The sequence below is a fragment of the Pleurodeles waltl genome, chromosome 11 (genome assembly GCF_031143425.1).
Source record: "Pleurodeles waltl isolate 20211129_DDA chromosome 11, aPleWal1.hap1.20221129, whole genome shotgun sequence".
NCBI classification, from domain to species: Eukaryota; Metazoa; Chordata; class Amphibia; order Caudata; family Salamandridae; genus Pleurodeles; species Pleurodeles waltl.
Window position 1 is genome coordinate 627072235 of NC_090450.1, and position 288358 is coordinate 627360592.

Here is a 288358-nt window from a genome sequence, read left to right on the forward strand (position 1 = left end):
CGGAGTGGGAAGGTGCGACGGGTGCTGCAAGACAGACAGTGAAATACATTTTGGGGCCCTCTTACGGGGGCCCCGCGACTCCCCCTCCCGCCATCCGGTTCCCGGCGGGAGAACCGCCAGGAACTGGATGGCGGGAGGGGGAGTCAGAATCCCCAAGCCGGCGCAGCAAGCTGCGACGGCTTGGAGGATTCCTTGGGGGCAGCGGGAAACCGGCGGGAGACCGCCGGTTTCCCTTCTATGACCGCGGCTAAGCCACTGCGGTCAGAATGCCCCGCGGGGCACCGCCGGCCTGTCGGCGGTGCCTCCGCGTCCAGCGGCCCTGGCGGTTACAAACCGCCAGGGTCGTAATGAGGGCCAATGTGTCCAAAGCTACAGCAAACAGAAGGAAAGAATTTTTGGATCTTCGTCCACAGCTTCGTGAATTGGGAGCTCGTTTTGGATTATTCCATCCATGTTTGTTCAAAGTGACATATCAAAATAAGACCACTTCATATACCTCTCCTGCAGCTCGATTCTCTAAGACTACACTCTACAAACCCTATGGAAATGGCTGGTCCTTCTACTCGTCGACTATATGTCTTTCTTAATCTATTATGCCCTTGTTCACTACTATTACGATGTAGTGGATGGTCCTTCATATGCAGTCTATACATTATATTATATTGATGTGACTATAGGTCCTTTTTGTTAATATACTGTTTTCTTTCCACATGTTCCTGGTGTTCTATAAATCTTTATTCTTGCTCTTATCATTTGTCCGTTGATGCGTTCCTTCTTTCCACATGTTCCTGGTGTTCTATAAATCTTTATTCTTGCTCTTATCATTTGTCCGTTGATGCGTTCCGTTTCCTTGCAGTGCCATCTTCAGTCTGTGCTGTCACCACCCCTCTTCCATTGTCCATTCATCTCAGGTATGTTTTTGCAGTTATCTTTATTTGACATGTACTGTCTCTTCTTTTTTTCTTGAATATTTTCCATCTTTTTTCTTGTTGCTTCCCCTTTACGCTTCTCTCTCTTTGTTTTTCTTGTTTATGTATTTTCAGCTAGTTATGGTACAAGATCTTTCGTGTATATATGGTTACGTGACGTAAAAATTCAGAGTTATTTCATGGAATGTCAAAGGATTCATTAACCCAATAAAAAGGCAGAGAATTTTATCTCATTTAGCTAAATATAATCCAGACTTGGTTCGTTTACAAGAGACCCACTTGACGGATTCTGAAGCACTGAAACTTAAAAGAGGTTGGGTGGGCAATGTCTTTACTTCCACTACATCTACAAAGGAAAATGGTGCAATTGTGCTCTGCCATAAAAAATTATCAGTTAATGTTATTTCGCAATACTCGGATTCCGATGGTAGATGGCTCTTTGTGAAGCTAAGTATTAATGGGATTATAATGACTGTTGGTAATATTTATGGTCCTAATCACTCAGATATTATTTTTTGGGCCTAATATTACTAAACAATGTTTGCATTATAATGATGGATTTTTTCTTCTTGGAGGGGATTGCAATCAAATTATTGATCCTTTTATAGATAGGCAATCTGTAATTAAATGTTATCCTCATTAAATGCATAAACAATTTAAGGCATTTCTCTCACAATGTAATTTAATTGATTCATGGAGAACCTGTAATCCTGATAGTAGGGATTTCTCATTTTATTCTCCACCACATGGCTCTTTATCTAGACTTGACCATATTTTTGTTTCAAAATCACTATCCCAAATTCGTATTAATTCCTCCATTGAACATATGGTAATATCTGATCATTCTCCAGTCATCACAGATTTTGATTTGCTCCCGGTGCATCCCAAATCCAATATGTGGCCTTTTAATAATTCTTTGTTGTTTGATTCTAAATTCTCCACATCCTTTGTTGCCTTTGCGGAGGAATTTTTCCGATTTAATGATGACTCTCATGTTTCCCCACAGTTGTTATGAGATTCATTTAAGGCTGCAGCTCATAGACATATAGGCCCTCATTCTGACCTTGGCGGGCGGCGGAGGCCGCCCGCCAAAGTCCCGCCGTCAGGTTACCGTTCCGCGGTCGAAAGACCGCGGCGGTAATTCTGACTTTCCCGCTGGGCTGGCGGGCGGTCTCGTTCAGACCGCCAGCCAGCCCAGCGGGAAAGAGGCTTCCACGATGAAGCCGGCTCGGAATCGAGCCGGCGGAGTGGAAGCTGTGCGACGGGTGCAGTTGCACCCGTCGCGTATTTCACTGTCTGCGCAGCAGACAGTGAAATACATGTAGGGGCCCTCTTACGGGGGCCCCTGCAATGCCCATGCCAGTGGCATGGGCACTGCAGGGGCCCCCAGGGGCCCCGCGACCCCCCCTACCGCCATCCGGATCTCGGCGGTCCGACCGCCGGGATCTGGATGGCGGTAGGGGGGGTCAGAATCCCCGCGGCGGTGCAGCAAGCTGCGCCGCCGCGGAGGATTCAATGGGGCCGCGGTACACTGGCGGGACCCCGCCAGTGGTGCCGGTCCGACCGCGGCTTTACCGCCGCGGTCGGAATCCCCATTGAAGCACCGCCGGCTTGTCGGCGGTGCTCCCGCGGTCCTCCGCCCTGGCGGTCAAAGACCGCCAGGGTCAGAATGAGGGCCATAATAAGCTTTGTCTCTAATAAAAAGAAAACTTTTAATGCACTTCATCAAACTCTACTTCTCAGAATTAAACAGTTAGAACCTCAATATTCTTCTTCCTCTTCTAATTTTAATCTACAAGAACTTATTTAAGCAAAATTGCAATTTAACAAAATCTCGATGGATAATGCCTCCTTTTTCTTCTACATAGTAGCACCCGCTATTATGGAGGTCGAAGTAGATCGGGGAAACTTCTGGCTAATTTTTTAAAAGTACAAAAGCAACGCCACACAGTGAAGTCTATAGTTACAGATACTGGTGAGTCCCTTTTTAAAGATGACGATATCTTAGCTGAATTTGTGAATTATTACCAGACACTTTATACTCCTGAGTCAGTCCCGACCTCCTTACAGATTGATGATTATTTAAAGAAAATTCCAAACCCTAATAAGACGCTAGTTGATGTTTCCTCACTTGAAGTAGATATTTCTTCATCAGAAATTGTTAAAGTCCTTCAGTTTCTAAAAAAGGTAAAACTCCTGGTCGGGATGGATTTACAGTAGAATTTTTTCTACATTTTTCTGACAGTTTACTTCCCAAAGTTTTACAGCTTTTTCAATTCTTCACGGGTTCTGGCTGTGCAGGGGGAACATTTAAAGAAGCTTTGATTTGTTTAATTCCAAAGGAAGGTAAGGATCATACTTTCTGTAAACATTATAGGCCAATTTCTCTGCTCAATACAGATTATAAAATCTTTGCTAAATTGTTAGCCTTACGTCTTGATCCCCTTCTACCTGCGCTGATAAGTAAGGAACAAACTGGTTTTGTCAAAGGTAGACTTGCTTCTGACAAATCTAGAATATTCTTCAATTTACTCAGCAAAGCTCCCGCTCTTTTGTACTCCTTAGCAGCAATTTCCATAGATGCTGAGAAGCGTTTGATTGGTTAGACTGGTCTTTTCTATTAAAAAGTTTAGCCTGGCATAGTTTAGGGCCTCATTTCATTTCATTTATCTCTTTGCTTTATCAATCCCCAATGGCATTGATATTGGTGAATGGGAAATTGTCCAGATACTTTGTTTAAAGTCAAGGCGTTCGTGAAGGGTGACCGCTCTCTCTACTCCTATTTATTCTAGCTCTAGAGCCCTTTCTATCCTGTATTAGAAATAACATTAAAATTGAGGGTTTTCAATATGGTGAGAAACACTTAAAATAACGGCATATGCAGATGGTATACTTTTATATATCTCATACCCTGAATTCTTGATTCCATCTCTACTTCAGGAGATTGAAGATTTTTCTTTGATTTCAGGTTATAAGATAAATTCGGATAAAACTGAAATCCTTCCTCTAACAAAATTTTGGGGGTCATTACAACCCTGACGGATGGCGGAGAACCGGCGGTAAGACCGCCAACAGTCTGGTGGTCTTACCTAGGTGAATTATGACCATGGCAGTTACCGCCATGGTCATCCGCCGGTTCTCTGTCCCGCCCGCCAGGGCGGAAACGACCACCGGGCTGGAGACCTGGGTCTCCAGCCCCGCGGCCGTCAGTATACCACTGGCGGGATTTGGACCCAGCTTACCGTAGTGGATTTCCTGCGGTTTGAACTGCCATGAAATCCATGGTGGTAAGCACTATCAGTGCCAGGGAATTCCTACCCTGGCACTGATAGGGGTCTCCCCCACCCCCCACCCCGATTCCGACTCCCTCCCCTACACCCCCCACCACCCCTGCCACCCCCCAAAAGTGGCAGGGCCCCCCTCCGCACCCCGACCCCCAACATAACATATCTCACACACGCATGCAGGCACCACCAACACACACACGCACACACCCCGACATACATGCCTACATCCACACACACATTCAAACATACACGCACACATCCATACAGACATACCCACAGACATACAGGCACTCATTCCCATACACACAACACCCCGCAAGCATACACGCACTCACACACCCCCTACATACACACACGCACACCCCCATGCACGCACACAACACCCCCCCTCCCCTCACGGACGATCAACTTACCTGGTCCGTCGATCCTCCAGGAGGGGACGGGAGCCATGGGGCAGCTCCGCAGACACCGCCACGCCAACAGAACACTGCCACAGCGAATCACAGGACGTGATTCGCTGGGCGGTGTTCTGTTGGCGTGGCGGTGGAGGTGGAGCAACCTCCACTTCCCCGCCGCCCGCAAGTATGGCTGTTGGCGGCTCTCCGTCGGAATTACGACAGAGAGCAGCCAACAGTCATAATACGCCGAGCGGCAAACCGCCTGCACAGGCGGTCTTCTGCACGGCGGTCCCTCGGCGGTCTTGCAAAAAGACCGCCGAGGTCGTAATGACCCCCTTTGTGTTAGATCATCGTTCGATATTACTGGCTTTCATTGGAATTCTTCCAAGATTAAATATTAAGGTATTTGGTTCACCTCTTCCATTAAAAAAGTCCACTGAAGTAAATATCTCTGGTGCTTTAGAGAAGGTTGATAGATCCCTTTTGTAATGGAATCTCTTTTTTTATCTTGGTGGGGCCACCTTGATTCTATCAAAATGATGATTTCTCCTAACATTTTATATATCCTATCCATGATTCCGATTCCTCCGCCTGTTATTTTTTTTAAGCAGCTGGACTCCAGATTGTCTAAATTCATTTGGAACAGTAAGAAATCTAGAATTTCTCTTAGTCACCTTCGTCATTCTGAACAGGAGGGGGGAGCCAATTTTTCTGATTTCAGACTGTATCACAAATCCTTTTGTTTGGGTCAAGCTTCTAGATGGATCTTCTTGTCAAGCTCTGTGTTTACTCCCGTATGGTTGGATAGTGAATGTTCTTTTCTTCTACCTTTTTCTCCTCTTGGGGTGGTATCCTTTTTCTTATAATATTTTTCTTATCTCCTCCCCTATTCTTAAACACACTTGTGCTCTTCTGCGTTCTCACTATTTATCTCCAACCATCACTTATTCCTCTTTTCTGAATTCCCCCATTTGGCATAATCATCTCATCACTATCAATAAGAAACCTTTATTTTGGAAATTGTGGAGACAAAGAAATATAGCGTGGGTCTAAGATTTATTTTCCAATGATACTCCACTTTCTTTTTCACAATTCCAACTTCTATTTCATTGTCCAGATTAATTTATGCCGAAATATCTTCTTCTTATAAATATTATTCTTGATGTACTTTTTTCCTTGACTTCCCCTCCTTCTTCTTCGGAATTACCATTTTCTTTGTCCTCCTTTCTTAACTCATTTCCTAAGGCATCAAATATTTATAAACAGTTTCATTCTCCTGTTTTGACACAGCCTAAATCTAAAATTGAATCTCAAAGGGAATTGGATTTGGGATGTACCTGGACTGTTCCCTTCTGGAATAAGATGTGGCATCGATCTTATAGAATATCTAGATCAGCTTCTACCACACAGTCACTTTTCTTTCTTTACTACAGACTTTATTTTACCCCCTCTACTATAGTTAAATTCTCTGTATCCTCAACTTCAAATTGTTGGTCCTGCAATAGCCCAAAAGGAGACCTTATCCATATCCTCTTTGAATGTCCTCCCACTGTCTCTTTCTGGAGAAACGTTTGGCGTCAGCTTACCTCCATCTTTTATTTGTGATCCCAATTATCTCCCTCAGTGCTTTTTCTAGGTAGCCTCTCTGCTGACATTGTTTCAGATGATGACAATTTAAAGCTGTTGGATCTCATGTTAGACTTAGCCTTTCAACAAATTACTCTTAATTGGAAAAAGTCATCCAACATTTCCTATAAGGCTTGGTGGTATAATGTTTGCCACTACCCTAGACTAGATATTGCTTTTTCCTCTTTATGCTGCCCCTCCATAAATAGAGATCGGAATTGGTTACTGTTGACTGATTATCTTAAAGCTGTTGCATGCAATTCTACTAATTGTACATTATATGAGAATTTTAAGCCACCGTGAATTGTTTGTTTTCTCTGTTCTTGATTGAATTTAATTATAGCTCACCTTTATGCTTTGCTGAATATCACTGTTTTTAGCTTTTTAATACCCATTACATCTTTCTTACTTTAATTGGTCTTGTTCCGTTTTTATTGTTTTCCCCCATTTAACACTTTAAAATGTTAAACAGCTTTTACAATTTCTTTCAAAATGATATCATTATCATTGTGACAGATATCTTGTATTGTTATTATGAGACCCATATATATTTTGATTTTATTAAAGCTGATTTACCCTAAAAAAGAAAAAACAGGCACAGTTTTTAATTTCATTTCAAAGAGGTTTGCAAAAGAAGAGCTTGTGAAGAAACAAAGACATCAGCAGGAGGATCCCAGTTAAAGGTGCTGTTAAAGAGTCAGTGCACAGTTAATAACAAACACAGCACATGCCAGTGCCATCCCTCAATGCTGTGAGGCTGAGCTCGGACAGCACCTCCTGCAGTGATCAGAACACTACAATTGCATGACTAATACCGCAAAGCAATAGTTAACTAGAGTTGGTTCCTGCTTCAGCCCTGGGGAACTGGTGAGTGCTCTGTGCAAACAAAATGGAGCACTATAGTGGCTCCCTGCTTCGGCCCTAGAGGGACTAGTGAGTGTATTTTGCGATAGTAATGTTGGCTTCCCACAAAGCACACAGATGTGCTGAGTGCCAACATGCTTAAAAGAAGCAATTTCCACAAAAGTAGATGGAAACAGTACTTAAGCCATGGGACACTGATAAGAGAAACACGAAGGTAAACAGGAAAACCGCATGCTAGAACCGATAGCAATGGAAGAAAAGTAAGTGGCATGCACACAAACCATTTACAAGCAAGGGCGGGCTGTAAGTCCCATTTAACATTTATATTAAATACAATAGATTTCACATGGACATCACAAGCACTGTGCTGGCGATACCTAAAAATGAGAAGAAAAAAAAAAAGAGTTAAACTCTTAATTTTACATAATACGTAAATCTCCCACTTCGAAATATCACAATTCATATGAAGGGAAAAGTTATAGTGCAAAACGAAACATTAACTAGTTTTAGTTTTAAAAACACAAATATAAGTATTTGTTTTTTAAATATTCCTACTAGACATTGAGCTCCATAGAATTCCAAACCATACACAGGCAACAAATCAATCATGTACATTTTGCCAAAGATCATATACCTCCTGAGATTAAATAAAGGCTTGTACAATAGATCTTAAAAACACTTTCTAGATCAATGTTAAAAAGAAAAATGTTTAAACATTGATAGAAATCTGGTAGCTGTACTAATTAATCTGGCACACTGAATGGAGATGTCCTAGTAAGTATATTGCTATGACTAATACAGAAGACAAAACTCTCACAACTATTTGGCCACTTACGCTAGAATTTCATAATTGCTGGGCCATTAGATGTTTGCTGTACCTCACCACTGTTAGACTATCGAAGTGTAGAAGGACTGAACACCTCACCTTGTCTTTGGTGAAAATCCAAATTGTAAAAGAGCAGGCAAGCAACTATTAAGAATAGGACATGGCTCAGGCACTACCAGGAGAGAACTCACCTTAATGATCTTGCCAATCATGATGGGTTTTTCTGGCATACTGTGAAACTGAGTGCCTGTTGGTTTACGCACAGGAACACAGCACTGCACCAGAAAATGCCATCATGATGTGGCCCCAGAGCTTTTATTTCATAACCTAGTGTGTTCTGTGAGTCGTAGTCATTGCTCGCTTCCATTGGATAGACACACGATATTGATTTCTAAAGCAAAATTCCAGGCCTGATACCCTGGTGTGCAGGGCGAGATGGCATGGCGTAACTGTCATATATGGCAGCATGATCACACGATGACTCCATGCCAACAAGAACGCAATGCTCCAGCAGCACTGAAACCTTAGTTGATCATTCTAGACATGTAAGCACAGAGCCGACTTAACACACTGATAGTGCGCCTGGTCCTTAATAAGTAAACTTACAAGGGGACGTGCATAGGTCGATTAACCCCTTAGCTGCTGGGCCTTTTCCCCCCCAGTGCTGAGCCCTTTTTTGGCTATTTGGGGTAGTTTGCGCTTAGGGCTTCATAACTTTTTGTCCACATAAGCTAACCACGCCAAATTTGCGTCCTTTTTTTCCAACATCCTAGGGATTCTAATGGTACCCAGAGTTTGTGGTTTCCCCTGGAGGAGACCAAGAAAATAGCCAAAATACAGTGAAAATTTTGTTTTTTCCAAAAAAATGGGAAAAAAGGGCTGCCGAAGAAGGCTTGTGGTTTTTTCCCTGATAATGCCATCAACAAAGGGTTTCTGGTGCTGAAATCACTATCTTCCCACCTTTCAGGAACGGGCAGACTTAAATCAGAAAACTACATTTTTCAACACAAATTTGGCATTTTACTGGGACATACCCCATTTTTACTATATTTGGTGCTTTCATCCTCCTTCCAGTTAGTGACAGGAATGGGTGTGAAACCAATACTGGATCCCGGAATGCTAAACATTTCTGAAAACTAGACAAAATTCTGAATTCAGCAAGGGGTCATTTGTGTAGATCCTACAAGGTTTTCCTACAGAAAATAACAGCTGAAATAAAAAAATATTGAAATTGAGCTGAAAACAACAGCCATTTTTCTTTATGTTTTACTCTGTAACTTTTTCCTGCGATGTCAGATTTCTGAAAGCAATATACCGTTTTGTCTGCTGGACTCTTCTAGTTGCGGGGATATAAAGGGCTTGTAGGTTCATCAAGAACCCTAGGTACCCAGAGCCAATAAATGAGCTGCACCCTGCAGTTGGTTTTCATTCTATACTGGGTATACAGCAATTCATTTGCTGAAATATGAAGAGTGAAAAAGAGGTATCAAGAAAACCTTTGCATTTCCAAAATGGGATCAAGATAAGGTTTTGAGGAGCAGTGGTTATTTGCACATCGCTGAATTCCGAGGTGCCCATACTAGCATGTGAATTGCAGGGCATTTCTCAAATAGACGTCTTTTTTACACACTCTCTTATATTTGGAAGGAAAAAATGTAGAGAAAGATAAGGGGCAATAACACTAGTTTTGCTATTCTATGTTCCCCCAAGTCTCCCGATAAAAATGATACCTCACATGTGTGGGTAGGCCTAGTGCCCGCGACAGGAAATGCCCCAAAACACAACATGGACACATCCTATTTTTTGATAGAAAACACAGCTGTTTTTTCCAAAGTGCCTACCTGTAGATTTTGGCCTCTAGCTCAGCCGGCACCTAGGGAAACCTACCAAACCTGTGCATTTCTGAAAACTAGAGACCTAGGGGAATCCAAGGAGGGGTGACTTGCGGGGCTCGGACCAGGTTCTGTTACCCAGAATCCTTTGCAAACCTCAAAAAGTGGCTTAAAAAACAAGTTTTCCTCACATTTCGGTGACAGAAAGTTCTGGAATCTGAGAGGAGCCACAAATTTCCTTCCACCCAGCGTTCCCCCAAGTCTCCCGATAAAAATGATACCTCACTTGTGTGGGTAGGCCTAGCGCCTGCGACAGGAAACGCCCCAAAGCGCAACGTGGACACATCCAAATTTTTGGAAGAAAACAGAGGTGTTTTTTGCGAAGTGCCTACCTGTAGATTTTGGCCTCTAGCTCAGCCGGCACCTAGGGAAACCTACCAAACCTGTGCATTTCTGAAAACTAGAGACCTAGGGGAGTCCAAGGAGGGGTGACTTGCGGGGCTCGGACCAGGTTCTGTTACCCAGAATCCTTTGCAAACCTCAAAAAGTGGCTAAAAAAACAAGTTTTCCTCACATTTCGGTGACAGAAAGTTCTGGAATCTGAGATGAACCACAAATTTCCTTCCACCCAGCGTTCCCCCAAGTCTCCCGATAAAAATGATACCTCACTTGTGTGGGTAGGCCTACCGCCCGCGACAGGAAACGCCCCAAAGCGCAACGTGGACACATCCAAATTTTTGGAAGAAAACAGAGGTGTTTTTTGCAAAGTGCCTACCTGTAGATTTTGGCCTCTAGCTCAGCCGGCACCTAGGGAAACCTACCAAACCTGTGCATTTCTGAAAACTAGAGACCTATGGGAATCCAAGGAGAGGTGACTTGCGGGGCTCGGACCAGGTTCCGTTACCCAGAATCCTTTGCAAACCTCAAAAAGTGGCTAAAAAAACAAGTTTTCCTCACATTTCTGTGGCAGAAAGTTCTGGAATCTGAGAAGAGCCACAAATTTCCTTCCACCCAGTGTTCCCCCAAGTCTCCTGATAAAAAAGATACCTCACTTGTGTGGGTAGGCCTAGCGCCCGCGACAGGAAACGCCCCAAAACACAACGTGGACACATCACATTTTTTCATAGAAAACAGTGCCTACCTGTGGATTTTGGCCTCTAGCTCAGCCGGCACCTGGGGAAACCAAGCAAACCAGCACCTTTTTGAAAACTAGAAACCCAGGGGAATCCAAGATGAGGTGACTTGCGGGGCTCGGACCAGGTTCTGTTACCCAGAATCCTTTGCAAACCTCAAAAAATGGCTAAAAAAACAAGTTTTCCTCACATTTCGGTGACAGAAAGTTCTGGAATCTGAGAGGAGCCACAAATTTCCTTCCACCCAGCGTTCCCCCAAGTCTCCCGATAAATATGATACCTCACTTGTGTGGTTAGGCCTGGTGCCTGCGACAGGAATAGATCACACAACGGTCAATGTTGGTCCTTACGTGAGGCAGCTGTTGACCCTGGGTGATCCATTCCTGACACAGGCACTAGGTGTAGGCACTCAAGTGGGGTAGTGTTTTTATCAGGACAGGTGAGGAGTCACTGGGTGGTAGGAATGTTGTGGATCCCAGCATATTCCTGTAGTTTGTGTGACAGAAATGTGTGAAAAATTTAGGTTTTTTTTCAACATTTCAGCTTTGCAGGGTATTCTGGGTAAGAAAACTTTGGGGAATCCACACAAGTCACACCTCTGTGGACTCCCCTGAATGTCTAGTTTCCAGAAATGTTTGGGTTTAGTGTGTTTCTCTATATGGTCGCCGAATCCAGGACCAAAAACACAGGTGCCTGTCTTACAAAACCAGTTTGTTTTGCCATAGATAATTTTGATGTCTCCACAATATGATTTGGGTGGTGGAATTTGGGGCTAAACTAAATTGGGGAGCTCCCAAGAGAGCACTCTCTCTCTCTGCTTGCCGCCGCATTCACCTGCTCTCTGGGTTGGCCTGACCCACTATTACCCAGTTGCACGAACAGCTTGCGAAGGGACAGCAGGACTGTCCTCATCACCTCCCTCATAATGGACTGGAAGAGGAGTTATCGAATGGGACTCCTCTGACTGAAAAATCACTCCCAGAGTCTGCGCCATTGTCCTATCCCTCAGATGCTGTCTCAGTATCTGATGTCTCAGTCTCTGATCCTATGTCAGAGCGGTCCTCTATAACCCGAGTGCAGGCAGCAGTCATCCATCAAGATGCCATCTCTGCTATTGGCTAAACTGTTGCTCTAAAACACTAGCCTACGTAGACAGTCACAAAATCAATGGTGTGTGTGAGATACATGCAACAGTAGAGGCCACCTTACCTGCGCTTTTTCCCTCAATCAGCACGTACTTTCAAGACACTCAAAAAACACCTTGTCACATATCATTCGTCACAGTCTTTAGCACCTCCTGCGCCCAGTCCAACAATCATTATTGGTGCTCCCACTCCCTCCTCCTCGGATTCCCTCATTACCACCCAGCAAAAGTGCCCTTCATCTCTCCATAGCCGCCCTCCACCCCGCACATACATTTCATTGGTATTATAGCGCAGGTAATGGCTGACTTTACTAATGTACTCAGCTATTTACATAAAATACAGATTTGCTCTTTGCAGTAGGCATATAAACCTTCTGCGCTTCTTTATGGCACTAAAACTGCCACTAGACAAGTCGGACCCTTTTCCCCCCAGGGAAACCACACACATATTGACAAAAGTGATATATATATGACAGCCAACCACCTGAAACTCAACTCAAGCAAAACTTAAATAATCCTCTTTGGCCCACACAAAAACACCTGGGACCCCTCATTGTGGCCCACCACGCTAGACCCTGCACCCACCCCCGCCAACCACGCACGCAACCTCAGCATCATCCTAGACTCCTCCCTCTCGATGACCCAATAAATCGATGCTCTAACCTCCTCATGCTTCAACACACTCCGTATACTGAAAAACATTCAAATGGATCCCCACAGAGACCAGAAAAACTGTCACTCACGCACTCATCAGCAGCAGGCTTGATTACGGAAACGCCCTCTACGCCGGCACCACTCTAAAACTCAAGCGCAACCTACACGCATCCAGAACTCAGCAGCACGACTCTTCCTCGACCTCCGCCGACACAAACACATCTCTCCACACCTCAAATCCTTCCACTGGCTCCCCATTGACAAAAGGATCACCTTCAAGATCCTCATCCTCGCACACAAATCACTCCACAACACAGGCCCTGCCTACCTCAACGAGAGTCACCTTCCACACCCCCACACGAAACGTCCGCTCAGCTGACCTCTCTCTCGCCTCTGTCCGCCGCATCAAACACACCACCACCGGGGGCAGATCCTTCTCCTACCTTGCACCCAAAACCTGGAACGCCCTCACAACCCACCTTCGCAAGACCCAAAACCTACTTCTTTTCAGGAAGGGCCTCAAAACCTGGCTTTTCGAACAGTGAACCTCCCAGCCCCTTTCCCTCCCCCCGTTCCCCCCCAAGCGCCTTGAGACCCTCACGGGTGAGTAGCGCGCTTTATAAATCTCTTTGATTAATATAGATCTACCTCTATATATATATCTATCTACATAGATATATCTATAGATATATCCATGTACATAGATATATCTATCTACATAGATATATATAGATCTATATATACATCTATTTTTTTTTAGTTGTTGTATGGTTTCCTTGGGGGGCAAAATGGACCCCGGGAAACCCTACAACATCTAAAAAAAAATATTGCCCCCATAGGGGGTCACCCTGCCCACGGGTGACCCCCTGTCATTTTATTTAATTTTTTTTATTATTATTTTTTTAAGAAAACAAATTCCCCTGGGGGGGGCGCGATCGCGCCCCCTCCCCCCCAAGGGGGCACCTACCTGTTTTTTTTTTTATAACAATTATGCCAGGGGGGGCGGCCCGTTTTCCGAGGGGGCCGCCCCCCCCCCAAAGTGAAATCCCTGGCGCCTAGTGGTGTTTCCTGGCCCCCGATCGCAGCTGTGCTGCGATTGGGGGCCAGGAAACACTTTCAGAAGGCCTCGTAAGAAAGGGGAGAGTCTCCCCTTTCTTACGAGGCCTTTTCAAAGTGTTTCCTGGCCCCCCGATCGCAGCTGTGCTGCGATCCGGGGGCCAGGAAACCTGAAAGTGTTTCCTGGCCCCCGATCGCAGCACAGCTGCGACCGGGGGCCAGGAAACACTTTCAGGAAGGCCTCGTAAGAAAGGGGAGTGTTTCCTTCCCGAACGTGGGAAAGGCCGTTTTCCCCCATCAAAGCAGGAAGCGGCCGCAAGGCTGCTTCCTACTTTGATGGGGAAAACACCTTTGAAACGTCAGCGCGCCGCGAGGCGCGCTGACGTCACAAAGGGGCGGGTGGGGGGCGGGGGTGAGACACGGAAGCAAGGGGGCACCTACCTTTTTTTTTTTTATAACAATTATGCCAGGGGGGGCGGCCCGTTTTCCGAGGGGGCTGCCCCCCCCCAAAGTGAAATCCCTGGCGCCTAGTGGTGTTTCCTGGCCCCCGATCGCAGCTGTGCTGCGATTGGGGGCCAGGAAACACTTTCAGAAGGCCTCGTAAGAAAGGGGAGAGTCTCCCCTTTCTTACGAGGCCTTTTCAAAGTGTTTCCTGGCCCCCCGATCGCAGCTGTGCTGCGATCCGGGGGCCAGGAAACCTGAAAGTGTTTCCTGGCCCCCGATCGCAGCACAGCTGCGACCGGGGGCCAGGAAACACTTTCAGGAAGGCCTCGTAAGAAAGGGGAGTGTTTCCTTCCCGAACGTGGGAAAGGCCGTTTTCCCCATCAAAGCAGGAAGCGGCCACAAGGCTGCTTCCTGCTTTGATGGGGAAAACACCTTTGAAACGTCAGCGCGCCGCGAGGCGCGCTGACGTCACAAAGGGGCGGGTGGGGGGCGGGGGTGAGACACGGAAGCTTCCGTGTCTCCCGGGGGGAGATTAAAAAAAAATAAAAATCGCACCCGAGGATTTATTAATACCCTTCCTGGTGTCGGCCACTGGTTTGATTTGCATGGAGTATCCTAGCTATGATGTGACCAATGTTTCTCAATAATCCACACACACAAAAAATCAATAACTCTTAGACTAGTCATTAATCCGCAGTTATTGAACATCACACCATGCCCCATTCGGCCATGAATAACCACAACTCAAGATACATTTAGTAATTTTTATTCCCTATTAGTTACAATACTAATCATTAGTTCAAACTTTATTAGAGTCAACAAATCCGTATTAATTCATTATAAGGCGCCAAAAACATAACTTAATCAAAACTTGCATCAGAATACATTCCAAAGGATTAGCATAAATCAACAAATGCATCAAGATGAATAAATCAACATAAGTAGCAGAGTTCAGCAAATCAGTCTGTCAATCACTTGTCTCTGTGGTTGTCAGAGTCATATAGTAGGAACCTCCTCTTTTGCAGATTAGCATATGGGACTTCATGCGAAAACAGTTTCAAACATGAATTTGGAAAACATCTAGTTATGAGAAATATTAGACAGCACAGTTGGTAACTAGAAAAAAAGGCTCAAAAGGTAATTCAGTCACATTGTCATATCTACCTATCATTGGTATGCATCAGCAACAGTCAATCTTCGTCTTCAGGTCATCAGTGGAACAGCATCACATCAGGCTCTCAAGAGCATGAGCCCAATGACAGAATCTCAAATCTTCTTTGATCTTGCAGTCTCTCCCCTAACATCTGCAACTAACATCTATCTACATCTGAAGTTTTCTCCCCTTGTCACACTGTTATATAAAAATCACCCAGACTATCTCCCAATTCCTAATTGGTCAATTAATCACACGATTTTACTCTATCCAATAATTTTCATAACTCAAATCTATGAATTCTAATATTACACAGTTCTCAGGTTGTTGATTGGTTCACTGTACAATGTCCTCATCATCCGGCTTGTCAGGTATCGAAAATGTTGCATCTTCTTCTCCAGTCTGTGTCTCCATTGTTCGGGTCATGGGAAAGTACACTTAGAGCACTTCACACACTTTTTGCTACATGTCCAATTCCATCATCTCCTGTCCGTTGGTTCATGCAAAGGTTTCCGCTAAGCACATTTCATTAAACAATTCAATATGTCAGCATCTTTTTCATTGAATGTTGATATTCAGCTTCTACACGAGGCCATGCAAAATTAGGCCACGACTTTGACTAAGTTAAGGTATAACATATAATGCAAACATAAGCTTTATCTCTCAATATGACATACCACTACAATATTTTAATATGTTTTCAATTTTTCCCAGACGTTAGTTTCTCTTCTAATATAGGTCATGAAAATCTGGTTCACACTCCCCGAGGTAACAATTACAAACGTGCACATTAGTTTTCTATGTTAATCATTTCTTACATTTTTCATTATTCAAAATACATAATCATTCATGAATGATTTCCAATCAATATATTTGCGTTAACACCACCAATAAAACAACAAATAGCCAGCAGTCTGAGTTTGGTTGCGAGGAAACAAAAGTAGGGGGTGACAGAAGTTTTTAATTTTTATTTTGAAGCCCATAGTCATTTGCGTTGATTTCACTTCAGACATGTTTAGTATGTCTTCTTTCATTGTTCCTGCTTGCACAACTCATGTTTGACAGGTTCCTACTATGTGAGTAGCTTAGCTAATCGAGGATCCAGGTTTTTCTAGTTTTTTCTTGGAATCCTGAATTCGTAATGCGTGTCCAGTACTATAAATCCCAGAATTCAAAGCAAAAAACCTGGACTGGGCGAGCTACTCACACGTTACAGCTCACTTGTCAGTCCCTTTCATATCGGTAGGCCGACTCGCCGATTTTACCGTGTTTTCCCTGTGACCCTAACTCCACTGTAACAAACTAGGCCTGCCGTGAATTTCAAAGCTGCGCGAGGACATACGTGTTACCGAGAAAATGTCGGAGTGATACAAAAGCTCTTCGTCATATGTTCTTACTCCCAGGTAAACTGTTGAGAAAATCTCTCCCAGATGCAGAGGTAGGGAGGCGCTCAGCAGGTACCAACCCAGAGGGCTGATTTACTGATGAATGTCTAGTGAGTCATGTTCCGCTGATATGTTCATGAACTGAACGCTTTCTGCAACATTTACTGTCTTGTGAACAACACGAAGTCACCATTTGATGCAGATATGTACTTAAATCCGTCTTACTTAAAATAAATGTTTCTGTGTGGTTCTTAGATGAGAGTGTAAGGGTCGGGTCCGCAATGTTCCAATTATGGGATTAGCAGAAATAATGCATTCTAGGAGTTGCCGTTTTGGTCTCACGGATTGTACAATATAGATTTACCTACCGTATTACCTGGGTGCGTGGAAGGATAGTTTAGGAATAGAACTGCATCATTCGTGACCAGCACCGGATAATCCTTATATCTAAACTTTAAATTGCCAAATAACTTTGGAATAAATGTGCTCGACAAAGATTAGGTCCACAAAACCTGCGAGCAGATAAACCCTCCAGATGGCCCGTTCCCGTAATTTATAAGTAGTACATAACTCTGTTATTTGTTTGGGAAATATTGGCCCTATTCTTTAAAAAATGCAGAGCCCCCCCCCAATTGGGCCACATAGAGCTTTATTGCCCCCTCCTTCGCTTCCGCTTGGGGCGAGGTGGGGGCACTTCCGGTCCCCCACCATTGTTTGCGCGCCTCGCTGTGGCTCGAATTACTCCAGGGCCTCAGCGGTTTTTGCGCTCCGGCCCCTCGAGCGCCTATCAGTTGCGAGCCTTTGCCTTGACTCAGGGGTGTTTTTTTTTCTCTGCATCCTGGCCCCTGTAGTGTTTGGTTTTCTCACTCTCGAGTAATGGAGTGATTTTTCCAAGATCACACAGTCTTCAAGTTCATGAAGACTTAAATGAAAATCTCCGGTCTAGTATTCAACGTCGAAAGCAGGCCACCTTTCTAGGACCTTTCTCTATTCACTCTCCATGTTCAAAGAAAGGTGCACTATTACGAAGCGTTACAGATCCCGTCGTCCGGGTTCTATCTCTTCACAGGCATCGCCCCTCCCCTTCTTCGAAGAAGTGGCATGTGCAATTTGCTATGCCGAACTTCCGCCTTCCCTCGCGCTGTTGTAACTTGAAAAGTTGTGCAACTCCTTCGGCAAACAACCTGTGGCCGCGCGCAGGTGGTGGGGAGGAGGGGCCCTGGGATAAAAGGCAATGTTCCCCTTACTTCCCTCAATTGAACAGGAAGGATCATCGTTTCAGAGGCAGGAGAAGGCTAAGGAGGCCGAGGCACCGAGGTCTGACCGCACCTGTCTCTCCAAGCTCCCTGCGATGTTCTTCCTCCTCGTGGCCTCAGCGGTCCTGCTAGTTATCCAGCAGCAAGGTGAGCTTTTCACAAGTTTTACTCACTTCAGTGCGCTGAAACAAATCTCAGCGAGGACTGTCCATACAGCATTTGTTTGTTGGAAGTCCCCTCACACGGGGAAAACACTTTTTATTTGGTTGGTGTGTTATTGAGAGAACCCGATAGATTGAATTGTACCTCGATGTTTATATTTTGCCAAGGATATTTTGACATTTATTAAAAGACAACACTTAGCCCACCGTATTCAAGTTTTTAAAGTCTTAAATTCATTCATTTTAAGGGACTTACAGTGCAAACACACTGAGAAAATGTAATTAAGCTTGCCTTTACTATCTTTGTACTACTTAACCCCTGACACATTGTCTTCAGTATTGACTCCGTTTGAAAGGATTGCTTGGATTTTTTTTTTAAGTTAGTCATGAGACGTACGCTATGTACTGAATCGTTTGTAGGAAGTTTTTTTTTTTTTAATATATAAAAGTAATTTTAATTTTCTATGAGCTCCAGTGCTGCTGTTTGTCTCACCAACGATATCACTTTGTAACACACAACACCCTGAATGTTTCAACTTGTGTGAGCGCTGCCATGGGTTTAAGTGCTAATTGTGTAGCAGAAATGTAGCCCACTGCCTTTTTATAGGGTAACGCTTGCTGTGCGTGGTATGGCCACGTTTTTGTTCAATAGTCTTTATTTATGCTGTGAATTAAGTACCAAGTGTAAATAAAGATGCTGGATCCTCAGTCACTGAAATGAAGTCATTCTGTGGCTGCAGTGTTTTACTTGTATTTATGGGTTTGTCAAGTGGTTCATCCTATCTTACAGTACTTCTTCTTATTTCATATCATTTTCTAGCTCAAATGGATGTACGTTTACTCTTAGTGTTGCCTGTGGAGTATATTGCACCCTCTGACACTTTACAAATGTGAGCTATTCACTTTTCATCTGTTGAATAATGTGTTGAGATAGGAGAAAGTTTTGACCTAATGTCTTATATCTTTTGTCTACGAGAGAAACCAAAAGCTATTAATATTCTGATATTTCAATAGGGTGAAAAAAACTTTCAATTCTTCATCAGGAATATAGTTGGCTTTCACTGTGACAATTGATGTGACGTCACCACCCCCATTGTTTTGTCTTAGTTGCACTTTTCCAGTGCCCTACTCTGTGGTTACTGAACCTATCCATGGACGACTCCATGATAGATCAAAGGTAGTTAATTAGGATTAGTTAATCTCAGTCTGCATTGTTTGTGCAGTTTTCAAGCATTTTGATATCCAGGCCAAATGGCTGCCTTGCATTGTCTAACTTAAAGTATAAGCAGGAGGAAATGTCGGGAAGAAAGACACACATTAATGCTATTTGCAGGGGCGTAGCTTGGTCAGTAAAATGGGTGGGGAGGGGTTATCTTCAGATTTTACAATAATCATGATGCCATAATGTAAAAATACATTATATGGGGGCAGAGTGAATGAGCGATCCTTAAAAGGGAGAGGAATGCAGATTGGTAGGGGTGCTGAATGAGGGAAAACACAATAGTTTGTAAACTTGCCAACATTTTTGAAGACTTTCAAAACAAAGAAAGGGAGATAATGTGTGCTTTTTTTGTCTGTGAGTATGTAAAAAGTCCTGGTGAAATCTGACAGAAACTTCAGAAAATACATTAAGGGGGATGTCAACCGGAAAGCTACACCTCTGGCTATATGTATTGACATTAGCTAGGAAGATACAACCTGAAATAAATCAATGACCTAGTTGTATCAGACTGTGGAAATTATTGCAAGCCTCAGCATTGTTGTCACATGGAGGAAAGCATTTGCTCTGTACACACCTTAACATTTGTTGTGTTTGTGTGCTGGTTATACATTTGGAGGTGTTAGCATTGAAATGTTAGCTAACAATACATAATTCATTCTTTTCTTAAGCAGACATTTGTGTAAATAATAAAAACGAGATTCCCCCAACTATTGTAATGTACGCTGTCAAGGCATACACTGTAATTGATGTATTTCCAGCTAACAAACAGATTTTGTGCCAAGATTGTGGAGCCTGTAAGGGTTGTTAAGAAATGGCTCCATGGTGCATGATTGGTCTCCCTTGGATCTTAAGCAGCAGATATTGCAAATGCCCCATGCAAAGTGTAAGAGCTTCCTCTTGTCATGGCTTTTTAGTATGGATTTTTCCATGCTTTGATATTTGAGCTCCTAATTACAAGTTAAATTAAAAACTTCAGAATTCAACAAGCAGGTGGCTAAAAAAAAAAAAATACTAGCTGGGTGTGCCACATGAGACCAGGGACACTTTAGCTGCTAATCAAATCACAAACATTTATAAAGCGCACTACCCACCCGTGAGGGTCTCAAGGCGCTGGGGGGATGGGGTTACTGCTGCTCGAAGAGCCAGGTCTTGAGTTGTCTCCGGAATGCGAGGTGGTCCTGGTTGGTCCTGAGGTTGGTGGGGAGGGAATTCCATGTCTACAGAGAAGACTGCGAGATTGTTTTAATATATCACTTACTCAGGGGCATAGTTTGGGCGGTAAGATTAGTAGGTTGTGAGCTTCAGATTTTCTGACAATCAGGCAGGCATCTAATGTTAAAATACATTATACAATGAGTAGGATGCATGAAAGGGGCTTAAGGGGCAGTGGAAAGGGAGAAGAATGTGGATTTGTAGGGTTGCTAAGTGAGGGAAAAACAGAACATTTTGTAAACTAACCAACATTTTTGAAGACTTGCATAACAGAGTGTATGTGTGCATTTTTGTTTGTGTGTGCGTTTTTGTTGAAATCTGACAGAGACCGCACCATACTCCACTAAAAGCACCTGTACCCAACTATTTACCAGAAAATACAGTTAACAGGGGGGGTGTAACACCCCTCCCTCCTGAAGCTACACCCCTGCTCTTTTCTGCTTCTCCTGCAGGACCACTTAGTCTTTGCAGAGAAATTAACATCCTGGTCCATAAGCAGAGTCATATAAGATAACCAATAGTAATTGTATGTACACAATATTAAATCCACCTGTGTAGCCACCCCACACCACTATGTTCTCTTAGTCCCTCCAAATTTCCCTGGCTATTTGCTTTGTGGAAATGTTTTGAGGGGCCTCTATTAGAGAGGGCACTTCTAAATGCAAAGGTGCACCAGGAGCTGCCCTACCGATAGGGAGCACTGACCCATTCAGTGCCATGGCATATATATTAAATGTGAATGTCTGGCACAGACTGGGACTGTGCGCCCTATCACAGCAAATGTTCTGGCATGACCTGAACAGTTCATTAATTATATGCGGACTGACTGTTTGAAGCTGCTGGTCCACCTTTCACTGTAGGTAGTGAACTGACCTCACTTCTAAAATAGATAGAAATTGGGATCCTCCTACAGGCGGGGGTGCAGTGAGCGACTCTACTCGATAGTTGGGATCCCTGAACATTCCCTAAACAAACACATGGCATTCTCTTCAATGGTAGCCTAAGAGAAAGCACTGACTACACACCATCATTTTGTGCCACAGTCTGAACACCTGCTGACAACGCCTCTGCATGCATATGTGATATGGTGTGAGGGCAAAGGCAACATATCACCTCCTTTGCATTGTGCTATGCTCCCCTGTAAATGAGGGAATGCCCCTTGAGATTTCATCAATGCTAAATTTGTACAAGCGTCTGTGTCCTCTTATGTAATACGAAAATGCTTTTGGGATACAAAGTGAAAACTTTCACCCTTTGTGCATCCAGTATGTTGCGGCCCCTGATTTCCATGATTGGCTCTTTTTCCAGGTATGGACTTGTCAGTGACGATCAAAATATTCTGAGTGCTCTAGGTTTGGTTTGGTTTGCTTGCTTTGGACGAAGTACATCAACCCACTAGTTAATTTATATTCCAAAAGACTTTAGGTGGTTTCTGACATGTCAGCGAATTTGGCACCTTTCTAGTCCAATCGCGCGTGCGCGCACACTCATTCTCTCACTCTCCTCTCCACACTTTACACCCCCCCACCCACCCTAATTGTTTCATTGTTTTCAGGTCAGAGTACACATGATTTCTTTTCAGGCCAGACTGCAATGTTAAAACTGGCCAGCTACATTTAGAAAGTGACCACAACAATATACTTTGCGAAGGTATCAAGGGTTTCCTTGCCGGAAGCCCTTTTAAAGAGAGAAACTGCTCCAAAACGCTTGACCGGATATTTGAACTTTTCAAGGATGCACTCGCTGTGTTTGGCCTATCTGCCAGGAATTAGAGATCTAACCTAACGCGCACATCAAGCTTATTGAATCCCTCATTGATTAGGCATCTACATGGGCCCTGCTGCTGAATGTATAGTTCAGTGTCAGTTATATCCTTTTGCCTACAAATCAGTCAGAAGGCTCGGCTCACCTTCCCTGTAACTTTACTTTCCTACGTGCAAGATCCTAGCCAGCACAATGAGTCCAGACGCAAGGCCTGGAAGCACTTTAAAGTTCAGAGGCGGACTGACTTAAGACACTACATCTACAAGTGACCTGAAACGCGATTCTACTTAGCCATCACATTGCTTCCTTGCACTGACTTTTTTTTTTTTTTTTCTTTTTTGTTAACCCTGATGTTTGAGTAGACGTCAAGTACCTGGAGTAGTGAGTGGCAGCCTGATTAAGGGGGAGGGGAGGTCTGTCTGGGTCAATCGTGCCCCGTTTATCCCTTCTGAGTGAGAATCTGTTGACCCTTGGCTCCAAGTCACGAAATGACACAATTTAACTAGATCCAACATTACTTAACTCTCTTTCATGAGAGAGGCTTATTTTTCTGTCTAGTTCAACCCCCTTACTTGAACAATTCAGATACTTCCTATTTAATTTGCAGGTGGATACTCTTCTTTTTTTTATTTATTTTTTATTGTAACTATGTTCATCTGTGTTTACAAGCAAACGGTCTACGAACATTAAACGTTTGAGAACGGTAACAAAATTATTCATCCAGCTATATTGCGATTCTCCTTTTTACAGTGTTCGTGATCAGATGTCCATCGCAAACAATACCGGCTTGCAAACAGTCATTGGACCATTCCATGAGTATTTTGTTGATTACGATAATTTGGGATTGAACCGTATTTGTATTAGCTGGCAATGACTTATTGCCATAAGATCCTGCATTACACTTTCTGTGCTTTATTTAAATTTTGACCCACATCCCTTGTGTACAAATACTTATAATGTTAAAGTGTTGTGTATTTTCAAAAACCACATCTCCGGCTAGACATCCACATCTTTATTGCTACCGTATGGTTCTGCGCTCATCCTCAGCCATACACCATCTGCTTTGAGATGGGCCTTGAAAAACTTTTCTACCTTCACTTAGATTCAAGGATGACTGAGAGGCCAGCTTTTAATCACAGTTATCCGTAGTCCTCAATACTTATTGACAGTGAATGTGTATGTATGTGTGTATATATATATATATATATATATATATATATATATATATATATATATATATCTTTCTCTTTCTCTTTCTCTTTCTCTTTCTCTTTCCTTCCCCCCCCCCCCCCCATAGGGACTTGTCAGAATATGTACTGATATCTATTAATCCATTCCTGTATTGTTACACATTTGTCCCTTCCTACTGTGTATCTGGTGCTCTGCTTCTGCTGCAGTATGATCTGCATCTAACAACCACCTTATCTTCTGGTGGATATAGTCTGGGCGGCATCCCCCGTGGATAGTGTTCTCTTCTTGGGCTCTCCTCTATGGTTTAGGGTTGACCTAGTTGTATGCGTACCTTGACGCCATTTTAATGATTTCATTCTTCATGTGCATTGTGTGTTATTAGTTAATTCGTGTGTTCTTCGCCTTCAAAAGCAGCCAGGACTTCATCCCACAAGTGTGCACGGGTCTCTTTAAATATTTTACAGCTAGGGGTGCATTTGAAACTCTCCGGTTTGTAGCTGTGATTAACATTGAGAATATGTGGGCCTGGCCCAGGGTTGGACGGGGACAGAAATAAGGCACGAGCACCAAAAAAAAGCCTCCCTCATGATCAAATCAGATAGCCAAAACAAGTGGCCCACTTTGAAAACTGGGGCCTCTGTAAACTTGTTAAGACACATTCTATAGGTCTTTCGCATGGTAATGGGGAATTAATTAGTTTGTACTTGCTATAGGCAATACTTGCGATAATATCAGGGAACTCAATAGTAAAAACTGGCCCACCAGAGCATAAGCAGGCTCCAAAACAGGCAAAAAACAGCCCACACATTGGTATCTCAGACCAACTTTCGGACACTGCAAGATTGCCCTAAAGACCAGTGAGTCCCTGGCCCACTTTCTTACAATTTGGTTGAAGAAACGGGCTGAGTAGGCATCTCTCGGCAGCACTCTCATATTTGTTATAACTCAATTGTCCGTGTGACTGCAAGGATCGAGGAAAAAGTCTGACAATCAGCCTTTCCGCTTATTTTTTTGGCACTTTGAAATAAGAGGTACTTTTCGTACCTAAATCAATGGTACTCCTTTATCAACCTTTAAGAACAAATTCAAACACGTGACCACACAGTTCCAGATGAATAGCAAGAGGTGCGTTAACCCACTGAGCTGACATGCACGCTGACCAAGTTATATCTGCAAGTGTCTTTCAGTTTGAACCACTCACTGCCTGGCACACTTAATCTTTAAAATAACTTGCTGCCCGTACCTTTTCTCACTGGCTTAGTTCCCGCTCTTGTGATGTGAATGTCAGTTGCACAGGTGGATAGCTTGTCTCCCATTTATTTAAAGGGAGCATAACCCAAACATGCGCACTTCCTGTGACGGCATGCAATAATTCACTTGCAGAGTTTGCAAACGAGAGAGAACAGACACTGAGCCGGCCAGCTGTGTTCAGTGCTTGCTGTTGAAATTTGTGTGTGATCTGCACATTACATATTCCTGTCCTACTGGTTTGAATTCTGACAGGGCTCGATCAGCCTTTCATTTTTCTGAGGTGATAAAGTGTCCTAGTCTTCCAGGGGTCTACCATTGCTATTCATAACTGTTCAAATTCAAGTCGAAGTGTATCGTGTTTCTATTTTAACCAAATTAGACAAGTCTAGATCATAAAGTTGTACATTTTGTTTGATTTGATTTTCTGTGGATGGAAACTTTTCTACATCTTAAAGTTACGCACAATTATGTGCTCTATTCTTGTGCTTTGAGTTCTTTTCTCATTCCTCTTTCTGCGTCAGACTTGTCTTCAGCAGAACAGTCACCTGTCAAACATTTACACCAATATCACTATAAAAGTGTGTTTGACAGTTGTTGCCACTATCCAACGACGCACAACAATGACACGTAAACTGCGGTCCACGCAGAAGAAAGTTCAGGGCGTAGAGAGAAAGAATGGACAGTTCAGTGACTGTTTTGTGCCATCGGTACCTCTTGTAAACTTGCTTTTTAGGTGGGGCTTGGAAGGTGAGCTTTCTGCCAGACTTATTGCTACCAATTCTTTAAAATGCCATTGAGTGGGGTTTGGCGCAACTCAGTGGAGAAGTGTGGCACAATGGTTAGAGTGGCAGACCCTGATGCAGAGATCTGGCCAAGGACCAGGATTCAGTTCCCCACCTTGGCAGGTCTTGGGCTCAATTCCCTTGGACCAGATAATGCTTGCCTTGGTGCCTAATCTAATTAATGCGTCCCACTCTGTAACTGTGGGCAATAGCTTGCTTAATCTCCACAAGGTTGCTTGGATGCCTGGCTTCACCCTGGGGCTATCCAGGAGTGGGTGCCTCCCAGGGAAAAGCCAGGAGGGGTTACACAGCGGTATGTGTACAGCGCCTTGAGACCCTATCTGGTGAGTAGTGTGCTATACAAGTGTGAAGTTCAGGTGTTTTTTTTTTTTTTTCTTTCTACAGAATTACCATTCAACTCCATGCCATTGGGTGTTAGGTGTATCATTCTACGTCCTGTGAAGTACTTCCATTGGAATGTATAAAGGATTTAAAAGAAAAAAATAATTTTTACAGTAATCTGATTCATCACACATTCAATTATTTACCTTACAGATGCAAGCATGTAGAAACGAAATCATTTTTGGTTTCCACGGCATCAGATTTTTTTGTATTTTTTTTTTTACACGTTAAAGTCCTCAAAATGCAAGCCAGACTTCCTGATTTTTTACATTGCTTGTTGATCTAACTTAAATGAGGCAATGATTTTGGACTTGTGGGTGAGACAAACGCCACTGGGTTTTTCTGTGGTGTTTTTCAACTTTAACTATGGCAGCTAGTTACCTCTTCATTTCACTGTAATTAATGCACTATACCCGATTTGCACAAGTCCAGATTTTGAGTAGGTAATCCTGCGTTTCACTCTGCGGAAAGAAATATTACTGAGTTCGAAAAGAATATAGTTACCAGTTGATTCCATGTCACCAACAACACAGTGATCCGATTTCAGAGCTCTTATATTTCCAAGTTCACATCGGAGTAGTTTTTCCAGTCCAGATTTGTTTCGTTGTCATTTGTTGTTCTATCTAATCCATTACAAAAACCAAGAAAACAAGTTCCAGAATTCAAAGAAAATTCTTGTACTGGTTGAGCTACTCATGGGGAACTGGGAAACCTGAAAACACTTTCTGTGGTTTTATGTATCCCACTGATGTCTGCTAGCAGTTTTCATATTTTACTTCAATTGAAACAAGGTTAAGCGCTCACATACAAAGTGTGGTAGAAAGGTCCAGCACTGGCGCTCTACATCCTTGATGACATGGGTCATAAGGTGAATTTAGCAATAGTGTTTGTGTGTAGTGCTTCGATGCTGGAAGCATATAGCTGTAAACACTATCCAAAAATACAGTACTCTAATCATTTCACGATCTCCCCAGCCCCCTTCTGAAGAGGTTTGAAAATCAAGTTCTTCTGTTTAGGAATATAATTTTTCGGTGTTTGTAGCTCCATCCTATTGTCGAGGTAATTCTAATGACGTGGTGTTAATTACACTGCACGTTACAGTCATTGGATAAAACGAACTCGCATGACCCTGCACTTTTATAAAAAGTTCATGTGGTTTGAACTGGTTTCATTCTAGGGTTACATTTTAATCGCAGTTCTGCTTTCCAGCCTTGACGTCTGCTCCCCAAAAGTATTTTGTTGATCTCACGTCTACTTTGAGACAACAACAATATAAAAGCGGAATAAATAAAAGAGAACTGGGAGTCACCCCACAAGCTGAGTGTTCAGTAAAGGGAGCGTTTTTGACATATAGTGGTTTTAAAACTCAGAGAGGCCTGGGTGGCATGGGGCAGTACTTTATCTATATCAGTGGCTCCCAACATTTTGACTTCTGTGGACCTCCAATTAATCATTACTGGATCGGATCTCGGGGACCCCCACTGAACCATTATTGGAATCTGGGGACCCCCCACCCAAGTACTGAAAGATGGGGACCTAAACTGTTAATGTTATTTAATTTCCTAAGCAGTTGGAACTCCCTGAGGAGGCTTTGCGGAGCCCCAGGGGCCCCTTGACCACAGGTTGAGAACCATTGATGTATGATTCCTCCATTTCAAAATGCATCTTTAAAGACTGTAACCCCAATTCAGCTGGTAAAGTCTCATAGAAGTGGTCTAGTAAAGACACTTTTTTTCAGTCCCAGGAGCTTTCTGTCCCACCATTTTTAGATCGAGATTAGAACATGTACTCTGTTTTAACTTCCTTTTCTTCACAACTGGGTTAATGCTTGTTCAAACTGCCCCCCTTTTCTTCATCTTTTTTTTTTTTTTCCTTATTTTTTTGGGGTGGGGCAGGGGTTAATTTGCTTATTAAATCTGATTTACCATGCATGTATGTGGCATGTTTAAATGAGGTGGGCATTTAAAATCCAAAGTGGCTACTTTTATATTACCTTAAAAGTGTTTTGTAAGGCAGTGTAAAATGTTTTATGTGACTCGTCCCTGATGAAAGAGCGGTTTGACCACTTTAGTAATGGTTGCTAATACGATGTCCATTTGCTGAATTTGGAAGTACTAAACTGCTGTATTAAAGGAATCCACCGCAGTAGAATTATAGAATCTACTCGACTCCGCTTCCCCAGATGTCGCTTTCCTGACTGAGACCTGGATGAACCCCTCCTCAGTGCCTGACATAGTCATCCCGGACGGCTACAAGATCACCCACAGGGACCGCTCCAACAAACCAGGAGGACCCATCGCCATCGTCCACAAGAACACCCTCAGGATCACGTCCAGCACCAAAGACACCCTCAGTACCGCCAAACACCTGCACTTCCAGATCCACACCGACCTAAACACCACCCTCAGAGGGACCCTCGTCTACAGGCCCCCCAGCCCCAACAGCAGTTCAGCGACTCCCTCACCGACGTCACCAGCACACACGCTCTCGCATCCACTGACTACATACTCCTTGGGGACTTAAACTTCCACCTCAAACACCAACGACTACAACACCACCACCCTGCTCGACAACCTCTGCCTCAAACAGCTCGTCCCAACACCGACCCACTCCAAAGGACACACACTTGACTCTATTTTCTCCGCCAGCAAATACATCTCCTTCAGCCACACCACCGAACTCCACTGGACAGATCACCACTGCATCTACTTCTCCTCCTTCGAGAAACCCACAACACACCATCACCCGCAACAGATTCCACACCCCAGATGGAACAAGTTCACTGAAGACCAACTAATCACTACCCTCTCCCGGAACCCACCCATCAACACCACCAGCACTGACACAGTTGCCTGCAACTTGAGGCAATGGACCGACACCTGTGCCAACACTCTCGCTCTGATCTAAAATCCCTCCAACAGATGCACCGACAGAAAGGCCTTCTGGTTTACCGCCGATCTCCAAGAATCTAAGCAGACATGCCTAAGACTCAAAAAGAAGTGGCACCATAATGAGACACCGGACAACCACACAGCCTTCAAAAACGCCATCCACAGACACCACCAACTCATCCGAACCGCCAAGAGAACTGCCTTCAAAGTACACATCAACAATGCACATAGCCACAAGGAGCTCTTCAACATTGTGAAGAAACTCTTCAACCCCAGCTCCAATGCCAACAACATCCCACCATCACAAGACCTCTGCGACTCCCTAGTCTCCTACTTCCACGCACGATCACAGACATCCACAACCGCTTCAGCACTCAGACCCCCTGGCAACCACTAATGCCACAGACTCACCACCGACAAGCCTCCTGTTCCCCTGGACCCCTGTCAATGACGACGACGCCATCGAAATCATTAACACCATCCACTCTGGCTCATGATCCGACCTCTGCCCTCACCACATCCTCAACAAAGCAAGCTTCGTCATCGCACCCAACTCCGGAAGATCATCAACTGCTCCTTCGAGTCCACCACCTTCCTGCAGAGCTGAAAACACCTGAGATCCACACCTTCCTCAAAAAACCTAAGACGGACCCAATGGAATACAAGAACTTCCAGCCTATCTCCCCGCTCTCCTTCCCGGGGAAAGGCTGTCAACAGATAACTGACCCGCTTCCTGGAGGAGAACAGCAGTCTGGACCCTTCCTAATCTGGATTCTGCAGCAACCACAACACTGAAACTGCCCGCATCACTGCCACTGACATCAGAACCATACTGGACAATGGCAAAACTGCGGCCCTCATCCTCCTGGACCTCTCACCCGCCTTCAACACCGTCTGCCACCACACCCTACGCACACGCCTCAGTAATGCAGGAATCTGCAACAGAGCCCTGGATCACCTCCATTCTCACCAGCAGAACTGAGAGTCCGCCTCCCTCTATTCCGCTCTGAAGCCACCAAAATCATCTGCGGCATACCCCAGGGTTTGTCCCTCAGCCCGACCCTCTTCAGCGTCTACATGGCTCCACTCGCCAACATCGTCCAATCTCACAACCTCAACATCATCTCCTACACCGACACCCAGCTGATCCTCACCAAGAACTCCACCAAGACCATCCTCCACGAAGGTATGAAGGCCATCGCCGAATGGATGAAGAACAGCTACCTAAACTCATTTGCGACAAGACTGAGGTCCTCCTCTTCGGCTCCACCCCCTCCACATGGAATGACTCCTTGTGGCTTGCCACACTCGGATCCGCTCCGACTCCCACGCACGCAACTTAGGATTCATCCTGGTCTCCTCACTATCCATGACCCAGCAAGTCAATGCCATCTCCTCCTCCTGCTTCAACACCCTCTGCGTGCTCCGAAAGATCTAGAAATGAATCCCCACGGAAACCAGGAGAATTGTCACCCAAGCCCTCGTAAGCAGCAAACTGGACTACAGCAATGCCCTCTACGCAGGAACCACGGCCCAACTCCAGAGGAGGCTGCAACTCATCCAGAACATCTCTGCATGCCTCATCTTGGACATCCCCCCTGCCACATCACAGGCCACCTGAGAGACCTGCACTGGCTCCCCGTCAAAAATAGAATCACCTTCAAACTCCTCACCCATGCTCACAAAGCACTGCACAACACAGGACCAAAATACCTCAACAGACTGCTCTTCTTCTACACCCCAACCTGACAGCCCCGCTCCGCCGACCTCGCCCTCGGAACCGTCCAATGCATCCACAGAACTACTAACGGCGGCAGATCATTCTCGCACCTCGCCACCAAGATGTGTAACACTCTTCCCACCCATCTGCCTCCGACCAAGGACCTCCCTATCTTCAGAAGACTTCTCAAGACTTAGCTGTTCAAGCAGTAGTATTGCCCGGCTCCCCCCAGCGCCTTGAGACCCTCTCAGGTGAGTATTGCGCTTTACAAATTCCTTGATTGATTGAATCCACTTAATTGGTGTCAAGTAGGGTAGTTTGATTTCGATTGATACTTATATTTATCCACTAAAATGCTTCTTCAATTGGTCATAGGTAGTCCCGTGATCAAAAAGCCATATGCTTCCACTATGTCCATAAGAAACCATCTGGAACTGGACTTCTGGTTTCAACACATTTAGCGAATGGAAAGCATTGAAAATGGAATCCTTACATCATTGTGTTAGACTGAACAGACACTACACATTCTGAGAGATACAAGTGGTTTTGCGCACCACTTTCCTTTTGTTGGCCATCAACAAGTAAGTGATGGCCAGGTAGTGATGCTGTAACTCATTTACCTTGTTTGTAGTTTTATATTAACTTGGCAGTCCATATATGCATTTTTAGTGAGATGTTTGTTGTTGGTCCGTCTCTCCTGGTGAATGTTTGAAAGTGAGGTACTGTTTTCTTGGCACATGCAACTGCATGAGTAGGTGTCCTCCAGGATGTTGCTCCTCACTGCATAGTTCTGTGCGTGTTTTTTTTATTTTATTATTTTTTTAATCGTTTGGTGTGTTTTGGATCTTTGTAAATATTAACTATTTTGCACTTTGTGTGATTTGAGCTTATTTACATGTGCACAAAACAATGAGTTTTGAGGTGTTAAAAGAAGTTGGTTTGGCGTTAATTCAAGTGCTTATAGTTGGGTAAGGAAGACCATAGATTCATCGTCCAGCTAATGTGAATATTTTCCAACCATTGTTGACTACTCTATATCTGGGTCAAGTCTTTCATCACAACCACCCCAACCCTATAGATGGTGCTGTTCTAAGGCGTGGATGATGTACTTTTGAGAGAAGGAACAGTCACTCCACATTGCTGCAAAATGAATTTGATGTTTTTTGGGGTATAATAGTCTAGAGGCCTGCAACACCTTCGTGAAACGGGGAAAGTAAATATTAGCCAGCTTTCGAACACTTCACACCCGGCAATTTATGATGCACTCTGAAGTTCATTTTCACTTGAACATTTTGTAATTTTGTATAGTTGTAGGTTTCTAAAGTTTCTACGTCATTTTGTAGAACTTTTCTTTGTATAACATTGTTGAGCAAAATTACGCTGACACTTTCTCATGAAGTAACTAACGGCAGAACCAATTTAGGTGTTAGACAAGGGTATATGTAACTCGAATACAAGTCCCCATTTTTCACACGATATCCTGAAGTGAAAAAGTGTGCGAAGTTGCAAAGCCTTAAGGAAGTTTTTACAAAATATCTTTGCCCGCGTCCAATATTTAGAAGGTGAAATGTCTCTTAACATGACAAGTGACAGGGACAAAACAAGGACACAAATAAACTTCATGCAAAACTTTAGTAATGTGAATATATTCGAGTCCTAAAAATAACTTCCGGTTTCCGAGGACACTGATAGGCGCAGACTCTGCGTTATACTGGTACATTCGTCTACCTAATTCAACATTTTAAAAGTTAATCTGTGTAGATTTATATGATGTAGCATTTACTCCTATACGTGTGTTATGCATCATTGCCATAGTACAGTTTTGCCTTCTAGGTTTGTTTTGACTTGGGTTAGGAAGCCTGACTGACAAATCTCTTTACAACCCTTTGATATTGACTGATGACTCTCCCAAACATTACGCAGGGCCTTATTTAGAGTTTGGAAAAAAGAGACCCTGTCACAAATGTGGCGCGTTAAATAATCTGTTGTTTATAATTCACTTGTAACACAATAAAAGGGGGCATCTGTGGTGTTTGAGTGAATACCAAAGTCTAAGACCTTAATTTCTAGGAAGTTCACTCTCTTCTGACTCGGTACTGCCATTTCATTGATTTTCTGCTGATGTCGGTTCCCTCCGAAAAGAACGCCAACTACTTCCTATTGCCAATTCTGCCACCAATGCTTTCTAGGTTCACAGGTTGTGCTACCTTTTTTAGTTGATTTGTGTAGTACTCATTGCTTCAAGTTGCATTTCCTCTTCCTCCCTGTGTTCATAGCCCAGGATGTTAGCCAAAAGAATCAAAGCACTCCCCTGTGTCTAATTGGTTTTGTAGCTGAGTACTGAAATAGAAAGAAAAAAAGGAGCTTGTGTAATGTCAACGACAGATAGTATTAATGAGCATCCTGCCACCACCGCCCTTCGTAGGTGGGCAGGGAGTCTCCAAATGTGGATGCTGCAAGAAAACGCCACTTATTGAGCAGACCCAAAATGCCCAGCAAGTGCAAAATAGAGCAGAAACTTTTTATAAAGTGACAGGATTAGCCACCCTATAGTTCAGGTCATAACTAAACCAATATTCAAGCAACTCTGTATATAATGCAAACAAACACAGTAAGTATCAATTTCATGTGATTTGATAGAAAATAAGTTATGTAAATAAGTCATAGATTTTAAGATTACACTTTTTTGCAAGCAGATATTCAGACGCCACCACCCACACAGAAAACAAAGTATACACACGAACATTCCTCAAATCATTTATTCAGTAGTTCCATCCATACACTCTTTCAACATCCATCCTATGATTACTTGAAGACCCGTTGCCTCTTTTAAAGGTTTTGAGAGGCCAACAGTGAACTACTATTCTTCAGCCATTAACTGCTACCCTCCTCCGCTCCTACCCCTTTTCTCCCTGGTGGTTCAGGAGGATGACTAACTAGTTCATGCAGGCTCCCTTGTAAGACCCATTGAAGGACATAAGCACAGTGATAATGGATCTAACCACACCCTCTAATACTGCACCTCTTTGAAGACAGCAGCCCCCAGTGGGGAAATGTTTTGTCCACAGAATGAGGTCACTCATTGCATGACCAGCTGCTGGCATTTTACTTTTACTTTCATCTGGAGTGTTTTATTTGATGCACTGCACAGACAAGCATCACCGACCCTTCTCTTAAGCACTAACACAAAGATCCCGTTGTTGGACCAAATGAAAAATCTATCTTACAACTTCTGGGTCTTTCTGTCCTATATTGAACGTGGTGAGTCTGATCCCAGCATAAATATTGCCATCTGGGGGCCACCGAGATTGTCGAATAGAATAATCCCATTTGAGAGTAGATGACGATAATAAAGGGAAGCCTCATTACAAGGTGGTTGGGTTAATGTGATGTATACCAAACTACATTTTAATGCATGTTGATAAAACTCAACTATCATCCACACATGCCTATAAAGTGTGGTAAAACATTTCATATTGCCAATCCAAAGCCTTACATAGCTTAAAACACTTTTCTCTCAGTTAGCATCAGGGAGCTGGATTATGCAATTGTGTGTATGTATGTGAAAATGTGTCCTCTGCATTCCTGAGCCTGGGCTTGCAAAGACTAGAAAGGTAGCGGTGACTTATCAGGCTGACGTGCTAACAGTCTGGTAACTTTCCTCTTCGTTATTACCATTGATGTTCTACTTAGACACTAGTTCTCTCTTTTGTCTCATAGTATAAAGCTTTCCACTCATGCTCACTGTTGTAGGAAGAATGTTTCAAGCTTTGATTGCCCAGGTAACACAACATTGTTTTTCCTGCGAACTTTAGTATTTCTGTGAGCACGGCACATTTTGCGCTGGCTGCTTTAATACATGTCCATTTTTATCTACAGCATGGGACCATAGTCATGTGATTTGTCAGGGTCACACTGTTTATTCAAGGGAGCAGGATAGAATTTAATCTATGATGTAGGGTTCCAAAATTGATCCATTGTCCAGTAAACTACTGTATCTGATAGGATCATGATTAGGGTATTGACACCACACATTGTTTTTGGTGGTTTGGGAGTTGCCAGCTTTGCTCTTGGGGGCATGTTCCATATATTCTGTGTTACATCAGCATATGAAACTTGCTGAGTTTTGTTACAATCTATTGAACAGCCACTCCCTGAAAGGAAAAATGTCAAACCACATTAAAGTGGAGATAGTCATCTTTACTCCATTTGTGAGATTCTCTCTGTGCTCTTTATCCACCATAGTGTTTATGTACAGTCCGTTGTTTTTTATTTATTTATCACTTAATGGAGGGTTTAGATTGCTATCTCCCTGCCTCTTCTGCAACAAGCTAATATTGAATTAAAAGACTCAAGTGAGAACAATTGCATTGCAAGGTTGAATTTAACCCTTGGCCCTTGGCTGTCTTCTGCAGAAGGTTGACTGAGAAGAGTACGTCTTTAATTTGGCATGAATGACTGAGGGCCACAGCTCCACGTTTTGATTTTATTCCCAGACCGGCAACACTCATGTGCATCCTGCCCATCTCAAGCTTTACCATCCAGGTACTCACAACCTCTCATTCACAACCACCATCCATACATAGCCAACCATGACAGCATAATTCACATCCTCCTCATCACCACCAAAACCAAACAGAACATCAACCACAAGTTATTCACATCAGCATTAGTTATTCATTACTTTTCAAAGCTTGCATCCTGTTCTCTACCATAACTGGTAGATTGGATTGTCTCCATCGAGGAGACCTGGTTCTCCACCACTTCCAAGCACATCTTTTGTGACTTTGTACCAGCTAGACCATAGTATCCAACACACTGACTGTTTATAGATAAGAAAATATGGCATTACAGTTCTCCACAAATCCTCTTTGTTTTAAAGACACTAGGATCATTGAAGGCCTTATCTGCTATTTCTGTCTTTGTGCAGTCAAGAGTATCCCTTTCCTCCTCATCTGCATATCCTGTGGAGCCAATTCGATCTTTAAATGAGATTTATGACCTTGTCATCACATTCTCAACCAGTTACTCAAAATGTTCATTCTTGTCATCTTCACCCTTTATGTTTCAGACATCACAGAACCTACATGGAAATATGTTGTGATTTTGGAACTTCACAGATCATAAACGATACATCTCTCTTCTAGTCTGCATCAAAGGCCACACCTATGCTTCTCCTCCATGAGGACCTTGACATTCCACTAACTACTGTAAAGTAGGCCAGCATTTTCACTATCACCATCAACCTTTGACACCATAGAATGTCTGATTATGGCAATTTCAAACCATCAAATCTGCAACTCAAGCAGGAATTCCAGTTGTCTGATCAATGGCATATTGATTCCTTGCAACAGACCACCACAAGAAAACCCTTCCACAGACATCAGTACCCAGTTCAACACTCTGGAGACTATGATCCAGTCAGACATAACATTTCATGCACCTCTGAAACCCACTCCATGAGAATTCTTTTGCTTGCAGTTTTTCAGTAGCTCAAAGTAATCAAACTTGACAAAGGTAAATAAGTGAGAACATGTGGAAAACCATGCAGATCTCAATACTCTAAATCACCCTGCTCTACACAGGCTACTCATGAACACTGCAAAAGCAACCTACTGATTTGCCATCAAAGCAGCCCCAAACAAGTGAAGCAATCCTGAAATACATTAGCAGTACTCCAGACCCCACAATTGAATACTCTACTGATGATGCAAAGCCATCATCAGATTTTTTTTTCCCCAAGAGAAGCTGGACAAAAACCGGAAGAACATTTACAAGGAGATGTCTGCTTTGCCCTCAATTCCATGATTCAACTTAACAAATAAATTCAGTGTTCGCCCTCTACCTTCTCAACTCATACTCCAAAGATCTTGCGTCTTTCCCAGTAGGAAAGTCCATTCCCTGTGAACTTCATGCCTCAATTCAGCATACTTGATGCCTTTTTTCAGTGAAGGCATATTCCCTGACATTATTGAAAATGGTTTGTTTCTCCAGTTGCTCAAAAAGGCAGATGGCTGCCAAGACAGTCTCCCCTATTGTTGTCTGACCCCAAGTCTTTAATTTCTCTTAAAGATCAGTGAAAAAGCAGCACTGCCGAGATGCAAAATTCCTTCAGCAGGATTTCTCTTACCTATGACTACCAGCCTCCACTCACTTTACAGCATACTATAAAAACTATCCATTGTGATCTCTGCACCACTGGCACTGACAAACACGGCATATCGACCCATTATGACCATAAAACATATTGACTATTGAGTTCTACACAAAAACCTCACAACAGCAATGGGTGATGAGGAATAGCATTGACACCAATTTTCAAAAGGAATGCTTCAAAATCAGAGCTCATCGCTGTCAAATGAGACCTATACTTGGGGGTCAGTTCTGTCACCAGTCTTCTTCAAGCTCCTTGAACCTGACTCATTCCTCCAAGCTATAATGACACTGTTTCTTGAAGTTCTTCGCAGATTGGAGTATTAATTGCCCGAAAGACATCTCTCCATAGTTTAAAACTGAATGTCAAAATCTTATGAGTCAAAACCCCTTTAAAACAGTTAATCCTCCTCCTCATCAGCAGCAGTGACCAGCATTCATAGGTGGAAGAATTACTCTTTGGTAGAATCCGGATGACTCCCACCAATCCCAGTCCCCATTGTACTTGATTTCTACACTGGGGCGCGCATCTCTGTGTGGAACAGATATCTTCAGGAAACTGAGTAAAAGGCTTTTCTTTCTCCCCTCGGGATGTGCATTGCCCTTGTTGTCTACATCAAAGGCACATAACTGGCACAACTTCAGAGCATTCAGTATGCAACACTGACTCGTCAATAAGTTGGGGAAGTATAAATGGATGACTCCTCTGCCTCTAAATCCCAAGGACTCTAGTGCAACTAACAACCACAACCTTTAAGATATGTTGTATCACCTTCAGAGGCGTTACATTTAACATACAATGCATGGCAGGTGACCAGCATGCTACATGTAGAAGTGAGAGAAAGGCAATGCTTTGCACCAAGCTACGCACCAAAGATCTAGAACTATTTCCAGTTTAGGATTCACAAAAAAACCTCACTCCTCCACTTTAGAAAGGAATTGAAGACTTAATTCTTCAAGAAAAACCTCAAACATGCCAACTACAGGATCTTATTAGACCAGCAATGCCCCACCTCTACCCAAATGAAGGTCTGTATCCCTACGCTACGCAGCACACCATTACTATACCAGTAGAGTTGCACACTACAAGACTCCTTTTCTATTTTTGGGCAAACTCAGGGAACGAACGTCAAGGGAGACCAATGTGACATTGATGGTAAATATTTGATCCAGAAGGAAAGTCAGAATTTCAAGGTTTCACAATTGCTTTGAATCGTAGGCAAATCTCCAACTTAAATTGATAATCGGGTGATTGTTTGTTCATACACATAGGATGATAGGCAGCATGTCATTTTGCCATTCTGATTGCATTGTTTTCTTGTCACTTTTTTCTAGCGGATCTTAGAATATCTTTTGCTGTCCTTAGACCTGCATCACAAAATCTTTGGCAAAGTACAAAAAAAAATTAGCCTAACCTATATTTCACTTCATCGCTAAACCAAAAATCTTCCTAGTTAATTCTATAAGCTCTTTTTGATGGCAGAAGAGAGGATTGTTTGCCTATATGCTTGATGTGCAAAGCTAAGCAGGATATAGTGGTGAGGACACAGGGCATGTTACTGTGATGTTTGTTGTGAACGTGAGGCACAACTGTTTGGCAGAAAATCAAATAATAAATTAAGATATGTTATATTGCCATTTCTATTTACCCTCTAAAGCAGGTACAGACCCTGACAGCTAACTCACCTAATTGTTAAAAATGATTCATGTTTGTTTTATTTGAATCCCACCAGAAGTGGTTTGTTTGAAGATTTCACACTGTGTTATAGATTGCCACAATTGAATACTAGTGTTTGGTCTTTTGTAGTGCTGGACTTACTACAAAAGTGTAAGTTACTACCAAAGTGCAAGTTGTGAATACCAGAAAGTAGTCAACTTAAGTCTAAACTTACTCTAAAGTGCAGTATCTGAATGGGGATCTGTAGAGGCTCTTGTAGCAGTGACTCTGGTTATACCGTCTCTGTTGAGAAACGGTCCAAACTTGATGCATGTTATTCAAAGCTTCTCTATACCATATATTAGTTCTAGCTGTGAGAAGGTTGTAACTCAGTTGAAACTCAATGAAAATTCAGAAAGTCATACAAAATCTATTTACATTAATGTACACAGCCCATGTAACATTCCCCGTGTACGTCAGTGGTGCAATGCAACTTGAGATGTTTTACAAACAGAGGTGCTCGGTGAGAGATCAGTGAGGTGCTACCCCTGATTCGGTCCAACTGATAAAATATGCATTATCAACTGTATCATTTTAAGGCTACACCTTTTAAACTCTATAAAATAAAGTGTCAGTGCTAAAGAGTAAGTGCCTTTTCTAATTGTAAAGCCTTCCGTACTTGCAACTTTTAGTTCAGATATTATGGTGCTTCAGAGTGTTAAACTAAGATGCTGTGTGGAAGCACTGACTCTAGATGTACTGAATTGAAAACTTTAGAATCCGACTCATCTACAGCAAATGGCTGCAAAGTGAGCCTCCTTCCATTGGTAAGTATTTACTGTGGCTGCAAAACAAAATGTCCCTTACTTCAGTGCTAGAGGCCTTGCAAGTTCAATAGTTAAGTAAAAGTACCCACCTTACTTAAACATTACCAGGACTACGCTCATTGCAGTTTGTCCATTTTGAAAACGTTATAGAAGTCTCTTCATCTAGAACTGGCTTACAAAAGATTCCCAGTAGATCAACTGTTAACTTGAATGTGTAAAACTGGCCAGCATGCATTTTCTACCTCATCTTTTCCGCTTCACTGGCCTAGGTAATAATGTCTCCAAAAGGGCATAAACTAATTTCTGAGTATTGTTTGGCACCTTTCCATGTCGTGACGATCTACTACCTTGAAGTAAGTCTCTAAATGCAGAGGTTCCAGCTAGACATTTGAACAGTTCCCACAACTATTACTTGAACAGGCAAAGTGAGAATGTTTCTTTGTTTTTTGTTTTTTTAAAACAGGAAGGTAATCATTCTCTATTCCATTGTTCCAATATGAGGACCAATTGGCTGTCCATAGGTTCCCACTACTTGGTTAATACTAAGTATCACAGAGCAATCCTAAATGCATCTGAAGTGAGTTTACCAAATTTCATTCTGATTTGATGCTAATTCATAAAATCTCTATAGCTCCCTTGTGTATTGTTTTTTAATGGGATAATTTTGTATTTAGGAAAGCTGAGGCTAGCAGTATATTTATCATCCCTTTGTGTGGCCTACTCTGTTCACATGGGCAGGTTCCTTTTGCTCCCTGCAAAAATAAGAGTAGTTTATTGTTGTGATGGGCCCTCTTAGGGTGTATCAATTTAGTATGTTTGTTTTCTCTGACCTTTGCAGTTGTCTTTCTATGCCAGATGTGATGCTGGTGTCCAATTGAATAACTAGTATTGACATGTGCCAAAAAGACTCCACTTTGGGTGTATATGAAATCCCAGCAGCTGCATGAAATTCCCCCTGCTGGCAATTCTACATTCACCATATCCATATTTCTTTGTGAAGGCATTTGCTTAAAAATACCACCTGCTGATGACCCTTCCTAAATACACTCAAAATTCTGCCCTTAGATACACCAATCTGGATCCTGTACACACAGGTGGCTTCTTTTAGCGATAATTGCCATGCCTGTGTCCCAGGCAGCGCATATTCCACTGCTGGGGTCTGTCAGTACTAGAGATGTCCTGAAAGTTGTGTGCTGCCTTCACCAACATGTCAAGGCTTACTATCTATTTGCGTACTGAGTCAACCTATGTTCACCAGTTGGTAGCACCACACCCAAGGAAATGGTGTTTAAAGCAATTGTTCTGACCGCTTTGAATCATAGAACACCAGCTCGGTTTTGCTGTCAACCTTGGCAACATAGGAAGACATGTTCATAAGAACTTATGCTGGCCGCTTTCCAAACCCCCAGTGGTCAATTTCCATCATGTTGTCCTTGTGCCCACTACAATCCAAGCTGTAGCTTCTTTAACTGAAGTGGACCAGCAGGCTGATACCTTATCTGTTTGGAGAGAATCGTCTCTTTGCTTACCTCCTTCGTTTGGAAATGGAAAAAAGCAGACTATTGTGTTTTTCTGTTTTAAACACATGCACGCTAGCGACACGTTTGAGACCGTAGAATTATTTTCCACTGAAAACTCTTTTAATGATAGTGACTTATGCTTTGAAGTACCTTTTTGAAGCAGTTTTTTTTTTATTCATTTGATTTTGTTTAAACCAATCAATTTAGAAATAAGAGGCTGTCATGTTACTCCTTGCTAAACAGTAGACCCAGACGATGAAAAATTTCCATTGCCTGGAAACTGGATTCTCAGGTTCTAAGTTATTTGGTAGTGGTTCAAAAGACAATTGTTTTTAATCTGGTTTTCTATTTAAAACGTTTACATTACTTCTAGTTAGTTTTTGAGTTTATCTGTACAGAGGTATGGTGTTAAAATAGCATGTTGACAATCCTATTCTGCTTTTGAGAGCTGACATTTTTAATTAGATAGATTTAACTAAATTCAGTTTTCACCCTGGGGGTGTTATGTAAAGGTGATCCCTTCTCTATTTTTTTTTTTTCTTTCTCTTCCTCTTTGTAGAAATAATATATGTGACTCCACCTGATATTAGAATGATATTGGATGTTAAATAGCAGGCATTAGACATTAAAGTATCTTTAGGCTCAACACATTAAACTGGCTTAAAAATGAATTTTAGGACATATGGTTTAGACACACAAGATATCTTTATGGACACGCTAATCAATATCCTATCTTCATATTCTTGAACCCATTCTAATGTTTCAGCTATGAAAATGTAGTTCAAACATGAATTTGAAAGATATTTAGTTGTACTCTTCATAATGAGATGAATTCTGCATGCCATTTTTATTAGATCGTTCCAATAAACGTATTTGAAATTGTCTCAGATTATATTGTGACTTGAAGCTGCATCTTCAGAAGAACTCATTGTACGTTACGCAAATTACTTGCAGATTGGCAAGAGAGAAAAACACCAGGAAGTTGGTACACATGCTCTGTTGTCCTTGCACATTTCTTACCTGTTATAGTACCTTTTCAGGCATCTTCCCTGGGTCCCTGATGCTAAGATTTGATCACAATCCACCTGCTCACATTCATCCTCCGTTATTAAATCATATCCTATTTTTTTAAAGAAATCCTTTCCTGTTTTGTCTCTTTTTCAACTCTATGGTGCAAAGCAATTTTAGATCATATCTAAAGTGTGGATAGGCTCTGCAGTCTTTATCCAGTCCAGTTCTCTCTTTAGCAGAATTATCTGTCTATCCCCTCTTTGTATCAATTCATGTTACTTGTTTTGGTAACGGAATGAGAAACCTGAATGGCTCTGGTAGCAGTACACTTTTTGAAAGTGGCATACATTATGAAGCAAAGCTCAGAATCTGGGAACTATTGGAAGACCCATTGAGTTTTTTTTTTTTTTGTTAAAGGGTAAGATAATATGAGGGCAATGGATTGCTTCTTGGTTTTGTTTGAGAATTTAGGATATAAGAATTTCAAGTTTTTTTTTGTTATAGATTCCCATATATTGTTGTGAAAATCCAATCCAGAACATGTGAATGGTAGGCACTAAAAGAATTGAGACAATATCTAATATGCCTATTTGATTGTTGGAAAGGTCTAATGATGTTGATGAAAGTCAGAATTCATTTCAGGATCAAGTGAATTGTGAAAGATGAATCAAATTAATATTTGAACTGCTTTTTGTGTGATTGGAGGTGATTCACATAGACATTTTAAGAATATAAAGGGAGATCTATAGTGAGCCTTAACATCAGACGTTAAAGGTATTTCTAGCATTAACAGAGTTCAAACCAAGAACAATACCGAAGTACTAATGCATACATGGAGGAAAGTTACAGGAGTGTCTTATTGCCATAGAAAACGGTTTGCACTTTGAGTGTCTTTGTCATCCTAACAAATTGAACTCTTGAATAATAAGCACCAATGTGTACAGTTTAGAGATTAACAATTAGCGAAGTAATACCTTTCTTTTATGCCACCACACTCTTAAAGATGGTGTGATATTAAAAAAAAAAAAAAGTGGTGACCTATTGGCTTGTGTGAGAATATGAAAAAATCGGAAATGCAGAAATATGGGGTATTAATAAACAAACCTTGTTAATGTGAAATATTTTTTCATAAAGGGAAGACACTTCACCAGCAACACCACCTTTTAACAAGGAGGGCTTACTTGTGTGGTCTGTGTTATTCTCATTTAATGTCTGTGAGAGTGATGGCTGGCCTATTTGGAACAAAATAGTTTTCTGGGCTTCCAGTTTCTTCCCTAGTAGTTAAGTGGAGAGATCAGCTCCAATAGGATGAAAGAGGAATTTACAAAGAACACATGTAAAATTGAAGTTTGGGGTTGAAAATCTGTTTTTCTATGGGGTTTGAAAAACAAGTGTATTAATATCTGCAGAGCGATTACTAAGAATATACTACCATCTTGTATAGAAAGTGAGCAAAAGACCCCTTCCAAAAAGTGTGGGCTGTCATGCAAACAATAACAGTGAGTTGTTGCAAGGGGAATGCAGTGGCATACCGTATGTCATTGCAACTTCTGCAGTAGTAAAATGAGGGCACCCGTTAGGGTGCCACACACAATAATGAAAGTTTGGAAATCTATGTGGCAGAAAAGAGAAATATCAAGAAGTCTGAATATTCGGCAGCGAGTGTTCGGGCAAATATGTGCCTTGGCGGCTCTTGCCTGATGCAGTAGGGACTACCTGTCATTTTTAGTCACCACTATGAGCCAAGGAGTGAAACTTCTTTGAGGCTTAAGATCATGGACATCAAGTAAGAGAAGCAGCTGCTACTTCAGACTTGTCATTTCGTATCTCTAGCACTGCCTTTGCTACCTTGAGTCTGATGGAATGATCACCTCATATGGGTACTGAAGTTCAGTATAGAATCTAGGTATGTCACATATAGGTCATAACTGGCAATTCTAGACTGTATTTCTGCCCTACCACAGTTAGGACACCTGTGTGCTGGAGTGCAGTCGTGGGCCCTGTTTTTGGAATAAACTGGACCTTTTAAAGCAACAAGGAAGTGCCTCCGTCTTTCTTCTTGCCGCCTTACAACACAGCAACAAGAACAAAGAAAACAGGGATTAAAAAGTAGGAGAAAGCTTCAGTAAGTTTACTATATTTTTAACAAGCAATATTGCTCAGTGTCCGGTGAACAAAATGGCTAAGCATGAGCTGACCCCCTCCACGCTCAATAGTGCACAATATAGAAGAAAGGTTTAAAAGCTACCTGTGCAGGGGAGGGGATTAGCTAGCTGGAGAGGTTGCTAAAGTGATGCTAAAATATGATTTTCTGACATCAGACCTGTGAAAGTAAGGTACATGAGGTGGCATTAAATGACATGGTACATCCTGAAATCAATAAAATGAGTTCTTTGTTGAGCTGGCTAACAAATCTATTATTCAGCACCAGCATGCCTAAAGAGGTGAATGTGCACATTACAAATACACGTGTTGTGTGATAAAATATGATTCAGGCTTATCTCATTTTTTTTACCCTAATATGTATAAACATTAAGTTGTTTCTACTGTTTAAAATCATTCCAATTGAAGTGATTTGCAGAATGTCAGAAGCTGGCCTGTTTTTAGTGGGTACCAAAGATTACACCTTATACCAGGTCCACTGATCCACCTCTGTGAAATGTAGGCAGTGTCTAGCAACTTAGGCTGTCTAGACGTAGCTGTAGTAGAGCAGCCAAGACTGAACTAGGAGACATGCAAAGCTCTTACAATACCACTGTAGTCACACAGTACTTATACACAATAAAAGACATTACACAGTGTTACCAAAAATTAAAGGTAATTTATTTTAGTGACACAAAGCCAAATATATCTTAGCGGCAATACTCCTTCTGGAGACAAGTATTATACACAATATATACACTAGTAACCAAAATCAGGTAAGTACACAGTCATAAAATAGTGCAAACAGTGAAAAACTCAATCAGTTGCAGTGGGCCTAGAGGCAACATAGACCATATACTGAAATAGTGGAATGCGAATGTCTGTGTCCCCACCCCTTCCCCCCCCCCCCCCTCCCCACCGGCAAGTGTAGAGGCACACTGGGAGTGCAAGAAAACACCAAAGGTAAGTAAACTACCCCACCCCAGAGCCCAGGAAAATAGGAGTAAAGTACAACAAGTTTCCTCAGAACACACTAGAAGTCATGGTAAAAGATTATGCAAAAAACAAACAAAACTACAAGAAACAAACAATGGATTCCTGCACCTGAAGACCTATGGAGAGAGGAGACAAGTCCAGAAGTCGAAGAAGAGCCCAGGAAGAACAGGAGCCCCTGCTGACCTAGATGAAGGTGCAAAAGTGGATTTTCCGGTTAGGAGAAAAGTACAGAAATGCACCAAAGAAGACAGCTGCGGGTTGCTGCTTGGTGCAAGAGATGTCCCACGTCAAGTCATTGGATGCAAGCTGGTTTTTGTCGCTGGATTCCGCCTACAAGCCTTGGCTCACGCAAGGATGCGTTTTGCGGCAAAGAGGTGATCCCCGGGCCCAGGGGGGGACCTTGAGGTCTCGACTCAGACTGAGGAGACAGAGGGGACTCTCAGCAGTTTAGAGAGCCTTCAGACGACCAGGCAGCACCCACAGGGGGTCTCAGGACATGGGGACAACGGAGTTGCAAATTGCAGTCCTCACAGCACTACGCAAAGGGATCCCACGCCGCCAGAAAACAACTCTAGGAGCTGAGCAGTGCAGGATAGAGTGCTGGGGATGTGGGCTACACTGTGCACAAATGATTTCTGGAAGAAGTGCACAGAAGCCCAAGGAGCTATAGAAGACACAGTGCACAGGTGTACTGTCTGGCACGGGGAGGCAAGCCCTTACCTCCACCAAATGTGGACAGCTGGACCTTTGGACAGTCAGGATCATTTTGGTCCACCACCTGTGTTCCAGGGATCACGCTCGTCAACCGGAGAGGAGTCTCAGAGTACCGGTTGTCGTTGCAGAGAAGTGCCTGCTGAAGCAGGGAAGTGACTCGGTTACTCCACTGGAGATTCCTTCGGTGCTTATGGTGAAGAATGAAGACCGGCAGTCCTCCTAGCGTGCACAACCTGGAAACTGTTGCAGTTGCTGGCTGGAGCTGAAGTTGCAGGGTTAGAGTAGCCTTCTTGGATGCTTTGTTGCAGTTACACAGTTCCAGGAACAGTCTGCGGTTGATGCAGAGGAGTCCAGTGGAGTCTTACAAACTGAATCGGAGGAAACACCCAGAGGAGAGACCCTAAATAGCCCTGAGAGGAGGATTGGCTTCCTAACCACGTATGCACCTATCTGGAGGGATCTCTGACGTCACCTGCTGGCACTGGCCACTCAGATGCTCCCAGAGTTCCCGGACCATCCTGAAAACAAAATGGCAGAACCAAGGGACACTCTGAAGGAGCTCTGGGCACCACCCATGGAGTGGTGATGGACAGGGGAGTGGGAACTCCCCTTTCCTTTGTCCAGTTTCATGCCAGAGCAGGGACTTGGGATCCCTGAACCGGTGTAGACTGGATTATGCAAGGAGGGCACCGTTTGTGCCCTTCAAAGCATTTTCAGAGGCTCTGGGAGTATACCCCTCCCATGCCTGTAACATCTATTTCCAATGGGAGAGGGTGTAACACCCCTCTCCTAACGGAAATTCATTGTTCTGCCTTCCTGGGATTAAGCTGCTCAATCCTCAGGAGGGCAGACACCTGTCTGTGAGGTGTTTAGTTTAGTTTTATGGATTTATAAAGTGCATAGCTCCCCTAGGGCATCCCAGCGCTAAAGGTACGCAATAACTCTCGGAAGACCAAGAAAAGCAGATTAGCTACTAAAGAGGAGAGTTTTCAACTTCTTCCTAAAAAGAAGTTCTGATGGTTCGTGGCGAAGTTCAGAAGGCAGGGCATTCCAGAGACGGACAGCCTTAGTGGTGAAAGAGTTACCTTACCATTATCTCTTAACGCGGGGTATATAAAGCTGCCGAGTGGAAGATGATCTCAAGTATCTATGGGGGACATAAATAGAGATCAGCCTCCTGAAGAAGAGAGGGCCCCTATTATGTAAAGCTCTGTGGGTGATGCACATAGATTTAAAGTGGATACGCCGTTTGGGAGCCAATGAAGTGCTACAAGAGCCGGTTTGGCAGAGAGGTGCCTGGGAGCGTTAGTAATGAGTCTAGCTGCCGCGTTCTGCACAATCTGCAGCCTCTTTACTACATACTCTGGGGAACTAAGATAGAGAGAGTTCCCATAATCAAGGTGGGAAAGAACCAACGCTTGAATAAGAATTCTTCTGGCTGTAAGAGGAAGAAGATTGAGAATCTTCCTAAGAGCTCTAATAAGACCGAAACAGACAGAGGAAATTCTTTTTACTTGCAGTTCCATCGTCAAGCGGGGGTCAAGCAAAAAGCCTAGGCTTTTTACCTGCACCTTAGGTGGGGCAAATTGACGAAGGCCTCCGAATGCAATGCTAAAGGAGAAGCTGGAGAGCCATTGCCTACAATCCGTACTTCAGATTTGCCATCATTAAATTTAAGTTTGGATTGGGTCATCCATTCGCTGATGTCCTTCATACAACCGGCCATATTAGCGGAAGAAGAAACCCCAGTACTGGAAAGGGATTCCACTAATTGTGTGTCATCTGCATAGGTGACCATTGATAGATTGTGGGGAGTGACTACTTTAGCCAAAGATGATAAATAGATATTAAAAAGCTTTGGACTTGGAGAGGAGCCTTGAGGAACTCCGCAAGTCAAGGGAACAATATCGGACGAAAAGGAACAGTTCAAAATTTGTATAGTCCTTCCTATAAGGAAAGAAGAAAGCCAAGAGAGGGCCAGGCCTCCCAAGCCTGCCTTCGAAAGTCTGTTGCAAAGGAGAGTGTGATCAACAGTATCGAAGGCTGCACTAAGATCAAGGAGGATGATAGCAGCATGTCCTCCTTGATCTAGTAATTGACGAGCAGACTCAGTCACCGTAAGGAGTGCTGATTCTGTACTATGTTGTGCACTAAAGTCCATTTGAGTGGGATGTAGGAGCTCATGACTCTCAAGATAACCGGTCAATTGCAAATTTACATGTTTTTCCAAAATCTTAGCTAAAATAGGAAGAAGAGCAATAGGTCTGTAATTATCCAAAACCGAGGGATCAAGCTTTGGTTTCTTTAGAATAGGTTTTATAATAGCATGTTTGAGGGACTGAGGACAGAGAATTATTAAGTATTTTTGTCAATGGTGGGACAATAATGTCTGCAGCCCTCAGAAGGATAGCAGGAGGGGCAGGATCCAAGGGGAAGCCAGATTTAATATCAGAAAGAAATTTAAAGGTTAGAGCATCTGTGAGGGGTGAAAAAATAGTTAACGAGATCCCAATAAAAGGGGAGTTCACAGCCTGCTCATCCAATGGCTCCTGGGGGGAGGACGAAGGAAAACCGGAATATATCTTAGTAATCTTGCCCTGAAAATGAGCTGCTAGTAAATTGCTATGTATAGTAGAGGCTTCTATCACAGGGGCAGGCATAGGAGTTAAAGTAAGCTCTTTAAAAATCAGATAGATTTATTTCTGAGAGTTGGAGGAATTCTCTATTCTATTGCTATAATAAGCAGATTGAGCTGCCTTAATATTATGATTATAGGATCTAATGGCTTGCCGGTAAGCTTCTTTAGCAGAGGGACTGTAATTTTTTCTCCAGGTTCTCTCTAATTTTTTACAATTCTTTCTGAGTTCTAGTAGAGAAGACGAAAACCATGGATTAGATTTATGAGAAGGTTTTTTTTTTATTCTCAATTTGGCGGGCAGCACTGAATCCAGAGAGGTACAGATCCAACTGTCAAATTGGTCAGCAGCATTAGGGGGAGGAACAGTCGCTAATCATAAAGGAGGCACGAAGTGCAGTATGCCATATACTTGGCACCAGCTTTGACCAAGTACGCCCGGAGATAGTGAGCCTGGGTTGAGGATCTCTGGGAGCATCATAGGGAAAATTAAATGACAGAAGAAAATGATCTGTCCAAAGTAAAGGCAAAGAGGGTGAAATAATGAGATCAGAGATGTTACTAAAAATAAGATCTAGGGTGTGCCCCTTCAAATGCGTGGGGCCAGTGACAAATTGGACCATGTCTAACGCGGTGAAAGAGTCTCTAACAGAGATTTCGCCGAATGACAGTCTAAGCTGTCAAAATGAATGTTAAAATCCCCGAGGATAGTAAAATTAGGAGTCTTACCTATAAGACTAGCCACGACATCGGGTATAGTTTCCAGAAAACAGGCACAAGGGCCTGGAGGGCGATAGAGGAGAATTCCAGAGAAGGTAAAAGTGGATGACAGGTATATAGAAAAGGTCATCCCTTCACACTCTGGAATCTCAAGGGGCGATGTCACACACTTAATAGTGTTTTTATAAATAATGGCTATGCCACCACCTCTTATCCGGGGTCTATCTATATGAACTATAGAGTAGATGGGGGGGGGGGGGGTTAAAGATTTACAAATATCAACTGAGGAATCTTTGTTCAGCCAAGTTTCCATCAGGAACAGAGCATCAAGCGCTTGCTCTTCCAGGAGCATGAGAATATGTAGAGAGTGCGCTGATAAAGAGCGGCAGTTGAGCAACAACATTTTGCCCAATTGATGAAAAGAAGGATTAATCAATGGGACAGCAGTGGGCGTCCAAGAGCAGCAAGGACAGGAAGAGCAAGCAAAAGGCTGAGGAGTACTTACTAAGGTAGGACATGTATGAATGCCTCCGAGAGCCTGCAGTTGAGAGGAAGAATAGGTAAGCCTATTAGTGGAGAAATGGGCAGTATCCCTGGGCACGTCAGGGCGCAGACGGGCTTGCCTTTGGTGCGCCCGCTGCACACGTCTGCTGCGCGGCTGGTGGCCGCCCGCATTTAAATCCGTCATGTGGGAGGGCGGACCTGGCTTCAGAATCTAAAAACTAGAGCGGCAACGAAAATGGCTGCCGAAAATGACACTGTAATGGCTGACCAGTGCAGAAAATGAAACGGCACTGGGAGCCTATAAAAAAACATAGGCACCGGTGCAAAAACAAGACCCCAGAATAACAGCGATCAAAAAGTATTTAAAAGTAAATTCGAGACGGCACACCCCATCCCCAAACCCCCCCCCCCCGTAACTCTTTTTTTTTTTTTTTTTTTTTTTTAAATAGAGAGATCCGTAAAATATTAAAAACCAGTCAAAAATAGTGGCATTACTACTTCTAAGCACTTTCAAAGTAATTATTTGGTCGCAGCAGCTGGGGCTGCAGTGAAACCTCAGAGCTGGTTTGGCAGTACTGGGGGTCCATGGTGGAGCCCACAGGGTGCATGGAATTGGCTCCCCAATACCAGAATCAGACTGGGGGTACAAATTCTCAATCTTGGGCACTTCACATGGCCATATTCAGGGTTACCATTGTGCAGATACATATATGTAGTGCATGCTTATAATGGTGCCCCCACACTCATGAAGTCTGGGAAATTGGTCCTGGACAAAGTAGGGGCACCTTTGCTAGTGCAAGGGTGCCCTCACACACATTAGCTTAGCACCTAGCCTTCAGTAAATGAAGGTTAGACATATAGGTGACTTATAAGTTACTTGGTGCAGTGAAAATGGCTGTGAAATACTGTGTGCACTATTTCACTCAGGCTGCAGTGCAGCCCTGAAGGAGTGGCAAAAGAAATGCTGCAGCCCATAATGATGTCATTGAAGTTGACTCTGGAGAGCCCACTGCTGCAGTTTGACTCAGTTTATGCTTTATAACTACCACACACATGTATACATGTGACCAAGCAGGTAGCACAGATGGCACACTCCTAATGGAAAACATTCAGTTCAATTCAAACTGTTTTTCCTATAGTGCATGGCTACCTGACTGGGTTTCCCAGTGCTAAATGACCACCACTCCAGACTGCTAGAATGGCCTCCCAGAAACTCATGCATCAAAGAGGTGACTTTTAAGGAGTTTCTAAAAACCGGTTCAGACTGCTGATTTCGAATGGAGGTGGGAAGGCCGTTCGATAGCCTTGGAGCCAAGAATGTGAAGGGCCGACCCCCGCTTCTTGCTCACTAGGCCCTGGGCACTGACAGAAGTCCCTGTGTGCTTGACCGAATAGGCCTTCCTGGGACACAGAGATGGAAAGGCAGTGATTTTGACAAAGACCTCTCAACACGTGTTGGCACTCCTATTTGTCCTCTGTTACAAAATGCTGAATTGTGCTATGTTTTTTTATAACATCGAAACTGAAAGACTTTTTTTGTTTTTTTGTTAACTGTATAACACTGGCCATTGGAACAAAGATATAAAAAAGAAAGAAGACAAAAGCTGGAAAATAGTGTGAAATGATGACAAGAAGAATAGATAGAAGGAATGAGATATGCTAGGATTGACGATGGAAGGAAAGATGAAGGGAAGGAATGCGAATACCATGCAGCTCCATAGAAAGAGTTGGGGTAGCTCGCTGCTCCCTCACTTAATATCTAGAAAAATAAAAGACCTTAAACCTTATGGCACTGTCTTTGCGGTACTGATCCAAGCTAAACCCTGTCAGTAGTCCCCTGCTAGCTGTCAGGCAAAGTACTTCAAACTGCACTAAATGATGACCTTTCACAAGTGTTCGTCACAAAAACCCAAAATTTGGTTAGGGCCCATTTTATTTTGCTTTGTCAATTGTTGCTAAATCCCACCCCATCCCTCCCACCAGACACATTCTTCCCCTACATCTTTCACAAGGCTCATCACATGCCTGGCGTTTGTCCCTGACTCGTTAAACAAAGGACCCGAGCATTACGCAATTTTGGTAGGTAATAGAATAGTGCTTGTCACAGACATTGCACTCTTTTTGAGCGCAATGTCCCCGGATATTGTGGCTTTGGGTGTCGCATCAGGTTTGCCCAATCTGTGCCCCGTCCCTCGCGTTCGAGCCCTGAAGTTTCACTAATGCATGTTTCTCTGTTAGAGTTCCTCATTTATTTGCAGGGGTGAGGCTCTGAAGTAATTTCCTGATCATGTGAGGCCGGTTTCCTTGTTAGTCGTTTATATTGATTGGTGCATCTGCCGGCTTCTTTCACGCTTACCAAAATAGCAAAATGAACTAGTAATGAAAACTAGCTTGTAAAACATGTTGCCCCTCTCCAGTCTCTCCTGAGGCTTCCATGGAGAGATCAGTGCACTGAAATTAATTCTGCAACCTTTTATTCCATAGCTAAGACAGCCACTTAACACCGCTGGAACAAAGACACCGGCGAAACAAAGTATACCCGTGCCAGTTCCCTCCTCCTGTCTGCGCCACCAGTCACTAGCTTGTGCCACTGTTACTGTTCTTTAGAAAAGTTGCAAAAATCGCGCACTTCCCCCCACGACGGTGAAACGAAATGTGATTGGCGCAATCTATTGTTACTACAAGGTCCGACGTGATACAAGCAATGTCAGAGGTCCGTGGGTTAAGAAAATGCTTGAAATAAACCACCTATAATCAAAACACTGACATTTTCCACAATATAAACGTTGCAAGTGTTAGTGCAAGTAGGGCCAGCTTTAGGGCGGTGCGGCCGCACCGGGTGTTGACCTGGATTTGTGTGTGTGGGGAGGGGGGGTGGGGGGTAGGATGTAAAGAGTGTATCTGACCTCAGAAGCTTGCGATTTAAAAGCACCTACCGATGTGGGGTGTTGGGAATGGGGGGGGGGCGCCAAAAATACTGTTGCACAGGGCTCCTCCAGCGTTAAAGCCGGCCCTGAGTGCAAGTAAGGATTGCAACGGAAATGCGATAAAATGACAGATTTATAGTTTATGAATTGCTTGAGTGTTGTAATGCTTTTTGCTTTGATATTCGTGAAAGAGGGAGGTTAATAGGTAAATAATTTGAAAGTGTGGTGATGATTTCCCCTGCCAGATCAAAATGGTGCACTTTCTTCACCGTTCAGTACCTATTTCTGTGTTTTTCTGTCCCTATTTGTCAGTCCCGCTCTGTCTCCACCTGCTGTCGATCTCTTTTCCCATTAGTCCTGTCGTGCCCCCCCCCCCCCCCCACACCTGTCTTCTCTCTTTCTCACCTACCCCTCTGACTATTCCTATTTACTCTCCCTATCCACTTCGCCTCTCACGGCTTTCATTTGCTTTAGACTCCTTGTCTCCATGCTCCCCCCCCCCTCTCCACTGTTCGTATCCATGAAATGTACAATTTCCCCCCCCCCCCCTTCGTTTTACCGCTATCTAATACAGTTTCTTCAACGACCTTTTCTGTTACTTTCCCGTTGTCTCCGATCTTCTAGCATGTCAATGTCCCTTTAAAAAAGATAGCAATTAAACCAGCTTTTCAAAGTCCGGCCTACCAGCTTTGCCCGTTCTTGTTTTTGTTTTTGTTGATGCACGTCTCTATAATAGACCTATAAGACGGAATCTCTGTGAGTTTCTCAGTCAGCTGGCTCTTATTTTAAAGCTTCCCTCGGGCAAAATACAAATCGAGCCCAGTTTGATCTTGAGTTTGGGGCAGTGCTTAATTTGAGCCGGTGGTTTCCGGTGCGGGCCACCACACTTATTTTTGAGGGTCGGCACTTATTTTTCTGCCTCAAGCATTTGCTGCGAGCAACAGACATATACTGGAAAGATGGAGGAAGAGAAACACGAAAAAGCGCAACCGTGGGAGAAAACGGAAAGCTGCAAGAGTGAGCAGAAGGGGCAGAGGGTGGCTGTAAATGGATTAAAGAGGCCCGAGATCGATGGCTTCAGGATTACGGTGCCTCAGTATTCCTGCTTTCACATTTAATTGCAGCAGCCGTTTTTTTCAAAAGCGAGTTTTGGGCACTGGCACGTTTTTTATTTACAAATTAAGCACTGGTTTGGGGACAGTGATAATTCGATACAGAAACACCAGCGAACCTTTCATCGCTGAAGAATTTTTTTTTTTTTCGAAATTACTTTTCATTCCTCAACTTTTTGTCCAACGTGTTGTAGCACTTTATAAATCGCATAGCTAGATATGATTAGGCATGTGTTGGTTCATTAGTACTATTTAGTAAGTCATTAAGCACCAGTAGTGTGATTGTAAAGTGCATACGTGCTCAAAATGAGCCGATGTTACACTCAAGGCTGGCATTTATTAGCCTCTTTCTCGACACACTTCTTTTTGGAAGTTTACATCGAGGCAGGAGGGAGGTTAAGACTTTCGTGTGGACCAGCGGGGAATCCGGGATTGTGAGTTAAGCCTTGAGTTGATTTCACGGCCAAGGGCGCAGCCAGCAGACTGCTTAACCTTTTTAAAAAGGTTTTCATCTGTACCAGGTTTCAATTCTGTGAACAAATAAAAAACTTACTTTTTTGGCACAGTGGAAATTACATTATTTCGTTGTGCATGCAATAATTGATTCAAAATCACTGAACAGTTAGAAATAATTAGAAACTGAATGTCCCTTTAGCATTGTTACCTTCTTGGCACCAGCCCAGTTAAGAGAGAGAACAGAAATAGCCAAGCTCTGGGAGGTCCAAAGAGGCCCAGGTCACTGACATTTTTAGGAGCCTGTCCAAGAAACACATCTTAGTCAAGCGTTTCAAAAGAAGGGGGGAATAAAAGAAGAAAAAAAAAAAACACTAGTGGCTAAACGTACTTCTATCTTACTAAATCGGCTATGACCGTGCACAACAAGAACCCAATAAAATTGCTGGGACTTTCACCTTCGATTGTATGTTTTCAGTCGCCCACTCAAACGCCAAAGAATATAATTTTAGCACCTGCCAAACCACAAATAAAGGAAGCGCTTCCACCTAGGTAACTGCCCTGGAGACAGGGTGGTGAATTAGTCGAAGGGACAGAAGATCATATAATGTTCTCCTTCACCATCCCAAACAAAATGAAGAACAGCTGTTGTCTGCCAAGGGTGGACCAACTCCACCATATTTCCCCCACCCCAACCTCGAAAATGATCATAGAGGATTAATATAAAATTATCTGACTGTGTGCTCATGGGAGTCGTGACTTGCAGCACCGCAAGTCTCCCAGCATGACGTTTTCCCATGTCATTTATGCAACTTCTTTTTGTCTTTTTCTGTATGAGTACAAAGATCTAAACATTTCCCACTGCACCCCCTCGAGCATTCCAACCTCCCACCCAGAGCATTGTTGGAAGCAAGAAAGAGGCATCCACACCCAGTTCAGGCAGTTCCTTTTTAGGGTTGAGCCTGCGTTGCATGCGCTCGCGCATGCGTATCACAGCGAGACTCTTTAGTGTTCAGAAAAGGGCTCGGAGCCCTGTCAACTTCACGTCAGTGTTTTTTATTGGTTTGTGGGCTTGCCTAATAAAATCTGCTTGATTTCATTAGTCGAAGGCATGCATAAGTCATGCCTTTTCCGGTGGCTAGCCCTCCTCGAGCGCAGCGACCAAGTACTGAAAACATGCGAGGCTCGCTGTTTTCCATCGGGCTCGTGGACTTCTTTTTCCCTAATTTACGAGCGCGATCTTGCTTGGCAGAAGTCGAGCGCTTTACATAGTTGATTGCACTTTTTCGGGTTACTTATATAAATGCACTTTTTCCCGATAGCGTTGTAAACTCCTAACCCGACTTTTCACCTATCAGCTCTAACGTGAGCTAACGCGAGACCCGTTGCATTGCAAATGCTTGTTTGACTGTTGCAAGTCTTGGCTCTGACACATGGTCATGTGACTGAGTTCTGGGAAGCTGTGTATCTTTGATTTGCCCTCCTTCAAATCCATTTTTTGCTCTTTGCTGCTGAATCACCCATTTGTATTTTTTCGGTTCCCTCAATTCTGCAACTATGTATAGTTGGTGCATACATCCCATTTGTCCTGAGAATGCAATTCGTAAAAAGCATTGCATCTCATGTCTGAGATCTGTAGCCTCCGACAACGTGGGGGAAGTACCAGAATCAGAAGGGTTGACACCTTTTGCCTTTAATAATAATTGAGATCACTGGTCGAATTCACATAGGTCTCCTGCAAACCGATGGAGAGGCATTTATCTCTACCGATCTTGTTTGGTCTGTGAACCATAGCTGAATGTCTGTGTTGTTCAATTCTGTGTAATGATCAATTCTAGTCTACAACGTACACGTCTATTTCAAACAAAATTCAAGGTCCAAATTTACTTCAACCTCACTCGTAGTGAATATTGCAGATTTGTGGTGATATTGCAGTCAGTGAGCCCATGAACATTTGATTAACTTCTGTCATTCATTCTTCCATGTGTAGTTTTTCAACCATGTGACTGGGGAATAGGCCGGGTCACTGACATTCCTGACCACGAGGAAGTGAGATTTCCCGGCTACCCCTTTGTTATGGCTTCCAGCACTATCTCCCTAAGTGCAGCGCACAGTATATGTTGAATAGGTCTCGCACTATGAGGAGCAAGGGGGTAATACATATGGAAGAACAAATAACCCAGAAGTGAACCCTATATATGTAAGTGCAAGTGTGTCCATCTAAATAAGTAAATATAAATATCCAATCATGCAAGCAAAAGATTAGTCTTATTGATGCTCCTGAGAAGAGTGTTTGGTTCAGTGACATGATTTTCACTGGGAAGAGGCAGTCTCTGGAGGATACTCTATTTCTCAATTTCTACCTTTTTAACAACGTCTCGCATTGATAAACATGCATGCACAAATCAAGGCATTGTAGACCTGTGTCTACAATTTGTATGGATTTAATATTTTTTTCTGATTTACAAACCAAGCAGAGCATGCACCGAAATCTATGAACATCGTAAACTTGAAAAGGTATTTCCAGCCAACTGTGCAAATGTCACTTAACGTTCCAGCAGCATAAAAGCCACTGGCCCATGCATGTCAGAAATCTGCATTTGTGCATTTCTTTTTGTTGCTAATATTCCCCCCCTCCCTGTTGGGAATTCTCGCTTGGATGAAAACCCTTCCTTAGGAATTATAGGTAAGGCTCACATTTTTCAATTTTATAGATAAATACAGACCAAAAATAATGTATCTCCTGTTTGCATTTATTTTTAAATGCATAAAAATACAGTGACTCCAAATAGGAGTGACTCCAAGTTGTCTGTGATGAATTCCAGGCGAACAGCTCAGTAGATAGACAGCATAAGGCAGGGGTGTCAAATTCAAATTCATCGGGGGCCGCATCAGCAGTTTGGTCACCCTCAAAGGGCCGGTTGTATCTGTAGGACTATGTGTCCACTCTTTATTATCATAAATTATTGTCACTGCATTCAATTATTACTGTTTTTTGTAATAATGTAAGTAATAACTAGCTCTGAAAGCAGAAACATAGTCAGAATAATGGCAAGTAGATATTCAAATGTACAATTATTGTACAATTTATTGAAAAATGATTTTTGGTAACAGACAGTAATTTTTTTTTTTTAAACATACAAATATTGCCAAACACTGTTTATTACACATATGGCAAACACAAGGCATTAACTTTTTTTAAAAACTTTTCTGACTAGATGGCTGGCATTGTTTTCCTGAGGTTAGTCCATCGATGTCTGGCGTTCGGTCTTGTGCTGTAGCAATCCGCAAAACAGCATGGAGGTTATCATCAGTGATGCGTGATCTGAGCTTGGTCTTGTTCAGATTCATGACTGAAAACATCTGTTCACATAGATAGGTGCTCCCAAACATGGACAGATCACGTGCAGCTTGAAGTCGGAGCTGTGGCATCAAAGCAGGGAGGAGGAGACGGTAAAAGTCGTCGACTGTCGCAACCTGGAACTTCGCTTTCAGGCTGCTGTTACACTGAAGTTCTATTAATTCCATTTGAAGGTGATGTGGTGCACTGTCAACATCGATGTTGAAGGGATTGGCAAAGCTGGTTAAGGTTAAGTTTTGTTCTTTAAAGTCAGAAAAGTGTCGATTGAATTCATCAATCAGCCGATTCACTTTGGTACCCAATCGAGCACATGAAAAAGTACCTGGGAATGTGGTTGAGATGCTCTGGCAGATAGGAAAGTGGGCAAGACTGTCTTTTTCAAGCTGTGACTTCCATAGGCGCAGTTTCTCCTGGAAAGCTGTTATTGCCTCATACATTGAGGTTATGACTTGTTTGCGGCCCTGCAGCCTCAGATTCAGTTGGGTGAGATGCTCTGTTATGTCACACAACATGGCAAAATCGCACAGCCAGTTTGGATCTGACAGTTCTGACAAGGGCTTCCCTTTACTTTGCATAAAAAGAGTAATTTCTTCCAAAAGCTCAAAAAATCTCTTGAGAACGGTGCTCCTACTCAGCCACCTTACTTCTGTATGGTATGGCACATCTGTATGTTCCATGCCCACCTCCTTCAAAAATTGTTGGAACTGACGATGATTCAGACCACGTGCACGTAGAAAAATCACTGTTTTCGTGACTGTGGACATTGTTATCCAGTTGCAGAACCTTTCCACACAGAGCTTCTTGGTGGATAATGCAGTGATAAGTTATCAGCGGCGTGTGACAATTACTTTTTTTCATTTTCTCTTTTAACAGTCCAACCAAGCCATTTCTCTCTCCACACATTGCTGGAGCGCCATCAGTAGTAAGTCCCACCAACTTTTCCCAAGGTAATTTCATTTTATTTATGGATTCCTCCACTGCATTGAAGATGTCCCTCCCAGTTGTTCCTTCACACCTCTTACAAAAATAGCTAGATGAGCTGTATCAGTATTGTCAGTGCTTTCATCAACAGCTAATGAAAATGCCAGATAACTGCATGCCTCTTCAGCCAACTTTGTTTTAAGATTACAGGCTAGGTCCCTGACTCGGTCTGTGATGGTGTTTCTTGACAAGCTGACATTGTTAAAAGCCTGTCTCTGCTCAGGGCACACCTGTTCACATACCTTCAGCATACACTGCTTTACAAATGCACCTTCTGAAAAGCACTTTGAAGCTCGCGCAATTTCTTCAGCCACAAGATAGCTGGCTTTCACTGCTGCATCATTTTTTGCTGTCATTTTTGCAAAAATATTCCGTTGAGAATGCAGGCTACCTTTTAATTCTTGGACTTTTTGTTGCTTTTCCTGGTGGCTAAGGTTAGCAAATTTGGCTCCATGTTTTGTCTCAAAGTGCCGGCGTAAATTGTATTCCTTCATCACTGCCACTGCCTCATAGCAAATAAGACATACCGGCTTGTCTCCATTAATCACAAACATGTATTCACTTTCCCATCTCTCCTGAAATTGCCTTCCCTCTGCATCAACTTTTCTTTTCTTGGACATTTTTGGGTTATTTGATTGTAGTTTATGGTCCCTATACCACTGTAAAGTGACACGGAAGTGGTCAGTATATCCAAAGTTTACCGCTCAGACTTTTAAGCAGAATAATAAGCAGACCCCCCCCTCCCCCCACATACATCACATGTACTTACAGTACAGGAGAGAAGGGTTCAGGCAGCCGTTGGATCTGTCACATCACAGGATGGCATGCGCTCAATATAAAAACAAGTGGAGGTATAATGAAAGCATGTAAAGTGGAGGTTTCCTGTGTAGAACGGCCGGCGCTGCTAGAGGGCAGATGTTCTCTGGCTTGTAGGCTGCTGCGCATGCGCTGAAGAGGCGGCTTTCTTGTGTCAAAAAAAAAAAAAACGAGAATAAAAGGTGAGGCTGGCGGCCGGCGGCGGCTACACGGGCCACATGACGAGGTCTGGCGGGCCGGATTCGGCCCGCGGGCCTTGTGTTTGACACCCATGGCATAAGGAGTTGAAAAAGAGGATTATATATTCTTACGTAACAGCATATGTCGACATATTTGAAGAATATTCCCAATATTTACCTGTGGCTACGATGTTTTTTGTTATATTTGGCTGCTTAATTTGCTAAAAGACGCCATTCATCAATGTATGAGTGCACATTTATCAGTTAAATAGGGAAATACATAAGATAATGTATCATTTCGTCACAAAACACAAAATAATTATCTATAAATACTGATAAGATAGGCAACAAATAAATATGGATAAATACAGACAGAAAATATATACCAGAAAATCGGAAGCTATAATTATAGAGATGTTCCCTTCCTTACCTTGCCCACCTGGAAATATAAGTTTCTCATGGCTTTTACAAGACTCATTTTTACTACCTTACCAGGCTAGCCAACTACTGACAATGCATTAAGGGGAAAAAAAAGTGCCTAACAGCCATAGTACATTAAAAAAGAATTCCAGGCTATCTGGTGTGTACCTTGGCTTTAATAGTCCTTCTTTTTGTTCTATTGTAGTGTGAACTTTACAGTGATTGCTTGGCAGAGGACCTGCTGTTAGACATGTGATAAACATTTCCTTGCATTTTACTTCTATACAACTCCCTAAATAACACTTTGCTGTAGCAGGATCTACTGATGGTGGCAGTCGACCAGTTAAATATTCATATAACTTACCTCTTCAGAAAAATGTTCAAATAAGTGTATCCTAAAATGAAACCATTTTCTGTGCATAGACACCAGCCTATTGTGACTGCCCTCCCCAAAACAATTTCAATCAAGTGCGTACAATTTTAATAGTCTGCCTTTTCCATTTCGTTCCTCAGCCTATGGCTTCATGGAACCTCACTGATTGTTGCATGGACAATATGACCCCCCCACCCCCCCCTACACCTCTCCAGACCCAATATCATAATGGAAAATTATGGTGGGGGAGGGGGGTGGAGAATATAACAAGGGTCCATTGACAATCCCATATATCAGATATCCATAGGTACTTAGGCTGAATAGGGACCTCTGAAGGGTCTTCTAAAACCTAAATAGTACTTACACTTGTAGACCGGTTGAAAACTGTGCGCTCCTATTTTAAAATGTCTAATCACTCTTAACAAAATGGCTTAGTGCCACTGTTACTAATTGATTATTTATTCTCTTTATAGCGCTTGCCCTGGCCCCACTGCCTGGAGTGAAGGATTATGAAGTTGTGCGTCCACAGAAATTGTATTCCCGACACAGACGAGACACAAAGGTAAACAAGCATTTTCAATGCAATGGGGCTCGCATTTGTTCGGGTTAGAGCTATTAGCGTTGTAAAGCAAAAAAAAAAAAAAAAACTCAGTGCGATCGCGCTATGTCAAATGCAGCGCGATTGCTCTGCGTGGAAAATAAACAGATAAAGTAGTCCGGACTCCAGGCTGAAAACTTCAGGCCTCGTATGTTTTTGGTACTTTACCGGTGCTGTGTAGGTGGGCTAAACACCGGAAAAGGCATGACATATGCATGCCTTTCACAAATGAAAGCAAGCGGATTTTAAAAGGCAAGCCCACAAACCAATGTAAGTGACTGATGTGGCATGGGCGTGGTTTCAAGCCCAAAGAGAGATTACAGAATGGACGGAGCACTTTGTGCTCGCCCATAAAAATGAGTTCTGACAAGTTTTCATTGCTCACATTTGAATGGTCGAAACGTTCTCTGTGGCTTAGACCCACATGTACTAGTGCATTTTCCTTTAGACATAGAATGGGATAAACCTTCCGTACATCTGGCCCATTGTGCCTCAATTAGAGATTGGGGGACGGGTTACTGCATCACAAACGTGATGTGCATTCCACACACCGTATGTCAAGTGCATTATATACAGTGGCACTTGTAATATGGAGGACAGAATATCCATTGCAATTTGAGTATTGTATACACCAAGGTGTTAATAAATCCCTAAGAGTTGATAATCTCTTCCTGTTGTTTGTAAGTGTAAGGCCATCATTGATCATTTTTTATTAAGATAAATAGTGTTTTGGTTGAACAGTCTCGAGCAATATGCCTGCCTGCAATTCGTTTCCTGAAAAAGGTATTGGTCCTAAAACTGGACCACATAACAAAGGATGTGTAATACGCCAATCAAAATACATTACAGTTATTTATTTAGGTGGCAAAATATTCTTCACCAGGCGAGTCAAATGTTATATTGGCACATGCATACATATTACGCATGTACATATTTATCAAAGATAATGTCTTCCATTTTTTTGGAAGAGGAAGGACATTTTCTTACTCTGGTGTTACAAAACGGTATAGGTTTTTATGTTTTTTCACTTAAAATGTACACTAGATGCACTTTAAGATAATACCAATGTAAAGCTTGATTGACTGGACAAAGCATTCAAGATATAGGTTTACTTAATATGGTACCCCTACCTTGGGGCCCTATACCATGGCCTCTCTCTTCCTGGGTACTGCTTTAATGGGATGAGATGTGATCTGCCTATTGAAATGGGGATGTACATAATTCCTCATGTATTTGTAGTCTATCTTTTCAGCTACAAGTATAGCATTCTTGGGGAAATATTACCCCATCAGAAACCAGAATCCGAGGTTGGACCTCTGTGTTTCTTGCATGATCCTCCAAATCCAAATCAACAGTTCACAAGTCTGGACGTACTTCCCTTACTTTGTAGCCCTTCAAATCCATTCTTCTCCTTCTGATAAATTATTCTCCTCATGTGTACCGTTAGGGATCGAAGCTGTGAATGATGGGATTGTGCAGATGTATAGCAAACCAAAATTGCATGTAAATAACTCATCTGAATTAAATCGTTTTCAGGAAGTCTCTTAAAGATACATTGAACAACCATCCCTTTGGTAGGACAATGTTAGAAATCGCAGTTTCCAGTTGACTGAGGTATGCACTCTGCCCAAGTAGGGACCACAGTCCTAGTCAGGGTAAGTCACAACACAACCTAAATTATCCAGTGCTCACCCTCTGATAGCTTGGCACAGAGCAGGCAGGCTTAACTTAAAAGGCAATGTTTAAAGTATTTGTGTAATAACACATACAGTAACATAGTGAAAACACCACAAAAAGAATTTACAATACTTAGAAAAATAGATTATGATTTAATAAATAAGACAAAACCAAGATGGCAAAAATCCAATACTTAGATCCTTAGATTGTGCTTAGAAGTGCAAAGCGTCAACTGTGGTTATCTGGACGGGCTGGACTGGGATAGAGTCACAAGTTCAGGCCGACCGTGATGGAGCGCAGACCGGCTACAGGAACCCACTTAGGCCTGCTGAACAGGGTACCTTAAATCCTGGTGCGGGGTCTGCGCGGCATTGCTTTGCGAGACTTCACGCCGTCTGGTGTCCATTTTGAGAAGCTGTGCGGCGAGGCTTTGCAGGGCTTGGCATCGCCTTGCGGTTTGATCCTGGAGAGCTATGTGGCGGTGCTTGGTGTCTCTTTGCGTCAATCCTGGGGAGCTGTGCGGCAAGGCTTTTTGGCTTGGCATTGCTGGGCGTCAATTCTGATGGGCTGGCAGCTGCACAGCGATGCTTTGCGACACCTGGCGTTGAGTCCAGTGAGGCTGGCAGTGGCACAGCAAGGTTTTGTGAGGCTTTGTGTTGCTTTGCAGCAGTTCCGATGAACACTACAGAAGGTTGAACACCTTAGGCCCACTTCATGGGCAGGGCAGTCTCACAGCTTGTAGAGTCCATGTGCAGATAGTTCAAGCCTTTGATGTCCTTGAGACTAGGGAACAAGAGGCAAGCTAACAAGCCCTTGGAGATCACTTGTGGTGGGAAAGCAGAGTCCTTCCAGCAGAGTAGGGAACCAGTAGGCATCGGGGCCACAAGCAGAAAAGTTAAGGGCTTGGCAAAGGGTGTAAATGCTAAGTTGAGGTGGCAGTAAAACTGCACACATGGTCCTTGCAGTGGCAGGCCTGAGACATGGTTAAGGGGCTACTTATGTGGGTGCCACAATGCGTGCTGCAGGCCCACCTGTAGCATTTAATTTACAGGCCCTGGGCACATGTAGTGCACTTTACCACAGACATATGAGTAAATTAAATATGCCAGTTGGGTAGGAGCCAATATTACCATGTTTTAAGGAGAGAGCGCAAGCATGTTAGCAGTGGTAAAGTGCACTAAGTTCTAAATCCAGCAAAAATGAGGTCCAATATCATCATCATCATTGCCAACAAGCTCACCATGAAATTACAGATCAACACCATCTCCTCTGCCTGCTTCCTCACTTTGCGCATGCTACATCGGATATTCAAGTGGTTAGCCCTACACACGAGATGCACCATGACACAGACCCTCATCACCAGCTGACTGGACTATGCCAGTGCCCTCTACATAGGAATCACCACACACCTCCTACAGAGACTTCAGATCATACAGAACGCTGCAGCCAGACTCGTCCTTGGCCTTTCCCGATGAATCCATATCACACCCAACCTCAGGCAACTCCACTGGCTCCCTGTACAGAAGAGATGCCAATTCAAGCTGCTGACCCATGCACACCAGGCTCTACACAACCAAGGACCAATGTTCATTAACCAGTGCTTGAACTTCCACCGACTGTGGAAGACTACACTCTGCCTCCCTTTCACTTGCCCATACTCCCCACATCTACTGAAGCAGAAGTGGAGGACGCTCCTTCTCTCACATCGCAGCAAAAATCTGGAACAGCCTCTCTACTCACCTCCACACCATCACCTCACTTCTGGAATTTGTAATGGCCCTCAAAACCTGACTGTTTAAATAAGCCTCCAGGACATGCAAGCACCTGGATACCCTCTTGGGTGATTAGCCGCACTTTATAAATCCTGATTGTGTGATTGAGAGAAAGAGGAGGAGGAAGGCAAAACGTCTGGGGATGACCATGTAGAAGGGGCCATTTCCAACAGACAAGAAATGTACAGAACAATGAGGTAACAATTTAACTCCTTTTTTTAACTCATCAATGTTTCAAAAGCTTTGCAGCTGTTAATTTTTTAACGCAAGAATTGTTTTCCTCATATTGGTTATTACAACAGTTCTTAACTTTTTGACATCTGGTCCCTCCCCCCCACTGAATCACTACTAGAAGCTGGGTACTCTGGCCTGAGTAGTTTCTCTGATTTTAACATTAAAACCAAACACACAAATAAAGAAATACATAAACATCAAACAAATACTCAAATTGTGAAATATTTTATGAATGTACAAAACAAAAAAACAAATTTTTTATGGGTAGGTTGAAGCTTTTCAAAACTGTTTTATTTCTAAAAGATGAAGTAACGTGCTATACGCTCGCATATCACTTTCTTTTTTGCTCTCCTTTGATGGGCACATATCAGTTGTTCACTGAGGCCACCAATCGTCAACATTTAGTTCATTTTGGTCTACTTGTACTTTTCCTACACGTGAAGCTAAGGATATCAACTTTATTTGTAGCCTCAAATTTCTAATTCCAACACATTTACAGAGCTTCTCTAACATTTTCAATTTTGCATTTTTGTATTTGTATAATTTATCAATCTGCTATTAATATTTTGGGTCTGATTTAGAACTTGAAGGAATGGGGGACTCAGTCACAATGATGATGCATATCCTATCCACTGAAATCTCAATTCCATGGGATGTAATGGGATCTTAACAGCCGTGGAGCCCCCTAATAAGTGTTGTGGGACACAAGTTATGCGCCACTATTTTACTGAATTATAGCTATATGTATGTAACTGGATCATTTGCTAGTTTTTTTTTCTGTCAAAACCTTTGTCTTTTTTATGATGTATAAGTAATTTACGTCTGAAATTGCAGGAACAAGCACACTTTATCACAATACAGCATTGTGAATCCGATCAAATTGTCGTAACTACTGATTCTTTTCCCCTATTGCATGCAAATGTATATCCTAGGACTAAAATATACATAGTTTGAAGCATACCAGTTACAGTACTGTAGGGACCAGGGTTGCTACATTTTGTATTTGATGTTCTATAGAAAGTAAAGTTGAATGAATGAACAATGCAAAATATTGTATTTTATTATTGTTGCATATCTGTTTAACATTATAACAAAAGAAGGCCTGGTTGTACTTTTATCAAAAAGCACAGAAATATTATTGATTCTATTTCCAACAGCACAAAGGATAATGTGGATTATCGCAATGCATTGTTGTATTCTCTATCCCATCATAACATTACTGACTAGAGTTATTGCCATATTGTCAAATATTCTTATTGGTTGGTCATATCTCAATGTTCGAAAAAAAAGGTAATTAAGTAAAGAGCATATTGCATGGTTATGTTAGAGGTTCCACATTTCCCTTGTGTTTCATATGTAGACATAAAATTGTAAAGGTGCCAATGTCGTGTGAAAACTAATGTTCAAATTATTATTTTTAAAAATGATTCCCACGTTAGCATAGTTTTTGGGTTAAGCCTATATGGACCTGGAAAAATATGTTTCATCCTACTCCGTAAATAATCTTCAATACATTTTCTGCAGGCAAAATATCCAGATGAAGTGCATTATGGTTTTAAATTAAAAGGTGAAGACGTGGAGGTGCATCTTAAAAGAAATGAGTGAGTATTTTGTACTAGTTTTGCATTATCTTCAACTCTGTGAAACGCTGTGGGACATTCTAATCTATGCTGTGTTTTAAATATTTCACTATTGGTGACAATGCATTAGTGTGACATTTGAGGAGACCAAACAACATACCTCTTCTAGCGTTGAACAAAATTGAACGTTTTGGTCACTCTTTTAATGACCAATTATATTTCCATAGAGGAACATTTTGTCACTTGAGAGAATAAAATTTGCTCACCAGCGATGGTCACTTACTACCTTGATGATGGTCATTAGCCCTCCATGTTATGTTTTGTCATTGCTAATAGTCTAGTGACCTCAAAGGTGATGGTCATTCATTCTCATGTGATGCTCACTACTACTAACCAGTCACTTGCTAATTCAGCACGTGTCCCATAGAGATACAATGAAGGTGTTGAATGACTTAATGATTGGCAATACTTAACTAGCCTCAAAAGTTCTCTTTGTGTTTCTACAAGCTCAGCTTGAAAATTAAATGTGTTTACATGTGCCCACTCCTTTTAAAACCTCAAAAAACCAAATGAATAGGAGAAAGTATTTTTAAAAGGAAAAAAAATATATATATATTTTTTTTTATTTTTAAATTCATGATAACTAAATTTGGTAAAAGATTTTTTTCAGTGCTAATCATGATTTCAGTTCCAGGGCCTGTTGGCGTGAGAGAAATCATGCAGGCGTATGCCCCATCTTACACACTGTAGATTGGGCTACTTAATCGAAACAAAATCCTTTGAAACTGGACTTAAAGCTTTCATTGCCCACCACTAAGTTTCAAACTTGATCATTTTGTGTGAGTGTGTATCCAAGCATTATTGGAGAAAGGATGCTTTTACAACTTTTGATTGCAGTTATTTCAAAGAAAGCATGTGATATTCTCACAGTTTGCTTCCTCTTTATGCCTGGTTGGTTGCTGGAGATCGGCAAATGTTTCTGTACATTTTCTGATCACATGGTAGATTATCAGATATTAATATGTGGTGACAAGCCCAACCATTACCGTTGATAAACATGTATCAATATAATTTACAAAAGCTACAATAATGGATCTAAGTCGGCAACTTCACGTTGGTGGGGGTCAAATTTAATAATGGTGAGCAAAGGGGGGGGGTCATTGAAGGACATACTGCTGGGCTAACCACAGGAACAGTTGTAAGTTCAAACGGTTTCTCATAGGCTTTGCCTAACTTCTGTAATGAAGTGAGGGAGTGATGTTGTGATATAAACATCTACAGGACTCAAGGTGGATTCCTATTTTTTTTATTTTTTTTATTACAGCTCCATACACGGTACACCTGCGACTTCGCTCTTCCCCTTGCCGCTGTCGTATTACGAATTCCCTGCCTCATCACATTCCATGCTCACAATATATGTACTCTATCTTGTGCTGGGTTGGATCATGGAATGTGATCACTATAAACCCATTATAACACATTCCCCCTTCATCAAATTAACCCAAAAAAAATAATTTAATGCCATTAGATTTTACTACAAGAATATTTATACATATATAACCTCAAAATGTGTTCCATCCAACTCTACTAATTGACACAAAATACTCTAAAACAGTTTAACTATGGTGCTCCGTAACAATTTACAAATCTTTTTGGTTTGGTGATAATTCTTCCAATCCTTCCTGTTTTGATGGAACCTTCATCAACCCTATTCTTATTTACAATAATTGCTGTACTGTCCCTTTCTCTTACTCTTCTGGCATAATTATCTTCTCCTCTTCCTTATGTGTGCTGGTAATTATCTACGTCTTCCTTCTCATCATCTATCCAATCATATTTACAAACATCTTCTTCAATCTGTTCAGACATTCCACACTTTGCAATTCAGCTCATACGCCACACTTTCCCATCACTCAATTCAACTGAGTTGTCGAACATTTTACAAATTTTCAGTGGCTCACAAAATCTGCAACCCTTTTGCACCTTTTTGCCTTTTTTGTACTTTCACCCAATCCCCACATTTCAATCTGAATTCTTTAGTACCAAACTTACGATCATACCATGTTTTGTATGCCTGCTGTGCTTTTGAAATTTTTCATCTAACCTGTTTGGGTGACTATTCCAGCTGCTTAGCAGATGGCGACCAGCAGACATCTTTACTTATGGCTTCATGGCCTCTCATCAATGAAAATGGGCTGTTCCCAGTTATACTACCAGGTGTAATTCCATATGCCCATATCAATTTCAATATCCCATTTTCCCTTTTTACCGTGCTACTTTTGGCCAACTGAACTTTCCTATAATAACTTTATTAAATCATTCAACCAGACCATTTTCTTCTGGGTGATATACTGAAGTGATTCTGCGAGTAACTCAGTTTGTGTTCAATATTTCCTTGAACTTTTCTGAACAAACTTGTGGTCCATTGTCTGTTATTATGTATTTTGGTAACCCTTCCCTCATAAAAATGCTATCCAAAATGTGAGAACCTTTTTAACAGTCAGCTTTATGGCCAATTTTGATATCTGCCCATTTCAAGAAATGATCCACAAGCACTAAAGTGTATATTTACTCACATCATCGGACTCCATTTAATCCCATGATATGTTAGGACACTGCATGGGACTCAAAGGAGGTTTTAATGTTGTAAGGCATTTGTCAAAATTAATGCATTCCACACATTCTTGGATTAATACTTCCATTTGTTTATCTATACCAGGTCACCATTATTTACATGTTATCCTTTCTTTCATTTTCAACACTCCAAGGTGACCCTCATGTCCCAATTTAAGATTTTTTTTCCTAAGTTTTACTGGTGGTGTAACCTTGCCACCTCTTACCAGTCTGTCATCTTCTACACTTAATTTATTTCTCACCTCCCAGTGTGCTTTTTAGTCTCTAAGTAGCTTTCTCTTGTTTGGCCAACCTTCACTAACCTGTTTTATTATAATATTCAAAGTGTTGTCATTATCATAATTTTCTTTCCTTTCTGACAGTGTAATACCACCCAAACCACTATCAAATAGCCCTGCCACATAGCCGTCATCACACACCTCTTCATCTTCTTTTCCAATTGGCAAAGGCATTTGGCTAAGAAAATCTGGAACCCTATTCTTCACTCCTGGCCAATAATGGACATCATACATATAATCCAACAATATAACTGACCATCTAGTTAATCTTCGTGAAGCATTCTGTAATCCTGTAGTTGTAAAAATTGTAGTCAAAGGTTTATAACACTATCTTAATAATAATTTAAAACCCCACACATATTGTCGGAAATCATTTAAAACCTACGCATAGACCAATGTCTCCCATTCTGTAACAGAATACCTCTCCTCAGCTGACGTTAAGGATCAAGAGGCAAATGTGACTACCCATTGTTCTGTCCTTCATCACATCGCGTTAGGACTGCCCCAAGACCTTTATTACTAGCATTGGTCCTAAGTATGCATTTGCATTTGGGATCAAAGACCTTGAGGAATGGTGCTTTGCAAAGATTATTGTTCCAGTTAATAAATGCCTCTTCACACTCCTCTGACCACTCTAATTTGATATTGTTTTTAAGTAATTGACGTATGGGGTAGGTTTTCTCAGAAAAAATCCTTATAAATTTGGAATAAAATTCTGTCAATCCTAAGAAGGCTCTTAAATCAACTTTACATGTTGGATTTGGGGCTTTTTTAATCGCTTCAATTAGTTCTATCTTGGGTTTTATACCCTTCTTAATTATGTTGTGTCCTAAATATACTACTTCTTCCTGTGAACATTTATATTTACTAAACTCAACTGTTAACCACTTGCTTTTAAGAACACCTAGTACTTTTTTCAATCTGTCATCATGTTCTTTTTTATCTTTTCCAACTACCAGGATATCGTCCTGAAAAAATGTAACCCCATGGATATATTTGAAGGTATCGATCATAACTCTTTGAAACAGCACAGTGGCTGATGCCAAACCAAATGGGACCCTGATAAACTGGAAACCATCAAAAGGTGTTTTTTTTGCTGTCCTGGTGTAACAGAACCTTATAGTACACTGATCTGAGATCCAATGTTGAAAACAACCATGCGCCATTGGTGGCAGCAAACATCTAATTTAGTCTAATGGATATTGATCTATTAAGCTATTTTTATAAAGTTCCCTGAAATCCACACATAACCTGACTTTGCCAGTAGGTCTTCTTACTACCACCAATGGCGATACCCATTCCATTGATTATACCTGTTCAATTATATCCTCTTTTACCACTTTTTCCCAATCTTGTTGAACTTCTTTTTGTATAGAAAAAGGAATATGTACAACTTTGTGCACACATTGGACTGCACCTTCTTTTAGTTTGATTTCATGCTCAAAATCATTTAGTAGTCTAACCTTCCCCGAAAACACCTCAGGAAACTAATCTAATAATTTGTTAGCCTCCTGTTCATTATGTATCATCAATAAGGTTCCTGACAGTTGGGATTCAGGATAATTTTCAATTCTCCCTGATCTGCCCATCCAAGACCTGAGGGCCACTTTCCAGATACATACAATTTACACTTCACTCTCCTTTCTTTGAATCAAAATTCCAATTCACTATAACCTAAGAATTCAGTTCTATCACCAGTGTAACTTTTAGGAATAACATCCACTTTATTAAGAAAAGGGCCCACTTTATCTTTGAACTGATCTTTCCAGATGTCTTTATTCACTATTGAAAAAGGTGATCCAGAATCCACCATAACATTAATATTTGCCTCATCCATGCTCACTTCACACATGGGTTTATATATACAGTTACCCTACTATATCAAACTGAATAGGAAAATTGAGAATTAACAGATCCTGTTAAAAGTTTCTGATTCATACCTGTTTGTGACACGAGAAAGCTGTGTCGGCCAGGGTTGTGAATAGTATTAACTGTCAAACCAAAGCTGTGCGGGTCAGCATATAACAGATCGACCACCCAACTACTCTAATTTGTCTTTTCCAACTTTAGTAATTTGTCTAGTAATGGTGTGCATATACCCAGTGGAATTCCACATTTGGATAAGCACTATAAATAAAGGTGTGCCTATCACTGTGCGCAATTAACATCCTTTTAGATGCTTCCTAGAACTGACTGCCGTTGAGTCTTCTTTCTGTAGGCAGTAGACTTTGTATTTGTGAAGTATTAGCGTGCTGGCACGTTTCTTTCTATAACCGTTTGCCCACGGTGGTATCCTTTCAGAGGGAAGCCTCACAGCAGTGAGCTTGTGGCAGAGAAGCTTGTGACAGTATGCACGCATCTGGTGGGGGCCTGCTTACACACTGAACCCTGCGATGGTGCAGGGCAGACCCAAAACATCTATACTACCCACACAATCGGGCCACGTACACATTCTGTCACACAGGCGTTCACCAACGCTTATCCGTGCACCAAACAGTACTGTACAGGATGTCAGTTTCTCTCCACATATTCCCCTTCGTAGTCCAGCCTTGTTTTGTACCACGATAGAGCTGCAACCGTCTTTGTTGCCAGGCCTGGTGTGGTATAAACAGCCACAGGACTCAAAGTGGGTTGGTATTTCTTTATTACAGCTCCATGCACTGTACATCTCCGACTTCGCTCTTCCCCCTCGCCGCTGTTGCATTACGAATTCCCTGCCTCATCACATTCCATGGTCTCAACACACATATTCTCTTGCGCCGTGTTGGATCATGGAATGTGATCATTATACAGCCCATTATAACAAGTAAATGCACTTGTCCAGTTAACAGCAAAGGTGGCCCGTACTTGTTGTTGTAGGGTGTTTGGGCTTCCCTGCTTTGGCCTCTGGTGAGGCATGTAGAGGGCTTCAGTGTCTAAATAGTTGCACTACGTGACTAAGCCTGGGACACTTTGGCGAGGTCAGCAGTCCTATGGCAGGCCACAAAATGTTCAGCTGGGTCACCAGGCTTTTTTTCTGGAAGGGAATGGAGCAGCACTCGGTGAAGTGTTCTGAAAGCACCAACAGCAATAGGGTCTCCACGCCCAGGCCCAAAGGTGTTTAACACACTAGAGGGAAGATCACACTTGAGTGTCCAAATTGAAGTTGTCGAGTTGTATCTGCCACCAATCAGTCTATAAATCCTCAGACTGGATGTTCAGCTGCACTTGTAGTGTTCACAAAGCACTAGCTTTGTCACATATTCTAATGATAGTTAATATGAGCACATCTTTCTGCAACGCAGAACACTAAAATCCCAATATTAAAAAGCATAACATAAATGAAGAAACTTAATATACAGAGAGAGTCCAATATGTTCCTTACTTTGTTATAACTCTTACACAAGAAAAGCTATAATTCTACTCCAAATCAGGGCTTTGGAAAAGGAGAGCAGTGGGGGCTGTCCCTTTCAGACAAAAGGTGTCAAGACCAACTGGGGGTCTCCTCTCAATATATACTAAACTGTTGCTCCTGCAGAGTTTCAGTTTGAAATTCGAGGAGTCTCTTAGGATCAAGAAGATACACAAACAGTTGCAAAAAAGTGCAAAGACTGGGAGACTTGCAAGAATTATGGGAAAAGGGTGGCAATGGTACATGCTGCACACATTACCAGGGACATTTGACCTTACCCTTACAGTACTTGAATTTTAGTCCAGGCGCGGCATTACAAATGCAGCACATTTTCTGCTTGCACCTCACCCCTAGGGCAGCACTATTGAGTAAAATATGGAACAGCTTTGAAGCAGCTGCTCTGTGTTTAACTGTGCAGGCGGCATCCCACCTACAATTTTAGAAGGGGCCTACACTTTTAGCCATTATGGTCCACCCTTGCGGGCAGATGCCGGTAGTGACTGCACCCGCATGCCAGGGAATGTCTAGAGGCTCTAATAGAACCCCTTTACTTCCTTCAGAGGGCTTCCATCAGGGTGTGCACTGACAGTGCGCCAGCTTTTTTTGCCGCACTGTTGGTGCACCTCTTGAAAGCTTCTTTGCTTTTGCACGGTGCAGGCTCAGAGGCAAAGAGATTGCCTCATTTGCATGAGGTCACGCCGGCGCTATCTGTATTATAGAAGGGGTGTCACAAGCATCTGCAGCCCCTTCTGTAATACCACAATGCCCTAGGGGCACGCAAAGCAGGCACAAACTCCTGTTGTGCCACCCAGAGCACTTAGTTTATTATGGCCCCCTGGTCTGTTTGGGTACTTATGAACTTCGCTGACCTGCTGAAATTTACATATGCTTTGTGGAATGAGTAAAACCTATAAATTAAAGTCCTGGCCTGCCATTATTCCACTAAACGCATCTTGGCTTCAACGTGGCAAAATAGAGTTGATCAGAATTTTAGTGGATGTTCCAACCCATTCCATAATGAAAGGTCGAACCGGAAACCACTTTTGAACTAGACGCATAGCAAGCAATAGCACTCGGCAGAAACTTTAAGGGGATGTGTTTGGTGGAACTGTCAGTGTTGGACATTTGTAGGTATGACGCACCAATAAAGGCATATCTTGCACATTCTTGACATGTTCTTTCAGGAGCACAGGCATGCCTTAACTACTACTGAGCAGTTGTAAGATCTGCCAAAAACCAGTGATTGACAACTACCAATTATTATCACTCTAAGTATCATGCTATGTAAAACTACCTTGACAGAGCTGAATTAATAATTTTGGAGCGTGCCGCATCTAATTCCGAAATAGTGTCACAGGAACAAGGATGAAAGAAATGTAAACGTCTTAAATAAAGCCACGTGTTTGCTTTTTTTTTAATCTATCTATCTAACTATCTTTCCCGTTTGGCCGGGTTTGCTTATTTGTATTTTCAGTTGTCATACAGCACCTTTGTCATCTGTTCAACCCTGTTTCCCGAAGGTAATGTAGAATACCATCTTGCAAATCTCTGAGCTAGCGCTCCAAGAACTTGTCAGCACTTGCTGGTAATGCCACTCTAGAATTGGCTGCTACAAATACGTATATTGGAAATCTGTAAGAGGCACTTAATCCCGGCTGTCCAGCAGCATTTCACTGCAGGAAGAAAAACCACAAAATTAATCGGTTTAGCAGTGGGACTAAAATAAATACCTACTGCTGAGGGTGCATAGGCTTGTGTTCTCACCAGACAACTGGGGGGGGGGGGGGAGATGCAGTTTGTTTTCGCAATAGTTCTTTTTTAAACTGAAATCTATTTATTTTAAGACTTTTACTAACCAGGAGTTTAATAACATTTTTTGAATGGAAACGCATGTTTTCTGTTTTTGTTATGGATTCTGTTGCCGAGGATTTGTTAAGTGTGCCAATTAATGTCCTAATCTTTTAAACCCTTGTGCACATCATGAAATGTAAAACAACTACAATGCCAATTCACCTTAAGACCACTTTTAGAACTTGCACCTGCTCCAGTTGCTCGGATGTCAACTGCTTTACGTTGTTAATGAAATACAAAAGCTGATGTTATTAGTTCTCACCTAATACAGTGCACGCGCTGTCTTTTTTAGACATATTGGTAGCTTACTGTGGGTTTAGAGGCCAATCATTGCTTCCCATTGGTTGACTTCGCTGCCCCACTCATTTGCTTGCTCCTTATTTATTAGCATATGTGGGCTTTCCTTTCTCTTCTTGAATTTATCTCCCCTGGAGCATGGAGGCATTATTTTGTCAGTTGCTGTGTTTTTTTTTTTTTGTGTAAGCACTCTACAAGAGTGCATGTGTTTCCCAACTGCCTCCCTCATGATCCTCTTCTCCCCACTCTCCCGTATTTGCCTTCTCTCCTTTGTGTTTTCTCAGTGCTGGCTCCACAGGTCTTTCATTTGATCTACTCACCTGCACCCACCATGTTGCCTTCACCTACAGGTGCCCCATGTTGCTTCCACCTCCCCAGCCATGCCCCTAGTGTTGCTTTTGCCCCCTGTCCCTCATGTTGCCTTTGTTCTCCTCCCATCACCTGTGTTGCTTCCGTTCCCTGTGTTTTCATTGAGTTTCTTCCCATGACCCACTTAAAAAAAAAAAAAAAAAAAAAAAAAAAAACATTTCAACAACAATTGTTCATAAATAACGTGAGAAATAAATGTTCATTTTAGTTATGAATTGCAACCTTTCAGTTGTCAAATGTTAATTCCTTTGCAGTGCTATTTTTTTTTTAAAATGGTTTCCTTTCATCAGCGTGACATCACATGAATTGTCTTTTTTGATGTGTGAAATATTATTTGTCCCGCAATTGAGTTCTTGGGTTGAAAAATGTCTTTCATTTAAGGTTTTAAGTGGGATGTGACCTTTTTATTCTGCTGAATTAAGCTTCTTTTCTTTTTAGAGGGTTTGTTGACTGAATTGTGAAAGAACTGTTCATTTTTCATTGACTATTGTGACATAAGTGAAATAACAGGATTCACAAAAGTGATTTGTTGATTAATAGCAAAGCCCTTGTATGAGATCCTTACATAAATATCTGTATTCACCTGGAGAGGTATCCTATATATAAAATATGATATTTCTAGTTAAATCATTGTTTCTGCAGGAAATGTCTTTTTTGTTTTGCTAATAACTCTGGTGCTACCGCAAAAACTACTGAACGGAATTGGCCTGATTTGTCAGGCAGACGGTTCTTGGTCGAGAAAGCATGCTTTTCTGATTTGGTGTAAAACTATTCTGGTGAGCCAGCAGGGGCCACAGGGGCTCCTCCGCAGCTCAAATATAATGTAGTGCTTTGTGGGTACACGGGTGGACACTGGGGCACCGACCTGAGGCCCAAGGAATGGGGTCCCCAGGACTGGAAAGGCTCGGGGAAGGGGGTGCTGAATGGCCTCTTTCCACTTATTAATTTATTTTTTAAAAGGCTGTTGGTGATTGGGCCCCAGGGCCCTTACTGGTTCAGGAGGTGAGCAGCTCACCCCATCCCATGTATTTAAAAAAAAAAAAGAGTTCTGGGTAGGCACTAGGACACTCAAAGTTTAAAAACAAAAAGTAAATGATAAATGAGTGCCAACCATAACTGGTAAATTTCAGTTTTTTTTTATTTATTTTTTATTTGAAAACGTTACATTATCACAGAAATTTTAAGTGTTACTAATTGTTATCCTTAGATATATCTAGAGATTCATGTCCTGTTATCTTCCACCAAGCTAAAACTTTTGTGTTTTTAATATGTATGTATGTGTGTATATATATATATATATATATATATATATTTTTTTTTTTTTTTTTTTTTTATTTAGCAAATTTTTTTTAGATCGTTGAATAGGTCAGTTGAGGTTCTTTTAAAGCATATTTAATGTAATGAGGCCCTAAATGATGGATGAATACAGATAAAGTTTGGCAGAGGGGATTACTCTGTCAAAAACATGACAGATATCCATTCCGCCGTTTTATAAGTTCCTTAGAAGATAATGGAACTTGTAATATGGCGGCCGGGATGTCTGTTACGTTTGTGATGGATTAATCCCCTCCCCCCAAACTCCTAATGAGTCCCTTAATGTTTATTCTGCTTTAGGAACAAAGAAATGTGTTCTCTCCAGTTTGCTAAACATACCTTTTATTTTACTGGTTTAAATGATTTGGTTTAAAAACACTTGGAGCTGCTCAAGCTGTGAGTGATAGTGCGCTCAGAATTCGATTTTTTGCCCAAACTCTAATCATCGTTACTACATTATAAGAACACATGATAGAGTGCTGCACTAAAACAGAGGGTGCCTGATAACTCCCTCCATGGGTTGGATCTAGGCTGGAAGCAGCAATACCTTGCAGGGCAGGTGCGACATGCTGCTTGAGAAGCCACTCTACACCACAGCACTCTATATCACTGGACTCTTCTCTGCACTTTATGCCACTGCACTCTGTGCCACTCAACTCTACTCTGCGTCACTGTCCTCTCCGCCACTGTACTCCACATCACTACTCTGCGCCACTGCCCTCTACTATGCACCACTCTAACCTGCGCCACTGCATTCTACAACAGTGTTTTGTATGCTGCTGAATTCAGTGCCACTGCACTCTGCCACTATACTCTGCAACACTCTATGGCAATGCACTCTACACCAGTCCACTCTACTCCATGCTACTCTACCCATCTCCACATTGCCACTCCAATACGCAACACTCTCTGCCACTCCACTTTACAGCACTCTACCCCACTATTCACCATTCCACTCTATAACACTCTACATGACTCTCCCCCATGCCACTTTTAGCCATGCTGAATAGCAGCCATGCTGGTGTGCAGCATGGCTAAAACACATTGGCGAAGCTAATACCTCTTGCATAGGTGAGACCTTTTTTCTTTGCCAGTGCTCGTTTTATACTCCTGCTGCAGCGAGGCCCAATTCACATGGCCAGAGAAACATCAGATGCATTGTACATGGCACTAGTGGTGCAGAGATTGGAACCTGGAAGCAATATGCCTTGTGCAAAGTGCTGATCCAGCAAAGCAGGTCAATATCTAGCTCATCTGAAGGAAGGTGGCATCCTCACTTCTTCTAGATGGTGGCTTTAACTTTTCGTGGGTATAGCCTGGCCCATTAGTGGGGACTTTTAGACCCACAGGCTATCCCGTTCAGCACCTGGGCAAACGTTGTGTGTAATATTTTAGAACACAATTATTTTGCAGTTCCATGCATTAATACACTTTAAAGAAACAGTAGTCAGTGTATGAATATTAATGTAACACCAACTCTGCATACTTCCCAGGCTACAGATTGGTCCGGTGCTCAGTCTGGCAAACACCAGAACACACTAAGCGCTACACAGTAGAACTGGAAATTGAGTGGCTTAGGAGCTCTAACAGACTACCATAAGTACCTAAATTCTGCATTTGGTAGCCTTGCCCCTCTTAAAGCAAGATCTAAAATTTTGTTTAGCTCTCATTCTCCTTGTTACACTACTGACCTGAGACCAGAAAAAATCCTCCTGTAAAAAGATGGAGAGAAGATGGTGTCAGACTAAAAATCAAATTGACAAAGTAGCTAGAAAAACCCACATCATCAATCATATTGGTCAATCTGGCAATTCACCCAAAGAATTATTAAAGCCCTTAACGATTTTGTCAAACCTCAAGCCTACTCTCTGGTAATTCAGGCCTCACAAGAATTATGTAATTCTCTTGCACATATTTGTCAAAGATGAAATACATTTATCAGAACTTCCCCGGCCCTCCTGACCAGTTTGACGAAGTGCCAAACCGCAACTCTTCCCCCCCCCTCACCCCCAAAACTGTTTGCGGCCCAAGGATTACGACGCAACATTCCAACCAGATTGCAACTGCCCCATCTCGCTGCTTTTGAGCAAGCTGCAGGAAGGCCTAATAGGCTGAAAGTCGTTTATCATGAGGAGAATAAAATCCTGGATCCCTCATAATCAGGGTTCAGATCCTCCCATAGCACTGCTTTAATTGTGCTCACTGACTCTAAGACTCTCTTGATGCTGGTACTCCATCTATGCTAGTCCTGTTGGACCTGTCCAGAGCTTTTGACACTGTGTCCCATACTAGGCTGCATGAGATAGGCATCTGTTGGACAGTTCTGCAGTGGTTCCAAGACTTCCTAAATAACTGAACACAAACTATTTCTCTTGGTGCATTCAAGTCATGCACTATGCTGATTGACAAGGGGGTCCCGCAGGGTTCATGTTTAAGTACCACTTTTTAACATATATGGGGCCTCCTGGCACAAGATCGTTAAATCATTTGGATGGGAAATACTGTAATATGCAGATGACCCACAGCTTGTCACCTCCTTTGAGAAAGACCTGGGCAAAGTAAAGGATTGTTTCTCCAACGGCATGAAAGCAATTGCAGAATGGATGACAAAAATCTGCTTGCATTTAACCGCTGACAAAACCGAAAACCTGCTGTTTGGCAAGGCCCAACAACTCTGGTCTCCTGAATGGTGGCTTCCAGAATTATGTACAGCTCCCACTCCCAGGCAGGTAGTCAAGAATCTTGGTGTTAAAATGGATCAATCCTTATCTATTTAAGAATAAGTTATAGCCACAGCTGGCATGTACGTCAAAACAATGCACCTGTTGAGGAAAGCATTTCCTTTTCTTCCTCTCTCTACTAGGAAAACTCAAGACTGAGCACTAATTATTAGCAAACTAGGTTATGGAAATGCACTACTTGCTTCAGCAAATGAGACACTAATGCCCAAACAGCAATTAGTCCAAAACCGAGCAGCACGGCTTGTTTGTAATCTCCATTCCAGCCCTGCTCCTCTGCCTCTCTTGCAAGCCTTCCACTAGCTGCCAGATGGGAAAAGATCAATTTTCAAAATCTGTTGTGTGAGGTGCCTCACACACACACACCTTTAATGGCGAAAGGTCCCAGCTACTTCATCAGAAGCTCCGATACTACAGCCCAGCCAAGGATCTTAAATCGATGGACAAGCCTTAATCACCATCCCCATATCAGATTGACAAGGTGCAGAGGCAGGTCTTTTTCTTACTTGGCCCCTCCCTTTTGGAATGACTTGCCTTACAACATCCGCACAATGAATTTCAGGAAACTGCTCAAGACAGCTTTATTTTAACTAGTTCTACTCTGCCTGCGTTCTGTCTACAGTACCTAGATACCCCAGCAAGGGTGATTTGTGCGCTTTATTAATTTAACATAACATCACTGCCAGGGATGGCATAAGAGTAGTTTGTGAAATTGAACAGCATATTGCTGCAGGGAGGGAGCTAGTAACTGAACCTACTTCAGAAGAGACTGCAAGAGCAGATCATGGCTGTGAATATAGTCTAAATGCTGCAGAGGGGATGGTAAGGAAATTAAATATAGAGATAAAGAGCAATTGAACACTGGACAGAGGTGTACAGGAGGAGCAGAGTTAACCACTTCATGATGGTTGTCAGGGAGAATGACGTCATCAAGGAGACAAACCTTATGAAACTGAAAGGTCACTGATCAGAGCCAGAAATGTTTATATTGGGGAGATGTCCTGCTGAGCTCCAAGAGGAATGTTAATTATTGTTATACCACAGGAGTGATGAAACCATAGCCGTGGGTGAAACTTGATGGCATTAATTGTTCACTCAGACTGTCTCAGATGGAGAGGAGGGAACTGGACTTTATCAGAATTGGATTTGATTACTGTAAAGGAGGGCACCAGAAACTTCTCCCGGGCTGAATTACTTCAAAGTGGGCAACTGCGCAGTGTTGGGTATGTGAACATCCTCTAATCACTTCTGCAGAATGTTTTGTAATTGAACATCTGATTACTGCAGCAGAGAAGGTACACCGAGCACAGCATCAGCACTCTTCATCACAGGAGGGCATCATGATGGCAGTAGTGTTCAACTTCTTCATCCTTACTGTTAGAAATGGGGTCTCTAATTGACAGAGGTATACCCCCTTGTCCAAGTAGGGAGCACAATTCTAGTCCGGTAAAGTCACACACAATCAAAATTATCCTGTGCCCACCCTCTGGTAGCTTGGCACTGAGCAGTCAGGCTTAACTTAGAAGGCAATGTGTAAAGTATTTGTGCAATAAATCATACAATAACACAGTGAAAACACCACAAAAATACACCACACAAGTTTAGAAAAATACAAGATTTTTATCTGATTAAATTAAGGTCAAAACAATAAAGATTTGATAAGCACACGTTGAAATATCACTTTTGTAATGTTAAGAAAAATCAACAGTTGTCTCTTGTGTGTACAAAGTACCTGGTTTGCATCAAAATTACATGAACGGAGACCGCAGAGGAGTAGATGTGTAGAAAGAGGAAGGTGTGTGTCGGATTCCCTGACGCGGCGACAGACTATGCTTTGTTTCTTCCCATGCTGGAAGGGCTTTGTGTCTATTTCTGGCGCGCAGTCTTGGATCCTCGCTGCGATGCGGAGTTCTTTTGACGCCCAGGGACAATGCTTGGAAATCCTGGGGTATGGGACTAATTCACAGGGGCTGAGTTAATCCAGTGGGCAATACGTCTGAGTTTGTCACACGTCAGGCGCTGCGGCGATTCTTCACTCAGGAAGTCTGGCTGCGTTGTTCCGGCTCAGCTGTGCGTCGGTCCATTATGGCTGTGCATCAAAGTTCCAGTCGCAACGCAAGTGCTGCGTCGATCTCCACTCCGGAAGCTGGGCTGCTTTGTTCTGGTTCAGCAATGCAGGGATTTTTCTCATCGCAGGGCAGGCTCTATGTCGTTTCCAGCAGGCTGTGTGTCAATTTTCACTGCACAAGGAGTTTCCTTGAAGAGAGGAAGTCTTTTTGGCCCTGAGACTTCAGGAACAGGAGGCAAGCTCAATCCAAGTCTTTGAAAAGCACTTCTCAGCAAAATCAGAGGCCAGCAAGGCAGCAGGGTAATAGCAAGGCAGCAGTTCTTCACAGCAAAGCAGTCCAGGTGAGTCCTTAGGGCTGCCAGGCAGCTCCTCTTGACAGGTTGCAGGATCTGGTCCACGTGTGTCTGATTTGGTCGGTTCAGGGACCCAGTTTATACACCCAAAAATGCCTTTGAAGTGGGGGAGACCTCAAAGAGTGGTTTTGAAGACCAGAAGATCCCCTTTCAGTACAGGTCTGTCTGCCAGGGTTCCAGTAGGGGGTTTAGCAGTCCATTGTGTGAGTGCAGGCGACTAGCCTTTGAAATGAGTGTCAGGCCCCTCCACCCTTCCAGCCCAGGAAGCTCCATTCAGTATGCAGATGAGTGCAGGTGTGACTGAGTATCCTGTGTTAGTGGTTGTCTGGGTGAAATGCACAAGGGGGCTGTCCACCAGCCCAACCCAGTCATGGATTGAAGACAGACTCTAAGGCACAGATGGATTTTAAATGCACAGAAATGCTCACTTTCGAAAAGTAGCATTTCTAAAATAGTAATATAAAATCCAGCTTCACCAATAAGCAGGATTTTTTATTACCGTTCTGGCCATACTAAACAATACCTGTTTACACCTTTCTGATCAGAATATACCACTCAAACAGTATATGAGGGTAGCCCTAATGTTAGCCTATGAAAGGACCAAGCCTTACAATAGTGGAAAACGATTTTAGGAGTTTTCCACTACTAAGACATATAAAACATACAGGCATATTCCCTGCCTTTTACCTACATAGCACCCTGCTCTATGGGTTACCTAGGGCCTACCTTAGGGTTGACTTATATGTAGAAAAATGGGAGTGTAAGGCTTGGTGAGTACTTTTAAATGCAAAGTCGAAGTGGCAGTGAAGCTGCACACACAGGCCTTGCAATGGCAGGCCTGACACATGTTTAAGGGGCAACTTATGTGGGTGGCACAATCAGTGCTGCAGGTCCACTAGTAGCATTTGATTTACAGGCCCTGAGCACAGGCAGTGCATTCTACTAGGGACTCACAAGTAAATCAAATACGCCAATTGAGAATGAACCAATGTTACCATGTTTAAGGGAGAGAGCATATGCACTTTAGCACTGATTAGCGGTGGTAAAGTGTGCAGAGTCCTAAACCCAGCAAACACTGTGTCAGAAAACTGGAGGGAGGCAGGCAAAAAGTTGTAGGATGGCTACCCTAAGGCTACCAGGTCTAACACGTACCTGCTATATGATTGGCAATCTGAGCTGGATTTCATGAGGTTTTTGGCAGTACATCATTTGCTTCTGTTCAGAAGAAAAATGAAACCTGGTGGCTCATCTTGGAGTGGAGCAAGATGAAGTGAAAAAGTTGATTCTAACCACCCCCACCCCGCCCCACCTCTCTAAAACATGAAGCATTGTTAGCATGGAGTGAAGTGTTTTTTTTTAAAGTAGACTTCTAAGGTTACTGATTTTAATTACAACACAAAGGTCCTGCTTTGCACCTTAGACTGGACCTGGATGTTGGACATTTGACAGTAGCATGTGACACGAGCAGCATTTTCAAGCCTTCATGAAACTTTATTCCCAAACTCAGTAAAACATCCACAATTGGAAGAAAAACAAATTATTTCAAGGTCTATTTTACGGATTCCAGATACGATGGCTGATTAGTGAGCCGTGTTTATGATGGGAATCTTCTGGTTTACAAACTGAGTAGTAAAGCACCCGATTGGCAAAGACTCGCCTACAGAGAAATATGGAGATTCCCAAGCAGGATGGGGCTTTTAAAAGGCCAGGCAGGTTTCATAATTGAATTGCGTGTTGTTTTATAGTGAGCTTGCTTTAGTTTTACTAGAGACTGTAGCTGGTGAATGTAGACCTCGTACCCTTCAGGGGTTGTTGGGAAAACGTGAGATTGAGAGGATAATGGGTTTAGCAGTAAACTCAGAAATGATAAGTCAACTAATACTCAGAGGTCTTCGTTCAGCTCAATCTCCTTTTCATAATAGCCTGGCATAACATGGGCAAAGTAGCTTGATGATTCGTCATGCTTGGATTTTTTGTGACAGAGCCTTTCACCATTTAATGGCTGTCTTAAAACCAGTCCAAAAATGTTACATTTCAGTTGAATAAAATATGGAATCTCTTTAAAAGACTATGTGAAATAAGTATCTTACTAGTCTTTGTTATCCTTATCCAGCACTCTATAAAAAAAATAACATTTGTTCAAGAAGTAGTGCAGTGAAATTACTTCAAAAACTGGAGACCAAAGTGAACCCCCTGTTTAAATTGGTTAGGCATAAAATGAAGGCATCTTGAACATGGCAGATATTTACTCTCATTAAATTCTATCCTTATCAGGTGCAGCCCGTCCTTTAGGGCAGAGGGGCCACACCCCGCACCTTTTGCCCCTCATGAAGAGTGCCTGTCAGGCTGAGCAAAGGTCAGCCTGACAGACACACTTCATGTTCAGCTCAGGCATTGAGGAGCGAGACGTGCACAATTTGTGAGACATGCACAATTTGCACAGACTCCTGGCTGCCTGAGCTGAACTTTGCTGGGCTGAAGAGGTCTCCGCTCCTATGGGCGTGACCTCCTCGGCTCAGCAAAGATGCCTCTAGGCCCTTCCCCTCGGTGACTTTTTTTTTTATGAATGTTTGGTGCGTACGTTTGAATGTTGAGTGTTGTGAATGGACGTCCGTGTGTGAATGAATGAGTGTGTGTGCGCGCTTCTCACACGCCCCCCTCCCTCCTAAAATTGCTGGCCGGCACTGATCCTTATGAGATCTGTAATGTCTTTTTTTTTTTTTCCTTCTTCTCTATAGTTCCTCATATCAGTCTTTTGATGTGTAGGTGGCTGCACAAAGAAGCTGACTGCACTGTCCTTTTTTTTTTTTTTTTTTTTTCATCGGAACATATGTCCTATTATCACTGTGGACTCTTGAGAGTAACTGAGTATCACAAATTCTAAAGCTCTAATGTGAGGCTTAAAACAAGATGTACATTTAAGCCCCCTACATCAGTGTTATTTCCACATTTAAGCTCTATACACCTGTGATTTTCTTTTGCCAAATAAATGTTATTAAACAATAGCGATCTGTCTCCAAAACAACTCTGATACCAGGAAAAATATTCCTGGCACGGAAAGGGCTCTGTGCACACATTGATCTCAATGGATTTGCGTTCAGTACACATAACCTTGAGACTACTCAGCCACAAAAAGTACTGTTTTGGCAAAGCGTCCCGTTTATCACTGTTAAATGAAGCTTCCTGGATTTCTCAATGGCAGGTTTTGAAGCATGCATAGGGGATCTATTACTAATCTTACGTGAATTATTGTTTTTGATGCTTTGAAGTTTAGACCAACTAGTTGCCTTTCTTTAGATCTGGGCTGAATTCGCGGCTCTTGGCACCTACTTCATTGGCGGTGGTGTCTTAATTGATTTTTGTTGTTGCGAATTTCTAAAGCACAAACTGTAAACAGCCAAAATGCGAAGTGCTTCATATTGAGTTAGGAGATAAAGTGATGAGACTAAGTACACCTGGTGGAGAGTTCAGCAACTTTGGTGCATTGGCTTTCTCTTGGTTTGAAAACAGTTTAATTTGCAATGCAGATTGTCAGCGGGAAGGATGAAGACTTATGCAATTAATAGGTTTGTTTGTAAAACTAAGAGAAAATCAATTCTCTCTGAAGATGGATGTGTACTGGAGTGAGAGGCCATTTCTGCAGGACAAAAAAGGATTAAGGAGGATTTCCTCTTCTAACAAGAAAACCTACTAAAGATGGAGAAAGTCCGAGCTATTATTTTACAGTAGGGAAGATGTCTTCCGAAGCCTTACAATAAGCATATACATGACCAGATTTAGGCATGAGCAAACTAGACCCAGGCCCAGGGCGCCAGACTTAGAGGGGCACACAGAGCTGGCTGCATTAACGTGCTGAAAACAGCAGCGCCCCTCTCTCTTGGCTCCAGGGATTCAGCGTAAATTACTTTTAATCTTGTTTAACATACTGCATGAGCTGCTTTAACACTCAATCAGCTCATTTCGTTCTCCCGTCTCCTTCTCACTTCCTGTAGCAGCACACCTACAACCCCCTCACTCCAACAAACAACTTGGCATCAGCATAACCAAACTCATCTGTGGGTGATTCAGGTGGGGATGCGGGATAGAAGGTTTGCGTTCTTAGGTCAGTCACTGCTGGGTGTATGCAGCCAGGGACTGACCTGTGAACACTAAAGGTACCTCTGTTGCATCATTTTATTCACCAGCGAGGGCAAAGATATCTTTCCGCTCAGAGTGCTATCCTAGTAAGGGGCGGCTCTGAGTATATAGCCTTAACAAATACATAAAGAGAAAGAAGTATGTCAAGATCAAACTATACCAATAATCTTTCTAGCAGAACCGAGTGTATGTTTTTTATTTTTATTTTCTTCATGTTTCCTCATTTGGAACTGAGGTAGACAGCTGGGTATCAGCACTTTATTGTCTTTGAGTTGGTCTCTTCGGTTATTGCTTTGATCCTTCTTTTTAATTTAAAACTTACACTGATGTACCCATCATTTTCTCATTTTTTTCAACTGATGTTTTCCATCTCTATTATATCTTCTTTTCTTTTTTTGTTTGGTATCGCATGTTCTCCTTCAGGGTCTTGTTTTGCTGGTAAGGGCTCGTTCAGTAAACTCTGACAAGGCACCATATTTTCAGAAGAATATAATAATGCTAAATTCTTTGACTATAGAGTTCGACTTTGAATCGATTTAGACTTTGTTTTTTTCCGGAATATATTCTTTGTCGTGTAAACGCCTATGCATGCTCACTGGGCAGGTTTGAGGTGGGTGGGTTTCTTGCAGAGAGGTTGAATACTCTGCGTTTACTCTTCTCAGTCTGAACTATGGGGGAAACACAGGCATGCAGAAGAGGCTGCCAATAGTTGAAGTTAGCTGGGACAGTTGTGATGACATGACCCTGAGCAACAATCTCATCTAGACGTGGAGGGGTTCCTCTTGCCTCGAGGGTGGTCGGGAACCTCACTACTCTTGTAGACCGGTTCTCTTCCATCTGAGTGCATCAGAGGAGTGATTGCCTCCCCATCCCCTTCACACCTCCCATAAATGATCGTTAGGGGGTATTATTTATATGTTTACTGATTATGCCAGTAAATGGAAGAGCTTCATTTTAGATCTGCTAACCTACCTGCCGCATCAGACAATAGAGAGCCTGAAGGAAGTCTGTGAATCTTGGCTCAACATCGGGGTGATGCAAAATCCGCTTTGGCCGAACACACCTATTCAGTTAAGCCTTTATATAATCAAATATGCCTGTTTCCTGCTGCAGTCTTTCTTGTCTTCCTCATGAACCAGAATTTACATAATGTTGTTTATTTCGCTGGTTTAATTAGTAAAACAAAGGTATAGTATATGCTTTGTTAGAAAACATTTTACCATTCTGAATGCTTTAGCATGTTGCACCATTTTACTTTTCTAATGTACTTATTTGACACGTTTTGTATGTGAGGTGGCATTCCATATTTCTTCCAGGAAGTAGGACCTTAGCGTTGGCACTGATGCTGTAAAACATTCGCCTATCTAGGGAGCAATCGAGCACTGTACATAAGCAGGCTGGAGCATAAATCACGATCATGTACATAACTGATGTAGCAAGGGAAAGAAATCGAGATGGTTTCCACAGTGTGGTAGGTATGGGGGTAGTCTCTTTACTGCAGAGCTTCTGATAGAGCGTGAAATGATTTTTGGTTCCTTACATATGTGGATGAAGTCTGAAGGTATGGTTTCATGTGCTGTTTCTTGAGTGGTAAATAGGTCTACCAGATAGGATGCACTGTTGTTACTGATTTGTAGCTGAAGCAACATATCTTCAGATGTTGTAAGCCTAGAGATCCAGCTAGCGCATTTCCATCAAAGTAGGAGAGTTGTGTGACTTTGGTCTGTCAGATTAACTGCAGTTTGTTGGTGCCCTTCGGTGGGGTGGCATGTGTGGAACTGAAAATGCCTCTACCTTGTATGCTACAACCATCAATAGGAGAAATGCTCAAGACTTCTCAAGCATTCAAGATTATATTGTGTCTGAGTTTTTAACTTAATTCCATCAGGGTTTTATAATTTTACCGTTCTTGTCCGAATGGTACCCTAGAGGATCTGAATGCACACTATTGTTTTTATCCAGGCCTAACAAAGCCTGATCCCTCCTGTCATGTGCACCCACAAATGGGTGACTTAAAATGATACCATTGATCAAAACTAGAATTTTGTCACTGTTTCTGTCTAATTCCTTTATAACAGCCCACCTACATCTAAAGTGCTTTGAGACGGTTGCCAGTTTTATGCAGGGATATACCAACCTCTGGAAAATAAACAATGTCAACTTTGATGATCCTTCCATATTTAGTACATGCCCTGACATATTTAAAGTGGAAACTTGAAAACATTGCACCTTCTACACGGTATTGATAAGTAGGGAAAATATCAGAAGAATCAAATACATATCCAATATACCTGACCACCTGGACTTGGCCATAAAACGATGATCACAGATATAAACTTATGCATTCTACCTTTGTGGCATCTTTGTGATACCTTTAGGAAAAAAGCCATTTGAGACGATTTACAAAGAAAGTAGTAAAACTCCACACAGATATTTTTTTTAACTCTGTCTGTGAGGAGTTTTACTATTTTCTCGAGTATGTGCATGCCAATTGTCATTCCCGTGGAAAGCTGTCTGGTATAGTTTCCCTGCAGATTACATGGAAAACCAGCTGATTTCCATTTAGTATTCAATTTTCTCAGTGCGTGTCATCCACAATAGGGGATAGGGGGGTTGGGGGGGGGGGGGGGAAGAGAATGAATTACAAATTCCATTCCGTTCAAATCACGTTAATTTATGTTGTACAACATCTTCACTCTTGAGAACCCCTTACCAAGAAAACAAAGATGATCTGGTACCAGCTTTCTGTAGTAAACTATTGTAAATCATTCCTCACAGAAAGCAACTTCAGAACTGCTAATGAAGCCTTCATTCTCAAGCATCAGGAATGTGCAAACACCCTGTTGCATGGTCTTTCAGATGCCACTCTGGCACCCTTTAAGGGCATCTTACATTCCACAGCATTGCTCATGAAGGGCCTGAAAAAAATGATTGGACATCATCCCCAGCCCTAATTGAGCAACACTGGCTCCCTTAGCTGGTGGCTACCAGCATTTTGGAAATCAGGAGCATCATCCACAAGTCATCCCATGTGGCACCATTGCCCACACAACTAACATGGTCACCATCTATGGGGACTACCTGCAAATCTGCAGCCAGGACCCCATCAGTATAGAAAGAGACCAAGAGAAGCAACAAGGCAACAGGCCTCCTTCACCAGTGAAAAGCAAGCAACCGAGGCGACATCCATGTATCCATCAGGACCCTAACAACCTTGCTTCGATTTAGTTAAAAATAAAGGTAAACCTATTTAAAGAATATTAAATCAAAAAACAGTAAGCATCTATTATGTATCTCCGAGCCCACCAGCTCCACCCATCACTTCTTGAGTTCAAGAATATGCTCTCTTGTAGCTAGGTTTGTTCTTGGTTTGTACTATAAGTATACCATTCACATGCTTGCATATATGCATTGCCCCTTTCTGAAATTCCCTCATGAGTATCAGTTATTGAAAGAGACGCATAGGCCCAGCTTCTCATGGAATCTATAATGACTCTCTCTAAATAGGAGCCTTTTGCTCCATATATAAAGTTTTAAAAGCTGCTTTTCTTTGTTGTCGTAACAGTGTTCGATGTGGTGAGTAAGCAGTTTTTACTCTTTGAAGCATTTGTGATAGTGATTTATTTGTCACTGGGAACCCTTTTGCTGTCACATCTTTAGCCTTGCGAGACGTTGGTTCTCTTTCTGTCTTTTATGTAGTTTGTACTGTGATCTCTTATTCATCCATGGCATGTGGACTATTATTATGTGAAAAAATTTGCACGATGAGCGGCATTGTCTCCTAGTGTGTGCCATTTTTGCACTTGCATCTGTCATTGTGCCTGACTCATCCGGCTCTTTACACAGTTTTGTTGTACTTTCAAGAGTGCTGAATAATTCTGCTCGGTTTCCAGCTCACTTCTTCAGCATTCCGGTCTGGGCATATATTCAACATTAAAAATCTGGAAACACGGGTTCTTCTTCAGAGTGAGGTGAAAGGTTAATCTAGCCTTCCTCGTGTAGAAATTTCCTATAGTAAGTAAAAGCCCCAGTACCGCTAGACTTTGACATTTTATTTTTAACATGGCGATAGCTTTGTTATATATTGTAACTGTATTTGTAGAGCGCACTGCCACCCTCGAAGGTATCCTGGTTCTGACCAGGTGTGTGTGTGGCTACCCTTGCCTAGGATTTAGGGGGAGGGAAGAATCACAAAATGTGGGCTGAAGCTCCTTACAGAACTTCAGAAGAGAGGTGGATGCTATGATGTCTATTGGGAAGTCTTTCTGGACTTTAGGAGTGGTGTTCCAGCATTCAGATTGTGAACTTGGTCATTGAGTTGGGATTCTTGTCCAAGAGGGAGATTATGAGTTGCATGTCGTCAACATAGAAGTGGATGATGATATTGTGTGAACATAGGCCAGCGTGATCTTAATGTGTTAAACAGTGTAGAGTTGAGAGACTAACCTTGGGCTGGCCCACAGATGATTTTGCGGGCTTCTGAGCAGTAATGTGCCAGGCTGACAGCTTGAGTTCTATCCATCAGAAAGGAGCAAATCCAGCTGAGAGCAGGTCCTTGCATGCCGATATTGTGTAGGCATCTGAAGAGAAGGTTGGGCGATCATTTTCAATGCTTTTAAGAGGTTAAGAAGCATCATGGCCACATCAGAGTTACACTATCCCCGCAGTCCAAGATCATGCGAATGCCGTCTGTGGCGGTGATGTGTCTGGTTTCTGTGCTATAGTTTAGTCTGAAGCTGACCTGAGTGGCGTCAAGGAGCTAGTGGTTGTTGAGGTGGTCTGAGAAGCATATGTTAAGTTGTTTTCTAAAACCTTGGATGAGTATGGTAGATGGGTGATCTGTCTGTAGTTGGAGGGCATGGCTGGGTCTGAGGAGGGTTTCTTCATCAGAGGTGTGACAGTAGCATGTTTCCAAGTTGCGGGGAAGGTGCCAAAGATGATTGACCCTTTAGGGATGTGTGTAAGAGCTTTTCTGATATGTAGGAGTCTTTGATCATGTTGTGGTGGAAGCAGGACTCAGACAGGGCCCAGGAGTGGATGGACTTCATAGTAGTGATGGTCTCATTTGTGGTGATGGCTGGCCACAAGGTCCGGGTCAGTTTGTCGGTGTAAATGGGAAGTTGTGTTGTGATGGTGAAGGGTTCCAGCTGAGGGCCAATGTTACAGTATATGGAGGTGATCTTGTTGTAGAACAATTCTAAGAGCAAGCTTCATCTGGCCTGTGAGAAGGTGATGCTGCTGGAGGTGGCTGCAGGAGTTGTGAGATCTTTAATAATGGTGAAGAATTCCTTGCTGCAGTTGATGCAGACATCCATATGGTCTGCGAGTGCTATGCACTTGGTGCTCTGGAGCTGTTGATGGTATTGTCAAATGTGAAGGTGTATCTGTCCATTGTGTCTCTGCTTGTTCTCCCCTTCTGCTCTAGTTGCTTGCAGTAATGCTTCATCAGCCAGAGTTCCTCTGTGGACCAGCTGACTTGTGGTCAAGTTCTTGTCATTTTGTTGCACATAAGAGGAGTCCGGGTGTCCGAGCTGGTGGTGATCTACCTGTTGAAGTTCTTGATATCTTCTGGCAGGCTGCTACTTGGTTGGGTCACTGTGCAGAGGCTGCAGTGTTTTTCCAGATATGGCGGACAGGTCTGGTGGGGGTGGGTCTGTAGTGTTGTGGGACGTGGTCTATCCAGAGGATTGGTGGTGACTTGTTGACTGTGGTGTTTGTGCAGTACGTGAGTCACATCCAGGAGGTGACTGGTGGTGTGGGTGGGTCCTTTAAAGTGCCTCTGATGTTTCCCTGGAGGGCAATCGAGTTCAGGTCGATATGGTCTTCCAGGTGAAAATTGAGGTCTCCGAGGGAGATAAAGGTGTTTGCGTCAATAGCAAGGGGTGTGAAGAAGTCCATGATATTTCTCACAAAGCAGATGAGTGGTCCTAGAGGTATGAAGTGGAGAGCGGGAACAAGTAGGCATCACTTTGTTAGGGTGAAAAAGGCAGGAAAGCAGAGGCATACTATTGTGGACAAAATGGAGAGAAAATAAACAAAAACAGAGCAAAGAGGCATAAACAGTGAAAAACTGACCAGAAAAAAGGCACAAAGACTGGTGAAATGGAGCAGAAACACAACAAAGCAGGCACAAATTAGAACACAGATGGGAGCAAAGAAACACAAAACAGGGAGAGACAGTAGAAAATTGAGCAAAAGAGGCACACATCGCAGCAAAGAACGAACGGAGCAAAGAGGCCCAAAATAAGGGTGAAACAGAAGAGAAAAATGAAGCAGAGAGGCATAAAACAGGGATGAACAGAAATGTAGTAAATTGGGTAAAAGGAGAGTAGAAAGCGGAACAAGATTGGAAGCACTGTTGGGGGGGGGGGGGGGAGGACAGAAAAAGAAAGCACAAAGTCACGGACAAAACAGAGAAAATAGACAAAGTGTTGTGTTCAGATTAAGTGATGATGGCAACATCATTATCGATGGACTACCTCCATTTTTGAAAATTGTTTTACTAATCGAAGTGATGGTACATCACGTTTCCAGAATTAAATTGGTTGAAGAGGACTGGAGGCAGTTTGAGTATATCGCTGTGCATCAAATGGTCTAACTCTAGTTCCAGTCTCAGGCTATAAGAATATGGTGCTTTCTCTTGCAAAATTCTCATGCTGTCTGAAAGTTACTTTATCCAATCCTCTTCGGAACGGCTGACGACTGTTGGGACAATTCCATCCTGTGAGTTCCTGAATACCTTAGACCAAAACAGCTACTTTAAGTCTTTATTGTTTTATAAAATGAAGGACGAGCAATAAGTTGAGTGTTCGCGTTTTAGGTCTACTGTATGCATTTGTGATACATGTACCAATACTTAATGGCCAATGTAAACTGATGTTTATGGGAGTGTACCATAATCTCTCTTCATTTTTGGTGGCAGGCCAGTAGACTACTGTTATTACTTTGTAAATACCGGCACTTTAAACTAAGTGACTTGATAAACTATTGGAATTATTTCTCATCTAATAATCTCTTTTTTTTCAGGGATCTTTTGGGCCAGAACTACACATTAACACACTATTCTCCAGATGGTCAAGAAATAACAGTCACCCCTGATGTTTCGGTAAAGTATGCTAAAATATTACACCCTACATTTAATCTAAAGCAATGATTTAAGCAGATATGTCCGGTATTCTAGACAATCAAGCTCTTCTGTAAGGCAATGGGACTTGATTGTTGGGATACTGAGAAAAATTAAAGAATACGAGACTGCTCTGTAATGTGATTGTGATATGGATTTTCTTCACGATGTGATATTTGACTTGGTCGTTGCTCAGTGACCTGAAAAATCAACTGAACATCCTGTGATTACGAATTATGTCACTCAATCTGAGACAACAGAATATTTGTAACTTTGCTTAGTAAGCTTAATAGCCGAATAGTACAAGAAGAAATTCAAATTGTTTTTCTATCTGCAATCGATACAAAAGGCAGTTATTCCAGCTTTTAATAGCTTCATTGTTTAAAGGTCCAGGTACCAGTAATACTTCAATAATGTCAATTGCACATTCTGTTTATTGTACGGACCTACCTTAATTGTTCCTTTCAATCACACCCTTTACATATGTGTAGATCTGCCAAACCTGTTTTAGTGGTGTTCTCTCCAACAACCTCTTGTGTCTAAATGGAGGTGCCTGTTTCCGGTTTGTTCTAGTGCGCACCAGCATTCAACTCTGGCTGCGTAATGCAGATGGTTGCCACATGTCCAGGCAGGATAGCAACAGTGCTATCCGTAGTACATGAAATCATTTTAAGTTAACGCCATAAAGCCACATCTTGGGGGACACAGCACGTGGAGTCATGGGCATGTTATTTACTTATTGACCTGTATATTGTGCAATTGTTCTGCCCAAATTTGAGGCCCCCTCTAGGTGTCATATGAGTGTTAACATTGTCAAATACTGCAGCACAACTCGTAAGATCTTCACAGGCCACCTCAGGGACTGAGATGCATGGTGCTCCTGCACTGATATTGACTGCTTGGCCCCTGCATCATTGCCATGGCACTTCCAGGGCACCCCTTTAAAATGGAGAAGGCAGATTGTGTCTTCTTTCCAATGTCTTTTTATCCATGTGCCTCCATCTTGGATATACAGCAACAAGAAAATGGTGGATGGAGTACTTGAATAATCTCAGATACTGATGATTACTTTGTTCCCAGACATGGCATAGATGTGGGTTCTGTGCTCACTGTGCCATAAGATTCCAGCTTCACTGTACTGATGATGCACCAACAGGCCAAAACTGATCTGGGGTTTTGTGAGTGGTGCCTTCTGGAGGGGGTCAAGCCTGGAAGTTCGGGCGGATTGTTCTCATGGGAAGTAGGGATGTAGCTAATTTGCACAAGTCAAGCCTCTTTCTTGTGTGGCATGGTTGGGTCTGTAAAGCAGTGGACTGTAATGTGACCTGAGCAATGGCCAGTGGCTAAGATTAATCTAAGTATTCCATCCATCTCATTGTTGTTTGTTGCAGTTGATGCTCGATCTGCAATATGCTGTTTGTGGCGAGTCCAATACATTACCTCCTTTAAATCCAATTTAGGGAACATCCACCTTCCATTATAATGGACCTAACTTGCATCTGTGTAGTAGGTATTGCAGAAGTGGCTTGCAGGACCTTTTCTAATCTCATGTGAATCCTAGTAAGCACTAAAACTGGCACATATTTTTGTAGTACAACCCTAAGTTACTAAGTTAACAATAGTATGAATGTGTGATAAATTACATGTAAATTCATAAAAGCCTTTTTACGTCGAGCCAAGACAGCACTTGCGCTGTCACTTTGCCACCTGTTGAAGATATGTGAGGTTTGGCTTCACCCACTCATTGTGATTTGTTCTTTTATGTGCTGTTCAGAAACACTGGCTTTTTATTAGTGCATTCATTGGTTGTGTTTGTCTCTCCCTTGGGTGCTTGGTTCCCTCCCATGGCTACTGCCCCTTTTGCATGTAGGCGTTCGCTTCTGTCCTTTTCTGTTACTTTCAATGCACTTATTACAGGCGAGCGCAAAGCTCTCCGTTCCGTGTTATCTCTCTTTGGGCGTCAAACCACGCCCATGCCACGTCAGTGTCTTTCATTGGTTCGTGGGCTTGCCTTTTAAAATCTGCTTGCTTTAATTAGTGGAAGGCATGCATATTTCATGCCTTTCCCGGTAGTTAGCCTTCCTCGAGCGCAGCGACCAAGTACTGAAAACATACGAGGCTTGCTGCTTTCCGTCAAGTTGGTGGACTACTTTTTCTCTTTTTCGCAGCACGAGCTCGCTTGGCAGAAGTCGAGCGCTTTGCATGACATCGACCCTGTTACATAGTTAATTGCACTTTTGCTGGTTACATAGATAATTGCACTTTTGCTGATAGGTTTCACTCCGAATAAACTGTTATTTCCGTTTGTGTGCACTGATGGCGGCCTTCAGCTCGCTTATGTGAAACTTTTACTTTTCAGTTTATATGGCAAGAAAAGTCCATTTAGTTATGTGAAACTGTTTTATTTTCATTTTCAATTTATGTGGCAAGAAAAGTCAGGTTAGGAGTTTACAATGCTAATTGGTCGAGCTCGATCAAACGCGAGACCGTTTGCATTGGAAATTATTGTTTGTATTATCTAGGACCAGCTGCTTGTGTTAAAAGATTTTCGAGTGATATGCTTTTATAGCCCAGGGGGCTCTGGTTTGAGCAGCATGCGTGCCTTTCATTTGATCAGCACTGCGCCCAGCTACAGGGCGCTGTGCTTCACGTTTCACTTCTTTTTTTTTTTTTTTTTTTTTTCATTGAGAAGCGCACGTGGCTTTTCACTGCGCTTCATGTTTAATTTATTTTTATTTTTCATCAAGCAGAGCACACAGCTTTTCGCCCCGCTTCATGTTCCATTTATTTTTCATTGAGCAGCACACGCAGATTTTCACTGCGCTTCATGTTTCATTTATTTAGGAGCTGTCCCCGACATTCGTTTGCATTGGTACCCCCCAACCAAACCCCACCACGCCCACCCTCCCGAGCCCTTTGTCCTCACTTCATTGCAACTAAATCTTTGGGGGGGGGAGGGCTGTAAATCTTTGGAGCAAAACACACTCGTTTATTTTGACCCTTTTGGCTTTTATTAGAATCCGTGATGGGATCCCTCGTTTTGTTATTTTTTTTGCATTGTTTGGATTTCTATCGAGGTACAAAATGTGCACAGACTATTGTATGTGTTTTTTTTCTTTTATCTATTTTGCATTCCTTTCGTCCTCCTCCCACCTTCCCTTTGTTCTTGTCTCCCTGCGGCTAAATCTTAGAAAAAAACAGGGCTGTAAATGTTACTTTGTAGCATTTGCTGTTTATACTAAGATGAAGTTTTCCCTGAGGGCTCCTGAGAGCTGGATTCTTTTACCTACAACACAGTACCAATGCCTCCCCAAACCACTTCAGCTAGCCATGTGTTAAAATAGCTCTAATGTGTAATCTTCAGTCCATGCATGTTCTCTGCACTCTACACATTTCAAGGCTGTGTCTCAAGGCACTTTCAGTGTTCAACGTGTGTGTGTGTGTGTGTGTGTGTGTGTGTCTTTTAAATGAACGAAAACAGCACATACCTCACCTTTCAAGATATATTTATAAGATAGATTTCTGTGCAGCACTTGAGGTTGTCTTCGTGGCACTATAAATAATGAGAAGCCAGTATCTTTTGACACCGTGATTCTGAATACAAACCCTATACTCGTTAATTGACGTGGATAAAAGGTGCGGTTAAGATTAGAATCTCTAAACACCAGAGCACACCAAGTGGTCAGAAGCTAACGCAGTGAGCTGTACTTAGTTGTGAATTCAGCTCTGTGTACCCGCTCAGTGGTAACAACAAAGTTTTCTTTCGTATTACCCCTTGTTATTCTTCTGTTTCACCATGCACATAACTGACAATGTCCATAACATATGTAATTGAACAGGAGTTTATCTTAAATATCGTAACTCGGACATGGCACATGAGGAACGCTGTGTAGCAGAACTCCTCTCTCAAAGTTCTGTGTACTTTTTCAGGTAACTTTTGCTCTCGGCCAGACCCTTGTCTTACCATGCTGTGTTAACTACTGTGATGGACCGGTGCATTAGAAACATGCGGCCAAATTGTAATCTTTGTTGCGCATCTGATTTGTATTCTTTTTGAAATAGGCAAGTGTAAGCGTGACCGGCTGGAGTCGCTGTGAAAGGTATCTTGCACACAAGGAGTGGTTAGTGCTGGCATAATTTATGCACAAGTCAATGTGAATCCAGCCAATTCAGAAAGCATTTTTTTAAGAGATGCTTGTTGATATTGCCAAAATTTGAAGTATTTCAGATAGGTGCGAACGTGGTGTAAACCACATGGTGGACTTCTTTAAAGAAATGTTTGTGGATTCAAAAGGCAAAGAGTACAGCTGCACCAAACACCGAACAGTTGTTTTGTTCCATGGGCTAATACCACATATGTGATCCAGGGTGTGATAGTGGATACTGCCATTGTGACTTAACATCTGTACAAAGGATGATCCAACAGAGGCCTTGCACTGCTGTTATGTACGTTGAGGTTTCCCAGAAAAATATGGTTTTAAAGATATCTCTCCTCTCCAGAATGAAACGAAGATAGGTCTAAGTCACAGTACTTGAAATCAATGTTGTGCCTTTACTCCGTTGACAGCAGTGACGTAACGCAAGATGATGGGGCACCCTGTAGAATGTGATGTGGGGCCCCTTGAGTCTCCCATGTCTCACAAACATTCATTGGCCTTGGGCTGAATGGGAGCTGACTTAAATGGTAAGGCCCCATCTGCGCCACAGTGGCCCTAGCTGGCAGTACAGAATAAAATACACCAACTACTGCAACCAATATCGACAAAAAATGACACCATAAATATTGAACACCATCTCCATATTTCCATCCCACAATGATTTAGACTACAACGCTATTTTTCAGCAACACTGCAGGCTTTAGATGTGATTCATTTCTCTTTTGTGGAAATTTATATTTGATCCTGAAGTACTGAAAGCCAGCTCTTGTGGCAAGTAGAGCTATGTAGTATGCCAAATTGCATGCCTCATAGCAACTACACAGGGGCAACTCGCTCATTCATGCTTTGAGTAGTACTCCACCACTATTTTTCCCATCACTCAAAGCGCCTGAAGGTGCAGTACCACCTTTTCAGCACAGCTCTTAAAGCATGACTGACTATTTTATTTTACAATTTCTTTACAGCGTGAACACTCCAATCCCAAAACACAACATTCAATCCCATTGTACACCACTCCATTCTACCTCATTCCTCTTTACCTCACTTCACTCTACAATACTCCACGCCACTAACTTTTAGCCATGCTGAACAGCAGCCACACTGGTGTACAATGCGGCTAAAACACATTGCCAATAGCTCTCCCATAGGCATTGTACCTTCTCTGTGAGGGAAGCTTGCATTGTACCTTCTCTGTGAGGGAAGCTTGCATTGTACCTTCTCTGTGAGGGAAGCTTGCATTGTACCTTCTCTGTGAGGGAAGATTGCATTGTACCTTCTCTGTAAGGGAAGCTAGCATTGTAACTTCTCTGTAAGGGAAGCTAGCATTGTGCCTTTTGTGTGGGAGATGCTTGCACTGTACCTTCTCTCTGAGGGAAGCTTGCATTGTACCTTCTTTGTGAGGGAAGCGTACAGTGCTGCTGTGCTGTATCTGCGGTGTTTGAAGGAAGCATGCACCGTTGCTGCCTGTGCTGTACCTGCTGTGTGTGAGGGAAGCTTGCACTGCCACTGTGCTGTATCTGTGCTGTATCTGTGCTGTGTATGAGGGACACTTGCACTGCTGCTGCCTGTGTTGTCTGCTCTGTGTGAGAGGGATGCTTGCACTGCTGCTGTGCTGAATGCTGTGTGTGAGGGAAGCTTGCACTGCTGCCTGTGCTATATCTGCTGTGTGTGAGCGAAGCTTGCACTGCTGCTGCCTGTGCTCTATCTGCTCTGTGTGCGAGGAAAGCATGCACTGCTGCCTGTGCTGTATCTGCTGTGTGTGTGTAGGAGGCTGGCCTGGCTTGTAGTGGGTACCAAGGGGTACTTACACTTTGTACCGGGTCCAGTTATCCCTTATTAGTGTAGAAGAGGTGTCTAGCAGCTTAGGCTGATAGAAAAGGTAGCTTAGCAGAGCAGCTTAGTCTGAATTGGAGACATGCAAAGCTCCTACTATACCACTGGTGTCATATGCACAATGTCGTAAGAAAACACAATACACAGATACACTAAAAATAAAGGTACTTTATTTTTATGACAATATGCCAAAAGTATCTCAGCGAGTACCCTCAGTATGAGGATAGCAAATATACAGAAGATATATGTACACAATACCAAAAATATGCAGTAATAGCAAAAGGAAGTAATGCAAGCAGTGTAAAGTTACAATGTATTGCAATAGGAGCACATAGGTATAGGGGCAACACAAACCATATACTCCAAAAGTGGAATGCAAACCACGAATGGACCCCAAACCTATGTGAGCTTGTAGAGGGTCACTGGGACTGTAAGAAAACAGTGAGGGTTAGAAAAATAGCCCACCCCAAGACCCTGAACAGTAGGTGTAAAGTGCACCTATATTCCCCAGAGAGCACAGAAGTCGTGATAGGGGAATTCTGCAAGAAAGAACAACACCAGCAATGCAACCAAAGTAGATTTTCAGACGAGAGTACCTGTGGAACAAGGGGACCAAGCCCAAACTTGGACTGAAGAGTCACTGGACTGTGGGAGTCACTTGGACAGAGTTGCTGAGTTCCATGGACCACGCTCGTTGTGCTGAGGGGGGACCTAGAGGACCGGTGATGCAGTCTTTTGTTGCCTGCGGTTGCAGGGGGAAGATTCCGTCGACACACAGGAGATTTCTTCGGAGCTTCTAGTGCAGAGAGGAGGCAGACTACCCCCACAGCATGCACCACCAGGAAAACAGTCGAGAAGGCGGCAGGATCAGCGATACAAGGTTGCAGTAGTCGTCTTTGCTACTTTGTTGCGGTTTTGCAGGAGTCCTGAGCAGTCAGCGGTCGATTCCGTGGCAGAAGGTGAAGAGAGAGATGCAGAGGAACTCTGATGAGCTCTTGCATTCGTTATCTAAAGAATTCCCCAAAGCAGAGACCCTAAATAGCCAGAAAAGGAGTCACAAACAGTTAGGAGCGCACCTGCCTGACATCCCAGCAATTAATCTGCCCCATTGCATCATGGTAGATGTAGTATCTTCAAAAAACGAACTCCATTAAATTTTAAATATTTCACCTCTAAGTAGGTACAGCCTTTACTGTGCATCTCTGGACACATGTGTTTCTGGGTTAATCCCTTCTTCAGCAGAGAACATATTTGCGGGGTGCTGGGAATTTTTAAATATTTCACCTCGTCAGCCCAGTAGCTCAAGGGTGAAATATTAAAAAATTAATGGAGTTCGTTTTTTGAAGATACTACATCTACCATGATGCAATGGGGCAGATTAATTGCTGGGATGTCAGGCAGGTGCGCTCCTAACTGTTTGTAGCCAGAAAAGGAGGTTTGGCTCCCTAGGAAGGAGGATAGGCTAGCAACACAGGTAAGAGCCTATCAGGAGGAGTCTCTGACGTCACCTGCTGGCACTGGCCACTCAGAGCAGTCCAGTGTGCCAGCAGCCCCTCTGTATCCAAGATGGCAGAGGTCTGGAGCACACTGGATGAGCTCTGGGCACCTCCTAGGGGAGGTGCAGGTCAGGGGAGTGGTCACTCCCCTTTCCTTTGTCCAGTTCCGTGCCAGAGCAGGGCTGGGGGATCCCTGAACCGGTGTAGACTGGCTTATGCAGAGATGGGCAGCATCTGTGCCCATCAAAGCATTTCCAGAGGCTGGGGGAGGCTACTCCTCCCCAGCCCTGACACCTTTTTCCAAAGGGAGAGGGTGTAACACCCTCTCTCAGTGGAGGTCCTTTGTTCTGCCTTCCTGGGCCAGGCCTGGCTGGACCCCAGGAGGGCAGAAACTTGTCTGAGGAGTTGGCAGCAGCTGCAGTGAAACCCCGGGAAAGGCAGGTTGGCAGTACCCGGGTTCTGTGCTAGAGACCTGGGGGATCATGGAATTGTCTCCCCAATGCCAGGATGGCATTGGGGTGACAATTCCATGATCTTAGACATGTTACATGGCCATGTTCGGAGTTACCATTGTGACGCTATACATAGGTAGTGACCTATGTATAGTGTACGCGTGTAATGGTGTCCCTGCAATCACAAAGTCTGGGGAATTTGCCCTGAACGATGTGGGGGCACGTTGGCTAGTGCCAGGGTGCCCACACACTAAGTAACTTAGCACCCAACCTTTACCAGGTAAAGGTTAGACATATAGGTGACTTATAATTTACTTAAGTGCAGTGGTAAATGGCTGTGAAATAACGTGGACGTTATTTCACTCAGGCTGCAGTGGCAGGCCTGTGTAAGAATTGTCAGAGCTCCCTATGGGTGGCAAAAGAAATGCTGCAGCCCATAGGGATCTCCTGGAACCCCAATACCCTGGGTACCTCAGTACCATATACTAGGGATTTATAATGGTGTTCCAGTATGCCAATGTGAATTGGTGAAATTGGTCACTAGCCTGTTAGTGACAATTTGTAAAGAGAGAACATAACCACTGAGGTTCTGGTTAGCAGAGCCTCAGTGAGACAGTTAGGAATCACACAGGGAACACATACATATAGGTCACAACCTTATGAGCACTGGGGTCCTGGCTAGCAGGATCCCAGTGACACATAACAAACATACTGAACATAGGGTTTTCACTATGAGTACTGGGCCGTGGCTAGCAGGATCCCAGTGAGACAGTGAAAACACCCTGACATATACTCACAAACAGGCCAAAAGTGGGGGTAACAAGGCTAGAAAGAGGCTACTTTCTCACAGTGAGGGAAGTTTGCACTGCTGCTGTGCTATATTTGTTGTGTGTGATGGAAGCTTGCACTGCTGCTGCCTGTGCTGTATCTGCCCTGTGTGCGAGGAACGCTTGCACTGCTGCTGTGCTGTCTGCTGTGTGTGAGGGAAGCTTGCACTGCTGCTGCCTGTGCTGTTGTATATGCTCTATGTGTGAGTGAATCTTGCACTGCTGGCTATACTGAATCTGCTGTGAGGCAAGCTTGCATTGTACCTTCTCTGCGAGGGAGCATGCACTGCTGCCTGTGCTGTCTCTGCTGTGTGTGAGGGTAGCATGCACTGCTGCTTGCACTGTATCTGCTGTGTGTTAGGGAAGTTTACATGGTACATTCTCTGTGAGGGAAGATTGCACTGTACCTTCTGTGTCAGGGAAGCTTGCATTGTACCTTCTATGTGAGAGATGTTTACATTGTACCTTCTATGTGAGGGAAGCTTGTATTGTACCTTCTCTTTGAGTGACCTTTGCATCCTACCTTCCATGTGAGGAAAGCTTGCATTGTACCTTCTGTGTCGTGTAATCTTGCATTGTACTATGTGTGAGGGAAGCTTGTGCTAGTTCTTAAATAATCTACCTATCCCTCTCTTGCTTACTTTCTATCTAATCCAGTGGTTCCCAACCTTTTGACTACTGTGGACCCCCCATTTTATCATTACTAGAACCCAGGGACCCCCACTGAATAATTATTGGAATCTGGGGGACCCCCCCACTAAGTCATTACTGAAATCTGGGAACCTAATCTGTTAATATTATTTAATTTTCTGAGCAGTTATGGACCCCCTGAAGAGGCTTTGCTTACCCCCAGGGGTCCCCAGAGCACAGGTCGGGAACCACTGATCTAAACTATGCATCTATCACTCATGTATATTCACCATGCCACATAACGCCACAGCACAAATGCACCCTGTACCACCTAATTCAACACTGCACGATTCCACCAGTAACAATCAAAATACAAACCACAAATTTACACTCCACATACATCCCCTACACTCCAAACCAAAACGCATAAATAAAAGACACTGAATTTTACAGCCTCATAGCTCTAACTCTCACAAATGTGAGACAAATTGCATTGCAAATTCTTGTTTTACCTTGTGTTGGCATCTTTATTAAACAGCTGGGTAACATTCTCAGGCATGGTTAGGTATGCCATGTTGCAATAAGACATTTTGTCACATGACAATCGTTTGTGTTCTTTATAGATTGGAAACCATAGAACAGATGACTCCGGCATCTCGGGTATCTCTCAAATAAATTGCTTTAGAAAATGGGCTGTAGGGCATGAAACGCCGCCTAAACATGACATAGGGTAATTTTATTAGGAGTAAACCTGCCCTGGTTAACATTTAGTAGTGTCGGGCTCAATCGCGCAAATGAATGTTTCCTAGGTTACTCTGGAAATTGCCACAGATGCAGGATTTGTTCGTAACCAAAGGAGAGCAATGCATGTAACGTCAGGGGTATGACATTAGCCTCTTCTGCTGCTGTGGCGCCTAAGAGCTCTGCACAGTACAGGGATGTGGAGGGCAATCTGGACACTAGAATATTTGTGAGGTGGTCTGACTAAATACTCACGGCTGGCAGTTTAGAAGTTGCTTCTTAACAGTATCTCATCCTAAGTCGAAGGACCCATTTTGCGTTATAACACTGGCCCTTATGACATGGGTGACCATCGGCTAGGAGGACTGGATCCAGGTCCTGTTTACACATGCTAACCATATGATTGAGCTCCATTTGAATTAAATGTGTGTATATGTAACTGATGTGAATATCTTAAGATTCTAGCATGGATCGAGCCCTCCTGGACATACTTTGGATACTTTTGGCTTAGGGCAATAGTCTGTTCATTCATTATATTGACAGTTTTATTTCTGCCATCCAAGCTCTTGCCAGATGCAGTAGCTGAGCTGATGGAGCCAACTGCTGGAAAGTTTTTGCCTGGAGCTGCCCTACCTGCATCTATCGACAACCATGAAGCGTTTCGCCCTGTAATTGTATCATCGCAGCGCCCCTCCTCCCTTGTAATGCAGAAAGGAAAGGCGGTCTGATCCCTAGACTGCAAGCAGAGACATGTTCTTATGTTTCTCGTGGCGGCCTAGTTAGGATAGGTTGCTGTGCATCGAGAATCTAATAAGGAAATATATAAGCCCAAAAATGCTAATGCTGGTAAAAGCGTTTACACTAAGAGCCCTTCCTCTTCCCACCCCTGCCCCTCGCACCATTCATATGTGGACAATACGCGGATATGGGGCTCGTGGCCTGTTCTGAAAGCTTGCCTCCTCATGTCGGCTATACGGCCAAAAGTATACACACGGGAAGTGGATGTTGTCAAACGCCCATATCTGGCGACTAAGGAACTGGGAAACCGGACTCGCGTCTCACAACCGCGTCCTGTGATGCTGGGCAAATCACTTGACCTACCGTACCTACTCAAAAACATAATCTGACCTTGTACAGTGTTGTGTGGTGCTGTTTTAAAGCTCTCCAGTGCCTTGGGGTCCGTGTTAGCGCTGTTTAAAAAGTGCATATATGTGCATTTTGAAAAAGTAAAAAAAGTGGCCCATGTTTATAAATTAGGGCAGTTTTTAACTTGTGAAAACACGCTGTATACTTGTTTATACAATATCCTAGACTCCGTGGATATCAGCTTGCTGTACACATTTTTTTATATCGGGAAAATTAACTGTCGGAACCAACCCAGCAGACCTAAAACTGTCCCACAGACAGCCAAAACAAAACAACCCCACACGCAGCCCATCGGGCTTTATTGCCCTATAGTCGGCCATTGGGACCCTGAATGCAGCCCGTGGCATAACATAAGCCCCAGATGTGCCCCTCCCCCCCCCCCCCCCCCCCCCACCTCGTCTAAAGTGGTAGGTGGTGGGCCAGGAAAGGGGGCGGGGTACCTTTTTTACTTTGGAAGTTGGGGGGCGGCGGCGGTCACGTTTCTTTACGCCACTCAATGCAGCAACCCGAGATGAACATAGGCGTATGTATTGTCCTGGTCAAAATGTGCAATTATGTCGGCTCTATAAACACGTTCTGCTCTAACGCCTTTAACTAGAGAAACCGGTTTAACAAAGAGGTTAGTGAAATGCACACAACACACGGGGTAATTTTCAGGTGAAAACCTGGGGACTCTTTTGTGAGTAGCGTCATCCAGGGGAGACTGTTAGAACGAGTCAATACGGTGTTCACACAGCAAAAAACATTCTCGTTGGAGCACAGTTTGCAATTCCTCCCACAGTGCAGTTGTTTTCAGATAGCGCTTAGAAGTGTGGCATTCACCAGCTCTGGTCATTGCCAGAGCGGGCAAACCATGCTGAATTCTCAAGTCAAACAGGCGACATAAAATATGAGTGTTCGAAGAAATGACTTGCCTAAGAATGCAGAGGCGTGTTTTTTAGCGTCTGTGCTGTGAAAAGAATAGAGCAAATATACATTGTACTATTTTTGCTGATCACTGATACGTACTAAAACAAACCAATTTGATTTTAAATCTGCATAGTGGAAACAAAGGAAGCACGTGCTGCTTTGGCTTGATATGTACTTTCTGCATTACCAATCGTTGTGGCAATGAGAGAGCGTGATCCCAACTTACTTCCTGGTTTATTGAGCAGCAAACATATCAGAATGGCACATTGAGAATGGAAAGATTAGTAGCACTCCAGCTTTTTTTTAATGATTAAAATATGATTGGAAGTATCCTGAACTATTTGATTAGCACTCTTGTAAATTGGAACATATGCTTTCTGCACTCTGATAAATAATGCCATCGGTTCTAAAGGTTCTTTGAAGAAATGCGATGGATGTGATAGCTACATTATTTCAACCACTGACAATTTCTCTGGACAACATTCCCTTCCGTCAAATTAAAACCTAGACCAACCATAGTCCAATCCGTATTCTCCATGCCCTAAAAGTAACTTTCCAGCCTGGTGTGCTAGGCTGCGTCCTCTATGAAACGGACTACACGCAACAATCAATATGTTTCGGCTTTGTGGGCCTCCTCAGTGAGGGGCAGCATGAGTCACTATACATAGAAAACTGTGCAGGCCACATACCGTCATAAATGAATCTCTTAGGGTGTGTCATTAAGAAAAACAAAAAGTGATGACTGGAATGTGTGAATTAATATCGGAAATTTCGATGTGCTCTGAGCTTACATGGTAAGAGCGATGGGCATTCTGCTTGGGCACTGTAAAGAACAGCGTGTAATGGCTCCTGGCAGAGGATTTACTTTCTATTACACGTGTTTCTTCTCCTAGCCAAATTCACATGCTTCATCTGTGACTATTTCTTTTGTCAAACATGCGATTTATGTTTAGGCAAAATGCGATGAGATGCTCTGGAGAAACATTGTTCCCTTGCACTGCTGCAGACTCTCAATTGGGATGTTTGTTTTCCTTCCCAACTGCACCAGAGGCCTCAGGCTTTTCATGTTATCTATTTGCAACATTGTTTTGACATGTTTTAATTTTTTTTCGGAAGTTGGGTGATAAATGCACGACCAATATCTTGGAGATAGTCAGACGTGAGTGCTTTGTTTACCTGGACCTGGCAATAAATGCTTTTATTTCAAGGGCTGCATTGTCGATCGTTCGACTTACAGAACATTTTCTAAAATGCTGCCTAAATAAAAACTGGGGGCTGGGAGAACCAGAAAAAGACTATTAACTGGAAAGCGGTGGAGTGAAGTGAAACATGACTTGGATCTGCCTGGAACAAGTATCCCGTGTTATTTTGGAAAGTAATGCCAGTAAATATGTTTTGCTTTCTTATCTTATCAGGCGATAGGGTCTGTTAAGTGTATGACTATTGCAAATAATGCTACAGGCGCACTATTCTGTCTTTTTGCCTTTGCAAACCGACTTTGTAGTGGCAGTGTAACAACATATCTAGCGTTTCTTATAAAAGCACATCGATTTTGCTATTTTGTATGCGAGATCGATTAACCCAGTTTTCAATGAAGAAACACTTTCAAATGTAAAAGCCAGGCGTGATATAAATAATTCCCGAACGGACGCGTTGTCAGCATGTTTGCAATCTTACACAACATTTCTTTCAAATGTAAAGGGACGTGAAGGTGCAATGCCCTATCAGACCATCCCAAACTGACAGGTGAGGTCCCTCCTGAAGGGACCACAAGCAATACCCAAGTCTACTTTTGGCTTATTTGGCATCATCAGTTCGGCAGAGCCTATGGTACAGTGATCTCAGAACTAACTGCCTGTGTCATACCAGGGCCCGAAGTTTTTCAGTCTTCACCTATAAAGAATTATCGTTCGTGGCTATCTTTCAGAAAGGCTTTAAAATCCAATTGTGGGGAGCCTGTTAGCATCGTGCTACAAATTGAGCCTCAATTGAGGCCTGTGTTTTCAGATAGTTAGCGACACTTTATTTTTTCAGTTTGCCAACTGATGGATTCTTGTCTGCTATTAAAGAAAACACGAGAAAAAGTCATCAACTTCAACAGGTTTTCTCAATATTTTCCTCCCAATAGATCGCCCTCACTACTTCTTTGCCTTTTCATTATTTTTTTATTTTATTTTACTGCTGGGAAACACTTCTAGCGCTGGGAAGCCCTGTGTCGGGTAGCCATGCGCTTTAAACATCAGATGAATAGACTAGAATTGAATATGCAAAAGTATACGTGGCAGACCTGAAAAGGCCTAAAACAGATGTCTGAAGCATTTCCCTTCCCTGAAGGTGCTGTTGTGAAATCTTTATGCCAGGGTACCTGTCAAAGCATGTTAGTACATTTCCATGTGTGGATTGAGCTGAGCTTGCCTGCATGCATACATAAACAAGCATTTTCAATGCAACGGGTCTCGCATTTGTTCGAGTTAGAACTATTAGCATTGTAAAGCAAAAAATAACGCAGCGTTATCGCGCTACGTAAAATGCAGCGCGATCGCCCTGCGTGGAAAATAAACAGCTAAAGAAGTCCGGACGCCAGGCTGAAAACATCGAGCCTATTATGTTTTTGGTACTTTACCGGTGCTGTGTAGGTGGGCTAAACACCGGAAAAGGCATGACATATGCATGCCTTTCACAAATGAAAGCAAGCGGATTTAAAAAGGCAAGCCCACGAACCAATGTAAGTGACTGACGTGGCATGGGTGTGGTTTTAAGCCCAAAGAGAGATTACAGAATGGACGAAGCACTTTCTGCTCGCCCATAAAAATACCCAAAACAGAACATGGTTAATATAGTCACAACAATAAGATGAGGAACGGTATGAAAAAGTAACAGATTTCTAGGAGTTTGTGATATCTAAACATTTTTGGATTGAAAGGTAGGAGTAGTGTGCTGAATCCATTAAAAAAGAAAGTCCGTTATTTGGTCTACATTTGATTAAAGGTGGATTGGTAAGCCCAGAATCTCTAAAATGCATATCTATCTTTTACTTCAATATGTAGAAGGTAAAAGGGAAGCTACTGTGCTCAGAAGTTTAGGTGGAAGGTTTAACCTAGTTTTTAGAAGGGTTGGAGGAGAGTGAATGAGTGAGGTTAGAGTCTAAGACAAACAACATTTCAATACTAAAGAGTGACTGAACATAAAGATCTGTTTTAATTAAAGTCCAATGATTTAGATGGATTTCGACTACCACACAACATGAAAGGAAGTAATTTGGGATACCTGCCTTGTTTCCTTCCATAATTCAGACACTGCATCTTCAATTCAAAGCATCACAGACTGTAATCAGGATTGGTGGAATCGGTATTTAAGGCCTGTGATTATTGGAACCTGTGACACTTAGGCTGCACAAAGTCTTGCGTAGAAGATGCATTAACTGACGCTGCTACATTAATTGCATAAACTCCCTGGCAGCTAGCAGCACTGAATTAACACAAATCTCCATCTCTGGTGGTGTGGTTCCTGGCACACCCACATCAAAGACACCTCCATCTTGCTGACTAAGAAGTGTAAAAAGTAATAAAAGACAACAGGCCTTTTTCATTCATTCAGTGAGGATCTGGAACAACATACCCGTATCCTTTAGGAACACCCCTATGCTGCTCTAATTTAAGAAAGTGTTGAAGACTCACCTCCTTTAAATAACATTGCATCACTGTGCAGTAACAGTCCACAAACCAACCACCTATCGGAACACTCATTGACTTTGTGCTTGTCTTTGAACCTGTATGGCACTCTGCTGCCTTTTTGCTATGTTTGCCCTAAGAAAATACAATGTACCTCTTTACTAACCTTACATGTAGCTGGAGGCCTTTCACAGTACATGATTCATACAGGTACAAACCTATTGTGCTTAAAACAAAAAAAAACTCCCTTGCTCACAGTTCTATTATAGATGGAAATTGATCACAAAGAAGCCTGTTTCTGGCAGATGCTCTATGAGCTCTAAGAAGTCATCTATTTTGAATTCTATTGCTAGATTCGAATAAAATATTTTATCAATAAATGAACTCATAATATTACCATATGACAATGGCTTCCCCGAAAAGAGAAGCAGCAGCCACCACCATGGCAAATACCTTTAAAGAGAATACCTTTAAAGTGAAGACACATACAACATATAGGGCCGGAGAGGCCTCTTATAACACTGGGCATTTCCCTGGTGGGCTTGAGTCCTTGGAAGCCAGTTTAGGGAGGAGCAGAAGGGAGCAGGGCTGGTTTGAGCATTTTTGACAGGAATGCTTTTGGTTCCTTACTACTGCCCTGACAATGCACCACTCTGACTTAAATGATGAGCAGAAAAGAAGTAACTTGCAGAGGCAACTTTAATACAGTGCTTAAGAAAATTTGTTTTTAGATGTTAAATGTGCTATGCTTATTACTACACGCTCATAATAGTACACACATAAAAATGCACGCATATACCCACACAAATACATGCATGGATGTGCACATATGCACAAGCACACATACACACAAACAAGAAGGCGAGGTGCAATTTCTACTATCTCCAGCTACTGTTGGAGCCTGGCTATGCACTCTCTTGGTGCTCCATCACATCTGAGACAATGGAGTTAAGAGAAGACAGGCAATAGTGCAACATATCACCAGTCTGAACGCCCTAAAGAAGCCACAATTTCGAAATAAAATAGTACATTAAAAACGCAATTACAAAATGTTTAAAATTGAAAGTCCGATGTATGTTAGAAGAATGATTTGCGTTTGCGGGCAATAGTAAAAAATAATAATTTCTCATCCCTTATTCAGTGACTATTTCATCAAAATTCCTTAGATCTGCAGTGAAACACTCATCTGTATAGTGAGTGGGTGAACTTTCCATTTTCCCTTGTAGGCAGGTGAACAAGGGGAATGTGAGCATCTATGAAGTCGTGTGAGACTTTCAGAGTTTTTATACAATTTGCTCCAAGCACCGTGGGAGCTCTGGCCCCACCTTCCTCATTAACAGTTCTTGCTCCAAGATTTCCAAGTTGGGCGGCATTCTGATGTAAGAGATTATGACAAAGAGGGCTGCACCATCATCTGATCAATTAAAAGCAGTGGAGGTGGCAGGGGGGATATACTGGGTGAATGTGGGTTATATAACGACTGATTCCTGCCATAGTGTTGGTGAAGAGGAGCAGGTTAGAGCAGGGGAAATAAGGCAGCGGCCACCGGCACCAGTCCCTCTGGGATGTTGGTCTGAATATTGCTGGTGATTGCATCAAAGACCTCAAACCAAAATAGCTGTAGCCTAGGACAGTCGAAAAAAGTGTTGAACCATCCACCACTGCTAATTGCCTTACACCTTAAGCACTGGTTGGGAAGAGATGGAAACATCCTATGAAGCATATGGGGTGTGTAGTAGGTTGTACGACGGAATGCCGACTGACAAAACAACGGGTGCCTAAACAACGAGGTCGGAACACCGACCTCGTTGTTACTACTAATGCCTTTACCACAAATGCCTTAACAACGATATTTCGTTGTAAAGGCATTCCTGGTAAAGTTATTAGCAACAGGCACCCATTGATCCTGCATGCCTCACCCCACCCCACCAACCCCACCCCAAAACCTAAAACCCCGACCCCCCCCACCCCCTCCCCAAAACCAAAAATGCCCCAACCTAAAACCTGCGACCCCCACCCCCTCCCCAAAACGAAAAACGCCCCACCCCCTCCCCAAAGCCAAAAACCTAAAACGCCCCACCCCCCACCCCCTCCCCAAAACCAAAAACACCCCACCCACCCACCCCCCCCTCCCCAAAACCAAAAACACCCCACCCCCCCTCCCCAAAACCAAAAACGCCCCACCCCCCCAACCCCACCTCAAAACCTAAAAGCCCGACCCCCCACCCCCTCCCCAAAACCAAAAACGCCCCACCTCCCCACCCCCTCCCCAAAACCGCCCCACACCACAACCTAAAACCCCCGACCCCCCCACCCCCTCCCCAAAACCTAAAAACCCCACTTACCTGAGTCGTCGCCTCGTCATCTGCGTCGTCCTCCTCAGCCGACTCCCTTGTTTGTACCTTAACCATGCATGTTCGTTGTTCAGGACATGCGTGGTTAAGGCACAAAATAACGAAGTCGTGGTTAAAGAAAGCGTTGTTCCGCTTTCGTTAACCAGGACTTCGTTATAAAAAAGTCGGCATAAAGGATGTTTCCCGTGTAGTATGTTAACCATCTAGATAGAAATGCCATATGTTTAAAATTTGTTGCTCTTAATGAGCTACTGCTTCTGACAGCAGTCATTGTAATGTCAGAATTCAACGGTAACTTATAATAATCATATTCTGATGTCTTTTATTTATAATCGGCGATTGGGTGTGTCACAAATCACTGATTATAAAGAAATTAGAGACTGCTGTTTATACGGAAATTACAGAATCCCATCTGTTATACGTCCATAAACCATTGATCAAAGGTCTTGGAGCAGCATTCTAGTTTCTGATGTTCTAAATAGGACCACCTGGACTGCCAAGAGAAAACTGAGTGGTTTGCCATAAGAAGGGGACAAAAACATGTAATTTAGCTAAAGTAAGCAGTGTATACAATTCAATTCTTTCTCAGTGATTTTTGAAATACATACTTAACATGTAAATTTTTCCTATAGGACCATTGCTACTATCACGGTTACCTGAAGAATGAAAGTGACTCTGAAGCCAGCATCAGCCTATGCAATGGTGTAAGGTGAGCTTACAAACTCAGGTTTGCAATTTTAGAACTCCACTCTTTGTGTCTAGTTATTATTGGTTCATTACTACAGACCATAGAAGTGTTTCACAAAAGATTTGATGATCCTGTTTTTAAAGATGTGCCAACTGAGACAAAGATATGCATTGGTAGAATTTGCAGATGACTATTCAAGCGAGACGCCACATAAAAAAAAACAGGAATGGCATTCTATTTTTTTTTTTTTTTTTGCATAGCCTTGCCCCAAATAGAATGATCGAACTGGCCAGTCAGTAGGCCTCACTGTCTTGCTGCTCTGCACCAGTTCTACTTGCCTTTCTACAGGAAAGCTGTTGAGAAATGTGCTTAACATGCAGATTGCCTCAAAATTAGAAGACCCATAAAGTCCACAGTCATTACCGATGGTTACCAATCATATCTCCAAACTAGTAGAGGAGACCATGAAAGAGCAATTAATTATTTATCTCGGAGTATTGCCCTTGCCATTCTTTGCTCAGCACCAGAGCAGCTAGCGAAGTAAAAAAAAAAAAAAATACTCCCACATAATAAAACAAAACTGAAAACAACTCCAAAATGCTGTTTTGAAGAATGGTAGTTTTCGGCTAAACTGCTTGTTCTTTCTGGAAATTATATTTATGTTGTTTCAAAAGTCGCCAATAAATATTCATCAAGTTATTATTAATTAGACATAAAAGTAAACCATTTAAAAAGCAGAAGTGCGTTGGGAATAGATCATTTTAGAATGGAGTGGAAAATGATTAGACTGATGTGAAGTTGGGGTTAGTACAGAGGTTTCTTGGGATGTAAAACAATTTATGTAATGAAGCAATACTGCAAGGGTTAGCATAAAGATTTATGAGCAAAAGTGAGGACTAGCTTCTGAAGCAGTGATGGACAGTTGCTGAGATTCATGTTATGGTAACACCAGTTGGACACTGAGCCAAAAGCTTGTTTAGAAAATAGATTTTCTTCATAAAGGCACACAAGATGCCTTTCATCATGTGACCAAGATGACACTGTGTACTGGGCAAAAGTGCTGAGAAGGGTAACATTATATTCACATTTTTGCATTGTTTGTTTTCATAAATAAGGACTTTTATCCATCTGAGATCTTCATAGGTATATGTCTTTCCAAGTCAACTATTAGGAATCCTTTTTAAAACTATAAAAGTGCCATTCTGCAACTTTTATATTAAGTCTGGTGAAAAAAGTTGCTAAATACCGTTATAAAAGCATGTTTTTATCCTCGTCACTAATAATTTAGCGGAAACCAAATTGACTGAACACAGACCTTGAATCCTATTTGATATCAAACGAAGATACATTACACAGTGTATTTGCCTCCCTGATTGTCCATTGTATCCTATTTGTTTAAAAATCTTTGTTGAATATTGTTAACTGTTCAGTTTTAATCAGTAGAAACATCCAGCCATCAGGGTTCCCAAATGCCTAAAACATGCTTACAGATCATGTCTTTAAGTTTGTTAAATAACAGCTTCTGCACAGTTCTCAGTAGTGGTTGTAGGTAGTCTGCCCACTAAGGTATTACCACAGAAGGCTATTGTAGTCGGTGAGATTTTGGGGGACGGGGAATCTCAAATTTCCCCAACTAAAAAGCAGTGGGCTGCAAGGTAAAGTGGTGAGATGACCAAAGTTCAGAATGGACTGTTTCCATGAGACACACAATCAGTACTGATTTGCATCAACTGGGCCTCTGTATAGAGTGGCACAGTGGGCAAAAAGCGATAGGTTGGAGCAGCTAGCTTAGCAATTACTAATGGTTACACTATTTGCAAAGACTGATCCCATCGCATTTGGGCTGTTTGATTGTCAGTAGTATGCCTAGAAACCTGAGACTGGTGCAGCTGTCCCAGCACACTATGACTGCTAATGTATGTGAAGTCCAAAAAGCAATTAATGTAACCCCATTCAAGGAGTACTGAAATGGGTACAGGTTTACTACTTTTTTGGTTATCTGGTTAATATATACTTTTTATCAACATCTTAAAAACACGTATGTGCATACATACATATGTTTTATATGTATGAATGTATGTATGCACATGTGTTTAAGACCCCAATCCAAAAAAGGAAGAAGTTAAAATGTGTTAGTGAAATTAAAACAATGAGGAAAAACAAACAGACATAACGGACCCTGCTCAGGGTCCCCATACACAACTACTTAACTAAGAATTCATTTGAGAGGTGTCACAACACAAACGTGCTCACTAAATCTACTTCTTGACTATCCCCAAAGAGACTGGTAGTTCTCGCTGGCAACTCATCACTGATTATATACAACAAAATAGCCTGGAATCCCTACTCTGGAATCGAGTATTTTCAATGATTTTTCTGTACGCACTTATTTTGTTCGTCTCTGCTAAAGGAATCCTTGATGGAAGGATTGGCACATATGGTCTGAGCTCCATGTTTCTGTTCCTTGCCTTTTACAAATTATTTTATCAAGTGACTGACAGCCCCATGTACTAATCCCAAGTCACAAATGGAGAAGGTTGTGCAGACAAATTATTAGAGCAAGCTGAGCAGTGGGTCTGACTTGGCTCTAAGAGTTCATACATGAACCAATCCATGAAAACGTTTAGCTTGCATCTTGTGCCCCAAAACATAATGTGAAAATATGATAGAATCATCTCAAAATTAAAAAAAATATGTTCTTTAACCTGCAGAAGAGTTTAACCCTAGAACATCAGATTATATCACTGCATAGACAGACATTTAAGGAAAATGATAATTGAAAAATCAATGGCTTGTCCCCCAATGACATCATCATTTACTCAACAAAGACATAAGTCAGTAGTCATGTCAACCCTAAATGTGGCCTAATTTCTTATTATTGATGGAGCAACATTACAGCCTACTATATCAAATATGAGGTGCTTGTTCAGCACACATACTAAACTCAAGTTTTTATAAGTATGCTCAAATCCAATGACAAAGAAAAAAGGATGTGAAATAAAATATTTGCTTAGGATTCAACCATGTGGACAAGCAGAGAAGCCAGTATTGATTCCAGGTTACCTGTTTTCATATTTTGTACTTCAGCCACCAGATGGGTCTCTCTCTCTTTCTCACACTCACCCGTTTACATCAAAGGTCACTGTTTTGTCTTTCATTTTTGTCTTTCAAAGAAAAAAATGACATAGATATAGCAGACCTGATTCAGGGTCCCCAAACCCAACTACCAAGGCAAATATGCATTTATTTGGGAGGTGTCACCCCAGTTACCCCCTGAAGCTATGCCCCTATACTTGCATTTCAGTTTCAATGTTTTCTTAGGAAGATTACATCTTTTCCAAAAAAATGCATGTTAAAAATGTAAATATTACATTTGTTTTTTAATTGATGGAATATATGGTTCATATTTAATTACATTAAATGTGTAAAATGCATGGATGACATAAAGCTTTACTCTTGTAAGAAGGACCATCCAAGCTGAAGATGTCTCAAAAGTGGTTTTATATCTCAAAGACTGTTGTATTTAGTTTGAGAAATCTACAATACAAAGCATTGTAGTGTTATATATTTACTCAGTTCTCACTCATTTTCTTCATGGATTATTGTTAAGTAACCCATGCAGAATTCCTTATGCTAGAATAGATAGTTATGTTTGTTTTATTTTCCCAGTGGATATTTCAAGACCAAACATCAGAGGTATTTAATCGAACCCCTTCAACTCGCAGAAGGTGATGATCATGCAGTGTACCCGTATGAGAGCCTTGAAAACACTCCAAAAACATGTGGCGTAACAAACACCACATGGGAGGGAGGCCGTTCTAAATCCTCTCGTGCCATGACTAATACGCAAGTAAGTCCTAGTAGTAAATATTGTGTTTTATCTTAAATGTAAATATTTTATTGGTTGTAGCAGAAAATTATTGTACATACATTGTTATAACATTTCTTTTACTATAATTTGCTGCAAATTCTGAAATACCATCACACTGAGTGTGGTAATGTCTTTCCAACTAAGTAGGTCTGTGTCATACATTTATGTACACCAATTGCAAATATATGTGTGTGTCTGCCTGCTTATCAGAGACATTACTGGCTGAACTGATGGGAAATCTGTTTTACTTAACTACAGTATCTTATAGAATTCCAACATACTTAAACTTTCAATTTATGCCAGAGATTTTCAACTTTTTCTGCCTTATAAATATTAACGTATATAGCTCATGATTCATTTTAACGACAAAAAATATCTCTACATTTAAAGAGATGTTCTTTGGGTAGATGATCTGCTGGGATCTACATTTCCTGAATCTAAGCTTGATCATATCACCCTGGATTGTCCTGGCACTAACCAATTTATGTTCATCTTCTTCATTGAAGAATACAAACACTGTTGAAGCACGTTGAAAAAGATGTAGATTTTTAAAAGCTTGTAGTTTGGAAGATCATTATGTTTAATTTTTTGAGCGGTAGTTTCTGATTGTGTTTTTTTTTTTTTCTGTTTTCAGAAGCAAGAATTCCTTAAGGCTAAGAAGTACATTGAACTAGTCATGGTGACCGATACATCCATTGTAAGTATCACAATTTATATCATGTAAGCAGCATGCGATTATCACACTCAATAGGACACAGATGGAGTTTTGCTGCACCCAATTTTCTTTGAAAGAGTATCTCTACCCCACATTTATGTGTCAGGGACGAACCTATCATAGTGCAGTAGGTAGAGTGTTTGAGGAGTCCAGGATTAGGAGAGACACATATATTCCAATTATACATGCACTGAGGTCCATAGCGCCATTCGATAAAATTGTGCAGTGCCTATGCAAACATGGCTCCTGTTTCAGGTGCCAATACTGTGCTAATCCTGAGATACTACCCCTTTTGTGACTTATTGCACAGAATCCCTCTTTGAGAGGCTAAAGAAAGGTAGGATGTACTTATTCTACAGTGTATTTTTAGATTTTCACGTAAAGCCACACATTTTTGATCTTTGATTCGAGACCTAGAATCTCATCAGAGCACTGCAGCCTGCCAATACAGGAATCAATGATGGGTTCACTGGGGCTCTAATTATGCAGCTTGCAGGGGTGTGGAATTTAATAAAATATCTACTTGTCCATAGAAGAGGTTGCTTCTTAAATCTACTTGTAGTGTAAAAACATCTACTTGTCCCTTAGGTGCCATGTTGTGTGGCAAAAAATAATGGCAGAAATCTAATTTTGTAATAGCTCTATTAATAGCCCCTCTGATTATGCCAGGGCTACTACTATAGAAGGGCTTGAATACCTGCAGTCTCAATGCCCACTATAGCAATTTCTTTATTTTGCCACCTTTCCGCAGATCTACATGCTGGGTTTGGGGGAAGCAATAAGAAATAGTTCCATGACTGGAATGCCATTGAGTCTGCAAACTTACTAACTGTCATGTTTTAAGGATGTTCACCAGCTCTTCTCAAAATTTTTCCCATAATGAGAAAGGTTGGACATTTACTCCTGACAGTGGCAGAAGTAGAAGTTCTTCCATGATTGGGGAAAAAAGTGGTTGGAGGAAAAGTGAACTTCTATACGCTCCATAGATTGTCACATGAGCAAATCTACACATGCATATTTGCTCGTGCTAAAATACAGTTCACAAATATTTTGTAGGAGTATGATTTCCTGCTCTACTTCTGTAAGTTCTTGTGACTTCATGAAAGGCACTAATTCAAAGACATATACTATGGGTGCACAGTTGTGACTTTCTTTAAGAATTGGGTCCCTAATTAGGTCTTGCGTTAGACATTTTGTTTTTATTAAACTTCTATTTCTCTGTCGGCTGGGTTTACTGTGAGTGATCACATTCTGCTCTTCCACAAGGAGCATATTGGCACCCAAAGTTTTATTCAGTGCCAGGAACCACTGTGGCAGTCTGTGGCATAACGAAACTGGAGGTGGTTCCCCTTCAAAGAACATGGAAGGGGACCCTCTCATTCCCCTGCTCCCCTCCCTCCCCACCAGACTCTCAGCGCAGGTGCTGTGCTAAGTGGGCCCCCTGGAGGGGGGCTGTGGGGCCTTTGTTAGGCCATTGGTGGCAATGTGTGCTTTTTGAGACACACATTTGTTTTTGCCTTTTGCCAATGTTTGTTACAATGGTGGGGGCCTGGCAGCTCCCACAACAATAAAGGGTTTCAAACGCCATGTCAAAACAAGACCTGCATTGACGAAACCCCAAAAAATCATAGAAATGTTGGATCGGTTGGCTTTTCCAGTGCTTGTTTATTTTCATCCTTTCCATAATCTCATTGAAAATGGTTACACTTATATTTCATTAGGAATATTTTTTAGAAATACTAGCATGCATCAACACATTTTACTAAATGACGCTTCAAAGAAATAGCACCTAAAATTTCATAGTAGCAAAGCTTTTTCCTGAACTCTTGCTTACAAGCTTAAGCAAACATTTGCATCTAATCAGAGAACATTCTGGGAGCATTATACTAAGCCTCATATTGTTAAACTTTTCAAAAATGTGTGTGCATTTTTTTTTTTTTTTTTTTTTTTTTTTTACTGGAACTACTGTCAATAGTGCAGGGTGACCATAAAACGTTTATTTACAGCGCGCACCCTAATAATGAAGTCTTTTCATTATTGAACCACAAATACACGTTTGAACAGCATTAACATATGGACACACATTATTTCAACTGCAGATAGTTCACTTCTCTATAAACTGGCAGCCAAAGGTTTGTGCTGCAGGGGGTGGGGCCTACTTGTCCTAAGGACAAAATAAACAGGAAAGCTTGTAGCCCTTTGTTGGAAAATGGGTTATTGGTAAGGGCAGGTAGGTACCTCCACTTAGCAATAGGCCACTAACCTCCACTTAGGTCCAGTTAGGTCTGAGTAAATTAAACCCAGCTTAACCCTTGGTAGCTTGGCAACGAGCAACAAGGCTTAACTTAGGAGACAGAGTGTAAAGCATTCTAATATCACAAAACAGTAATTAAATAAAACACAGGAAGCAGTTTAAAAATCCAAAATCAATTTATAAAAATAGATTATATTTTTATCTTTAAAATGACACAAAAACGAATAAAATCGGGTAAGGGGAACCGGAGATATGGAATTTTAAACAATTATTGTTTTCTAGCACCTTGAAACAAAAAGCGCCAATCTGGTCGCACCTCGACCGGGGCAAAGTCAAAGTTTAAGGCCGACCGCGATGGAGCCCGGCTCCGCTACAGCCCGCGGGAGGCCTCTGTCAAAAGTTTACCTTCGCACTTAGTCGTTTTTCTGAAGATTTTCTTCAGCGGGACGAACCGGCCAGTCCAATTCAACCTCCTGGAACTCTTCTCCAGATACGCGTCGCAGGAGCCCTCAGTGGAGATTTTTACCTTCGGACGTAGTCGTTTTTTTCGAAGTGAAAAATCCTTCGACCGGGGCAAACCTGGATCTTGATCTGACGTCCTTGGAGCCCTCCTCTGATACGCTGGCTGGGAGGTCCCGGTCAACTTTCTACGTTCGGACTTAATCTCTTTTTTGGAGATTTTCTTCACCGGGACAAACCTGCAAATCAGGCCGGGTCACGGTTGAGGCAAGCCGGCTAGAGTTGCCGCGGCGGGTTGGTCCCTCTATGGAGCATTTTTTCAAAAGTTCTCCAAACTTCTGGGTCTTCTCCCAGATGTTCTTTTAAGGTTCTTTTGGGGTACACAGCTCACCCCAAGGTTCCAGAAGCTCTGAGATGATCCTTGGGGGCGTGGACTACAACTCTCAGAATGCACCTGGCACAAACTCCTTTTTGGCCATCGGACAGTGGTCAGCTGGTTGGTTTCTTCAGGAGTTGGTACAGCGGACTCTGGTTAGCAATTTTTCACCTGTAGCAAACAGGGAGTCCCTCCTAGAACCAGTTGAAGCCAGGCATTGTCCTTCTTGTGGTGAAGCCCAAGTGTGCAGCTGGTGCAGCCCTTTAGAGTGCAGGGTCCAGGTACAGGCCAGGGGTCCAGCAGGGCAGTCCTTCTTCTGTAGTTCTTCCTGGTAAGGATCTGGTAGGGAACTGAGGTGTGCCAGTTTTATCCTTGCTCCTGGGTGAAAAACAGGGGGGTCCTGGTTCTCCAATCAGGTGCAGGGTCCTTCTCCCCCACCCCCTGTGATGACCACTTCCAAGGAAGTGTGGCAAAAATCAATCCCAGGGAGCAACATTCTTCAAAAATCCCTTATGGCTGAAAGTGTTTTTTGGAGGTTACATCTGGCTGAGCCCACCCACTGGTGTGGCTAAAAATCCTAAACACACCCCTCTCCTAATCTAATCAAGGGGGCACCTAATTGTCTGGGTTTGCAGGATGTGGGGATGTTGCTGGGTTTCTCCAAATGTCCTTCTCTGCCTTTGAAGACCAGTTTGGCAGCCCTCCTCCTTCCTGACTCACCATCTGCAGAGGGGAGATCCCCTCCCACAGGCACATCTCTGTGTGAAGCCAGGCCACTTCACACCTCATCAAGGCAGCCTGGCCAGTCAGAGCACAGCAGCAAAAACAATGCAGGGCTGAAGTTGGCAACTTTTCAGGTAAAGTTTAAAACTCTTTACCTGAACAAGTTATATTAAATCCCACAACTGGAAGTTGTGGGATTTATTATAACAATTAATTTGATACCAAACTCTTGGTATCTGTCATTTAAGGGGACTTTTACAAAATTAAAATAGTCTCCCCATTCTAGCCCATGAAGGCCATTCACTATAATGAGGGAAAAACGAATTTGGCTGTTTTTACCTCACCAGGGCTTATAAAATTATTTTTATAAGGTCCCTGCTTATAGTTACATGGTACCCACCCCTAGGGGCACATAGAGCACACCTTAGAGGTGACTTGTATGCAACAATAAGGTAGTTTAAGACTTTGGAACTACTTTTAATTCCAAAGTCGAATTTGCATATAACTTTTATTTAATAGTAGCCAGCAAGGCGGGCCTGCCTTTACAATGACACTGGGCAACTCAGCAGTGCATCTATGGGTGCACTACCTATGCTGTGGTCCCTAAACCTACATGCCCTACCATATACTAGGGACTTATAGGTAGGTTGACTTACCCAATTATAATTAGCCTAATTTGCATACTGATTTTACACAGAGCACAGACCCTGGGACTGGTTAGCAGTACCCAGGGCACCATCAGAGTCAGGAGAACACCAGCAAAAAGTGGGAAATGGAGGCAAAAAGTTAGGGGGCCTCTGCAATCATCCCTGTTCTCTCACACCCTTGACTTCAAACAATATGCCCCGGGCGTCGGGCGACAGGAATTCCACATCCCTGAGATTGATGATATAGGGCATGGTCCAGAGGTCCTACATCAATATCATTATATGAATGTATTAAAATCATCTGTGTAATTGAGTCTGACCTCAAAATATTTTCTATTCACTGTCCTACTAGCGCATTGATCAGTGACCTAATGAAACTTCAGCCTTCCCCCCTATCCCCCCGGAAAAAACATGAAGGCCCCCCCATCCCCATACTTCCGCCCCAGTCAGGAGCTCTCGTCGAGGGTCATGACACCCATGCACAGTACCAAAGGGGGCCTCCTGGAGCTCAGGGGCCACCCCGCACACAGAGTCCATTGTTCCGACACTGGCATTAATGTAGATCAGTCGATTTTTTTTTTTTTATTTATTTTTTTTATATTTTTTTCCTGACTCGATTTATTGATGGTTATCATGAGGGCTTCTAGCCTGTTAATATTGTTTTATCTTACACCCCTATGTTTATGTCCAAATAAGGTGAGTTGGGGTTATTGCCTGTGTTTGATAAATGTATGAGTAATTATGTCGTAGTGCAAAAGAAGGCTCTACACCCTGGAGCCATAGGCTTGTACAAGGATGCATGGTGATTCAAAATGGAGATTTTCTTAGCTTTAGTGAAGGAAAGTCTTGATTTTATTAAAACACGGAGGCGAGTATTATGCTTATCTTCTCTTGCTTTAATTCAAATAGCAGCCAAGAAACTACAAATCCCAGCAGACCCCGCTGGGAAACTACAATAACGAATATGTCATACAATATGTCATAGAGTATGTAACCAATCAGATGCACAGAGGGGTATAAACATATTGGCTGATAGCAACAAGTCCTCTTTTCTTGTAGAGCAGTTAAGATAGTCTGAATAAAGGTATTATCAACAACAAAATAATACATGCCAATATGAATGAAAATAGAGCCTCCAAACGATAGACAACATGAATAGTCTTTTGATCCAAATTGGGAATGAAGAGGTCTTGGAATAGAGTCGTTTCATGAGTCGGAGAAGATGCCGCTTGCGGAGTATCCTGGTAGGATGAAGGCAGGATCTTAAGTTGACTGGTTGGTAGTGGAAGTTGTACCTAATGAGAATAAAGGGAGGGTTAATAATGGACCCAAAGCGGTGGGATAATACTCGCCTCCGTGTTTTAATAAAATCAAGACTTTCCTTCACTAAAGCTAAGAAAATCTCCATTTTATTACAAGCACGGAGGCTCCTATTATGCTTAGTTCAAAGCATAGAAATTATTGAAATAGCTACATGGGATACAGGCTTGCAATAAAAGGTTCTAAAAGTTGAGACATTTGACCAATCAGCGGACTTGAGGATGTCCCCTAAGCTCAAACCTGTCCAAAAGGCTTTGGAAGCCATAGCTCCTCTGGTAGAATGGGCACCGAAAATGGAGGTGTTAATGCCAGCCAATTCCATCATCCATTTCACCCATCGTGCTAAAGTAGTGGAAGTTACAGGTTTATGAGGGGGTCTGAAAGAGACGAGGAGTTGAGCTTCAGAAGACTTCCTCAAATCCTTGGTTCTAAAAATGTATTCCTTCAAGCAATTTCCTACACATAAGTTAACATGCTCAGGAAAGTAAGGATAAAAAACAGACATTAAATTAGTTTTTGTTCGTTTTGTACCTGAAAGAAAACACCTTGAGGGGTATACTGAACTGAGGTCACATCTAGAGCTCTAACATCAGAAATACGTTTTAGAGACACCAGACAAAGAAGCATGGTTAATTTAGCAGAAAGCAACTTTAGAGATAAAAGGGAATTAGGCGGTTGAGATAAGAAAAATCGTAGCATTACATTAACATCCCACATGAAATTGTACTTCGGTAAAGGAGGTTTGGTAAAACGGATTCCTTTCAATAAACGACAAATCAGAGGATGTTCACCGACAGGTTTATTGTTTACTCTGTCATGTTCCGCTGAAATAGCCGACCTGTACATGTTGACCGTTCTGTAGGCCTTTCCTTGGGCTGCCAAGGAAGCTAAAAAATTTACAACTAGGACTACATCTGCTGAAAAGGGATTGGCACCCCTGAGCAGACACCAATTATGCCAGACAGACCATGCTGACTTGTAAGCTTTGGTTGTGCCAGGAGCCCAGGCCTGTCGTATGAAGCTTGCAGCTTCCTGCGAAATTCCTGGGGTTCTCCAGGCAGACCCGAAACCATCCAAGAAACTAGCTGAAGGGATTGACTGATTATTAGGTCGTGGGGATGACCTTGAGGATTCAATAATAGAGATGGGAAACTTGGAAGAAGAACGGGGAGATCTATAAGTAGCTCGAGGGCTAACGGGAACCAAGGCTGACCTTGCCAGAGGGGGGTAATCAAGAGGATTCTGGTGGATTGACGGCGAACCTGCGCCAAAACCCTGGAAATCATTATGAAAGGAGGAAAAGCATAGTTGATTTGATTGGACCAGTCCTGTTGGAAAGCATTGGTGGCCAAAGCCTGGGGGTCTGGACGCCAGCTGTAGTACCGAGGGATCTGGCTGTTTAAACGAGAAGCAAAAAGATCGACCGAGAAGGGACCGAATTTGGAAGAAAGAGCGTTGAATACTGAGGGGTGAAGACGCCAATCGCTCGAATCTTGGAGATATCTGGAACACCAATCTGCGATTGTGTTCATCTCTCCTGGAAGATACTCTGCTCGAAGCGAAATCTGATTTTGGAGACAGAATTCCCATAGGCTCTTTGCTAGCTCGGCCAGGGGTTTTGACCGAGTACCTCCAAGATGATTTATGTAACGAACCGCAGAAAGGTTGTCCATCCAGAGGAGAATAGAACAGCTTACCCTGTCTTTGGCGAAGGTTTGGATCGCAAAGGAACCTGCAAGAATCTCTAAACAATTTATGTGCAGATATGACTCCTCTCTTGACCATAAACCTCCAGTCGAGAACTGAGCGCATCTTGCGCCCCAACCAGTCCGACTTGCATCGGATTCTAAAACAAGATCTGGTGCTGTAGAGAATATTGCCCGGCCATTCCAAGCATCTAGATGATCGAGCCACCATTGAAGTTCGATCCGGGATTCGTGATCCAGCAAGATTAGGTCTTCGTAAGTAAAGCCCTCTCTCAGATGTCGGATTTTTAGACGCTGGAGTGCTCGATAATGAAGGGGACCTGGAAATATAGCTTGAATGGATGATGCTAACAGACCAATTATCCGGGCGAGACCTTTGATCGTAAGTTGTGATTTGCTGAGAACTAAGTGTATTTCTTTCTTGATATGGGAAATTTTTTGGGCCGGAAGATGAAGAGTAGCCTTGATAGAGTCTACGAGAAACCCCAAGAATTCCATGTGATGAGATGGAATGAGGTTGGATTTGTCGTTGTTTATCAGAAAACCTAACTCTTGAAGAAGAGAAACTAACATGTCCACATGTTGTATGAGAGTGGATCTGTCCTGGTGAAGGATTAGGAAGTCGTCTAAGTATACGATAATTCTGACTCCCTGAGCTCGTAGATGAGTTATGACTGGTTTCAACACCTTGGTAAAGCACCAAGGAGCCGAGGAGAGGCCAAATGGAAGACATGTAAATCGATAAAATTGGCCGTTCCACTGAAATTGTAGAAACTTCCTGAAGGAGTAATGAATGGGAATGGAAAGGTATGCATCCTGTAGGTCTAAGCGGACCATCCAATCGTTTGTTAACAACGAATCTCGGAGATGGAGAATAGATTCCATCTTGAAATGGTGATAAACGACAAAATTGTTGAACAATTTGAGGTTTATCACAGGACGAAATTTCTTGTTCTTCTTTTGTACGAGAAACAAAGTGCTTGTAAAGCCTGAAGGGTGAGGAGCGCATGGCTCTATCGCATGCTTGAGGAGTAAAGAATGAACCTCGCGAGAAAGAAGAGTGTTTTGCTGTTCGGAAAACTTTAAGGGTTTTGGATGATGATGTTGGAAAGGAATCGAGTAGAGTTCTATGTGATATCCTGAAATTGTCTGCAGGACCCAAGGATCTGCGGTTAGAGACCGCCAATTTGTCACAAACAAAGCCGTCCGGCCTCCCACCAACAATGAGCCACAAGGAGGAACGCTTACCTGCGTTTTGGGAGCCTCTGGACCTGAAGCCACGTCTGAAGGAGCGATACCTTTGTGGATAGAACTGTGGCTTGTACTCCTGAGGGTATGAAGAGGAGCCTCTGGTCTGATTGACCGCACCCCTCTGGGTGTAGCGGCCGGCAAAGCGGCTCCTGCCTTTGCCGGCTCTTCCAAAAACACGGGAGTGAAAGATTTTGTTCATGGAAGACTGCGCCTTGTCCATTGAAGCAAAAGTTTGAACATATTTGCTGAGTTCTTTGAGGAAAGAGTCTCCAAACAGCAAACCGTTGGCTTCTGGACCCGTCTCCTTGGTTGCGAGAGAATTGAGTTTAGGGTCGATTTTAAGGAGTAGACTCTTCCGCCTTTCCTGTGCCATAGAGGCGTTAGCATTTCCAAGAAGACATATCGCCCTTTGGGCCCAATTAGAGAGTACAACCGGATCCACTTTCTTGCCCTCCATTCTAGCCTCTTCTGCTAGATCCAAAATTCTAGTGAGTGGACCGGAGATATCCAGCAGCCTGTCCTGACAGTTGGTCCAGGCTCTGTCCACACCTTTTTTGGGATCTTTCCCAAATTTTGTGAAAAACATTATGATATTTGGATCAATGGCCGGAGTATTAGTGATGTTGTTCGGTAGTGAAGGCCTGGGGCACTCAGATTTGAGTCTGTTACGTACCAGTTTCTCTAGAGGTTGACGTAAGTTCTTAAGTACGTATTCCGATACATGATCACAGGGAGTCCATTCAGTGGAATTTGGGTGACGGATAAGGGATGGGTCAAACATCGGTTGGCCCGCGAAGTCCACTAAGGTATTTTTTAATTTTGTTTGAGAAGACTCTCCCAGTTGACTCAGAGAAGTTTTACGCCTCTTCTCCGTAGGCCCTGGCCAGATCATTATGTCTGGATCCTCCTTATCCGAATCTTTATCCGAATCTGAATCACCCATGTCATCATCAGTATCTCCCAGATTAGTGATCTGTATAGGAAAGGAAGTGCTAGGGGTGGAAGCCTGGTTAGAAACTTTTTTAGCCGGAGAGTCGGAGTCATCCTGAGCCTTGTCTGCCTTTCTTTTTTTGGATTTAGAAGGCGAGGCTGAAGAGATTAACTTTCTAATAGAGGCCTCAAATGTTTTAGAAACCCCCGAGATTGAAGCAGAAACCGCTTTCTGGACCGAATCTTTAATAAAAGAGTCCAAATCTTCCTTGAATTGCTGAGCGTCATCCTCTTCTGAGTAATTTTCCATATTCAGAGGAAAAAAATTGTAAATCTGATATTCCGAATAAATAACTAAAATTTCCCTTTCAACAGGTTAAATAAATAAATGAAAGAACCAACCGTGAAATAAAGTGCTTGTATTGAGAAAAAACGGTGTTTGACAAGCCCAGTAGAGTGCACTATGACGATGTCGTAGAGGTTTAAAACCTTTCCAAACGTAAAGGCGCGACCGCAGCCAAAGAAAAGGACGAAGAAACTTGAGCCAAAGGAGCGCTGCCGAACGCGTGTACGCTGAAGCAATGCCGCGGAGAACAGCCGGCAAGCCTCAGCTGAAGAGAAAAAACAGCTGATCTGACGCGCGTTCAGCTGTCAGAAGCTCCGTCCGCTCGCTTGAGAGGAATGCGGCGGATAGAGCGTGCGCGCGCGCCCCAGGCGTTCAAGTTAGAACGTTGGGGCGCGAAGGGAAAGGAATTTCCCAAATATTCAGGAGAAAACGGAATGATACGGAATATAAGAAGACAAAACAACATACATTAAGTGGAAACCTCGAACAAACTATGCCCAGGTTAAATATATACACGCAAAACGAACATTAATAAATGAGTAGAAGATAGTACTTATCTTGACTGCTAGCAGCAAGAAAAGAGGACTTGTTGCTATCAGCCAATATGTTTATACCCCTCTGTGCATCTGATTGGTTACATACTCTATGACATATTGTATGACATATTCGTTATTGTAGTTTCCCAGCGGGGTCTGCTGGGATTTGTAGTTTCTTGGCTGCTATTTGAATTAAAGCAAGAGAAGATAAGCATAATAGGAGCCTCCGTGCTTGTAATAAAATAGTAATAATACCACTACTCAATAAAAGCACTGATGTAAATAGCAGCTATTTTCTTAGTCAATGGTGATTGACCACACAAGAATGAATAGCTAAGCTGCCCCTTTCCGAGGATCGAACGTGTGACCTTCAGCTTATTTAGCTAATTATGGGTGCTTAACTACTCAACCTGTTTTTTTCACTTCATTACTTAGATTTTATTACAAGAGTAAAGCTAAAGAACCTTACTTATAAATGACATACAACTTGTAGATAAACATTTCGAAAATGCTGTACACATAATGGATAGTGTGGCAGTCGTATGCTTCTCAGTGAGTGATAAGTAATGCAAAGACACAAGCAAAGAGAAGAGTCTGGAGAAAATAGTTACAAATGTTTGTGATTGAAAGTTCTACCGAAATGTGATTTCATAAAATACAATAAAAACGACATGGATTTGCTGTCATTCAAGCTAAGTTGTTTACTCCATCAAGTTGATAATGATTTCTTCTCTTTCAGTACAAAAAATACAACCGGAGTAATGCCGAGGTGCAAAAAAGGGTATTTGAAGCTATCAATTATCTCAATTTGGTAAGTGACATTTAAAAGGTCAGTAATGATCAGCATATATCATACAGAAGTTCAGCTTTTTCAACTAACCTAACACAACTCATTTTGGGATGGAAGTAAGGTAGGTTTTTACAGGCTAAATTACCCAAAGTAAGGGAGCATATTAGGCGTTAATTGCTTTCATAACATTACTAAAGACGTTAGAGGCTGAAAAGGGATTAGCATTTCCTCATAGCTGCTTTCACAACAGTATCTTCTCTCCATTGCAGTACTCCGAAGCCTGCACGGATGCAGCTTTTCTTCTAGGTCTGGCTAACAGACCTGACTAAATTATTGTTAACAATTATTTAAGATATACATTAAGTGGACTTGGGCTCTTCCTAATAAAGTATTTGCCTCTCACAGCATGTCATTGGCTATTTGGTGTATCATTCCTCCTCCCATGAAGTGCTTGCATTGTAGTGCTCAAAGGGCTATATTACAACTCAAAAGTCCACTGAATCATGACACATTGAATTATTTTTGACATAGAAGCATTGCTAACAAAAAGTATTCATTATTGTTTTGTTCTTCACCTTAGAAGGCTTTAAAAAACATTTGTGAATCTGGAATGGAAGTCAGGCTTAGCCAATGCTGACTTTAAGCTTGCTTCGGTATATGCATAATTGTACAAGGGGGCAGTGTGTGGGGTGGTGGGCTAACCTGTCCATAAAACTGAAAACACCAATAAAACATCTTACAAAATAGACCATATTGTGCAGAACGTTTTAAGCAGCTTCAGAAACCTTACGCAGGTGCACAAGTCTTTATGTATTAACAATGAAACCAATCTTAAAGAAAATAGGAAGAAAATGAGCATGCTGCGCTCTTAAAGTCTGCAATTCATAAAATGTAGTACACATGCTATTATTTCTAATTGTTAACTTGCTTTTATAACCGTTCACGAATATAATGCCATTTCTAAAGCCTTTGCGGATTAAGAGTTTTGTGTTGCTGGGTTTCAGCAAACAATTGCCGATGTCTTGTCCACTTCATTTAGAGTGTAAACACTTGAGTGCTTTCTGAATAATCAGACAGGACACTCACCGATGTTTGTCGGATATCCTGCATCCGCCAAACTTTAAAATCGGTCGTTGTCTTGCAAATATCTCTGGTTTTGTTTTGTAGTAATTTCAGTTCTACTTCGATGCTTTGTTTGTTGCAGAGAATTGTGAGCCGAATTCAGTTCATTATTATCAACCACTGGAGAGGCATGGTGGCCAGCGGCAAGTGATTATATGGATTCGATTTCACAGAACTAGAGCTGACTGATGATGTACATAAAAAGTACACATGAGAACATGGGTGGAGCTTTTACAGTATCAATTACGAAAATAATCATATTGTCTATGATAGGAATGTAGTTTGATATTTTAATTTATTTCCTCTCACAGGTGGTCACATGGCTGCCCTGCCTTTTTTTTTTTTGTAATCCGCTGATCTTGCACAAAGACTACATAGGTATGAGCATCTTCGATGGTCTACGATGAAGAGCAAATACATTAAAATTAACGCACCAAACAACATAACTATCATAGACATCATGATTACGTTGGTAATTTATTATATTTGTGTGCCAACTTTGTTGTTATGTTTTTAAATTGGACGCTTAAATATTAGGGGTCCCAGACGCACCACCCGAGGTATCTGGGTGTTGAAGTTTGTTCAGAGCACCACTGTGTTTATTATTGGATGAGATGTAATTTCGGTGGGTATGGTACCAGTTTCTCTCTTTATTAATGCCACACACACTTGCCAAAGGATATGCAACAAGGTTTTCGTCATTGCTGCCATTTTAATAGAATACATGAAAGGTAGATCAGTGCACATGTTAATCAGTGTGTATGGTAGTGCTATTTAAAATGATGGAAAGTGTGATGGCTTAGAACAGAGCTTACAAGACAGTAAGGACGTGCGCTGTCTGATGAGCTGATGGCAGTAGTTGCTGTTCTCTACTTCTTGTGTGAACCAATGTTCAAATGCTGTTTTTTTTTTTGTTATATTAAAAAGTTGCAAACTGTATGAATTGGGATAGAACTGATAACTAGAAACTCTGAACCAGCGAAAACAGTGGTAGATGCCAAAGAATGCCAAGGGGAATAGAATCTCGGCATTCAGCCTGTTAGTGGAAAAAAGAAAAATCCTTCATTCATCCAAACCTGACATCACCAGAATGAGCACCGGAAATTAGTGAGGAATTCTAATAACATGCCCTTTATCAGAAGTGCATCAAGAAGCCACAAAATAAGAAGATTCCGGGAAGGGATGGCAGGATGAGTGGGAGTATCTATTTTGTATTTGAATTATCATGGCAAGGAAATGCCAAGTCTTGTGCAAAAACAAGAGGACTGCCAACCCATCCAAGAAAAATAAAAGGTAGAACATTAAATACATTGATGCATAATGTTTCTCAATGTTACTTGAAGGCACGTGGCTGGGCACCAGTGCAAATATGCATATGTTTACATTGCAGGTCTGGCATATGTCTCTAGATCTAATGTTATGTAGTGACCTCTGGCCACGTCTCCGGAGTGCTCCAGATTTGGGCCAGATTTCTGTTATATAGGGGAAAAAAATCAATTATGTTTTTCAGTCCATGTTATTTAGACCTCTATTTTGGTCCTTGTTAAATGATTGTCTACACCCCAGAACGTGTAACATTTTTTTTTATATATAATATATATATATATATGTTCTCATGTCAACAAGCTATGAAACACACAGGAAGAAAGCAGTTAGAAAAATTAGTCATCTGTAAGTGCTAGACTCTAACATATTACACAGTATACCTGTTCATTGGCCGATGTTTGTTTAATAACACAATAACTATATGATGAGGTATTTGTATGGCAAATAATCGTCACAAAATATGCGAAGAGATCTTTGAAAAGAGTGGCACAAGATCCAGAGAAGACGAAGGTGCAAAGAAATGTAGAAAAATCTAGTTTTACAGACTTCATGTTTGCAGAATATACCTGAAAATGGTCCTCAAAGCAAGTCGTAAGTTCTTTGTTTTGTAAAATGCGTTATTATTTTCTTTGTAGGTTTACAAAGGTATAAACATTTTTGTAGCACTGATTGGCATTGAAATCTGGCAGACCACTGATCTGATAGCAGTGGTTGCCTCAGCAGGCGTTGATCTGGACAGGTTTTCAGCTTGGAGAACTCAAGACCTTCTGAAAAGGAAAAAGAACGACAATGCCCAGTTTCTCACGTAAGTTATAACATGTTTGATTTATCGTTGTTGTGTGTTCTGAGGTTTTTTGTGTTTAGCTTGTTCTGTGTAGGTGGGCATCAGTTATAAATATTAAATAATGTTCTTTGGACAAAATTGCCACATATGGAAAGCATCATTCAATGTGAGAAGTGGTGGCTTACAAGGGCTCTCTGGTTCAAAGTTTCTGACCAAAATAAATCAAGTAGGTATTCCACTTAAACCTATGTCTACCCTACTAACGTATGTATACGTCATGAAGGGTGTCCAGATAATGTTTATGATATGGAATTAGTCAATAGTTGTAATAACCCCAACCCTGTACCCAGCAATATTTTTGTTTTGTTTGCCCCCCACCCCCCTCACCTGTGGAGCGATCTCCTATTTGGCACCAGTGTGTGGGTAAAGAGTTAGTGTCCCATCCTCTCTGGACATCACCAGTTGTCTCATTAATATCCATGTGAGATCACTTGTGATGTCCCACACCTATCGCATGGAAGTAGGAGGTATTACCTAGCCCTTCACAGGTCCATCCAAGTTTTGAGCTGGTAGGCGAGGCTATGGAACTGACTAAGGGCAACTAGCACTGCCCTTCATGCCTTCCTGTCCATAGTCACCAGCTTTAGCTACTTTTCATTTCTGGTGATAGCCAGGAACTTTTGAATTTACAAAAACAATATTTATACCAAACTTACTTATAGGGGATTTCAGCCAGACATCCTCATCCATTGAGTTTTTACGGTATCATTCAAATTTTTATTTCCACCCGCTACTACATACAGCAAAGGGCAGACCCCATCAGCCATTGGCTAACTTCAATGTATGTGGCAGCATTCTACCATTTTTTTTGTTGTTGCAAGGAGCACACTCGCACACAAAATTGTTCCCTGAAGTTCCAGGCATGCTTGCATTTAGCCAATTTTCTTTTTGATTTACCTGTCGCTCTGCCCATGCTCTTCTCTGTTTTATGGGATGGAGGAAGAAGGAAGTCTGAGCAACCAAGCGTCTCCCACTCTGACTCCGCCTTTCTTCCCACTGCAGCAGAAGAACTAAACTAAGAGATCGTGATCAGAAGGGGATGGACTTGCATTGTTCCCTGCCCCTCCCTTTCAAAGTCACACTTTCTGGTTCAGACTTCTCCTTATCACAGTGCTTCTCTCTCCAAGAAAAGCAAGGCTGAGGAAGGATCTTTATGCCTCTGACCTAGCAAGGAGCCAGACATTGTTTAGAATTTCTTTAGCCTAATAAAAATCAATCTAGTGTCTAGCTCCTTTCTGAGGTTCAGACGCACATCTGTGTAATATAGAAGAAACCTTATGCTCTTCAGATTTTTCTTATCCTCAAAAAATATCCAAACAATGTCTACGTCCTTATTGGGGCACAAAAACATGTCCCTCAGACGGAGCCTATGCAGCTCCTATGAAAATCACACATAACTTTGCGTAACTTTATAGTCCTTACATGTTACCACATTGACACTGCACTTACTTCACATCACCTAATTTTTTGTGTGTTCCTGTCCGTTATGACTGCTCGACAGACACATGTGAATAAACAGTTTCTATTGTTGAACGTACACTGTATGACGCACGTTATCCTGTAACCCATACATTCAGGAACTTTCAACGTCAGAAATGTGAAGAAATACTTTAACCAATTTTTGTCATGAGTAGGGAATTCTGGGTTAGAAAAAGTGGTGGCACCCTCGCAAGCCACACTACCCTTGACACCCAAGTATTGTGCATTATGGAAGGAGAGAAGCCTCAATTTACTGTTTTTGTAGGTCAAAATTTTCCCATGTTTACAACGGATTAGGAACAGCAGCAGTCAGCAGCAGCTAACACTCTGTTCCTCTGATCTTGGATGGGAAATTTTGCACCAAACACTTCAAATGACCTGAACAGGCATAACCGTGCAATTTTTGATAATTTTGAGTCCTAATAGTAAATGAAAAATGTTTAGAATTACTCAGATTACTTGGGCGTAATGACAATTTTGCCCCAGCCTAATGTTTACATATTCCCATTGTGTTGGTGGCCCTATTACATACATGAGATACTGTTTTTAACAGGAGTAATGTTGGAACCTTGGATGGGAGAATAGTTGCTATTTGCCTGAAATTGTGGCATTATTTTACAGAAACGTGTAGATTTTCATTTATTTATATTGTATCACTTACAGGGAATTATGGAAACCTAAATATGTTAAGGTTCATCAAAGTCACATCATCGATTTCCCTATGCTCTAGGTTTCATAACTGTCTGAGGGTTGTAGGGTCCCCAGAGATCAAGGTGAGCTTGGCCCAAATACTACAGATATCACCCATGGAAGCACCCATAACTAACGCCTTGGCTTCTAGCTTGTGGTTCTCTGCTCAAGCCCATGGAAAATGCACCCATGTCTGACAATCCCATGCTCAGAAGATTCAGTAAAACAGTGGAGCAATATTTTCATGTGAGAGGAAGACAGAAGAAGACTGTCATGTTTGGAGAAAGAAATATTGAAAATCTGGCATGTTTTTTCAGTATATTGTCCTGGCCAGCCAATCGGGAAACACATAAGAATTGAGGTTGGGGTTCAAGTCTTGGAAAGGATACGTACATGCACAAGGAAGATTGAAGGAATTTTCTATGTTTTTGCTAGTGAATGCTAAAAATCTGAAAAACGTGATTTGTGCAATCTTCCATCTAGATATACACGTTAATGGGGTGAGGCACCCAGTGACAGAAACCTTAATGTGTAGATTTTATATGTTTACCTTTTTGTTTACTGTGAAAAAGTTAATTATTATTTGGAATGGATAGTAGTCTGCCAATAGTAATACTTAAAAAGGAATAATGTTACTATCTTGTTAGGTCCAGTTAATATTTCAGTAAATTAAATTTCAGTTCAGGATCTGGTAGCTATGGCACAGAGAGACAGGCATAACTTAAAGAAAGCATTTAGACGCACCAAAAGAGTTAAATCCAAAATCACAACTTTTTCTGGAAGTCAAAATCTTTCAGAGGGGTAAGGATACATGTTGTGTCTGAGGAGGGCTCCACGGCATCTGATTGACATCTAAGTGGCATAGGATTGGCATTGATCTTGGAAGGAAGAGTAGCAAGCAGGAGAATTTAAATTTCTTGCCCAAGTAAGTCCCATCGATGATCAAATACTTTTGGCTTCTTTGCCCAGTCAAGATGTTTTCCTTCGGGTTTAGTCTCTTTTTCAGAGCTAAGAATCCTTCAGAGCATCAAAACTGAAGGCTGTATCTGAAGAGAGCTTCACAAGGCTGAATATCTTCTCAACGATGTCCTGCTGAACCGGATCTGCTGCTACAGAGAACCTCAGAGCGGAGCAATCCTTTTTCTTTTTTCAAGACTCACTCCATTAGAGACTACCATTAGGATCCAGGTCGAGTACAGAAGGTGCTGTGAGCTGCATCAGGAAAAGGCCTCTTGGATCTACAGCGAGCTCAGCCACCTGAACCTTGGAGTCCACTTCTTTGTACTGACTACAAGATTTGAAATACATTAAGTTCCTGTGCAGAGCCTATCTGGCCTTCGTCTATGCTCTTAGATCAGTTTTCACTCCTCATCAATGCTATTCACTGACTGGGTGACAGTTGAAGCTAATGCAAATTAGCCTCCAGAAGCTTCAGGCAGTGAAAAGGTAACTTTCTAAAAGACAATTTTCTTCGATATTTATAAAAAAAATCTGAATACACCATTAAGACAGCCTTTTAATACGTTTTAAGAATAGTATTTGAATAATTTTCCTAGCTGGTCCCTAGCCTTAGATAGCAGAAGTTATATTTAATAATCTCAGTGTTTCTTTATGGGCCAACCAATCTTTCTAAAGTGAAGATAACCTTTTATGTGCTGGTCATAGTAAGGACTTGTTAACTACATTTCTACACGTCCTACTTTTAGATATCATACACCTTGGCTTGTGGGCTACAAGGCCTATATGTTGGCGACTTAATATTTATAAGGGAGGTTTTCTGTGATCAAAAAGGTTCCTTTTGACATGTTTTGCAGTTTTAAAAGTGCATCTGCCAAGCTACATTGGCGGACCTAGAGTAATTTTTGTCTGGTCACACTAGTGGATAGCACAGTATTACTACAGTCCATCTGCATCTTTTAAATTGCCATGCCATGGGTATACTTTAGGCACCACATACTGTGGCCTTATTGGAAACGTAAATATGGCAATTAGTTTATTCAGTTTTGACATATTTTAAGGGTCTGAGCATATGTACTGGGGCCAGGTTAGCAGTGTCACAGTTGGGAGTGGAAAAAAAACAGCAGTGTCAGTCAACAAAAAAATGGAGATGACCACACAAAAAGAGGAAGCTATAGTCCAGAACTGATATCTGTGACTAAAAGTCAGGTACTCTGAACCAGTATTTAGCTTGCAGCTGCTATATGAATTTCTAAAATGTACAGCAACTAATTTATTGCATGTAGACACCCTAAACCCACAGAAAACAAAATACATGTCTTGTATTTTCAAGCTTACTGGAACCTGAGTGCGAGAAAGCCCTTTTCACCCCCATCTTATCTGACTGATACTGGTGTTAACTGACTCCGACTATGCCCAGGCCTCTGCTAACCCAGCACAGGGCCAGTGGTCTGATGAAAAGGGTATATGGTAATTGGGTATAATTATGATTGGCAATGACAGCCCCCTGTAAGTCCCTACACTATCATAAGGCCATAAAGTTTCAAACTACCTATAACTCCTAGTATATAATAGGGCAGGGAGAGGTTTAGAGGCCCAGTAGATTTCCTGCACTGGAATGTGCACTGCTGTTTTGCCTGCCCCTATTTGAAAGGCAGCCCTGCTTTGCAGACTGTCTTTAAAAGTAAAATATAAGCACATTCGACTTTGGAAATCAAATCAAATCATTAACATTTATAAAGCGCGCTACTCACCCATGCGGGTCTCAAGGCGCTAGGGGAAAGGGGGGGGGTTACCGCTGCTCGAACAGCCAGGTCTTTAGGAGTCTCCGGAAAGCGGAGTGGTCCTGGGTGGTCCTGAGGCTGGTGGGGAGGGAGTTCCAGGTCTTGGCCGCCAGGAAGGAGAAAGATCTCCCACCCGCCGTGGAGCGGCGGATGCGAGGGACGGCAGCGAGTGCGAGGCCAGAGGAGCGGAGGAGGCGGGTGGGGACGTAGAAGCTGAGGCGTCTGTTGAGGTATTCCGGTCCCTTGTTGTGGAGGGCTTTGTGTGCGTGGGTGAGAAGTCGGAAGGTGATCCTTTTGCTGACTGGGAGCCAATGCAGGTGTCTCAGGTGTGCGGAGATGTGGCTGTTGCGGGGTACGTCGAGGATGAGGCGGGCCGAGGCGCTTTGAATGCGTTGCAGGCGATTTTGGAGTTTGGCTGTGGTCCTGGCGTAGAGGGTGTTGCCGTAGCGCAGGCGGCTCGTGAAGAGGGCGTGGGTCACGGTTTTTCTGGTGTCGCCGGGGATCCAGCAGAAGATCTTGCGGAGGGTGAGGAAGCAGGCGGAGGACACGGCGTTGACTTGCTTGGTCATGGTGAGAAGAGGGTCCAAGATGAAGCCGAGGTTGCGGGCGTGGTCTGTGGGGGTCGGTGTGGTGCCGAGGGCCGTGGGCCACCAGGAGTCGTCCCAGACGGACGGGGTGTTGCCGAGGATGAGGACTTCCGTTTTTTCAGAGTTCAGCTTTAGGTGGCTGAGCCTCATCCAATCTGCGACGTCCTTCATACCTTCTTGTAGGTTGGTCTTGGCGCTGGCGGGGTCCTTGGTGAGGGAGAGTATAAGTTGGGTGTCGTCGGCATAGGAGGTGATGATGTCGTGCTTGCGTACGATGTTGGCGAGGGGGCTCATGTAGACATTGAAGAGTGTCGGGCTGAGTGATGAGCCTTGAGGTACACTGCAGATGATCTCGGTGGGTTCTGAGCGAAACGGAGGGAGGTAAACTCTTTGGGAACGGTTTGCGAGGAAAGAGGCGATCCAGTACAGGGCCTTGGCTTGGATCCCGGCGGAGCGGAGGCGGGTGATTAGGGTGCAGTGACAGACGGTGTCAAAGTCAGCCGAGAGGTCGAGGAGAATGAGGGCGACTGTTTCACCGTTGTCCATCAGGGTTCTGATGTCGTCTGTGACTGAGATGAGGGCGGTTTCTGTGCTATGGTTGGTTCGGAATCCGGTTTGTGAAGGGTCGAGCAGGTTGTTGTCTTCCAGGAAGGTGGTCAGCTGTTTGTTGACGGTCTTCTCTATTACCTTGGCTGGGAAAGGCAGAAGAGAGATGGGGCGGAAGTTTTTCAGGTCGCTCGGGTCAGCCGTAGGTTTCTTTAGTAGGGCGTTGAGTTCGGCGTGTTTCCAGTATTCAGGGAAGCTAGCAGAAGAAAAAGAAGAGTTGATGACGGTCTGGAGGTGCGGGGCGATGATGTCGTCGGCTTTGTTAAAGATGAAGTGAGGGCAGGGGTCCGAAGGGGCGCCGGAGTGGATAGAGTTCATGATGGATTTGGTTTCTTCAGTGTTGCTGTGGGTCCAGTTGTTGAGGGTGATGGCCGGGGGTGCGGGTTCGGTGGTGTTTGTTTGGGTCTGGTGTCCGAAGCTGTCGTGGAGGTCGCTGATCTTGCGATGAAAAAGTGGCGAGGGAATCGCACAAATCCTGTGAGGGCGTGACGGCGTTGGCGCTGGGGTTGGAGAACTCCTTGACGATGCTGAAGAGTTCTCTGCTGTTGTGGCTGTTTTTGTCCAGTCTGTCGGTGAAAAAGTTCCTTTTGGCAGTGTGGATCAGGTGGTGGTGTTCGCGGGTAGCGTTCTTGAGGGCGGTCATGTTGTCAGCGGTGTGGTCCTTGCGCCAGGCCTTCTCAAGGGCGCGACCAGTTTTCTTTGATTCTTTGAGGTTGGCCGAGAACCAGAGAGGTTTTTTGGTGTTGGTCTGTCGATGCGTGCGTTTGAGGGGAGCAAGGTTGTCTGCGCAGTTGGAGATCCAGTTTGTGAGGTTGAGGGCTGCGTCGTTGGGGTCGGTGGTGAGGGTGGGTTGGTTGGCGGCGAGTGCGGAAAAGAGTTGCTCTTCGGGGATCTTGTTCCACTGTCGACGAGGGATGGGTTGAGTGCGGAGGTGGCGGGTCTCGCGTCGGAATGTGAAGTGGACACAGCTGTGGTCGGTCCAGTGTAGGGCGGAGGTGTGGCTGAAGGAGACGTGTTTGCTGGCGGAGAAGATAGGGTCGAGCATGTGTCCGGCGATGTGGGTGGCGGTGTTCACCAGTTGTTTGAGGCCGAGGTTGGCGAGGTTGTCGAGCAGGGTGGTGGTGTTGGGGTCGTTGTTTTGTTCCAGGTGGAAGTTGAGGTCGCCTAGGAGGATGTAGTCCGGTGAGGCGAGGGCGTGCGGGGAGATGAAGTCGGCGATGGCGTCGCTGAAAGGGGCGCGCGGTCCTGGAGGATGGTAGGCGAGGGATCCTCTGAGGGTGGTCCTCGGGTCGGTGCGAATCTGAAAATGCAGGTGTTCAGCGGCGAGAGGGGTGTCTTCGGTGGAGGTGGTGACGCTGATCTGAGTCTTTGAAGACGATGGCGATACCTCCTCCTTGGTTGGTGCGGTCTTTTCTGGAGATCTTGTAGCCTTCGGGGATGGCGGTGGCGATGTCTGGAGCAGAGGAGGCGTTCATCCAGGTCTCCGTGATGAAGGCGACGTCCGGTGCTGTGGAGTCCAGGAGGTCCCAGAGTTCAACGGCGTGTTTGTGGACGGAGTGAGCGTTGACCAGGATGCACTTGAGGTGGTTGATGACGCGTGGGCTTGTGGTCGTGGTAGTTGCGTGGTGGAAGATGCTTTTGCAGGACTTGCAGGCGAAGGGTCCATGAGTGTGTTTGGGGTGAGCTTGGAAGCAGGTGTTGGAGCGCCCTGGGTTGAGGGCGTGGAGGGTGGTGGGGTCGTAGCGGGTCAGTGGGGCTTGGGAGAGCTGGGGACCAGGGGTCGTGGCGCTGGGCGCGGGCTGGGCGCAGACGGGCTTGCCTCTAGCGCGACTCCGGCGCGGCCGCACAGCGGCCGCCATATGAGGTAGGAGGGGGGGGGGAGGGGTCAGCTGGGGGCGAATGGGAGCTGGGGGGCGGGGGCGTGCAGGAGGTCACGGCGGGAAAGCGCGAGGGAGGGGGGGACAGGTAGAGTGAGAAGAGCTGGGGGGGGTTTAAGGGTGGAGGGTGGGTGAGTTTTAGGGGCTTTAGGAGATTAGGGAGAGAGATAGGAGTAGGGTTGTGAAGATAGGGGAGGGGGGGTTGTAGAGGTGGGTGAGGGTGAGAGGTAGAGAGAGGATAGGAAGATAGGTAATAGAGGGGGCGGCGGGGAGGGGGGAGAGATGGAGAAATAGATAGATAGGGAAATAGATAGATAGGAGGAGGTGGAGAGTGAGGGAGTTAGATAGTGAGATAGAGAGATAGGTAGATAGGAGGAGTGAGGGAGGTGGATAGCGAACGGGTTAGAAAGGGGTGATAGAGAGGGGGAGGCGAGGGAGGGGGATGAGGCAGGAGCAGGAGGGCAGGCGCGGGGAGAAGAAGGCGGAGGGGGCAGAAGAACAGAAGACCGGAAGAACAGAAGACCGGAAGAACAGAAGACCGGAAGAACAGAAGACCGGAAGAACAGAAGACCGGAAGAACAGAAGACCGGAAGAACAGAAGACCGGAAGACCAGGAGACCAGCGGAACACAGAGGAGCAGAAGATCACAGAAGAGCAGAAGATCACCGATGAAGATACAGAAGACGAGGAACAGAAGGCAGAAGACCTCAGAAGAGCAGAAGATCACAGATGAAGATACAGAAGACGAGGAACAGAAGGCAGAAGACCTCAGAAGAAGATACAGAAGACGAGGAACAGAAGGCAGAAGACCTCAGAAGAAGATACAGAAGACGAGGAACAGAAGGCAGAAGACCTCAGAAGAAGAGAGGAGACAGGAGAGGCAGAGAAGCACACAGAAGAAGAGAGGAGACAGGAGAGGTAGAGAAGCACACAGAAGAAGAGAGGAGACAGGAGAGGCAGAGTACAGACGAGGAGCGAGGAGGAAGAACAGAGAAGGAGAAAAGAAGAAAAGGAGCAGGAGAGAGGGTGAGTAGCGCGGGGCAGGGGCGAGGGGCTGGGAGGTGGGGGGTACTTACTGTGAGGTGGGTCTCAGGAACTCAGGAACCTGGAGGAGCTGGAGGAGCTGCAGCGGCAGGGGGAGCGACCTACCTACATCAAAGTGATTCCAAAGTGGTAATCTACTTTAATTGTACATATGTGACATCTAAGGTCCCCCTGGGGGATCCAGGGGCAGGGTGCCATGTAACTATATGCAGGGTCATTATAGGAGATGTTTTACATTCCCTGGTGAGGGGAAAAAACTGCCCATTTTGTTTTCCCCATTGTAGCTACTTAGCCCCGTAGGCTAACATTGGAATATGTGATTCAAGTATAACTTGTGCTAGTAAGGACCTAAAAATGTAATCCAATGACTCAAAAGAATGGTAATGATAAATCCAACAATTTGTCACTGTTGAATTTATCATAACTAGATAATACAGAAGAGAAGTTATAGGACTTTCTTTTCTGTGAGCAAACATTCAGCCTTCTCGCAGCCTCTCCTGATTGGTCAGCCTTAACAGGCTTAGCCAAGCTGTTTTGATGAGGTGAAAAGTGACTAGCATAGAGCAGAGGTTATTTTGTGAGGGGAGCTCTGCAACTGCAGAGCACAGGCCAGAAAGGGGGCTGAGTGAATCAAACTGGGTTTAAAAGAGAAGAGGACAATAAGGAATGCCAACCAGGACTACCCTACCTTCCTGGACTTCCCAGCCAGGTGGCAGGCCCAGGAATGGAATTTGCAGAAGGCCTGGAGCGGGAGCAGGAGTGTTAATGGAAATGGGCCACACCAGTGGGTTGGTTTAACCAGGTCTTGCTCTCCTGGAGATGAATCCCCTGCCTTGAATTTTACATGTGCAGTGCTTTGGAACAAGAATATGTCACATTTTGGAGGAAGCTGTCATGCTTTTGGGTGGCACCCTGTATCTCACGGGCCAGGGGTGCACCTCTGCCTGTCACCCCAGATCATTGAATACATATGTGAGAGTGCATAGCAACCCAGATCTGCTGCCTGAAACTACAAGGAGAAGGACTGCCCTGCTGCAACCTTGGTCTGCATCACAAAGGACTGCACTCTGAAGGACTACTCCTGCTGAACACTGGGAACTACAGCCCTGAAGACTTTGCCTTGCGTCCAGAAGAATTTAAGATTGGACTCCCTGAAAGCAACAGATTAACAGAGCTTCCTTGCACCATCTCCCTCAAGAAGTACCGAGCCTGGAGTGGGTCCAGTGGAACTTTAAGGGGTTGACCAGGTGCATTGTGGGAATTGTGGTTCCAGACTTCAAAGGCCCATCTCAGAGCATCTATACCCCTAGATTTGTGTTTTGGACACTTTGAACCCACAAGGGGAATTCAGAAAGAAGTTGCAGAAGTTTGAAGAATTTTGGAGCAACGTTTGAAAAAAGCTCCATAAGTGGACTTCGCTGATAAGTCAAGCCGACTACCTTCGACCGTCCTGAATTTCAGGTTCGTCACGCTGAAAGCTCCAGACTTCTAGGATTTGACCAGGGCCTTGCAGAAAAGCAATCTAATGATGTTGCATCAAATTCGAGCTTCTGGAGGGGACTGCATGACATAAAAAGAAAATCCTCCAGAAAGGTTTCTAAGTATGAAGGTATAATTTTGACCGAGGCCTCCTGCTCAGTGTATCTGAGTGGGGCTTCATTGCGGTTTGCCTCAAATTGTGACTTGGTGAAGGGCAATCCGATGTCCCTGGTTGGTGCTATTGGTGTTTAGGCACTAGAAAGCACATTTTGTATTTATTCTTTAAAAATTCATATCTCCGGTTCCCTATATTGTTTTTTTTTTGTTTTTTTTTTTTTTTGTTTTTTTTTTTTTGTAGATTTGATGTCATTTTAACAATAAAAAATAATGCCTTTTTTAAAATTGGAGTGGAATTTTATTGTGTGTGTTGTCTTGCTTATTTAATATATTGGTGTATTTAAATGCTTTACATACCTGTCTCCCAAGTTAAACCTGCTTGCTCACAGCCAGCTGCCAATGTATTGAGAACTTGACTGGACCTTATATTGCATTGGTGGCCTTAGTGCTAGTGGTATATGCATACTTACCCCTACTAAAAAATCTACCTTCCATCAATGAAAAACAAAGCTGAGGATCAGGGAATTAGCAGACATGTATTCCTTTGTGAGGGATACTGGAAGAATTACCAGATTTTCCATTAACATTTGCCAAATTCTGACAAACGTCCTGTTCATGTGATCTACTAGCCAGTCAATAGGGTGAAGGGAGGTATGGTTTGCACTTATAGACACCTGTGGGTGTAGTAGTGAATTAGAAAATATATAATTCTTATTCTTTCCATACAGTGCAAAGTTTGATAGGTCATCAAAGAAATAGTACACTATAAACAGGTATTGTGTTCCAAATGTGTGATGTGTGCTCATATTACATTACATAATTGATTATTCAGACTACATTCCCTTGAAAAATCGACACAATTGGTATTGTTGGATTTCAGACATTTAAAACATAATTTCTTTGTTAAGCTTTGTTTCTCCATTTGAGAAATACAACAGTATACTAAGTAAATTTGCTAAAAGAAATGTAAATGTCTCCACATTTTCCATTATACCGCCAGGTTGCAATGACCTATTGATGCAGGGTTTCTACCAATACATAGCCTTGAATATAACCAAAAATATAGTATATATGGGTGCATAAAGAGACCAAAGACGTGCATGTGCTTTAAAAACCTATTGCTGATATAAGTATTTACAAAAATATCGAGCACAGAGGTGTGGAAACACATAGGCCATGGCCGCGTTAATGGTGCCATTGATTGAAAAAATATCTATAATCTTACTCAGGGATACATCTTTAGTACTTACAACAATAAAGGCTACTGAATGCTGCCTTGCTTGATGGCATCTGGTTGGGCTATAGTACCTATTGTGAGATCATTCACCAGATAGTCTAATGAACACGTCACAGATGAACCTGGAAAAACTGGAAAAGGAATCCACTAGAATTCAAGACATTTTGACAAACGGAATAATGTTGTTGGAATAGTTGTGTAATGGTATGATGTGGTAGGGTAGGACTAATCCTACAGTATAGAACAGAATGAATTGCAACTTGAAAAGAAATAGATCATGGGTACTCGCAAACATTTCTCTGGGGGCCGCAAAGTTCTGTCTGTGGAATGCCCGAGGGCTGCACAGATGCCAGGACTGAGAGGGTTGCGGGTGATGAAAGGCTGGCGTAGGGGGACTCGAAGCTGTTGCTTGGTATGGACAACAAAATGAGCCTTCCCATGGTTTCTGTCTGCCATCTATTCTCACGCCCCTAGAATTAAGTCAAAACATTAACATCTAATGTTAAACATGAGAGGGAAAGAGACACTCATCTGGTGGGTGAGTTACAAAATGTGAAAACAGAAAACCTGGTTATCAGTCCTTGCATCCCCACTTAACCAAATTGTGTGATCCTAGGCAATAGGTTAATTTCACTTTACCTCCCTTTTCTTCACTACCACATAAAAGAGACCCTTAACACACATGAATTCAGGATGTGTGCTGTACAAAACTAGAATGTTGTTCCAATTATATAACAAGACTATGCACAAGGTGCACCTGACAATAATGGCATTGTTTTCTAAATGGGGGGGCATGAATGTTTCCAAGATCATGTTTGAAAACTGTCACTGCTAATGCCTCTAATGCAGCGATATAATGTGGTCTTCTAAGGTAAAATGTTTGTGCATGTTGATAAAATATAGTTTTTTAAAGTTTGCAGAGTTGATCAAGTTTCGGCATGTTAGGTGCAAGATGTCCTTAAAACTAAAGGTGCTTCTAAAGATGTTTCTAGGACACCTTTTCTTCTATACTGTTACTTTAATTAACATGTAAATAAAGTATAGCAGTTTGTGTCGCAGCTTTCTTTTTGTTCCTGCTCTGTCAAGTGAACAGCAGCTGAGTGCTACTGTTCACTAGGGGGCCGCAATTAAACATCAGGGGGGCCGGATACTTTGAGTATCCCTGAAATAGATGATGCTTCTGTGACACCCCCCCTCCCCAATACACACACACATTTTTCCTCTTCTCTATCCTTTGCTCTGTTCTCCCTGTCGGAGATATGTCTTTTCACTATTTAGGAATATCTTATTCATAGTTGGTAAGATAAATAAATCCATTAAAATAAGTTTTTTTTCACCCTTTTAAAAAGACACTAGCCCTCTGCTATTTATCAAATTCTAATGGTCTGTAGCTGGGGAGAAATTAATCAAAATATAAATAATTCTTTTATACAGTGTGAACTTTTGTAGACCAGGTAATCTATAGTTCGTCCATGGGGAATTTTCTCAAGCCTGTACATCAGGCAGCCACTTTGTCATTTTCTCCTCTCACCTGTCATTCCACATACTAGTCTTACTTGCCCAGCTTCTGAGCTTGTGCTTTCTTTTGATGCACTCAATCTAAATAATATAAACCATTTACTTCTCTTTCCAGAAATGTTGACTTTGAAGGACCAACGGTTGGTTTGGCCTTCGTGGGTACCATGTGCAGCTCTGACCACTCCGCTGGCGTTATTCAGGTACATCCATATTAATGACTGTCTGCAAGTATGAGGACGAAGGTGTGCCGTGAAATGAATCCGACTTTGAGATCTATATAAACGCTTTTTAAAGAGCGGGCATGTGAAGCTTCTTTTTCCAAATGCTCTTGTTTTGTAGGTATTGTAGCACTTCACATGAGCACCAATTATATTATACAAGGTCACATCAAATTTTAGGAACAGAAAGATTAAGGGATTTGCCCAGAATCACAGGATGTTAAGCTGATGAAAAACCTTCTTGTTCCCCAGTTCCAAAGTCAGAAGCTCTGGCCATAAAACCACATCAATTCCCACTTCACAGAACTGAGGAGTACACGGGGCAGATTTACTTGAAAGGTAAACAGAGACTTAGGCCTTAGATTTTTCTAACGGAAAGCAGCAGGCTTTGAATAGGCTAGAGAAAAATAGACTTGGGATTTGAGGTTTTAAAAACTGGTGAAAAATAGCGTTTGACACCAGGTCGTACCTTTCGAAACCATAGTGCAGAAGCTGCCTAGAGAAGACTTAACGCGTGTACCTAGCTTGATTTTCAGTGTTTTTATAGACCTATATGAGGCCTGATCTGCTAAATGCCTATTAGTCATTATACCAACCATCTTGCTTTACCATTGTTTAAAGTGCGATGGTTTAGCACGCGTCTAGCAGGAAGCGAAAAAAACACACCACAACTTGCAATAAGTCTTAGTGTATTGAGTGTTAGCTGTTGATATCTGTGTCAAACCTACAAGTCACAAGTTTTAATCCGAGCGATGCCAACACCGCTTTTCATTCTTTTGTAAAATGAGGACTATTAAATAGGGAAATAGTAACTCTTACTTAAAGCACTGTGGTGTTAAGGGCCACGTAAAAAGGCATCAGTACATTATTACATTCATCATTCATGCTAGGGTCACTACTATTGTCTTTAATACCCAAAGAGTCATCATCTGTGCACCGATTCATGCATTATATAAACATGCATAATTTACGTAGTTTTATGATCCAGTCTGAAGTGTTGACTAAGCTTGGGTGCAACTTGTTTACACTGTTGTAATCCTGTTCAACGTCTGGCATTTCGTTTGGTATGTTGTGTAATGCCTGAGATTTTTCCATTGTGCCACATAAACAAGATTTTATTCAAATAAAAATCCTATTGCAGGAGCAGGGGAACAAACAGATCATGAGAGGCAGTTGTTAATTTCATGCACAATTAACTCATTTTTTGTGCAAACTTTAGCTCGCTTCTCTTTGGGATGTGATGTACCACATGGGCATTTTGGTCAATAGTATAATTTTTGGGCATTTCAAATAATTTCAGAAAAATAAATTATGTATTATTTTTTAATTCTTTAGTGTTAACTTTGATCTACTGGAGATGGGTTAAAAGGTCAGTCTGATTGTATTGATATCGCAAGGATGGCTATCTGTTTTTGTACCATGCAGTAGGTGATTCTGCTTGTGTAGGATGGAAGAGTCTCAGATTATGGAGAAGGATTTTTTGTAAATTAGTGTTTTCCTATTGCAGGACCACAGCAAAAGTTCAATTGCAGTGGGCGCCACGATAGCGCATGAAATGGGACATAACCTTGGAATGAACCATGACTCCAGTTCTTGCGCGTGTCCGGAAAGCAGTTGTATTATGGCAGCTTCGCTAAGGTTTGAACATCAATCTGCATGCATGGGTTGGGTCACTGACCATCTGATAAACGCAAATGCGTGTAACCTTTTATGTTCTCTATTACACTTTCACTGTTTTGTTAATATTTGCAAGTCGACCTGTCTTGGAAACCGATCATTGTAGATTAATCCCGGCCCCCTGATAAGCCTCCATAAAAAACATGTTGTCCAGAGATTTTAATTTTTGATTTATGTATTTTTGGATAATTGGAGAAGTATTTTAGCCTGGGTAGACATTGCTGATCCGGGGCGAATTTTTCTGGACAACATTTTTTTAAATGGCAGATGTATTTCAGTGATAATTTCCAGAATCATGACATCTATATGCTTCATTTTGGTATCAAAACATAGATGTGTGTGTGAGGGGACCGGGGTCAATTAGTCTTATAGAGACAGAAAAGAACTCCTCCGAGCAACCCTGCCATCATTTTCCAAAATGCCGGCTATAATAAAGGAAGAAGAGATAATGTTTTTTTAATCCTTTTATATTAACACCAAACATATTTATGATTTGAGTATGAAAAACATGTTTATCACTCCTATTTTAGACATGTTTTTATAGTTCACTTTATTTATTTGCTTCAGCAATTGCTCGTGGTACATTTGCAGAATGTTGAACACTTGAGAGGAGTAAATCGACAGGAACATCTTTTTGTAGCACAGGCTTTGCAAGTACGTGTAAGTTCTGCGGGTAGAGGCTTTAGAAATTTTGTAGTTTTTAGCACCCCATCAATATCGTCTCAACCAAATTCACACAGATATTTCTCTACATATGCATGATCCAAAACATGTACACACATGCACACAGGGTATTTTTCTCTGTCTTTACAGTCACATTCTTCTTCTGTCCCAGCAAATCATTTTAGAAACTTCACAGGTTCAGCAGTTAAAGCTCCAAGCTTTGTTCCAATTTTGCTGAGTTTCATCACTCATAAGAATATGTGCTTTGAAAAGAACATTGGGCAACTCTGGGTCTAGTTTCTCTCACAGAATATGAAGCAGGGTTAAGTGTCTTTTCTTGCCTCTTCCATAACTTATACATAACTTTGACAAGCCTTGACTTAGAAACATTGCAACAAATTGAAGTAGCACAATAATAACATCTGTGCCATGTGACAGTGCAGTGACTCAATTGGAACCATTTTGAACAGCCCACTCAATATGCAGCACAACATGAAGGTCTGCTTCCTCCAATTAGCTGTTAAGTTACTGAACAATTTGGCCTGTACCTTTTGCATATATCTCTGCAGGCACCAACGTCTCATTGGCATTCATTCCACTTGGAATAATAGAAAATTCACTGAAGCATCAGCAACGTTTTGACGTTTTAATATCTCCAAGTTCATCATGTTCAATATTGATGACCAGAATTTATCAAGTTGCACAGGTAAAGGTGTCAATTTTTTGATATAGGCAGGGTCAATTTGTCTACTTGTAGACATTTGTCTGATTCTCTTATATTCTTTGACAGATAGTTCAAGATAACTGTCAAAGAAAATGTGCAGTTTTTGCAAGGTGCACACTGTCTTTGATATCTGTAGAACAGTCTGAACGACCTCTCCGAAGTTTTGCATGGATGAAATCTTGACCATTCACAATTGTGACATATAATCAACAATAGCAGTTTTCAATGAGGACACTTTTTGAAATTCTTCAGATGCAAGTTTTTTTTTTTTAGCTTTTGTATAAGTTTGTGCTTCACTGGCTTTGTTGAAGGATCTCCATCAAAACTGCGTTTGTTGGAAGAAGATCATGCAACAGAATGTCCTTGATAAATTCACCACCTTCTTTTGCTACATCCATCTATGTGCTTGTGAAAATTATTTTATTGTAACCTGTTTTGTAGTGGCTTGGTGTACTTAACTTTTATCATGGCAATTAAAGCATTGAAGTTTAGCTTTAGTGATTGTCAAACAGACTTTCCTCTTTAAATACAAATCGCCTACTTCAGTTCTGCTTATAGTTTTGATCCATGTTCCAGGACATCCAGAAGATGTGTCTTTTGTATCATTATCCACGTTTTGTTTGGTCACAAAGTTGTGAAATCGCACAGGCTCAGTCATTTCAAAAGGGTTTCCTTGCTACTGCCTGAAATGAAGAAGGCTGCCAACATATTTATTGAAATCTTCCCCTCTCTTTCCCACAAGTTTGTGATGAGAACAGCTTCTCAATGGTCCATTCATTTTGAATTTGTCATTTCTCTGAAAACATTGCAATTAGAACAGACTTAATGATAAACTAGCTGCCATTGAGCAACATATTCACTTTTACATGTCTGACCAACAATTCACTTGGAGCTTTTGTATGTGATCTCTGGGTGGTCTATTCCAGTTTGATATCTGGAGCCACAGCATTGAACCTTCCCTCTCTTTTTCACCACAAAATGTCTTTGGACTAATTTTCTATAAAGGTATGTTTTTTCCACTTCTAGCTTCTTCACTCTTTCCAAATACCAGGTCCCATATCTCAGGCGGTTTATGCAATCAAATTTGCAAAACACAGTAATTAGTGACTTCAGTCTTCATTCACAGCATGTACTACGTTTTTCACTAGAGCTATCATATGTAAAACATTTCCCAGTACTTGGAAAGTTCTGATTTTTCTTCACATTCTTTGACAAACTCCACAAATGTGGTTTTCTGATTTTGAACGGAGTGTACTGAACATCGCCTGGCTTTGCATTATGTCTTTTGAATGAAGTGTACCCTGTGCCTTGTTCACTTCTGAAATTACACGCAAAACCTAGTTTGTCATTCTTGTTCCAGAAAGCATTCCAATACAATGTTTCTTTAACCTCAGATAAGATGAGCATACGTTGTAACAAACTAACACAATGAATTCAGCTCAATACTGACTGGACAGTTTTTTGCTTCCTTAGATTTCAGCTACAATAAATGCATTATCTATGCCACGTCCACTGAGAACTTCCTTCACACTGCAACACAACTTTTGTCGTGTGGAAGAAACCATCACTGGATGAAGATCATCAAATGCTACTGGATTGCTCATAAAAATGTCAGCTACAATATAGAAAACACCTTCATCGCAGAAAATTGGCACAATAGGCTAGACTTCAAACTGAGCATGCACATTTTGGACATTTTTTTTAGAGCTGTATATACTGTTGTGTAGTTTGTGACTGGAGATGGTATTACTGGTAAAAACCCTACTTTCTTCAGTGGGAACAGTATTCTGGGAGATCGGAGCATGAATTCCAGTCCACAGGGGAATTGGCTTTTCTTCATCCTTTCGTCTGCACCAAGAAAGCAATTTGATACATTCAGTTACATCAGCTTTGCAGACCACAGCATCAGATAGAAGAAGGCCCATGTTGTCAGCCACTTTGAAACTTTCTAGACTGGGATGTGTTCGGGGCTTGTAGTGATTTTTGACATGTTTTTTATTACTACAGCTGACACAGCTTGTTTTCCAGCAGCTACTTCAAAGAAGAGCTGTAAGGAAATGCCTCCTTGGCATGGTTACCCCCTGACTTTTTGCCTTTGCTGATGCTATGTTTTGAATTGAAAGTGTGCTGAGGCCTGCTAACCAGGCCCCAGCACCAGTGTTCTTTCCCTAACCTGTACTTTTGATTCCACAATTGGCACACCCTGGCATCCAGGTAAGTCCCTTGTAACTGGTACCCCTGGTACCAAGGGCCCTGATGCCAGGGAAGGTCTCTAAGGGCTGCAGCATATCTTATGCCACCCTGGGGACCCCTCACTCAGCACAGACACACTGCTTACCAGCTTGTGTGTGCTGGTGAGAACAAAACGAGTAAGTCGACATGGCACTCCCCTCAGGGTGCCATGCCAACCTCACACTGCCTATGCAGTATAGATAAGTCACCCCTCTAGTAGGCCTTACAGCCCTAAGGCAGGGTGCACTATACCATAGGTGAGGGCACCAGTACATGAGTACTGTGCCCCTACAGTGTCTAAGCCAAACCTTAGACATTGTAAGTGCAGGGTAGCCATAAGAGTATATGGTTTGGGAGTCTGTCAAACACGGACTCCACAGCACCATAATGGCTACACTGAAAACTGGGAAGTTTGGGATCAAACTTCTCAGCACAATAAATGCACACGGATGCCAGTGTACATTTTATTGTGAAATACACCCCAGAGGGCACCTTAGAGGTGCCCCCTGAAACCTTAACCGACTATCTGTGTAGGCTGACTGGTTCCAGCAGCCTGCCACAACCGAGACATGTTGCTGGCCCCATGGGGAGAGTGCCTTTGTCACTCTGAGGCCAGTAACAAAGCCTGCACTGGGTGGAGATGCTAACACCTCCCCCAGGCAGGAGCTGTCACACCTGGCGGTAAACCTCAAAGGCTCACCCCTTTGTGCCAGCACCGCAGGACACTCCAGCTAGTGGAGTTGCCCGCCCCCTCCGGCCACGGCCCCCACTTTTGGCGGCAAGGCCGGAGGAAATAATGAGAATAACAAGGAGGAGTCACTGGCCAGTCAGGACAGCCCCTAAGGTGTCCTGAGCTGAAGTGACTCTAACTTTTAGAAATCCTCCATCTTGCAGATGGAGGATTCCCCAATAGGATTAGGGATGTGACCCCCTCCCCTTGGGAGGAGGCACAATGAGGGTGTACCCACCCTCAGGGCTAGTAGCCATTGGCTACTAACCCCCCAGACCTAAACACGCCCTTAAATTTAGTATTTAAGGGCTCCCCTGAACCTAAGAATTGAGATTCCTGAAACTACAAGAAGAAGAAGAAGACTGCTGAGCTGAAAAACCCCTGCAGAGGAAGAACAGAAGACACCAACTGCTTTGGCCCCAGTCCTACCGGCCTGTCTCCTGCCTTCCAAAGAACCCTGCTCCAGCGACGCTTTCCAAGGGACCAGCGACCTCTGAATCCTCTGAGGACTGCCCTGCTTCAAGAAAGACAAGAAACTCCCGAGGACAGCAGCACTGCTCCAAAAGAACTGCAACTTTGTTTCAAGGAGCAGACTTAAAGACCCCTGCAACTCCCCGCAAGAAGCGTGAGACTTGCAACACTGCACCCGGCGACCCCGACTCGACTGGTGGAGAACCAACACCTCAGGGAGGACCCTCCGGCGACTCCGAGACCGTGAGTAACCAAAGTTGTCCCCCCTGAGCCCCCACAGCGACGCCTGCAGAGGGAATCCCGAGGCTCCCCCTGACCGCGACTGCCTGAACTCCATTTCCCGACGGCTGGAAAAGACCCTGCACCCGCAGCCCCCAGCACCTAAAGGAACGGAACTCCTGTGCAGGAGTGACCCCCAGGAGGCCCTCTCCCTTGCCCAGGTGGTGGCTACCCCGAGGAGCCCCCCACTTGCCTGCCTGCAACGCTGAAGAGATCCCTTGATCTCTCATTGAAAACCATTGTAAACCCGACGCGTGTTTGCACACTGCACCCGGCCGCCCCCGCGCTGCTGAGGGTGTACTTTCTGTGCTGACTTGTGTCCCCCCCCCGGTGCCCTACAAACCCCCCTGGTCTGCCCTCCGAAGACGCGGGTACTTACCTGCTGGCAGACCGGAACCGGGGCACCCCCCTTCTCTCCATTGAAGCCTATGCGTTTTGGGCACCTCTTTGACCTCTGCACCTGACCGGCCCTGGGCTGCTGGTGTGGTAACTTTGGGGTTGCTCTGAACCCCCAACGGTGGGCTACCTTGGACCCAAACCTGAGACTTGTAAGTGATTTACTTACCTGACAAAACTAACAAAAACTTACCTCCCCCAGGAACTGTGAAAATTGCACTGTGTCCACTTTTAAAACAGCTTATTGTGTTTTATGTAAAAAGTATACATGCTAATGTAATGATTCAAAGTTCCTAAAGTACTTACCTGCAATACCTTTCAAATTAGATATTACATGTAGAATTTGAACCTGTGGTTCTTAAAATAAACTAAGAAAATATATTTTTCTATAACAAAACCTATTGGCTGGATTTGTCTCTGAGTGTGTGTTCCTCATTTATTGCCTGTGTGTATGTACAACAAATGCTTAACACTACTCCTTTGATAAGCCTACTGCTCGACCACACTACCACAAAATAGAGCATTAGTATTATCTCTTTTTGCCACTATCTTACCTCTAAGGGGAACCCTTGGACTCTGTGCATACTATTCCTTACTTTGAAATAGTACATACAGAGCCAACTTCCTACACCAGTGTTCTGGTTAAACCACAGATAACACATTAAAAATCCTCTACTTTCTGATCAGTTGTTGGAGGTGGACGAAGGGTAGCCATCGATCTTTTAAGTGGATGGGCATTTGATGTGGTTGACATCTCTTTCTCAGAAAGCTCGGATTCTTGTTGTGAGTCACTGGTTTCTGCTATTTTTTGATGATCGTTTCCAGGCTTTTTTCCATTGTATAACCCTTGTAGCACTTGTTGTTACAATGATAAAATATTTCATCCTCTTCACCCATCAGTTTTAATCTTTTGTTAACTTCATCTTGCTGTATTTCTGCAGCATCTCAAACTCTCTTCTGTCCAGCCGCAGTTGACATTATCTTTTCTTTCGGATTAGTTTAGCATATGACACATTTTTCTTGGTTAAAGGAGTCCTCAGATTTTGTAGTTAACAACACTGTCAGGACGTAAGGATCCTCTGCTACCACCTGCTTCACTTATGTTTACGAATTTGAATCAACTGAAAACGTGAAACAAAAACAATATTAAAATTAATTACCAATATGATGGCTAAAACACATCATTCTAGAGCAGTCATGTTGGAAAATGGAGGAAGGGTTGCTCTGAGAAGTTATTTTCTCTCTATAAGACTATTTGACCCCTCATACCTACGTTTTGACACCAAAATAAAGTATATAGGTCTAATGGTTCCTGAAATATTACATCATCCCTGCAACATATCCGCCACATTGTCACCTAGAAAAAATCGGCCTGGATTGGCAATGTCTACCCAACCCAAATTACTTCTCTAATGATAAAAAAAAACACAAATCAAAAATGAAAATTTCTGGACAACAATTTTTTATGGCAGTATATCAAGGGCCGGCACTAAGATCATGTTTTAAATCAGCCCTGACCCTACACATAAATACCTTAAAAAGTCGATAGTAACATTATTTATTCTTTTAAACTGTTCTGCTCCAAAATAAGAACACCGTTTGGTACCAAACAAAAGTTCACTTACGTAAAACCATAAAAACATAATTTAACGTTTTCTACATTCATTCCTTTGTGATCAGATTGAGGCGTCATCTGTAATGCTACTTCAACCACTCATAATGTCCATTTTGGGCTAGTTGTAACCCTGCCTCACCTTTAAAATGGTAAATGGGGCTTTAGTTGGTGTACAAATGAGTACATTTTTTCAATGTTTGATACCCCCAATGGAACTACTATTGGGTGAGCTTCCTGGTGTGCTGAAACAATGCTTTGAAGATGAGCCCAGTCATGTTGAAAGGCAGTTCATAAGAACCAATTGTTTCTGTGTGTCAGATTTTCTGTGATGTCCAAGTCCACCCATGTTGATCAACCTCATGTTTAATGATGTCAGATCAGTGCTTTTTGTGATTGTTGTCTACAGTGATATGCTTCTTTTCTGTCTCCCTCTCACAGCTACGTAACTCCTAAAGTATTTAGCACATGCAGTCACCAGAACTACCAGGACTTTATTTTAAACCGGATGCCAGAGTGCATGAGGGTTATGCCATTGGCAAGCGATATTGTTGCTCCTGCAGTGTGTGGGAATGGTTTCATCGAAACTGGGGAACAGTGTGACTGCGGTACCCCACAGGTAACCAGCTCCTTTTACTCACTTATGTCTAATCATTTAGGGGGATTATTAACTACGCTGGAGTACTTTTATCTTAGTTAATTCCTGCTCAGCAAATGCAAGATCATGGCCTAATTGGTGCATTAATTTTCAAATGAGGTATCCTACCACTCTGAGATTTGAGGTTATTCTAAAAATGGATGGCCTAATCCAGATTTGCCTGTGAATTATTTTTGTTTTGTACCCCCACACACCCTAACTGTTCCTCCAGATAAACCAATGTTTCGATAGCCATGCGGTTCCACTAAATAGTTCTAGCACAGCTGATATTGTAACAACCCAGTTTCTTTAATACAGTGAATTGATTAGCAGTGTGTAGCGTTCTCAAAAACTGCATTTTTGTACACCATAATAGTAACTGACTTAAACTTGAATGTACCAAGGAAGCTCAGCATCATTAATAAGATAAATGCCCAACTACTGAGGCAAACTATTAAATGCTTCCTTGCTCTCTCCTGAGCAGGGTTGGACTGAACTGTAGGGCAATCATGCAGTTCCCTATGGGTTGGCTGGAGAGATCAGTGTGTATGCAGTGCTTTTTTTTTTTTTAAAAGAGGTTGTGGGCCAGTTTTTACTTTTGATTTCAGTGATATTACCACCTTCTTAGCGACCTGCTTCGCTAATGGGAGCAAATTTTATTTTAGTGACTGGGCCTATTTATTTATTTTTTGTCCCAGTCCGCCCCTGCTGCCCAGGGTAGGTGCACATGCTCTCTTATACTTGTGGGATGGAGAATGAGAACTCCCATGTTTACTAAACCATCATCAAACAGATCCATGTATTCCAATATTTATCTTTGCAGTTGTTGATTAGCTCACTATCAATGCCACAAAGATTGCAACAGTACGAGTGCATAAGTATGTCTTCACAATTCCTGCAAAATAAAGCTAATAAGCCTAGTGGGTGCAGTATATTTAGCAAAATAGTCTTTCTGTTACCCGGTGATCTACTTTTCCCCCATCTTTTTGTGCTTTAATTTTCTTTAACCTTAATAAATAGGTGTTGCAATACGCTGGCAAAATATGCACAATTCACGTTTTTTTTTTGTTTTACGAAATTTCGGGTTATTTTCACTCCAAATATAACAACTAATGTGACCTGTTTGACAGGGAGTGTCCTTGTAGTACACTTGTCTATTCGCCAGTTTACGCATTAACTAATTCCATATGTAGATATCAACATTTGTGAAATGGTGTTTGGGCTTGGGTAAGAATGCCTAGGACTGCTTTGGAAAGACTCGCTCTATTTGATACATATTTGTTTACTCCATTTTCATCTTAGGGATACTATTACTTCTTTTAAAACAGTCATTTTGGACACTAAGGCCCTCGTTATGACTTTGGTGGTCTTTTCACAAGACCGCCTAAGCCACCGGCGCCAGATGACCGCCATTGCTGGAGGTCTTCCAACCACCATATTATGAGTACTGAAGGAATTCCGCCACAATTTGGGCAGAAATTCTTCAGTAGTAATGCTGGAGGTCGGAGGCGCAGGGGCGGTTCCACCACCGGCCCCACCCTACCAAAAAGACTCCACCAGTCATATTACGACCTCTGGTACAGCCTGGTGGTGTCCAGATGGCGGGGCTCTGCCGGCGGTGGAAGCGCCTGTTCCTGTACCCTGCCGAACGACTTCGCCGAACAAGGCAAGTCGATCATCTGACAAGGGAGGGGAGTGGAGGATTGGGCGATTTTGTGTGTGCATGTGTGAGTGGGTGTTTGCATGCGTGCGTGTATGGGTGCTTGAATGCGTGTATGATTGTTGAAGTGAGTGCGTGTATGTCTTTGTGTGAGTGAATGCGTGTATGTGTTTGTGTGAGTGAATGCGTGTATGTAAGTGTTGGTGAATGAGTGTATGCGGGGTGGGTGTGTGTGGGTGCATGCTGGGTGGTGGGCACTGTGCTGGAATGGGGGTGGAGGGTGGGGGATTCTGGTATGAAAGGGGGGCTAGGGAAGGGAGGGTGGTGTTAGGATTAAAGGGGGAGTCGTCTACCGGTGACAAGAAATTTCCTGTCACCGGTCGCCTTTCCGCCAGGGTTTTTGTGGCGGTGCTACCACTGGGGAAACAGTGATGGAAAGCTGACTCTTAATACCGCCAGCAGTCTTCACTGGACCGCCGGGTCGGAGATGCTAATATCCGGCCTGGCTGTCCAACCACTCTGTGGCCATGGCGGTCTTCGGACCGCCAGGGTCATAATTAAAGCCTAATTGTTTTATCCAACTTTGGGATTCTTTTCCCCAAAAAATTATTCAATGAATATTGCCTTCCTCTTTTGAGTTAGTGTACCACTTTGCAGGAATTCACAGATTCGGTATTTAATAAATGAGTCTGAGTTGGATCCTGATCTTTCAAGATTTTCTTGGGCAGCCTTTAAGAAGTGGTATAGCCAAAAGCTCAGTCTTCAATGTGCTAACCCAGTGGCTCCCAGTGTGTGGTCCGGGGACCTCTGGGGGCCCGCGAAGCCTCTTCAGGGGGTCCGCAACTGCTTAGAAAATTAAATATCAACAGATTAGATCCCCAGCTTTCAGTAATGACTCACTGGGGGTCTCTGGATTCCAATAATGATTCAATGCTGGTTCTTGGGTTCCAGTAATAGAGTGGGAGTCCACAGAAGTCAAAAGGTAGGGATCCACTGTGCTAACCCATAGACACACTAACATGTACAAAAGTGCAAAGATTATTTGCGAATGTCTTTACGCAACCTGTCTCTCTATATACATCTCATGTCAGTGCACCTTTTTTTACTCCATACATTTATAATACTGCTGTGTTTTTTTTTTTGGTGCTGGTTCCATGCAGCATTGCTAGCTTGAGGAAATCAAGAGGGAACAAAAGGAGCAGCTTGCACAGAGACATGGCCCACATAATCATTGCGTGTTTGTGCATGCCTCTCTTTGCATGTGCTGGCATATTAAAGCTAAGTATACTGGCTTTGCACTTGCTTACTGTTTTAATCCTCAAACTCAAGTTTAACCGACCCATTCTGCTGCAAATTATTTTTAAACCGAAGAATAAGCAGTTTTGAAGAAAATAGCAACGTTCCCCCATAGCAGTGCGGAACAACAATGCACTCATCGGTTGCAGTGTTTATTGTTCCTTGTACAGGGTTTTTTGATGTTACGAGAGAGAGAGACCCACACGCCCCCCGACCCCACCGACACCACGTCTGGCCCTCTGTGATGATCAACTAGTTGTAATTGGTAGCTTTCTATCTAGCCTTTTTCTTTCCCTTTTTCAACTCTAATTATTCAGTATACAGTGGACCAGTAAAAATCAAGAGTCTGCGAAAATTAAGACTGATGGTGCGTTTACTGTAAAATAATCCTACCCCCAACACACACACCCTACACACAATTGGTTCTTTCTTTAAACTTATTCTCAACATTGCTGAGCTCTTTCAGAGGAAAGGTGATGCTAATCTGCCAGATACCAGGAATGTCGATGATGACAGGCACGCTGGTATTTTGGACACAGTCTGGACATGCTCACTGAGCTTTTTCTTTGCCCTGCTTGACACCCAGCCCAGTTCCTGGGGTTATCAGTTTTTCTTCTTTGAACTGAACATGTTTTTTTTTTTTTTTTGCCCTCCAATCACCACCTTTCATTTAAAACATTATTGTTCAACCTCTATTTCGACAACCAGGCTCCATCATGCATTGCACCAGACCCTGGCCTACTGGTGCGTTTCCAGTCTGCTGCACCAGTGTTGCAGGACCTGAACCCAGACATTCACATGAACTGTAAACGCAACGTTTTAGGGATGCAGCCCTGAAGCTGGGATCAAGACAACTGCAGCAAACTTTCTTTATCACTCTCAGAACTTTGAGAAAGTGTATCCTAGTTATATACATTCAAATAGCTTAGAAATAGGGTGACCCCCTCACTCCAGATGATTATGCACTATGTCTCCAGTCCTGACCTTCTTATCTCCAAATTGTTGTTGATTTCAGGTTGTAGCATAATTAGTTCAATTGAAGTAAGGAGGACAAAACCCAGAGGGGGCACACCTCCAGCCCAGGCACCTTGTCAAAACGAGTAAAATCTGTATGATGGTGTATTTACACTGCATATTCTCAGCTAATGAAGAATGCCATACTGGATGAAAACGTCTATTTCTAGTTTTTGTTAAAGGTAATGAAAGAAGGAAAAGTACAGCTATGTTAGAGTCCTGCTGCCATCACCAGAAACTATACTTCCTCTGCCACATTTGCAAGTGCTGGTAGTGTGTAATAACCCCTACTCTTAGCCATATGAATGGAACATCTTTTGCTGACTTGTAAGGATAGAAAGCTCATTTGTTCTTGCCAAGATTCAAATTTCTGAATTTTACACCTCCCTTTGCTTCACACCCTGTCTACTAAGAGCCATGGCACCTGGATGAACTGAAGTTCTATAGCAGATAAACCCTCTTCTCTAAATCTTCGTGATCTGCTATATGTCGCTCATTCTCCATTGCGTGCCCCCAACTTTATGGTTGGGATCATGACAATACTAAAATAATGAGTTCTGTACTGCCTATGACCAAACCACATGAGTAAGGAACAGCATAATATTATTACTAATTTGACATGTTGTCCACGTAACACTATTCTCATGTACCAACCTGCTATTTGCCTTTGGAATCTTAATCCCCCTGGGTAAACAAATAAAGCTTTTAGGTCAGCCTCCAGTGCCACTCATCCATCTTGCCTTTCCTATCTAGCCTAGATATTCTGTAACTCATGATGTCTTTGTACACTCAGTAGCCTTCATATTACATGGCCGTTTCTCAGAAACACTTTACTACCCCTAATGCTCTAACCCTACAAGACCAGCTTAAGACTATAAATGCACAAGTGAAAAAGATTTAACCAAAGAGCAGAGGGCTTAGCCATGGCAGGGTACACCCGAATAAGCTTGAGTATTTGTGTGGTGATTCTCACTCCTTTTGGACAATGCCCTCTTTCCTTTCCTTCAACCAATCATTATCTATCCCCTAAGTTGCCCCTACTACTTCCTGGCATTCATACCTTTTATCATAATGTCACTACTGCTAACCTAACTGTTGTACATTCTCAGAATGCCAGTGTTGCTCTCTTCTAGTGCTTGAACTGATTTCTATGACATTTGGTACTTCGTTAGAACCAAGGGCCTGGGGTTTTGAGGACATCAAAGATGTTTCGTTTAGTTTTTCTGGAAGGCCCTCACCACCTTTTTCACCAGCTTTCGAAGAGTTAACTCAAAACCTTATACATAACCACTTATATTCAGATAACTACAGTTTCATAACTGTCATTTTGCTTCATGGGCTGTTTGGCTATATGTTTAGTAAGTATCGTCATAGAACGATATTGTTTGGCTATGTGCACTCAGGCATGCTCACCAGTATTTGAAGCGCCTCCTGAAAATTTGTTAGAGCTGAATTGGCTAGACTTTCATTCCAGAGTGAACCGTTTACTCCACAGGACCACATGAAAACGTATTATTTCAGCATAGCTGTGTACGGTTCCAGATCTTTTCTTCTTCCTGTTCTCATGCCCTCAAAAAAGACATCCTGCTGAAGTTGCAGTTCACTTTCTCTGCTAATTTATGGTGCTGCTAAATTATTTTAGGGCAGTGGTCTTCATACTTTGTAATGCCCAGCCCTGCAACTCATAGGTTTGGGACTTTCAGATTTACTTGGCGAACTCCTCTCCCCCACCATTAACACCTACTTCCAGCCAGAACATGAGTGCCACCTTGTTTTTTTCCACTAAAATATTGCATTGTTTTCAGCATGATGCTCGTTTTGGCTAGTGCCTGCCACCTCTCTCTCTCTGATCAAATCAGGACTCACAAGGGGGCATTCTGCCGTGTGAAGACTGCTGTTTTAGGGTTTATGGTGCCAGAACTATCCCCTAAATGTCTGTTTCTAAATTTCTCTACCCCCTGAAAATGGTTCAAGACAATAATAATATTTTGAACATTCTTAATTAAGCATTCCATCCACCCATTTTTATATACTTCAGTGCCATGCCCTTAGTGGGATGGGTATGCCCAGATGTGAGTCCCATGCACACCATGCCACTGGAGCCAAACTTAATCCACGTGATGACACGTATAAGGGTGTAACTGGTCTTGTGTTGCTTGGGTTTTGATTCAGCGAGTACCTGGGCTGGCAGCTCAGGCTGGACTGTTCCTATTGGAGCAGGGTTAAGACTGATTTGTTTATGGTTGGATCCAAACTGTGATGGCACGGTGTGCAAAATGATAGACTTGGTTGCACCCCCCAGCCCCGAGTAAACACCAGTGGCTGAGATTACTTCAAGCATTCCATCCATCACTTTGTGTACTTCACTACAAGCAATTACCGATCATTGGTTCTCATGGGTCCTTTTCCTATTCTGTCTTCTTCCATGCAAGCTGAAACTCAGTTTCATTTTCCTTTTTTCTGGGTGCCTAATCAGTAATGTCTGGTCTTTTTTCCTTCTCCAGTTCATGTCTCCGTCCTCCTTTTGCATCTGCAACCCAGTGTACGAACCTGCTCCAGGCACCATTGTATGATGGCATCAGTCAAATGCTTCCCTACCTAAAAATGGCAAACTGCATTTCTGCCTTTTTGCCCAGAACCTGAGCCCAAAGCAGTACCCAGTTGAGTAAAATGCCTCGATTGCATCTATAAGATTGATTGTGTTAGTAAAGCACACACATCAAGACATTGGCACTTACATACATCCTTGATCTATGGAGCCACTGTATTGGAGAACTCAAGGGCCTTCTCACATAAATGAGTTAGAAAGTGCTTGTGGTATTAAATTTAGTTCAGTGATAACCCTCGTGACGACCACCAGCCACCACATGTCTCACGCACTTACACATTTGGCCTCGAAGGGCATCCAGGAGACAACCCATACCTACCCCCATCCAAAGCATGTTATATAAAATCATTCAGCTAGTCTTGGGTGCAAGAAATAACGTTAAAAAGCCACATCTCCCTTATCACGACACATCCAAAGGACAAATGCATACAACAAATGTAAAATATTTCAATATCCATTCCCTAAAATAAGCCTGTTAAATAACAAATATATATTGCAACACAAATCAGAGGGATGAAGTGGTTGAAAAATGTGTGCTTCTTCGTAATGCTTTACTACGCAGTTTCCCACTCTACCCAGACATGTTAAGGAAAAGTTAAATATCACGAAAACGGGTCTGGTCTGCAGTTGGTGGCGTCAGCCCGAGTTTGCATGTGCGCTGCCGCCATCAGTGCCTTAAGGCGAAATGATGCACTCCTCCTGCAGAATACAGTATAACGAGGGGCCGTCAGATATCGCATATTTCACAGATATTAATTTGCTATGGGATTAATGGGGGTTAAAGAGATGGAATCTCTCCCCCCCCAATGCGAGACAGGAGTTGCAGGAGCTTTCGTTGAGTCATGTGTTAAACTGTGCCATCACAGTTAGCGGAAATACCGGCTCCAGCTTCATCAACTTGGATACATTTGCCACTATAGATAACTCCTTTCATAATACAAGTTATGATGATAGTTTAATGCGATCGGAGCAGTCAGATGCTTTGGTAAGCTAGCCTATAGCCGCATCCCAGTCTGGCCGGCCCATGGGTCGGCGCGCGCCTGATGGGGTTTCTATGTTATTTTAATGTTTCTCCGTACAGCGTGCCCCCAGCTTTTTATGGTCGATAATGTTAGACTTACAGCACAGTCTCTACATTTTCAGAAACGAGTGACTCAAAGTATGCAGAAATGCACTCCTACATCCGGGAGTTGATTCTCCCAGACGATACAGACTGCTTCTTACAATATTTGGACATCTTACGTGTGTTTCCTTTTTTACTTAAAAGGAATGCCAGAATCCGTGCTGTGACGCTGCGACCTGCAAACTTAAGCCGGAGGCCACGTGTGCAGACGGGGAATGCTGCGAGAATTGCAAGGTGAGAATATTAGAACAAGAAAATCTAGTACTTTTGGAAAAGGGCTTGTTGGAAATTGATGTGTCTAGGATTAAATGTGTGCCATCCATCACTTGCCACCCGCTGCTGACTTTATATTTTTTGTGCATGCTTTCGAACTGGCCATTACTAATGAGGTGCAGATATGTGTAAAAATTAGCTTAAAATAGAATATCCAACATTTAATTTGACAATATTTTTGAAAGTAATGTATGTACTTTTCTAACGTCTTTCAGTGCCAATGGCTTCTCTTGAACAACTTTGTCTTATTGCACCAAGTTCAGCCTGCCCCAGCTTTCACTGTTCTGTGGTGGCGGAACTTGTGTGACTTTGATAAATATATATTATATATATTGATTATTATTATTCCATTTAAAAAATCTGTAGGTATAACATGCATACATTCTAGATTTGTTTTGCTTTCTTTTTAAAGAATCAACGTACATCTTAAAATATCTGATGAAAATATTAAAACAGTCTGCCATGTATAATGATATAAGCCCTCAGTCAACAAAGGGTTTTTGGGAGTTTGGAGAGGAAAGTTGGGATGAGGGACTGGTTAAGGATACGAACACCAATCCCTCGGAAGGCTATATTGTGACCATGTATATTGTAAATGATGGCGTGAAACAGAGTATCAGTCTTTGTTTTCATAAACTGAAGTAGTTCAGTAGCATCTCCTACTTTGGGAATTTGTTGGGGGTCGTGTAAGACAGGAAGTTCAAAATGATTTGTCAGCCTGCATGTGCAATTGAATACCACTCTGATATTGTAGCTCATGGACACAAATAACAAATAAATCGAAAATAACATAGAAGGGCCTGATCTAAGATGTGTTCCACACTAAACCACTGTCAGGGTGAATTGAGGACCCCTGTAGATATCCTTTCTGTCCAAATACTTAGAAAGGACAGGAACTATCTTTTACATTCCCAACCAATCATAAGCCTTAAACGTTTTGCCCTTTTCTTTTTAGACCCTTGTCATTATTATGTCCAGAAACTAATATTTGATTCAAACTTTATAATTGGAACATGTGCGGAGGATTAACCTGAGTTGTTGTGCAAATGGAGCAATTTAAATCCAAAAATTGGGATTATTTAACTTTTAACCCACTGTGGACATGCCCACTCGGTTCTGTTTTTATCATATATTCTGCTTGATGTGGTGCTGTAATTAGTCAATATTAAACGTTTCCAAATCTATCGCACACTGCTCAAAAAGAAATGTGTCCAAACTGCTATGCAACTGCTTTAATGTAGCTAGTATAATACGAAACCCCTGATAGGTAATTTCTTCTTTGAGCATCGTCAGTTTGATATAGATTGGTAACGTGGTGCGGCATAAACATCTGCACACTCAATACCATTTAGAGATATAAATGAAATCCAAACATTATTTAAGGAATGATTCTGACTGTGTTTTGCACCTCCGGGCATATGTATACCTTTTAGACTGCATTCCACACGGTCCGAAAAGTGTAACTGGAGTCTGTGACCCAATGGCATAGCCACGTTTTGGTTCTCTACCAAAGGATGGGATATGGCACATAATTTCATAAACTAAAGATACTCCTGGTTATAGTACTCCAGTATGATATCCCGTGTGGCTGGGAACCTGTTCCAACTTTCCTCTTTTAATCGAAGGTACATATTTCTGTGCTGCAGATAGAACCATTCATGCCCACTGTATGGTGGGTTTTATCTGTATACCTGGTCATGCCATAAAAAACTCAATAAATGCTCCTTGTAATTTTATCACAGTTTAAACCACGTTCCACAGAGTGGTAATAGACCTGTCAACTGGCAAAAAAAAAAATACCTTAACGATGTACAAAATAATTAAAGGGAAAATTTCTTCTGCAGGCAGTCAACATTTGATAGTACGTTTTCGCCAATATGCACAGATATCTCATCTTAGCAGTTGTTTATATAATTCAATTAGTAGTTAAGTTTAAACCATTTATATCCTTTTCTTCCCTTCTTCATATTTGGATGATATGAATCTTTTATTAGGAATACTGCACTTCTATTTTACATCTGGTCTTCATAGAGTTTGATGTCTTGATTTTGTCCACTACTGATAATTCTAGGTTAACAGTAAATTAAAGAAAGTGAGCCCCTTCTAGATGTGAGTGGAAATAAAGAACACATAAGGACTGGGGCAACACTGTACCTGTAGCCATCTTTAATGACTGAGTAGAAGTTCAAACAAATAGCAAAGCAACGGGCAAAGGTGCTCTTTGAGGAAGAAACAAAGTAAAGCAGCCTACAAAGGGCATTAGACTGAATGTAAAAAGGCAAATGGGAAATTAACAATACGGGGACCGTACACAATTTGGAATTCAATCATGTGTAGCAGATTTACTGTTTCTTTCTTTCCACAGATGAAAAGTGCTGGGATTTTGTGCAGACCAAGCAAAGATGACTGTGACCTGCCTGATATGTGTGATGGTCAAAATGCCCAATGCCCAAGTGACCGCTTCAGAGTGAATGGTTACCCTTGTAATAACGGGATGGGATACTGCTACATGGGAACCTGCCCCACATTACAGAGCCAGTGTACGGATATCTGGGGAGCAGGTATGTTGAAAATGGTCAATATATGTTACAACCTTGGCTAACATTACACTGACTACCCTGAACATTTCTGCTTGACCTGTAACTATTTCAAATTTTAATAGTGTGTGGAAATCAGGGGATGTAACGTAAAAATTCACTTTTATTTCAAACCCAATGTACCAGTTAGGTTAATAGCAGACCCTTAACTACAGTATAGGCCATGCTGTTATACACCATGAGGTATTACATCACATATGACATCACCAGTGACCGCATTGGTGACCTCACTGAGGAAAAAACATTATTTCTTGTCTTTCTCCCTCATTCCAGGTGTAATCAACAGTTCCTATTTTCTCCATCTTCCCTATAATGATGTTATAAACTACCTGATCGTATCACAACTACTAATTCCCACATCATGAGCATTTACTTCTAAGATTAGTAAGAGTCTGGTAGGCTCTTAGGGAGACAGTATATGAGTCAATAGTATACAGGTCTTAGATATTTAATTAGGAAAGTGGGTAAATAGTAGCGTGCATGAATGGTTGCTTTAATATAAATGGCTAGGGGATTGTGTAAGTATGTGTCTACTGACTGATTTGTCAAATTTATCAGTGAGCAATTAAACGACCGTGAAAGAGTGAGTAAACAAATGTGCACCCGTGTGAATAAGTGTCTAGTCCCTGACATGTAGTGACCTGCTCAATAACTTAACCTATAGTATGACAATACCATTGTAGGCATCTATTCAATAGTTTTAGGGGTTCCATCATAACCTTCGAGGTCATAATGCAGTGGGGTTAACCCTCTAGAGCTGACCGCGCCTAATCCCTAGGGGTCTCCTTCTGGAATATTTTAATCTATTGATATTTACCTTACATTTTTCGGAGCTGTATGATTTTAGTTAATACATTTTTGCTCTGTTGCTTAAGTCTCAGTTACAATTCTAAGTTCTAAAAAATTGTATTGTGTTTCAAAAAAAAATATTGCTACTCTTCACACATATCGGGGATAGCCTTGATTCCCGAGAAAACTAGTATAAGGTCAGCCAGCAGGTACATTGGTGGTGGGTTAAGAAAGATCGATTTTCCTGTGAGAGTCTCTTGAACAATATTTTGTGACTCTTCTATCACACTACATGTCAAGCTTTTTGGCCTTTCTCCCTACCAACTTGTGCCCGGAGTTAAATTTCTTAAACAAATAATCAAATTTTGTTAGAAATGCAGAGGCTAACTTAGTTTGACAGTAAACCGGTAACCTTAGATTATTGTTCATGGACAATGTTTTCCTGTTTGCATAAGCAGCAACGCAGCAGGGACAGCTGTATGTCTGGGTACTTCAGGGAAGCAGAGAAGGTGGAGAAATAAAATCTTTCTACCATTGATGTGCTCGTACAAAAATCAGTTAAACGTCATCGATTTTTACAAATGAAAGTGTAATTTATATCGCAGACATTTCCATGTTATTGTGTTTATTAGAATCGTACGATTGCATGTTAATTTTGACATTTTTAAAACTTGTTACAGATTAATGTTCTAGCAAAGTATATTTTTTACGTTAATACATTTACATAACATTGATATCTGAATGCTTTTGTTGGTTGGCAGTATTTACCAGTATTACTCTTGAAGGAATGCACGGATGAAATCTCTATTTCCCTCTGGTTTTCAAATTGACAACGTATTTGGTAAACCTGATCAAATGAGAACTTTGAACGAATGATATGATGATCCTTTAACACAAACCGTCCTCCTCAGAGCACTCGACATTTGTGCTATTATGGGTTTGCTACACTGCTCTAGAGTTGCTTAAACTCTGAGATTAAACATTGGCTGAATGTTATTGGAGGAATAAAAAAGTGCCTCTTTTGCAGTAGATCAGTAACAAAATTCTCCAATGATGTCATAAATCTATACAAGTTGTGTATAGGTTTTAACACAATGTCAGAAAGAGTTCAAGACAAAAAGCCACAGATTATGAGAATTTGCTCAGTTCCAGATGTTCAATCTTCCATGAATTAATCTGAAAGATTGAACCCTACATTCTGACAACCAATATGGCTTCCTAAGATCTTCTATATTTCTTCTCTGAATCTAGGCTGGAGCAAGTTCATTAGGATCCGAAAGGTATAGATGGTAGTGCACTAGGTAACACCAGCATTTTCATCTTTCTAAGGGGGTTGACTGTTGCTGGACTTGGCCTTTTCTGCAGGGTCATCCCCAAACGTTATGCCTTTCACCCTCCTCGTTTCTGAACCCATTATTGTTGTCTGGTAGGACTCAGCACACTTCCACTGCTAACATGCTTGTGCTCTCTTTAAAACCTGGCGGAATGAATTGGATTGCATCCAATTGACATATTTAATGTACTTTTAACTCCCTAGTAAGGTGGTGGTACCTCTGCCCATGGCAAGTACATTAATTTTTACTAGTTTGCATGTCGCACTGGTTGTGCCTGCTTATGTAGCACTTCAGATATGTCTCAAGTTTGCCATTGTGGCCTGTGAATGTGCTGTATTAAACTGCAATTCTAACCTTGCAAAATAAACTTTTTTGCCACACCCAGCCCTTCCTTTTTATTACATATAAGACACCCCTAGGGTAGACCCTAGGCATCCCAGAGGACAGGTTGCAATGTATTTAAAAAGCTGGACATGTACTCTTAAGATTTACATGTTGTCATAGTGAAAAACCTTTAAACTCCAAACTAATTTTCACTACTGCAAGGCCTACCTCTCCGATAGCATTGGAGTTGACTTATTATATTTAATAAGCTGCAAATTCTAAATGGGAGCAGAAACCAGTTTATATTTGGTGTTTTGGGGATTGTAATGATAAATCCTAATACAAGGTGAAGTTGGATTTTAAAACACAATTTTGAAAATACCACTTTTAGAAATGTGACATTTTCCTGCCTTAGCGATTTGGTACTTCCTCTCTGGGTCACATGAGTGGATCTATCTGACAATAGAGCTTTGTGTATTCCTCCTACACAGCCACATATTAGGGAGCTCAGTTGTGCCTTGGATGGGCCTTCACTGGCAGGATGGGAGGGAGGAGCTGGGCTCTGCCCCACTTTCACTTGAACAGGCTGTGTCCTGCCTCCACACAAAGGGCTGCATATCCATCTGCAGCTAGGCCGGAGCCAGGGCCAGAAAGGCAAAGCACCTCTAAAAGCTTGCTCAGTGCACCTTTACAAGTATTTGTGACTCACAGGTTTTTGAAACTTATAATATTTGTAACAAAAAGGGAGGTCAGACTGGGGGAGTAGGCCTTATATTAAAATCCCTCAAATACGTGTAAGTAAATATTGAGCTGTCATCAAAATAAAACTTAAAATTAATGAAGGATAATGGGCCTATTGAACAAATAAAAGTGCTATAACACTGCTCTACTTCCCCAAAGCAGAAGGTCAGCTGTGTTTCCCCTAACAAAACACAGGTATAAAAGCCTATATGTGAAAGGTCCTAAAAGCCGCATGGCATCCCTAACACAATCTATCAATTTTATTTCAGTCTTTCAGCTCACTGAACCTCCACGTCAATGAAACAGACAGATTTACCAACTTCAAGCACATCTCCTTAAGAAAATGAAAACCCACACCTCTCCTTCAGAGAATTCAGAGCAGTGATTCACGCTCCAGTAATTTACTGCATTGACATGAGAACTGCAGTCTTAACTTGGGCTTTATGCTAAGACACTGGCACATCTTTGAAAAACCATTTGTGCTACAGCCAGATAGAACTTAAGAGTGAAAAGAAAGGACCACATCACCAAGATCTCTTCACTGCCTTCTTCCAGCTGCCAAAATAAAATTTAAATTCACCTGCAACTCATTCAAAGCTATATGTTTCACAGCAGCTTTTGACCTGCAAACTAAGGCTCTGGAAGAGCTGAAATACTAAGCAACAAAAATCAATTTCTAAGACTGGGGACGAAATTCAAAATAAATAAGGCATGTTCTCACTATTGTACAGATCATTCACTTCCATTAAGAACTTAATGTGACCATTGCATTTGACATACTATGGAGTCACTAATTTATCTCTAAATGTTCCACTCTTTCCTCAGACATGTGCCCCAGACCCTCCACCTGGAATGTCACTCTCTGGAAGAACTCACTCAGCATCCCTGTACTCTCTATTGTGTGTAATGTGTGCTTAAACTATCGGGCCTTGTTTGTTCTCAATTACTTATTATAATAGTAAGTAGGTAAATTTTTATTTAAATAGAAATCAGGATTAACACCTGCTAAGTAAAGAAGTATAACGCAGGTTCCCAAGTGTAGAAGTAGAGTAGAGAAATAAAGACATATAATACAGTCTGGGATTGGTAGTTTGAATCGGAATAAAAAATGAGGCCAACAAGTACCATAATGCAAATAAGACCTGAACTGGACTAGCTGCTCATGCATGAGCCTGGAAAACTTGAAAGATTGGCGTAACCAGCCTCTTAGCACTGCAGCAATCCTAGCCACAGTACTGAGTGCGACCGGGTACGTGGAAAATAGACCTAATCACTTCTAACCAATCCACTAGACTCTGTATAGATTTTGTTACTGAGCTAGTCTGATCTCAAATCACATGAAGGGCTTTGCATGTGGTTCTCCACTCATACACCAGCCCAGGTGAGGCAGCCAGTGTATCGCATATTTTCATCTCATATTTATTGGAACTTTGTTTACTTATGCTACTTTTTAAGTCTTTTGTGTTATCATGCCCGTCTAAAAAGAATGAAGGTTGATAATTGACTAATTCGTCAATGCGCCTCGTTTATTAATAACCTCATACAGACATAGCAAGTTAGAGTGGGAAGAGTCACTTTGTGACATGACTAGTAGATTATGAATTTATCTGCAAACCTGACTTCAACCATCACGCATTAGTCACTGGGTGTCCTGGGGATGCAGTGGCGGCTTTAGAATATTTAGGAATAACGAGGCAGAGTCAAATAGTTTATCAGCTTCACAAGATAGCCTTTCCTTTGCCTCGGTCAAAATGCCATAGTGGGAGGATCTCTAAAGCTAGCTCTGTTATTTAGTTGCCAGAATAGACTGCGCAGAAAAAGGAGATTCTTCTGTTAAAGGGGACTGAAAACAACCTACATGATGTAACATTTATTTTCATTTCTAAAAAAGATACACCTTTAGTGTTCTGTTTTTTTTTTTTTTTTTTAAACTAGCACCTCCAACCATTTTGGCCATTCATTTAAGGCTCGCTGGATTGTTTGCAGTACCACTGTCTCTGCCTCAATAGCCAGAAGACTGAGATATTCCCTACGAGTGATGTGCATAGCTCCAATTCCTGTGCAAACCCCTGTTTGAGTGTAGTTTGCAATTATAAGTGATTTGAAGATTTTCATACCTGTTAATTATTAAGTGCAATAAAGTTTGGATTTCTTTTAAGATGTTCAGCAATTCAAACATATTGGGATTTAACAAAGCAAAACTGCCCTGTAATTAACATGACATGCAGTATTTAGCATTATAAGTACTAAATCACAATTATTCACCACTTTAGAGAAAAAACTTGTAATAGATGTTATTATCTTACCTGCTGAATTCTGACACTTGCGGGGTTGGATTCTGCAAGGGCTGGTGTTTGGTGTGGTAAACATTGCACCAAACACCAGCCCTCGCATAAGGACAGTCTACGAGTCTGCTCCTGGGTTCTAAGTCCCAGGATATCCCTTCTATTTGTGTGTATTTGTTCACCTGTTTCTCTGGGTGTACAAATAGGTCACCTCTCGGGCAAAACTATACCTACTTAGCTATCTAGCACTCACTGCTTGTTCCTAACCCTGGCCAGCAAATGCCTGAAGCTGCATTTTCTAGTTGTCATCCAGTTGATGCTAGAAAGTCTGAGGTTGGTCTTCGGCAGCCAAAGCTATTCTATCTTGCCAATTGCCCTTGGTAATGTTATGCCACCTCCGTCTTAGGGTCTTATTTACAGCTGGGCGAATGCAGAATATCCATTAACAAATGGTGGTTGCCCTACCCAGTGTATTAAAGGTGCTTCAATTGCTCCATCAAATTTCTAAATTATGCCCTTGGCGCCCCCTCCCTGTCAAATCCAAGCAGTTCTTGTTGAAGTACCACATCAAACATATAAGACAAAGGACCAGATGTACTATTTACTGGTTGAAAAATACCGGTTGCAAGTTGTGGGCAGCATTTTTGTGACCATTAAATTATTTTCCGAACTTACCAATGTACAAAAGGTCAGTTAGGAAAATTCAGATTGAGTTGTTCTCAATCTGATCAGTTGAAGACCATCAACTGTTGTCATTGTCAGCAGACCAACATGTCTGTGATTACCTTTCAATAAACTACACTTATGTTTTTTTTTTTTTTTTTTTTTTTTATTTATTTTTTATGTATACAGTCTGTTTTCCTTAAGGGAAGTGGGACTGCGTTTAAAAAGAAAAGTATATATTTTTTGTTTATTTGAGAATTGGCAGTGGTCCACAGAGTTTGGAGTGGTCCCTTGGACTACTGCCTACTCCCTACCAAACCTTTTTTAAATGTACTTTTTTTTTTTTTTTTTTTTTTTACATTAACAAAGTGGATGACCCAAAGTTCGAGGTCTGTACAATTTCAGTGGGGTATTAAAACATGTATACATTTGGATAGGAATTGTTTTATAGAAGGGATGCCTTGGACACTTCCTTTCCAAATAGTGATTCCTTATCCATTTATAAACACATTTTAGAAGTCGGAAAATATTTAAGTTTAACACATTGCTAGAAGTATCATTAAGGACACAAACTGCAAATCAGATTGTTTGCTACCACAAAAATGCTTGGTACGTCTACCCCTATGTGCCAATATGTTTGACTTGGAACTCCCTCCCTTAGACTAGCACTTTGCAGCTGGGAAAAGTGAAGTACAGTCTTTGGAAAAACCTAAAGAAAGAATGAATAAATAAAATGTATTTTCTGGTGGAAGCTACTTATTGAAGTGAATTACGAGTCTTCTTCTGTCCCTGACTTGCCATCCTCTTAGAGGCATTTGCTGACCCCGAATTTGGTCACAGCCGACTTCACCTTTTCAAATATGCCTTAATAATGTTTGCCTGCCCCCCAATTTGAGCTTGACGTCTTACAAGCACACTCTCCCATTATTATTTTTCTTTTTTTTAAATTTGGCCACGGAATGCTCCCAGGGTTGAGCAGGATCAGTTTTATGGAGGTGCGACCGGTGCCTCTGCACTGTGCTCGAACCTTGGTGGAGTGCTGTATTTTGAATCGTCTAATGGAGTTAAAAGCACCTGCTGCAGAGTTCCTTGTGACCTAGCAATTTTCAGACAATAATAAAGATATCAAGATAATTGAGTAAAGCATCTAAAGGAGAGAGACTCGAGATTTGTGCTGTCACAATTTTGGTTCACCATAAAGTAACACTGCGGGTTAATGTGCCTGCTGCACAGCACGTGTACCACTCAAATAACATTACTGTTTTTCATGTAGATAGCTCAGTGGTTTACCGCTTTCGTGAGAGATCCTTTCGTTACTTGCAGTTCATAAGTCACAATACTATTTTAGCACAGTGAGCTATGAATTGGCATTAAAGAGTTGTACGCAAACTTCAAGACATAGGATAGGAACGTACGCTATTTTCTCCAGTCTTTCATTATCCTAAGGTTGCTAAAGAGGGTTTGTTTGGATAGAAATAAATTCCTATTAGTAAAGCCACCCACTTACTCACCCAATCAAACTTCCAGCCGTTCGTAAACTCCATCATTCGTTCATTTATTCATAAATTCATAATTTTTTTCAATTACCTTGCAATTATCAATCCACTCTTCCACCGAACTCAACCATCTGTCTCCACGAACTCGCAAATCTTTAAAGAAACACTTTTGCTTGTTAAAAAACAAACATTCGGACCTGTTGACTTTGCCAGTGGTTATTTTTCTGTGCTTTTGACTTTTTCTGCTTATATTGTCTCCCAGCTGCTGTACAAGGTACAACTTCATGCTTTAATTCAAACAAAAGAGGCCTTTACTATGGGTTCTGCACCTATTCTGGAGGTAAATTCAACGCCTGTGTAGACAAGTAAGTTTACAGTCAAAGCCTTTAATTTTTGCAGCTAAGGATACTGTTGGTGTTTGTCAATATATGAATGACTATTGGAATGGGTTGTGTAGTTTTCGTGTAAAAACAACAGATATACTCTTCTACTGTGGTTTCTAATTTACCAAATATATTTCCTGTCTCAATGGCCTCCTAATTTCGGTTCTCCCAATTACATGTCATCCCCTTACCCCTGCTTCGTGGCCAAGCTCTCCTTGAGTCTAAATTGTACCTCTTTATTATTAAATGAAGCATTTCTGCCAGGCGTACGTTATGTGGAAACGATGTGGCACATTAAATGATAGGCAGCGTTATGGTTACTTAGATGAATGATGGTGCTGATAGGGAACGAATGGGGCAATTCGATGTTGGTATGTTGTTTATAATTTACATTACACGCATACGCATCTTTCACACTTCATTTCATATATTTCCAATTTCAGGGCATAATGAATCCCACATTGTTAAGCCAAGTGCTGAAGCCTGCCCCAAGACTCCAGATTTGAAGGTCCACGTTTTATTTTTTACAAATCCGTGTCTCTGCCACTATTCCCAACCCCACATTCACTACACTTTATCACTCTTTTCTTCACAATTTGCAGTCCAGTCAATTCCTACAGTTTAGATATCTGTGCGGTTGGACTAGCAGGTTCAGAGGCACGTTGGAGGATACTCACAGGTGACTGACTGCATCCCCTCCAGTCCTGAAAACCTATTTGGGGACCACCCACTCTTCCAGGTGGTCAGTGGTCCCAGGTTCTGTAAATACATAGGGAAACTGGAGGAGGAGGTGAAGGAAGGGATGTGTGTGGGTGTCCGTGTGTAGGAGTCTGTGTTGGGATATTTGGGTGGCCGTGATCCGGTGAATGCTTTTGTGTGTGTCCTTGCTAGTGTGTCTGTGTTTCTGTGGGTGTGTATTTCTGGGCATGTGTGTGTGTCTATAAATCAGTGTCTTTGTCCCTGTGCATGTCCCTGCAGGTGTCCATCTCAATGTAATTCCCTGTGTAAGAGAGTAAGTGTATGTGTGCAACTAACATGGGGGGGGGGCTCTCCAAACGTTTCTGTAATAAGGGCTACTTACTTTCAGTGAAAATCATCATGAGCTAGTAATATTATTAGTGTTGTAATAGTGACCACATCGGAGGTTAGATTAGTGGCCACCCTATGCAAAATAGTCCGCACCAGGCAACGTTGCCAGCAGTAGTGATAAAAAGGCTTTGTCAACATGAAGTGCCTTTACATGGGTAATGCATAACATCCATTGCTGCAATGCCATAGCACCAAGGTAATAATGGGTCCATCCCCCTCCTCGCCCACCCCCAATGCATCATGATTTATCATGCAAACGTCCGCTTTAAATATCTTTTAGAAACTGAAGCATTTTTCTCCAAACATCACCTAGTCATGCCAAGGCTATGCAAATATTTCAAATAAGTCTCACCTATCCATCCAACCTTAAACCCATCAACAGAGACACAGCCTTTCACTTGTTTAAAAAAAAAAAAAAGAAATTCAGTGCATTGTCAGTGCTTGTTTACTTAGTAATTCATATTTGTATAAGGTGCAAAAATGGTGAATGTAAATGAAATGACATTAACCTATGACATTAGCAAATGAACCTCGTATTCAGTTGGCTCAATTTGAGTTGTTCTTTTTGGCAAAGCCTTTTACAAAAAATATATACATATCGTGAGGATGTAGGCTTACAAATGTGGATTTGGGATTAATAAATGGGAAAGGTCCTAAAAATATAAGTATGGGCCACAGTGACTTCAATACAGAAGCCACTCGGAGGAGTGAGGTTGAAATTGACCACAAAAACACATTCCCAGTCTGCTGGATGCCATCTCTTCATTTCTCAAACTTTTTTCATCTGCCTAAGTTTCCAAAGCATGCAATGAAAACAAGGTTTGGACAATGGCTAATACCAGAGGGGTGGAAGTAGTGGTACTTAGGAGAAATGTCATTGTATAGATTAAAATCATTTACATTAAAACCAGTGACAAGAAATAACTGCAATGCAGGCTAGTGTTGTATACAGAAAATAGAAGATGTTGGGTACCTTTGAAATGGATACATTTATACATTGACAAGGACTTTTTAATATGTATCTAGCATCATTATGAAAACTGTTATCCATGTAAAAGATTGAATGTCCTTTCAAGGTGTTGCCGGTGTAGTATGTGCGCAAGTGCTATCTATAGTACAAAAAAGGCAATACAAGCACCTCAAGCCCCTTCTGTAATACTGCAATGCCCCAGCGGCGCAAACCTCAGGCACACTCACTCATTGCTCTCCCTGGAGACTGTACATAATATTGCTTTATTTCCCCAGTTGGTAGTAACTGCATGAGGCCTATCACCCTGCCCCTCATGTGACACCGCCTGGCTTCTTACAGCAAATCAACATTTTTTTTTTCAGTAGGCATGCAGACATCATGCGCTTTCTGCTCTGAGCAGAGTGGAGGAGGAACAAATGCGGAAGTGTGCCTTTACCCTCTTGTGAGAGAGCCCCCCTTCCAAACAATTAGCTTTCGCAGAGGATTGAAGTTTTAGCCAGCACGGCTGAATGGTGTATATTGTGGAGCCATAGAGGACTAATCATTGCTAATTTCCAGACTAATGAGTAGCTGCTACTCTTCCTCTGAATTAATTTCCCCTTCCCTTCTGAAGTCTGACTCTAAAACCACCTATTTAGACTGTTTCTATCCAGGTCTCAAAAATATGTTTTCAGGTAAAAAGAATTAACACGTGATCAGTCCTCTGCTGAATTTTTCAGCCAAACCATTGGGTCACAATTTGTTAAGCGGAGGTATAGGACCTTGAAAACTTTACAAGTGGGCTGAATTGGCCTCTTGCAACACTGGTGCCATATTGCTGGGATGATCAGAATAATCAGCAGAATTGCTGAGATTAAATATAGTACTTGCGTATCTCATGGAAATAAACAATCTTATCAGATCTGCTTAAGAGAATGGATGACTGATGGGGTTAGGGTGAGCGCTAATAAGCTGGACAGTGGAATAAGGTTGTGGTTATAGAAGCACGTGTTTTTGCGTGTCAAGTTAACACTCACCTTTTCCCCCTAAAACTGTGGCCCATATTTATGGATTTTGCCGCAAAACTGTGCTAATGCAGTTTTGCATCAAAATCCATGGCACCTGCTAGCACTATTCAGTACCGCTAGCTGGGTGCCATATTAATGGAGTGGCGCACAGGACAGGCCAGCATCTAAAGAAAAGAAACTCGCCTTATGGAAAAAGTCGCTAGTGGGCCAGAAATGAAGCTAGGCTGGTTAGCTGCAATACATATGATGCTAGCCAGCCTAGCGTCATTCTCTGATGCACTACTACCCAAACATGACTCCTGTCTTAGTAAAGACCGGAGTCATGTCCACCACCACAATGGCCAGCCCAGGGGACCAGTGTCCTTTGAGCAAGGCCATAATACCCAGTGCCAGGCAGGGGCCCCCAATGGCAGAGAATTTTTTTTTAACTTACTTGTACTTACCCAGGATGGGGTCCCCCATCCTATGGCATCCCTCTGCTATGGGTGGGGGTGTTCCTGTGGCTTGGAGTGGGCATCTGTGGGCCCATTCCTTGGTGTTCAGCCATGGAAATGGGTCCAAAGGTCCTCTAACCCCTGCTCAGACCCAGGCATTAAATAATGGCGCTAAGCAGGCTTAGCGCCACTATTTTGGTCCACCTCCTCTATGCGTGTTGGTTTTGCGTCTGATTATAAATAAGGCATGGGGGGGGGTTAGCATGATATTTTGGATGGGAATGCCTACCTTGCATCCAATTAGCGCAAGGTAGTTTGCCACATTCACAATAGGACGCTAACCTCTATATTTTGATGCTAGACAGGTTTGGCGTCAAAATATAAATATGGAGTTAGCTCTGCACCGTTTTAGTTTCAAAATTTTGGACGCTAAAACAGCGCAATTCAAGTATAAATATGCACCTATGTTCTCATAACAAAAACACACACCTGTCCATGTCCTTTCAAATTTCTGAGACTGTGCTTTTCATCCTTGAGGTAAAGGCTTACTAGGAGCTCTGTGAGATGGAGCAGTTGCCCTTCTCACTACTACTAGAAGAGGCTACTGTTACTATATGAGTGCCATCCATTGACACATTAAAGGCAAAATGCTGGTAATGACATAATCAAGAGTGTGTTGTAGTGGAAGATCATCTTTTAATGGAAGGATGGGTGAAGCCTCACTGCCAGGCAGTCGCTTCTGCCTTAATGACCCCCTCACCTCCACTACTTTGTTATAGATATGCTAATGACAATGTTTTCAACTTCATGAACTACATTGAAGGGTGACTTTAGGTTGTCTGTCTTAGAGTAGGGCAATTGATCTAACTCTCCATCAGCTCTTGGAGTTCCTGCTTTTGTTACAGTATCCTCTATATTTTCTTGTTTTGAGAGCTTGAGGGTGTGATTATACAGAGGACAAGATTTTATTTTTAGATTTGTTGGATTTATTTGGTGACATAGAGACAACTGTGAGCACAGGCCTGGCTCACTAGCTACTCAATGGGAAATACAGTTGTTTTCCTTAACCATTCTAACAATCAATCTAGAAGACAAGAAGAGGTCTAACACATTGCAAATGGCTGATGATAATTCCTGTATGCAAAAGTGTATGACGATTCATTGATGATTAAGGCTCGAATTAAAAATAATTGCCTATTACATTTCCTCTGGTTGTAATTTGCTATTGATTTTTTTTTTTTTTTTTTTTTTTTTTTTCTTTTCCCTCGCTCTACACAGGGATATTTTGTGCGGCAAGTTATACTGCACTGGTGGATCAAACACACCTTCAGTATATGCAACTACGCTCACAATAGGATCAGTTTGCAAAGTTATAGTCCCTCCATCTGGATACGTGGATAACTTTGGGATGGTCCAAAATGGAACAAAATGTGGAGATGACTCGGTGAGTTAAAATGTTTCAGTTAAAATAAAACTATTCTAACCATTAAGTGCTTTCCTAACATGACTGTTAAATATATACAAACTAGAACTTTAAATATGTACCAACGCTGCGACACTCGGACAAGTTTAAGATTTTCTCACCTTCTTGTATCAATGATGCTTTATGCAGAACCACCCAGGTGGATTTTTATGGGCGCAGCGTAAAGTGAAGGAGCATTGCAGTCATCTGCAAAACTGTGACTTTGTTTACAATTTGCTTGTGTGTTGCTTTAAATGCCTCAAAAGCACATGTACTGCTGCCAGTTAGTTCCTTTGGTCAAGCAGGTAAGATGGACCTCTCCCATTCATGCTCATCATTCAAATAGAATATAGTCTTTAAAGTTCCTGACAATTAAGGAATCTGAACTAAATATAGAGGAAAATGATGCAAAATCTTCCACACTTGAAAATATGCTTGTCCAAGCTGCACGATGAGTGAGGCCAATGAAGATGTTATGTGGAAGGTGTGAACGCAGAGAAATCCCAGCTACTACCTCAGACCAAATTGTGGGTTTCACGCATCAGGCCGATGGACCAAGCCGACATTGTATGAAGGGGGTGTCAATTGTGATACGTGATAAACATCACATTAGCATATGAGAATCAATTCAAATTCAATAATACTTCAATAACCTCACCAATTTATTAAGAAGTTAACAATTTTGTTTCCCTATATTAGCAGCGCTAGGTTCACGAAAATAATTCTCAAACACAAATGACACACATAGAGAGATGACAAAGGCTGATTTGAATGCCTTTATATATCTGAGTTTAATCAATGCAATTAGACAAATCAACTCCAGGGTTATAACACAAAACCATAGAATACAGCAGTAAAATGATAAAGCATCAGTAACATATCATGAGCATGTGAAGAAACACTTCCCTCACTAACCACTAATTAGCATTAACATGTTGGACTTCATGTAAAGATTTGGGGCCAGATGTATCAAAGGATTTTACCCATTTTGTGTCTATGGGAAAATGTGTTCATACATATGGCCCCTTAGTAACACAAATTTGGAAAACATCTAACTCTGGTTATATCATAGTTTTATGCAGCAGTTAATTAGTGAGTTGCAGCTGGTACCTGGAAAACAAAAGACACAACAAATCACAGTTCATACATTACCAATGCACTACAGAATCAGCAGCTGCCTCAGAGGGACACCATCAGCAATCCGCATCAAGGTACAGGGTAGGATGGGGTAATGGTTTAGACTTTGGACTATAAGTTACACTAAAGCATTAAGAACAAATGAAAAATACATGAACTACCAAAAGATCTGTCAAGAATGATGAAGAAGACTGCCCCAGAAAAATACTCTGACCCAAGACTGCCCAAAGACTCCCAAGATGACTCCCCAGAAGACTGACCCAAGAACTCTCCAAAGAAGTGGTGACCGAACGTTAAATTAAACTTGTCAGTGAAAATGATTAGATGAGACATAAGGTGAGAAAAGTATGACCAATCACATCATTAACATACTGTATATCTAGAAATTACGCATTTGTAATAAACCAGGTTTAAGTTAATACATTTGTATTCTTGTTTTTCTTCTCATCTGTGGGTCCTTTGTTCCTCCTTCACCAAGAATCCAGACAAGCAGAAAGAATGATTAACACTGTTTTTTTTGCTTCCACCCTCAAGGAAAATACACGTTAGTAACATTTCTCTAACAATGAGAATATTCAAACTTAGAGCGACAGTTAAAACATGTAATTAATTACATCATACAATGACCTTGCATCTGCTTCTGCTTTAGTCCTGCAGATGTCACTGTTAACATATTTATTGGACTTACGAAGACAGAATAATGAAAAATAACTCCATTAGCTTAAGTTAACATAGGTCAATATAAGTTGGTCGCCATTACAAAAAGGCACTCTTTTTGTTGTTATTATTATTAATCAAAGTTAAACCACACATTAGTCTGTCAGAATGAGTACATAATAATTCTAGATTTTTATCACTAAAATCTCTGCTTCCGCACAGGTTTAGGATGCAACTGAATCGTTATGCTTTCCTTCTAGCAAAGCTTCCAGGCTACTCTATCGAAAACCACCACTCCTATGTTAGTGTGCTTGGGAGCAAATGTGGACTTCTCTGATCATTAAGTCTAATCTCTACTATAGATCTGAATGTCCTGTCCTACTCTTTCACCTTTTAACATTTCTAAAATATCTATGCTCTTGGGTCCAAGCTCTTTAGTACATACTCTTGCATCTTGAAATTCATATGAGGCTAAGAGTGGGTTGCTCTTGGAACACAACCTGTGCTGAATGATAATGTGAAGCCTATAAAACACACAAAAAACAGTGTGTAAAATATTCACCTTCAATGCATAGCTGTCAAGAGCCTGCATACCAACTATTGTTTATCAATTACGTATGACATAATAGTTTATATCCTTTCCATTATATGCACTTGGCAATAGCAGAGTAAATTACTACTGCACATTAATAACGCTTATCAAATTGTGAATGACAAAGATGCGTTTTGGCCTGAATTTAGCATCCTTGTGTTGAAATGAGTACTAGAACAGCACCAGCTTATAGTTTATTGCATTCAGTAACATGAGATAATGGCATAAAGTGAATTAGGTCTTGCTGAAGTTCTAGGTTTGAAACTGACTGTTGATTATAACTTGACATGACTTCATCTCTTTAAGCCTGAGCTGCCTTCACACAGTCAAGACCACACACAGAGTGAGGCACAGCCCAGGGAGGAGACCATCTTCACCTAAGCCTCAAATTATTGCATTTTTATTGGCTTAGAAATATTTTCATGTTTCATGATTAATTGAAAGCCAAAAGTATATATTACATTTTGAATGATTCTGTAGAATGCTTGTAGATGATAGACTTTGTCAATTTTTGCATTGTTTATGTAAATAGAAGGGTTTGTTTATTGATCTTCTCCGTAATTTTTACTATAGGTGTGCAGCGCTGGAAAATGTCTCAACATGGAAAGTGTATACAGATCAACCAACTGCTCAAGTAAATGCAAAGGGCATGCGGTAAGATTTAGGAGCTTCTTACCTAGAGGTGTTTTGATGAGGGCAATAGGGCTTTGGACCAGTGGCTAAATTACTGATTATTATTATTCCCTCTAAAACGTATTCCAGTAGTTCCTCTTAGCAAAGAAAAAACAGCCTTTGTCATTTCTGAGCTTCCAGAGTCTCACTTGATTTCACTTTCTTTTTGTTCTGACTGTAGGACAGAGGCATTGACCTTGTGTTAATGATTCTGAATAATAGTGTATTAGAGTATTTGGCATTATGAAGTTGAGGCTGGCAACCATTCTTGACCTTTGCAGACTCTTGTTCTCATATATTCAGCAGCTATACTCCGCTAATATACTCAGCATACTTACTTTTTAAAGATTAATTAGTGTTGTAACAGAAGTATTGTCATCCTTTTGAATATGTGTTGAATTGATTTCTTATCTTTGTGTCTGTCCATTGTATCTTGTGAGTTTGTAGCTGAGCTTTACCTGCATAGCAGCTTGTCTGAGGGAGCACATAAATAACTTTATTTTCTACTTGTATTTGCAGCCTTCTCATTCCTACAGTTAGCCATACTTTCCCTTCATTTGTAAGAACCTTTAGGATTGGTTATTACATTACATGGACATTTTCCAGAAATCCCTACAAAAGCCTTCTTCAATGCAACCCCAGCTGTCCTCTTAAATTGCCTGCAACTGTCTAAGCCATATGATTCTTCATTCCTTCCCTCCTACCATCCTTCACTGTTGTTTCAAGATGTACCTTTCACTCTACTCATCACTTACCTCTTCCCCGCACGCAGCATCCTCAAACCCCCTTCATTAAGTCATCAGACTTTCAAAGACAGAAACAACTAATCCTTCTAATATTTCTGATATTTTATGTAAAGCAATTGATGAACTCATGATGTCTTAGTTAAACTATTTCTCATCAACTAATTTTAGAAACTAATGTGCACCATCAGTGAAATTTAGATAATAGTTAATCTAAATAAAACAATCCCCATAAATGAAATGTTAACCCTTGAAGTGTAGGATTAAGTTAATGAAGGACTGCCTTTCTTAGCTTTTTACTTTAACTCCATGATACTTGGCTGAGAAGCCTATTTCAGGATACTAAAAAAGGCTATGCAATTATTAAAGAATTATGAATTTTGTACATCCTATACAAGGTCACAGTAGCTTTCTGCCATTGTATTTCTCCCCATATGTGCTTATTGTACATTGTGTGTATGTGATTTGTAGAAGTTCTAACTGCCTTACAATGAGAAGAAATGTAGTCATTTTACAATAAGCACCTATGTAATGTTTCCGTATAAACTGATTCAGGGGCCCCACTCTCCATGCTAGTGTTTAAAATTAAGTTATGCTTCTAAAGGGGCAGATACACCTGTTATTCTCTGTATAAACTTGCGTTTAGTTGTCAAAGATCTTCCCGAGATGACACAAAAACAGGACTCTCAAGGAAATATTGTTCTAACATGGCCGGTGAGGTTGTAGCCTACTTTTTATCTCAAGTGCTTGGGATTTGTTCACTGACATACAGGAGTATTTATTTACGTAAATTACTGATTTTGTTTTCCTGCTCACACCTTGACTTGCACTTTTCCTGAGGAAAACAGTGTTCTCCTGAGTTCCTTCATCCCATCAGGACAGCTACAAGACTGATAAACTTGTTGGCACCTGGCAAACTGGCCTACTGCAGTAGTCTACTTGTGAGCATTCACTAAAATTCCTTCTCCCACTGTACAAGGCCTTACATCCCCTTCCCCATAACATTATGTAATCTCTATAGACATGCTTCACCACGCCCTCTTGCCATCAAGTTAGCTGGCCTCCCTGACAACATTTCAAATTACCACAATATTCCTACCAGGAGCCAAACATCATCTACCCACTACCTTGTTGCATCAATCAAATGGCCTGTGCATACCCCAGGTTGAGTTATTTCTTCTTTTGAACCTCTTCAGTAGAACTCACAACTATTGCTTCCTCAATATTATATTAATTTTGAATAGGAGAATCCATATTATAGTACCACCTTTCGTTACAACAAAGTCTTCACTCGAGGATTGTAAAAAAACACCATCAAATGTCACCTGTCCTCTCCTGCAACTCAAAGAATATGGATAAATACTGCCTCATTTATTTTGCATATTACGTACATGTGTATTTTTAAGCTTTTGTGCATTATTACCTATAGCTAACGGAATGAAGCAGTCGTTCAGCCATGATGTTTTCCATATAATTAAGTGTATTTTACTGCACTTGTCATATAATGCACCATCTGTGGCATAATTTGTACATATTACCAAAACAATCTAGTTCAAAGAAATCAAAAGTTTAGAGAAAAAGTTGCCACTTTGCAGAGATTAATTTGTCGCATTTCATTTGCTGATTGCTCCATTCAGGTGCTAAAGTGGTACTAATGTGGTAAAAGTTTTTCTCTCACAATGTTCATAGGTGTTAAAATGGCAAAATGGTCTGATAATGGTCACTCAGAGTGTGCTGAATTACACCACACAATTTGTATGTTCTTGTTGCATAATTTAGTCAAAGCTGTTATATACATTTATCCTCCATTGCCCAGTTGTCCTGACTGTAGGTATGTGCAAAGATGATCCTTGTCTTAAATGTTAATGTTCGCATACCACCTCTAATGAGCCATCTCTCAAAAGCTCACCACCTCACTTCCCCTTTAAACTATGCGTGGCGGTGGGCAGATGATGACAAAACAATCAAACAAAAAAACTAAGTAAAAAAAAAAAAACTTACTTCACTTCCCACCTAAAGACCGAATCGCAGGTCTTCAGGCTGCACTGAAGGCACAGGCTCCCAGCTTGCCCTGTGGCCAATCCGATTGCTGCTCTCATGCAGCTGGCAGCATGAAAGCAGTGTTAGGATTGACCTAGGTGCCCTGGCTTTGCGCTCTAAGGCAGAATGGGAGCCTGGGCCTGCTGCCTCCAACCCGGCAACACAGTTCCTGGTTGGCGAGAGCTCAGTGTGCATTTGTGTTTGGCCATTCTGAGACAGACAGCCAAATACAAATGCGCACTGAGGGATGTGCACACCACTCCCCCTCTGTTCCTGTCATTCTCCATGGCCGCCCCTGGAGAACATGAGTTATTATCATTTTATTTTTAAAGTTTTGCAGCTGTTGCTGTCGGGGGGGGGGGGGTTGGGGGACAATGCTCCTCCGATATAGCAGAGGAAGCCACTGCTGCACAAATAATGTTTCTTCCATGCAACATTTCTGTTAGAAATAAAATTGTTTCTAAGTAAATGTGTTTAGATAAAATATTATGAGAAGTAGACTGTTTTATTTCTCATCCACTTTGCAGGAATACTTTGAATGTAATGTCTCGTTAGTCCATTTTTTTTTTTTCATTTAAAAACAAAACAAGAAAATGCTCTTATTTGAGCTTCTTGGGGTTGTTCGTCACGCTAAAAAAATTAAAAAGATTAAACTTGTGCATTCAACTGTTACCGATGAAGTTTACAGAATAGAGCTAAACACAAATGGAGTGCCTTATAATTAATTATGGGGGATAGTGACGAGCGAAAGAACTGAAACACTAGATTTTTTTTCAGACAAATCCACCCACATTATAAGGTGCAGCGCTAAATGTTACTAAGACAATCTGTCTAAGACCCCTTTTCACTGTTCGTATGCAAGAACTATGCAAAGCAGTAAATCATTGACCTTGTGGTGGCATAAAGTTAGGTCACTGTGGTCAGACCTTTCCTGTGATTGGACTGATTAAATGTCTGCACCAAGTCTTTAGCAAATTGCTTAATGTTTTGGGATGTTTTTGCATCATCTCCCTCTCAAGGATATTTTACAGTGCACCCAGGACCACTGCCGCAACACTGTAATCCATTCTCAAGCAAAGTTGATTCATTTTTGTGGCAATTCAAAAAGGTGAGGTGCACTGTAATTTAATGGTGTGATGTTTTTGTTTCTTTCAACATTTGGCAAGCTCTTAGAAACGTGAAAAATCTGCAATGGTAAATGGGTGGGCTGTTGAGTGAAAGCGAGGACTTTGATATTGCAAACTCCCAATTTCTTGCTACATTGTACACTAATGTAATTTGCCATACCTATACCTCACAAATGCCAGATCACTCAAGAGGAAGAGCCATGTTAGGTATGTGCATGTATATAAACTGCTGGTCTCCCCTCTACATATTTTGAAAATCAGAGATGAAACAGTGTGGGGGAAAAGGGTATTTTCATTATTTGGAGTATATTTTATTGCATGGAAGAGGAAAACAAATGTGGGCGTGTGCGAGGTAATAGCTGTACACTGCCAACCACTCCAAAGCCAATAATCGGGAACCATGCAAACCTAAGAAATTCACACAATTCAAAGGGTATGATGCGCTGTTCAGCACTTTGTATGGTCCATACTGATAATGAAAACTGGAAATTATGATTTTGAGCATTAAAATACAATTGGCTGAAAAGCTAGGACTGATTAAATATGATGCTGATGACACTGGACTAGATGGAACCCTAAAAAGCCAGTTCTAGATTCGTGGAATGATGGAATGATGAAAATCTAATATGCAATGTTTTTTCTTTAGGTCTGTGACCATGAACTGCTGTGTCAATGTGAGGAAGGCTGGGCCCCACCCAACTGTGACAGCACTTCCGGAACAAGTAAGTAAAGACCAACACACTATTGCAGGCTTACTTGAAATCTGCACGACTTTTTTTGTTCCTGTACCTCATTGTTTGCATCAAAAAGTGCTATGTAATGTGTTTTTACATAAATTGTGCATGTTGCATCTACATTTTAAATCATTTACTAGTTTGTCCCCCAAATCAAACTAAAATACAATATGAAAACAAGAAAAGGTTAACAGTATTATTTTTCTTTTTTAAAAGTGAGACTATTAGCCCTGTTATATAAAACAAAAACTCATGGTAATTACAACAGGCTTCATTTTAGTTATAAAATATACAGTCACTAACATATTTTAGAAAACACTTTTTCCATTGTTGATGACTGGTTCCAGCATCTAGCAATTTCATATGCTCCCTTCTTCCAGTATGTTTAGTAGTCTAACAAATACTGACAAACAGTACTTGCTTTGTTTCTGCAAAGAGTGATGTTTTAAATATTTTTAACTTAGATCACCACTTTTCAGTCTGTTGTTATATACATATTATTTTCGTATGTTAGATTAGTTATTGGGAAAATACATGTATTTTAGTTGTACAGAAAAAAGGTGAAAGTGATTTTAAAAACAATAAGTACTAACGTAGTACAAAATGTACACAAACTAGGAGCAAAAGACTCCTAAAAATTACAATGATATGAGATTTAAGTACCCACTGCTGTATAATATTGCAAGTCTCCAAGGAATACTGTGACCATATAGCAGAAAAAAAGCTGAAAGCTAAGTTTGTTTCAAAGGTCATGGTACCACAGGCTGAATTGCAATAGTCAGATAATGCAAGGCAGGGGGTACTTTATTTTAATACATGGTCACACCAGCATCCTTCCCACAGATCATATGTTGCACCTTTATACGAAAGAAATAAGATGTTTGTAGACCAAGTAGAATCCATAGTGCAAAATAAAACACCAAAAAGAAGTTAGATATTTGTTGGGGAAAACTTTTCATATTAGTTTAACCGAATCGGGGTTTAGGGAAAAAAAAAATGTAGCTTAGAATGCATAGAAATATGCTGAGAGATTATATCCTATAATTACATAAAGTGGGAAATAATACACATTTCCATAAACATCTCCTTTTAGGTGATCACTGTCATCTAGAAAAAGAGAGCAAAGAAGGAAAAGCCAGGTTGAATTTTAACTGTTTAAAATGTAGGTTTTCACTGTGCTCCATGTTCTGCCTTTCCCGTTGCCTAATGGTTCTTGCAGCAGGCATTGTGGAGTCAGAACTCAAGTGTAGTATGTTGTTACAGTTGAGCAGCTACATCGTTTCTTTATTACAGGTGACTAGAAATGTCACGTCACATGTAATAAGAAAATTAAAGACTGACTTTCATGCAAGGATTGTAGGCTTGTAAAACAGTAGTGTATCCTGTCAAAGGAGGCAATATGCATGATCCTGTTCATGTTAAGGAACCATGAATAACTTCATGCCCTAAAAATCTGATGCTTAACTCTTACAGACATCATCATCATCATTGTCGTCGTTCTCATCCTTGCTGTCACCATTATCGCCATCCTTGTGCTTTTGTGGTACCGAGGGACTTTCAAGAGCAAAGTACAGAGGTAAAATCTGACTGTCTTCGCTACGCACATTAGAAATTTGACAGACGGTGAAAATGTTGGTACTCATTTGTGCATGTGCATTCTACAGTGAAGTTCCATATATATTGTTTCATAGTGACATATTTAAGAGGTTTGCCCATGCTGGTCATGTTCTTTAATGTTCTTTGCACACCATCAATTAAGAGGGCCTTTGTCCCTTTCTTTGCTATCACTAATTGATATAGCACTTTGAATAGTAAGCTGTTGGACTAGAGCGGGTATGTAGGAATGATGCGCTGTATAGTTATTTATGGTAAATCTACAAGGATTGTTCAAAGATTATCATATGTACTATTCACATTTTGATGCTTATTGTAATAATAATGCCCTAAAAAACCTACACAGACATATGGGAATTCAAATGGTTCATGTTACAATGGGTTCATATTAGAATGAACTTTAACAGATTTGTCCTTATAAAAAACATACTCTACTCGGTTTCTTCTAGAAGTGTGTTTGGAGAGCAAGTCAACGTTCTTCATATCCCGAACTACTTTCCTACCCACAGTAACCTCATGAGGAAACTGTATCTCCTTGGTTGTAGTACAAATCACAGGTATGCATGGCCTATTTTGGTGGTATTCACAGATGTCACCAAAGGTAATCTCTTGTTGTGCTGTTGCCCCTTATGACGAAGTCAAGCAGCACTATGCTCATGCTTTAAGGGAGCTTCATTTTGAATACTAATAGTGATGGGGTGCCATATTCTAGTTAATGTCCCTGAAAAATACTGGGCATAGGCTTTCACTATTTCTTTATTATCATAGTGAACAGAGCAGGCAATGGACAGCATACACTGTTTTCCTCTTCTAGAGTGTAGGAGTCCTTGCCTCCCTGAAGAAATACATGATTCCTGGCTTCTTAGAAGGAATTGGAAGTAGTAAAAAGAGGACATTTCCAACATACCCTTCATGGCAGCTGACACCGACTACATCCAGCACTAATAATGACCCTCATTACATCTAACAACAAACACAAATTCTGGTTGAAATGCTAGTTTCAGCCTGGATTAGATTTCCACCTAGTTTGATAATACCACACCACACAGGAGTGTGCCTGTACAATTTGTGACTTGTTAATCCTGTTGCTGGCAAACGCCCTGCATTCAAAGTTTGACCATCTCTAAACAGAGGAAAACACTTGGACTATTTCCAAAAGTCGACGATGCGGAAGTCATCTTGGTGCAGTAATTGTACACTGGTAAGGACCACACCTTGTGGGATGGACGTTAACTAGGATCACTATTATCCATCTTGATTGTGGAGGAGCTGTAACAAACACTGTTGTTGGTTGAAGGAACAATATATTGGCTTTTGGAATAGTGCTTACCCATCCAAAAGAGTGTATGAATGGGATATAATCAAAAAGGGGCACTGTCTTAAAACGAAACTATTTCATAACCCATCACTACACACCTCTTTGATACTTGTAGTTTGTGTGTTGGATTGCGTACTCAGAAGGGCTATTGAGTGATTGCAATTATTTAATTAATAATCAACTGGAGTTTAATAGCCCTTAAAGTTGTACAACCTGAAGATACACTCATTTTTTTCAGCTGTCCACCAAACACTGTAGCAGGCGTAAACAACCCAGGATTTCAACAAAAAACAAGGAACCAGCCTGTGATTGTTCATACACCAGAGGTAAATTGAATGCTCTAGATGTTTGCTGTTAAGTCAGTATGTTTTTATAGTGAATGTGTGCATTCTGATAGTTGAGGCAATTAGCCAAGACAGGTTCATACACGAAGTATCAACTTTCTTCAAAACTGATGAAATTGTATTTTTAAAGCTTAACTTGTTTCCTGTAAGTATGGGAGACAATTACCCATGTCTTATGTTACAAACAGGCTCAAGAGGAGCTATGGTACTATTCACCCAGTAGAAAAATCTAAAAGATGTTACTTCTGACATGGATTGTACCACAAATCAGAAGTGAATCATATAGTGTAATGTCTCCTCCTACATCGGACCTGTTGCTGGAAAAGCTGTCTCATGGAGGAAAATGAAACATTTGTCTTGGCCAACATTTGGTCTCTTTCCCGAGTAGGGCACATTTATGAGCCAATGCGAATTCTATCTATCAACACAATAGTCATGTCTCAAAGGAGGTTTTCATAAGCTTGTGTTTGATTGCCACGCTTATTGGCAAATAAAACCTGTCACAAAAGAATAGGAAGCTGTTAGTGTACTTTATTTGTTTGGGTTCAGAGGGCACACAGGCAACACTGAAATTGGACCAGTGTTTATGCCACACAAGCTTACTTTTTGTATGTAAACATGTGACTAATATGGCAGGGGAGTTTATAATAAATCCTCAACACAGAAAGACTTCAACAAAGAAAGGTTGAAACATAACCTGAACAAACAGATTCCAATAATCAAAGCGTTCTGAAAATAAAACAAATTCTCTTTGGATATCAGCTTAGTATAGCAAGATGAGTGTGCCCATCCTACTGGACCACAAACTTGGCAGACCTGCTGTCTGTCACTCAGGTAAGGATGAATGGACTGGTGGCACTACTGTTTGACATAAGCTACTCACTCTGGAAATTCATTTGCATTTGCCTATGTTATTTGGTAATGGGAGCCAGAGAATCGGGTTTCTTTGTGAATTAGAAATGTAGCCAGAACAATGGAATAAACCTACACATGCAAATCTCACTTGCAGGTTTTTCATCCCTCCCTCCCCCAATTCTGTTTTTCCATCTTTCTCTTCCTCATTCTTTCCCCTTTAGTTTTTTTCTCTGTTCCTCTGGTGTTGGTGCCAGAAATAGTGTCAGTGGGCCCCACCTTAGACCATCAGCTTAAATTAGGCACTGCGTTTTGGCCATTAATACATTTTGTATGCTTCTGGACCTCCAATTGTGATCTGTACTTTGGTAGCACTTAAGGAGCTTCCTCAGGTTGATTTTACCCTTTATATTAGTATCTCAATTTTCAAGGTTGTTAAGTGTCTGCATTTCTTTTTAGCTGCCTTCCAGAGCTCTTCTCCCTTCCCCTCCTACACCCCCTACTCCTCCCAGACAAGCTGATAAACCAAGAATCTCTTTTGTAAGTTTTAACGTAAATATATTTGTTCTAAAGAGCCATCGTTGTACCATTTCAAAGCAGAGTCTTGATGGATAAAGACTCGCCAGGGAGAGGATAACATTGCTCGCAAATGATTTCTCTCCTCCCACACCAATGACAATCAATCAAGAATGGCATAAGGAGATATTGTAGCCCATGGGCTTGGAGAATGTATCTTTGTTGAAAATGACCCCCGAGGCTATCCCAAGACACGGATGATCAATTAATTTAATAGATTGCAATCTGCTTGTCACAAAGTGATTTCATATTTGTCAAAGTATAAAATTGGTTTTCTTTTATTAATTTCTTGATTCAAATGATTTGTAAACCGGGAAACCTTTCATTCATATTGTGAAAAGGAAATCTGGCCAAAATATATTTTTGGGGCTAGCTAAAATTCACCCAGCCCTAAGGCTCACAACAACGTCTTCCTGGCCATGGTGAAGATATGTTTCTTATCAAATTGGCCATCATAGATTCATTGATTGGTGGTTATCGAATTCTGAGGCATAGATCGGCATGCACACTTCATGCAGCAAGTTTACCAATCAGAACATTGTGTTTTTGCTTTGCATTACTTTTTACCTCTGAACTATGGGTTTCTCTAACAGATGCATTCGTCTGGTGGATGCCTTCAGCAGACCAGAGTTGGCTATTCCAGTCCACAGTATGCTGTGGTAGGTAACCTACATGGATTTTTTTTACTTGTTTCCTTGGTTCTGAATGAAGTGTCCAAGAATTATGATGCCATTATCAAGAAAACATTTGACAAGTAACCTCAAACATTTTTACTTATATTCATTTTTCAGGATTTCTGTTGCGTTTGAGGAATCCTATGTCAAACCTTACCCTACTAAGTAAGCAATATTGTGTGCCATCTATAGATACTGACCGTTATCCCGACAACCACATCAGCCTTTTATAAAGATTTTCCCTTGGTTAAAACAGGCTTCCAGCTGACAAAAGCTTTTTTTGATGTTTGTGTGAGTTACACTGGCTACATACACTGTTGTGGTGGTGTAATAGTTGGCTAATGCCTCAGTGAAGAGTGCCTCGGTATTAACCCTGTTATTTTCTCACCCCGAAATTACTGTTGCAGAGAAACCCATTAAATCTGGAGATGGGAAAATAAATTGGAGTGTGATTCCTGCATGTCTTTCTCACAGAGATTTAGGCCGTTTTCAGCGCACTCAGAATGTATGGACTGCTTTTGATGAGGACTTAAGTCTTTGAAATATGCTTGCTTAATTTATTTGCCTGCAGAATTCATCTTGAAGAAATTCAAATTAAAAAAACTCTCCCTTTTATAGAGATGCATTTTTTATACAGTTGGTAAAAACTGCAAAATACGGTGTTTTCTAGTGAGAGTAAAATACAGTGACTTACGATGGTTGTAATGAATGCATGCAAGTAAAACTAGTAAATACTGCAAACAGGCTAATATGTGACCGGACGAAGTTACCACTGCATAAACCACAATTAGTATGAATGCAATCACTGATACTGTTTTTCCTGCACTAGAGTTTTCCTGTGCAATCCTGTCTTCTGTGTCTTGTGAAATAGTATTAAAAGTAGTCTGGTAACTAGTCAAAAGAGTAGTCTGGCAAATAGACAATTAGTTATGCAATAAACTAACTCATTATGTCTCAGAATCTGAAAAGTTTACAACACAATGTTCGGTCTTTGATCTCGCTACAGCAGGAATTCCTATAGTAGCTATTGTCTGACAGCCTTATCATGGTCAATATTACAGAGGAATCTTTCCATCGTCAACCTGCATTGTGTTGGAATTGGCCCATCATCAATGCATATTGCACAGGAATCATACTCATTAGCTTATGCTCTGCCGGAATCAATCAACCAGCATTGTGGACATCAGTTAGTATTGTAGATTAAGCCAGCCTATTTAACCCCTTGCACAGCACTCTCTCTTTGCATTGAACCCAACACCAGTCATGTCACTTCATTACCTCTTTATCAATGCCATCATGCCAACAACTACAATACCACCACTCCTCATGCCTCCCACCCTCAACTACCCGGTGACGGAGGAGCAGCAAGATTATTACATCTGCCAAAGCAGCTACAAATTGTCACTATTTGAGACATACAGGCCTCTTTTATATAGGAAGTAGAAAAATAGCACGTGGCCTAGAAACCTAAAATAATGTCACAGTACCCATAAATTCATAACTGTGGAAGACAAACTGGTTCTTCTCTGGACCAAAAAGTACCAGTTTTGCTCATTATGATTTGCTCTCTTGATAACTGCTACCTGCATGTTTATTGTTCTGGACCCAATTAAAGCGTTTTCATTCATCTCAGTTTGCCATAAGAGCAGAATGGGACTTATGTACAAATATCTGGTCTAAAAAAACTGGTTGAGAATGGTCACCAGTATTTTTGCAACCAGCAAAGATTTTTAAAAAGCGACCTGTGTTCTAACCGATCAGTTCTTAGAAATCCAAATCATAGTGTGTCACACTTTTTTACATCCTCATAAATGTTACGGAGGTAGGTCGCCGATTGCACCTCACTTCAATAGTAGGCTATTACAGGGATGGTGGTCTGCTGGGCCCAGTAGACCACTATGTTTGTGGTTGTTTTTAAATGAAGAAACATTTTTATACACAAAAGTACAGCCCATATACCAAGGAAACAAAGCAGTATTTTTTATTTTATTTTTAAAAAAATGCTTAGGAGTTGGCATTGGACCCTTGGACACAGCCTCCTCTTCAACAATGTTTTTTCACATCCTCAAAGGGGAAAGGTTCCAAAGTGGACATCTTTCATTTTGCGAAAACATTACTAACTCCTTTGCCTTGTAAGTTAACTTGCAATATATTGTATAAGACCTCAATTCCGTATTTTAAACACACATTTACATTCTTTTCCTTTCTAGAGATACAATATACTCCTTATCTTGGAAATCTGCACCTGTAGCAGATGTCATTTGTACCAAACCTGTTGTGTGAAATCTTAAAATTGACAGTCCAGAATTGCTGTACTAGAATTGAGAATATAATAAAAAAGTGAATCATGGAATTGTTCTGGAAGAGAAAGCACACTTGATTGCAGCACTGTCTTTTTATGAAAAAATGTTGACACTGTAGATCTAGTAAATGTCAAGCAAACTTGCGTTTCAGGAGAGTTAAACATTTTTTGCATGGCTATTTGTATTGGTCAGGAGATCAGTAGCAGGAGTTGAATGGTACATCTGAATTTGTTTTAAGGATCTAGTTTTGAGCTGAAGCTGAAATCATTCAACAGGTTGATTTATCCTTTATATGCTTTTCAATTTCTATGCAGGCCTCCCCCAGCCCAGAACCTTCTCACCAGTCTTTCAATGTCAATGTATTAAAGGTAAGCTTAAGAACGCTGAATCTGATTTTCACATTTAGTTGTGAGCACTCTGTTCCTTTTAAATACACATTTCATTATTCTTTGCGCCTTTTTGTTATTGTATGGATTTCAGAGTAGATATTCCTCCACATTTTCAAGATACTTATTTGCAACTGATTTTCATCTTTTTACCATGTAATATATAGCCTTAAATGAAATTCATAGATCTGTTTGATAAGTGTCAGTTTTAGACATCCTAACTGATGGATTACCTCTTAATAACATGAATACATAACATAATGGTTTTGGTGGAGTTGCCCACCTTCTGGCACATTTATTGTGATATTTTTAAAATATATTAATTTGTAGGTTCTTTCGTATGTTTTGAGTAGATATCTGTTTTTGGTAGATTAACTGAAATTATGATGCCTTTGTATGGAAATCTCAATTTTTAATAGATTTTCATGAGTCTTCTCACTTTATTGCAGGCACATTGGCAGGTTGACCAGAAAGTAGATTGTCCACAGTTAGTGTGGTTGAAACAAGAAAACATCAAAACACACATCACTTTTTCCATCCACCAGCACTATATTTGTACACTCCCTTCTCTAGTAACCTTGCTAGGATAGGGATCTTTAGTGTTGCTTGCCCTCAATTTGCACACTTTGCTTTTGGCACTAAAGGGAACTGCAGAAACTGGGTTTGGACATCAAGGTTAAAGTTTGTGAAAACTAAATAAGTTTGAAGTTTGTGGTTGTCTGCCACATTCCGAAATGGCCGCCCTCTTACTATGTTCACTGGGGACACTGACATTCCACCTTAATCATAACTGCAACAGAAAAAGTACTGTGATGTGATTAAGAACCAGATCAATTCTCATATCCTAATTCAATGAACTATGCTTTGAGATTAGGAAAGTGCTTTCAAGGTTTTCCGCTCATAAATATAATTTTCCAGCCTAAAATTGTTTGTGAATGAAGTCAATTGTGAATATCCTGTGATGTAATCATGACGTTGATTGGTAAAGACATTACCAATACATTATGATTGGATTATTTATAGAGGGCCTTTTCATTTTATTAAAACACAACTCTGCCTCACATTAAGTTTGCATTGTCAGTTTACCTTTGTGAATTATGTAGTCTACATCTGCAAATAGGGCAATATTAAAGGGATCAAAACGAATGTAGTCTAAAAATGAGTACTTTGTAGCATTAGTAAAATCTTTGTACTGCATTGTGGGGTCCATTGTGGATTCCATTTGTCATTTGTTTGAATGAAGGTCCATTTCAATGGTGCCTTAGTTCTTTATAAAATCGGTTTCACACATTATAAAAATTGGAAATGTGAACGTCTGAGAGTAAGTCAAGGTTCATCAGAAATTCAGTGGTTGTGTAAAAGATCAAGTAACGCACATACTGCATTTGGGTAGTCCAAGCTGGCATTTTGAGAAATTAAAGGAGGTTGGTAAGATTAACACATTGTTGTGTGAAATTCCGCTATGGTTGGCTAACTTCAGAAAATTCAAAGCAGGAGACCATTTGTAAAAAAAAAGTATGGTTCACACTCAAAAAATCACAAAAAAATGTGAAGGCAAATTCTATACAACATGCAAAGCTTTAAAAGACAATTTGAGAAGCTGCTCCTCGTTGATAAAATTGCCCAGCATGTTACAAACATGAACTTAGAAAGAAGTGCCATGGAAACACTGACTAATCATTAATGAGTCAAACGTTGTGTGATTGGCTATGACACAAAAAAAGTCCCACACCCTTAAAGTTCAGTATTTGGGGTTCTTCTACCAGTAACACATGCTCCTTGTGCAGATCTTCAGGATGATTATAGAACCACACTGTGGATAAAATGCATCTTTTTGAAGCTTCCAATTTGAATATAGTAATTGTTGGAAATACTTTGACCCTGGGACAGGAAGTTTAAATCTTATGAACTTAAAGACAAGTGTCATATTTCACATGCATGTTATAACTAAAGTCTAGGATGCACAGATGTGTCATTTTTCCATCTGTTGTACTAAATCTTTAAAGTACTTGCAGGCTCTAAGGCACTCTAGCCATAGTTTGTTGAGCAAAATACATATTGACTGCAATCCCCTGTTATTAACCCCTTTGGTGCGAAGAACGATTCCAAGCCGTCCTTCCACACCAGGCAGGAAATCATTTCCTCCAACTGAAAAGAGATTCCCAGCACCAGAGGCTATTACTTTTTTTTTCCCCACCTAAATGACAATCTGTGCACGTGGTGCCGGTAGGTTCATTTCACGATCACTACATTAGCGCTCGGGGAGTATCATTTCACTATCACTGCATTAGTGCTCGGGGGGGCTATCTTAGCCCTTTCTCCCCTGAGCACTGAATCAGATGGGGGAGGTGTAGGAAGTTGGCTCTGTATGCACTATTTCAAAGTAAGGAATAGTATGCACAGAGTCCAAGGGTTCCCCTTAGAGGTAAGATAGTGGCAAAAATAGATAATACTAATGCTCTATTTTGTGGTAGTGTGGTCGAGCAGTAGGCTTATCAAAGGAGTAGTGTTAAGCATTTGTTGTACATACACACAGGCAATAAATGAGGAACACACACTCAGAGACAAATCCAGCCAATAGGTTTTTTTATAGAAAAATATATTTTCTTAGTTTATTTTAAGAACCACAGGTTCAAATTCTACATGTAATATTTCATTTGAAAGGTATTGCAGGTAAGTACTTTAGGAACTTTGAATCATTACATTAGCATGTATACTTTTTACATAAAACACAATAAGCTGTTTTAAAAGTGGACACAGTGCAATTTTCACAGTTCCTGGGGGAGGTAAAGTATTGTTAGGTTTCACAGGTAAGTAAGTCACTTACAGGTTTCAGTTCTTGGTCCAAGGTAGCCCACCGTTGGGGGTTCAGAGCAACCCCAAAGTCACCACACCAGCAGCTCAGGGCCGGTCAGGTGCAGAGGTCAAAGAGGTGCCCAAAACACATAGGCTTCAATGGAGAGAAGGGGGTGCCCCGGTTCCAGTCTGCCAGCAGGTAAGTACCCGCGTCTTCAGAGGGCAGACCAGGGGGGTTTTGTAGGGCACCGGGGGGGACACAAGTCAGCACAAAAAGTACACCCTCAGCAGCGCGGGGGCGGCCGGGTGCAGTGTGCAAACACGCGTCGGGTTTACAATGGTTTTCAATGAGAGACCAAGGGATCTCTACAGCGTTGCAGGCAGGCAAGGGGGGGGGCTCCTCGGGGTAGCCACCACCTGGGCAAGGGAGAGGGCCTCCTGGGGGTCACTCCTGCACAGGAGTTCCGTTCCTTCAGGTGCTGGGGGCTGCAGGTGCAGGGTCTTTTTCAGCCGTCGGGAAATAGAGTTCAGGCAGTCGCGGTCAGGGGGAGCCTCGGGATTCCCTCTGCAGGCGTCTCTGTGGGGGCTCAGGGGGGACAACTTTGGTTACTCACAGTCTTGGAGTCGCCGGAAGGTCCTCCCTGAAGTGTTGGTTCTCCACCAGTCGAGTCGGGGTCGCCGGGTGCAGTGTTGCAAGTCTCACGCTTCTTGCGGGGAGTTGCAGGGGTCTTTAAATCTGCTCCTTGAAACAAAGTTGCAGTTCTTTTGGAGCAGTGCCGCTGTCCTCTGGAGTTTCTTGTCTTTCTTGAAGCAGGGCAGTCCTCAGAGGATTCAGAGGTCGCTGGTCCCTTGGAAAGCGTCGCTGGAGCAGGTTTCTTTGGAAGGCAGGAGACAGGCCGGTAAGTCTGGGGCCAAAGCAGTTGGGGTCTTCTGTTCTTCCTCTGCAGGGGTTTTTTCAGCTCAGCAGTCCTCTTCTTCTTGTAGTTTCAGGAATCTGAATTCTTAGGTTCAGGGGAGCCCTTAAATACTAAATTTAAGGGCGTGTTTAGGTCTGGGGGGTTAGTAGCCAATGGCTACTAGCCCTGAGGGTGAGTACACCCTCTTTGTGCCTCCTCCCAAGGGGAGGGGGTAACATCCCTTATCCTATTGGGGGAATCCTCCATCTGCAAGATGGAGGATTTCTAAAAGTTAGTCACCTCAGCTCAGGACACCTTAGGGGCTGTCCTGACTGGCCAGTGACTCCTCCTTGTTGTTTTCTTTGTTTCCTCCGGCCTTGCCGCCAAAAGTGGGGGCCGTGGCCGGAGGGGGCGGGCAACTCCACTAGCTGGAGTGTCCTCCGGTGCTGTGACAAAGGGGTGAGCCTTTGAGGCTCACCGCCAGGTGTGACAGCTCCTGCCTGGGGGAGGTGTTAGCATCTCCACCCAGTGCAGGCTTTGTTACTGGCCTCAGAGTGACAAAGGCACTCTCCCATGGGGCCAGCAACATGTCTCTAGTGTGGCAGGCTGCTGGAACCAGTCAGCCTACACAGATAGTCGGTTAAGGTTTCAGGGGGCACCTCTAAGGTGCCCTCTGGGGTGTAGTTTACAATAAAATGTACACTGGCATCAGTGTGCATTTATTGTGCTGAGAAGTTTGATACCAAACTTCCCAGTTTTCAGTGTAGCCATTATGGTGCTGTGGAGTTCGTGTAAAACAGACTCCCAGACCATATACTCTTATGGCTACCCTGCACTTACAATGTCTAAGGTATTGCTTAGACACTGTAGGGGCACAGTGCTCATGCACTGGTGCCCTCACCTATGGTATAGTGCACCCTGCCTTAGGGCTGTAAGGCCTACTAGAGGGGTGACTTATCTATACCTGCATAGGCAGTGAGAGGCTGGCATGGCACCCTGAGGGGAGTGCCATGTCGACTTACTCGTTTTGTTCTCACCAGCACACACAAGCTGGCAAGCAGTGTGTCTGTGCTGAGTGAGGGGTCTCCAGGGTGGCATAAGACATGCTGCAGCCCTTAGAGACCTTCCTTGGCATCAGGGCCCTTGGTACCAGGGGTACCACTTACAAGGGACTTATCTAGATGCCAGGGTGTGCCAATTGTGGATACAAAAGTACAGGTTAGGGAAAAAACACTGGTGCTGGGGCCTGGTTAGCAGGCCTCAGCACACTTTCAATTCAAAACATAGCATCAGCAAAGGCAAAAAGTCAGGGGGTAACCATGCCAAGGAGGCATTTCCTTACAGGAGGTATCATTGGAAATGGGAGAATCTACCCCTTCCAATGGCACCTTTCCCTAGTGGATTCCTGCTTGAGGATCACCACAGGAGGGTGGACCCCAAACAGGTGGATTCCTGATCCACCCACTAGACACTATGGAAGGGGAGCAACCCCTTGGGCAAGGGCTTGTTCTTCCCCCCTAAAAAATAGTCAGTCTTTCTGCCCCCTGGGGGAGATACAGGACCATTACCCCCATCAGCCATCCAAGGCTTGCAGAAAGCCCACTAGACACCACAGATTGTGTGGTTTTTTTTTTTCTTGTAGGGGTGGGGGCTGCCCAGGCCCTTCCCCCACCCCCAAAATGGAAACAGTCTTTCTCTCTGAGGGGACAATTGCCCGCATCTGCACCAACACAGTCCACCCCCACTACCCCCGGTGGGCAGAAAGCCCATTAGATCCCCAGGAAGTTTTTATTTTTGTAGTGGGCGTGGCTGCCCAGCATGGCCATGCCCCCACCCCCTAAAAGTTGGGAAATAGTCCTTTTTGCCCCCTGAACCCCTCTATTCTCCCCCCACCCCCACCTTGGAGCACATTGGACAATTGCCCCATATGACTCAAGGAGGGGAGAAAACCCACCCCTCAAAAATAGGGAAGAAGCCTTTCTGCCCCACGGGGTGCAGAAAGCCCATTGTATGGCAGCAATATATATTTTTTAAACATAATGGGGTGGGCCTTCCCCAGCCTAACATCAGACCTCACCCTCACCCCTAAATCCTCAACAGTTGTTCTGCTCACATGCAGACTAAAGCATCTCATCCCAATGGCAAACAAGAGGATGTTGGGAGTTGTTTTTACAAATGGGCCAGGAGAGCGTGGCTAACTCCCAGTATCCTCCCACTTGCAATGGTGAACAGCTGCACTTTTTGGGCTTGGGTAAGCTGCCACTCATAAAAACCTACCAGACCCAGACAGTTCTGAAAACTAGACATCTGGGGAGCCCAGAGTAGTGTGGTATGCCTGCATCCCACACCACTTCCTTACGCACAATGCTCTGCAAACCTCAAAAGTTGAGTAAAACACAAATTTTTCTCACATATCTGTGATGGAAACTTCTGAAACGCACAATATTTCTATGACCCATCACTGCCCAACGTCTGCGGAAAAAAATGCTCCACCACTTGTGTGGTTGTATCTAGTGCCTGTGAAAGGAACAGATCCAACCGATGTCAATAAGAGTCCCCTCGCAAGGGCTCCATTGTCCTTGGTTTGATCCGTTCTGGTCACTGGCGCTAGGCCCAGCCACACAAGTGGTGCAGCTTTTTGATTGGCACAAGTGGGGCAACGCTGAGTGGTACGCATGTTGTGGGTTCCAGAAGTTCTGTCACAGACATGTAAGAAAAACATATGATTTCAGGCAAGCTTTGAGGTTTGAAGGCCAATGGTGGTAAAAAACCCTCCTGGGATCCATGCAGGTCATACCATCCATGATTCCCCAGGTGACGGCTGAGCTAGGGTCCAAAAAACACAGCTCTCCACCTTGCAAAAAAAAGGTCAGTTTTGTGTGGAAAAATTTGATGTATCCATGTTGGGTTTTGGGCAGCTTCTGTCGCCAGCAGTAGGCCTCCCCAAATAAGTGAGATATCATTTTTATCAGAAGACATAGGGGTATGCTGGATGGAACATAGTTTGTAGCTTCTTGCAGATTCCAGAACTTTCCATTGCAGAAATATGAGAAAAATGTATTTTGTTTAGTCAAAGTTTGAGGGTTGCAAAAGATTCTTGGTAAAACAAGCTGAGAGCTATGCAGGTCGCCCCATTCTGGATTCTCCTAGGTTTCTCGTTTTTAAAAATGTATAGGTTTGCTATGTTTCCCTAGGTGCCTGCTCAGCTAGGGCCCATAAACCACAGCTACCTACTTCGCAATTTTTTTTTAGATTTTGCATAGAAACATTTGAAGTATCCATGTTGCATTTTGGGCAATTTCTTGTTGCAACCACTAGGCCTACCCACTCATGTGAGGTACCATTTATATCGGGAGACTTTGGGAAACACAGACAAGCAGAACAAATTTTACTTCCAATTGTATTTCTCTGCATTTGCACCTTCCAAATGTAAGTTAATGTGTGAAAAAAGTCATTTTGAGAAATGCTCTATAATTCACATGCTAGTATGGGTACCCACAAATTCAAAGATGTGCAAATAACCCGTGCTTCTAATCTTCATACCTGGTTCCCAGTTCAGAAATACAGATGTTTCCTTGATAACTATTTTTCACATTTTATATTTTACAATATGAATTGCTCTATACCCAATACACAGTTAAAAACCATTGCAAGGTGCAGCTCAATTGGTTCTGGGTACCTTGAGTTGTTAAGTTCCACAACCCTACATATCCCGACAACTAGACGGGCCTAGCAGGTGTAATATAGCTTTTGTGAATCAGCCATCATGATGAGAAGTTACAAATAAAAACATTGTCATAAATGCCTGTTTTTTTTCTTACAAATGTTCAATATTATTTATTTCCATACTTTGTTTCTTTGGGAAAACGTGGAAGCATCTACACAAATTACCCCTTGCTGAATTCATAATTTGGTCTAGTTCTCAGAAATGTATAGCTTTACAGGATCTACCCTGGGTTTCACACCCGTTTGCATCACAAACTGGAAGGAGGGTGAACACACAAAAAAATTGGAAATATGGACTAGCTCCCTGCACAATGCCATAACTGTTTTAAAGTATTTAGTCCTCTAAATCAAGCCTGCCTGTTCCTGAAAGCTGGGAAATGGTAATTTTAGCACCACCAATCTTTCACTGAAGTCATTTGCAGGTTAAAAAACAGGCACATTCTTCTGCAGCACTTTTTCCCCCATTTTTCCCAAAAAGCTAATTTAGCTATATTTAGGCTAATTGTTCCACCCCCTCTCAGGGAATCCACAAACCCTGCGTACCTTTAGAATCTCTCTTGATGTTGGAAAAATGGCGCACATTTGGCATGGATAGCTTACGTGGACAAAACTTTATGGAGGCCTAAGCCCGAACTACCCCAAATAGCCAAATAAAGGCTTAGGGGTGGGGGGGATGTGAGCAGTGAAAGGGTTAAGAAATCCAAGACTTTCTACAATAATCACAGCCATTCGAGCCCTTGAGGCCACTCAAAAGCGCACTTTCGTTTTTACTTTCACTATTGTTTGCCCAGCAACCTGCTGTAAAAAGTTGAGTAGAGTTGTGGAGCATTTATTTTTGAGGGGGACCATGTCTCTTGAATTCTGTGCTTCAGACAAAGAGAAGGCTTATTAAGCATTACTTTATCATGTAATTTTAGAATTCCAAAGTATATATACAATCATCGAGAAAAAAGAAAAAATGCAAATATACTTCAACCACCTAGGTGCTCTCCGTGTGAACACTTGGAGGCACAAGACTGCAGGAAAGGTCTTCTTATTAGAGCACACAACGCTGTCGAGACATTCAAAATCTTCTTTATGTACAGTTTTAAAAAATAAGTTCACTCGTTCCAAAGTAAAATATGTGCCATAATTGCAACATTATGTCTACTAAATCCATAGGAGTGGCTGAAAATGGCACTTTTGACTCGCTGACTCTTGCAAGAAGCCTAAAGGCCTTTTCCAGTACAAAAGTAGCATTGCCAGAATAGTGAGGCCAGTCAGTACATGTTGAGAAAAAACACAGCCGACGTCTGAAAGCATTATTCTTCATTAGTCTAATACTTAATACACGAACTATTCTATTGGGATAGGAATCCTGCCTTTGCAAAGGGCTGCCATGTTGATCTTGTTTATGTTGAGGTCACAACGTCTCATTAAAACGAGTTTATATCATATTGAAGTGTGATTCCCATGTCCCAATATCCCTCTGTGTTCTGCGGCTTCAGCTTGCTAGAGTCCAAGCAAGGCTGGGATTGGTGGCAAGCAAGGCTGGGATTGGTGGTTCTGAGGAGGACTACCTATGAGACAGTGCTTAATTTGTAAATAAAAAGGTGCCGGTGCTCAAAGCCCTCCACTTAAACACGCGGCTGCTGCAATTAAATGTGTGAACACAGAGTATTGAGGCAGCGTAATCCTGAAGCCATCTATGGCCTCTTTAATCCATTTAAAGCCTCTACCTGCCCCTTCAGCTCACTCTTGCAGCTTTCTAATTTCTCCCTTTGTCACTTGTAGGAGGTTGGCTCTGTATATGCTATTTCAAAGTAAGGAATAGCATGCACAGAGTCCAAGGGTTCCCCTTAGAGGTAAAATAGTGGTAAAAATAGATAATACTAATGCTCTATTTTGTGGTAGTGTGGTCGAGCAGTAGGCTTATCCAAGGAGTAGTGTTAAGCACTTGTTGTACATACACATAGACAATAAATGAGGTACACACACTCCGAGACAAATCCAGCCAATAGGTTTTGTTATAGAAAAATATCTTTTCTTAGTTTATTTTTAGAACCACAGGTTCAAATTTAACATGTAATATCTTGTTTGAAAGGTATTGCAGGTAAGTACATTAGGAACTTTGAATCATTTCAATTGCATGTATACTTTTCAAGTTATTCACAAATAGCTACTTTAAAAGTGGACACAGTGCAATTTTCACAGTTCCTGGGGGAGGTACGTTTTTGTTAGTTTTACCAGGTAAGTAAGACACTTACAGGGTTCAGTTCTTGGTCCAAGGTAGCCCACCGTTGGGGGTTCAGAGCAACCCCAAAGTTACCACACCAGCAGCTCAGGGCCGGTCAGGTGCAGAGTCCAAAGTGGTGCCCAAAACGCATAGGCTAGAATGGAGAGAAGGGGGTGCCCCGGTTCCGGTCTGCTTGCAGGTAAGTACCCGCGTCTTCGGAGGGCAGACCAGGGGGGTATTGTAGGGCACCGGGGGGGACACAAGCCCACACAGAAATTTCACCCTCAGCAGCGCGGGGGCGGCCGGGTGCAGTGTAGAAACAAGCGTCGGGTTTGCAATGTTAGTCTATGAGAGATCAACGGATCTCTTCAGCGCTGCAGGCAGGCAAGGGGGGGCTTCCTCGGGGAAACCTCCACTTGGGCAAGGGAGAGGGACTCCTGGGGGTCACTTCTCCAGTGAAAGTCCTGTCCTTCAGGTCCTGGGGGCTGCGGGTGCAGGGTCTTTTCCAGGCGTCGGGACTTAGGTTTCAGAGAGTCGCGGTCAGGGGAAGCCTCGGGATTCCCTCTGCAGGCGGCGCTGTGGGGGCTCAGGGGGGACAGGTTTTGGTACTCACAGTCGGAGAGTAGTCCGGGGGTCCTCCCTGAGGTGTTGGTTCTCCACCAGCCGAGTCGGGGTCGCCGGGTGCAGTGTTGCAAGTCTCACGCTTCTTGCGGGGAGATTGCAGGGTCTTTAAAGCTGCTCCTCGAAACAAAGTTGCAGTCTTTTTGGAGCAGGTCCGCTGTCCTCGGGAGTTTCTTGTCTTTTTCGAAGCAGGGCAGTCCTCCGAGGATTCAGAGGTCGCTGGTCCCTTGGAAGGCATCGCTGGAGCAGAGTTCTTTGGAAGGCAGGAGACAGGCCGGTGAGTTTCTGGAGCCAAGGCAGTTGTCGTCTTCTGGTCTTCCTCTGCAGGGGTTTTCAGCTAGGCAGTCCTTCTTCTTGTAGTTTGCAGGAATTTAATTTTCTAGGGTTCAGGGTAGCCCTTAAATACTAAATTTAAGGGCGTGTTTAGGTCTGGGGGGTTAGTAGCCAATGGCTACTAGCCCTGAGGGTGGGTACACCCTCTTTGTGCCTCCTCCCAAGGGGAGGGGGTCACAATCCTAACCCTATTGGGGGAATCCTCCATCTGCAAGATGGAGGATTTCTAAAAGTTGGAGTCACTATAGCTCAGGACACCTTAGGGGCTGTCCTGACTGGCCAGTGACTCCTCCTTGTTGCTTTCTTTGTTCCCTCCAGCCTTGCCACCAAAAGTGGGGGCCGTGGCCGGAGGGGGCGGGCAACTCCACTAAGCTGGAGTGCCCTGCTGGGCTGTGACAAAGGGGTGAGCCTTTGAGGCTCACCGCCAGGTGTCACAGCTCCTGCCTGGGGGAGGTGTTAGCATCTCCACCCAGTGCAGGCTTTGTTACTGGCCTCAGAGTGACAAAGGCACTCTCCCCATGGGGCCAGCAACATGTCTCTAGTGTGGCAGGCTGCTGGAACTAGTCAGCCTACACAGACAGTCGGTTAAGTTTCAGGGGGCACCTCTAAGGTGCCCTCTGGGGTGTATTTTGCAATAAAATGTACACTGGCATTAGTGTGCATTTATTGTGCTGAGAAGTTTGATACCAAACTTCCCAGTTTTCAGTGTAGCCATTATGGTGCTGTGGAGTTCGTGTTTGACAGACTCCCAGACCATATACTCTTATGGCTACCCTGCACTTACAATGTCTAAGGTTTTGTTTAGACACTGTAGGGGTACCATGCTCATGCACTGGTACCCTCACCTATGGTATAGTGCACCCTGCCTTAGGGCTGTAAGGCCTGCTAGAGGGGTGTCTTACCTATACTGCATAGGCAGTGAGAGGCTGGCATGGCACCCTGAGGGGAGTGCCATGTCGACTTACTCGTTTTGTCCTCACTAGCACACACAAGCTGGCAAGCAGTGTGTCTGCTGAGTGAGAGGTCTCCAGGGTGGCATAAGACATGCTGCAGCCCTTAGAGACCTTCCTTGGCATCAGGGCCCTTGGTACTAGAAGTACCAGTTACAAGGGACTTATCTGGATGCCAGGGTCTGCCAATTGTGGATACAAAAGTACAGGTTAGGGAAAGAACACTGGTGCTGGGGCCTGGTTAGCAGGCCTCAGCACACTTTCAATTGTAAACATAGCATCAGCAAAGGCAAAAAGTCAGGGGGCAACCATGCCAAGGAGGCATTTCCTTACACAACCCCCCCCCAAACGAAAGAGGATGAAACTAACCTTTCCCAAGAGAGTCTTCATTTTCTAAGTGGAAGAACCTGGAAAGGCCATCTGCATTGGCATGGGCAGTCCCAGGTCTGTGTTCCACTATAAAGTCCATTCCCTGTAGGGAGATGGACCACCTCAACAGTTTAGGATTTTCACCTTTCATTTGCATCAGCCATTTGAGAGGTCTGTGGTCAGTTTGAACTAGGAAGTGAGTCCCAAAGAGGTATGGTCTCAGCTTCTTCAGGGACCAAACCACAGCAAAGGCCTCCCTCTCAATGGCACTCCAACGCTGCTCCCTGGGGAGTAACCTCCTGCTAATGAAAGCAACAGGCTGGTCAAGGCCATCATCATTTGTTTGGGACAAAACTGCCCCTATCCCATGTTCAGAGGCATCTGTCTGCACAATGAACTGCTTAGAATAATCTGGAGCTTTTAGAACTGGTGCTGAGCACATTGCTTGTTTCAGGGTGTCAAAGGCCTGTTGGCATTCCACAGTCCAGTTCACTTTCTTGGGCATTTTCTTGGAGGTGAGTTCAGTGAGGGCTGTCACAATGGATCCATATCCCTTCACAAACCTCCTGTAATACCCAGTCAAGCCAAGGAATGCCCTGACTTGAGTCTGGGTTTTTGGAGCTACCCAGTCCAGAATAGTCTGGATCTTGGGTTGGAGTGGCTGAACTTGGCCTCCACCTACAAGGTGGCCCAAGTAAACCACAGTTCCCTGCCCTATCTGGCATTTGGATGCCTTGATAGAGAGGCCTGCAGATTGCAGAGCCTTCAAAACCTTCTTCAGGTGGACCAGGTGATCCTGCCAGGTGGAGCTAAAGACAGCAATATCATCAAGATAAGCTGTGCTAAAGGACTCCAAGCCAGCAAGGACTTGATTCACCAACCTTTGGAAGGTGGCAGGGGCATTCTTTAAACCAAAGGGCATAACAGTAAACTGATAATGCCCATCAGGTGTGGAGAATGCTGTTTTCTCTTTTGCTCCAGGTGCCATTTTTATTTGCCAGTACCCTGCTGTCAAGTCAAAGGTACTTAAGAATTTGGCAGCACCTAATTTATCTATGAGCTCATCAGCTCTAGGAATTGGATGAGCATCTGTCTTGGTGACAGAATTGAGCCCTCTGTAGTCCACACAAAACCTCATCTCTTTCTTTCCATCTTTGGTGTGAGGTTTGGGGACTAAGACCACTGGGCTAGCCCAGGGGCTGTCAGAGCGCTCAATTACTCCCAATTCCAGCATCTTGTGGACTTCCACCTTGATGCTTTCCTTAACATGGTCAGACTGTCTAAAGATTTTGTTTTTGACAGGCATGCTGTCTCCTGTGTCCACATCATGGGTACACAGGTGTGTCTGACCAGGGGTTAAGGAGAAGAGTTCAGGAAACTGTTGTAGGACTCTCCTACAATCAGCTTGCTGTTGGCCAGAGAGGGTGTCTGAGTAGATCACTCCATCTACTGAGCCATCTTTTGGGTCTGATGACAGAAGATCAGGGAGAGGTTCACTCTCGGCCTCCTGATCCTCATCTGTTACCATCAACAGATTCACATCAGCCCTGTCATGGAAGAGCTTAAGGCGGTTCACATGGATCACCCTCTTGGGGCTCCTGCTTGTGCCCAGGTCCACCAGGTAGGTGACCTGACTCTTCCTTTCTAGCACTGGGTAAGGGCCACTCCATTTGTCCTGGAGTGCCCCCTGGGAGCCACAGGCTCCAGAACCCAGACTTTCTGCCCTGGTTGGAACTCCACCAGTGCAGCCTTTTGGTCATACCAAAACTTCTGGAGCTGTTGGCTGGCCTCAAGGTTTTTGGTTGCCTTTTCCATGTACTCTGCCATTCTAGAGCGAAGGCCAAGTACATAGTCCACTATGTCTTGTTTAGGCTCATGAAGAGGTCTCTCCCAGCCTTCTTTTACAAGAGCAAGTGGTCCCCTTACAGGGTGGCCAAACAGAAGTTCAAAGGGTGAGAATCCTACTCCCTTCTGTGGCACCTCTCTGTAAGCGAAAAGCAGACATGGCAAGAGGACATCCCATCTCCTTTTGAGTTTTTCTGGGAGCCCCATGATCATGCCTTTTAATGTCTTGTTGAATCTCTCAACTAAGCCATTAGTTTGTGGATGGTATGGTGTAGTGAATTTGTAAGTCACTCCACACTCATTCCACATGTGCTTTAGGTATGCTGACATGAAGTTGGTACCTCTGTCAGACACCACCTCCTTAGGGAAACCCACTCTGGTAAAGATACCAATGAGGGCCTTGGCTACTGCAGGGGCAGTAGTCGACCTAAGGGGAATAGCTTCAGGATACCTAGTAGCATGATCCACTACTACTAGGATGTACATATTTCCTGAGGCTGTGGGAGGTTCTAGTGGACCAACTATGTCCACACCCACTCTTTCAAAGGGGACCCCCACCACTGGAAGTGGAATGAGGGGGGCCTTTGGGTGCCCACCTGTCTTACCACTGGATTGACAGGTGGGGCAGGAGAGGCAAAACTCCTTAACCTTCTGGGACATATTGGGCCAGTAGAAGTGGTTGACTAACCTCTCCCACGTCTTGGTTTGTCCCAAATGCCCAGCAAGGAGAATATCATGGGCTAAGGTCAGAATAAACTCTCTGAACGACTGAGGCACTACCACTCTCCTAGTGGCACCAGGTTTGGGGTCTCTGGCCTCAGTGTACAGGAGTCCATCTTCCCAATAGACCCTATGTGTTCCATTTTTCTTGCCCTTGGACTCTTCAGCAGCTTGCTGCCTAAGGCCTTCAAGAGAGGGACAGGTTTCTTGTCCCTTACACAGCTCCTCCCTTGAGGGTCCCCCTGGGCCTAAGAGCTCAACCTGATAAGGTTCAAGCTCCAAAGGCTCAGTTCCCTCATAGGGCAGAACTTCTTCCTGAGAAGAGAGGTTCTCTTTTTCTGACTGTGTTGCAGTTGGTTTCCCAACTGACTTTCCTTTTCTCTTGGTTGGCTGCGCCATTTTTCCAGACTCCAGCTCTACTTTTTCACCCTGTGCCTTGCATTGTGCTCTTGTTTTTACACACACCAGTTCAGGGATACCCAGCATGGCTGCATGGGTCTTTAGCTCTACCTCAGCCCATGCTGAGGACTCCAGGTCATTTCCAAGCAGACAGTCTACTGGGATGTTTGAGGAGACCACCACCTGTTTCAGGCCATTGACCCCTCCCCATTCTAAAGTTACCATTGCCATGGGATGTGCTTTAGTTTGATTGTCAGCATTGGTGACTGTATAAGTTTTTCCAGTCAGGTATTGGCCAGGGGAAACCAGTTTCTCTGTCACCATGGTGACACTGGCACCTGTATCCCTCAGGCCCTCTACACTTGTCCCATTAATAAAGAGCTGCTGCCTGTATTTTTGCATGTTAGGAGGCCAGGCAGCTAGTGTGGCTAAATCCACCCCACCCTCAGAGACTAGAGTAGCTTCAGTGTGGACCCTGATTTGCTCTGGGCACACTGTTGATCCCACTTGGAGACTAGCCATTCCAGTGTTACCTGGATTGGAGTTTGGAGTGGAACTTTTCTTGGGACAGGCCTTGTCTCCAGTTTGGTGTCCAGACTGACTACAGTTTCGACACCAGGCCTTTTTGGGATCAAAGTTTTTACCCTTGTACCCAGGATTGTTTTGTGAAGAGGCTCTGGGCCCACCCTCCTGTGCAGGTTTTTGGGGGCCTTTAGAAGACTCTTGACTATTTTTATTTTTGGTTGTCTCACCACCTTTCCCCTGGGGAGGTTTTGTGACCCCTTTCTTTTGGTCACCCCCCTGTGGAAGTTTTGGACACCCTTGTCTTGACCCAATGGTCCGCCTTCTTTCCCAATTCTTGGGGAGAAATTGGTCCTAGGTCTACCAGATGCTGATGCAGTTTATCATTGAAACAATTACTTAACAGGTGTTCTTTCACAAATAAATTGTACAGCCCATCATAATTACTTACACCACTGCCTTGAATCCAACCATCTAGTGTTTTTACTGAGTAGTCTACAAAGTCAACCCAGGTCTGGCTCGAGGATTTTTGAGCCCCCCTGAATCTAATCCTATACTCCTCAGTGGAGAATCCAAAGCCCTCAATCAGGGTACCCTTCATGAGGTCATAGGATTCTGCATCTTGTCCAGAGAGTGTGAGGAGTCTATCCCTACACTTTCCTGTGAACATTTCCCAAAGGAGAGCACCCTAGTGAGATCTGTTCACTTTTCTGGTTACACAAGCCCTCTCAAAAGCTGTGAACCATTTGGTGATGTCATCACCATCTTCGTATTTAGTTACAATCCCTTTAGGGATTTTCAACATGTCAGGAGAATCTCTGACCCTATTTATGTTGCTGCCACCATTGATGGGTCCTAGGCCCATCTCTTGTCTTTCCCTCTCAATGGCTAGGATCTCTCTTTCCAAAGCCAATCTTTTGGCCATCCTGGCTAACTGGATGTCCTCTTCACTGGAGTTATCCTCAGTGATTTCAGAGGTGTTGGTCTCTCCTGTGAGGGAACCAGCATCTCTGACTATTATTTTTGGAGTCAGGGTTTGAGAGACCCTGTTCTCCCTAGATAGGACTGGTAGGGGGGAATTTTCCTCCAAGTCACTATCCTCTTCCTCTGAGTTGCCACCCTCAGAGGGGTTGGCCTTTTCAAACTCTGCCAAAAGCTCCTGGAGCTGTATTTTGGTAGGTTTGGGGCCCATTGTTATTTTCTTTATTTTACAGAGTGACCTTAGCTCCCTCATCTTAAGATGGAGGTAAGGTGTGGTGTCGAGTTCCACCACAGTCACATCTGTGCTAGACATTTTGCTTCTAAAAGTTGGAATACTTTTTAAGAATCTACAACTGGTTCTAGAATCTAATTCAAACTTTTACAAACTTTTAAACTCTAAAAGAAATGCTAAACAGGATCTAACACAAGGCCCTAGCAGGTCTTTTAAGAATTTAGAAAACTTTTCAAATTGCAAAAATCAATTTCTAATGACAATTTTGGAATTTGTCGTGTGATCAGGTATTGGCTGAGTAGTCCAGCAAATGCAAAGTCTTGTACCCCACCGCTGATCCACCAATGTAGGAGGTTGGCTCTGTATGTGCTATTTCAAAGTAAGGAATAGCATGCACAGAGTCCAAGGGTTCCCCTTAGAGGTAAAATAGTGGTAAAAATAGATAATACTAATGCTCTATTTTGTGGTAGTGTGGTCGAGCAGTAGGCTTATCCAAGGAGTAGTGTTAAGCATTTGTTGTACATACACATAGACAATAAATGAGGTACACACACTCAGAGACAAATCCAGCCAATAGGTTTTGTTATAGAAAAATATCTTTTCTTAGTTTATTTTTAGAACTACAGGTTCAAATTTAACATGTATTATCTTGTTTGAAAGGTATTGCAGGTAAGTACATTAGGAACTTTGAATCATTTCAATTGCATGTATACTTTTCAAGTTATTCACAAATAGCTACTTTAAAAGTGGACACAGTGCAATTTTCACAGTTCCTGGGGGAGGTACGTTTTTGTTAGTTTTACCAGGTAAGTAAGACACTTACAGGGTTCAGTTCTTGGTCCAAGGTAGCCCACCGTTGGGGGTTCAGAGCAACCCCAAAGTTACCACACCAGCAGCTCAGGGCCGGTCAGGTGCAGAGTCCAAAGTGGTGCCCAAAACGCATAGGCTAGAATGGAGAGAAGGGGGTGCCCCGGTTCCGGTCTGCTTGCAGGTAAGTACCCGCGTCTTCGGAGGGCAGACCAGGGGGGTATTGTAGGGCACCGGGGGGGACACAAGCCCACACAGAAATTTCACCCTCAGCAGCGCGGGGGCGGCCGGGTGCAGTGTAGAAACAAGCGTCGGGTTTGCAATGTTAGTCTATGAGAGATCAACGGATCTCTTCAGCGCTGCAGGCAGGCAAGGGGGGGCTTCCTCGGGGAAACCTCCACTTGGGCAAGGGAGAGGGACTCCTTGGGGTCACTTCTCCAGTGAAAGTCCGGTCCTTCAGGTCCTGGGGGCTGCGGGTGCAGGGTCTTTTCCAGGCGTCGGGACTTAGGTTTCAGAGAGTCGCGGTCAGGGGAAGCCTCGGGATTCCCTCTGCAGGCGGCGCTGTGGGGGCTCAGGGGGGACAGGTTTTGGTACTCACAGTCGGAGAGTAGTCCGGGGGTCCTCCCTGAGGTGTTGGTTCTCCACCAGCCGAGTCGGGGTCGCCGGGTGCAGTGTTGCAAGTCTCACGCTTCTTGCGGGGAGATTGCAGGGTCTTTAAAGCTGCTCCTCGAAACAAAGTTGCAGTCTTTTTGGAGCAGGTCCGCTGTCCTCGGGAGTTTCTTGTCTTTTTCGAAGCAAGGCAGTCTTCAGAGGTCGCTGGTCCCTTGGAAGGCGTCGCTGGAGCAGAGTTCTTTGGAAGGCAGGAGACAGGCCGGTGAGTTTCTGGAGCCAAGGCAGTTGTCGTCTTCTGGTCTTCCTCTGCAGGGGTTTTCAGCTAGGCAGTCCTTCTTCTTGTAGTTTGCAGGAATCTAATTTTCTAGGGTTCAGGGTAGCCCTTAAATACTAAATTTAAGGGCGTGTTTAGGTCTGGGGGGTTAGTAGCCAATGGCTACTAGCCCTGAGGGTGGGTACACCCTCTTTGTGCCTCCTCCCAAGGGGAGGGGGTCACAATCCTAACCCTATTGGGGGAATCCTCCATCTGCAAGATGGAGGATTTCTAAAAGTTGGAGTCACTTCAGCTCAGGACACCTTAGGGGCTGTCCTGACTGGCCAGTGACTCCTCCTTGTTGCTTTCTTTGTTCCCTCCAGCCTTGCCGCCAAAAGTGGGGGCCGTGGCCGGAGGGGGCGGGCAACTCCACTAAGCTGGAGTGTGACAAAGGGGTGAGCCTTTGAGGCTCACCGCCAGGTGTCACAGCTCCTGCCTGGGGGAGGTGTTAGCATCTCCACCCAGTGCAGGCTTTGTTACTGGCCTCAGAGTGACAAAGGCACTCTCCCCATGGGGCCAGCAACATGTCTCTAGTGTGGCAGGCTGCTGGAACTAGTCAGCCTACACAGACAGTCGGTTAAGTTTCAGGGGGCACCTCTAAGGTGCCCTCTGGGGTGTATTTTGCAATAAAATGTACACTGGCATTAGTGTGCATTTATTGTGCTGAGAAGTTTGATACCAAACTTCCCAGTTTTCAGTGTAGCCATTATGGTGCTGTGGAGTTCGTGTTTGACAGACTCCCAGACCATATACTCTTATGGCTACCCTGCACTTACAATGTCTAAGGTTTTGTTTAGACACTGTAGGGGTACCATGCTCATGCACTGGTACCCTCACCTATGGTATAGTGCACCCTGCCTTAGGGCTGTAAGGCCTGCTAGAGGGGTGTCTTACCTATACTGCATAGGCAGTGAGAGGCTGGCATGGCACCCTGAGGGGAGTGCCATGTCGACTTACTCGTTTTGTCCTCACTAGCACACACAAGCTGGCAAGCAGTGTGTCTGTGCTGAGTGAGAGGTCTCCAGGGTGGCATAAGACATGCTGCAGCCCTTAGAGACCTTCCTTGGCATCAGGGCCATTGGTACTAGAAGTACCAGTTACAAGGGACTTATCTGGATGCCAGGGTCTGCCAATTGTGGATACAAAAGTACAGGTTAGGGAAAGAACACTGGTGCTGGGGCCTGGTTAGCAGGGCTCAGCACACTTTCAATTGTAAACATAGCATCAGCAAAGGCAAAAAGTCAGGGGGCAACCATGCCAAGGAGGCATTTCCTTACATCACTCTTTTTCGTTTTTCTCTTCCTCAGTCTTTCCCATATGTGTCTTTTGGTCGCAGCAAATGCTTGAGGCAGAAGAATAAGCCCCGACCCTCACAAGTGCAGGTGCTCAGCACCGGAAACAACAAGCCCAAATTAAGCACTGCTGTGAGAGCACAGTTACTGCTGTTTGGGGCTGAGACACATTGCCGAACACAAAATACTGAAATTCATTGGCCTCGCTTACAATGGGGGTCGCACTAATGGGTTCAGGGTCCCTCTGTATGGCTGCCCCCCCATCAGCGCCACAGGGACTACAGGGGTTTGTGTTACACCCCTGCTGAGACAGCCAGTGTGTGAGCACCTTCCTTCCGCGTTTTAGAGAGATGGTGCACAGCAACCGTGTGTCTGTCCCAAAAACACGAGTTTAGTATTTTCCTCCATCTGTGGTGCCTCAATGTGTTCATGTAGCAGTACACTGTTCATCTCGCAGCTTCTGAAGGTTCCACCATAGAGGATGGAACATTGTGATTCGCTTATAGCTTGCCCCAATTTATTATCAGTGAACAGTGAGAGAGTGTCTTGTTAGGTTGCATGTTGCGACGTCGGGACAGGCCTGTAATGAAAAATAAAACACAGTAGAATATATTAAATGGTACCCTCGCATATCTGGTGCATACATACATAGTTTTATGAGGTAATGCGGCCACTCTGAATATAGTGACTTTTAATCCTAGAGATGTACATTATCATTACGCTATATTTAAGTAATGTTAGCATAATAAATTACAACACAGAATTACAACATTCCATTCCAATTTAATTACAATCATGTTAATGCTATAATTACATTATAGTTTTAAAGTGTAATAGGTTGAATACATTGCAGTATGAAATTAGAACTCATTTACAAAATTATCACATTTGCGCCAGTAGTGCAGCAGTGGAATTACATCGTGGTCATACAAATTATTCACAACATAATCAATTTTAAATGTATTACTTATACATAATGTCACCCCAAAAGCATGCATTTATGTATTTATGTGAATTGCCCCGCTTTGTGTTAAAAGGTTGTCACTTGTGCAGATCAGCACAAACATCTGTAGAAATTAGCCCCACGACAAATTCACAAAAATAGTCCTATTGGAATTACATAAAAAAATTAAAGTTTCAGCACTGGTGCTAACAAAAGAGAAAAGTGTACCTTTTTCCCCAAAAAAACGCAGTTTGCATGTGTGCTGCAGCCCACAATACATATCCAATGTCTGGGATCTTCTGACTGTCTATAGGAATTTGTACTGAAAAAATGTTACATGTACAAATTCTACGCTAGACGGTGCTCAATCAACTCTGCACCACGGTGTTAGTCTGTGCATTGCAGAAGTTAGCCTAATTAGAGCACCACTCAGGGTATGGCATCAGCAGGCATTGCTAAGTAGATGTGTCCCTGTGCTGTTTTTCCCCGTTGTGTAACCCATTTAAGCAAATTTGGTTGCTGCTTGCTTGAATAGTTAGTAAATCAGGACGTTAGTATTCATTCAAGTGGTGAAACTTCATTGTTTTCCTTAGCTGGAGAGGGGAGTACGGTTCTGATCTTTATGTAAATGTTGGCCTAGAACCTGTACAAGAAGAATGCCAGTTCCCTATATTTTCTGCCTTTCTTCCATTTATTTCTTTACGTATTGGAGGTCTCCGGCTGCGTCAGAATACAGCAGAGCTGATTTGTTTTTTCCTATAGGGTCGTGGGTAATTCATGGTATCCTAGTAGGTGATCCTGCTCGTCTTGAACATGATGATGGAACGCAAGGAAAGCCACTTGAGTTCCATTCGGGTAGGGGTGATCTGGTCGAATAGTTTCAAGCCCTTGATGGAGCATGCTGTGAAATGTCCAATACCTTTCACTCGAGCCACTGTGATGTCTTAGAAGCTATAAAGTTGTGTGTTGAATCCATCCCGATGTAAGATCATGAAAACTTGGACAATAATTCAAAAATCTGTTTGATAACATAATACAATGACGTTACATAACAATGAGTAGGTATGAAAGTGTAAGAAAAGCATATTATATTAATATGATTTAATCACTGTTCATTTTGGGGATTTTATGATTGATAAGGTGACATTATGATCTTACATTTGAACCATGTGTCAAAATAATACCATACATTTTCCTCTTAAAATGTACTTTACTTTTCCGTCTGTAGCCAGTAAAACCAAGTACTCCACCACCTCCTGTTCCTGTCTCCAAGCCAGCTAGCACTTTTGTAAGTAAACTGAATGCTGTACAATAACATACCTATATTGTAAACGAGATAGAAGGCTTTAAGTCAACTGGTTGTAACACATACCTAGAAAATTAGTTTGGAAAAATAGGTAGCAAGTAGAGTGTTTTAATAGTGATGTTTGCTATAGAGTTTCACTTTGGAGGTGCTTGGCAATATTGTAGTTGTTCGATCCCTTGCTAAAATAATTTTGTAGATAAAGTACCTATCCTGCTGTAGTCTGTTGACTACTTCTGAGAAAGATAGCAACTAAGTGACTCGATTGGCATGCAAAATCAATTTCCTCTAGGAAGTGCTCAAAAAGACGATCTGTACCAGAAGCAGCAGCGTTCCAAACCACATGTGGTTTCATGTATTGTAAGCTAAGATGGGTGCAATGCTATATATCGAAAATAAAAGTAACTTGTAAGAAAACATTTAATGTCCACTGAAAGCAAATACTTATGATTTTTACGGGGGCGGAGGGCTGGACTTGACACTAAAATGCATAAATATTGAAACTCGTCTCATAATGCAGGAGCCCACATCTATAATGAGGACATAATAGCCTTCATTGTTGGGTCAAGGCAGTCCAGTAGCTGCATCCCACCTGGTAAATGCCAGAAGGGCTAAAGGGTCCCTCTGGCCTTTAAGGGACAGATTTGTCACACTGACACTAAAGGGGTGGATTCATGATGCCACAGTAGGTCTCAATACCCAAAGAGACATCATCAAACAATGAACAATTTGGAATGTCTATTGCTAGTAGTGTACCAATTAAGAACTGGGTAAAAAAACGGTTTATTTTACTCAATGCTGCATAAACCCTGTTAAATTCTGTAAGTCAGTGGTCCTTATGCCATTCCAGAAGAGCCTACAACAAACCACAACTCAGTTAAATGCCCGGGTTTAGTATTGCTGTAGTTAAGGTACATTATGTGTCAACATTCATGTTTTGTTTAATTTAAAAATGAGTTGATTAAATAAACCAGTGTCCAATGGATTTCAGTTTGTGTACAACATATTTTATTGCATATTAGGGACAGCAGTTGAATGTTCCTCCACCTGTTCCAGTGGCAAAGCCAGGTCAGCCAAAAGGTCTACCTGTTCGCCCACCAGCTCCTCCACAGGTAAGGTTATAGCCAAACTTTGCAAGGGTGCTTATCAATTTGACGTATCTGCACAGGTTAATATATTTTGCTCCGCTTTATCGAGTATCCCATTACTTTTGTGAAATGCCTGAACATTATTGTTGACCGTGGAGAGAATGTGGTGTTACCACCAGAGCTGCCGGCTTGGAACTAGGGAGCCAGGATTGAGTCTTGGTGTCGATTCAACATCCTGTTATTCTGTGAAGATCACTTTATCTCCCCCTGCCTAAAAGTTATGTTTGTGACTTTATGTGATTTTACAGGAGCCCCAGTTACATGACCTAAATACCTTTCGGTAGAGTTTGCATTGTATGAAACTGCAAAAAAAAGAAACACTGGAAGTTCCTTCCTTTCTCACAGGAGAACGTTTCTCTTCTCTTTCAACAAACCTTGAAAATAGGTTTTGTACACTCATGTTCTGACTCTTTAAATACCGCTCCTTATTCACGGAAAGCTTTGTGTCCGCTTACAGCATGTATCTCATGATTAGAGAGTTAACATTTCCTCCATTACGATTCCTCAATTCTTGCTGTAGATTAGCTCTGTGCCCTAGCTTGGAACCAAGCTGTGATCTTTCAACATAATAAAAGATCAAGTGCTTTTACATGTACAAATGCATCAATTGTAAATATATGTAGAAAATGAATATAGAAGTAACCTACTGTTGCATTCAGACTGCATATATCACCTTCTGTTGGATAAAGATGGAGTTACTAGCACTGGAATTAACAATTCCCGTCATTATAACCCATCCAAATATGGTCAGTATGCCATTGTCCCAGGAATTGCAAATAACCATACAGACCCAAAATTGCTCGATCTTTCCTACCCCTATTCTGGTCACATTTCTGCTCAAGTGTACCACCTGCCCTAAGCAAGCTGTAAATCTGGGGTTTGTGCCATGGCAGGTCGAAGGGAGGAAGCAGATAGTGCTGATGGCATCAAAATGTGTCTTCACCCCTGTTATCTTTCAGGGGGTTGTGTGTGTGAGGAGGTCTCTTCCTCTGCACTCCATGCTGCTGAGGTTTACTAATGAGGATCAGTGTTGGTGGTTTGGAGACAATATTTTAGCATGTTGCTATTTTTGACTCAATATTCTGGTAATACACCAAAGTAACTTTGGGGATAGTAAAACACCATTACAAATAGGAACCCAAGGATCCATTACAAAATGTGGAATTAATGGGGGGAATCTGATTTACTGCATCGGTGACCTCCTGGTAATTCCTCATTATTGTACACATTGATACCTGGAACATTTGACAGTGTGAGCAGTTAGACTTACCATCCTGGACATTTACCCCATGGCCTCTAACAGTCTAAATCCCAATGGATCCATTAGCTCCACTTACCAGACTCCTTGGAGATTACAAGCTGGGGCCCAAGGAGGTAGTTGTTGGTAAAATATAATGGCCATTGTTGAGACATGCATTTTTCACCAAAGGAAAAGCTGCTTAAGCTAATGAACTGTAGAATTGGATATTGTAGCACTGGGAAATATTTACCCCAGGGTAGCAGTATATCTACTCTCTAAGCACCGTTGAGATGGAAACACCTTTTGCAATGTAGTCCATGCACGCAACTCAAACCATCACTCCATTGCAAAGTCACGTGGTGAAATTTGACTTCATTCACAATGTGAGCAGTACAGTGGAGTTATTATGCATCTTATGCTTTCTCCAGTACATTGAACAAGACTTCAGTTAATTCCAGTTGAGCACGTAGGAGCCTAATAAAGGAGAGGTCAAGTAAGGATGGAATTTTATTGAGCTTGTAGGACATACAAAGTTCAGGGCCATGTGAATCGCTGACTCAGTGGTATGTCAATTCCTACCAAACACACAAGAGAAAGCCCGAACTACCACATTTGTCCCCAGCACTGGGTTGAAATCCATTTAGATTTTTACTTTCAATTGTAATAAAGATAGCTGCTAAATACAGGTGATCTGCTTATTGTCCTCCATATTAGTGGGTGCTATATTCTGCTGACTCATATCTTCATTGGAACCATCGGTATAAACAAATGTAATAAAGAGGAGGCTTAACATTAATATGAGGAGGCAAGCCCCATTCCGCTATCTTTCTGATATCTATGTAAGGCAGAAGTTGTTTTAAAAGCTTCAGGGTGAGGAATGAGTGGTAAGGCTGAATCTGAGAAGCAGATACTAGAGCGAGTGGCCATAAAGACATAGAGTGGAGGGTAAAGATTTTTTTTTTAAAAAGGGAAATCACAATAACCTAAGTGTTAGAGGGGGGGTGTCAGTATCATTAACTTAATTTAAAAGAAACCTTGACCATTTGCATTTCTAATCTTTATTGAAACTGACTATATGGTTTTTCCACTCTATACATCAAATACGTTCATCATGAAAATAACCCGTCCCCACTCTTGCACTTGGAATTGGTAACTCTGGCCCGAGTACTCACCTTTTATTCACAGAAGAACTCAAAATAGGTTCCGAAGTCCTTTCACATTGATGAAAGAAGACACACACTCCTACATATTTCTTTAACATAAATTTACAATATGAAAGCAATGGAACATGATCATGTTAAAATCCCTTTCGAAACCTGTTTAATGTTGCACTAGGGAACCAGGTGGAGGTGCATTGAGGTAGTAACTGGAACTGTAGTAATGTCATGATTTTATTCAATTATGTATAAATGATATCTGTGTTTCTTTTTTTCATGTAGGCTTTGAAACCACCATCTAGTAGACCGAAGATATGAAGGTGTGGTGAATGTGTCTATTACTACTGGAATACATTCTGGAAGAGGATAACATCTGTCTTTCCGCATGCAGTGCCAGAGCCACATCCTTCTTATTTTAGAAAATGCACTTTAATGATTTTAAAATATTGCATTTCCAAATATCTTGTCAAATGAATTCATTGCAGTATATATGTATATATAGATGTATATTTTACAAGCGCTCCAATTTTATCACACAAAATGCCTGTCTGTTCATGATCAAGCTACACGCTTGAAGTACTGTATGTTGTCTATGGTCACCAATGTATACTTGCCAGAGTAGGAGAAATTCAGAGATTGGAATATTGTTATGAGTTAGAAGAATCCTGATCCAACAGGTGTCCACGTCACTCTCTTTGCAGTGGTGTTCAGAGCTAAAAATGGGGAAAGGTGGTGCCTCGGAACTACGTGATACTTCAGCTCTGGGCAAACCAAACACCAACAATAACCTATAAACGTCAAGTTATGTATATGCCCCCTTCATCTCTGATTTAAAGTTGTCTAAAACTAATGCCTAAAAGCATTCTGAAATTAACATATGTTCCTATAATGAAAGGTTGAGGACCAACAATAGCAGTGCTGAAGAATGTGCATGTTTCCACATATTGTGTTACTATACTGTTTTTGTACATGATGTTTGTAATTAATTGATGTTTCAGTGAGTTCTCATTATTTCAAGTTTTAGGCCTACAGTAGTTTACTATTTTATTTTGTCAGTCTTCAACTATGACCACTTATTGCATAAAGGAATATCGCCCCAGAATGTTCATATTTTTGATGCTATAAGTTGACCGTAAGCCATTCAAAATAGAATGTGTTGACATCTTTCATATCATTTGGTAATGTCCATTGGGTTTTTAATCGTTCTGTCTATTCATGACAGTATATTAGGATGTTAAGGCAGGCTATGTTTCTGTGAGAGCCATCTAAAAAAGTACGCTGTTGCCATAATGGAGATTTACTTATCCTTTGTAGTCACTGACATTTTTTAAATTGAGTGCACAGAGGAAGTAGATCGTAATTTCTGATGTATAAAAAAAAGAGCGTAGTCACATACAATATGTTCTACAGACCTTTAGCTAGTGGTATGCTTAGTTAAAAGTACTTGATGACCATCCTATGAGATCAACAACATTGTAAAGGAAATATATTTTTTCTCTGTATGCGAACCTATAGTTACCCAAAGTTATTTAATGTATGTGCAAATATGATTTCATGGAAAGAAACAATTTGTGAACAAGTTAAATTTAAAAAAGTTTACTGTCCATATACCAGGAGGGAAGATTTATTAGAGTTTCCTATCCATTCAGTAGGTTCTAAATATAATTGTAAATATCACAGTTTGTATATCCATTTTTCGGTTAGGACCTAGTTAATTTTTCATTTTTATGTGAGGGTCTCACTCTAACATGCTGTTCTAGTCCTGGTAGGACACCAAGTTGTTAAACTGTGGGGGAGAAAGATGTGAGCTGTGACTGGAGCCAAAACTAAATGGCTCCTATTGTGTAAACTGGCATCTTTGCAGAATAACCTCTTACTTTTGGTAGCTTGATACCAACGCAAAGTCTTTCCTGAGAAGAAATTAGATGTAGAACGCATGCAACACCAAACTGAACTACATTTGTCTATCTATACATATCTATGGTTTGTCCTGGCCAGATGTTTGCCATTAGACTAAAATTAATGTCTGGAAAATCTTTAGGAGGGTGAAACTAAAAACGGTAGCTGAACAGATCTCCACAAGGCTTGAAACCCTTATTTGCACTCGCCCAGTAGCTAAGAAGTTCACAAACAAAAGCTCCCAGTGTGACAAAGTGGTAAAATGTGGCTCCAAAGGCCACTTTTATTGTATAGATTTGCTACCTTATGCCACTCTTTCATGGATGAAAAATCTCTCTTAACGTTTACACAAACTTCCATAACTTCTTGTGTGCTCCAAAGATCTCCAAACTTTCATCAGAGGCCTCTTGGATACCAGGCTGCAAGTTCATGTTTTAGTATAGCTCCTCTCAGCTCCAGATCGTGTCCACAGAAAAATGTACAACTGATGCAAGTTTCTATGATTACTCTGGAGGCATTTCACATGGGCATGTTGAAAAAGGCCCTGGAGAATTGGGAAGAGCTGCTGCAATCTGTGGGTATTGCGGATTATCCAGTTTTAAATGTTCTAATGGTCTTTCTAGACAGCCACAGCTTCCCCTGGTTCCAGGACCTTCTGCATTCCCCTCCTTAGAACAGAATAGTCTAGCTTTCTTTCTGGACCTGAACTCTCACGTCCTTGGGTTAACCTCCTTTAGCTCTAGGAGCAACTTTCCAGTCACAGAATCACAGCAAAGTTGGGGACGGAATTGTTTCCACAGTCCTCTATCAAGCAAAAAAGATTTTTTTTTTCTGCAGCTTTAAGCAAATCTTCTATTTTTCCATACCAGTCTTGCTATCTGGGAGTGATCATAGGTGGGATTTTAAAAGGCAACTTATCACTATGAATGGCAGCAGTGTCCAGGCAAATCAAACAAAGTTCTTGAAGTTTTTCCATTTAATGTTTTTAAAACTGAGGCTTTGTTCCCATTCCAGAAATATGCCTTGCTGTAATAGTTATTCCAGTGTCCTTTGCACTTCAGAAATGCAAAATGTCAGATTCCCTTCTGCCCATCGCTCACTCACTCTCTAAACTCGTACCTAGGTTTGCCCAGTTCTGTCTACCACAGGAAAAAACACTACCCCTTCATGTCTTATCTGATTACACCCTATAACGTGGAAGGTTTCTCTTGCATAAGTTAGACCCTACTACACAAGAAGCCAACTATTGTGGGTGAGTAATGTAATCTTGGTATGTAAGAGAAGGCAATGTTCTACATTACTTCGGTTTTTGAGTGTTCTAGATTTTAATAGGTAGATTATCAAAATCTAAAGCTCCATTAATTTTGTCGCAAACATGGAGTTTGTATCATTTTCCAGAGAGATTGTAATTTTAAGATTCTTATCTATATTGCACATTTAAACAAAGGCATTTGCCTACTGCACAAATATTTGTTAAGCACCTATTATACTTTTTAGATTTAAAGAGAATAGTTTTCCTTCGATTTAGCATTCCATATTTTAACTGCGTACAAATGTTCATAACCTGTGCACACAATTACAACTCACTTTCCATGTGCAAATTAATGGCAAAGTCGTTTTCACATTTTTAGGATAGAGTTCATGTTGTTGGTGTTTTGACATCAGCACCCATGTACTCCAGGTGTTCGGACTCCCATCAACCAGACAACATTGGAGGGGACATGACAAAATGATGTATATCTTAAATGTCCAGTGGCATACTTTTAATTTATTAACATGCGAATTTGAAAAAGTTAGCTCAGCTTTACAGTCTCATGCTTTCTCTAACCGGCGTCCCTGAAAGTGTGTTGCTGCTGTATTGCTCTCACTAGGGCCTAAGACTGTTTGAGAAAATTTTATTTAAAACGCGGCTCCTTTTCTTTCTATTACAGTGGTGTCCAAAGCAAGTCCGGAATGGCACCAAATGTCCAGGTTATCCATATAAAATACATTTAAGTATATTTATTATAAATACGAATAAGTCAGACACTATAGTCAGTGGTCATCCTGAAAAGCTTGACATGACTATAGACCTCCTAAACATGTTGGACACATCTGATATATGTCATCACATACATTTGAGAACATTTGCCACCTCAGTGGCCTTGGCTGTTGGTCTACCAAAGCAGAGAGTTGTACTCCACTTCCCTGGCCACAGAGTGGCCTCCACCAGGGAGGGAGACCAATGTATTGAAAGATAGGTATGTGAGAATAGACACTGAATAAACACACTGATTAGCTATAATAGCTTGCAAGTCAATAATACAGTTGTAGACCTAAGTGAGACACATTATTCTTCTAATTCTCCAAATAACTATGCATAGAATAAGAAAAATCAAATACCCTGCTCTTTGGTGTTTAGTGTAAGCAGACAAATTCTGTTTGTGTGTTATTCATTGCAGAAAAAGACAGGGCACACAGCTGATCACTTCGTATGCAAAGATTTTTTTTGACAGTATATTGTTTAAGGAATTTTGCCACAATCAATGCGCACCCAGTCAGCTAGGTAATATGCTTAGTTTCTAAATGTTACTTGTGGCATATTGTTTTAAGCAATCTAAGAACACTACGTTCTTAATAGACAAAGTAGAATTCATAGCTTTTTTTTCCTCACAAAATGCCTTCCATAATCACTGAAGTTTCTGTCATAAAACCAAAATATAGAGCTCCACTGCAACCTTTAGTGAGGGGTCACTAATATGCAAACAATATGATGCCAAACTGCACATTTTGGTAGCATGAAATGATCTAGAGTTCCTATGCCAAGACTGGACCCACTGAATGGTAGGTACTAGTCCCATGAGCTGAAAAGTCCATACCATACTATGTACTATGGTATTGCATAGGTTTATGAGTAGTTGTTGTAAAGGCCTATGGTAGCAAACCTTTCTGTTTGAGTTGGTAGTGCCCACATAGTGAAACGTAGACCATGTTGTTGTTCACCTGGTCACTTACGAATTTATGGCACAGGCACAGAAATTTGAATAACTGATCCTGGTAATATAGTGACAGTTAACCTGAATGTTTATGGAGCAGAGCTTTGGAAACACGAGGCTGGTGGAATCAATACATCCATTTTCACAAAAAGCAAATGTTTTTAAGAAGCCCTCATTGCTATACGGTTTCTGTGATGAGCATTATTGTGTGGAGTCTCCTAGAACATACATAATCATTCAATCTAGATGATAAAAATGAGAGGATTTAGAAAAATCATTTTTTAAGAAAAAAAAGTACGGAGACATGGTTGTGTAATAATTGACGGCCAATGCAAAGCATGTTACAAGATCACTGAATCAATCCTTTTGGACAAAAGCTTGTTGGTTATTTTAACTATTTTGATTTTAAGTGATAAAGGCAAGGGCTAGTGACAACCACTTAAAAACAATATTGAACAACATTACTCTCCCACATCAGTCTTTACAGGATATTTTCATTTTTGCTTCTAAGGTGGGCAATCCTTATCAATGGCAGCAGTATGTCTTGGTGCAAGCATGACTTTGGGGAGCAAAATGTTTCTCCAGCTTAGTTGAAAGCCTGCTGTTTAGTATTGAATGAATTTCCTGCAATTAAACATTGTGGTACCAATCACCTCTTTAACGTTCTGTCATTTGATCATATAAGTGTCTGGCCTTTGGTGTGTCTGCTGAATATTGAAACCACAATATTGTTAGGACACAATAGCGAAAATAAACTATTGACAGGTCAGTCAGTCTAGATTTTCTATACCTAACTCTACATATGGGTACAAACACAGTAGTTCTAACTTCAAGGTATGTATATGTAGAGTTAGGAAAAGAAAATCTATCCTCCCCTTAATGCACTTACCTTTTAATTAATACTTTGTCTCGCAAGCTGCTGTCTTCAATATTCTTGACCCACTGTATAGTTGTTGTCGACAGACCGGGTTATACTACTGATTGTCACAATATTACTGTCCCACTATTAATCATATTGTGACATTATGATGGTTTTTTATAACCTGCGTGGATATGTTTTCATCCTAAATATGTATTGGTTTACATTTTCTTAGAATTGTTCATGTCTGGGATCAATATGTTTTTATTTTTTAATAAATATCTATTTTTATTCAGGGATATAATATTTCCTAAAACTAGTTTTTATGGTGTTGGAGATTGTATTATTTTGTGTATGTATATTTTGATTAAAAAATCTGAATAAAATCTTCAGTGCCAAATGTTTGAATTTTCTTGAATAATGAAACTTAGATATTTGTATAGGTTTATCCTAATTCCTATCTAAATGTGTCGTGCATCATCAGGTAGATCGGTAAAACTCATTGCCAGAAGACAATAAAACACTAGTTGTTATCACAAAAGCAGCATTTATTTTTCCCCTTAAATCATATGGCTCATAATTTTGATAGTAGTTCTAGTCCAGTGAAACCTCGATTTATGCTCACTAATACAGGGCCCAGGATCAGGCACCTGACAGCATACATATTCGATTACTTAATAAAGTTGGACGCAGAATATTCCAACAGTAGATCTTTAAGTGAAAATAAGCTTTGATTTTTTATAACCAATGGATGGCATATCTTGATAAATTGATGCAATGAGACCTAGGTACTTTGTGATAAAATTGAAAGAAAAACATTTTGCGTTTATTTAAGAAGTATCATTGAGTTGGAGTTTAGCGCTCTGTCCTGTTTGAATGGACACTTATGAATTGATTTTGCATGTTAGTCAATGACCCCCTGTATACCTGAGTATCAGGTGTAAATAGCACGTGCGACTTAATGTGCACGTTATTTCTTTTTTCGCTTTATACAAAATGGCAAACTGTGTGCAAAAAAAACCTTAGATCTTGTGGGAATGTAATAAGCCCCGAGAGTAGTTTTGCACCCTAAGATTAAGCCTGGATCTAAATGACAGCATTAGTGATCATAGTTCCTGAACACATTCAGAGATTATTTTTAAAATATTTCTGCGAGTCTGTAGAAGTTTTTGAACTGCAAGCGGAATTAAAAAGCAATGACACAAAACCTAAATATTTAATAAATATGTATTTGTATGTTGGTCTAAAGTTAGGTAATGGAAATCAGTTACAATAGTTTGAGACTGTGATGTTCAAATAACTTCAGGACAGCATCATAACTTCAGGACAGCATCATTCTTTTGTGGGATCCGGGGTCAATGCTTTGGTGGGGCCTACACAACTAATTATTTGCAGCATATAGGATTCATTATTGGTTTAAAATAAGACTTTTATCTCCTCTCCCCCCCCCCCCCCCCAAATCACCTGCATTTTTCTCCAGCACCACTATCGCTTTCTCCAACATCTTACATCAAGCACTCAGTGGCTTTCCTCTGCTTCTCTTTCTCTTCCACGTACATTAACTCATATGGTTGCACCTTAAGGCAGGTGCCTTTAATGTCCCTAGTGCTTCATGTCAGTACTTGTCCACGCTGGCCCAGTGACACATTCAAGTGGGTCCAAAAAGTCATTTCACTCCAAACTCGACTTGTAGCGCCTTTGTAATAACAGACCTTGCAGCCAAAGACAAATCCTCACCTTCATCCTTCCTGGCCATTATCTTTGTGTACTTCAGACAGAAAACGGAGCAAAACGTGGCCTGTAGAATTAATACTTAGACCCACATGTACTAATCCTGATTTACGTCATACCTTACTAAGCAGTTTTAAGAACTACATACCAACACACATCTTTTATTGTACCTAGGTAACCCTATAGAAACACACTTGCAATTTCACCCCAAAAACTCACAACTCTGTCAATGCACGTCAGTACTGATGTGAACCATCAAAGCGGGTCAATTCAAAGCCATGTTTAAATATTGTAAAATATAATAATGTCAGTAGGTGCTTCAAGACACAAGATATATGTTAAACTGAAGCAGCAGTAACACTCCGTGGTCGTAGGTTTGGCAGGATAAGCCCCAAAGTTGCTTCAGGAGGCCTTACCAAACATGGTTTTCCATTCCTTAAAACCATACCATCTTACAATTTTACTAGTTTTTTTGTGCTGCTACTCTGTTGTTGTGACCTTCGAAGCAGAGCTCTGTTTAGAGTGGGGCTTAGGGCAAGAAGACCATACACCCCTCCCCCCCCCCCCCCCCCCAACCCCCCTTCCACCCTCCATTGTTACTCCGTGCATAACATTAACCAGAAAAAAAACTAATACAAGAAAACAAAATCACAGTTAAAGGAGACCACAGTTATGTGGTTTTCTTAATCTCTTTCTCTAAACTGTTTCCAGGATCAGTAAAATATTACATGCTAAGAGGTAGGAATTGTTGCAGCGGGCAGCTGATAGGAAGAAAAGTCATTAGGTAAAACTCCTTTGGATTACTAATTGTGATGGAAATCTCTGTAATCTTGGGCAGATAACGTTGCAACAGTGATCTGGTGTTTCGTTCCTATCAACATTTAATGACTGGACGTTCTCCCCTAATTTCCAATTTAAAAAACAAAATAAAAAAGACAAAATGTGATGAGTGCAGAAAAGGCAGAAATAAGAAAATGCTTTGATTATTTACTAGTAAAATCATTACTTGTCTTATGTTACCTCATACCAGTACTTACATCATGATGTGTGTGAAATCCTGGAGAAAGGACTCCTCCTGACCAAGTAAAAGAATAGTATAAACTCTTTCCCTACTCCTTTTATGTCAATATTTAAAGGACTAAAACTATTCAGAATGCTCAGGCGACCACAACTAAATACATTCAAAAGGTCATAATCGAACTTGGCACACAGCTGGTATGATGGGAGAGCCATAAGGACTGGAAATGTAGAACTCAAAAATACATGGTAAAGCGCTTACTGAAAGCAAGAGCAGCATTACTTGACCATCACTTCCTTATCCTATGCATTTTAATGTTCTTTCAGAGCAGACAAACAAAAAGTGATGAATGAAATGCTTGAAGTAACCTTAGCAGCTGGTACTTTCTCAGGCCCATATCGTAGATCGTCGTTTTCCATGCCCACTGTACCATTCCAGACAGAAAGTAGCCATAGGAAAATCAGATTGCTGGAACAGCTTAATCCAAACTGCCAGGCAAGGGCTGCAACCAGGTGGAAAATGTTTGGTCAGGTGAATGTTTTTGGCCTTGGTCCTCATCGAGGCACAGTTTAATTCTTTTGAACCTCTTGGCGCAGTGAGCTTGGGACCCACATCTGACATACCTTTCATATTAGGGCATCTCACTTATAAAACAATGCTTTAATTCTTCCCAGCCACTGTATTAGTCATGGCCGTATTCCAGACCATGTGGCTCCTCTGTCTGTAGTTGCATAATGAACACACATTAATAGAATGGGTCCTTCAGTAAAAGCCGGTAGCAGTGATTGATTCAAGCATGTCAACCAACATTGTTTTGTATTTCTTACTGAAGTTTTGTATTTCTAAGTGAAGTGCCAAAGGAGACACAAACAGCACCCACCAGCATACCAAATAAGAAAACAAAAAATCCTGACCCAAAAGAGGAAGGACCGTAACCAGAAAGCCAATATTGCCACAGACACCAGTACTAAAATAAAGTGAGAAGTGAAAGAAGCTTATACAGCAGATGGGACAATGAGAGTAAGTTGTACCATGCACTGTAATTATCATAGTACACCTGAGCGAACTGAGTGCTGGTATGTAAGGCAGTGTGCCCTCTCCTTCCTTTGTTCAGCAGAAACAGAATGTGCAGGGAAGCTGGGCCCATGAAATTAAATACCAGCAAGAACCAACCCAAAACAGGCCAAAGTGGAGAGCTCAGGAATCCAAAGCTAGCGGTCATGAAATAAATTAAGCACACCTGGAAATATGGGGAAAGAAAGCTCAAAGCGACCATGAGGAAGAAACACTAAGACCAAGGACCAAGACCACTGGTGCCTCTCAACACAGAATGTAAACACCAGATCGAGCACACATTAACTCAAAGGGAAAAGGCCATCAATTAGGAAGGTTTGGGGCAGGAAAGCCCACGCAAGGATTCTGGGTGCCATTATGAGACCAGAGGCTGCACACCCCTATAACAATCCTACAAACCATGGGGATAACAGTTGTAAGCTTTTAATTGTGTAACATACGTTGCATGGGAAGGGAAGAATCCGCAACAGGATACTATCCTGAATCAGAAGAAACCATACTTAGGACATCAAATCACCTCAGCCTTGAGGAGGCTCAATACAAGCCCTATGCCAATCAAGATGGTAAGTCAAGGGTCTTTGAGCAGACCCCACACTGAAAATGGCAGGGCTGGCAGCCTTCAGTCCCTTCAAGAAGTCCTGTAAGTTTAACACGGTCCACAAGTCGATCTCCCAGCCGGGGCACTAACTACCAAGCAGGAGACCCCGATGATGACCATCAGACTGGGCCAAGAGGGAGAGCCTCCTGGCCCTACAAAAACAAGTAAAAGAATACAGAGTGGAAAGTACTGTCACAGAAGGCCTCGACATCCAATCCCAGATCTTTTGGAGTACACAACACCATATAAACTGTAAACTTTGTACTTGTATAGCGCACTACTCACCCGTTAGGGTCTCAAGGCTCTGTACGCATACTGCTGTGGAACCCCTCCTGGCTTTTCCCTGTGACGTGCCCACTCCTGGGCAACCTCCAAGGTGAAGCCAGGCATCCCAGCGCTGTTGGGGCCGTTGTGGAGATTAAGCAAGCTATTGCCCAGAGTTACAGAGTGGGACCCATGAATTAGATTAGGCACCGATGCGAGAATTATCAGGTCTGAGGAAATTGAGCCCAAGACCCGCCAAGGTGGGAATTGAACCCTGGTCCCGGGCCAGATTTCTGCATCCGGGTCTGCCACTCTAACCATTGGCTCAATACACAGCTACAGTAGTGCATCCTTTCTGGAAAACCCCCTCCCAAAAATGGAGGCTGAGAGACTCTAGGGGACACCTGACACCAACATAAAAGTCCATGTGAGTATAGATCATAACACTTCCAACCGCACAGACATGAAAAAAGGGGAAGCACTAAATGAGAATCGGTCAAGAACAAATATACAACCCCAAAAAAACACATACCTCAAGTCCTAACGGGACACAAGTCAAAAGTTGCAAAGTATACAACAAACAATGGGCAGAAGTCTGTCATTCCAGAGAAAGGTCGCCCAACCTCATACCTGCAAAGATCAATGATGAGATATAAAACACAAACTCCCAGCCCACACCAACAATACCTAGTGGTCAGATCTCACGGGACCCTCAGCCCACTGCCGGGGAACTTGGTAGGGCACAAATGAAGGGAGGTATGTATTGTTATTTATTTAACATGAACCTAGGTAAGAAAGAATGGAGCAGACAGTGAAAAGCGCGACGGGTGCAACTGCACCCGTCGCACAGCCGCAACACCGCCGGCTCCATTTGGAGCCGCCTCCCATGTTGCGGCCCACATCCCCGCTGGGCCGGCGGGCGGAAACTTGGTTTCCGCCCGTAGGCATGTCCAAATGGGCACCGCGGGAGTGCGGCCGCATTGGCGGGCGGCGGTAGCCACCCGCCAATGTTGTAATGAGGCCCTGTGTGTATGTCAAAATTCCTGGTGAATTCTGACAGACACCTCTCCATACCCAACTGAAAGCACACATACCTTACTATTTATCTGAAAACAAATGTCCTAGGGGGATGTAACAACCCAAACACCCCCCTGAAGCTACACCCCTGGAGGCAAGAATCCTGGGCAGGAAGAGCATGGCTCAGTACCGGCTTGATAAAATGTCCTTTCCCTGATCGTACCCAGATCCAACATGAAACACAGCGTATAGCCATTCACCAATTCCAAAACAAAAGTGTGTCAAACCCCACCAATGGTAGATTAAGACCTATTAAAAGAGAGAAAAGTGCATTTTGAAGAGGCCACAGAATCCCCTGAGTCCTCAGAAACTACAACAAAACAAACATTAGTAAAGTCAATAGCTGTTTTATTTTTATTAGTGGAGGTGCTTTCTAATAGATTAGAATTGTTTGGGTACCCGTATTGCCTGCAAATCAGCAATGACAACGTAGGCCAGAAGTATATGGAAACGGGGTGATAGATCCCTTTGGTGAATATATTTTATTAGCAGAGCTAAGATGTAGCCTTAAAGAAAAGTGCTATGTAAAGGAGCCAGAAGGTGAACTTGTGTTGTGGTGAATTAAATTATATAAAGAGCAAAATATTGACTGTTACTTCTGAAAAAGGGACAGTGTTTTTGTTACATCTATCAGAAAGACTGTGTGTGCACATCTTTAATTTGTGAATAGAAAAAGTTGTAATTCCAACAACATTTTCCCATGACAGCAAACAAAACCGCAAACGCACAAATGTGATTAGTGAATAGCACTGTCTTCATCACATGCTAATGAATCTAAACAGCAAGCACTTTCTAAACCAAAAGCCATAAACCAGCAAAAAATGTGGTAAATGCGGTAAAGTTGGCAAAGTAAAAACACCATGGGGGTTATTACAACTTTGGAGGAGGTGTTAATCCATCCCAAAAGTGATGGTAAAGTGACGGATATACCACCAGCCGTATTACGAGTTCCATAGGATATAATGGACTCGTAATACGGCGGGTGGTATATCCGTCACTTTACCATCACTTTTGGGACGGATTAACACCTCCTTTAAAGTTGTAATAACCCCCCATGTGTCCACATTTTCAAGTTATAAGTCTCAACTAGAGGCCAACTCTATTCCTTTGGAAAATAGGAGCACAGGAGGCAACCCATCACAAATCCCAACATCAACCAAAAAGGGCATGTTCGAAAGACCATAGTCAGGGACCTGGAGTTAAAGCCACCATCCTACAAGTTCCAGGCACAGATAGACACTCAACCAACAATGTACAAAAAGGGATATATTTTGACCTTTCAACAAGGTGACCATAACAGGAAGGACCTTATCCAGAATGAGACAAGGACATCTCACCTTAAAAAAATAAATTAAAAAAAACAGTGGGGAAACGGAAGGTCACACTAAATGGTTTGTCTGAGATGGAATCGGGGAGCTCATCCCACAAGCCCAAAGCAAGATAGTCAATAGTAAGACAATATTCAGCCTCCAAAACTCTAAACCTCAACAACTAGAATGAAAATGCAGGTCCAACGCTCTGTGGTAAGTGCAGGATGAAGTTCAAATTTAGCATGCAATGGGAGAAAAGGTAGCTGAGGAGAACTGCTCTGGCAGGAAAGGACCCTAAAAGTGGCACAGGTGAAATGACTTTCCTTACTAAAGATGCAGCCCCAATTTCAGAAAGTAAGGCAACCTGAGGCCTGAACTAAGCGGACCCCTGAATGACGCAGAGGAGGCCACCCATTATGTACACAGTGTGTCCATGTTGGAGGTCCTTTACTGATAGGCTAGTTTCAGTCTCAGGCCGAAAACCTTATCTACCTGCCAGTCACAGTGTGTCATGCTTGTGATGATGGATGTGAATGGGAAAGGAAGATCTGCGGCTGTAGCCTCCCCCCCAAAATCAAGGAAACTAAGAGGTCAGAAAGACTTTAAGAAGATTCCTTATTCAGGTATATAAGGACATGGCAGTTTCAGCAAAGGAATGAGTGTCAGGTGTTGCCTGTATGGCCCTCCATGGAAACCCTCAATGGATAATTCCTAGCCCTGTGGGTGACAGGCAATAAGGGAATCTTAGGCCTTGTGGCTAAATCGGGCCTAGAATGCTTGGCAATGGGGTGTGGGCTCCCGTTGCAGAAAACAGACAGCAGTCAATTTTGCTTGTTGGCCACCTTGTAGTCAGAACTGACTCAGCTGCCGATAAAGATCTGACATAGGACGCAAAATAGGTCACATGAGCTACTTGGCCATGGTGACGATATTCGCATACTGGGATGCATTAACCTTGGTTAGGAAGAGAGTTCCCCGAGGACATGGTTAACAGCTACAGTAGATCCTGATAGCGGGGTAGTGGTAGGTCCATCTTGGTATACAGCAGCCATGTGCTACTGATATGACGAATTTGCCCTGTTCTTTCGTCCATGTAAGGATTAACTAGTCTCCCAGAACATAGGCTGGAAGGCATGTCCATATGTAACTGCCTTTTGGGAGGTCACACCTTTTTACAAACCATCTTTTATGATTTTGTATTGTGATACTGCAATGCAGTGTCACTGTGGGTGTATGGGCCCTGTCCATAAACCATGTACTATGCATTGGTTTCACCTTATTGGCTTTTTTAATTTTCCAGTAAGACCATGGTAGATGGTTCAAAAATACAACCGTGACATGAAAGTTAAGTTATATGTTGATTGCTCTGCATACTTATACCACCAACATATATGACAAAAAAAATATGGTTCTAGAAAGCACTAGGGTGCGCTGGCTGGGTTGCAGTTTAAAAGCCTTGAAGTGACTTGTGGCAAGAAACGTGCCTTTGCCATATACAAAAAACTTATTTTTATGAATAACCAAGTCACCCCTAAAGGTTGCCAGCTAAGTGCATGGAGTTGAGTGCTTAGTATATTAAGATGGGATATGTGAAACAATGAGATTAGTATGTAGTGATATTGAACAATTATAAATCGATGTTTGTATTGTGCAGGCAAAGTTTATTTTCCAGGAACAGGTCTAGTTATGAATAAAATCCCTCCATTTCTGAGCTCTAGCACAATAACTGAAACGTATTTTTTCACCTAATTTTAAAAATCGAATCCACTAATGAAAGTAGTTTTTTGATAAACTTTGTGAAAAAAGTAACTTTGTGTTCACTTGGAGCAAATTGATTTAGAAATGGTGTGCCTTTCAGTCATGCTCCTGAGTGAAACACATCCTCGGTTCACTTCTTCCTAGAATATAACTTTCTGGCCTCCCATTTCAGTAGGACACGAAGGGATGCTAACAGTGAATTTTTTTTTTGCAAGGATTAGCCACCTGGCAGAGTATTGAAACAGCTGGTGAAACAAATGGCATGATTCCTGAACCAAAGATTGTAACTGCTCTTCAAGGGTGAAGTGTTTGGCATCCGGTTGATGTTAAAGTGGCACAGAAATAACCCCTGCGCTTCAAATGGCCAAGCTGGCCAGAACCCTAACTAAGGATTCACCGGACCTGGAAGCCTGCCCTGCAGACCTGAGCGCTGTAGGAGGGTCCATGAGTGACTTTCCACACAAAGCGTTTGATAAAAACATTAATGTGTTTTTGATTTGAAATATCGACCCTTTGAACTTCCCATATTCATTCAGGTGTGTGTTTTAAAGCGCAAATGTCCAATTGCCAATGTTTCTGTGGTATTTGATTAATTGCAAAGTGATAATACAGCTTACTCAAATAAATTGTTTATTTTGAGCATGGCTTGGTATATTGAGTTTCTAATTGTTATTATGCAATATACAACGTTTCATAGAATTTGATATCCTGATTTCTCAGTTATTTTTAAACAGTAAAGAATGTCTTTAGAATATGAGTAGATGACAGACCAGAAGTACCTTATTATTGATTGCTTATTTAAAAAAAAAAAAAAAAAAAAGTATTCATAGAGAATGGTGAAATTGGGACGAAGCACTATTAGATGCAGAGGAAGTCCGATCCAGACTCTGGGTCACGCAGTAATGGAAACACTGTATCTTGTTCAAGACTGGAAAAAAGGCATATCAAGTCCTCGGACACGATTATCTGCTTGTTTAAGGACAACCTTGCTGCTGAAGTGCAAAGTCTAGAACAGCAGCGGTTTTCATATTAATGAGGAAAACTGTGTGGTTGTGCAACCTCACTATGTAATAAACTCACAAATTCAACCTGGATCTACTCAGGCTCATTTGCAAAACATTAGCTCAGCCCTGGGTAGCTGTCGTTTTGAGCAGCCAGGCTTTGTCAAAGGGAACAAAACAATTAAATTAAAAACATGACCCAAAAATTCCAACAGCGATTTCGAACATTTGGTCTTGTTTGTAAACATTTTAGACACCAAAGTGAAGAAAATTCACCAGAGGGATCCAGAGATATAATCTAAGAAAATAATAAATCACTTCTTGTCATTCAAATCATAAACAAGTATTGGCAACTACAGTGGTTAACAGTTACGTGAAAAATATTTGCAAACTTTTATAAAGGGGAGTACAACTATCTAGTTCAGTGGTGGCCAACAGCTGCATCGGGGAGTGAGTAAGAGAGGTTAATAAGGCTTGGAAGAACGGTTACCCTGCAGTCAAAGTAGTCTCCCGTCAAGTTCCAGGGTATATGGTGAACCATAGACATCAAAGAAGTTGTCCTGATTCAAGGAAAACAGGATGCTGAAGGTTGCTGAGAATTTCAACCCGGTGATAAGGGTCTTCCTGGGGAAACTCCTTCGACAAACATGGAGGGATGACTTTGGCCACAATGGTCACTGTCCTTTCAGGTCTGGGTGAAGTTCAGAGAGAAAACAGTTGCCACTATTCTCCACTTATGTCAAAAGCAGTGGTCCCCTTTAACTGGGCTATTGTCTGTCTTGGGTAACCAAACTGTACTCTGACGACTCTCCCAGGCACAGCACATTCTGGTGCAACTTGTGAACACTGAGACTATGGGGGTGATTCTGACCCCGGCGGTCACGGACCGCCGGGGCCAGGGTCGGCGGGAGCACCGCCAACAGGCTGGCGGTGCCCCGCAGGGCATTCTGACCGCGGCGGTTTGGCCGCGGTCAGAAAGGGAAAACCGGCGGTCTCCCGCCGGTTTTCCGCTGCCCTATTGAATCCTCCATGGCGGCGCAGCTTGCTGCGCCGCCATGGGGATTCTGACACCCCATACCGCCATCCTGTTCCTGGCGGTTCTCCCGCCAGGAACAGGATGGCGGTATGGGGTGTCGCGGGGCCCCCGTAAGAGGGCCCCAAAAAGAATTTCAATGTCTGCTTTGCAGACACTGAAATTCGCGACGGGTGCAACTGCACCCGTCGCACCTTCCCACTCCGCCGGCTCAATTCTGAGCCGGCGTCCTCGTGGGAAGGGTTTTTTGCACTGGGCTGGCAGGCGGCCTTTTGGCTTTCGACCGCGGAGCGGTATTTTGGAGGGGGGAAGTCTGGCGGGCGGCCTCCGCTGCCCGCCAGACTTAGAATGACCCCCTATGTCTTCTAGGATAAGCTTGGATAGTTAGCTTTGATCAGACAATATTGACTATCAAATCGCCAAGGCAGGCTTCTTCAGAATTTGTGGCCCTGTAGCTGTGACAGGAAGTCAATTAACTGACTCTTAGAGTCCCCTCTTCTGTTTAGGCCTCTGACCTTAATAAGTAATCTTACAAGGGGACGTGATGAGGCCGATGAACCTGTGGACTCGCAATTAAGATGATCCCACTATAATTTCAGTACATGCAGATCAATAATAACCAATACACAATATCAATAATAATCAATTACATAATCAATAGTCAGTAATTGTCACACACCATGACTTTTCAGCCAAGAATAACCACACCTTTTGGTAAAAGTTAGGATATTTCCCTATATTAACAATGTTAAAGTTACGTAAATTAATCTCAAAATCAAATGATACGCATACAGAAACAACACTGGCTGTCCAAAGTGGCGGAAGAAATGTAATCTATTCAAAGCTTGAACTATTATACATTCTAAGGTTATGGTGCAAATTAATAAAATTCATAACAAGAACAATTGTGCACGAGATCCCATACAAGTAGACTCAGCAAAGAAATTAATAAAGCAACATTCCTTATTAGCAGATTTTCATTAGTGAGGATCCTTATCTAATGTCCGATTAGCATCAGCATGTTGAGCTTCATGCAAAATGATTTAGTAACACGAAATTGGAAAAACATCTAACTATGGCTCTCGCAAAACATTGCGTTTGGTACCTAGAAAGAAAAAGCTAATATTCATCTCATATATGGGTACAATAATAACTCTCATCAGTTGGATCGGCAAGCTAAGATAGCCTTCGTCATCAGGACATCAGTCGATCAGCAAGGTATCAGGACTCAGTATCAAAGTTCAGAAAACGCAAAGTCTTTAAGCAATAAAGTTAAGCACGTCTCTTGTCAAGATGGAAAATGGGCAAGAATGGGCAAATGGCAAATGCAAAAATGCTGGTTTGTTCTCAGTGCAGTCCTGTTAAGTGAAATTCATTAAAACTACTTCCCAAATCCCTATTGGTCAAGAGATCACATGGTCACACTTTGTCCATTAAAGTTAAAACTCCAAATCTATGAAGGCTACCACTACTCCGTTTCACATGTCGCTGATTGATTTTTTGTGCAATGTTCTCATCATCCGCACCATCGCATAACAATATTGTTGCAGCTTCTACTCCAGTCAGTGTTTCCATTGTTCGCCTCCTGAGAAAGTCAGTCTTAGACACAATACATACATATTGTTACATTTAGCAAGAACAGCATCTTCTAGCAGTCGGTTCTCATGAGAAAACTTTCTCAGCTGCGTGCACATTTACACAAAACGATGGAAAATCACAGGTTAATTCTCTAGGACAGCCATTTATTTTAACGTTAAGAAATGCAGCTTGACATGAGGCCTGGCAACGAGGCCAAGACCTTCGCTAAGTTGAGGCCTACAATTAATAAGCTAATACATAATGCATAACCCATAATATGACACATGAGTACATTAATCAAACATATGCTCAATATTTCATAGAATTAGACTATTAATAAGTACACTTCTTTAACATTGGCTGCCACTCAAATGTGTGCATTATTTTTCTAAGTTATTATATTTTCTAGACAAATCCATTACTCGTAATACATAAACACCTATTAATAATTTGTATTGAAGCATCTGCACTAGCAATCCCTCCTCTGATGACTAAATGTGTCATCACACTAACTACCACCACAATTTTTTCATCAGCTAAAATTCTGTCAATTCAATCCCTTCATACTTTTGTTCCCTTTTTGAATTTTACCTGTACAATTTTTCCCTTTTCTTCCCTCCTCTGATCATTCGTTGACCTCTTCAATTTAATTATTTTGTATAATTTACACATTACCCATATTCTAATTATGTAAACCACAGAAATGTATATTCCCTGCAACATGTTCAATAGAATCAATTCCAAATATTGCTGAGCCAATTTCCCACTGAAGCAAAACCTTTGCCAATCTTTTCCCAAACACCTGGTTCTTTGAATTCTTTCAAATCAGCACTTTCATTAGTAAGATTTGTAATTAAGTCTCTAATTTCTTTACTAATATTAGGAATATACGAGCAACAATGCCTAGAGTTAATCATTCCACAAACCCCACCATCCTTCGCTAACAGAATGTCTAAAGCAAGATGGTTCGGAAGAGTCATGGCTCTTTCCGCAGCTAATTCAGTATCTATCAGGTGTATGGCTCCTGAATTTTTTTTCAGCATGTTTACCACAATAGTAGACAACTTTTGAATCTTTATTGAATTCAGAATAACTCCTACTGAAGGAATCATTGCACCAAATATATCTCCCACTATACCAGAAGGAGACTCCCTCCTCTGTCTCATATGATGTAATTCAGTCACTTTCGAAAACTTCTTCAAATCATTCATTTGATAAATCTTTGGGAAAACTATTCCCAAGTAATATGTCCAAAACCATCCTCTTGGAAGACGGTCATAACCATTAAGACCACAGATGTAATAAATCCTAGGAATAGCTGGGTCCTGTCCATTCAACATAAACGTCCATTTACTCTGAAATAAAAACACATGTCTACGTTCACTCGTTCCCACAAACAAAGTGTCAGTGCATGATTTAGGCCTATATATACAAAGTTTCCCTATGTGTTATGCATCTAAAGCTAATTGCCCTTGCATTTTAATTGCACTATAAGCATAATCATTCCTGTAAGCCCTTTTCTCTAAGCCTTTTTCTCACTGCCCCTTCAATGCCTTTCTCCAGTCATCTGTGCGATCTAAGAAGCTTTTCTTTCTCGGTGTAAGCAAGAATGGTAAATTATTGCGGAGTGCATAAGCTGTCCCAAATGTCAATGTAGGTTCAAAGAACCTCTAACTGATACTATGTCATTATCTTTAGCTACTCTACTCAAATACCCAATTATAGGGACAAACGAAAACACCATGCCATAATTTGAATAAAAATCCTAAATGTACTCCTGGTTATAGAATCTTGTTAGTAGCAGACTACAGCTTATTCCATATGTTAAAGACAAACTATGGTACGTAACTCCTTCCTCACTGATGAAGGAATCTGTGTACACACATAACAATTCCTCTCATCCATCGTCTCAACATACTCACTCAACAAGCGATAGAAGACATTAGAAAAAAGTTCTCCTTGCGCATTAGTACCCTAATGCAAATATTTCTCATCTAACCTAAACTTCTCTATTGCCGTTAGTACTGTAGTTGCCTCAAAAGCAGTAGTATGGTTGGCTTCACTCTTATCAAGAACACATTCCCACAATCAACACCTCAAACAATATCCCACACTTAATCCCTGTAGGAGGCTGGACTGGCTTGTAGTGAGTACCTAGGGGTACTTGAACCTTGCACCAGGCCCAGTTATCCCTTATTAGTGTATAGGGTGTCTAGCAGTTTAGGCTGATAGATAATGGTAGCTTAGCAGAGCAGCTTAGGCTGAACTAGGAGACGTGTGAAGCTACTACAGTACCACTTAGTGTCATATGCACAATATCATAAGAAAACACAATACACAGTTATACTAAAAATAAAGGTACTTTATTTTTATGACAATATGCCAAAGTATCTTAGAGTGTACCCTCAGTGAGAGGATAGGAAATATACACAAGATATATATACACAATAGCAAAAATATGCAGTATAGTCTTAGAAAACAGTGCAAACAATGTATAGTTACAATAGGATGCAATGGGGAAACATAGGGATAGGGGCAACACAAACCATATACTCCAAAAGTGGAATGCGAACCACGAATGGATCCCAAACCTATGTGACCTTGTAGAGGGTCGCTGGGACTATTAGAAACTAGTGAGAGTTAGAAAAATAACCCTCCCCAAGACCCTGAAAAGTGAGTGCAAAGTGCACTAAAGTTCCCCTAAGGACCAAGAAGTCGTGTTAGAGGAATAATGCAGGAAAGACACAAACCAACAATGCAACAATGATGGATTTCCAATCTAGGGTACCTGTGGAACAAGGGGACCAAGTCCAAAAGTCACAAGCAAGTCGGAGATGGGCATATGCCCAGGAAATGCCAGCTGTGGGTGCAAAGAAGCTTCTACTGGACAGAAGAAGCTGAGGTTTCTGCAGGAACGAAAAGGGCTAGAGACTTCCCCTTTGGTGGACGGATCCCACTCGCCGTGGAGAGTCGTGCAGAAGTGTTCTCCCGCCGAAAGAACGCCAACAAGCCTTGCTAGCTGCAAATCGTGCGGTTAGCGTTTTTGGACACTGCTGTGGTCCAGGAGGGACCAGGAGGTCGCAAATTGGACCAGGTGGTAGAGGGGACATCGAGCAAGACAAGGAGCCCTCTTAGCAGCAGGTAGAACCCGGAGAAGTACCAGAAACGGGCACTACAAGGATGCGTGAAACGGTGCTCACCCGCAGTTACACAAAGGAGTCCCACGTCGCCGGAGACCAACTTAGAAAGTCGTGCAATGCAGGTTAGAGTGCAGTGGACCCAGGCTTGGCTGTGCACAAAGGATTTCCGCCGGAAGTGCACAGGGGCCGGAGTAGCTGCAAAAGTCGCGGTTCCCAGCAATGCAGTCTAGCGAGGTGAGGCAAGGACTTACCTCCACCAAACTTGGACTGAAGAGTCACTGGACTGTGGGGGCCACTTGGACAGAGTTGCTGGATTCGAGGGACCTCACTCGTCGTGCTGAGAGGAGACCCAAGGGACCGGTAATGCAGCTTTTTGGTGCCTGCGGTTGCAGGGGGAAGATTCCGTCGACCCACAGGAGATTTCTTCGGAGCTTCTAGTGCAGAGAGGAGGCAGACTACCCCCACAGCATGCACCACCAGGAAAACAGTTGAGAAGGCGGCAGGATCAGCGTTACAGAGTTGCAGTAGTCGTCTTTGCTACTATGTTGCAGGTTTGCAGGCTTCCAGCGCGGTCAGCAGTCGATTCCTTGGCAGAAGGTGAAGAGAGAGATGCAGAGGAACTCGGATGAGCTCTTGCATTCGTTATCTAAAGTTTCCCCAGAGACAGAGACCCTAAATAGCCAGAAAAGAGGGTTTGGCTACTTAGGAGAGAGGATAGGCTAGCAACACCTGAAGGAGCCTATCAGAAGGAGTCTTTGACGTCACCTGGTGGCACTGGCCACTCAGAGCAGTCCAGTGTGCCAGCAGCACCTCTGTTTCCAAGATGGCAGAGGTCTGGAGCACACTGGAGGAGCTCTGGACACCTCCCAGGGGAGGTGCAGGTCAGGGGAGTGGTCACTCCCCTTTCCTTTGTCCAGTTTCGCGCCAGAGCACGGCTAAGGGGTCCCCTGAACCGGTGTAGACTGGCTTATGCAGAATTGGGCACATCTGTGCCCAAAAAGCCTTTCCAGAGGCTGGGGGAGGCTACTCCTCCCCTGCCTTCACACCATTTTCCAAAGGGAGAGGGTGTAACACCCTCTCTCAGAGGAAGTCCTTTGTTCTGCCATCCTGGGCCAGGCCTGGCTGGACCCCAGGAGGGCAGAGGCCTGTCTGAGGGGTTGGCAGCAGCAGCAGCTGCAGTGAAACCCCAGGAAGGGCAGTTTGGCAGTACCAGAGTCTGTGCTACAGACCACTGGGATCATGGGATTGTGCCAACTATGCCAGGATGGTATAGAGGGGGCAATTCCATGATCATAGACATGTTACATGGCCATATTCGGAGTTACCATTGTGAAGCTACATATAGGTAGTGACCTATATGTAGTGCACGTGTGTAATGGTGTCCCCGCACTCACAAAGTCAGGGGAATTGGCCCTGAACAATGTGGGGGCACCTTGGCTAGTGCCAGGGTGACCTCACACTAAGTAACTTTGCACCTAACCTTTACCAGGTAAAGGTTAGACATATAGGTGACTTATAAGTTACTTAAGTGCAGTGTAAAATGGCTGTGAAATAACGTGGACGTTATTTCACTCAGGCTGCAGTGGCAGGCCTGTGTAAGAATTGTCAGAGCTCCCTATGGGTGGCAAAAGAAATGCTGCAGCCCATAGGGATCTCCTGGAACCCCAATACCCTGGGTACCTTAGTACCATATACTAGGGAATTATACGGGTGTTCCAGTAAGCCAATGTAAATTGGTAAAAATAGTCACTAGCCTGTTAGTGACAATTTGGAAAGAAATGAGAGAGCATAACCACTGAGGTTCTGATTAGCAGAGCCTCAGTGAGACAGTTAGTCACTACACAGGTAACACATTCAGGCACACTTATGAGCACTGGGGTCCTGACTAGCAGGGTCCCAGTGACACATAACAAACATACTGAAAACATAGGGTTTTCACTATGAGCACTGGGCCCTGGCTAGCAGGATCCCAGTGAGACAGTGAAAACACCCTGACATACACTCACAAACAGGCCAAAAGTGGGGGTAACAAGGCTAGAAAGAGGCTACTTTCTCACAATCCCCAAACCAATACTCATATATTTACAGAGCCTAGTATTCCTACCCTGCTAGCTAATGTTACTCATGATCTGTAGAGAATCGGAAAGAAGAATACAAATTTGAAAAAACTGCAGCAAAAATCAATAACCAACAACTCTGCTTTCAGCAGTTATTTACAGCTTTCAGTCTCACTTTGGGATCCCTTGTCAAAATTGGTAAGCAGCTTGTCAAAAACAGGTTTCAAAAGTCTAATCAGGTTATCAATGTCTCTTCTGGTTACTTTTGACAGTCTCTTTCTCCAAAATTCTCTCAGATTGTTTCAACAGTTCAGTTCATCAGCTTCCTTCAAGTGCCAAAATACTGTCCCCGAATGTCTCTATCAAAGCAAAAAGACAAAAATTCTTGCTGCCATTCACTTGTAGTTGCATACCCCCATTGAGGACCTGCGTATCTGTGACTTGCTATTCTCTTTCTTTTTTTTAACTTTCGATGGCCATTCAATTCTCTTTCACTTAGATCTTCTCTCCTTGTTGTATTTACTTCTTCCTTGATTGTTGTCTCAACAACCTCTTCCTTTCCCTTTCCTTGCAACTATGGACACTTATGGACACTTATCTCCTTTCAGTGGACCTTTTATCAGTGTTCTCTTCAGAGTCGAACTTGAAACTTTGCGTTGTTCTGCAGTGTTTTCTCTTGATGGACCTGCAACAGATTCAAGAGGAGTCAGATCACAGTGATTTTGATCCACCTCAACTCCTTTCCCCTCTGGGTCTGGCAGTTGCTCTGTTTGTCTCTCAAGATCATCTGCTCATAGGAAAGCCCTCCACTGACTAGGCTCTCCTGCTGCCTCAATTGCGATAGGCTCTCTGTTGCCCTCCTGGAGGTCTTCTCCTGCATCTCTCACTGGAGTGCCTGAACCGTCCTCAATGGGCTCAGATCCGGTCTGAGTTCCTCTTTGTTCTCTTTCTGGCCCTGAGACTTGTTTCTTAGTTGTTGGTATTCTCAACAACTCTTCTTCCTCATGATCCAGTGGACATTCCACTTTCTTTGTGTGACAGGCATGGATCTAATTTGGAATTCCTGCGCATTTCACAGCTGTGGTAGTTGTCAGAACTACCTGAAATGGTCCTTTCCAACGAGGATCCAAGCACGTTTTCCTTGCGTGTTTCTGTACCACAACCCAGTCTCTGGCTCCCAAGTTGTGCCTTGGGTCATGGATTGGTGGCAGTGTGGTGGCTTCCACCTGCTGAGAGAAAGAGCGAACCACATCAGCCAGACCTTTGCAGTAGTCCAACACCATATCATCTGTAATGTTGACAAGTGCATTTGCAGGTACCGCTGGCAAACTCATGGCTCGGCCCATAGGGATCTCATGCGGCGACAATTCTGTCTTCCTGTCCGGGTGTGTTTCTCATTGACATCAAAACTAAAGGCAATGCGTCAGGCTATTTCAGATTCGTAGACGCACACATCTTTGCAACTCTTGACTTCAAGGTACCATTCATTTGTTCCACTAGCCCTGATGCTTCAGGGTGGTAACTACAATGCAACTTCTGCTCAATGTTCAATGCTGCACACAGTAATTTAATTACTTCGTTGTTGAAGTGACTTCCCCTATCTGATTCTAAAGAGCTAGGAAACCCAAAATACAGTATCAGTTCCCTAAGCAGTTGTTTTGCTTCTGCAAGACCTGTCATTTCTTTGTGTAGGGTAAGCTTCAATCCAGTGACTAAAAATGAAAACAATCACCAATACATATCTCAAACCTCCACACACAGGCATCTCAATAAAATCCATATGCATTCTGCTGAATGGACCTCCTGCTTTTTCAATGTGGCTCAAATTAACCACTGTCCCTTTCCCTGCATTCAATTGTTGGCAAATGACACAACAATGGCAAACTGCTTCAGCAACTTGTCTAAACCTTGGGTTGAACCTATCATGTTTAAACAACCGGATCATGGCATCCCTCCCAACATGTGCTTGACCATTATAATACCTAGCCATTTGAAGCACAGACTATTTGGCAAAACCAATTGACCCTCTTCTGAAACCCACAATTCATCTTGTCTTTGCACACATTTCATTTTACTACATGAACGTTTTTCCTCCCTGTCGGCATTATTCTGCAGCATTTTCAGTTCCTCCAAGCTGTCAATAGATTTCAATGCAAAACTTGGACATGTTTTGTCTTCTTCAGGTAACAGTTCCCAATGATCTTTGAACGATATATAGTTCAATGCACAAAACCTTGCAACTTGATCCGCATATCCATTTACCAATGATACAAAGTCCTGCAACCTCAGAAGTGCTCTGCATTTTACTACAGCAATCTTTTCAGGCATTTGAAAAGCAATTAACAGTTCTTTAATCCTTTCACCATTTCTGACTGGTGAACCAGAAGAGGACATGAACCCTCTCTGTGACAACAACTGTCTAAAATCATGGACTATTCCAAATTCATACTGGCTATCCGTATAGATTGCAACTTTCAGCTAAGCAGAAACATGGCACGCTCTAGTAAGGGTTACCAATTCCGCGAATTGGGCAGAATACACTGCTCGAAGCCAAGAAGCTTCCAGAATACCAGTAATTGTGCACACAGCGTAGCCTGCTCTCAGTGTCCCTGTATTGTTTCTCAGATAAGAACCATCAACAAAGATAATTTGGTCATTCTCTTCCAATCAGGTATCTCTAATGTCAGGTGTCAATCATGCTCAACGTCTTCCATCTTTTCAATTTCAACATTTTCATTTGGAAGTAAGGTTCAGCACTGTGCATCTTTTCAGTGACACATTTGGTGACCCTACAATACTCATTTCACATCTGGTCAACCTGGCACTAGTCAAATATTGGGTTTTCGTCCTTGTCAGTAGAATGTCAAGATAGTGAGGGACCATTATATTCAGGGAATGTCCCATCACAATGCCTTTACACTGTGTAAGGCTTTGGCCAACCGCTGAAACTGCAAAAACACAACCTTGTAAGGCGGCTGCAACTGGGTCCAAAGTAGCTGAAAAATATGCTACTGGACGGTTTACACCTCCATAGACCCGTGTCAAGACAAAGAACATACATCATGCTCATGACAAAACAATGTGAAAGATTTTGTGTAGTTAGGAATACCCAAAGCTGGAGCTTTGCACAGCCTCTCTTTCAATTCAGTGAACGCTTTCATTACAGCCTGATCTAACACTATAGGATCAGTGACTTCCTTATGAGTCAGCTTCTGCAATGGTCGTGAAATGACTGAAAATTTTGGAATGCATTGGTGACAGTAGCCTACTATCCCTAAAAACATCCTGACATCTCTGTTTGGTAAGGGGATTTTTCTACAATAAGACTGTAATCCTTTCTCTGGATATCTTTCTTGACCCTTTCTCAATCCGGTGACCCAAGTATTTCACTTCTTTTTGACAGTATTGCAATTGAAGTGTAGACACTTTAGGATTGTTCTTTCTCAAATGGTCCAAATTATTTTTCAAGATCTGATTGAATATAGAAGGTGACTCAAAAACCCTCGAGGAATTCTGCACCAACAATAAACTCGATCCAGAAATTTGAAACAAAAGAGAAACTGGCTGTCCTCCTGAAGAGGCATGCAAAAGAAGGCTTTTGACAAATCAATGACAGTGAACCACTCAGCATCACAAGGACTCTGAAACATTATCACAGCTGGATTTGGCACCATGGGACAACATTTGACCACAATTTCATTTATTTTTCTTAAGTGCTGGACAATTTGAACTTTCCCATATGGCGTTTGCAAACCCATTATCAGTGAATTACATGGGCTGCTCAATACTTCCTTCAAAACCACTTGCTTTACAAAGTCTGCAATTATCTGGGCGACCTACATAAGGACATCTTGAGGCATATAGCACTGTGAAGTTGAGGAAAAACTGCATTCGGCTTTACAGTAACTTTAACATGATCATCTCCCTTTACCAGACATACTTCTTTTCCTGTCAAATCCCACACTTTCTCCTTAACTGTTCTCTGTAAATCAGGATGAAGCTCCTTCACTGTGAACATTAGGAAAAATTCAATCAGAAAGTACTCCTAATTTGTAGTTTCACCTTCTATCTCTGGGGCTTGATCATCTTCATCATCACTATTCGTCTGAATCTCAATTCCATCATTTGAACAAGTAATCAAACATTTTGATTTACACAAGTCTCTTCCAAGTAGGCATACTGGACTTGAATCGCAGACTACAAATTTGTGCAATCCCTGAAAGTTGCCAATTTTAACCTGAACTGGTTCTGTAATCAGGTTAGTCAAATACTGATTCTCTACTTCACAATCTGAACTGTTTTACCTAAAAGGGGCAAGTTCGGAACTTCTGCACTTCTCACTGTAGAGTGTGTAGCTCCAGTGTCATTCAAGAATGAAACTCTGTGACCCATAACCTTTTCTTTCACATAGGGACCTCTCTGATCTACTTCTAAGGACGTTGCAAGCACACATGGCTCCTCATCTGAACCGTTGCTCATCCAATCATCATTTATTCCATTCTCACTGTGTAACGGGAATTGGTGCACTGTGTTATTACTTAGGTTAAGCCTCTGACCTGTGACCTGTTGAGAAAGCATCATCTGTTGCTGTTCTATTGGGGCTTGAGTTATTTGAATTTGCTGTTTAGGTACCATACGAACCTGCTGTTGATTTGGCTGCAACTGTGTCATTTGTACACATTGCATTTGCACCTGCTGCATGGGTTGAAAATTCTGTCCTTGATTCACATTCTTTTGAAATTTTGGATTAGGACCTCTCACTCTTGGCCCTCTCATATTCTAGAACAAATTGATATCATTACTTTGCTGAATGACACCTTCCTGCACCATCATCGGACACTCCCATTTCCAATGTCCAACGGCTCCAGAAATGTGACATGGCAATAATTTCCTCATTCCCTGCACATCATTCTAAACCAATACAGTACCCAAGTCTGGACCACAATTCAAATTACCTCCTCAACCTCTACCTCTCATCTGGGGCTGAAACATCATATTTCCCTGTTGCGGCTGTGATAACTGTTGTGGAAAATTCCCTTGCATACCCTTTTGAGCAGCTTTAATCTGCATCACCGTCGCCTTCTCTTTCAGTTTTCTATGCTTTAACTCAATCTCATCACTACAGTACTTTGTATACTGCAACACCTCATCAATCGGCTTTGCTTGCCAGCAAATCAAATAACTCTTAATCATCCGGCTAATTTCAGGTCTCAATCCTTCAACAAATCTGAAAACAAAATGAATCATGTCTTTTGCCTCAATTGTCTCTGTAACACTGTAATGCTTGAACGCTTGCAACAATCTCTCGTAATCTGCGTGTATCGACTCCTTTGCTTCCTGAGCTGTCCTGTCAATCCTCTGCCAATAAATATTCTTGGGTCAAATTCTCGTTTTAAAAAATTCAGTCACCTTATAGTAATATTTCAATACCTGGTTCACTTGTTGGCCAATCTACACTCCTTTTACATTCAATCACAAGTTGAGCTGGAACCACTATCTCTAGTAATGTGTTCAAGTCCTCCCACAAGCACTTTGCAAGTTTCACAAACCTGTCTGTCTGCTGATACCACTCTACTGGCTTCTCTCCCAATTTTGGATAATCATTTGTAAATGATAGAATGTCACTTCTGCTCCAAGGGACATGAATAAAATTCCCTCCTGGAATCTTTCTCATTGGTAAAATCTTCACTGAATCTTTATCCTGCTGCACATTTGCAGTCTGCTCCACAGAATCCTTTTTCCTCTTGTCTCTTTCTTTTCTTTACCCATCTGCCTGCTCATTTGTCTAATGCTCCCCAAGTCTGGGTACTTTGAAGCAATTCCCTAAGGCGTGCCTTCATTCTGACTGATCTCATGTGTTCAAAATCTTTAGTCTCGACATCTAATCAGTAACTCATTTTTAAGTGCTTCATTTTATCTATTTCTATGCCATACTTTTCTGCCAGGGCTACTAGTTTCTAATGCACATTGCTCACTTCCCTCATAATCTTTGGGCACAAATATCTCAACTCTGCTTCTGTGTAGGATTCCAACCTATTTACACCCATAGTTCCCTCAATGAGTTCACCCGATTCCATGCTTTCCCTAGCATAATCAATCCAAACACTCTTCCCCCTCAGGAGCACTCTGTGGGGTATTCAGCTTGTCTAACCATTCAGTCAACTGCTGAGCTGTCAACCCCTGCAACTAAATGTTACTGGCTTGGACTGGTGGCACCTGCTGTGCAACTGGATTAGGGGTCTGCGGTGTCAACAATTTCAAACTCTGGCTAACGTTTGACCCTACCATAGTATCTAGAAGTGCTACAAATGGACGGTGGTCTAACAAGGATCTTGATCCATCAAAAGTCTGTCCCACAGTAGAGACTACCCGAGCATTTTCATTAGGCCCTCCCCTCATTACATCCTGGGACATGGCACCCTGTTCACCAACATTAGGTTTCTTCTGTGGAAATAAGGGTATGGCTGGACCAACAGTAATAGGTAACAATATAGCATCTGGCGTTGGTCTGGCACTTACGCTCTGTGGGAGAGTAACTTTCTTGTTCTGATTCATCATTGAAGACATATCTGACTGTGTCCCTGTTACTGGAGTGAATCTTGGCATGATTGTGGCTGCACTTGGGGCAGTAAAAGTGGAGTTGGTTCAGTCCGAACCAACATCGGTCTCAGGTAAATCTGTTCCATAGGTACTATTAAGTTCAAAGTCATTTCCATAATGGGCATATCAGGGTAAATTCTCAGAACCTGTGGCGGTTGCATCTGGCTTTGTACTACAGGAGTAGTAGGCACATTAAGAGCACTCTGCATCACATTCTGTGTCAGACTAGCATTAACCTGCATCAGACTCACTGTCCCATTAACCTGTGTCGGAGCTGTGGGATCAGCACTGATACTCAAACCGTTCTCATGTGCTGCATATTGTGGTGGGCGATTTCTCAATAACTGTAAAATAAACTCATCATCATCTGATTCTTCCTCCACCTTTGAAGACTTTCTAGCCTCCCTACTTTCAGATGTACCTATGTTATTCTTTTTAGTAGCTTTCTTTCCTTCCTTCTCATTGTCCTACATAATTGCCGGAAACAACTTAATTCTGTGCAGTCTCCATCCTCCAAACTCTCTGATCGCTGTCCCACCTTGCCTCTATTAAAGTGTTTTCTGCCTTTCTCATCCTCCTGTCGAATTTCTGTTGCTGTCTAGCTACTAACTCCCAAATGGCTAATGCCTCAAACTGTGCTGTCTCAGAAGGGGCTTCGATTCATATAGCACCATCCTTAACTCCAAAACCTTCAAATTGAACGTCCCATTTGTAGGAAATGCTAGGTTCCCATCTTTCTCTGTCACTTTGCATCATTGCTTTAGTGAAAGACAATGCGTGGCACCCTTTTTTTCCATTACAATGTCAGCTGGTGTACCTTCTGGTGGTGTAGCATCTATACTCGTAATATACGTATCTCCCCTCAAAGCACTGTTTAAAGCTTTGAAAAATGTAATCTTTTCGATCTTTTGTTATTCAAAATTGAATCAGGAAGTGACTTCTAATCCCAGAATTCCCTTCACCTACTTTCTGAACCAATTGCCTTTCACGGCCCTCACTAACCGACCTATCCCAGCCCGGCTCCAATGACGTCACACTCACACGTACTGTGACTAACAAAGTCTTGTGGCTTGTCCTCCCAAACTTCGATTCATACAAAACTAATGCAAAAAATTGTGAGCACTAATGAAAAAACAAGAAACAAATCTGTTGGTTTACTACAGGAAAGGTAACACAATCACTTTGGAAACTTTACGGATTTTTCACTGACTTCCCGCACTTACAGCTACTCCTTCTTTCTGAATGTCCCAGATCCGCAAGCACAATTCGAGCCACAAATTTTACTCTCAACTGATCAGTGGGTCTGTCCTGGTGCACAAAGGACTCACCAAATCTCAGTCAAAAAAATTATTTCACTCAATTTGACTCACACTCTAACTTGTCAACCACACCTGATCAACCTACTAAACCAGACAAAATACAACATGAAACCAAGTGTCTCATACACTTTTCAATGGAATCTTAGACCACGCAGGGTCTGTACATCAAAGCCACGTGGGCAATTTTTGAGCCCAAAGTGCCACACACATGTGAAGTTCAACAACTTCCCTACTCTCACACTGCGGAGTACGCACACTCCTTCTATAACTTCATTTGGAGTACGCAAACTCCCTAAACCCTCACAAACCTCACAATTCACCTGCGATTTGCATAAGCTGTGCAAGCGCAACCTACTTCCTTCACACTGTCACTAGAATGCCGAGAACATCCTCAAACAACCATTAGCAAGATCCGAGATTCTGGGAACGTCATTTCTGGATTCAGGGGGGCATTTTCTCTCCACTTAACATCATTGAAAAATAAAATCCAAATCTCTGTAATAATTAACTCTCAAAAGACCAAATCATCAAGCTACTACCATTTCTGTTGGTCTTTATGTCTTCCTTCTACCACCTTTGAGACCATTAATCCTACCACTATCTCTGTTAATACCTGTTATTCTTATTCCAGACGTCTATGCTACCGTTTCTGGGAACTCCTATGACAGGCACTTAGGGAGACAAATCATCAGTCTCTGCTATCGTCTCTGTTTTGGACATCTATGGTGAGCTCTTAAGGAGACAAACCATTACCTCTGTTACTATCTGTGGTAACGCCTGCTACTCTGTACCGGGCATCTCTGATGGGCTCTTAAGGAGACTAACCATCACCTCTGCTACCATCACTGTTAGTGCGTCTGACCTTAATAAGTAAACTTACAAGGGGACGCGATTAGGCCGATGAACCTTTGGACTCGCAATTAAGATGAGCCCACCATAATTCCAGTTTCTTCAGATCTATAATAATTAACCATACACAATATCAATAATTAGTAATAATCAATGGCATTTATAATCAATAAAGTCAGTAAATGTCACACACCATGACCTTTCACGAATAACCACACCTTTTAGTAAAAGTTAGAATATTTATTTCTCTATATTAACAATGCTAATATAATTTGATTTTTAGATCAATTTACATGACATGCATAAAGAAACACTGGCTGTCCAAAGTGACGGAAAAAACATAATCTAATCAAAGCTTGAACTATTACACGTTCTAAGGTTACGGTGCAAATTAATAACAAAAACAATTGTGCACGAGAACACACACAAGTAATTTCAGCACAGAAATTTATCAAGCATCATTCCTTATTAGCAGATTTTCATTAGTGAGGATCCTTATCTAACATCAGATTAGTATCAGCATGTTGGGCTTCATGCAAAACAATTTAGCAACACGAATTTGGAAAAACATCTATCTATGGCTGTCTCAAAACAGTGCAGTTGGTACCTAGAAGGAAAAGGCAAATATGCATCTCATACATGGGTACAATAATACCTCTCCTCAGTTGGATCAGCAAGCTAAGATAGTCTTTGTCATCATGACATCAGTCGATCAGCAAGGCATCAGGACTCAGCATCAAGGTTCAGAAAATGCAAAGTCTTTAATCAACAAGGTTAAGCACGTCTCTTGTCAAGACGGAAAATGGGCAGGAATGGGCTAATGGCAAATGCAAAAATGCTGGTTTCTTCTCAGTGCAGTCCTGTTAAGTTAAATTAACTCAAACTACTTCCCAAATTCGTATTGGTCAAGAGATCGCATGTTCACACTTTGTCCAATAAAACTAAAACTCCAAATCTATGAATTCTACCACTACTCCTTCCACATGTCGCTGATTGTTTTTCCCTGCAATGTTTTTATTATCCGGCTCGTCAGATGACAATATTGTTGCAGCTTCTATTCCAGTCAGTGTCTTCATTGTTCTCCTCCTGAGAAAGTCAGTCTTACACACACTACATACATAGTTACATTTAGCAAGAACAGCATCTTCTAGCAGTCTGTTCTCATGAGAAAACTTTTTCAGCAGCGAGCACATTTACACAATACAATGGAAAATCACAATTTAACTCTCTAGGACAGCCATTTATTAAATGTTAAGAAATACAGCTTAACATGAGGCCTGGCAACTAGGCCAAGACCTTCGCTAAGTTAAGGCCTACAATTAATAAGTTAATACATAATGTATAACCCTTAATATGACACATTACTACATTAAACAAACATATGCTCAATATTTCATAACATTAGACTATTAATAAGTACACTTCTTGAACACTGGCAGCCACTCATCGTGATCACATTTTCAAATGTCTGTATTATTTTTCTACATTATTATATTTTCTACACAAGTCCATTACTTGTAATACATGAACACCTATTAATAGTTTTTATTAACACACCTGCGGTAGAAGGCCACAGGGATGATTTTACATCCACCAGGGCACCATAGGCACAGACCTCTGTTTGCTATCCCAAGGATCAGCAGTTACAGTGTAGTGGAGGTTTCAATTAGATACCGACAGAGAGGAGAATTCCTGCATTGAAGATGCGTTGCTCAATGGTGGTTCCGATTGAGCCAAGGTCCTGCGTTATTGTGAAGCATGCCGCTGACGGAGGCTTCTGATACAAAGTCCTGTGTCTTGGATGTGTTGTGCAGTGGCAGTTCTGATGTGGAGCTCCAAGGCAATAATTTGTGCTGCATCCGATCTGCTTTCACCACAGCTGGTGTGAAAGAGCACCTTCAGGCCCACTTCCTAGGGTTCTGGACTGTGGTGCCACCACTTGTTGGGCAAGTCTCTGAGCAGACAGAGTCCAGGTACTGGGTTCAAGGTAGTTTGAGCCTTTTCTGTCCCTACGACTCTGACCAGGAGAGCATCCATCGAGCCCTTGAAGTCACCATTGTGGTCAGGGTTTGAGATGCACATCCAGCCGCTTTCACTCAGGCAACACAGTAGCAGGCCTTCTTGCAGTAGAGCATTACAGCAGTCTTTCTGAGTCTTCTACAGGTTCAAAGATGTGCTGCAGCGTTGTGTCAGAGGGTACAATATTTAGATTTGGTGCCAGCTTTGAAGTAGGAGAGGGTTCTGGACATTTTCACCCCAGAGCTTTTTGGAATTTCCTGTCTCTCAGTCCTAGTCCCACCTTGCCTGGGGGCACAAAGGAGTACTATTAAACCTTTTGTGAGTGAGCTGGGCAGATTTTGTGATATGTGTTCATATGTTAGGTGAGCCCCTCCCCCCCACACCTACCCCATCAATTGAGAAATGGCCCATCCTGACAACATTGATTTTCCCTTTTTTCCCAATCTGGGAGTAATACACTAAGACCAATTGCCAGCTACTTCTCATCATGTGACCCAGGATACAGGCTGCAGGCACCGAATGACTGGAACAAGAAAATTACAAATTTCTTAAAGTGACATTTTCAGAATTGGGACTTAAAATCCAACTTTACCATTAAAGAGGGCTTTACATTACAGTTCCTTTAGGCTCCAAACTCAACATTCAAACATGCTCCCAATTGAAAATTATTATTAGTTAAATATGATAAGGAAGCCAAATGTTATTCTTTGGAAAAGGCAGGCCTTGCGGTAGTGAAAACAGGTTTAAGAGTTGTTCCCTACTAGAACATGTAAAAGTTAAAAGTACATTTCTGATGTTTTACATACACAGCACCCGGCCCTATGAACTATTTAGGGCCTAATCTAGGAGTGACACACATGTAGTAAAAAAGAAGTTTTAGGCCTGGCAAAAGGTTTATTTTGCCAGCTTGAAATGACAGTTTAAAACTGCAAACACAGGCTGCAATGGCAGACCTGAGACATGTTTAAAAGGCGACTTAAGTGGGTGGAACACGGGTGCTGCAGGCCCACTAGTAGCATTTAATTTACAGGCCGTGGGTACTTGTACCACTTAACTAGGGACGTACAAGTAAAATAAATGTGCCAAATGGATGCAAGTCAATGTTATCACGTTTTAGGGAGTGAGCACACACACACACACTTTACCACTGGTTAGCAGTAGTAAAGTGCACAGAATCCTAAGGCCAACAACGAAATCGGAAAATAATGGAGGAGTAAAGCAAAAAATCTGGGGGAAGACCACCCTAAAGCTGACCGGTCTAATAAGGAGTTTACCTGCTTAGATGAACTCTATAGTCATGATAAGTGAAAACAAAAAAGCAAACAATCTGTTTATCAGATAGCATGGAGTGGCCTGGAAATGTAACAAAATTCAGCACAGACATTTTGATTAAAAATATTCTGTTTTGAAATGACTTTGATTAGCTCCATTATGACTGAATTGGTTTCTTAACCTTGCTCAACAGCTGCTTTTAATTCGAATCATACAGCTGAAAGATCATTGATGTTCTGGTGATCACTAACTATCTAACAGGAGGTAGTTGATACCATCTTCCAAATTGCCGAGATATAATGGGTCTGTGTTCATGCATCAATAATACTTCAAAAGTATCTCTTTGAACCAGTGCTAATATGATGAAGTCTGCTTAGCAGAATTCAGTCATCTAGGCTCTAAAGAAAGCACTAGTGCACCAATCCCTTAGTGATTGGGTCTTCAGGGTTTAAAATATCTTCTAGTCCCATAATCAACATGACTAGAGGTTCTATAAATGGTCTAAACATCAAAGGAGACAGAGGACATTCTCAACTATTTCTACAAGAAATTCCAACGAGTGTTGCCCACTACCATACATAAACATTAGGAAAGATCCTCTTTAATAAACTAAAGAGATCGATGTAGTGAACTGGAAGATAAAATCGAATCATTCCACAGTTAGCCATAAAACCTACAAACTAAGCACATTTTGGCATCCATAGTCACTAAGGAAGCCATACACTGTCATCACAATCACACTATTATTTCTGGTGCTTTCAGTATTAATTGGATGACAAGATTCTTACTGGATTAAACCCAGCCAGATCAGGTTGTACTAGATCTCCAATAACCCTTGAAATGCTGTACATTTTAATTTAATAGAGTTATGGAGCAATAATAGCTGCAAAGAAAAGGGAAAATACGAAAAGCACCTTTCCTAAATGTTTGAGGTACTGCACCTCCACCAATATTGAGAAAAGCATTTTAGTGAGTATTGAAGGAACCCACATTGCAAAGGCATTTTTACCAATCATTAGCCGCCCCTTTCTCTTGTGATTTTTAATTTGAGAGATTCTGAACGGTTTCTGTCCTGACCTGCAGCTAGATGTCATCCAATAACCCAAATCTATCTCCTATTAGAATCTGAGTTGAGTCAAGTTGGACCTGCTTAGTGTGGCACTGTTCACAGTGTTTTTATGCCATTAATTGTGTTCGACCAATGACTTTGTATTTTACCACTGCGCATATTAGTTGCTCAATGTTCACCAGTAGCACATTACATGTTGTATTCAGTTTAGCTGCCTATTGGCTTTAACATGGCATTGGACATTACATGTGGTATTCGGTTTAGCTGCCTATTGGCTTTAATGTGGAGTTAGACATTGCAGCTGAGACATTACTGATGAGCTTTGTTTTTCCACATGGTTGGCCAAGCTGTGTTTTTCATATTGAATTCACACCAAACCCTAGCTGATAAGAGAGCATATATTTTGTGTTTACCTCTCTATCCAGTCTGGGAACGAGTGAGATTTCCACTCTCCAAACTCTTGTTCGGTTCCCACACTGAGCCAGCATTTTTGCTATAAACGGTGTCCCTGGGCAGCAATAAGGGGAAATTTCCAGGACTTCAGTCAGGAGCGGATGTCAGCTGCCTGGCCTCCCGTTTGGGTGGAAAATCTCTTTCTTGCAGTTGAACAGGAGTCATCAACTTGCTGGCATGAGAAAGATGACAAGCAGTGATAGGCCCTACGGTGATGAAATTTTGACTTTTATTCTTTGCTATGAAGTTATGCTATAATATAATCACATGTATTTGCTGTGTACATTGCAGCTGAGAAGTACTTTGATATATTTTGCTTTCATTGCTGCGACTACTTTTAAACATGTGCTTCCAACCTACTTATCTTGTCTTTCAGGAACCTTGTGGTGTAGTAATAATAATAAATGTCTTCTTTAAACTAACAAGTGCATTCTGAGAAGTTTTGTAAGCTTGGTCATAAGATAAGGAAAGCAAAACAAGTGTATAGCGTTTAAAAGTATACGTGCCAGGTCAGGGACTAAAGTTATGTTCAGAAGCTTGCAGCGGCTGCTGGCATAGGTTGGGATGCGGAATACTAAGGCAGGTAGTTTTTAATCCACCCCAGGCCGCTTTCACCCATTGTCAGCCACTGTCTGACCTTATATCTCACCCTTTTACTTTACTATTTTTAAGTTTTATCTTCCCCCTCCTTCCCCTTTTGTTTTTCTCTCTCTCTCTTGGTCTACCTTAAAGTCTGATGAGAAAAAATAAGTGCTGTCCCCAAAAATGAGCTCCGGTCGGTCCCATCTGCTGCCACCAGCTCAAATTAAGCACTGCTTGGCCCCCCTGATTATACTTGCAAAAGCTGTGATTAGAGTTTTAAAAGATCTCAGGTACTACCATGCATCCTCAATCACCCACTGCATTTCCCAGATATTCTTGGCTTTTAGGTTGCATCTTACTTCCGGATTTCATTCCTTCCTTATATATTTCCACAACAGTGTTTGGGCTGGTTATGCCTGCCAGGGCACGTCAAGCTGGATACACTGATACTGAAACATGCATAGATGCCTTCTCTGCTTACATTCGTTGAACGTCTTTAAATATTAGCTCAACGTATCAGTGTATTGACAAATTCGAACACAGGTTGAGAGCTGGTCCGACAACATGTCTTCTTCCATTACAACTTTTCGTACGAGGACATTTTGTTAAACAGAAAAGCATATTTGAGATTACGATTAACAACTCTGTCTCTATTGAACGTAAATGTTCTTGTATAGTTTGACAAATAGGATGTTACTATGAAAAACAATTGTGCTGGTCAAAAAAATAAAACTGCAAAGTTAAACATTCGCTCAATGGATTTGTGAAGAGTCGCAGTTTTGGATTCCCCCAGACTTTCGTTAGGATATCGTGTTACCAGTAATTGAGCACCACTTGTTCATATTAATCGGTCAATTGGTCTTGTGCCAGGTTCCAGTGTGTAACATTTAAAATGAAAATGCAGCCGCGCATTTACGAATTGCATTCGGCTTTTAATTAGGATTTAATTTTAGTGCGCTTTATTCAATACCTATGAATATTTATGCATGTTAATACTGTCCTAAATTTCCATACCTAAAAAGGTAGTTCGTTAAAAAAAAAATGTGCCCATTGTTTTCCCATTATGTCATACACAATTTACGTACCTGGCGGGGCTTTGTTCAGCGGGCGTCGTTGGATAGGCTTCAACCGCCATTCACATTTTGCTTCAGCCAGTTCTAGCCCCCAGAGACATTTTAAAGCATGAGCAAAGTGAGCTCCGGCCCAGGTCCCCAGCCTCTTAGGGGTCCCCTTGATAGACCCAGCTGTGTTCTGCAAGAGTCACGCCCTGATGACCTTGAATCATTCTTAAACAGATTGTTTTAAATACCGTTTTCCTTTGTTTTATTTTTAATGTGTTTGATGTGTGAGTGTCTATTGCAGTCATTTTGCAGAGGAATGGTATGTTTATGTTACAAGCAACATCCATAAAAAAGTTTATTTTAGATCAAGACAGAACCTCTCATATAAAAATGGGAGGGTGTCAACGAGATTTTTTGCAACAATATTAGCAAACAAATGGTGTGCTACAATGGTGAAAACACACATCGCTATCCATGAAAGCTAGATGTAACCACATTTAGAATATGGACCAGTACACCTATGCATTGTCAGTGACGTGGCCAAAGAGGGCAGGATAGTGCTGTAATTGCATCATAAATTCAAACATGTTTCAAAAAGGGGCCCTCAAAATATGCTTCCCTTCGCCCAGGGCCTCCAAAATCATTAATATGTTCCTGATAGGACCCACCGACTTCTTCACTTTGAATGACTGCACAAAGCCTTTGCACATTACTCAGAGCTGCCCAAATATATTAGTTCTCTTTTGAGTGACAAAGCTACTTCAAGGTGTGGGTTTTATTTAATTTTTTATTTTTATTTTGAATACTGGTTATTGATTTTGTCTACATTTCAGGTGCCTTCTTCAAAGTTACTTAGTAAAGTGTTCAAGTGACATTGTAATAGTGTAGCTGTCTGGAATTTGAGTGCATGGGTAATTCGTAATGTATTGTTCTCTCTCAATAATCATAATAGTCATAATAATAATAATAATAATAATAATAATCAAATGCATGTGAAAATTGCAAGGTTTGCTATTTAAATAGGCATTTGCACAGGCAGTAGGTCTGTCTTTAATGTGTGCTTGTAAAGTGTCACCACTCTATCAAGGACAGACAGATCTTTTGGTTTTGCTAATATTCAAAAAGTATACCTTTCAATTGTTCCATGTATTTTTTGGAATGTTTATTTTGTTTTAAGCTGTCAAATTAAATGCCTTATGCCCGTGTAGTTGTTACCATATGTGTGTACTTTCTTGTTTAAAACATTAAAAAAAGTCTACAGACAGATTCGCTATCAACCCAGACGTAAAACATCACTAATATAATTTTTGCATCAGTGAATGTTCTTAATTTCAAAATCATTATTGGAAACATAAAGTGGCCATATTAAGATGGTTGCATGTTTTTATTTTTATACTGTGGCATATACGCTTGCAATAAAAAATGTAACACTAACCATCGCACCAACTTACCAAAGCCACACCTAATTGCTTTGCCAATGCTTTTCAATTGTTGCATTTCCGGAAAGGACTGCAAACCAACAAACTCACCTTTCTGCAGACCTTGACAAAGAAATGTTAATATTAATTTAATTTTATTTCATTTTATGACTGGATGACTGAGCTATCTGGGGCACTAGTTCAAAGGCCTCATCAGTGCATTTTTTTCTATCGTTCTCCTTGATTCCAGTTGCCCTCAGCCATATGAAACACACCAGTCATATGTAGTAGTGTTGCTTGTACGTAGACGATTACTCTTGCGAAGCAAATGGGTTCTCATGCATTACCTATGAGATCACCAGTTCCAAAAGAAATTTTCTCTTTAAACCAAAAAATATTTGCAACTAACTACTTGACATTAACATTGATTAGGGAAGAAGTGGTACAACACTTATGGCCATGTGTAGAATGCTCTTCCCTAACAATATCTCTTGTCTCCTCTACCATAGTTCAATAAGAATTCCCCCTATAAGTCATGGAATATAACCTAGTTGATTTTTGAATAGGAGGGGGAAGGGTAATGCACATGGATTGTCCATCCTCCAGTTACCTCTGCGCCCAATGTGGTGGTAATGCATTGCCGTGGTGATGGCCATATCCTGTGTGATCACAATGAAATATGCAACATCCTGCCATCTCAAAGATTTTGTTGTTCCTCTTGTTTGAAACAATTTGAATGTTTTACCAATTTTCACCTAATTCAAGCCCTGGGGTGATGAAAAATATTACAACTTGTTTAAAAAAAAGAGTGCATTCACAAAGACAAACATCCCTTGTCTCCCAGCCAAATAGTACAAAAAGAAGGCTTGAATGGGTATTAATGAAACCATTTCGGTTTGTGTTTGAATATACATGTTTTTCTGTTGTTCAAACAAACATTTTACATGTAATTCTTTGTCGACTTAGATTTTCTCTCTCACTTTGCGAAGAACATGGTAAGGTTTGTTTAGTCTATTGGTGCATAATATTAAAATATTAAAATGAAATAGACTCACATAGCACTATAAATTATAGCTTTAATTGCTGGATATACATAATCAACAATAAAGTTCTATTCACAACTGGCATTAATGCTTTATTGCGACAATCAATGCATAACTCAGAGTATGTTTACCATTCCATTTAGTGAAGTATGATTATTATTTCTTTACTTCTCTAACACTGCCTTGTTCCTCTCTCCTCCTCCTATGTGTGCACTTCTCTGGATACACTGCGACCTTCAGCTCTGCAAAGTAGGAAAGATGGGATGGGGCAGGGACAGAGGAAAGAACAACGCATAGCGACAGGGGTGAACTAGAGGAGAAAGGGAGGTAAAGGCAGACATGAGACAGAGGGAGGTAGGAAGAGACATGAGGTAAAAAGAGAAAGGTGAGCTAGCCAGAAAGACAGATACCGAAATCTAGAAAGAGGAATAAGTAGGCAAAAAGAATTATAGAGATAAGTAAGGGAATGCTGTAGAGAGAGCTAGAGATAGCAAGAGACATTAGAAAGAGAGGGATGAGGTACATAAGGTGTGAGAAGGATGGAGAGGTAAGGTAGAGAGAAGGGTGAGTTAGAAAGAAGTAGTGGTAGAAAGTGGTGGACAGCTAGAGAAGTGAGCTAGTGAGAGAATTGTAGAGATGTAAGTTTGAAAGTGAGTGCTGATGCAAAGTGAGAAGATGTGGAGGAAGACAGATCAGGAAAGAGAGTAGCGAGTTAGAGAGAAAGGTAGAGAAAGTACTGAAGGGTCAAAAGATAAGCAGCACTGAGAGCAAAAGTCATGTTTGGAGACAGACTGTAATTAGAGAAAGTGACAAAAGAGAGAGAGAGTACGGAGATGATGTAGAGAGATGTACAGAGACTGCGAAAGAGAGACATGAGTTAAATAGGGTGATTTTAGTTATAGATGGTTAGGCAGAGAGATGAGAGCGAGAAATGAGGTAATAACATAGACAAGAGATGCACCAAGAAAGGTAGCAAGAAAGCAGGGGCTTAACAAAGGTCCCTTTGGTGCGGGGGGAGGGGCAAGCTCTAGGGGCCCCCTTAGCACAGCACCTGGATTGAGTGAGTCCGGAGGGGGCCACTTCCATGTTCTGTGCAGTGGGGCCCCTTCCAGTTTGGCTACGCCTCTGCAAGAAAGGGGTGAGACAGTGATAGGTGAGGTTGCTGTTGAGGGAACCAGGTAAAAAGAGAGAGGATGGTGAAACCTCACGTAGCGAAGAAATGGCAGGGTCAATCAAGAGGTTAGTTAGAGTGGGTTAGAAAGAATTGAAGTAATAAAAAGATGTGAGGTAGAGAGAAATGAGAGCAAGGTGGCGTTGACTGGTAAGGTAGTGTGAGGTCTGTGAGATGTAGAAAGAGGTGAAGTATAGAGAGGATGAGAAAGATAAAGAGATGACGTAAAGAGAAACATAAGGTTGAAAGAAAGATCAAAAGGATGGCAGAGAGATGCAGGGAGAGGACTGTTATAAAGAGAATTTTGAGTTACTGAGAGACAATATAGGTGTAGAGAATGATGTTTTCACAAAAATCTTTGCAAGTGTATTAACCAAGTGAACTATTTTATTAATTGCTACAATGATTTCTTCAGAAGACACCACTAAGCAATCTTACTGCAGATGTAGTGGTAAAACAGCTAAGGAAACTAATTTTTGCACTAAATTGCAAACATCCTAAACATCTTCCAAACTAGTTGTGTCTAACCCGACTGTCGTTCTTCCATTTAACACTGGCAAAACTCTTGCTGAAATGGTGATAACACTTATCATGTATTATACTAGTGGAGTGCAAGGGGGGTTGGCATAAAGAGTGATATAGAGAGCAGTGAGGTCCCTAGAGCGCAGAAGAGAAAGAAGTGGGGTAGAGGAAAGTGTATTGAGAGAAATGTGGGATAGACAAATGTGAGGTAGAAAAAGTTGATAAAGAGAGGAAAAGGTATAGAGACAGATAAAAGGGTGAGCTAGAAGAGTTGAGGTGAAGTGAGTTGAGAGACATGATAAATAAATAGCACATTTTAATTTAGTTGCACCAACTGACTAAGGGCATGAGCATAAAGATGGACAGACCAGGCACGAACCCAAAGCTTCTGTGAAGATGCATGTCCTGCTGTCAAATTAAAAAAACAGGAAAACAAAGGGCCATATTTATACTTGTTGACGCTAAACTGCGCTAACGCAGTTTAGCGTCAAATAAATTAGCGCCGTCTAACGCCATTCTGAGGCGCCATGCGTGCGCCGTATTTATAGAATGGCGTTAGCCGGCGTTAGCCGACCGGCGCTGCCTGGTGTGCGTGGGAAAAAACCACGTGCACCAGGCAGCGCCGGCATAGGGGAAAATGGCGTATGGGCGTCTCAAAATGGGGCAAGTCAGGTTGAGTCAAAAAAATCGCCTTAACCTGATTTGCGCCATTTTTTTACGACGCCCATCCCCCATTAACATGACTCCTGTCTTAGCAAAGACAGGAGTCATGCCCCCTTGCCCAATGGCCATGCCTAGGGGACTTCTGTCCCCTGGGCATGGTCATTGGGCATAGTGGCATGTAGGGGGGCACAAATCAGGCCCCCCTATGCCACAAAAAAAAATAAAAAAAATACTTACCTGAACTTACCTTAATGTCCCTGGGGTGGGTCCCTCCATCCTTGGGTGTCCTCCTGGGGTGGGCAAGGGTGGCAGGGGGTGTCCCTGGGGGCAGGGGAGGGCACCTCTTGGCTCATTCTGAGCCCACAGGTCCCTTAACGCCTGCCCTGACCCAGGCGTTAAAATCCGGCGCAAATGCAGGGTTTTTTGGCCCGCCCACTCCCGGGCGTGATTTTTGCCCGGGAGTATAAATACCACGCACATGCCTGGGAGTCATTTTTTTAGACGGGAACGCCTACCTTGCATCTCATTAACGCAAGGAAGGTGTTCACGCAAAAAAATGACGCTAACTCCATGGACTTTGGCGCTAGACGCGTCTAACGCCAAAGTATAAATATGGAGTTAGTTTTGCGTCGAAATTGCGTAAAAAAAAAAGACGCAATTTCGGGGCAAACGGAGTATAAATATGCCCCAAAGAATCTATTTTTATGCGTACAATTGTTAAGGTTTTTCCCATCGCTTTAGCAGGAGGCCCTTGGAAGGTAGGAACCCGGGGAAAGTGCTTGCTTTTGCCATGCCCTAAAACAGCTCTGCTTGGTGCAGCACCTGCAACATGCACATGTTCAAGGTAGAGTGGTTGTCAAAGAGGTGCGATACTTAGTATGCCAACTTATGCACTCTGGAATGAAGGCCCAGTCTCATTGGCACTGCTACTCTGTCCAATCACAACAGGGTGAGGATTGCTGTTCAATGTACAAATACCCAATCTCCATATAGGATCTCATTGTAGTGTTGAATAAGGTCTTTCTAGCATTCTCCCTTGTTGTAAGTGTTAAGACAAAAAACAGAAAGTCACAAAATATTGTAATTTAAACTCCCCTCCCCCCAACAAGGTGTAAATAACACCCAGTGATATCTCTCTAAGGCTTTGTTTAATGCATGTCAATTTGCTGCATGACACATGCCTTTTAATCATTGAAGCTTGTTTTCTAAGCATAGCAAATAGCAGAGGTTACTATTGCCCATCTTCTGGTTACTCACATTACTGACCTCTGAAATGTGAAAGGGTAGAAGTCTGAGCAGGATTTACTGGAAGTCAACCTTCTGATGTGCAAATCACGCCATAATATACATAGGGATATTAATCCGCTCCTCGCCATGGCAGTGTTAACTATGTGCATCACGTCCAAACTGAGAGAGTTCACTCCATTATAAATATAGAGCAGCCATTAACTCGTGCCTGCCTTGAGGGCAGTGAATTAATGAAAGGCAGACCACTTGTATGAAGCATCTGGTCTATCATTCACAGCAAAGCCAACTGGCCTGCTTTAGAAAGTAGGAGAAAACTTCCTCCAGCAGGTGGGTTCAGTGAGTGACTGCACCCACCTAAAGGGAGATGCTTGGAGGGGTCGAGTGGCCCTCTTTTCTTCCATTGCAGGGGTCAACCTCGTGCGGCACACAGTTAGTGCTCTTCTGACAGTCTCTTTGCCTCTGAACCTGTCTCCATGAAACAGCAGGCACAGAGGTAAAGTGGTTCACTTATTAGTATGGGGGTACATCAACATCTGCAGCCCCGTAGGTAATAGCAAAGTGTCCTGTGGTGTCAGAAAGTATAAGAACTCACAAGTGTTGTGCCACTGGGGTACTTTGTGTAATACAGCCCCAGATGTCTTCAGCAAGGGTTTCATTACCGAAGGAGTACTGCTGGCTTATTCCAACTAATTTACACCTCATCTCAATGCCTTGACATCTTGATTTGGGAGACTAGTACATTTTTCCCAAAGCTAAATATTCCTTTCTAGTGACTGCTAAATACACAAGGATATTTTATTGTGGAAAACAAATCAGCTTATCTGTACTTGCATAGCATCTGTACAGTCCCTACAAACGAGCATTGACCAAACTTTTACGACAGGCTTATTTTAGGTATGTGTTTCATGTTATATTATTGCAATGCCTGCACACTGGTGTATGATATTTTTGTATGTACCAAAGTATAGCACATATAGACACCCATACACACAGACAGTTCACAAAGGCACATATTCACACATGAGCACACGTGCACACAGGTGTATGAAAGATGCAGGGATGGACTGAGGAATGAGTCAATAGATACATGGCTGAATATGTAGATGGCTGTTGGTGTATAGAACAGTGGGTGGGTGATAAATGGGTGAGGCACAAATCCAAATGATTACAAGTGAGGGTGGATGGATGAAATTACAGGGTAGGTGGGTGAGTATATGGTGAGGGTGTATGATAGATGTAAGAGTAAGGATGAGTGCGATGGATAAAAGAATGAGTGGCTGGATAGAGATATGAGTAGACAGATGCGCAGGCAAAAATAGAGTACTTGTTTGACTGCGAGCATTCGAATGGTTAAATAGGTGCAGAAGGGTGAATGTATGGATGTAGCAAACCAATTGAAGAAATCAAATTAAGTTATTGTATATATTCTATCTCAGATTTTGATGGGCAAGTGTAACTAAAGTTCCTGATCTGGGAAACTGAAATGTAACTTGCGTGCTAGATTAAACTGGTCAGCAATAGCTAAAAGTTTGAAAGACTTTGCACATTAAATTAAATTACCCGCAGTCCTCCATGTTCCTGACGGTTAAACAATATTTTATTATAGATTCCATTCTGACTATATGAATTTTGTTTCGTAAAATTCAAATATACTAGTTTGAGAGAAAATATTTTATTCTGACTACATTATCTTCTACATCCACTTCAGGGGTTGTGCTACTTGCCAGAACATGTCAAGGTGAGTATGTTCAAATAGACACATGCGTAAATGCCTTTTGCTTACATTCGTTTAAAGTCTTTAAACATAGTCACAATAGAGTACTTTATGGACAAATGCGAACATAGATTGGGAGATAGAAAGCAATAAAAAAGAAAATATTTTTTCTACTTGCATGAGGAAATCTTATAAAACAAAAACACATATTTAACTTTTATGTGTTCAGAAACAGCCTGTATCGAGATGTAAACAAGAGATAGCTCACCCTGTTGCCACTCATAAGAGAAGAGTGTTTGAAAGCACAGTGGCTCAAAATGGTTTTATTTAAAACATAAGCCAGCTATTCAAATGACACATATTTCTCGCAAATGAGCTAATGAATCTGTTCTGTGAAGTCCCTCTTCACATTATGTAGCTGTCTATCAATAAATGTATTAGTTCTAATTTGAGAGAGTACGATATTTAATAATTTGTGAACATCCACCCCATGCTTTGTCATGCCAGAGAGTAAAAGTACTAAAAATATTTGTATTGATGTTTTTTTATTTGTAACCTCACACTCAGTTTTGCCTCGTTAAAATGAGAAATATGACAAAATGATGCTTAATCTGTCTGCAAGGTGTGATTTTAAATTTTCAAGGATATTTCCTCATACCCATACCCTTTAGTCTACTCAGTAAAATTTCAGGAAGTATAATGAAAAAATACTGCTAATAGTTTGGAGAGAATTATTGCTGCTACATCCTTTTTTTATCCAGTGCAGTTTTCAGATCACTCCAAAATAAGATCAGGGCAAAATCAGTGCCTCTTCCTGAGTAGAAGCATGTTTTGTGTCAGATAAGTAAAATGTTTCTCTCCAGGTGTTTAGAGATCTGAGACAAGATAGCCCTTTCTATCAGTTTTCCAAAATATATTCTCTTCAGTACGAGTCTCTTGGGTCCAGGTTAATCTTCTTAACTAATGGCTATAGGTATGATGCTTTCACGTCTGTATGTCATCATATGAGGCTGGAAACTGATTAGAGTTTTTTCTTCTCAACATTATCATTCATTGAGATGAGGAAATGGTCCATACATTTGGCTTGAAAAATGTCTGTAATGTTCACTGGCTCTGGATTGCAGCTAATGGTGTTCAGTTTGTTTGTGTTCGGCTGTCTGAGACTGCCCAGAGATGATTTTGGAGTGATTGAGGGTGGTTAGCCTAGAAGTGACTGTATTAGGCTGCAGCCTTTTATTGGTTGTCAAAATAAATGTTTAGGTCACTGGGTGCATAAGTTCGGAAATTTGCTGGTTAACTCTGATAGGGTGTCCACAACGACATCTGTGAAAGGTCTGTTGTTTGGAGGATGGCTCAGTAGTAGTAGAAATGAACACGAGAACATTAGTGTAAAGTTTATCTTGTCAGTAGAGATTCACATTCTGATAATCATATATTTTCCGTTTTTGTATTTGTTATGACTTCCTCGATTATCACTGCTAGACTGCCTCTTGTTTGTAGACAGTGCCTGAGGCGTTCTTATTTTGGTGGAACTGCTTGATGGAATACTGGATCCATGTAATCCCCCATCAAGATGGCTGTAATGAAAACATATATATCTGTGTTTTTGTTTCGAAGCAGGTCATGGATATATACTTTGTTTTTGCATATCAATATGGCATTGGTGAACCAAGTGCTTAGTTGGGAAGCAAGGCATCAGTGAGATGTACGTGGTTTGGTATGAGTAGATTTGACCATGGAGTGTGTTGTGTAAGGAGGTGTCCTTGGTTCAGAGGTACCAAGACACTAAGCAGTGATTTCATAGGGTTTTCCTATGTCACAGAGAATGAATGATTGTGCTGTGGGTAGTTTGCATTTTTGGTGTGCTACTATACTGTGAACTACTGGTGTGTGTATGCAGAGATGACATGTTTAAATACCGCAAAGGAGAAGGAAGATTGTTAATTTAGTATAAGTTGTTGTCTCTTTCAGTTTTCTTTGTTTTTCTTCCGTTTGTGGATGAAGAATGTGTTAGTGGTGGGGGAAAAGGGGGAAGAGGTGAATGTCCGCTGTAAGCAGTGGCGTTGTGATCCCCTACCTTAACAGCTAAAGTGGGGATTGCCTCTGGACAAGATGTTCTGGCCAAACGACTCACTAAAAGGTTTATTAGTTTCATTTCCGATTCTGCAGATAAAAAGCTCATTAAATCGAATTAAAAGGAATACCAGTTCAAGACTAAGACGGCGTCAAGGGCTGGCAACTGAGCCATGTTCATTTAAGGAGACAGAGAAAGAAATTGTGCAAACATAGAAAAGAACAAAATGAGAGAGAAAGAAAGCTTGGAAGTAGGAAGTGGAAATGATACAGGCAAAAAAGGGTGAAAGTAAAAAATGTGAAAGGACAGAACAAAGACAGGAAGAAGTATAGGTGAAAGGATAGATACAATGAAGGAAGGATGGATTAAAAGAACCAAGGAAGAAAAGGGGGTAAGTATGGCTTGAAGGTTAATTGCGTGAATAGATGTATAGAACTATAAAACGATGGATGAAAGTGTTAAATGATAAAAAGGTGAATGGAACTATTCTAAGAAAGGTTGTTTTACTCACTCTCTGTCATTAGAGGTTTGTTCTAAGTGGGGGATATTTTAATGTTCTAATTTCCTAACTACTCCCTTGGATGTAAGAGCTCTGAATACTGAAATAGATAATAGGCTTCTTAACTGATCTATTCTTAATTGTGCTTTTTAGATGTTCTACAGGTGAGATATTTGAATAGATTCTTAAGGTTGACCTAGTCATTTATGCTTAGACTGAGAAAGTTTGGTTCAATCTCAGAGAAAAAGCAGGCGTGTATGATTTTGAATGGCTAGAGTTGTTGCCTATTTCTTTAAAATCTAATGAACAAGAATGTGAGTTAAGGGAACTTCCCCTTCTTTTCTGGAATTAATTAATGGATCAGTAAATCAACGTTATTTGTAAAAAGTCCAGCTGCTCGTAGGAGCATACCGACGCTGAGGAAAGCAGTATAGAAAGCCAAAACCACAATGTATACATATATAAACAGCAAGGGCTTCAGTTGTTTACAAAAGAGCGGTTCAGCACTTAGCGAACTAAGCCCAGCAGGGATCTAATTCAAAACCTGAGCAGTCAGGACCATGAAGGAGCGACCACCACTATTAGCCAGTCTAAATTTAGATACCACTGCCAACGAAGTGTTGGAAGTGTGGAGTGCTCTAAGTAAGATTGAATTCTTTCTGTAAGGTGGAGGGGACCAGATGAGAACATTGTGCTGTGAGCAAGGGATAGGGTTTACAAACAATCCTGTTACTGACTGGTAGCCATTGTAGGGTCCTGAGCTGGCAAGAAGCAGAAACATGCCAAGGCAATTTTAACATCAGACGTGCTGCAACATTTTGCACTGTCTGCAACTGTCTGATTAGGTAGTCCAGGAGGCCCAAGTATAGCACACTGGCATAATCCAATCTCGGCTTAATAAATTCATTCTTCACTGTTTTACGCAAGTGCAGTAGAAAGTGATACAGAAACCTTCTTAAGGCCTGCAGCAGCACTGAGCAATACTCCACCACAGAAGAAACCTGAGATTGAAAGGAAAGCTGAGAGCTAAACTTGAACCCCAAATTCATGACCATGGAGCCTGGATTAGGTGGAGATAATAGGGACTAGAGTCAACATCCCTCTCACCAGTTAAAATATGCTAGGATGTGCTTTACTAAACAGTAAGGATGGTGTGTGAATGAATTGTTACGCATGTGTGAAATTGGAATGTAGATGTTTGAAAGCGTGTGGCAGTAGCAAGTTTGCAATAAATTCAGAAGTTGGTTGCATTAAACACTGCAAGTGTAAAAAAGCAGGATTTTGTGGCCAACACAGTCACTTTGCCACTAGGGTAGATTTTAGGGGTGTGCAGAATTTATGCAATTTGCTTTCATATAATCACACAAAATACAAATACATCTTTTTTTAGCTCAAAACACATAATTGTACAATTTTTCGATGTAATAATGTTTTTTACTGTTAAAAAAGTGATAAAAATACATCAACCTATCTTGTTCTGGCCTCTTATGGCATTCCTGTGTACATGCAGGAAAATTTTACCACGGACACCATGTAATTAAGCGACGTGGCATAATAGCATAGTTTCTGGAAGTTAATTAAACTTAATGTGAAATTCCCAAAATTACACACACTTCACCAACCTAAATTATATTATAACCAAGGCTAGTAGATTTGCCACATAGCACAAGTCCAAGATTTTACTTTCAGACCTAGGGACCTATATGGAGTTTGGCAGATAGCTGCCATATTTAGAGTGCCATTAACTCAAATGCACTCTAAACATAGTAAGTGGGATACTCATTGCTTATTGGCACCGGTCCTGCATCCATTCCACTTTAAAAATGGTGCTAGTCACTTTTTACTGTTCTTGAAGTTCTCCATTGAGGCAATGCGTGAAACTATAGCTGGGTTGGGATCCAGGACTGAATAACTACTCCAAATCTTCATTACTCACAGCAAACACCTTTGAGAGGACAAACAAGTATATATATTGCCCCATGATAGTGCACGTCGTCTCAGGTGCAGCCTTAAAAATGACTCAGTCCCGAATGTCCTATGGTGCTGAGCTGTTTCTTATGGTCACTCTACAGCCCCCTGGTTTCCAACATAGGCTTCTAGGCAACAGGCCTCTCTTCAGCCAGAGCTTCTTCAGAGTCAAGTCCACAGTGGTCAGATGGGCCTTTTTGGAGTCAGTCTTCGTCTTCTCAGATGTTATGTCCCAGATCGAGGAATGTTCTCACAGTGAGGGGTTGAGATGCCAGTCTCAGCCAGTGCACTAGCTAGTGACTGGAGAATTTCCTACACTCAATCCTGGTACATTTCTAAAAAAACAAAAAAACAACATCTGATTTCTACACCATCTTTTTTAGTTTACTGCCACACTTCCAAGAATATATCATCCAAAGTGAACCCAGCCATCCTCCAGCTGTAGGAGGCTTGGCCTTCCTTCTAGCCACTCATTAATGGAGATGACAACCATCCTCTTGTCCTGTGCTGAGACTCTTTATTCCTCCTCCTGTTAACAGAGACAGGACGTCTGGGGTGGCACTGAGCACAATAGTTTCACCTCCTGAGATCCTCGTTTGGGCTCTTCGTTTACAATGGAAGAGCTGTTAAAGCTATTTTTTATGCTACAGAGGTAAATTAGACATTTTAAAATAATTTTGTTAAGCAATACAGTCGTGGAAACAGAATGAACATAGTTATATTGAAAGCAAATACAAATCCCACACAGAGCAAAAATTCAGAGGAGAACATGCAGTAAAACAGAGTTTTTATATGGGTCAAACCTGGCATCGTATTCTCCGTAGCTTAGTGGTAGTATTTCCTAGTCTATTGTTTTCATCCATGGGACAGTGATGGTTCTGGCAGTGTTGCTGTAATTCCTGACATATTGTGTTGGTTTACTGCACAATGGTGGTACTTACTGACATACTACGAGCTTCCATGGCAACTCCCCATCCTACAATGCTGCTCTAGTATTATAGTATGAATCCATGACATATTGTGGGCAAGCAAGGAATGATGGTGCCTACCCTAGTGTAATGCTGATCCTCACCCAATCTTAACGGTGGTAATTCAGGGCATATTGTGGTGGTCATGATATAACATGGTGCGATACTGTTAATTTTGAATTCATTAAATGTTAAAGAGGGTTAGTAAAGAAAGGAAAACAATGCACATGATGATATAAAAATTGTCCACTAGTGTACAGCTTTGGCAACCCTCTCTCCAAACCTTAGGCAATACATGCTGATGCAGTACACACTTATTGAGTTTATATAACATATATTGAAGCATTGAATATCCATAGTATTAGTTTTGGTTTCCAATTTTGTCCAACTCAAATTTGTTTAAATTGCTTTCTATTGTTCATGTGATTGTTGATTTTAACCCCTTCGCTGCCAGGCCTTTTCCCTCTCAGGGGCCAGGCCTTTTTTGGGCTATTTGGAGCAATTTGCGCTTAGGTCCTCATAACTTTTTATCCACATAAGCTACCCATGATAAATTAGTGTCATTTTTGCCAACATACTAGTTATTGTAGCGGTACCCAGAGTTTGTGGGCTCCCCTAGAGGGGACCAAGAAATTAGCCAAAATACAGCAAAAATTTCGTTTTTTTTCTAAATGGGAAAAAAGGGATGCAGTAGAAGGCTTGTGTTTTCCCCCCTGAAAATGGCACCCAGAAATGGTTTGTGGTGCTACAATCTCCATCTTCCCAGCTTTCAGGAACAGGTAGACATGAATCCGAAAATCAAAATTTTAACACAATTTTGTCATTTTCCTCGGACATACCCCATTTTTACTATTTTTTGTGCTTTTAGCCTCTTTCCAGTTAGTGACAGAAAGAGGTGTGAAACTAATCCTGGATCCTGGAAAGCTAAACATTTCTGACAAGTAGACTAAATTCTAAATTCATCAAGGGGTCATTTTTGTAGATCCTACAAGTTTTTCCTACAGAAAATAGCTGAAATATATAATATTGAAATTGAGGTGAAAAAAGCAATTTTTCTCCATGTTTTACTCTGTAACTTTTTCCTGCAATGTCAGATTTTCATAAGTAATATACTGTTACATCTGCTGGACACTTCTGGTTGCGGGGATATATAGGACTTGTAGGTTCATCAAGAACCCTAGGTACCCAGAGCCAATACAGAACTGCACCTTGCAAAGGGTTTTCATTGTATACCGGGTATACAAAAATTAATTTGGTGAAATATAAAAAGTGAAAAATAGGTATCAAGGAAACCTTTGTATTTCCCAAATGGGGAAAAGATAAGGTGTTGAGAAGCAGTGGTTATTTGCACATCTCTGAATTTCGGGGTGCCTGTACTAGCATATGAGTTACAGGGCATTTCTCAAATAGACGTCTTTTATATACATTGTCTTACCTTTGGAAGGAAAAAATGTAGAGAAAAACAAGGGGCAGTAACACTTGTTCTGCTATTCCGTATTCCCCCAAGCATCCCAATAAAAATGGTACCTCACTTGCATGGGTAGGCCTAATGCCAGCGACAGGAAACGCAACATGGACACATCACATTTTTACATTGAAATCTGATGTGTTTTTTGGAAAGTGCCTAGCTGTGGATTTTGGCCCCTCGCTCAGCCGGCACCTAGGGAAACCTACCAAACCTGTGCATTTTTAAAAACTATACACCTAGGGGAATCCAAGATGGGGTGACTTGTGGGGCACTTAGCAGGTTCTGTTACCCAGAATCCTTTGCAAACCTCAAAGCTTGGCAAAAAAATCACTTTTTCCTCACATTTCGGTGACAGAAAGTTCTGAAATCTGAGAAGAGCCACAAATTTCTTTCCACCCAGTGTTCCCCCAAGTCTCCCGATAAATGTGGTACCTCACTTGTGTGGGTAGGCTTTGTTCCCGCGAAAGGAAATGCCCCAAAACACTATCTGACACATCAAATTTATCAAATACAAAACTACCTGTTTTTGCGGGGTGAGGGCACCTCCGTTTGTGGTCGTGGGCTAAGCAGCCATATAGGGAAACCTACCAAACCCAAACATTTCTGAAAACTAGACACCAGAGGGAGTCCAGGGAGGTGTGACTTGCGGAAAACCCCCAAGTGTTTTCTTACCCAGAATCCTCAGCAAACCTCACATTTCGCTAAACAAATCACATTTTTCCCACATTTCTGTGTATTATCACCACACCAGAGCAACTTTCCTACCACCCAATGTTCCCCACAGTCTACCGGTAAAAATGATACCTCACTTGTGTAGGTGGGCCAAATGCCTGTGACAGGGAAGAGCCAAAAACATGTAAAAAATGAGGAGGAACCAAAGCTGGTCCAAAAGGGCAGTTTGGAAAAAAACGTTTTTAGGCTGGCAAGTCTGGCAGAATTGTTATCGGTATATATGCAACAATGCTGGGTGGTGTGAATTTAGTGGATTCTTGCAGATTCCGGAAGGTTCCATCTAAAAAATGTGGGAAAAAGGTGTGATTTCCAGCAAAATTGGAGATTTGCAGGGCATTGTGAGTAAGAAAATGATGCGCTGTGCATGTGAAGCACACCACCCTGGACTCACCCAGATGTTTAGTCTTCAGATGTGTCTAGGTCTAGTAGATTTTTCTACATGGCAGCGTCCCAAAGTCCAAAAAGTGCAGCCCTCCCCTTTCCAAGTGGGACGATTTTGAGAGTTAGACAAGCTCTCATAACCCAACTGTAAAACAAAAACCCCAAATAATCAAATGTCCTCTTGCTTCTTGTGGGATAAGATGTTTTAGTGTGTGGGGGGAGAGCTGAAAGACTGTTAACCCCTTCAGTTTGGGTGGGGGCATAACCATGCCTAATCTGGTTGGTAGCCACCATCCCACTATATATATATTTTTTTTAATTCCCTGGCATCTAGTTTTGAAAAAAAATTGCCCGCAGTGTCTGGTGGGCTTTCTGCTCCCCTGGGGTGGGAGGGGGCAGATGAGCCTTACAAAAATAGGCTGATGTGCCCCCAAGGGGTGCAGAAATAGTCTAACATAAATGTGCCCTCCAGGGGAGCCACCCTCGCCTGAGGGGTCGCACCCCTTGCATGAAATTGGCGCAAATAAAAACACTCCCTGGTGTCTAGTGGTTTCTGCCTCCCCCCTTGGGGGCAGATCAGCCTAATTAAAATAGACTGATCTGCCCCAAAATGGGGCAGAAGTGGCCTTGAATAAATGTGCTCCCCAGGGGACAACTTTGTCCCCATTTATTTGGGGTGGGGCTATGGCCACACCCCCACCCTCTTTAAAAGAAAAAAAAACTAGGGGTGCAGAAATAGCCTAAAATAAATTTGCCCTCCAAGGAAGCCACCCTTACCTAAGGGGTCACTCCCCTTTTTTTAAATTGTTGCAAAAAAAAAAAATCCCTGGTGTCTAGTGGTTTCTGCCTCTCTTGGGGGACAGAAATGTCCTAAAAACAAGTTACCTCCCCAGGGGAGTGACCCTTGCTGAAGGGGTCGCTCCCCTTCTAAACATAAAAAAACAAATCCCTGGTGTCTAATGGCTTCTGCCCCCTCGGGGGCACATTGGCCTAATTACAATAGGCCGCTCTTACCCCCAGGGGAGGCAGAAATGGCCTTAGATACAATGCTCCCCTTATGGAGTGAGCCTTGCCAAAGAGGTCACACCCCTCATGACAATTTCCAAACAATAAACAAATCCCTGGTGTCTAGTGTCATTCCTGCAGCATGGTCGCTTTGGATCGTACTGCAGGAATGCTCAGAAAGACATGAAAAGGGAAGGAAAAGCCTTTCCTTCCCTTTTCATGCCTCCCTGCCCTCCCCTGCCATCCTACCGAGGATAAACAAATCTGTTTCTCCTCGGATCGTTGTGGAAGCATGCTTCCAGCGCGATGGGAGGAGACCTCTGATGAGGTCAGCACATGATTGTGCGCTGACATCATCAGACATCACTGGAGGGGCCAGGGGGCTAAGGTGGAAGGGGAAGCGATTCCCTTTCCATCTCTGCCCATGGGAGGGGGTTGCTAGGCCCTTGGGGGAGCGCTAGCACTTCCCCCGGGGACTATACTTGGGCAAAGTGGTTACGTCCCTGCTGCCTGAACGCCACGGCAGCGGACATAACCACCTCGTCCAGGGCACCCAACCAGTGAAAGCTATAAATATACTAAACAAAATATTTGTAAAAGGTACACATTGTTAGAAAATGTACAATCACAACTTTGGGAAATAAAGACATAGGGGTGCTTAAATGAAGAAACTATGAGCTTACATTTGTTCACTAGTTTTGTGAAACCCTTCTCAGTTAGAGAGTTTTTCAGGCTTTCAGCAGTACTACGATATGGTTTGGTAGACAAAAGAATATTCTTCACACCTTTTGCTATTTGTTAGTTTTTAAGCTGCATTTCATGGTCTCTGGACTCTGTTGTTTACCAAGCACCCATGCATACAAATTAAACTCAGACTGAAGCAAAGGATTCCCATAACACACAGCTTGTATCATAGGCAAGACTCAGAATCCTGGAAATCAGTTACCAGCTGAAAACAGGATAGTTCACTCAATCACCAATAGCAAAATGTAAACATATACTTTAATATTGGCCTAACATATAGTACCCCAAGAGGGGGATTTCTTAAAAACAATCACACTGTACATTTTGTAAATGTTGCAACAGGACCCAATCATGTGCCCATTTAGTTCTACAGACCCTGTCAAACATTAATGCCACCATTTTAATTTCAAACTGGGCAGCTGAACTGAGACACAAGTCACCATCAGACACAGCTATTATGGCCACAGAGAGGCTTGCGTGCCCAGAAGATGCATTATTCTTTTAGCCTCTTCTCTCCTTTGTTGTGAAACTACAAAGGAGAAATTATATTGACACTCCAGTCGGGTGAGAGAGCTCAGTGGGATCTAGTGTGGGCAAGGGGATGATGATGAAAATGATTACTCAGCTTTCAAAAGCATTTCGTACTCAACTTAAGTGCTTCAATTCAATGGTCCACAGTCACAAAGGTAAAATCACATTTGTGTAGATTTACTTACAAGTAAATTTACTCTTACACATTTTTAGTAGCTTCACAACTTTTGGCTATTTACCATTTCTGACTGGAAGGTTACTCCAAAATGTAGACATATCGGTCCTCACCCCTTGGAACCAGGAATGGAGCCAAATTTACAAATGTAAAGTTACTACTGGTATTTTTTCACACATAGGTGGAGGTCTCTACTACCGTAGCGATGATTGCTCTATGGTAAAGTATAGGAAAAGTAAAATGTTACTAAACTTTAAAATAATTTAGAACAAATATTTTAGTGTTAAATATGAATGAAAAATAATTTTTTATATTTTCAACCCAGTAAATAATAAACAAAAATTACAACTAAATTATCTTAAACATATAATTAAACATAGAACATTGAAATGTATTTAATTAATGTGTGCATATTTATTAATACATGTATGTAATAAATTCCACCTTCTGTAGAAAGTTTTTATTTTATCTTAAGATATATTAAAAAATTACACTGGTTATGCATGGAATTATGTTTTTAATTATTTATTTTTAAAATTCATTTGCTATAAAATTCACATTTTAAAAGTGTATTAAAATTTATAATAAAATATTTCTTTATAAAATATAAATAATGTGTTTAACATTAAACAAAATATACATATTTTAAAAGTGAAAATAATTTAATATACTAAAACCTTATTTCCTACGGGTTTAACTTCAAATATCTGCCTCCATTACTCTGCCTCCATTTCTTTTCTTTGGGTGTTGCAGTTGCACTGGCTCAACATTTGTGGGACTGGACTTACTACAGGTCTGAACTGGAGTACATTTACGTCTATTTTGTGTTCTTTTTCACTGCAGTTTCTTTATAAATGCAGTTGTGAATAGCAATGGGCTCACTCTTATGTGGGTGAGTATTTGCCTCTTTCTGAACCCTCCCTAATCCTCCTTTAACCTCTCCTTACCACTCCCTGAAACACTCTCATTTTGTAAAAGTATTCCAGATTTGCCAGCCAATTCCCCTGTCCCTCCCACATTCGCTACTAAAACATAGGGATAGCTATGCGGATATCTCCACAACTGAGGCTGAGATCTGTGCATAGGAAAGACAGGAGTGGTAGAAGTGTAGACCTTCGCACAAAAGTTACTGAATAGCATTTTGTAGTAAATGAGTAGTACTACTAAATGTCCTACAAATTGCAGTTGATGAATGGGCTTCAATGAGTTGACCGGTGGATGTAATAATAGCTGTATCAAGACAATGTGGTGCCCAGATTTCATTTGCATATTTATCCAACAGGATAGCAAGCATTTGGTCTTCTGTGATACTGCACATGTCAGACAAAGAAGCAAGCGGTGGCAAGTGCATGAGATTAACCCTCCCAACCTCTTAATTAAATAGTTTTGGGGCAGCCAAAAAAAACAGCCACTTAAACGTAGCCACTGCCTCTGTTCCAGATAGCAAAAAAGTTAAGATTGGTTTCAATATTGCTGTTTGTGTTTTGGTACGGTGCCTCCATAGCGAATGGACGCCCTTGTTTCTCTGTGGCATGAATGTTTTTTGTCTTTCCTACATATCTTATCAGGGGATGCACTTCATTTCCGGCCTCTAAGTCTGTTTCCAGCAACAGTCTTTGACTCAGTGCTTTGCCTTAGTTGGAGTAGCTGTGGGGAAGGGGACCGGGCTCCCTAAGCCAATAGCAATTCACACCCCTGGACAAGTTCATATTTAGCAGCCCGAAACCAGGAGGTTTAATACATTTCAAGGCCCTTGGTTACATCATCTTTCTTCCATAACTAAGCTCCCAAAGTCTTGCAAGATACCTACTCTCCTGAGAATGCCTCTGGAAAAAACGTCCAAACTTAAATGGACTATCACGTACACCTTGCATTTTTGAGGCAGTCTCTAGATGGGAATATGTTTCAGCTGGAATGAGAGCTGGCTGGAGAGATGGTTGAACTGCTGGTGGTCCTCTGCCTTCTTTCTCTACGCCTGGATTGCCTGTGGTCCAATATCCAGGGTGGGGTTTCTGTCTAGCTTGGCCACAATTGCCCATGCAGGGATGGTGCAGTATGCCATTCTGTGGTGTCAGAATGTCCTTTTACGCTGCTATTCAGATGTATCCTCGTTGGCTTAATGTGCTTGTGAACTACCAGAGATAGTCTCCTGCTCCTGCGAGAGATTTAAATAGGACTTTTAGGTATAAAAATATATGATCTGCAATGGCTTTTCATGTTAAGTTTAGCAAGAGGTATATTTCTCTGATATTTAATATTTCACATCCGGAAAGGAAGGGTTTTCAAAATCTTTTCAGTGGGACTTTTCCAACGTTGTGTTAGAATTTTTCAGCAGTTGAAGTACTTCAGGCGAGGCCCTGTTTTTTTGTTCTCTCACAGTTTTGCTCTGTATTGCATACAAAAAGAATTCAAATATTTAAAATACATTTGTCATGTAACTGGTCGTACCTCGAACCTCGTACCTCTTGCTCATTTTTGCATGAGAATAAGGTTTTTAATTCAATTACAGAGTTGAATGCTGCTTAGGTTATTTTACATTTCCGCCCGCTGGCCCAGTGGGAAACTCATAAAAGGGCTACTGGGCGGAAAACCGGAGTGACGGTTTTCCGACCCAAAGAGCTTGGTGGGCAAACTCTTAATAAGTCCCTGAATGTTGAGGCTGGAGTCCCTACTTCCTTGTAAACAGGGGGTCAAGTAATATGCCTCATTAATATTTGTTTACTCCAGTTTTTTGGTCTCTGGAGGGGCTGACCTGAGTTTGCCTGTGGACCCCTCCATTTACAGCCTCATTACAAATTGCATAGAATAATTCTCCTTACCTCTACCAGCAATCCCAGTAGTTCTGATGTATAGTGGGGATTACCTATTTTTCAGGAAGAAAATGCAGGAATAGGTATTTCCTCACCGACTCTTGCATGTTCTTCCACAGTGTTTCACAGTTAGATTTTGGGTTATATCAGCATCTGAAATCTCTTCTGTAATCCGAATGTGATGGGTAAAGTTACTGGCTCCACAAAACTACTAAGTACTTTATAATGAGACGCTTAATCAGCAGCTACATTGAGAGGAATAGAATGGTTATTCACAAAGTCACTGGTTGAACTGGTTTCACACATTTGAGGGACAAGGTGATCCAAGGTGTGGAGGCATGGTGGATAGGGGATGAAAAGAAAGGAGAAATGGGACAACGTTAGATTGTAATCTGAGAGGCAAGTGAGAAGAACTTCATTGGCATGACAAGTCTTATTCACACTGTGATGGTAAATACAACGGTACTTAAAATGTCATAGTCACTCATAAATTTATTTAACATTTTCAAGCTACTTTGAAACTTGTGCGTGCAAGGCACTTTAATGGCATTATAGATCAGTCAAGCATGTTAATTCCAAGGTGAATACAAGACTTGCTTAGAAGGTTGCAACAACTACAGTGGTTGTCTTTTGAGTTCCCTCACTGTTGCGAAATCTGTGCCATCATCCACCTCCGTCTGCATTTGGTGAGGAACACACAATCCATTGGTACCGAGACATGAAAGCACATAGTACTGTAAACTCACACGTGATAGATAGATAGATAGATAGATAGATAGATAGATAGATAGATAGATAGATAGATAGATAGATAGATAGATAGATAGATAGTGGGAAAAATAAAATGTCATCCTTTTACAAAGTTAGCTCATAAGGGAAAGGAAAATATTTAGATTATAGCAAGGAATGTCTAAAGTGAAGAACATGTAAGGGAGGTGAGTGAAGCTTCTCCTTGGCTGCCTGAAATGTCAACTAAATGATCTGCTATCGGTCATTCTATCCCTTGGTTTTGAAGCCCTTTGAGGGTTTTGGTTATACATAGCAAGTCTCCTGTTTGGAACAGGAACAAAATGCAGTACATTCTTGTCCTTAAAGCCATTACCGCAACTTAGCAAATTAGGTGAAGACCCAAGATGGCAGACGTGTTTTGCATAAAAACATAGAGTGTACAACTCTATTTGGCCTCCAATTGACATATATTCATTGGACAAGGTTTGGCTTATACATCACACCATTTCCAAATTTCATCAACATAATCGAATTTCTGTGCACATAAGTTATCCACACCAAATGTGTGTCCTTTTTTCCAACATCCTGGGGATTGTAAAGGGTCACAAGGTTTGCTGAGTCTCCTGGAGGGGACTGAAAAATAGGCAAAATATAGCAACATTTTGAGGGTTTTTTCTAGAAAAGTAGGGGGAAAGTGCTCTAAATAAAAGTGTCTGTTTTTCCTCTAAAAATGGCACCCACGAAAGGTTTTCTGTACTAAAGTTGCTATCTTCCCCGCTTTCAGAAACATGCAGAGCTGAATCAAAAAAGAAGATTTTGTGCCACAGTTTTAGCAGTTTTCTAAGATGTGGTCTATTTTCCCTATGTTTTGTGCTTTCAACCAACTTCCAGTTTGTAGTGAAAACCAGTGTGAAACTCATGGGTGATCCAGAAAAGTGATAGATGTCTGTAAAGTAATCATAATTCCAAAACTAGTAAGAAGTCATATGTGTAGATCCGCAAGATTTTCTCAAGGAAAATATCTGTTGAAAACACTGAAATATTGAAAATGAGTAGAAAACAACGGGCATATGTGACAACATTTCCATCTGTAACTTTTTTTTAATGATGGCAGATCGACAAAAGCAATATACATACCATTATGTCCATTAGATCCTTCGAGCGTGGGACATATAGGGTTTGTAGGTTGTCCAAGAACCTAAGGTATCCTGGGCAAATAACTGAGCTACACTGCATAATAATTTTACGTTGAATGCCAAATGTAGACCAATTCTTATACCAAAATAGGCAGAGTGAAAAATGGATATCAAGGAACCATGTAGATTTAGGGGCATATTTAAGAAAAGTGGTGCTGCACACAATGCACACAGTGCAGCGTCACTTTTTTTGTGTCCTTTAGCCCCCCCCACCTCCACCATGTGTGCGCCATATTTAAAATGTTGTGAACGATGGCGCAAGATAGCGGCAATAGCATATTTTTTCTAATGCTATTGATGTACTCTGCAGGAGTAGTGCCAAAATATTGGCACTACTCCTGCAGAGTATAGAGGGACCAATTGTATTCAATAGCATGCCCCCTCAATGCCTGGTCTGAGCAGGCGTTAAAAGTGGCAAAAACATGATGCAAGGAAATCTGTTAGATTTCCCTGCGCCATTTTTTCAGCCCCATAACAGGGGAATGCCCCCTTTGCATACATTATGCCTGGCTCATGCATAATGTACCACAAAGGGTTATAAAGTGGTGTAATACATGTATTGTGCCACTTTGTAAATATGACGCTGTGTGTTTGGACATCTAACGCTGCATTAGAGTAAACAATGATGCTAATGTGGTGTTAGAATGGTGCTAGGGGCTCTTAAATATGCCTCTTAGACTTTAGGAGCATTGGTTATTTGTACATCTCTGAATTTGTGAGTACCTGTTCTAGAGTATCATTTGGAGGTATTTTTCTAAATGTCATCCTTCTTATATACTGGCTCACATTTGAAAAGCACAAATGCAGTGAAATCCAATGATAAATGTTCGACTATTGTATGCTCCCACAAGTCTCCCTATCAAAATGGTACCTCACTTGCGTGAGGTGACCTAGTGCCTGCAACAGGAAGTGGCCCAAGATGCAACATGGATGCATCTAATTTATCCAACAAAAACTGACTCTCTTTTTCCAATGTGGGCAGCTCTAGACAGGAACAAATCCATCCGAGGACAATGGGAGTCCTTGTGTGAAGACTCCTATTGCCCATTGTTGGATTTGTTCCTTTCACTGGTACTAGGCCCATACACACAAGTGTAGCAGAGGTTTTGTCGGTAAAGGTGGGGCACTACTGGGCGGTAGGAATTTTTTGGTTTTCTGTGGATTCCAGAAGTTTCTATCACAGAAATGTATGGAAAATGCATGACATCAGGCAAAGTTGGAAGTTTGCAGGGCATTGTGGATAAGAAAATTGTGTGGAGTGCATGGGAAGCACACCAACGAACGGAACTTTTCCATCCTTTGCACACGAATACCGTGGCTGAGGATGGAACCGTTCCTTCCTCAGCATGGATGGGGTTAAACATATGTTTGCCATCTGTTTCAGCAGCTTTGTAATTTAGTCTGCTTTTTCAGGGACCAATATAAATTAAAAACTGAAAAATGGCTAACTTTTAACGTATCTGGACCTACATATTCACACAAATAATCTATGGATGCCTGTCATAAACATGTTCTTTGGACTCCAGACAAGCTCTTTACATGTCCCCATGACTTTTTATTTTTGCTTTCTAACTTTTGAGCAGAAATCTGTACCATTTCGAAATCTCCTTCTTTGTAAGCTCTCTTTTGTTGACTTGAAACCCTAATGTTGAGATGTGCATCTAGGCCTCAATTATCTTTATCTCAGCAGATACCTATTTAGCTGTTAATTCTTAAACAGATATAACTGTTTGTAGGTCATATCCAGGATATCCTGAAAGGACTTCACATTCTTCTTTTCTACAAAATGATGCAATAATTTAGAAGCCAGTTAAAGACAACAGAATGCTAAGCCTATCCTTCCAGCATAGGAGATACCTGGTGATTCCCACAGGGACTGACTTGAACTATATTATGGCATGCTCACAAATCTCATTATTTCATCCCAGAACAAGGTGCAAACTGTAAAATTTCAGCCAGACTTTAAAAAAGAAACGTGGGATCTCAATACTTATATGTAAGTCCCACCTCTCACAGCTCTGGATCTACTATTGGAGTCAATCTCTTTGAGTCTCACCAGCGTTAGAGGCATTCGGTATGATGAACTGTTTTATTTTATAAGCCCAGTGATAAATCTCAAAATGTGAAAGACTCCAAACATCTTTCTTTTTAAAAAAGTGTGAGTTTTTTGATGGAGTAGGAGGCAGTAGACACGAGGGGAGGAGTAGGCGGAGTGGCACTCTTGCACACTGTTTTTGAGAGTGGTAACCTCTAGTTTTGGCTCTACCATAATGTGTCACAGAAGTGACATAATAATGTAATCAACAATACATATATTGTGTGCCTTAATGTTACTAATGCAAAGTGGGGCATCTAAATCATATTTTGAAAAGTGTGTTCACAATAGAAGGTTAGTATTTCATATGTATATATATATATATATTTTATATATATATATATGTGTTCTAATGTTGATTTTAACATGCTGGACTGTAATACTTCTGCACATCTATATTCATGTACTCTGACTGTGGTATTATGGTGAACTTGCTTATAATCGTGTTGTATTTATAATCATGTTGCAATAAACATTGAAGATGCACGTATAATCATTTTCAAATGGTCATTCAAATGCCGTATTAAGTTAGCAAAACTAAAGTTTTTGTTTACTGTGTTTAACCTTCAAGGTGGAGTTTTGTTTGTGTTGCAATCTTTTTTATTTGCAGGTGAGTCTGTCTGAGTCTATAGTTAATGAAAGGCATATTGTATATGTTTGAAATTGGGTCTTTGGTTGGCAGTTAGGTTGCCCTCTGTCCAAGCAAGGACCCTTACTCTAGTCAGGGCAAAGGAGAAACACACCCAGCTAACCCCCGTTCACCCCCTTGGTAGCTTGGCACACGCAGAAAGGGTTAACCAAGAGACGATGTGTAAAGTATTTGTACCAACACACACAGTAATACAGTGAAACAAATGACTGAACCACAGGTTAGGAAAATAGCCAATATTTATCTGAGCAAAACAAGACCAAAATGACAAAAATCCAACATACACAAGCAAAGTCATACATTTTTAAAAGTTTAAACTTCAATATAGCACTTAGAAACACAAATGCTTCGAATTTGTGATGCCACAGCGTCGTTCCAAACAATCTGACGCTAATGGCGCCAGCCACGGAACCATACGGACCCCCAGGAACAGTACCTTGTGAAAATGAGGAAACAATCCGGTTCGCGGAGTTGGGGATCATGGCGTTGCTGGATCTGAGGTGGTGTCAGGTCCTTGCTGCTGAGTGGTGGAGGTGAGGCGGTATCAGTGCGAAGCAGTGGATCCACGCACTTGTGACAGAGTCGATATCTGGTGGTGATGACGTGGTGTGGAGACTTACACGAGGCTGCAGCGGCGTCGGGTCTGCAAGGTTGTCACACTCCAGCAGGTGGAGTCATGGGATCTGACAGTGCCTTCAGTCTGGAGTTGTCCGAAGTCAATTTCCTTGTTTCTTCTTAGTTTTCCACCAGCTTCTCCTTTCAAGGGTCTAGGGACTAGATTAGGCACTTGGCAGGGTAGGAGTCTCAGCAGAGAGTCCAGGTGCTGGCTGAGGAAGTCTTTGATAGCCCTGAGACTTCAGAACAGGGGGCAAGCTCAGTCCAAGCCCTTGGAGTTACCTCTCAAGCAGGAATATGCCACAAAGTCCAGTCTTTGTCCCCTTTCTCAGGCAGAAGCAGCAACTGCAGGATAGCCCAACAAAGCACAGTCACAGGCAGGGTCAGCCCTTTTCCTTCAGCTCTTCTCCTGGCAGAGGTTCCTCTTGATTTCATGAAATTATCTAAAGTCTGGGGTTTTGGGTATAATACTTACACCCCTTTTTGCCTTTGAAGTTGCCCAACTTTTAAGAAAAGTCTCCGTTGTTTACAGGATACTGCCTCGCCCAGGCCTGGCCCCAGACACACACCAGGGGATTGGAGACTGCACTATGAGAGGGCAGGCACAGCCCATCCAGGTGTAAGTGACCGCTCCTCCCTCCACTCTAGCCCAGATGGCTCATCAGGATATGCAGGCTACACCCCAGCTCCCTTTGTGTCACTGTCTAGAGGAGATTCACAAACAGCCCAACTGTCATTCTGACCCAGACAGGTAATCCACAAACAGGCAGAGTGATAAAATGGTTTCAGCAAGAAGATGCCTACTTTCTAAAAGTGTTATTTTCAAACTAACAATCTAACAACCAACTTCACTAAAAGATGTATTTTTAAATTGTGAGTTCAGAGACCCAGAACTCCATCTTTCTCTCTGCTCTCAAAGGGAAACTGGACTTTTAGAATATTTAATGGCAGTCCGCATGTTAACGTATGAGAGAGATAGGCATTGCAACAGTGACAACAGAATATGGCAGTATGACATGTGAAAAGACGCCAGCACATGTTATATCTTTAACATACACTGCACCCTGCCCATGGGGCTACATGAGGCCTATCTTAGGGGTGTCTTACATGTATAAAAAGAGAATGTTTTGACTTGGCAAGAGGGTACACTTGCCAAGTCGAATTGGCAGTTTAAAAGTGCACACACAGACACTTGAGTGGCAGGTCTGAGCCATGTTTTCAAGGCTACTAATGTGGGTGGCACAATCAGTGCTGCAGGCCCACTAGTAGCATTTGATTTACAGGCCTTAGGAAACTCTAGTGCACTTTACTAGGGACTTACTAGCAAATCAAATATGACAATCATGGACAAGCCAATTACACATACAATTTACAAAGGGAGAACTTGCACTTCAGCATTGGTCAGCAGTGGTAAAGTGCCCAGAGTACCAAAAACAGCAAAAACAGAGACCAGCACACAGTCAAAACATGGGAAGCAGAAACAAAAAAGACAGGGGAGACCACACCAAGGATGCCAGGTCTAACAGTCTATCTGAGATAGTGGACTAAGGGAGGCTATTTTGGCAAGGACAAAGGAACACAAACAAACTGAGAAGAAAAGACTCCTATTTGTGTACCAGCATCCAAGAGACACTCAAGTTTGTCCTCATGCTTGGTTTGTGGCATAAGAACTTTATGAGAGTTGACAATTTCAACTGTGCAAGGAAGACAGAAATCTATTGGTGTTGATGACATGGATTTCCCAAAAGTTCGGTAGGTTTAATTGGTATTCATTAAGTTACACAACATCAGATTCTCTTTGGCCTCTAACGAGTACAGATTCCCCTTGAGACTTAGAGAGGTATTGATTTCTCTACTCTTTGGTCCACATGTGCGACCTTTTTTAGCAGTCGCAAATGGAGATTTAGTCCATTTGCACCCGCTAAAATGGCCTCTGGCATGTACAAACCTTATTTTGTGAGTTAGGAACCTATTACCAACCTGCATAATAGGGTTAGTGAGTCACTATTAGGAAGGGGTGTACCAAGATCATCCCTTCCTAATAGCGAGTCGCAGGAGGATGTATGATTTTAGATTACTGCCTACTTCATGTAGGTCACCTTTTTTAGATATTGGAATTATATTGGAGTCTCGCCAAGATGGTAGGGGACCTCGTATACAAATGGCCCTCAATGACTGCATTAGTACAGGCCCCCATAGCTGTATATTGGCCTTGTATATATCAATCGGAACGCCATCGGGGCCCGGAGCTTTCCCTGATTTACTTAGAGTTATGGCTTCCTCTACCTCTTCAAGGCTAAATTGTGGGGTTATGAACAGACGTGTACCTTCCTGGAGACCTTGATCGTATACAGAAAATGTAGAGTTCACATCGCTAGCCCACAAGTATATTTTAGAAAAGTGTGCAGTCCAGTCTTCTTCGGAGATCGCTATTTCTATCCTGTGGGAGTCTCCGTCCCCAAAAATAGGAGAGTTGATTGTTTTCCAGAAGAGAGGATATTATCTTTTGTTCGGCTAGCTGTGTGTAGAGTTTCCCACAGAGTTCTTTTTAATGTCAATTTCCTTCCCTTCGTTGCTGCTTTATATTCTTGTCTGCACTTACGTATTTCAGTTAAAGATCTTGTTTGGGCTCTTAGAGCCTTTTTCAATTTCCTATGTGCTTGTGAGCAGTTATAATCAAACCATCCAGTGGCCCTTTTTTTTCCCGACTTACCACTTCTGATAGTAAGGGCTTTCTTTATGGTTTGCATAATCAATGTAAAGGCACTTAGACATCGCCCTGGATCTGGATTCTCACTTAAACAGTCTGCAAAAGCATGCTTGCAGTCGCATAGTAACTGTTTCAGCAGAGACTCGGGGTCAGTCTGTGACCATTTCAGGGTATATCCATTACGCAGCATTAATTCGATGTCATCTATCAGAGTGGCCCTGTCATCTCTGTCTGCTGTAAGGGGGTTATTAGGAGGTTCAGGCTCTGAGGATAATGGTCGCTAATTGCGATGTCATGCAGAGTATAATTCATAAGGTAGTGTGCAAAGTGGGTTGACATTAAAACATAATCAATCACGGTATTCGCACCCCTTCCATTATATGTTGGTTTAAACTGTGTTTCAGCAGAGTATAATTCATTTACAAAGGATAAATTATGGGTTTGAGCCAGTAAATTCAATGCGTCTCCTTGGGTGTTATGTGAAAAGGGAAGACTTAAGCCAACACATTCAGGGTCCCAGCCACATACCTTATCTGAGGTTTATTTACAAGGATGGACATTAAAGTCTCCACCCCAGATCATAAAGGTCTCGCGATTATTATTAGTACTTATTTTTTTTAAATCATTTCCCATCTCCATTAGGATATTAGGAAACTCTCCTGGGGCTACATTATTATAAAAGTTAATGATGACTAGGTGAGTCTTATGATCCAAGTTACCCTCTATCATTTGATAGTACAAGCTCGTAAATTTCAACTCTAGGTTTTGTAGACATAACTTGTTAGAGATATATGTACATAAACCCCCTTTTGGTCTACCGTGCCTAGACTGAGCAGCTGGTGAGTGAAATGTTTTGTAGCCGTTAATGTGAAGAGGACTTAATAGCCACGTCTCTTGGAGGCATATGCATGAATATTCTTTTATAAAGTTCACTCAGGTCTCATTGCCTATCTTGTTGGTTAGACCTGCAATGTTCCAAAACAGTAAAGCAATCTCCGCTTTCTGTTTAAGAATGCCATACTGGTCCATTGGTGTACAGGGAGATAGAACGTCGCCTGGTGGCTGGGATGTGTTTCTGGGGGCACTGCTCTGGGTTAGATGGGGTTGGGACCTGTTTGTTATAGGATCTATTGTGTGGGATGTATGTTCTTTGTTTGAAACCCACCCTGATTTATGTTCTGTCTGGGCTAATTCATCTGGGGGAACTGTCTGATTCCTATTGAGTCAATCTATGTCTTCTAAAGCCGTGAGAGGGTGAAATCTGTTGCGCCCTATAGGAAGGTCTGGTGTATTTAGAAATACTCTTGCTGGTTGTGGGTTTATGGAGTTATACCCCACTGGGCTTTGATAAAAGAAACCTAAGGGTAGTAGTGAAATTCCTTGGGAAGTGACTTGTGTGGCTCCTAATTCGTGGATAAGTTTGTCCACTAGATTTGGTGACCTGAATGAAAGGACCACACAGTCGCCTTCCAGCACTTTCTTACTGCTGCCTATCCACTTAAATCTCCTGACCATTTTTATATTTTCAAAAAGGGGCCCAACCATTCCCGAACCCAGACGGACTCCTATCCAATTGAGGGCCTTATTGATCAGAGCCGTCCATGGTTCTATCTGCTGATCGTCTAGAGATGGAACGTTGGCCAAGACCACTACGTAAGGTGTCACCTCTGGGGGGAGATGTAATAGATCACTTGGGCAATATCGTATATTTGGGGATTTAGTCCTGCTATATGTGTTCCTCACTGAGTTTACGTAGGGCGGAGTAGTCGTTGTCCTCAATGGGCTGTTGCCTACTCTCTTAGCTAATCTAGGGTTTGGATCTGTTTGATCAGGAGGAGACCGCCTTAACCCAGTCTGTTACAGACCAATCTCCTTGCTGGACACAACGGCTAAACTAGTGGGGAGAATTATCTTGAACAGGTTGCAAATATGGGCAGAAGAAAAGAGTGCTTTATCTCCTGTCCAATATGGATTCCGGAAAGGAATTGGGACAGTGGAACAAAGCCTGAATCTAAGTATTATTATTGTAAAGTATACAAGGATTAGAGAAGGTAACCTGCATCTGGCTTTCATTGACCTATCATCAGCATTTGACTGTGTACTACATGACAAGCTATGGGATATCCTAAGCAGCATGGGGGTAGAACCAGCCATAATCCAGTTTATACGAGAAATGTACACAGGGTGCAGAGCAAGAGTGAGGTATGGCCTAAAGGGGGAATGTACTCGCCCTTTTGGCATATATAGAGGTGTGCGCCAAGGTTG

At 42.1% G+C, this 288358-nt stretch overlaps 1 protein-coding gene across 2 annotated transcripts; it reads left to right on the forward strand.

The window, feature by feature from the left end:
- The first annotated feature begins 17864 nt into the window (after positions 1-17864).
- LOC138265938 (zinc metalloproteinase-disintegrin-like VLAIP-B) lies at positions 17865-224502 on the forward strand. Of its 2 annotated transcripts, XM_069214136.1 has the most exons (25): positions 17867-18134; positions 60558-60646; positions 65890-65966; positions 92402-92480; positions 111347-111423; positions 115072-115252; positions 115908-115970; positions 127276-127347; positions 130410-130579; positions 144109-144193; positions 145719-145849; positions 153437-153614; positions 161478-161567; positions 163972-164167; positions 172098-172200; positions 176997-177162; positions 180140-180220; positions 184795-184870; positions 186356-186458; positions 188053-188140; positions 190180-190245; positions 192878-192931; positions 214750-214809; positions 215847-215936; positions 218652-224502. In XM_069214136.1, exons 1-25 carry the CDS (start codon positions 17966-17968, stop codon positions 218685-218687), a joined length of 2580 nt encoding a protein of 859 aa, XP_069070237.1. In that variant the 5' UTR covers positions 17867-17965; the 3' UTR covers positions 218688-224502. The 2 variants fall into 2 exon arrangements, with proteins under 2 accessions (XP_069070238.1, XP_069070237.1); XM_069214137.1 differs by lacking the exons at positions 190180-190245; positions 192878-192931; positions 214750-214809; positions 215847-215936; positions 218652-224502 and adding an exon at positions 189470-189640 and having other exon boundaries at positions 17865-18134.
- Positions 224503-288358: the final 63856 nt, after the last annotated feature.

What these genes read in the sequence shown, in the direction of transcription:
- LOC138265938 (XM_069214136.1), top strand. Translation starts at nt 17,966, where the DNA reads ATGTTCCCCTTACTTCCCTCAATTGAACAGGAAGGATCATCGTTTCAG. An exon ending in GTGCATCTTAAAAGAAATGA is followed by an intron (nt 65,967 to 92,401) that starts GTGAGTATTTTG and finishes CTTTTTTTTCAG; the next exon opens with GGATCTTTTGGGCCAGAACT. An exon ending in CTATCAATTATCTCAATTTG is followed by an intron (nt 127,348 to 130,409) that starts GTAAGTGACATT and finishes TTTTCTTTGTAG; the next exon opens with GTTTACAAAGGTATAAACAT.